The sequence below is a fragment of the Scardinius erythrophthalmus genome (assembly GCF_964197995.2).
Source record: "Scardinius erythrophthalmus genome assembly, chromosome: 15".
Lineage (NCBI taxonomy): Eukaryota > Metazoa > Chordata > Actinopteri > Cypriniformes > Leuciscidae > Scardinius > Scardinius erythrophthalmus.
This window is the reverse complement of record NC_138235.1, coordinates 10,409,257-10,697,614: the sequence shown is the minus strand read 5'-3', so window position 1 is coordinate 10,697,614 and position 288,358 is coordinate 10,409,257. Positions and strand designations below refer to the sequence as shown.

The 288,358-nt window shown below is 40.5% G+C and overlaps 9 protein-coding genes across 31 annotated transcripts in view; 7 read left to right on the top strand and 2 right to left on the bottom strand.

The window, feature by feature from the left end:
• Window positions 1-15,845: 15,845 nt before the first annotated feature.
• On the bottom strand, window positions 15,846-55,469 carry LOC308703345 (uncharacterized protein). 4 transcript variants are annotated; one of them, XM_081386761.1, is made up of 5 exons: window positions 18,135-18,271; window positions 18,003-18,041; window positions 17,768-17,887; window positions 16,606-17,640; window positions 15,846-16,539 (listed from the first exon to the last, which is right to left on the bottom strand). In XM_081386761.1, the coding sequence occupies exons 1-5, from the start codon at window positions 18,190-18,192 to the stop codon at window positions 16,130-16,132; spliced, it is 1,662 nt and encodes a 553-aa protein (XP_081242887.1). In that variant the 5' UTR covers window positions 18,193-18,271; the 3' UTR covers window positions 15,846-16,129. The 4 variants fall into 4 exon arrangements, with proteins under 4 accessions (XP_081242887.1, XP_081242885.1, XP_081242886.1 ...); XM_081386762.1 differs by having other exon boundaries at window positions 15,950-16,473; window positions 16,540-17,640; window positions 18,135-18,241; XM_081386759.1 differs by having other exon boundaries at window positions 15,846-17,640.
• LOC308703347 (actin, cytoplasmic 1-like) lies at window positions 34,490-74,515 on the top strand. 2 transcript variants are annotated; one of them, XM_081386764.1, is made up of 6 exons: window positions 34,490-34,814; window positions 72,672-72,796; window positions 72,982-73,221; window positions 73,512-73,950; window positions 74,045-74,226; window positions 74,329-74,515. In XM_081386764.1, the coding sequence occupies exons 2-6, from the start codon at window positions 72,674-72,676 to the stop codon at window positions 74,470-74,472; spliced, it is 1,128 nt and encodes a 375-aa protein (XP_081242890.1). In that variant the 5' UTR covers window positions 34,490-34,814; window positions 72,672-72,673; the 3' UTR covers window positions 74,473-74,515. The 2 variants fall into 2 exon arrangements, with proteins under 2 accessions (XP_081242890.1, XP_081242891.1); XM_081386765.1 differs by lacking the exon at window positions 34,490-34,814 and adding an exon at window positions 71,321-71,371.
• Window positions 74,516-97,408: 22,893 nt separating this feature from the next.
• Window positions 97,409-107,815, top strand: tp53inp2b (tumor protein p53 inducible nuclear protein 2b). Of its 6 annotated transcripts, none has more exons than XM_081387383.1 (4): window positions 97,409-97,710; window positions 100,097-100,438; window positions 103,112-103,241; window positions 104,206-107,815. In XM_081387383.1, exons 2-4 carry the CDS (start codon window positions 100,315-100,317, stop codon window positions 104,471-104,473), a joined length of 522 nt encoding a protein of 173 aa, XP_081243509.1. In that variant the 5' UTR covers window positions 97,409-97,710; window positions 100,097-100,314; the 3' UTR covers window positions 104,474-107,815. The 6 variants fall into 6 exon arrangements, with proteins under 6 accessions (XP_081243509.1, XP_081243510.1, XP_081243508.1 ...); XM_081387384.1 differs by having other exon boundaries at window positions 97,437-97,710; window positions 104,209-107,815; XM_081387382.1 differs by having other exon boundaries at window positions 97,437-97,710; window positions 103,013-103,241.
• Window positions 107,816-108,343: 528 nt separating this feature from the next.
• On the top strand, window positions 108,344-131,797 carry ggt7 (gamma-glutamyltransferase 7). Of its 3 annotated transcripts, none has more exons than XM_081387723.1 (16): window positions 108,344-108,455; window positions 111,467-111,663; window positions 112,373-112,599; window positions 113,156-113,307; window positions 114,319-114,433; window positions 114,594-114,661; window positions 116,182-116,255; window positions 117,191-117,384; window positions 118,453-118,540; window positions 121,305-121,432; window positions 125,644-125,732; window positions 125,885-126,037; window positions 126,246-126,363; window positions 127,283-127,420; window positions 127,496-127,595; window positions 128,737-131,797. In XM_081387723.1, the coding sequence occupies exons 2-16, from the start codon at window positions 111,474-111,476 to the stop codon at window positions 128,904-128,906; spliced, it is 2,004 nt and encodes a 667-aa protein (XP_081243849.1). In that variant the 5' UTR covers window positions 108,344-108,455; window positions 111,467-111,473; the 3' UTR covers window positions 128,907-131,797. The 3 variants fall into 3 exon arrangements, with proteins under 3 accessions (XP_081243849.1, XP_081243851.1, XP_081243850.1); XM_081387725.1 differs by lacking the exon at window positions 108,344-108,455 and adding an exon at window positions 108,600-108,800; XM_081387724.1 differs by lacking the exon at window positions 108,344-108,455 and adding an exon at window positions 108,751-108,999.
• Window positions 131,798-132,553: 756 nt separating this feature from the next.
• Window positions 132,554-164,027, top strand: ncoa6 (nuclear receptor coactivator 6). Of its 5 annotated transcripts, none has more exons than XM_081385775.1 (15): window positions 132,554-132,693; window positions 143,795-144,049; window positions 144,750-144,905; window positions 147,824-147,946; window positions 148,071-148,199; window positions 149,263-150,129; window positions 152,617-152,748; window positions 152,882-154,253; window positions 154,343-154,458; window positions 156,063-159,515; window positions 159,623-159,670; window positions 161,624-161,657; window positions 161,998-162,039; window positions 162,345-162,490; window positions 163,517-164,027. In XM_081385775.1, the coding sequence occupies exons 2-15, from the start codon at window positions 143,842-143,844 to the stop codon at window positions 163,567-163,569; spliced, it is 6,879 nt and encodes a 2,292-aa protein (XP_081241901.1). In that variant the 5' UTR covers window positions 132,554-132,693; window positions 143,795-143,841; the 3' UTR covers window positions 163,570-164,027. The 5 variants fall into 5 exon arrangements, with proteins under 5 accessions (XP_081241901.1, XP_081241898.1, XP_081241902.1 ...); XM_081385772.1 differs by having other exon boundaries at window positions 162,345-162,496; window positions 163,517-163,701; XM_081385773.1 differs by having other exon boundaries at window positions 132,589-132,693; window positions 143,798-144,049; window positions 162,345-162,496; window positions 163,517-163,701.
• Window positions 164,028-164,833: 806 nt separating this feature from the next.
• LOC308703658 (protein spire homolog 2) lies at window positions 164,834-192,140 on the top strand. 5 transcript variants are annotated; one of them, XM_081387386.1, is made up of 16 exons: window positions 164,839-165,273; window positions 165,861-165,892; window positions 165,989-166,168; window positions 166,319-166,444; window positions 166,600-166,659; window positions 167,770-167,931; window positions 169,278-169,358; window positions 182,883-183,009; window positions 183,086-183,162; window positions 183,505-183,550; window positions 183,871-183,938; window positions 184,654-184,773; window positions 186,852-186,919; window positions 186,994-187,021; window positions 187,104-187,228; window positions 191,706-192,140. In XM_081387386.1, exons 1-16 carry the CDS (start codon window positions 165,006-165,008, stop codon window positions 191,872-191,874), a joined length of 1,737 nt encoding a protein of 578 aa, XP_081243512.1. In that variant the 5' UTR covers window positions 164,839-165,005; the 3' UTR covers window positions 191,875-192,140. The 5 variants fall into 5 exon arrangements, 4 of the variants coding, with proteins under 4 accessions (XP_081243514.1, XP_081243512.1, XP_081243513.1 ...); XM_081387388.1 differs by lacking the exon at window positions 184,654-184,773 and having other exon boundaries at window positions 164,834-165,273; window positions 191,706-192,139; XR_014031732.1 differs by lacking the exon at window positions 186,994-187,021 and having other exon boundaries at window positions 164,852-165,273; window positions 191,706-192,139.
• LOC308703657 (uncharacterized protein) lies at window positions 183,794-208,521 on the bottom strand. Of its 2 annotated transcripts, XR_014031731.1 has the most exons (5): window positions 208,405-208,521; window positions 207,803-208,114; window positions 200,426-200,619; window positions 200,155-200,332; window positions 183,794-183,947 (listed from the first exon to the last, which is right to left on the bottom strand). XR_014031731.1 is itself a non-coding variant. In XM_081387385.1 (2 exons), the coding sequence occupies exon 2, from the start codon at window positions 207,314-207,316 to the stop codon at window positions 201,356-201,358; it is 5,961 nt and encodes a 1,986-aa protein (XP_081243511.1). In that variant the 5' UTR covers window positions 207,317-208,114; window positions 208,405-208,521; the 3' UTR covers window positions 200,569-201,355. The 2 variants fall into 2 exon arrangements, 1 of the variants encoding a protein (XP_081243511.1); XM_081387385.1 differs by lacking the exons at window positions 183,794-183,947; window positions 200,155-200,332 and having other exon boundaries at window positions 200,569-208,114.
• A 1,747-nt stretch (window positions 208,522-210,268) lies between these two features.
• On the top strand, window positions 210,269-252,676 carry top1b (DNA topoisomerase Ib). Of its 3 annotated transcripts, none has more exons than XM_081385771.1 (21): window positions 210,269-210,446; window positions 210,677-210,701; window positions 218,044-218,119; window positions 218,309-218,393; window positions 218,526-218,575; window positions 218,720-218,809; window positions 218,888-218,981; window positions 219,064-219,158; window positions 219,264-219,379; window positions 226,354-226,475; window positions 226,661-226,783; window positions 226,863-227,050; window positions 233,641-233,785; window positions 236,280-236,423; window positions 246,892-247,077; window positions 247,185-247,253; window positions 247,833-247,947; window positions 250,052-250,179; window positions 250,284-250,378; window positions 250,526-250,675; window positions 251,103-252,676. In XM_081385771.1, exons 1-21 carry the CDS (start codon window positions 210,414-210,416, stop codon window positions 251,203-251,205), a joined length of 2,232 nt encoding a protein of 743 aa, XP_081241897.1. In that variant the 5' UTR covers window positions 210,269-210,413; the 3' UTR covers window positions 251,206-252,676. The 3 variants fall into 3 exon arrangements, with proteins under 3 accessions (XP_081241897.1, XP_081241896.1, XP_081241895.1); XM_081385770.1 differs by having other exon boundaries at window positions 218,885-218,981; XM_081385769.1 differs by having other exon boundaries at window positions 210,677-210,719.
• Window positions 252,677-256,365: 3,689 nt separating this feature from the next.
• Window positions 256,366-288,358, top strand: part of plcg1 (phospholipase C, gamma 1) — a 73,821-nt gene continuing 41,828 nt past the window's right edge. Inside the window, exons 1-11 of the mRNA XM_081386493.1 lie at window positions 256,366-256,678; window positions 257,287-257,572; window positions 277,656-277,808; window positions 277,924-278,017; window positions 279,636-279,683; window positions 280,611-280,695; window positions 280,904-280,987; window positions 281,386-281,408; window positions 282,749-282,818; window positions 283,009-283,110; window positions 283,781-283,899. Coding sequence (XP_081242619.1) covers window positions 257,353-257,572; window positions 277,656-277,808; window positions 277,924-278,017; window positions 279,636-279,683; window positions 280,611-280,695; window positions 280,904-280,987; window positions 281,386-281,408; window positions 282,749-282,818; window positions 283,009-283,110; window positions 283,781-283,899 — 998 coding nt within the window. The 5' untranslated portion in view covers window positions 256,366-256,678; window positions 257,287-257,352. The remainder of the gene's footprint in view (window positions 256,679-257,286; window positions 257,573-277,655; window positions 277,809-277,923; window positions 278,018-279,635; window positions 279,684-280,610; window positions 280,696-280,903; window positions 280,988-281,385; window positions 281,409-282,748; window positions 282,819-283,008; window positions 283,111-283,780; window positions 283,900-288,358) is intronic.

Here is a 288,358-nt window from a genome sequence, read left to right as displayed (position 1 = left end):
TAAAATTAATCATATATCAAAATTATCAAATCTAATTTATATTTAGTACAAATAAAAATAATTACAGTAGTGTACTGATTAGCTTCGTTTTTACAGTAATGCACTGTACTGATTAGCTTCGTTTTTACAGTAATGCACTGTATTTACACAAAACTGAAATACGGTTTGGTACTGTAACTCTTAATTACAGTAACTTACTGGCAACAGTGTTGCCATTAAGTTACTGTAAAAAACCCTTGAAAAGTCTAACAGTGTACATAGAGTGTACATAAATAAAACACATACCACAAGGATGTGTTTTATCTCCTTTATTATTTATTTTATATACAATTCCATGCACTAGCACTTTTCAAAATGCTACAGGATGGGGAGGTAGATCATGGGCCAGTTTTAGATTCTTTTTTAGAATGGTGCAATAAGTCACACTTAATTCTAAATACCGATAAGACCAAAGAAATGTCCATAGATTTTAGAAAGTCACAGCAAACAATCGATACTTTCATCAATGGGGAGATCATTCAGGTCGTTACAAGCTATAAATATCTTGGCATTGTACTGGACAACAAACTTAAATGGGACTCTTGGAATGATGTTTTATTAACAAAGTTCGGGAGGAGCACGTTCAAATAATCAAGTAATCAATCAACTCATCAAACAATTACCATGTCTACCCTATCAGCATGAGAGGAAGCATATATATTCACTCTGTCAACTCATCTATCTTCCTTGACAGTTTTCAGCATTTGGCCTCGCCCTACCTTCCTATCATTCCCGAAATGAGCTCTCCCGTCCAATGAAGAATCTTTCGTCCTTCAGGAATCTTTGCCGCAAATCTCTGGTGTTATCACGCGGGCGTCAGGCCAAACAAACGCCGGGTCCTCACTACCACGGGCGAAACATCCGCGATCTCCTTCCGCGCATTGCTCTAAACCGGACCATTCAATAATTCCTGCAATAGAGAAATGGACTATAAGGCCCGCCGAGCACCACGCTCGCGTCTCGGGCAATGCCGCCCTCTTCACACGAACAAATGGGTCTTTCTCCAAGACCAGGCCGCCGCAGCAGGCCCTCAGTAAGCCGCGATTCAGATTCAGTCCCGGCCGGCCAGCTCACACTCTAGACCCGCTGGCTCTACTCCGTGAGTGCTCAGCTCAAAACCTTCTCATTTTTTGTCCCTGGTTAAATTTCGCATCGCTTCAGTCGAGTCTCAAGCACAGTTATGCCATCTGGATATTAATTTTGATCGGGGGAATACACGTTTTAAACGGTTTCTGTTCAAATTATTTGACGTCATTAACGCGCTGCTTCCTTGTGGCTTAAACTCTCACGTACAAACAGTAGCTCGCACATTGGATTGCACGCACACAGAATCATTAAGAACCTATCGTTAACGTTGTTTTGCAATTCATCTACAAAATCGCTTCGAAACTTCGTTCAGACAAAAGTTTCAGAACGAACAAAATCGGCAGGTAATGTGACCCATAGAATTGAAGAGAAAATTTTAGATTAAATACACACAAGCAGTGTGTTTCCACGGCAAAGTTTGAAGTCCTTAGTGATTTTAAAACACAATTGGATAAATTCAAGGCGCAAAATTCTATGAAGCTTTGTCTTTTACCATAAGTGAGTCTATTTTGAACTTGGCTAAATAAATGAACCAGCAACCGATAAAGGAACAAACGATCATCTAAATCAGATTGTACTTTGCTGTTTGATGATCAAACAACTACAGTATCAAATCGATGCGTTATCAAATCAGGTTATAAACCATTTAGGCTTCTAATGTATTCATTCAAAATAAATAAAATTAAAATAATTTAGCAATCGATCTCTCAGCCCCACACGGTTCTGGTGAGCTTTGGATTCCAGTCACCCAGGATAAACCATGGGTCTAGCCACATCCATTGAATTCTGGGCATTAACTTGGATACAGTTAATTTCCAGGCTGCACTGCACTGCACTGCAAAGGATATTTCTGGTTTCATCCACCTTCTCAGACATTTTAAGCTGTCCTAAACGCGAACTAATATCTTCGCTCGGCCACTTAAACTTCAGATGTGCATAATCGTGCAAGGCTGCTCTCTAAACTCTAAACCTACAAGCTCAACATATCCACCTTTCCCCACCGTTACCGTAGGATCCCATTTGCTTCTCACATTGCCACAGCAGTGTCATCTCCTCCGCTCCCACAGCAGCTCCGTCTCTGCCGTTCCTCTGGTTAAACTTCTTCACTGTCACAGCAGTCCATTCTGCTCCCACTGGAGTCCAGTTTCTCTGGCTAACATTGACTTCACTGCCGCAGCAGTGATGTCTCCCCACGCTCCTGCAGGAGCTCAGTTTCTCTAGCTAATGTTCTCCACTGCCGCAGCAGTGATGTGACCATTGGCTCCCGCAGGAGCTTAGTTTCTGTCTAACCTTCCTTAAATAATTGAATGGCCTGTCCTTTTCTATAAAAAAATCAGATTTCTCTCCCTGTGGATATCCAACTGTACACCGACGCAGCTCCCTCTATCGGTTTCGGGGGATTCTACCAAGGCCGTTGGTTCAAGTTTACATGGCCCGCCCAGCTGTTAGACTCACCGCAGTCATTAACATCCTCAGCGCTGTTCGAGTTGTATCCTTTAGTGGAAGCAGCTTTCCTGTGGGGTAAAGAATGGTCCTCTAACAGCATCATAGTACACTGCAACAACGAAGCATCCGTGCATTGCATCAACAAGGCCGCTCAAATTTCCCCTGCAGTAATGCCTCTCCTAAGATGCCTCATTTGGATTGCAGCCTGCGATCAGTTCTTCATAACTGCAAAACATGTTCCCGGATCACGTTTTGCTTTCCAGAAATTCAGGTTGCTGGCACCAGACACGGACCCATTCCCAACCTCAGTACCTCACTTCAGAGCTGATATCCACATTAACCACCCATTGAAACCACTTCTTGACGCCTCTCTTAATTCAATTCTTCAAGCCGTTTCACCCAGCACCCTACAATCCTACTTAACCGCATGGAAGCTTTATAAGTCTTTCCACTTCCCATACAACCTACCTTTTCCCAATTTCTCTGCTCGCCATCACTTCATTCATATCCTATCTCAACAGCATCAAGAACTGCAATGCTCTTCTAGCTGGACCTCCATCATGTGCAACTAAACATCTACAAAGGATTCAGAACGCTGCAGCTCGTCTTGTCTTCAACGAGCCCAAAGGGCCCACGTCACTCCTCTGTTCATCTCTCTGCACTGGCTACCTCTCGCATCAAGTTCAAGGCATTGACGCTTGCTCACAGATCTATCACAGGCTCAGCTCCCTCCTACTTTTACCCACTCCTACAAGCCTACATCCCTACCAGAAGCCTACGGTCGATCAACGAGGGACGTCTCGTGGTTCCATCACAGAGAGACACAAAATCACTTTCCAGTACATTATCATTCACAGTTCCATGCTGGTGGAATGCTCTCCCCACCCTCATCCGGAATGCAGAATCCCTGGCAACATTCAAAGACAAATGAAAACCCATCTCTTCCATGAGCAATTAACCTCATAACCCAACCTACTCGCCCAGATGCCAGACAACCAATAACGTTAGACATACTTACTATATGCATCTCCACCCTCCGCCAAGGCTACCACTCCACCAACACTGCCCGCACACTGGACGCAATGTTCATAGTGGCTTTTTTCAGTTTCCTCAGATGCTCAGAACTCACCATCACTTCCAGCTTTAACCCAAAAGTCCACCCCACAATCACAGACCTATCAGTGCTAGACAATGAAACCATCTCCTACTTCATAAAGCAAAGTAAGACAGATCAAATTTTGCTCCATTCAGGCATCCCAGCAGACCACTTTTCCAGCCATTCATTTTGCATAGGCGCAGCAACAGCTGCCCAAAAAAGGCCTCTCTCAGCAGCAGATCCAAGCACTTGGCCGCTGGTCAGCGGAGGCTTTCGAGTTACATCTGCTCAAATCGCTTCCATATCAAAGAAGCCCAACGAACCCTCATCAATTCTTTTGACAACTTCTCATACACCCAACCCTACAGACCACCACTCCTGCAGGAGCCACGTTCCCCATCCTAAATCGCTTTACTGCCACATCAGTGCTATTTTCCGCTCCAGCAGGAGATCAGATCTCTGTCCCACTCACCTTTCGGATCACAGTTTGAAAGCAAGTTGTTTCCAACACCACAACAGCAGCATCATCTCTTCTTCCAACAGGAGCCCATTCTCCACCCAACTGGCTCATCAGACAGTTAAAAGCAAGTCAACCAAGTCTACTACAGCTAACCTACTCCACTCCCGCAGAAGTTCCGTCACTCCGTCCAAACTTATTCCACTTCCGCAGCAGTGTCTTCTACTCCGCTCCCACAGGCATCTCCGTTACTCCGTCCAAAATAGTTTGGATATTTAAGAAAGCAAGTTTGGTCCACTGCCGCAGAAGTGTCAGCTACTCCGCTCCCGCAGGAGCTCCGTTACTCCATCCAAACTTGCTCCACTGCCGCAGCAGTGTCATCTACTCCGCTCCCGCAGGGGCTCAGTTCTATATCCAAAATTGTTTTGGATATTTAAAAGCAAGCTTCGGTCCACTACCACAGCAGTGTCATCTACTCCGCTCCGCTACTCCGCTCCCGCAGGAGCTCCGTTACTCCATCCAAACTTGCTCTACGGCCCCAGCAGTGTCATCTACACCACTCCCGCAGGAGCTCAATTCTATGTCCCAAATTGTTTTGGATATTTAAAAGCAAGTTGAAAGCAAGTTTGGTCCACTGCCGAAGCAGTGTCTTCTACTCTGCTCCCGCAGGAGCTCTGTTGCTCCGTCCAAACTTGTCCACTGCCGCAGCAGTGTCATCGCCTCCGTTCCCGCAGGAGCTCCGTTACTCTGTCCAAACTTGTCCACTGCCGCAGCAGTGTCATCCACTCCGCTCCCGCAGGAGCTCCGTTACTCCATCCAAACTTGTCCACTGCCGCAGCAGTATCATCTACCCCGCTCCCGCAGGACCTCCGTTACTCCGTCCAAAATAGTTTGGATATTTAAAAGCAAATTGAAAGCAAGTTTGGTCAACTGCTGCAGCAGTGTCAGCTACTCCACTCCCTCAGGAGCTCCGTTACTCCATCCATACTTGTCCACTGCCGCAGAAGTCTTCATCTACTCCGCTCCCGCAGGACCTCCTTTACTCCGTCCAAAATAGTTTGGATATTTAAAAGCAAATTGAAAGCAAGTTTGGTCCACTGCCGCAGCAGTGTCATCCACTCCGCACCTGCAGGAGTTCCGTTACTCCGTCCAAACTTGCTCCACTGCCACAGCAGTGTCATCTACTCCACTCCCGCAGGAGCTCAGTTCTATGTCCAAATTGTTTTCGATATTTAAAAGCAAGTTGAAAAGCAAGTTGGTACATTGCCGCAGCAGTGTCATCTCCTCCGCTCCCACAGGAGCTCCGTTTCTCCATCCAACTCGCTTTCACTGCCGCAGCAGTGTTTCCTCTTCCGTTCCCACAAGTACTCAATTCTCCATCCTTCTGCATCAGATAATTGGAAAGCAAGTCGAAATCAAGTTTGATCCACTGCCGCAGCAGTGTCACCTCCTCCGCTCCTGCAGGAACTAATTCTCATCACACTTGCTTCATCACACTGCAGCGGTTATACCATTCTCTTCCGCAAAGTACATTACGTACCATCCCTAGCCTACTACTGGAGAGGCACAACCATCCAACGTCATGACAACCAACTCCCATCCAATGTTACAAGAAGCCTTCCCCACTTCTGATACCTTAAGCTTTGCACTCTGCAAGTTTTTGGGGGGTCATCAACATCATTCTGGTGGCTGTCCGGCATTTATTTGCAGCTTTTGGGGGGAGTACTCTGGGTTCGGGCCAAATACCGAGCCCGGAGCCCTCTCCTCGGACAGCACGCCAAATACGCATTTATTCTATCTGACTTATTTGTAAGTGTGAACTCGTGAAATGATGTTTTATTAACAAAGTTCGGGAGGAGCACGTTCAAATAATCAAGTAATCAATCAACTCATCAAACAATTACCATGTCTACCCTATCAGCATGAGAGGAAGCATATATATTCACTCTGTCAACTCATCTATCTTCCTTGACAGTTTTCAGCATCCCTCCACCACCCCGACTCCTCACTCTTGGCTTGTTCTTTCACAGCCAGGAATACGGGGGGAGTACTCTGGGTTCGGGCCAAATACCGAGCCCGGAGCCCTCTCCTCGGACAGCACGCCAAATACGCATTTATTCTATCTGACTTATTTGTAAGTGTGAACTCGTGAACTGATCTTTTGCACACTAAGACACAGCAAAGAATGTATTTCCTAAAGAAACTGTTTTTAATGTCAATAACAAAATGCTTCAGATGTTTTATACTGCTTTTATTGAAAGTGTTTTAACGTGCTGTATCATTTGTTGGTTCGGAAATGCCACACAAGCACAGAAAAACATAATCAGAAAAACAGTCACTACTGCTAACAAGCTACTTGGGATAACATTACCAAGCATCAAACATATTTACAAGGACAGAATGTTGAAAAAAGCCAGTAACATTGTATGCGATCACACACACCCATTAGCATCTCTTGTTTGCTGCCATCTGGGCATCGTTTCTTCCCACCTCTTATGACCAAGAACAGATCTAAATTTTCTTTTGTACCACAAGCCATTAAGGCCTTAAATCAACTAAAATAAGCTATCTGTCCAGCTGGCATGGTTAGACCCAAGGGTGTATAGCAGGGACACACTAAGACACAACAAAGAATGTATTTCCTAAAGAAACTGTTTGTTTTTAATGTCAATAACAAAATGCTTCAGATGTTTTATACTGCTTTTATTGAAAGTGTTTTAACGTGCTGTATCATTTGTTGGTTCGGAAATGCCACACAAGCACAGAAAAACATAATCAGAAAAACAGTCACTACTGCTAACAAGCTACTTGGGATAACATTACCAAGCATCAAACATATTTACAAGGACAGAATGTTGAAAAAAGCCAGTAACATTGTATGCGATCACACACACCCATTAGCATCTCTTGTTTGCTGCCATCTGGGCATCGTTTCTTCCCACCTCTTATGACCAAGAACAGATCTAAATTTTCTTTTGTACCACAAGCCATTAAGGCCTTAAATCAACTAAAATAAGCTATCTGTCCAGCTGGCATGGTTAGACCCAAGGGTGTATAGCAGGGCTATTCAATTAGTTTAATTCGAGGGCCGCATTATCAAATCGAAAAGTTGAGGTGGGCCGGTGGGTTGGTTTGGGGGTTTGTCTTATTTATTGAAACAACAGTTTCAATAAATAAGCTAAAGTAACCCTAAAGAAGTGTGGTATTTACTTGGAAATGTGGTACCCAACAGTATGCAAATATATAAAACCATAATAAATAAAAACTTGATAATTTACAGCTGTGTACAACTATTTTCCTTGGAACAAATAAATTATTTATACAAACTTATAGCTGTTGGTGAGAAATAATAATTATTTTATTAATAATAGTTATGCTTAAATGAAAATATCCTGACAGTGAGACTTGTTAACCACAGGCTCCCACTGTATAAAAAATGCCTAAACACAAGTTAAAAACTATACACACCTTTACAAAGAAACTGACATAATTTCATAACAAGCATTAAATATATATTCCTCTACCCACCTAATAAAACTAATGCAATATAAATCACTATATTTACTATTAAACTATATAATATTATAGTATATATTTACTATATTTATTTATTACTACATAGTATTCAATATAAATATTGCACATTTCTGCCCAACCATGGTAAATTACTACAGTAAATGTGGTAAATGTTTGTAAGGGTGATTAGGGGATTAAAAGTCTTCTAATTTCGTTCATGCCACAAGGTTTCTCCTGCTTTCCTCATCAGTCTTGTTGGGAATGTTGAGGCTGTTTCATCCGATTTAATACTAATTAAATCATCGAGTGATTTGTGGTTTGTAACAGAAAGGTTTCTGTCGAACTGAAACACTTCCACTGGTTGTCGCAACGCTGTTTAATATTAGTGTGTCCGGGACCGGGAGTAAACGCAACTCCGCGCTGGGCCGTGTTTAAACAACTAGTGAAACAACTGAAAACATCGCTATTTGTTGTAACTGTACTGAACGAGAAACCGCTTCAGATGATTCAGTGACGGAGCAGTCCGAATGAATCCGAATAGTTTTGGACCGTTATGCAAGCGCGTTTAGAAAGAATAGAACCAAAAGAATGATTCATTCACGAATGATTGGTAGCCTATCGCTGGTTCAGTCGACATAAATTCGGGACACATATAATAACTGCTGAAATATTCACACATAAAACGTTTCTCAGGTCAATCGGAGCGAAAAGAGGAGGAGGGAGGTTGGTGCCGTCGGGCCGCATGGAGATGATTGGCGGGCCGCATGTGGCCCGCGGGCCGCCAATTGAATAGCCCTGGTGTATAGTGTATTATAGTGGGGTTTTTTTGTTTTGTTTTTTTAATGTATTTTGTGTTTTGTAATGCATTGTTTATGTTTGTCATGTAGTGCCTTGCGACTGCGCCGCAAACCCAATTGCCCCACAGGGACAATAAAGTTCTTCTACTACTACTATAAATGTATAATAGATAACAGAGTAACAGAGATTGTTTTGGCTTTATAGCGGTTCTTTAATAAAGTTATATTCCAGCTAAAGTTAGTTTTGATTGATTCGCTTCCGTTGCAACGATCGTTTGTTATTAAATTAGGGGCGCGAAGACGACACCATTCTCTCTACACAGACTTTAAACGCAAACCTGTGAGAAACGCTGATGGCGTTCACATGCGCATTAAGAATTGGTTCTCTTACGAGAGGTTCTCTCGTACTGCGTAAGCTTACGCTTGGGGGAAAGTCTCTTTCCGCGAGATACTGAAGCCAAAAATTATCCTTAATTTTTATATAATGCAAAACACGTTGCAGCAGCATGCAGGCATAGGCGAGGCAGCTTGCGTGCCTATTGGCTGCCCTGCAGCAACTGCAGCAGCCTATCGAGAAGGCCCTCTCGTGACGCCTTGACCAATGGGGGTGCTTCGCGCCCATTGCATCACGTCCCGCCGAAATAGGCATGGCCTAGGGCTATAAATATAGCGTCGAGAGGCTGGTTCACTGATTTTTCATCTCTTTAGCGGAGCTCATGCATCGCTGGACCCTGAGAGAAGCCGCGCCGTCTGAAGAAGCTTTTCAGCGGGATGAGTCTATATCGAAGCCGCTGGCCGCGCCGCCTTCTGCTGACATTCCTGCTGCGCTATCCGGTGCACCATATCCCTTCAATTGCTAGTGTGTGTTCGCCCCGCGACTCACACTTTTCTCTCTAAAAGAGCCGAGCGTCTTTTTAAAGATGCCTCGTACTTTCTGTGGCTCGTGCAGAGCCCTCTCAGCGACGGGGACCGCCATGTCATTTGCGTTTCCTGCCTGGGAGAAGATCACGCAGCTCTCGCGCTCGCTGACGGCAGATGCCCTCACTAATAGATGATGCCTATGGCGACTCTGAGGACTCACATGGCACAGTGTCACGAGTCCGCACCCCAGCCCGCTGTGCTGCCGCGCCGTAAAAAGCGCCGCGCTCAGCGAGGCCCTGAACCTCCTCCCACTGAGACGAGCTCGCCGGTTCGCCCACCAGCTTCGCCGCCTGCTACACTCGAGTCTATCACCCCCGGACAACGGCCGCTGTCTGCCGCCAGTTCTGTTGCGGATGAGTCTGATGATGTGGCATTTGCAGAGGAGGACAGCTGCTCTAGGCAGTGAGGATTGGTCGAGCTTAGTGGATCTCGCACCCCCTGCTCGTGGGTCGTCTGGGAAACGGGCTAATATTCAGTCAGAGCTGACGCGTCTGCTCTCTCAGGCCGTTGAGAGCCTCGGCCTCGAGTGGTCGGCGCCCGTGGAGCCAGCACACAACTGACTGGATGGCTGTTTCCTTAAAAGGGGACCGTGTTGCAACACCGTCTAGACCCGCGCCTTTTCTTCCTGAGCTTCATGAAGAACTCGCGAAATCCTGGTCTGCACCCTTTTCAGCCAGAGTGAAATCTTCTGTATCTGCAGCATTCTCCGTTGTCGACGATGCTAAAAACAGAGGATACCACTCTCTTCCTGCAGTAGAGGAAGCTGTAGCTGCTCATCTTTCCTCGATGCTCCCATCTCCTCTGCTGGGCTCTTTGGATCGTATGTCAAAGATTTCGCGGACAGATTCGCTGAGGTGCAGAAAACATCACAGGCCATGAAGCACTTTCTGCCGAAGCGCGCTAGCTCTGCAACAGGTCGCTGTAAACAGCCGTCTGCTCGAAGCTCACAGCCGCAACCACCGCCCGCCGCCGCCTCGCAGCGGCAACAGGCCCGAAGCTCGAGACCGCGCCCTCGCTCTGCTGGCCGCCGTCCTCTGCGTGGACCCCGGCCAAAGATTGAAATCAAGCCCGAGGCCTCAAAGTCGTCCTAGCCCTTCTAGGAAAACGACGGTGTTCAAGTCCCGCCGCGGCCAGACTTCCACCAAAACTACCAGCTTGCTCAGTTCCAGAAAATGTGACTGTTCCAGCTTATTTAACAGTAAAAAAGTCGGTAACACAGCCCACTTGCCTGCTTACAAACGACATTTTCACGGTGACCCAGATGTATCTTTCAAAGAGTGTATTTCCTGGTGTTCCGGCCACGGCCGATGGTGTTATGAGTGTAGAAAAAATGCCCACTATCACGTGCTCATTCCTACACACAAACACAGCTCGTCTCACAGAGCTTGCGCTCATAAAATCGATCGATTGCGCATTAAATGTAGTGAATGTGCCCACAACTCAGTGCCCACAAACACTGCACACTGCATGTCTTACGGTTTCTGTAAAAACGAAACCAAAACACATACAGTCACAGACCAAAGGTGTATTCAGTGCTTCACATGTGTCCGCTGTGTCGCGCCCACATGCACTCACAGACATGTCAAATCCCGAGGGGTTTTGCCCGCTCGCTTTCTCTCAGCTACCCGCTATAACAGAGTTAAGCGCGGGCAGGCTGCCCGCCTGTCAGATAGCAGGACACCACGTTCTAGTCCATTCGGACAACATGGCGGTGGTAGCCTTTATAAATCACCAGGGAGGTGTCAGATCCCGAACCCTTCACAGGCTGACGGAACACCTCCTGGTCTGGGCCCAGCACAATTTACGCTCGCTGAAAGCAGCCCATGTGCCCGGCCACTTGAATTTGGGACCAGACAGACTGTCCAGGAACAATGTTCCAGCAGGAGAATAGTCCCTACATCCACAGACAGTTCAACTGCTGTGGAAGAAGTTCGGCAGAGCCGAAGTAGACCTGTTTGCGTCTCAAGAAAATGCTCACTGCCCGATATACTTCTCCAAGAGCAGGAACGCGCTGGCTCACATATAGCCCCGCTGCCCGCTCTATGCTTTTCCCCCCATCACGCTCATACCTCAGATAGTAGAGCGGATCAGGGAAACTGGATGCTCCGTGCTACTAGTAGCTCCGTTCTGGAAAAACCAGGTTTGGTTCCCAGTTCTGATGCAGCTAGCGAGCTCTGCCCCATTGCCAATACCTTTGAGGAGAGACCTCCTCCCCCAAGCCAAGGGCTTGATTTGGCATCCTCGCCCGGAGCTTTGGGCCCTACACGTGTGGGCCATCAATGGGTACCCGCTCACCTCCCTACGGGAGTGCTAAACACGATCACGCAGGCTAGAGCTCCCTCTACGAGACGGCTCTATTCCTCGAAATGGTCTGTGTTTTCTAGCTGGTGCACAGCCTGTGGCGCGTCGCCCCAGGACTGTGGGGTGACGGACGTTCTTTCCTTCCTACAAGAGCTTCTGGAAAAAGGTAGAACCCCTTCCACGCTCAAGGTTTATGTGGCAGCTATAGCGGCGTTTGGTAAACCAACGCTAGGCCAGCCACTTGGGAAGAACGATCTGGTCATTCGCTTCCTAAGGGGAGCGAAGAGGTTAAATCCTCCCAGACCCCCTTCAGTTCCCATATTGGACCTTTCCACGGTCTTGGAGGCCATGAAAGGTGTCCCATTTGAGCCAATCCAATCTGTGGATATCAAACACTTGTCCTTCAAGACAGCGTTTCTTTTGGCTCTCACTTCAGTAAAGCGTGTGGGGGACTTGCAAGCGCTTTCAGTGAGTGCGACATGTATGGAGTTTGGGCCGAATGACTCTATAGTCAGGCTCAAACCGAGACACGGGTATGTTCCTAAATCCCTTAACACACCGTTCAGGTCCCAGGTCATTTCCCTGTCGGCCTTACCGGTCACTGACGAGGAGAAAGACGCCAGTTTGCTCTGCCCGGTCAGGGCATTAAGAGCCTATGTGTCTCGCTCGTCTGTTTTCAGACAGACAGAGCAGCTATTTGTTTCGTTCTACGGGCGCTCTAAAGGGCTAGCTGTAACGAAACAGAGCCTATCCAGGTGGATAGTTGATGCCATAGCGCTGGCTTACACCTCTAAGGGCCTGCAATGTCCATTAGGTGTCAGAGCGCACTCCACAAGAGGCATGGCCTCATCGTGGGCTTGGTCTAGTGGGATTTCTTTACATGATATCTGTATGGCGGCAGGCTGGGCCTCCCCGTCTACATTTATCAGGTTTTATAACCTGGAAGTTCCCGCCTTGCAAGCTAAGCTGCTTTCGGTCTAATAAGCCAGTACTATCTGCCCCGATATCGGCTCAGAATACTGGGAACTGCTCGAGCAATGCTCGCCGATCGATCATGCAGCCCTGTGGGCAATTATAAGACCCATAATCTTCATCAGATCAGGCCGAAATTCACCCTGACTGTGTGGAAAACTATTATCTTAAAGCACCCTGGTGGGTTGCTACTTATTCAGGAATGATGCTTTTAGCCCCTCTTCCTGGACTCTCTGTGAGTCCCTGATGATCTTGTACCATATGGACTCCGGGCACATGCCCTTGGGACTTTGGTATTGGATCTCAGCACGCACAGCGTTTTACATTGTGTTCCCCAAGCGTAAGCTTACGCAGTACAAGAGAACCTCTCATAAGAGAACTTACTCGGTTACTAACGTAACCTCTGTGCTCTCTAGAGAGAGAACAAGTACTGCGTACCCTTGCCATGCCTGCAGTTCGCTCTGGTTTGCTCCGGCGATGAAAAACCAGTGAACCAGCCTCTCGACGCTATATTTATAGCCCTAGGCCACGCCTATTTCGGCGGGACGTGATGCAATGGGCGCGAAGCACCCCCATTGGTCAAGGCGTCATGAGAGGGCCTTCTCGATAGGCTGCTGCAGTTGCCGCAGAGCAGCCAATAGGCGCGCAAGCTGCCTCGCCTATGCCTGCATGCTGCTGCAACGCGTTTTGCATTATATAAAAATTAAGGATAATTTTTGGCTTCAGTATCTCGTGGAAAGAGACTTTACCCCAACCGTAAGCTTACGCAGTACTCGTTCCCTCTCTAGAGAGAACCGAGGTTATGTAAGTAACCGAGTACGTTCTGTAGTTATGTGCGTTTGAATATATGTGCACAGGTTTGGAATTCCCTACAAGCCAAGCCTAAACAAAGTACTGGTGTTTCCTTGTAATTTTTGATACAGAATTTTATTTTATTTTATCAATTCGGGGTAGGTACGCGAAGTGAGTTTCCCGACAACGCTTTATCTGTAGAGTGGTAAAGGGACACTCCATAGGGAGAGACTAGTCTGTCGAGTTCACGCGCGTGATCATAGGTAACTAAACCTATGCGTGTGAACTCGACAATCGATTACTATGGACTTCGACCAAAAACAGGAAATAAATACAGGTATGTGCGCTGGCTGAAATAACAGAATTTTTATTAATATCTTTCACATCTACTGCAGTCAGATTCACCCGTGATCACTCTGAAGGAATCACTCACATGGCTGGGCACTTGTAATGACACATCAAGGATGTTAAGAGGCTAAAAGCAGGTTTAAAACTTGCCCCAGTGAAGTCAACAGGGTGCAAATTTCAAAAAGAGGATAACACGGTGTAGGCAACACCGATTTTTGTCGTTGTTCTCTGTATTGACAGCACTCCAAATTTACAAAAAAATTAGCTCAATGTTAAAATTGACCGGAGTTCTCCTTTAATACAGAGCTGCGCTTGCTGAACGTCTGAAACTAAAGTCTGGATCAGTACCAACTATCTTTGGCTCAGCTACACACCTCGGACAAGTAAGTCAACTAATGATATATAAGTGTGTTGCTTTACTGTTTATGGTTAACTAGCTTGTTACACATAGAATGTGGCTTTCACATTAGCTATGCAGCTATGCAGTTACTTGCGCTAATGTAAAGGTAGACAGCATCAAGTATGTGTGTGAATACACACTCTGTAACGCAGGTGTTGTACACTTCTTTGTTATTTGGATAACCGTTTTCCTGTTGGTTATATGGCCTGCGTGATATCTGCATTTCAAGATTGCAGAGCTTGATGTAATTGTAATAAGTTAAATTACAGACGTTACAGATCTCTCATGAAAAGGCAACAGTAGGTTAGCGTTAGCTACATGATAAAAACTGTAAACCATCCGAATAAAGTACCGTATCCAGACATAATATTTCAAACTAACCATTCGGAAACGTCCTGCTGGAGCTGCTGAGTTGCTACTTCTTCATCCGTTGCTTCTCCATGCGGATCAGATTCTGGGTCAAACTGAAATGCTTGAACGACTGCGTGTCTTCGTGCCATTGCAATATATCAAACATAAACATGGTACCGTTGCCGTAAGATGGTCAAGGCCACACCCACCCTCCACCTTGAACCGCCTTTCTCCTCCTCATTAGCATTTAAAGCTACAGACACAGAAACGGCCCGTCTGAAGGAAGCTCATTCTGGGACTGGCTTGTAGTGGCTATAATTCTGCACCGAGGCTGCATTTTTGGAAAGAGATTTCAGATACAGTACTAGGGACCACTAAGGCCTATATTAAAGCCTACAAAAAGTAGCATGTCATGGGACCTTTAAAAGAAAATATCTCCCTTTGCTTTGAACTTTGAGCGTTGTAACTTTACAAATGTTGTTTATGCTCAAACAGCAACATTACACACTAACTAAAGTTTGAAAAGTGAAATCAAAATCAACTACCTCTTTAAAATCCGACAGGAAAAAGAATTACTGTTGCTTTTGTATCTGTAGGAAATTAAAATGACCAAATAAATTGTGATTAGTAATTAGTGTTTATTTAACCGCTGTGATGGTGGTTACGGCATCTATCTCTGCCCTTCCATCTGGCATCCTCCCATTCCATACAGTAATCTGCTTCATTTTCGGCAGGAGCGATGATGGAAATCCTAAAGGAAATTCTAATTATTCGGTTACTTTCAGAGGTCACAGCAAGATGTTATCAAGTGAACGTTATTTACCAGATTACCTTGTTTAAACCGATTTCTCCACCACTGACCTGCAATCCTGAATCTCTTCTTTGATGGATCTCACAGGTTTGTGTCCGGGAAACACAAAAACTCTCAGAAAAACTTTCCTTCCCACTCTGAAACAGTGGCCTTACTAATGTGCTTTGCATCTCCGATGATAGAAAATTGAAAGAATGAACAAACTACAAAAATTCTTTTCTTACTTGCCTTTTTTTGTTGTTTCCTGTCAAAATATCTAAAAATTCTTAAATCAAGATGCATTTATTACATAAGAAAAACTCTGGGTTTACCAAAGAAAACCTGCTCCCGACTAGGTTTGGTTCACAAAGTAAGTTACCATGGTAAATGAGTACAGAGTACAAGTTACCTATCTTTCAGAAACGGGCTTGATTTACTCTGCTTTCTAGGGTTTGACATACCTCCCATTCTGAAATGGAAAACCCAGAGTTTCCCTCATTTCAGGGTTAACATACTCAAGAGTTTTCACTTAACCTCCTTTCTAAAACAAGCCCCTGGATATTTATTAACTAACATTCACAAAGATTAATAAATACTGTAACAAATGAATTTATTAGTTAATGCACTAACTAATGTTAATTAATGAACCTTATTGTAAAGTGTTGCCATTTTTTTATTATTATTTTTTAAGCAGCACTTTGAGAAAGATAACTGGTTTTATTGACTAAAAATGAGCTCTGAAAGTGGCAGATGTAGAGGCGGACAAATCTACTATGAGACTTTAGAGCACAAGCATTCAGTCAACTTCCCATCAACCTCAGTGGGGACATGGTGGGACATGGCTAGATTCGGTCAACTTCCAATCCAACTCAGCAGGGACTTGGCTGGACTGTTCACCTGGGACATGGCTGGATTCTGTCAACTTCCAATCCAACTCAGCAGGGACTTGGCTGGACTGTTCACCTGGGACATGGCTGGATTCTGTCAACTTCCAATCCAACTCAGCAGGGACTTGGCTGGACTGTTCACCTGGGACATGTCTAGATTCTGTCAACTTCCAATCCATCTCAGCAGGGACTTGGCTGGACTGTTCACCTGGGACATGGCTGGATTCTGTCAACTTCCAATCCATCTCAGCAGGGACTTGGCTGGACTGTTCACCTGGGACATGGCTGGATTCTGTCAACTTCCAATCCATCTCAGCAGGGACTTGGCTGGACTGTTCACCTGGGACATGACTGGATTCTGTCAACTTCCAATCCATCTCAGCAGGGACTTGGCTGGACTGTTCACCTGGGACATGGCTGGATTCTGTCAACTTCCAATCCATCTCAGCAGGGACTTGGCTGGACTGTTCACCTGGGACATGGTTGTATTCTGTCAACTTCCAATCCAACTCAGCAGGGACTTGGCTGGACTGTTCACCTGGGACTTGGCTGGATTCTGTCAACTTCCCATCAGTCTCAGCAGGGTTAGCTCTAGACTCTTCAGCTGGGACATGGCGGGTCTCAGTCAACTTCCCATCAGCCTCATTGGGGAAAGGTCTGGACTCTTCAGCTGGGACATGGCTGGATTCTTTCAGCTTCCCATCAACTTCAGTGGGGACAGGGATGGATTCTTTAAACTTCCCAATAACCTCAGCATGGACATGGCTGGACTCTTCAGCTGGGACATTGTGGGTCTCAGTCAACTTCCCATCAACCTCAGCAGGATTAGATCTAGACTCTTCAGCTGGGACATGGCTGGATTCTTTCAGCTTCCCATCAACCTCAGTGGGGACAGGGCTGGATTCTTTAAACTTCCCAATAACCTCAGCATGGACATGGCTGGACTCTTCAGCTGGGACATTGTGGGTCTCAGTCAACTTCCCATCAACCTCAGCAGGATTAGATCTAGACTCTTCAGCTGGGACATGGCTGGATTCTTTCAGCTTCCCATCAACCTCAGTGGGGACAGGGCTGGATTCTTTAAACTTCCCAATAACCTCAGCATGGACATGGCTGGACTCTTCAGCTGGGACATGGTGGGTCTCAGTCAACTTCCCATCAACCTCAGCGGGATCTTGTCTGGATGCTGTCAGATTCCAATCAACCTCATTGCGGAAAGGTCTAGACTCTTCAGCTGGGCCATGGCTGGATTCTTTCAGTTTCCCATCAACCTCAGCAGGGACTTGGCTGGTCTCTTCAGCTGGGACAGGGAGGGTCTCAGTCAACTTTCTATCAACCTCAGAGGGGATAGGTCTAGACTCTTCAACTGGGACATGGCTGGATTCATTCAACTTCCCATCAACCTCAGCAGGGACTTGGCTGGATTCTGTCCAATTCCCATCTACCCCAGTAGGGAGTAGAAAAAGAAAATTTGTATTAAAAAAAGGCTGAGATTATCTTTCCTCATGGTCAATATCAACCTCATAGCATCAGTAGTTATAATAATTTTAAAAAAGATAAAGTGTCACCTGTTTGGACAGTTACCCCAGATGCATTCTGCAAAGACATCAGAACAGCTATATTACACTTCACTACCACTGGCCATGTTTGATTTTGTTTGTTCAAACGAAGAAAACACAAGGGGCCATCTGGAAAACAAAAGGTATTATTAACTTTAATACAAGAAGTCATCAGGCCTTGTAAAAGTTAACTATGCATAGTGTAAAGAAAAGCATTGTTAACCACTATACAAGGGTTACAAACCTTTGCTCAATGAATAATTCCCAACTGGAAAAGCAAATCCTGAAAAAAAATATGTAAGGTTAAAAAAAAAGAGAAAGTTACATACATATATAGCATATTTAAAACATTGCATTGAGGTGAAAACAACATTACCATTGAGCACCAGTTGGTGACACATAAATACTAAAAACATAAAGTTTGAAACTGCCATCTTGATTACAGATGAAACAATCACCAATCTATCTATACTTTCTAAAACAGGCTCCAAGCCAAGGCTTTTAAAATAACAGATTTTCATCACCTGGGTTTCTTGTTACAGTGAAATTAGTGACAGAGGACCTGCTCGTTAACATTCCTGTGCACTCATTGGTTGGTTGTGATTTTCAAAATGTTCAAAGAGGTTTTGACTTTATTTAGTTTCTACAAGAAAAAGGGGCTGTATCTTTAAAACCATATCAGATTATATGATTTTTCCATTAAACCAGACAAGTATTTATCAGACACAAAAACAAAGATGAATAAGGGTGTTTTCACACAGGGCACATTTAGTGTGGTCTGATTCCGGTTGAGAAATCACTATTGTTATTTTCAAAATGTTCAAATAGGTTTTGAATTGATTTAGTTTCTACAAGAAAAAGGGGTAGTATCTTTATGAACACATCAGCTTATATGATTTTTCCATTAAATTAGACCAGTATTTATCAGGCACTAAAACAAAGAAGTTTGCACGCTGGGCACATTTGCTCCAATTCCAAGCGTGATTGTTCCTGGTGCCCCCTGCAGCATTGGGCTGGTTAACATTCAACTTAATTATATCAAAACCTTGTGCATTTGCATTCATTTTATGTGTAGGAGCATTCATTCTTTGTTATTTCTTATTGTTTATTTACTGTCACATGGCTACAGGTGATCACTTCCGTTTTTTTATTATTTCCTTTGGCGGATTGTTTGAGCTAGTGTTGGAAGGGGCGAGTGGCGAGAGCTAACTTTCTGTTGACTGTATTGCATCAAAAGCAAGCTAAGATCGTCAGTCTTCCTTTTGTTGAAAATGACAACTGAGTGTAAAAAAGTCAGCCATCCCACTACCTATCCCCTATGTAGCTATCAGAATGCCGCTAATATAAGTCAAGAGAAAACGATGCTTTGTTTTCAAGGATATTCCTTTCATGCCCTGCACTGGAACACAGTTGTGGATCACGAGAGGAAATGGACAAGAGATGCATAGCACTTGGACCGGTATGTGAATCAGATTATTATTTATCTGTTTGCTGCTTGTCTGTTGGAGACACTATGGTTGGTTGTGCTTGATGTGGAGTGTGAATCTATTTGTTTGGATAAATAATGTGGACCTGAAGTGCGTAGTTTCTGTCGTGTGTTACATGCAGTGCTGGGATTTGTACAATCTGTGTTAGTGATTAAAACATACATTTAAAAGTTGTATGTGCCACTTAGGTTGATTAATAAGAGAAAACTGATGAAGATGGATGGATTTGCCTGCTGCTGTTCCCTCTTATGTTAATGCAAATGTACAAAAGACTCTTCATCAAGGTGAGGAATGTAATGCATTGACTTGTGAGCATTTCATTGATGAGATCAAACCAACCGATAGTATCTCAAATGCATCAGAACAAAGTATACATTTGGAAGTAAGAAAATAAAAAAAAGGACAAGGATGAAATGATCTCCTCCACTTCAATAACAGTGGCATCAGCTCAAGTTGACAGACAGTGGCAACGTTTTTTTAACTCCCGTTTTTTTTACTTCCGGGTCGCTGCTCATGTGGTCGACCGTGTGGCTTGTAGAGTGACGTAATTTAATAGATTTTTTAATCGTATAGTTGTTATGGTGTTTGTTTGTTTATATACTAAGTGCATCTATTTTGATTATATTAAGACAGTCCATGTTATATTGAGAGGATATTGCGTTCTTATGGTTACACGTGGATTACAAAAGACTTTTCTGGTCATTGGTCTTTTTGCGTTTTCTGGAGAACGTTTTTGGTCTGCCAACTGGATATGATCTCCCAGATAATTTGCGACTTGTACTGTATATCCAAGGGATCTTCTGCTGCAGCTGTAATTCCACCCTCACCAGGTTATTGTTACAGAAAGGATTCCAGAGGAAATAACACGTAAGAGGTCTACCCAGAGGGATTCTTCTGAAAAAAAGAAGGTAACGAGAAGGGGGAAGAAAAAGGGAGGAATACGAGCTAGACTCAAGCGGGAGAAATATAAACATCGATTGCTCCCATCAGTCATTATAGCCAACGTCCGTTCTCTTCGCAACAAAATTGATGAACTGCAAGCTAAAGTGAACTATATGCATCAGTATAGGACTGCTTCCATTTTAGCATTTACTGAAACATGGCTAAATAAGAATGATAATGATGACTCTTTATGTATAGATGGCTTTGGAACTCCCTTGAGACTTGACCGGGACAGTGAGTCTACGGGTAAACAGCTTGGAGGCGGTGTTTGTTTTTATGTGAATGCACGCTGGTGCCCAACGATTGTTGTAAGGGAGAAGTTGTGCACCTCCGACATTGAACTTTTGGCTGTATCTTTACGCCCTTTTTATTTGCCCAGGGAATTTCCGCAGCTTTTTTTTATATTGGTTTATATACACCCGAGAGCAAATGCTGCCATAGAGCATATTAAGAATACCTTAGATAGACTGGAATTAATATCTCCAGATTCTCCCAAATTCATTCTGGGTGATTTTAATCACTGTGAGGTAGAAAAACCTCTGAAAGGTTTCCAACAGTATGTTACATGTACTACTCGTCTGGGGAAAATACTAGATAAATGCTATGGCTCAATTTGAGGTGCATATAAATCTATTGCTCTCCCACCATTGGGCTCTTCTGATCACTACTCTGTATTACTCGCACCAGCCTATTTGCCAGTCATTAGGAGGACAGAGAAGGTTGTAAAGGCTATTAAACAATGGACTTATGATAGCATCGATAGATTAAAGGGATGCTTTGAAATAACTGATTGGAATATGCTCATAGCTTCGTCAAGTGATATTAATGAGCAAGGGGACATAGTGACATCATATATCTCCTTTTGTGTGGATAACATCATTCCCACCAAGACGGTTACCATCTTTCCCAATAATAAGCCCTGGGTAACCAAAGAACTCAAGGAAATTTTAAATAAGAAAAAAAGAGAGTTTTTTACACTGGCTCTGAGTTTGAGAAAAAGGAAGTTAATAGAGAGGTTAAACGTGCCATTAAATCTGCTAAATTGAGATATAAAAACCAGATTGAGCAAACATTTACTCAGGGGAACCTCCATACAGCCTGGCAGGGTCTTAAGAGTATGGCGGCAGTTAATATTGCTCCCACTGCCCGTAAGCACATTCAGGTTGCAGCAGTGCCGGCCTGAGCCTTTTGGGGGCCCTTAGCAGAATTTGATTTGGGGGCCCCCTCCCACCACACGGAGTCACCTGTTTGGCGATTATTGACACAAATGTCACGCTATAATGTTACATTATAAATTAATACAATAAGGTTATGTATTAATACAAAATAAATACTTAGATACCATTTTAAAAAATAGATACTTAAATAAAAATGTTTTAACTTTTTCTTTACTCTTTTACTAACTCTTTGAAACTTCTGAAAACAAATTGTCACAAAACATATTAAAAAACATTTATTGCAAAATATCCTCCAACGTTTTGCAACACTTTGCAGTTTGAATGATGTCTTGTATGAACATGACGGAGTATGTTTTTTATGTTTCCACTGTTCGATCACGCCCGCGCCTCACACACACACACACACACAAAACATATTCCAGCATTGCAATCTTGACATCGCAGCCTGTTCGTTATAGCCGTAATAAAATATAATAATAAAATAGTCAACCTAACATGTAAAAATTACCCTGCTCTGTTTAAATAGTCAGTAGTAGCCTACAATTCGTACCATTCAGCGCTGCGTAGCCTAAGCACCGCTCCACTGTGATGTTTCCACATTTTTGCGCATGTGAAGAGAATGATTTTTTCCCTTGATATTGGAACGTGGGTGAAGTACAAAGAAGCCTATAATAAAGAATAGTTTACCATCCAAATCCATCTATTAATGCAAATCCATCTATTAATTACCATCCTAATCCAAAATTAATGTTGGAACATTTTGATTCTAATGAGAGATACGTGAGCCCTGTTCTGTTCTGAATATCATTAAATTTAGAGGATAAATCATTGATCAAATCAAATTTTTGAGACATGGCTTAACATTACTGTGACTTTGCGCACAAATTGTCTATGCACGCGAGGTTATGCGCATGACTCAAACACTGGCAGACACAGCAGCAGTTGTAGCAGGTATATTGATCATGAAATCAGAATTTTCTTGTCTTGAATTATTAATCCATTCATTCATTTATGTCACTTGTTTAATTTAATTAATATAAAAAAATAAAATAAAAACTTGCTTGGGGACCCCCTGGTGGGGGTTTCAGACCTTGTTTCAGAACTCCATGGCTAGTGGTGTAGTCCCTCACTTATGGAAACATTCCACAGTTATTCCAATACCTAAAAAGAGTTCCATAAAAGCCCTAAACGAGGCCTGTTGCACTCACCTCTCTTGTGATTAAGGCATTGGAGAGGATTATTAAAAACTATATTACTAAAGTAACCGACTCACAGTTGGATCCACTTCAGTTCGCCTATCGCACGGGTAGAAGGGTTGATGATGCAAAGGTGTTTATTACAGACCTTGTTCATAAGCATCTTGAGTCTCCTAATTCCACAGCCAGAATTTTGTTTGCTGATTTTTCTTCGGCATTCAATACCTTACAGCCACATATTCTCGCTGAGAAACGTATTAGTCGTTTTCATCTGGAGGACCAGATGATTTTATGGATAATTGATTTTTTGACCAATAGGTCTCAACGAGTGCTGGTCAATAACATCTTTTCTGACCTCCTATTTACTTCAACTGGCTCTCCCCAGGGTTGTATCCTTTCACCACTGCTCTTCATTTTGTATACTGATGATTGCAGATCTAACCTACCTGATTGTCATCTAATTAAGTTTGCTGATGACACCGTTTTACTGTCTCTGCTCTCAGGCCCTTCACAGCATCATGGCCCAACACTTCAGAAATTTGTTGAGTGGTGTGACATCTCTCGTTTGGAACTTAATGTGAATATGACCAAAGAGATGGTGGTAACCTTTTCTAATAAGCAGAGGCAGATGGCTATGGCAGCCCCTACTGTTATTCATGGAAAACCAATTGAGATTGTCAAGGAGTACAAGTACCTGGAGACAATTTTTGATAGCCTGTTTAAATTTGCTTCTAATACAGAGGAGATATTGAGGAAATTTCAGCAGCGGCAGTACCTTTTAAGGAAGCTTAATTCCTTTGGAGTTAGTAAGAACATTCTTATCATGTTCTACTACATTGAAAGTGTCACTACATTTTCTATTGTCTGCTGGTTTCATTCTATTAGCCTTCATAATAGAAATAGTCTGGAGCGTACAGTTAAAGTCTGTTCAAAAATAATTGGACTCCCTATTAGGGCTCTTTCTACTGTAAGTGATCAGCAAACATTGAGATTGGCTGGAAGGATTTTACAAGACACTTCACATGTCATGTTCTCTGTTTTTGAGTGGCTTCCTTCAGGGCGACGGCTTCGTTGCCCATGTTGTAGGACTCAAAGGAGGAAGGCAACTTTTGTTCCAAAAAGGCAACTTTTGTTCCAAAATCAGTGCAGCTTTTAAACTCTCAACCATTACTTGAGAGTCGAAATCTTAGTGAATTTTTTTTTTTTTTTTGTACTCCGTATACATATAATTACGTATTTATTTATTCTTATTTATGGTATGGACTAGTTGTGTTTTTAAGGTATCCACTTGTAGTGGAGTTTTATTAATATATACTTTGTGTACACTGTAATTATTTATTTAATGTTGATGTTTTTATGTATATTGTTTACGTGACTCTACATGGCCTCAATAATTGCCCCTTAGGGACAAATAAAGCGTTATGAAGTGAAATGAAATGAAATGAAATGAAAGTAGAGTCACAGTTTCTGTCTGTTAATAATTCAACAAGAGGTGCAAGAAATAAGGAAAGTACTTCTCAGCTTCACTCTTTGCTTCAACCAAGGTCCATAACACCATTACAGTCTACTTGGTACTATACTTGGTACAGTCTGTTAGCTACTCGGTAACCATGGTAGCGATGTACCTGTTTCAAATTAAATTAAATCACTGCCATGTTGGTACAACAACAGAATACTTTGTTTGCTTCTTTTCAGAGATATTCAATCCTTTGGTGGAGATCCTTTGCAATATCAACGCTTCATACGTTCATATGAGAAGGTTGTGGAAAAAAGGGCAAACAACTATGGTTACTGTTTCTATTTTCTTGAGCAGTACACTCAACCTAGATAACTTGTCAGAAGATGTCAACACATGACTTACACACAGGGTTACCTGAAAGCCAAGGCCTTACTCAAGGAACATTTTGGAAACAAACTCAAAATATCAAGTCAATATCAAATTTTATTTCTATAGCACATTTAAAAACAGAGTTGAGAGTTGCACCAAAGTGATGTACAGAGCTACAGTGTTCAAATAAAAAGCATTAGAATAGACAAGGCAAAATACAATTATAGACACGTTACACCCGATCTAATCCATTTAATAGATCATATAAAATCAATCAAAAGCGACTTAATTAAAAGCCAGAGAGAATAAATAAGTTTTAAGAGCCGATTTAAAACTGGATAATATATCTTCAGTATACATGGACAAAGTGCTCTCTTGGAAGTCCATAAAGCCTGAGGATATAAAGGCTTTACAAGATTATCATCTTTTTGTAAGGTGATGATAAACGGGGCAACTTATTTGAGCAATGTTGCTTGGGCACTTTCCCATTGAGAATGGGCAACAAATTTCTATCTGGATACTTTAGATGGGCCCTGTTTCTCAACTGGTTGCCTGTTGATGAGAACATTGCCTAGCAACATTGCTCAAACAGTTTCCCTGTGTATCATCACCTTTAGAGCTTGCTGTAATGCCATGGAGGATGTTTGTTATGAAAGAGTTAAACATGGCTACTAACATGCAAATTATTCTTTTTAAAAGTTGCCATTTAGGCCCAGAGACAAATTGAGAGCAGTAGCGTGTGATTTGCAGGAAAACCTGTGACACTGTCACACATGACACATGTTTTAACCACTCGATATATTATAATGATTTTATGTATATTAGAGCAATCACATGACAGGAAACAGGAAATAGCCAGCATAAATGAAGCAGCATGGCAAACAAACGGGATCTCTATCAAGAGGACCAAAACTGGATCGAGGAGTTTCTTTTAAGGACTTTCCATTCCAGCAAACCTCATCACTTTTCATTGGATTATCTCTACAGTTGGATTGTATATACACCGGTGGACACTTTCACATTGGGACAAACAGCACGCAAGGACTCTTAAGGACTGTTTTATGGTATGGAACCAATGGACTCTTTTTAACAGCCTAAGGCTTCTATGTTGTATTGTGTTGTTTTAAGTTCCTTGTGGAAATTGTAAATACACTTAATTTATTCACTTTATTTCTGTTGTCGTCTCATCTTTTAAAACACTTGAAAACCTCTCACAGTTTAATCTGGCCCCAATTTATTCTTGTAACGCTACCGATTAGGCCGATTGTTACAAACTATAATGAACCAGTAGAATTTAAAGACATTGTTGATTTTGTATGCTTGTGCTTGATGCTTGATGCTTGTGCCTTGTCCATTTTTCTAGTATGTGTTAAATCTAAGAATAGAAACAAGATTTTTCAGTGACCTTCTGTACAGAACATCTTATAAGGGACCGTTCGGTATTTATGGAATGGACCACAGGAGGAAAATAGGGGTGGGTCATGTCTTTTTATTCTTTGTTGAGGGAAAGGTCTTTTTTTAGTCTAGGGGGAGGGTCACCCAACTTTTGTATTCATGAAAACAGCAAAATTTCAAAGCGGCTTGTTTGGTGCATATATTTCCATGTAGCTCTCTCAGTCACGGCTCCCCATTGCTAGCAGATGGGTCTGACCCAACAAAAATCCCCCACCCCCATGATGCACCACACCTGACCCTACCCCCACAATCACAGGTAGGCTTATTGTGAACAACGAGCTATTTAAGCTCTTGTGAATACGCACAGATTCACAAAATGGATCACAACCAGCTGAGGACGAAAATACAGACCACTAGCTGGAAGCACAAAAAACGACGAGTTTCACTCCAGACGCTGTCGGGTGAGGAAACAGATTTTTTTTATAGACCATAAAATTTACGATACAAAATTACGAGGAGTCTAGAGAGTGTTGGAGGAGTTGTTGGTACCCTATGAAGACAAGCCATGTGGTGTATTGGATATGGATTTTGCCTTCAAACTGTTTGCGTAATTTTTCGAGAGGCAAACAGTCGAAAAAGACTGGTTCCGGGACTGCATACTGAGTCCCGAATATGGGATACCAGTTTTAATATATAGACGAACAGGCAAGCAGTGGATTATATTGGACGACGGGTCGGCGTCAATGGAGAACATTTTCCTATAGCTTGTGAAAGACGAGGACGAAAAACATGACCAAGACATCGAGGACGTCAATACTGAAACGGTACAGTCTGGTTTTGAGCTACTTTGCATGTGTTTTGTTGAGGTTTCTGGTGTAACGTTGTGACTGGAGCACAGTATCACAGAACAGAAGAGTAGGCCTAGTCCACAGAGCCTAGCCTACTGTACATAGAAAAAAAACATTTTAGAGCTGCGGCTGATTCTGAATTTACATCGTACTCATTCAGGTTAGAGTGAGAGAGATTGAAAGGGGACTTTCAGGCTGAGCCCCCAACGGAATTGTAATATTTTATGTTTTCACTTTCATTTGTCGATTTCATAACACCAACTTCCAGAAACGTCTGTAGGGATGCCAGGTACAGCCTCAGTTTTCTGATATGATATGATCATGAGCAATGGGGTGAAGAATCAGTTATTTCATTGAACATATCCTAAAATGTATCTACGTATATAAAACTCTTGTGGGATCACATTCATTTTCATTTTAAGATTATTAAAAAGTGTGTATGTGTGTGTGTGTGTGTGTGTGTGTGTCAGAGAGAGATAATTGTGTGCATTTTATTTCACATCAAAACTGACAAGTTCCTCCAATATTACCATAAAACAGATACAGATTGTTTTCCCTCTCCTTTCATGCCCTGTCTGTTCCCTGCGATGTGTTGACACCTCTGCACAGTTTTTCCTCAGCATTTGCATTTAGTATAAAAGCAGCTCAGCAAATACAAAATTAAACACTTTGCTATGCAACATCATGAAACAACATCAAAAACAACATCATGGAATTGTTTCTAGAAATTCAAACATGCCAGAAATGAGTGAAACTGTGCGCTATTAAGTCAGTGTATCAGTTTTATCTGTGTGCCAAGTATCACAGCCTATTACAACGTAAGTGTTACACTGCTTTTATACAATACTCAATATTGATATTGTTATTCTCTCCGCTAGATACACCGGCTTATTGAATCAATGACCAATGAATATGATCAAAGGGTTGCCACTGCACTGTAAGTCTGTGCTGAAAAAAAGGCATGGCATGACTACCATGAGAGCGAGACAACTCTTGCAAGATCTTGAGGAACGACTGGACAAGTGGGTGCCCAGCAAGTCAGCTGCAGAGGTCTTTGTCTCCCAGAGGCTTGATCACCGCATAGAGAACCTGGAGGCCAGGGTTGACGCTTTGACGGAGCAGATACAAGTAGCTTCCAGATGATGGACTCCAGAAAGAGTTGGTGATCTAGAGAATGAGAGAAGCTTTCAGCAGGAGTCATGAGAGAATGTGAAAAAAATTTAGGTCATCATTATGAAAAAACATTTCATAATGATGCCCATTGAGTGTAATGTGTTGACATTCACTATAGCTTAAATTTATTATGGGAGTGTTATTTACACTTTTGTTGATGCAAGATAATGACCTGTTGTGGTATTAAGCATTTGTACTATTTTCCATGTACAGGCAGCTGAGACACTGTACACCAGACAGCGTTTGAAACAAGCTGTAAAAAGGAAGGCAGACCAGATTGCTGAAGACGAACGCATTAAGAAGAGGGCACGAACTGCGGGTCACAAAACCATGATGGATGAGGAGGATGAGAGGTGGTTGGCTAAGTGTATAGGTAAGTAAATTACATGTATATTTGTTTTTTTTCCTAATAAATGTAAACCTTTATCATTATACTGTTTTATAGTAAATTATGGCTATTGAAGACTATTAATGGAAGACTTGGCGACCAGGATTTTTGTATTCTCTGCTATTTTACAAGGACAAAACTACCGTTCATGCTCGTCGGCATGAAAACGTTCTCTACACCCATCATACAGTGAAGTCCCGGGATCTGCTGAAACCAAGCGGCAACCTCCCTGTCTCTCTCTTGAAACCAACATGGAAGTGAATGAAACGGCAATTCAACAACTGGCCACTTGTGAGTCAAATCTGCATCTCCCCTATGTTGAAATGCCCAACTTTACAGCAGGAAAAAAAACACGTTTACAGCCTGGTGCAAGAAGTGGCTTTGGTCTATACAGCTAATGTTGCCCTTCATGACAATTGTGAGAGGGGTGAATGTTTTTATAACTCATTCATTTAAATTATATTAAGCCTTAAAGTTCTGCATAATTAAGGGTGTCCACTTTTGAGTGACAGGTGGATTCCCGCTGCTGTGGTCATTAGTCATCATTAGCCGTTTGTCTGCTGTCTGTTAGCCATCACGTTACCTCAGCTCATTGTCTGACTGTAAAAATAAATAAATTCGGGAGTGATGCGCTGCCAAGATGGCGACAGTCGGCTACGCCCACTTTAGGCTTCAAAAACGGTCTTCAGAAACCTACGGGTGACGTCACGGACACTACGTCCATATTTTTTTACAGTCTATGGCTGAAACTGGCAAACTACAGAAGGCTGCCGTTGATTCGTGCTGTGTCCACAGTGCATAGCAGAGCAAGAGCAAGACGTCTGAAATCCCTACAGAGCAGGAGACATGTAGGTCTCAATATACATTTCTAGGGCTTTATTGTGTGAGCATGTGACTGCAGTTTCATGTGTGACTGACTGTATGTTTATGTGGGTTAGTTTCAGTGTGCATGAGCGACATGTGCATGTGTGGTTTGAGTACTGAAAGAATTTGTATTCATTTAAATTGTTGGTGTATGCCACTCTTTTTTATTAAACTATGCAGTGTTTAATTCTTTACAGATAGATATGATAGAATATTTTTGTTTTAATGTTTTCTTCAGAATGGTTTAGGACTCTGGTGCTCAAAGAAACCTCCAAAAACAGAGGAAAGAGATAGTGAATGCACTCACCATCAGAGGAAACACGTTTCTCTTGCCAAAGAGCATCTGTTTTGAGTTGAGGCTGGGGAAAGGAGAACGTTTGCTGTGGCCATCAGCATGGACGACAAGGCTTACCTTCGCCCTGGAACCTCAGGTTTGTTGCTGTGTTGAAACGGTAATATTAATGTGCACCATTGTAAATGTAACCCCCTGTGTGGGTGAATAACACAACTATTAATATTTTGAGAGGGATTTCATGGGTCAAGGAGACAGTCGGTTCTCCAACCCCACAGATGATCAGGTTGCAAAAAGGCTACCGGTTCACGACTTTCCAGAGCCTTCCATGTACATCACACCCTCTGCTTTCCATGTGCTCAAGAAAGAACCTTCTCAGTTGGAGGGCCACTGCCTTGGTATCTTCAGATGATTCCAGTATGGCAATAGTCCACCCATAGGCCTACATCAGAACCCATGGGACAACTTGGGCCTCCAATTATATGCGTCTCAGGAGGGAGTGTCCTGATGATTTTGAGGTTCCTGGGACAGCTGTCGAAAAATGAGAGCTCTTCTGTCAGACCAGAGATGCCACAAAGTATTTCCTTGACACCGAAATGGAAGCTGATGTAAAGTGTGTCAATATCACCCCAATGCCCAGGGTTTGTCCCCATTGAGCTGACAGATGCTGGACCTGGAGTTGGTGTTTCAAATTTTGAGGTACTTTTTTCACAGTCAACAAACTACAGAAAGATTTATTTATTGTTTTCTCTGTCTGTGAAAATGTTCTCAATACAAATATTGACAGTTCGACAATGGAAATGTCTTTCAGGCACGTTTCAGAGCAGCAGAAAAAATCTGGATTCATTCAACGGACCTATTGTGTCGGATTCACAGAGCTCGGGAGGATTTCTATGCAAAATGAAGCTGAAAGGCTGAATGCTTGCCTGGGTAAATGTGCTATCCTACAATTATCTTTTAATTGTTCATTTCAGGTGAAGCGATATGTAATGGAGGTACAATCCAGTGGCAGATCTTTTCTGAGACCCATGGTTTGACAGAAACTGACATATCCACAATGACCAGATCAGCCCTTGAGGATCATGCACAGAAGATGCTGGAAAACAATGCTTGGGCTGTGGCAGAAGAAGTCAAACTCACAATTGACCAGTCACCTGCATCAGCAGGATTTACCAGTGTTTACTGTGGGAAAATTCAGGTATGGGGTTCATTAATTCCCATTTCTGCATTTTTTTCCAAAAGGAAAATAAACCCTGGAGGTAGAGTCCACTGCGCTTCAGCCTTGATTCACAGATGAGTTTGGTGCTCACCATGGAGCAATAAAGTAATAAAACCTGGGCTTTCAGCTGACTACCAAAGTAAAAGTCTGGGTCACTCTGCAACGATCTGCTATTCATTCTTGAACAGGGGACTACTGTCCCCTGCCCCAGATGTATTGACTGTGAGAAGTAAAGGACCAATATGTGTGTACATCTTTTTCAGAACTACAGTTCTTCTACAACCGTGAATATCTACAGCGGTACATGACGAGTAGCAAGACCCAGAGATCAGCTGTTCCAGGCCATAATTACTTTCAGAGGATAGAAAGCTTCATTGACAGACATTTTGAGATTGAGACTGTACATGGAGTTCCTCAAGGGAAGTTGCAAAGGTGAGTTTGCTGCATAATTTCATTTGGCTGAATGTTGCTGAGTCCGTTATTGGCTTTTTCTAGAATTCCATTGTTAAGGGACCAGCAGTGGAATTGTTTATTTACTGCCTATAAAAATAAATGTATAATATTTCATCAAAATAAACCATGTGAGCAATGGTGTTGACTTATGAATTTACACATGGTTTGTCTGAAAGCATAATAAAAACACCACATAGATATATAAACAACGTTAAAAAAAGGATTTTCAACCCAGGGGGACTTTAATAATCTTCTGTCATTCATGAAGAAGTAGACTTATTTTCATGTGTTGACTATTAAAGTACTTAATTATAATTTTAACTGTAGTTATTTGATATAATATTAGTTGCATTCCTTGATGAACCAAAACATCACCAATTTGGCACGTGCCTCCAACCTAAACACTGTTGCAGACCAGGTACACCCTTCATGACAATAGTGTTCTCTGGTGGAAGTGTCTCTTTCAGCAGGATAATCACCCTGACTGACTGTTCAGTAATGGTCTGAGGAACATGATGAAGAGTTCAAGGTGTTGCTCTTGCCTCCAAATTCCCCAGATCTCAATCGGATTGAGCATCTTGTGCTGGACCAACAGTTTCAATCCACATCACAACCTACAGGACTTGAAGGATCTGCTGCTCATGTCTCAGTGCCAGATATTGTGTTGTAATCTGTAATGTGAGGTTGACATCGATATCGCCCCCTCAGATATCTGCTTCATCTTCTTTATGTGAGGTGGAGCACAGGTCCTCACTTTATGGAGCACAACAAGAGTATTTTACACAAGCAGGTCTATTAGCATTTCCATTCATCTCAACGACAGTCGTGAATCACAGGTGACATCAATCTGAAGCTGCAGTGGCAATGAGTGACCCCTAATTTCCACCAACTGCGGAACGGCTGCGGATCCGCTCCGGAACGGCGGCAGAGTCAATAGGTTTCCATTAAAGTCAATGGCCCTCATTTATCAAAAGTGCGTACACCAAATTTCCAGCGTACACCTGGCGTACACCCAAAACCACGGTGACTTTGAGATTTATCAATATGGACGTTGGCGTACGGCACGCTCAAATCCTACGCCAGCTCAGGAGGTGGTGTACGCACGCTTTGAGTGCGGGAATGCGCAGAAAAACAATTCCTAACACCACAAAACGCATTGACATACTAAAATATATAATATATTATGACCCACTGTAAAAAAAACAACAACATAGTAATTATAAACTTCAGTGTTTATTTTTGTGCAACATGGACTAAAATGTTTAATTTGTGTGAATTTACCAAAGCATTTGAATTGTAGGCATATGTATTCCTTCAGTTGCGAGCCTGTGCGCTTTACCTGACGATTCAAGCCTTGTTTATACTTTCGCCTGGCTCCGCAGCGCGAGTCTCCGCAGACTGCGCGCGCACCTCTCCAAACGGACGAGGCGAAATACTCGACGCGCTCGCCATTGTACTATTCTTTGAAACGATGGTTAGGCCAGGGTTAGGCCCGGCAGATGTGCACGGACTGGGTTTAGTAATGAAAGGCCCAAAAAAATAATTCAGACTGACAAAATAATAAAAATGCCATTCTTCTTATTTTAAACAAGAATAATAATAATAATAATACAAATAATAATAATAACGACATTCTTCTTCTAAATAACAATAAGCGTCATTAATAATAAATATTATAATAAAAAATAATAATAAAAATCTAGAAATCAATTTTGTTTCTTTCCACTTCCCTGTTTTCGCTTTCTCTTTCTCAAAGAAGTTTCTCTTCTTTGCCGTCTTCCGTGTGTCCATGGAGTAAAATGAGGGCGTGGGGGGAGCGGAGACTTGAATATTTAGGGGCGTGTTATTCTAATTACGATCGATTTCAGCCGCGGCATTTATCAAGGGCAGGTATTGCGTACACCAGAATTTCAAAGGTACGCACAGCTTCATAAATCAGGCGATGAGAAGAGTGTAAGCATAATCTTACGCCAATATATACGCCCGTTTCTACGCAAGATTGATAAATGAGGGCCATTGTGAGTATTTTCACTGACTGCAGAACGGCTGCGTTCCGACTCCGGCGATCCGCAGCCCTCCGGAGCAGATACGCAGAGCTTCTATTTTTGCCGGATGCCGGAGAGCTCCGCAGCAATTCAGCACTTATATCGCGCGATCATACGTGAATTCGCGAGATCTCGTGGGTCCTCCTGAGTCCTCCTGACTTCAGCTGTTAGTCATGGCCGCAGCCGTCCCGCAACAAATCCGGACCTGGTGGGTATTGAAGGACAGCGGAGCACGGAGCCGACACGCAGCGGAGCCGATCCGCAGCCGTTCCGCAGTTGGTGGAAATCCGGGTTGACGTCATGATATCTCTGATTGGCTGATGGAACAACAGGAACACACACAGTCCCAAAAAAACCTTCACTAGTAGCCGCGTTTCCATTACCCTTCAAATTGCGCAAACTGAGATTGCGAATTGAAAATACGCCAAATGGAAACGCATACATTTCGCAAAAAGTCCCATTTATCGCAAAAGGTGTTTTTTCAGGCAATTTGAAAAATAAATATTTCGCAAACCTGCAATGGAAACAGTTTTTGCGCATTTACAGGTCACCTGACGTAGATGACGCGGTGTGTTTGGACAGAATACGAGACAGATTTCTTTATTAAATTCATATAAGACAAAAGAATTACAGGAAACTGGATTCTAAACCTCAAATAAATGCCACAATCAAGACCTCGAAGCAGATATGAGGGAGAAACACCCAGAAACACCTCATATCATAAGTATAAAAAGGGTTGTTCCTTACCATTAATGCTTGGAAAACGCACATAAATCTCCTTCGATTAATAATAATGGCTAGTGCGGCGGCTGGGATGTAGTACATAAACCTACCAACGTCCATTGCCATGGTTTTTGGAATGATTTTATTTATCGCGAGAGGAAAAGCTTAAGTTTTAGTCACATAACATCATTTAATGGAAACGCCGTCAATTCGCAATAATTTTTTGTCAACATTTAGAAAATCGCAAAAGTTTTGCGCAAATCTGTAATGGAAACACGCCTACTGACTTTCATGAGCTGTGACATCAAAGGCAGCAGACAGAGAAAAATATGTGCATTCCATGCACAGAAAATGTTAATTTGCTAACCAGCCAACCCTTGACTCCTTGGTTAGATGTCCTAAATGCCCATAAGTCACCCTGACTCTGGCTTATGCTGCCATCTACAGGAGAACACCCAAACCGAGCTGACCCTGAAAGCTCTACAGCAGGGGTCCAACCCTAATCAAACACTACTGAACAAGGTCTTCAGGATTCAGAGAAAGACATCAGGGTTGAGAAGAAAAGTTAAGAAGCCATGGTTTTCCTGACTGCAGTCATGTGATCAATATCTGGGAACATCTGGGAATTTATTCCCTTGCCATTAAATTGCTTTTAATTGTTATGCAAATCAGATACAAAAGCCAATCAAATGTATTCATTGTGACTTAAAATAGGGTAATTTACTAACAGGCTATTTGACCTTTTACCAGTTAATTGATTGCTGGTTAATTCAAATGTAATTTTAAAACACTTCATACGTTTTCTACAGTGAAAACAGCCATCTTATTTAAATACTGAGACAAAGAAATGGGCGATTTACCCAAAGTGAACCAGAAAAGCATCCTGTCCACCGGTCATCGGTCAGCTCTAGCACTCAGTTACTGTTGACAACAGTTCGCGCTTCATGGATTCAGGTCACAGCTCAGATCGCCACGAACAGAAATACCATATATCAGGATGTGATACCAAAGCTATAACAAGGTTGGTAAGTACCCTATTTGTTTCAGTGCTGTGTAGTGTTGACTTAATCTAGGGCTTAAATTTCAAATAAAGTAAAGAAGTAATAAAACACGCTATCATCTGGGGATGTAGTACATCAAGCTCCTCGCCACTAGAGGTCAGGCATGCCAAAATAACCAACGGTTTCTGTCGTCTGTCGTGTTTGTTGACAAGTGTTTATAATTTTAACAAAAAACTGTCTAATTTCTTTTGTAAATGAACAAACTATCATCTAAATATTTAAGGAATATTTTCTGTGGGTAGTCCTTAAGTGTATGAGAAGAACTGAGTTAAAATCTCTGGTTAAAAATGTTGGTTTCATGATAAATTGTGATTACTGGCCCTTCCCTGTTTACTAAGATCGATTCTGTATTTTCTTGTTGTCTTGATTTTGTCATTTCTATATCTAAATATATTTGTGAGATTTAGTAAGCTGAAACAGTTTTATGGTTAATTGATCTAATTTTGTGTCTCTGGATCTATAAAATTGTATTGTGTTTAGTAAACTTGTTTTTGTGTGTCTATTTGTTAATGAGGGATTTGTGGACGCATGTCTTTAGATTTGTGGAGTAAAAGTTTGTAGTTTTTATGTAGAAATTACTTTTTTTTTTTTTAGACCCGTGGGGTAAGATGGGCCAAGTGGCATGGTGTTACTAGAGTTATTATTTTTAAATGTAATATTTCTTTTTTAATTAATTGGGTTATTGTTCAGTATTTCCAAGAATTAGATGTAGGCCTACTTTTCAGGCATTTTCGCTTTCATTAAAACGTATAGGTAAGTTGAGTGAGATCGTTCAATTTGCATAGTGTTGCTATTATTACATATCTTCAATTAAAATATGGGCAATAAATAAGTAAATATTCACATGCCTGTTCATAAGTGATAGAACAATTTCATCTTTCAGATTAATCTCTTTTACTGTCATTCTGCTTTGTCTGTCATTGCTATTCAATTATTAACTAAATTGTCAAAATAAAATATTAAATACAATAATTTAGTATTTTGCATTTACATACATAAAACACTTATATATATATATATATATATATATATATATATATATATATATATATATATATATATATATATATATATATATATATATATATACTACATATCCCACAATTCCAAGCAAACTACACTACTAAATCTAGTACACTGCCCATACACCCCTAGGTCTATAAGTAGACCTTTACTTCCTTCCTTTGTTTCTTTTGCTTTGGTGAGGTGTGGGTGTTTGAATTTGTTTATTTGAATCGTTTGAATTGAGTATATATATATATATATATATATATATGTTATGTTTATTGATGAATTATATGAGTTTGATTTCCTTTATTGTATTGTTTGTAACTTAAGATCATCTTGTACATCCTGCCCATCCGTTAACTCCTGTTCATTTACATCGTGTGAATCTGCTCTATGTGAATCCATGAACTTCAAGTCATGTGTATTACCCAAGACTTAATCATCCTGAACTTAAAATAAAAGAGAGTAAAGGACTGATGTTTGTCATGTTTTAACCATCAAGTTTCTGCAACTCCAACGAACTTGGGATATATTTAACATTAGATATCCAACAATTGTTACTGTTCATGAATCTGGTAGTTTGGTTTTTCACTAGGTTTTTTTTTTTTTTTTTTTTTTTTTTTTTTTTTGCTTTGTTGTTGTTTTTATATATATATAACAAATTGAAAGAAAGAATGAAAAAATCTCTCTCTCTCTATCTCTCTCTCTCTCTCTCTATCTCTCTCTCTCTCTCTCTCTCTCTCTATCTCTCTATCTCTCTATCGTGTGCACGTGACTGGACGAAAGCAGTCAGGAACGCGGACAAGTGTCTTTAAACGGAACGACGTGTCAGATTTGATGCTCATTCTGACCATGTTAAAGCGGCAGTTTTGTAGGCCTACGTGTAAGATTTTTAAAGGCATGACCTTCTAGATTTTGGGTAAATGGGGGAAGATCAGGAACAATATTCACTTTTTTTTTTTTTTCATCTATTTATAAACTTTTTAAAGAATTAACAGAAAGTTTCATACAATTTAAGTTATAGCTTTTCCCCCCTTTATAACCCTTTCCGCCAAAATAATTAACCATACATTACTTAAAGGTTAAGACAATAATAATACACATAACATCAATAATAATAATAAAAAAAAAAATTATAATAAAAAAATAAATAAAAATAATAATAATAATAATAATTTTTAAAAAATACAAATACATAGCCAATAATACAATTTCCTAACATATTCGTGGTCCGTACACAATTATAAAGCAAAACTCCAATTGGTTATTAATATTTAACATTGATCAATAAGTGTGAGAGTCTTCATCTTCTCAAAATGTGTAATCATGGGTTGCCAAGTCTTATAAAAAGTTTGGACAGATCCTTTCATTAAATATTTAATTTTTTCTAATTTTAAGTATGACACTAGATCACATAACCACATTGAGGCTTTAGGCGGGCTTGTAGACTTCCACTCCAATAGTATTCTTCTCCTCGCCAGTAAGGTGGCAAAAGCAATAACATTTTTTAATTTATTTGTCAGTGATACTCCATGTTCTGGTACTCCAAAAATAGCAATTTCCAAACTGGGTTTTACATCCAAATTAAAGGCCTCATTTAAAGTTTTAAATATGAATGTCCAATAGTCACTCAGCTTTTCACAAGCCCAAAACATATGAAAAAAGTCTACTTTGTCACCTTTACATCGGTCACACAAATCATCAACATTTGGGTACATTTTTGAAAGTCTATATTTTGTGTAGTAGGCGCGATGAAGGACTTTAAGTTGTATAAGGCTAAGGCGTGCACACGAGGTTGATCCATTTACTCTACTAAGAGCCTCATCCCAAATTTCGTCAGGTATTTCACTCCCTATGTCCTTTACCCACTCACCTCTTGTTCTGTCAATTAAAACATCATTTGAGGACATAACCATCTTATATATTGCTGCAATTTGACCTTTAAGAAAAGTAGGAGATTGTAAAATTTTATCCAATAGTGAAGTAGGTGGCAAGTCAGGAAAAGTTGAGCTCTGAGCTTGAACAAAGTGTCGGACTTGAAAGTAACGGAATAGGTTGGACTGTGACAGCTGGAATTTCTCTGAGAGGTCATTAAAACTGGCAAATGTGCTGTTTATATAAAAATCACTACACCTGGCCAAGCCTACCCTCTGCCATTGTGCATACGTTAAATCTATTTTACCAGCAGGAAACAAATGATTATTACAGAGAGGGCTTAGCATAGAAGAGTTACTGAGTTTATGCCTTTGTCTAAACTGTGACCATATTTTAAGTGTAGAACGTACAACTGGGCTCGATGAGTATTTAGAGGGAGAGAATGGTAGCTTCATTGTTATTAGAGCAGAAAGCGATGTAGAAATACAAGTATTTGCCTCCGCCTTACACCAATCAACCTCAGGGGACGTATACCAACAAATAATTTTTTGAAGATTTGCAGCCCAGTAATAGCCCATAAAATTAGGTAGAGCTAAGCCTCCCTGGGGCCTTTGCCTTTCAAGGAGCTCCTTACGAATTCTAGGGTTCCTTCCCCCCCCACAAGAATGATAGTATGGGTTTATTTACAGAACGGAAGAATGTTTTTGGCAGAAAAACTGGAAGTGACTGAAATAAGTATAAAAATCTAGGTAAGATATTCATTTTTATACAATTTACTCTGCCTGCTAGGGACAAGTGCAATGCATCCCATCTCTGAAGATCAGACTTAATATTACTAATGAGTGGTAAAAAATTTTTTGCATATAAACCTGAGAAAGTACGAGTAATATGGACTCCTAAATATTTAAAACCAGATTGAGAGATGCGAAATGGGAGGGATGCCGCATTGATTTGTAAAGCAAGAGGGTTAATCAGGAAACATTCACTTTTAGAAAGGTTAAGTTTGTATCCTGAAAAACTGCCAAAAATGGATAGTTTCCGCACTATTTTTGGGACGTTTTCAACTGGATTTGAAATGTATAACAGAAGGTCATCCGCATATAAAGAAACCCTGTGCTCCATCCCCATTCGATCAATGCCCTGTATAGACTGCAAGGATTTAAGCATAATGGAAAGTGGCTCTATTGCTAATGCAAAAAGAAGAGGGCTTAAAGGGCAACCCTGTCTCGTACCCCTTAGTATTGGAAAAAATTGTGAACGTATTTTGTTTGTTATAACAGATACTTTAGGATTAGAATACAACAATTGGACCCAGGATATGAATTTTGGACCAAAACCAAATTTCTCCAATACTGCGAATAGATAGCTCCACTCCACTCTATCAAATGCCTTCTCCGCATCCAGGGATACCACCACCTCTGGGACCTCCCTGGATGCAGGAGAATACAAAATACCAAGAAGCCTCCTTAAGTTGGTAAATGAGTGGCGACCCTTAATAAAGCCTGTCTGATCTGGGGATATTATTTCTGGTATAACAGTATCTATTCTAGAGGCCAACAATTTGGCAAGAATTTTAACATCAACATTCAGCAAAGAGATTGGCCTGTAGGAATTGCACTCTAGTGGATCTTTTCCATGCTTCAAAATGAGTGTAAGAAATGCCTCTGTGAGAGACGGTGGCAATTCTGTATTGTTTAGAGAATTCTCAAACATTCTCAGAAGAAGCGGAGCTAATTTGGGAGCAAAAGCTTTATAAAATTCGACAGGATAACCGTCGGGGCCGGGGGTTTTGCCATTTTGCATTGCTTTAATAGAATCTAAAATCTCTTGCAGCTCAATTGGTTGTTCTAATCTATCTTTATGATCTGGATTAATAGTCTGGATATTCAGGTCCTTCAAAAAGGTTGACATGCCTGATAAATCCCCACGAAATTCTGAAGTATATAAATTTGAATAAAATGTTTTAAAAGTTTCATTAATTTCTTTAGGATCCACTGTCAGTTGTTGTGATGCGTTGCGAATCTGTGGAATTAACCTGGAAGCTGATTGACACTTTATCTGATGTGATAATAAACGGCCCGCTTTTTCCCCATGTTCATAAAAATTCCCTTTAGACCAAGGCAGATTTTGTTGAGTCTTTTCAATTGATATCTGATCATATTGTGCTTTAATTTCCACTCTCTTTTTAAGCAGTTCATCAGAAGGGAATAGAGAGAGTTGTTGATCTAATTTTTCTATCGAATCAATTAGTTGTTGTAGTTTTGCATTTATTACTGGATACAGAATAAGATATAATTTTACCTCTGATGACAACTTTAAATGTCTCCCATAAAGTCAGTGGTGATACCATTTCTGAATCATTTGTGAGCAAGAAGTTATCTATCGCCACTGATATATGTTTGTGGAAATTTTTATCTGCCAACAGAGTAGAGTTTAGTCGCCAAGTAGGGCGCTGTGTAAAATGTTGAATAAAACGAAGGTCAAGAAGTAATGGTGCGTGATCTGATATTATAATTGCTGAATATTGAGTATTTTCCACTAAAGGAAGTATTGTTTTATCTATAAAAAAATAATCTATTCTTGAGTATGAAGAATGGACAGGGGAAAAATAAGAGAATTCTTTCTTTTGCGGGAATAAAAATCTCCACGGATCCAGACAGCCCGTTTGTGCCATGAAAGTAGAGAGAGCTTGGGACATTTTAGACTGGAGCATGGTTTTCGGATTCAAACGATCTAGAATTGGGTTAATAACACAATTCAGATCCCCGCCAAAAATTAATCGATGTGAGCAGTGTTGTAATGTAACGGAGTACAAATACTTCGTTACTGTACTTAAGTAGAAATTTCACGTATCTGTACTTTACTTCGTTATTTACATTTATGTCAACTTTCACTTTTACTCCACTACATTTCCTAGATAAAATGTATACTTTTACTCCGCTATATTTCCACTAAGCATCTTCGTTACTCGTTACTACAAAATAAAATCAGAAGAAATGTGTGCGACTACAATAAGGGAGGTTTGGCGAATCACTGCTCCTAGACTGCAGTACGCACGGCGCGCGCTCTATTTCAGCGTAATGCTTGTTTGTTGCCATGCCAAAGGAGGAGGAAGCACAACTGAAACCGCCATGGAAGCACGAGAACCTGCCGGAGGACCTGGAGCACGTTTAACTTACAGAGCTGCCAACTCTCACGCATTCACCGTGAGACTCACGCAATTGACTTTTTCCACGCGCTCTCACGCCTCACATCAATTTTCTCACGCACAGAAAAATCGCGAAGCAAAGAGGACGACCGACAGACTAGACAGAGCAGGTTACATTATGATATAAAACTTTTTTTTTTTAACTCAGATTATGTCAATTTTATTACGAAATTCAAAAAATAAATACTGTTTTGGCGCTTGTAAATGTTACGTGACAGATGACAGATCCCTAGCTCAAGTGAACCGATCATCTGTACTAGCTAATAGTAAAAAAAAACATGAATACTGTTGAAAGATACAGTAGGCCTATAACTTACCGAAATGTTCCTTATACATAATATCGATCAATAAGTGTTTTTCATCAGCGTGAAGAGGTCAATAACATAGCTGGAGGACAATTATGTCACATTTACCTCAGGAAAGCCATTTAATAATAGGCTATAGCACAGTTGGCAAGACAAATAAATAGCTATAGAGAGTATTTTGCTAAATATGTGTTCTATATTACATATTTATTATATTTTACTTATATCATTAAAGTTTTTATTATAATAAAAAAAACGCATTCTATTTAATTATTTTTAACCTTAAATAATAGCCTACTACAAGCTAGGGCTCTCTGTATGTTTACAGCATTAGGGGATTTTTTTTAATTTTTTATTTTTAGAAAAATTAACGCAGATCTTGAGTAGCCTACCTAATATTTATACAAATGAGTCAATATTAAATCAAATCACAATTGAATTGAATTGAAATAATAAAAAAGCGTAGCTTACCAGAAATTATAAACATTGTAACATGTCACTAAACCTAATAAAATTCAGTTTAATTACAAAAATGTTAGTGACAATCACAATACACTTATTGTGATGCAATTTTTTTTTTACAGCTAAAGGTACATGCAGTGGGAGATAAACGATAACACAAGTAGCCTACAGTGCAGGCTACACAGTCCCTCCAGTTTTTCGCGTTCCGTGATCGCTGAATTCAACGCATAATCAAAAAAAAAAAAACTTTTACTTTTACTTCAATTACTTAAGTACATTAAATATCAGAAAATTACTTTTGATACTTAAGTACAGTATATATCAGATACTTTAAGACTTTTACTTAAGTAATATTCTAAAAGGTAACTTTCACTTCTACCAAAGTCTTTTTCTAGTACAATACTTGTACTTTTACTCAAGTATTGCTTTCTAGTACTTTATACAACACTGGATGTGAGTTTAAGTTGGGTAAAAGTGAGATAATTTTATGAATGAAATTAACATCGTCCCAATTGGGGGCATAGACACATACCAGGGCAACAGGGGTGTGAAACAAATCACCTGTCACAATAACAAATCGACCCTGAGGATCTGAAACACATTTGGAAGGGTAAAACTGTACTTTCTTATGTATTAAAATCGCTGTTCCTCTTGCTTTACTGTTGAAGTGGGAATGAAAGACTTGCCCAATCCATGTTTTTTTGAGTCTCATATGATCTGATATCTGTAAATGTGTTTCTTGCAGGAATGCTATTTCAGTTTTTAATTTTTTAAGATGAGCAAAGATACGAGCTCTTTTATTTGGCCCATTCATACCTTTAACATTCCAGCTAGTGAACCGAATGGTAGACCCTCCTGTACTATTTGAATCACACATTAATCAATCATTAGGTTATAAAAGAATAATGAATAAGACCATGTCTCCATTGCATGCCAGGCAAGTAAAGGAAAAAAAAAACAAAAAAAACAACAAAAAAAAAAAAAAAACCCTTGGCGGTTACCATCCCAACCCAGACGAAACTGAACTTTTCCTATATTTGTCTCAAGAACAAAGACAAATTGCAGGCCCCTATTATCAAACCCCCAGTAGTCCCTCAACTAACTTAAAACCATTCCAACCTCTAGGGAGCAACCCGACCGTTACCCTTATGAAGCATTATCAGTGTTTAAAACGCTTTTAACTTAACTCGGTGGAGTATGTCTATGTCACAAAACCATCAGCTTGTTTGAGTTAGGTTTAGAACAACAAACTATTTTCAAAGTCACAAAAAAATTAAAGTATTTATACCTTTTTCAACCGTCTCAAGAAAAATCAAATAATTATCCGTCATCCTTCGCTCAAAAGGGAGACCTTGAGCGTAAGAAAATAATTAAATAAAAAATCCAGGAAATCCTAAACATTGATGCGTTGATCGTAGAACTGTTTCGCCTCCTCCGGTGTGTTGAATATGAAAGTTTCTTCATTAAAAGTCACTCTCAGACGAGCCGGGTAGAGCAATTGAAATCGAATGCTCTTCTGATAGAGTGACTGCTTAATGCCGTTGAAAGACGCGCGTTTCCTTGACAGCATAGCGCTGAGATCTGGGTAGATTCTGACTGGATTCCCCTTGTATTTCGCCTCATGCCGCCTTGACCATCGCAGTAATTGCTCCTTTTCTTGAAACCTGTGAAAGCACACCACAAATGGACGTGGTTTACGGCCATCAGCTGGCTTTTGACCGGGTGATCGATGCGCTCTCTCAAGTGCTGGTGGCTTGTCGAAGACCTCCGTGCCCGTCACCTCTAGCAGCATCTCAGAAATGAACGTGACAGGATCTTGACCGTTTTCGCTCCCTTCTGGAATGTTCACAATCCTCAGGTTAGCCCTTCGCGATCTATTCTCCAAATCTTCAATGCGGTCAATGAGAGATGTGTTCTGCGCTTGCAAAGTTTTTATTGTGTTTTCGGCCACTGTCAGTTTTTCAAAATTCTCCCCAACCAGGGATTCTGTCGCGACCAAACGGCTTTGAAAGCCATCCACAGTCTCTCTCACTGCATTTACAGAGCTTTGTAAAGGACCAATAGATTCCCGAATCAAGTCAGAAATGTCTTCCCTGATACTGATGCGCTGTTTAGTTAATTCAGAGATCAACTGGTCCATGGAGACAGATTCAGAAGTTTCCGTCATGGCCTGTTTTTCGAGATTAGAGGTAGCGGCCATGGTTGCTAACTTACCGGCAATGCTAGCATTAGCTCTCGTGGTCGGTGGGGCTGAGGGGTGCGGTTGCTTCTGCTTAGTGTGACTCATAATTCACCAAGCAATGTTCTAACGCGTATATCAAAAATGACTGACGCTAAATGGCGTGTAACAAGTTTAGTTTGAAAATGTAGGTCGGGAGCCCTTCTTCCTTCGACCTCACGCCTTCATGGCTATACCGGAAGTCCTCAATATTCACTTTTAAACGGTAATATTTAGGTATAAGATCAACATGTGCAAGAATGATGATGATGATGCACCAGCCAATGTGTTATCAAAGGAAATAAATGGAAACATTTGCTAATTTAGTTGTTATAACACAAAATGTCAAATACTACAAGAGGGGTAAGAAGAAGCCCCTCTGGCTAAACTTACATAATATATAAATTGTCTTTTATATAATTATTTTATATATATATATATATATATATATATATATATATATATATATATATATATATATATATATATATATATATATATATATATGGGGAAAAAAGAGGTAAAATTAAAGAAAAGGGCCAAATTCACAACAACAATTGCTTCTTTAACACCCCATATCATTTCAAATAAAATAAAATAATTTGTTTGCTGATAATATGTGTATTCAGTAACTAAGATTTTACCAACAATTTAATCAACATCACCAAGTCAACATTTTGGGTCTCATTCTTGCACTGATAGGATTTCAAAATAGCAAGTTTAGCTTGTCCCAACAAAAAATTGGCAAGCTTACAAGAACATCTAAACCTATTTCCAAAAATAAACAATGTCTTGTTGAATAAAAACCCAAGTTTAGACATCATTCCTTCAAGCAACACGAGCAAAGGCACTAAACGAAAACAATCACAAAATAAATGAAAAACATTATCGGTATCATTACAAAAAGGGCATGTTGATGAAACTGACGTATTACACCTGGAAACAAAATTATTAGTGGCCACAATGCCATGAATGATCCCCACTTCTCTTTATATAAAAGTCTCCAAGAAGGACTAACTTCCTCAGGGGCAGAAAGATAAATCCTCCATTACTATCAACTCTTTCCCTAAATTGCTTACAATGAGCAGCTTTTGCACACATCTGATACAAAAACTTTTTTCCAAGGGATTGAAAAAACCCTTCAACAAAATATTCTAATTTTTTGGATTTAACTTTTAAAACAGGAAACGTCTGAGGCACTGCATCACTGTAAATAGATTTAAAATGACAAGAATCCAGAAGGAAAAGAGACTTTAAGACTATTTATAAAACCATCCTTACTTCTAAGACCAACTTGGTCAGCAAGAGTCTGTACACTTTTCCAATGACCATTGTGCAAATCAAGCAAATCATTGTGGAATACACCTGTTGGGTGCTTTCATTGATTACCCTTAAGGTAACCGTAGCTTTCAGCCAGAAGCAGATATCATCAGGTGGTACTTATGTAAAAAATATGGACAAAGCGTCTGTGACGTCACCCATAGACTTTCTGAAGAACGGTTTTGAGGCACTTTATGGGGGGTATGGGCGGTGCCATCTTTCAATACAAATGTTCAGAAAGGATACAGAGGTGGTATGATGTGTTGTGTCAGATCATGGCTGAGACGTCAAATTTCAGGAATTCCACTCGGCGCAGCCTATGCTCGTTATCAGCTGTCGATCAAGCTGTCAATCAAAGTTAACCACGCCCTTATTTGTCATACATTTTATATCTAAATACGATCTAAACTAACGAGTTAGAAAAAAATTCACCCCCCTCACAGTTGTCAGGCACTCGGAAGCTATCGAAAAATACGATAAAAGTCCATGGGACCAACCTGTAAAAACATGAATTTATGCTGTGAAAACTGACATTTTAACATGGGGGTCTATAGACATTTGCTCCCTTTTGGGACCTGCCCCTAGCGGATTTTCGATGTATTGCAGTTTTTCGCATTTCCGGGTAGGCTTCATTTTTCAGATTAGAATGTTGCCGCTTGGGTGGTACCCAACCTTCTTTGAGTGTTTCGACCCTTAACCACAACACTCTCCAGTTGGTGGGTCGGCAGTGGTAGCCGAATCACTGCCCATCTTCTTTTCTCTTACTCCATATCCAGCAAGAAGCTCATTCAGCCTATTCTCCCATCCTGCGAGTAGCGTTCTTTTTGCTCTTCTCGTCCATGCCTAACACCGTGTCCTAACCAGATGCGATGCCATAAGATTCCAGCGACAAATAATCTGACTGTCCACACTAGACGCGACTGCGAGATGCGTAAAAATCAATCAAAACCCACAGCCAATCAGAACAGCGTGTGGGTGGAGTCTCGCGGCGAGTGCACGGCACCAGAGAGTAATCTTGACGGCATTCGCATGAAAATGGATAAGTAGCTACATAATCAAATTCACAAATATTACACCATTTAAACATTATTAAAAATACATAGGCTGAGTTACTAAAACAATCTTTGTCAAAGAATGCACTTGTTTGTTCACAGTTTGAACGTTCTTGTTTCCATTTGTTTAATTTCAAGATCTGAGGTGAATTATCCATTGTTGCTTTTACAGCCACAAAGCTGGAGCACTAAATGATATTCAAAGTCACATTACATGCTTTTAACATTAAATAAAGCACATAAACAGTACCTGAGATTATCATCGCCACACTTTGTGTTTGTTGTTCCAGCGCCACGTCGCAGAAAAATATAAACCGTTTCTAAAATAGAGCCGTCGCGTGTCGCCGTCGCGGCTGGTTCGGACAAAAACTTATTAACATGGAAAATATACCCTTTTATCGCGTCGTGGCGCGTGTAGTTAGGACACGGTGTAAAGCTGACAACAGCCGCCATGCTGATTTGGCAGGAAAGCCTCCGCACCCTACTTCCACAGGGAACAGCCATGCCTGCCATCCCTTGTCTTTGCACTCTTGGATTAAAGGCTGATATTTAAAGGCCTTCCTCTCATGAGCCTCCTCACAGCCCTCCTCCCATGGCACGGTCAGCTCGATTAGAATGATTTTACGGTCTTTGGCTGACCACAGGACAATGTCTGGGTGAACCACTTCTGGAAACTGCAGCCTCCTTCCGACGTCGACTCTCATTTCCCAAGAGCTTGTGGCGTGCAGCAGACTCCCATTTTGTCCACACTCCCTGGGATGCTTGTTCCACTGCTCTGGACAAACGCCTCCGTTCCTCTTAAGCTCGGATTTCTGACTGGACCATGCCTCGCTTCATCTTTGTGGTTGCATTCCCTTCTGCTAAAGAACTCCAGGTGGGAGTCAGTGATGACCGTTCCAGAAAAAGTCAACAAATGCCTTCTGTATTTTTATGAAGAAATCTTTCGGAGGGTTCAAAACTGTGAGTTTATAAAGCTTATAAAGCTCTGCTGTCAGGCCATCTATCCCAGGAGACTTCCCAGGATTCAGCTCTAAAACAGCTTTTGAAATCTCAGAAAAATTAAGAGAACTCTCTAAATCTTTTTTATCTTGCTCTAAAACCTGAGGAACTCGTTTACAACTGATTCTTCACATGATTCTGCCTAATACAATATTTCATAAAATGACAAAGCAACAGCATTGATTTCCTGTTGATCAGTTATTTATTGTCCATTGAGAAGTTTTAACTGATGAAAATACTTATTCTAGTCCAAAAAAGAAGAAGAAGAAGAAGAAGAAGAAGAAGAAGAAGAAGAAGAAGAAGAAGAAGAAGAAGAAGAAGAAGAAGAAGAAGAAGAAGAAGAAGAAGAAGAAAAGAAGCTCATTTCCTCTTTCTTCCAAAAGATTCTTTAAGAGAAATATATGTGAAATCATGTGATCATTATTGCCTTAAGTTTGGCCAAAGTATATTTTGTTCCAGTATCTTCATTTTCTCTTTAAGGGCTCTGGTGGTGTGAGCTCTTTTACTGTTGACAAACAAGTTGTATCTGTACTTTGCCTATATATCCCACCAACGACTTAAGGATGAAAAACTGTCTCTTTCCTCTTTCCAAAAAGAGTGAAAAGCATAAATATAAGAATTATCCTGGAGTAAATTCTTATTAAAATGGCAATATGTAGTGTAAAATTTAATACAAGGAACAGAAACTGTCATAGATTATTAGCCTTCAAACAGGGCCGGAGTGGGGCCACTTTTCAGCCCTGGAGTTCATGCCCAAGACCGGCCCACTTTTTCCACGGTGGAATTCCAAATTAGCACTTTTTCCAATTTGGATAAATGAAGCAACAGTTCAGTTGTTACTATTGTGTGTTGGTATTAATACCATAGTTCAACAAATAATGTAAAGGTTAAATAATAATTCACTTAGACTTTATAAGAAGCAATTGCGATTTTATATCACACAATTCAGACTATATCTCGCAATTCTGTATTTCTGACTTTAAAAAGAAGCAATTGCAACTTTATTTCACGCAGTTCTGACTTTATATCTTGCAATTTCTGACTGTAAGAAGCAATCGACTTTAATTCACACAATGATGACTTTATAACACGCAATTGCGACTTTATATCTCACAATTTTGACCATCTCGCAATGCTGACTTTATAACACGCAATTGCAACTTTATTTCAGGCAATTCTGACAGTTATATCTCGCAATTCTGACTTTATAAAACGCAATTGAGACTTAATATCACGCAATTCTGACCATCTCGCAATTCTGACTTTATAACACGCAATTGAGACTTTATTTCACGCAATTCTGATGTATTCCGAAATGTAAACTCGCAAGTGTGAGATAAAAAGTCGCAATTACCTTTTAAAACGTTTTATTCTGTGACGCAAACAAGCTTCCATACCTCCTGGCCTCTTCCTCCCAGCCATCCTCCCTGACGCGTACCGTTACGGTAGGGCCGACCAGGCGCGGTAGGCGCCGGCGATGCCGCGGGCCCGCGGCCGCAGTAGCCTACCTAAAACGTTTTGGAAAAGACTGGCTGTGGACCCAACCAACTCTATAGTAGGGGAGGGGAGAACTCCCTCACATGGTACAACCCATGCAGAGGCTGCGCGCTGCAGTGTCAGAAGGCGGAACGTGTAATGTTACTAACGTGACATTGAAATGTGAAACAAAAAAACAAAAAACAAACAAAAAAAAATTCCTCGACCGGCCCAAAAGTGAAGTGGCCCACCGGGAATTCTCCCGATTCTCCCGATTACCCAATCCGGGCCTGCCTTCAAATCAAACTGATAAAGTCTTGCTGCTGATATTTCATTAGGATTCAGTTTGAGCCAGGTATACTGCCTAACCAGGGTGTCCACGGGGTCTTAAAAAGTATTAAAAGTTGATCAATCAATTTAGAGAAAATTAAGGCCCTTAAAAAGTATTAAATGCCATTTCCAAGTTATTAAATATGCATTGTGTAAAATTTAGGAGGATCTGTTGACAGAAATGCAATATCATATATAGCACTGTGCAAAAGTCTTAGGCATGTTAATACCCCCCCACCCCGAAAAAATGTTTTTAAGTCAGTTATTTATATCTTTTGCTGTAGTGTGTCAGTAGGAAATATCAGTTTACATTTCCAAACATTATTTTTGCCGTTAATTGTAATAATCCAGTGAGATTTGTGTATGCACAAGGAGTCTGACAACAGCCGGTATGATCTGATCTCACCATCATCGAGTCCGTCTGTGATAACATGAAGAAACAGAAGAAACTGAGACAGACTAAATCCAGAAGAACTGCGGGAACGTCTCCGAGACGCTTGAAGAAACACATGCCTAAGACTTTTGCACAGTACTGTACATAACTATGTTTTCAGTGGTGTATAAAGACCTTACATAATGAACCGTTATGTTTTTATTACCTTAGAATGAGCCATTTCTCTCTACACACACCGCGGGTCCCCTTACATCGACATGTTTCTACAGTGACCCTGAATGGACAAATGCATTTTGTCACTATGTTGTTCTTCGTGCAAAGAAGCTAGCTAAAGTCAGCGAATAAAACACTGACACAATGATGAACAAGTAACAATGATATTTTACTGAATAATCAAGTAGACCTAATTTCTTAATTTATCTTTGTAAAGAAACCTCATATTTTCCTGTCGGCCACCGTAACTTCTGTTGGTTGCAATTCGCAACCTCACCTCTAGATGCTGCTAAAAATTACACACTGCACCTTTAAATTTTGTGTCATCTTTTCATTATGTATATTTGTCCAAAAAATTGTATTATTTCGCTTCGTTCCCACCCTTCTGAATTATGTTGCATTGATTAGGAGGAATTATCACAAACTAAGACTGTTTAGTTGTGCTATCTTACAATCAATATATATAGTAAATGTAAGTTAAAGTGTCGCCGATGTAACCGGTTAAAACTTGAAGTGGCGATGAGGTCTTAAAATGAATGGAAACTTGAAAGAGTTTTAAAAAGGTCTTGAAAGGTATTAAGTTTAACTCCATGATATACCCTGCTAACCCCTGCAAAACTGTCTCTCCATAAATCAGGAAAACTATGATAATTAATTAAAGATCTAAGTGCTTCAGCCCTGTAAGGCTCCTCATGATTCCTATCCACAGCTCGATCTAAAAGTACAGTTAAAATAAATGACCCCCCAACACAATAATCATATCCACGGAGCATTCTGATATGAATTAGAATCTCCTAAAGTAATATCACCTCATAAAATCAGACCTGAATTGATTTCAGACACAAAAGCTTGACTATTTACCCATGATGAAAGAAGTATTGCAACACCTGCGCTTAAGTTTGAACCGTGACTAAGCAGTGCTCTTCCCTTACAAGTGGTCATCCATTGCGTCTGATTTTGAACATTCGTGTGCGTCTCTTGTAATAAGACTATATCTGTCTTTTTTAACTGTAAATAAATCAAATAATGCAGCTCTCTTCTCAGTGCCTCAACAACCATTAATATTAAAATAACCAATATTAAATTCAAAGAGCAATAGCACAAACACCACAAAACTCATCATAATCTTAATAGTGTTTCACAGATCGAGTCTTCATTCTTTTTCTTACATTTACACATGAATTTCCTAAGTTGATTACGTTTTGGTTGATCAAGTTCCTCTAAAGTAACTTTTCTCATGGCAATGGCACATGATTCATCGAAAAGCCTTAGATTTGGAAAATATTTTTAAATTTTTGGTCTCAGTTGATTTTTTGTAGAATCGAGAAAATGATTCAACTGTTCAGCCGTGTAGTTAGTAGGATACATTTGTTTTATACAGAGGTTGCATCAATGCTGTCTCTGCAACTATCTTGAGTATTCACTGTCAGAATCATAAAGAGAGCATCCATCATTTTCCAAACCATCTCTAGAATCATTATGTGTTATCTAGTTATAGATATTTGTGTTATCTAGTATTTGTGAATCCATCAGAGAGAGAGAGAGAGAGAGAGAGAGAGAGAGAGAGAGAGAGAGTGTGTGTTTCTAAAGATAGTCACACTCTTCACACTTAAATTACTTCCATAAAAAGCTTTAACCCATAAAAATTATTATTATTAGGCCTATTATTATTTTGTATTAAATTAATGTAGGTTGATTCAGCAATATTAAGTAATATTTTTGACTTGAATAAAACCCAGTTAATTTAGTCGTTATAATTTTTAGGTTGCCATTTTGGTGCATGACAAATACAACAAAGTACTAAAACGTTCCATGATATCACCATCATGTGTCGGGCCTGAGCCAGAGCTGGCTGCATGTAAAGATCATCGTTCATGAAATCCAGACTGCACCATATCACCATCTATCACTGTAATAGTACTTTTGTGTGAGTGGTATTAAACAAACTCTCCCTTCATCGTTGCCAATGATAAGAATAAAAGGGAAAAACCTGGTAAAGTTTAGTTTGTCCATCAAAAGCTGTAAGCTTTTGTCATGTAAGCTGTATACAATACGAAGCTGTACTTGTAATATGAAGATGCATTTCTGTAGCTCTATAACTTAAAATTTTATTTTCTCACCCCTGAAATGGATCGTACTACTGACATTACCTATTAAAAATCCAAATATATCTTGATAGTGGACGTATAGAGAAAGCAAGCAGCAGAAATAGTACTGTAATCGTAATATTAAGCAATATCAAATGGCTTTTATACAACAGTAAATAATAAGTTATTGCTAAGTAACTTACATTTTAAACACAATGTTTTCCAATTATTTGTCACACTGCACACAGCAACACACTGTTTTTGAACAAACTTTTTTTTTTGCATGACTCTTTTTGCATGACACTTTAAGACTTGTCGCCCCCTACTGGTGTGACAATATAACTTTACACTGAAAAATCCCCACCAAATACTATGTGCTCGAGACATTTAATGATCTAATCTGCTTTTACTCAATATTATTATGTGTCCTACACATACAATAAACCAGGAAGACATATTGCATTTGAGATTTTATGACAAAATATGCAAAGCAGCCGTCATGCAAACAAGCTTGTGGTTCTTGCTGTAAAAAAAGCAACCCTATAGGATGAAGCTGCCTCCAGCGTGCTTTACAGCAGAGATGGTGTTACCTGTCCTGCATATGAGCCAAACATAGTGCTTTTCTCTCAGGTCAAAGAGTTCAACTTTAGGTTTAGTTTCAGGGGTTTTTTTTTCCACATGGTTTCAAGTGTAACATCCCAATCTGCAGTTTCCCCTTCACAGCACTAGAGGTCACTCTCTGTGAATACTGATACATGTTAATCAGGTTTAACTGTTTATTGCATTTAGCAAAGCCACTTGAAGGCAAGCCTGCAAGGTTAGCAAAAATGGATGTCAATGGAGGACAGGCTTCACAACGCTGAATAAACCGCTATCATTTGATGAATCGACAGCCCATCGGCTAATCTTCAACATGTTTGCTCTTAAACATTAGTTTTGGATTGATCTATTTTTAGAGCTTAAAAACTGCTGTTTTATCCACCTTATTTTCAACGTAAAAGCGGGCGCCGCCAATTCTGAACTACTGTGTTATTTTCGGCCACTTTTGCTAATCGTAGTTGTATATTAATAGTTTTTAACCCTAAAGTCTGACATATAGGCTATAATAATAATCAGGAAACCAAGATCAATAATCAAAAAAAAAATGTAACTGTTTATTGAACCTTTGGACAAAATCTAAAATAATCGTAAAAAATCTTTGAAAAAAGTTTAGCTTTGTATAATATTTGACACATAAGGCTTTTATGGCTCATATAGTTTGATACAGAGAAAATATGGGGCTCAAACTCGAGGAGGAAAAAAACACCTCAGTTTTATTCAGAGGCACAAACTGAGCAAATATATGCAATTTTGTACAGTTGCTGATATTGATATGGCTATAAAGAAAGATTAATTTTTCATCGCTTGTAATGTAAATCAATGAGTTTTTTTATAACAGCATAGCAGAGTACTTACATAAAATACAATTAAATATCAGTTATCACTCTATATCTGTCAATAAAATGTCTTAGTAAGATGATATTTCAATGCATAGTTTTACAGTTTTTATTATAGTTTCAAAACATATAATGCAGTGCAATGATGAGTATATTTGAGACATTCTCACATTTTAATATTATTTTTCTTAAAATTATGGATAAGTTGCTTCAGTCCAGTAAGTGTTCATCTTGAAATATTACTATCAATCAGGGCTTGACATTAACTTTTTTGCTCACTAGCCAATGTGGCTAGTGGTTTTCCAAAGTTACTAGCCACACAGCATTTTTACTAGTCACATTTTTGTTGTTGTGAAATTACCTGATAAAAGTTGACTATGGCGTGCTAAAATTTACTTGAACTAGATTTACAACCCTTTTAAATGTAAAACCACTGTACACACCCAAATCAAGACTACATAAATATATAACAATACAGGTCATTATCATTAGCTCTGATAAGGTTGTGTGTAAAGCTCCTTTTTTTAAATAAAACCATGTATTATATGTCGCCACATAACTCCACCGGCATACGACATAACTCCAGCAGGGCAGCTAGCTGTCTCTTCGAGTCTTTGTTGTCGGTCACTAGCGACAATATTCATTAGGGCTGTCAAAATTGCTCAAAAATGACCTTCGAATATTCCCTCTAAAAATAAACACATAGCTTATATTCGAACTATTCGAACATCTGGTTGCGCATTTGTCAATGACGCGCATTACGTCAATAACAGGACAAATTAATACAAAGAAACATAACTACTTGTATAGGTAGTTTATTTAAGTTTAAACATATTTGACAACGTATTACCTACACGAAAACAAGTAAATCAACTAATGGCCAAGACCGCAGACCTCACTCACTCTCGCTCGCTCACTCGCAGGCACTCTTTCTCTCTCTCGCCCTCACCCTCATGCTGCGTTCACACCAAACGCGAATAGAGCGTCTGGCGCGAGTGTAAAGACGTGTTTACGCGCGTCTGGAGGTCTTGTGGCGCGAATGAGGCGTCACGCGTATAACAGTTTATATATACGCGTAATAGTTTAAATTACAGTTTGCATAACAGTTTAAATGAACAACAACAATAAGCAAATGTTGAGTGCTGATCAAGAGTTTGGTGCAAGCAATTTAAGGTCGCGACTCTTATATAGCAGGCTTCATTCAGTGATTGAAACAAATATTATTAACATTAATTAAAGTTTTACAGTACTATAGAACCGACATTGAACGCTCCGAGCGAGCTGTGCTGTGGTAAACATGGAACTTTTCCTTGACATGAAACGGTAAATAATCAAACCAGTGGAAGCCTGCAGTGCATGAAACTGCTGTATCAAACCTACCTTATTCATGCAATATCTATTCAGTCAGTACAGTAGCCTACACTTCAGTAATGTTTCTGTTTAACGTTAAATAAAATGACCTGTCCCTGACCCCTCAGGCAGCGCGCCCACTCGCAAAGCAGACAGCCGCGCCTCTGCTACCGCGGGCGTTTTTCCACATTCGAATATTAATTTTCACCTTCGAAATTCTGTTTTTTAAAACTATTCGAATATATACTCGAATTTAGAATATTCGTTGACAGCCCTATGGGAGTTGTAGTGTCGTAGTGTCACACTTATTTCAGATGCCTTTTGAAAATACTACAATTATTCAACCCGCCAAAGTGGCTAGTTGGAGTGACTGTGTTACCCGCCACGAGCAAAATCCACCCGCATTTGGCGGGTTGGCGGGTGTTAATGTCAAGCCCTGCTATCAATATAAAAGTTTAATCGTATGTTTATAGAAATCATCAAAGATTCCACAGCAAAAAAGACACGTGAAGCGCGAGCTGAAGGGGGACGTGTTTACAATTGCACTTTTACTTGCCAAAAACGCTAAATTATCAATCAGATGTCAGTAGATTGTGTGCGACAGGTTTTGGTCGTGTTAGAAATCTAGAGGCTTCAGAAATTAATGTTTTAAATATGATACTATCTATGCACTTTATATGTCATATTGCTGCATTCTTGACAACTTTACCTGCAAGTTTTACACACACACTCACACACTCTGTTGAACGAACCTGTATTGTATTCCGCCACCTGCTGGCCAGTCATGTCTCCTCATGCGACCCCTGTGACACACACGGGCTTGTGTTATGAGAGTAAGGGGAGACACGGGCCCCGGGGAGGATATTTTAGGACGGGCCAGAGAAAGGTTATGCAATCGGAGGTCTAGATTCGCCCCTGGGCTGTTGTACATACTGTCCATCAACCCGGCCTGTGTGCTGAGTGTGTGTATACATGATCTGAAGGAGAACACTGATGAATACGCCTGTTCCAACGGACTGATCCAACAGGAACAGATTGTGTTGGGAAGAGTGGTATATGTGACAGGAGCGAGGGGTGAAAATCTGTTAATGATGTCAGTCTCAGCAATGTCTGCCTGTCTGAGGTGGAGAAAGTTATAACATTTTGCTTATGAAGATCTTTAGAATAATCCACACTGATGAATCATGCATAATTGTAACAAATTTTAAGAAAGCTTTGATTTCCCGATGACATGCTGTGATCTAGCGAGAGGTTAAGGCTGTTCTTTTGGACTATTCCCCGGTGGAGGTGTCTGATCCTCTGGTGTACTTCATATTCCTGCCAAGGGCTTTCCTCTGGGACTGTGTGTTCCCGTCGTGCAGGGACACGTCAGACGAGCGCAGAAGAAGGCAGTGAGTCAGATGTGGTACAGTCACTGAACACAGGGAACAGAGCAGGAAGAAGCTCCACAAACGAGCCCTTTCATCTGTGTTTACTTGAGTCACGGCACTCATTTGCAAACGGAAGAAGAATCCTACGCAAATGTTTCATAGATAATAAAATGATGCCTCGCTCTTCCTCTAACCTACTTCATTTTCTTTCAACTGCATAAGAGCGCTAAAGTCCCCCTATAGTCAATAATTGTATCCCTTAAAACACATCTTTGATCACCAAAATTAAACATTTAAACATTTTTTTCCTTGAATAAAATGTCTTCATGCCTTAAAATAGCTTGAATGTAACTCTACACCCTTGCCTCATTTTGTATGCGCGGTTCTATGAATATGCAAATCACTCACTCACAGGGTCCGAAATTAACTTTTTGGCTCACCTGCCACGGGGACTGGTAGATGAAAAAATCCACCAGCCAAGCATATTTTTTACCGGCCAAAATAATAAACAGCCTTTTTTTTGTCACAGACATATACATTCATTCAAGTACTTATAATTGAGATTATAAGGTAGGCAAATTATGTTGAATACAAACGTAAAAAATTGTCCAGAGCAAAATTTGAAATGTATAATAAAAAAAAAATCTTGCTGGAGTTTTAAAAAAAAAATATATATATATTGATCAAATTATATGAAATATTACTATCATTGGGGTGAAATAATTTTTTTTTTTTTTTGTCAGTTTTGTTTCCTGACTCATGTGGAAGGGAAGGCAGAACGTCCTCGGTTAAGTTACTTACGTAACCTCGGTTCCCTGAGAGATAAGGGAACGAGTATTGCGTTGCAAACGCTATGAGAAAACTAATTTTATCGAGAAAAGAACGGCCAATATGTAATATTCTGTTCTGACCAATTGCGTAGCTTAAGCAAAGGCTTAACAGATAGCGTACAACTTGAAAAAAGAACTCCAGAAAGCAGTCTTCATAACTTTAGTGACTTTACTGGTGATTCACTTCTCAATATTTTTTCTGTAAAACTACAAACAAGAAGAAAAATATGTATGAACATTGTTCACATTTACATACACATTTCCATCTTAACATTACGGTTTGTACATAGTTCCTTTCACATAATTTTAAGTAATAAACACAGATAAATTATATTCAAATGAGATAATGTACAAACAGAAGATAAACTAGCATGTGCCGACGCTACAACATTGCACGTTATCAATAACACAAATCAAGTGTGCTTATAACAAAAATATAGCAATAATCTCTGTTCTAGAAATTCTTAAACACTTTAAATCACTAATTAGTGAAAAATATTGCACTTACAGACATATATTTCCAAGGTTTAAACGATGGAATCAATAGCCGATAGAAATTGCGTTGCCGTTGTTCTTGACTGCGTTCACTGAGGGAAATCGAAAGTAAACTATATAAACATAGTGCAGTACCTTAAATGTCCAGTGGGAGGCGGAAAAGAAACACAGCTAAACATAAGCAACAGCACACTCCCCGCCTGGCATAATAAATTATTATACCACTATTTATCCTTTTGTGACTTCCCCGGCAGGAGTAGTACTACCTCTGAGACAGGCCTTAAGTAAACCTTTGCAGATCCTTCTTTAATTATCTTTACCTCCACCTTCCTCACTTTATCATCACTGCTGGGTATGGTTTCCATGATAAGTCCAATCGGCCACTCGTTACGTTTCACATTTGAGTCCTTAAGCAAGACAACATCACCTTCCTCAAGATCTCGCCTTTTCTCAGTCCATTTCCTCCGTACTTGCAATGTTGCAAGATAGTCTCTCCTCCATGCCTTCCAGAAAGCATCCGCCAGACACTGAACCTGTCTCCATTCTTTCTTGTAGAGGTCCTTCATGTCAAAGTCCCCAAGAGGTGCTGGTAGAGTGCTAGCCTTTTGGGTGAGAAGCATTGCTGGGGATAGAACTTCCAATGTGTCAGCATCAGAAGAAATAGGAAGTAAAGGTCTAGCATTCATTATTGCCATGACCTCTGACATTAGAGTAGTCAAAACCTCATGGGTAAGACGGGAAAGACCAGTTTTTAGCAGCAATGCATCCAGAATGCGACGTGCTATGTTGATCATTCTTTACCAAGCTCCTCCCATGTGGGAAGAGTGGGGAGCATTAAACGTCCATACGCAACCATGCTCCTGTAAGTAACCTTTCAGTTCTGGATCATTGGTATTTATGTTTAGTTCTCGACAGGCTCCGATGAAATTAGTCCCTCTGTCAGATCTGAAGTGTTTGACTGGTCCGCGAACTGCCAAGAACCGCCTGAGGGCGTTAATGAAACTTGAGGTTGACATGGACTCGATGACTTCCAGGTGGACAGCTCTAGTACTTAAGCAAGAGAAAATGACGACCCATCTTTTACTTTCAGCACTGCCCCCCAGGCACGTGCACAGGTAGGGCTCAACCTGTGCAGAGCACATGCCCCTTTTGCCCTCACACTCCGAAGTGCCCTTTTTTGGTGGTGTTTTTTTTTTTTTTTTTTAAATCAATGCTATTGGTCATCCTTTACGTCTGTCTGTCTGTTTTACAAATATTTAGCCAATGAAAGTTCTTAAACCGAGCTTGTGTAAATCTTATTCGATCCTCAAGCTGTCAGTAAGCTGATAACTCCGCCTCCTCTATATTCACTGAATCAACTGAAGTTCCACAAGCAGCCGCACAGTAGACAGCAGCTGAACGAAGTTTTGCGAAGGGTAAATAAATATCTTGCTGTTTGAATAAGTACTACTAAACACTATGTCTATAAAGGCTCATATTTTATTTATTTGATGACTCACTGACTGAGACATGTGGGACGTCGCCTGAGAGAGAGGTCTAGGCTAGCATTTGCCATCTAGTCATACCCAATACATAGCCTAACGCAAATAACTTAAATATCCTGTGCATACAGTAGTATTTCATCTTTTATAAAATGCGATTTTGGCCAAATGTATTTTACAACAGGAAAAACAAACTAGTTTGTAACCTGTTGATGAAAATGTAATGTGATAGCCTACCGCCTGCGCCGTATTAATGACGGACAAAAAAAATGCACATTTGCACACATTCGCTGGTCAAAAACTATATATTGATAAGTAATACAACAACATATAATTTGTTTTTAACATAGGAAAATCATAACAGGTGCGCCCCCGCGCTGTTTCGTACTGGAACTTACACAAAGCGATCCTCATCACCTAGGTAACATATTTCTAAGAAATTTCTTCTTTGATTTATGATTGCTGATACACTTAATTTATTAACATTTAGGCTAATCATGTTATGGTAATAATATTCAATTATGGTTAATTCAAGGCTGTTAATATGCATGTATTCGCTATCTAGCTAATTTTTAATCTATATTATTCTATACTCTCCGCTCATCCTCACATGTATAAAATGTAGTAAAACATGGTTTTACTACAGTAATGTTGTAGTAGTAACTAAAAAAAAAAAAAAAATTACAGAAGATCACTGTGAAATCTTTATATTGTATCATGCAGAATGTAATTCATGATGTAATTCATTCCAAGGCTTCATTTATTTGATCCAAAATACAGCAAAAACAGTAATATTGTGAAATATTTTTAGTGAATAAGAGACCTTCAAGAGACCAACATCCCTTGTCCTCCACAGCACAGTATCAAATTTTTGCCAGGTAGGCGGATACATGTTGGATATAGTAAAGGTATGGCTATAGTTTCTTATAAGCTGGAATTGATTTGGACATAATTACTCAAATTATATTTCAAAATAGTTTGTCAAAAATACTTGACTCATTGCTCTACCTTCCCCTCTTCTCAATGTCATACATAATCATGGTAACCAAATAATACAAATTAGCTTATAAAATCAAACAGAATAGCTAAAAAAGAGAATATGAAGAGTTCAGATGCAAAAGCCTCTAAGTGCCATCTGAAAATTTCTTCTAGAATGATCATTTTTATCAAGCTCATATATTTAAGTTCAGTAATTTCACTTAAATGGCAATGAAAATTAGCTATTAATTGTCATTTAAGTGAAATTACTGAACTTAAATATACGAGCTTGATAAAAATTATCATTCTAGAAGAAATTTTCAGATGGCACTTAGAGGCTTTTGCATCTGAACTCTCTCTCTCTCTCTCTCTCTCTCTCTCTCTCTCTCTCTCTCTCTCTCTCTCTCTATATATATATATATATATATATATATCTGCAAAGTTCATAAAAAAGTGCATAAAGTTCAATAAAAAAAAATAGAATTTTTTAGCTATTCTGTTTGGTTTTGTAAGCTAATTTGTATTATTTGGTTAACATGTTTATGTATGAGTCAAGTATTTTTGACATATATTTCTATGCAATTTAAAAAAGACGGAGTACACAAGAGCAACAGAAGGTTGCTGTTGTATTTAGGTTAAGAGGCCCTTAAAACCCTGTTTATCTATATTATTATTATGGTTGTTATTAATCGTGAATAAATCTAAAGCTTTTGAGACTATTATTTTGTGTTATTGAATTTGTCATGAAGACGTGACCATTTCTTCCTTTTATGTAGGCTTACTAAATAATTTTGATAAAAAAAAAGGGAGGGGGGTGCCCTTTTTCAGTTTCAGCACATGCCCCTCAAAAGGTCTGTGCACGGCCCTGCTGCCCCCTCTAGTGCGGCGTTATATTCCATGGCCCAAAAACATCCAGGCCCACATGAGTGAATGGAGGATCCACTTTCACTCTGTCCGAAGTTAAATCTGACATTTTCTGTTCTTCAAATTTTCCTCTTAACTTCCTACAGATAACGCACTGATGAATCACATGGTTGATCAGTTTTGTTCCTTTTACAATCCAGAGCCCTGCTGATCGTAGTGCACCGGCAGTTAGATGACGTCCTTGATGTGCCACTTGATCATGGTAGTGTCTGACCAACAACGTGGCTACGTGTTGACTCGCTGGAATAATTAGTGGGTGCTTTTCCTGTTCAGACATTTCTGCTGATTGTAAGCGACCTCCCACTCGAATCAGTCCTTCACTGTCTACAAAGGGAGATAGATTCTTCAGAGCACTTCGCTGTGAGATTTCCTCACCTTTCTCCAAACTTTTGAGTTCATCTTTATAGTGCTCTTGCTGCACACATTTAATGATGAAGGTTTTTTCTTGTGTGCGCTCAGTCTGGAGACCTTTTTTGCACAAATGCCAGCCTTTGCAATCCCCTATATTTCCCTCTTGAGAAAATGAATTCGAAACATGGACAAGCATGGCTATGCTTCTTACAAGGGATCTCCACTCTGAGAAGCGCTCAAATCTGTGTGATCCTAGAGACAGTTCTGTCATCTTAGTGACCAACGTTAGTACCTGAGGGCGAATCTCCTGATCCTTCTCTGGCTCTACAAGCTCAAACGATTCATTTTCAAGTGTGCCCCCTTGAATGGAGAAATTCTGGACCAGAGAACCAGTTGGTGTGAGGTAGGACAGCTGCTGGAATGAATCTGGTACCAAGGTCTGCTGGGTTCAGGCCTGAATCAACGTGATGCCACTGTTCTGGCCTTGTAAAACATCTGATTTGCGCCACTCTGTTAGCAACATACACATAGAATCGTCTGGATGTGTTATAAATGTATCCTAAAACAATTCTGCTGTCAGTGTAGAATTCCACTGCAGTTAAATCCAGATCCAGCTCTTCTTTAATCAGTCCTGCCAACTCAACAGCAAGAACTGCCGCACAGAGCTCTAGACGTGGCACTGTGTGAGCGGGGTATGGTGCCAACTTTGATTTGGCCATTACAAACCCAATGTGACATTGACCGTCTACAGTTACAACCCTGAGGTAAGCAACAGCTGCTATAGCCAATGTGGAAGCATCAGCAAAAATGATGACCTCTCTCTTGGAAGTGTAGGACATAGAGACTGGTACATAGGGTCTGTTAATCTGAACTTCTTTGAGATCGATTAAAGAATCTGTCCATGCTTTCCACTTAACCTCTTTATCAGCTGGCAGCGGCGTGTCCCAGTCAAGCTGCTCTGATGATAGCTCTCTTACCAAGGCCTTACCTTGCATGGTAACAGGGGCAACAAGTCCCAAAGGATCATAGAGACTGTTAACTGTTGAAAGTATCCCCCGTCGTGTGAATGGTTTTACCTCTGTAGATACCTGAAAAGTGAAACAGTCAGTCTCTAAGTTCCAACTCAACCCTAAGCTTCTTTGAAGAGGTAGAGGATCGACACTCAAATCCAGATCCTTCAGATCATTTGCTCTTTCAGATGGAGGGAATGCTTCCATGACTTGATGATTGTTTGATGAAATCTTGTGGAGCTTGATGTTTGACTCAGCCAACATATTTTTGGTGTTTCTCAGGAGACTGATGGCTTCAGCTGCACTGGAGACCGAAATCAGGCCATCGTCCACATAAAAGTTTTGATGGACAAACTGTTTGGCTTCTCTACCATGCTCCTCTTCTCCGAAATCAGCTGCTCATCTTATTCCAAAGATTGCCACAGCTGGAGATGGGCTGTTCCCAAAAACATGAACCGTCATTCGGTACTCTGTAATTTCTTTGGACAGATCATTATCCCTGAACCACAAGAACCTCAAAAAGTTTTGGTGATCTTCTCTGACCTTGAAGCAGTAGAACATTTGTTCTACATCAGCTGTTACTGCAATCTGCTCCTTACGAAAGCGCATCAGGACCCCGAGTAGCTTGTTGTTTAGATCTGGTCCACTAAGAAGTGTGCTATTCAAAGAGATGCCTTCACATGGTGCACTAGAATCGAAGACGACCCTAATCTTCCCAGGTTTCATAGGGTGGTATACACCGAATATTGGTAAATACCAGCATTCTTCCTCAGGCTGCAGTGGGGGAGCTAGTTCAGCATGTTTGTTGATGAACATGTTTTGCATAAACTCCACAAAGTGTTTAGCCATCTCAGGTTTCCTTTGTAAAGTGCGTTGCAGGGCATTAAGACGCTTCATAGCTTGGTCCCGGTTGTTCGGCAGTGGGCTATGAGGTAAACGGAATGGCAAGGGAGCTACCCAGTGGTTCGACTCATCTATGTACATTTCTCTGTTCATAACATCAAGGAAGATCTCATCTTCAACAGACAGAGAATGTTTATTATCATCGGGAGTCCTCTGAAAGACTTTGTCACCCAGATGATCTGTAAGACAGCCTGTGACTGGACAGCAAGGTAGAGTAGACTGGTAAAGATTATTAGTAGTGCCAAACTGTTCTTTGACCTGAATTCCTTTAGAGCAGTGTGAGAAAAAAGAGGTACGTCCATTTTGCAGTATGTTTGTCCTGAAAACATTTGCAGTCTCGGACTTGTGTACTCCTCCCAAACACACTTCTCCCACAATGACCCAGCCTAAATCAAGACGCTGAGCATATGGCGTGTTACCAGGACCATTATACTGTTCTCGAACCTTATGCACACTTAGGATGTCCCTTCCTAAAAGGAGAAGAATGGGAGCTCTTGCATCATAAGGTGGTATTTTGTCAGCCATTGACTTGAGATGAGGGAAGTATTGTGCTATTCCTGGTGTTGGAATTTCGTCACGATCTTCAGGCAACATATTGCATTCTAAGAGAGTGGGAAGTGGCACCTGCATTTTCCCATCAAGTGAACAAACAATAAAATCGTCTGCCTTCCTTCCCATTGTCTTTGATGAACCAGCACATGTACGAAGAGTATAGGGGAAAGAGTCTCCGTTGATCCCAAACAACTCGAAGAAGTCAGACCTTGCTAGAGACCGGTTACTCTGATCGTCCAGAACTACATACATCCTCTTAGCCTTTTTAGGACAGTTGGATGGATAAACGTCAACCAAACAGATTTTCGAGCATGATCTAGGTCTGGGAGATTTGCCGCAGATTTCCGTGCACTTAGAAGTTACATCAGATGATATGTCTCCTTCAGACTCCCCACCTTGCTCTCGCTCTTTTACTGGAGCTTCCTCGGCCCATGGAGCAGGCCCTGGGTGCAATGCAGAGACATGGCGATCACTGTTACACTCTCTACATTTAACCGCTGCCCCACATTCTTTGGCTATGTGATTGGCGGAGCCGCAACATCTGAAGCAGATAGACTGTTCTTTGAGGTAAGTTTTCCTTTCATCCAGGGTCTTTCCTCTAAAGCCACGGCACTTTGACAACGGATGCGGCTTATTATGAATTGGACATTGCTTACTAGGGTCCAAAATCTTTTGTTCTGGAGGTTGGTTGGTTCTTGAAACTGTGTCTAACACTTCAGTTTTCCTTACTGACACAGGTATTTTGTTGCTGACCCGTGAAAATTTCTCCTGTTTAAGACGACTCTGCATAGATAACAAAAAACTGGGATCATTTCTTATTCTTGCTTGGTCGCAAATGAACCGCACAAAGAAGCCAAATGGTGGAAAAGAGACATGATAATCCTCTTTATACTTAGCTCCATGAGTGATCCATCTTTCCTGCAGATTAAAGGGAAGCTTCTCAATGATGGAATTGACTCCCCTCGCAGTATCAAGAATTGCTAAACCTGGTAAATGTCCCCCTGTCTTTGCAGATTCCAATTCCATGAGCATGTCTCCTAACTCCCTGAGTCTTTGCCCATCTCTATTAGTAATGTTTGGAAACTCTTCCAGTTTTCTCAACAGCGCATTCTCAATTACTTCTGGACTCCCGTAACACTCTTCCAATCGCTGCCAAAGCATACGGACACCTGCTATGGGATAGTGTGCATGAACCGATCTGATCCGTTTTGCTTGCATGGATGACTCTGGGCCGAGACATTTTGTGAGAAGGTCTAGCTCTTCTCTAGCTGTTAATCCAAGGTCTTTTGTGACATCTTGAAAAGACGATTTCCAGGCCCAGTAGTTCTCAGGGTGATCATCGAACTTCACAAGACCAGAACTCACCATCTCTTTTCTTACCATGTAGTTAGCTAAATCAGATGTGTATGGCAGGTTAACCATGGGAGCTCTAAATCTGGGAATAGGAGAAGCCTCAAAAGCAGAGTGATGTCCATGATCTTCGCCTCTCTGACTATCCCTTGTCTCATGTTTTATTTTTAACTCCTCCATTCCATACGATGGATGTACATGTGGAGATGTTACTGTAGCTTCACACTGAAGAGGTTCAGCGCTCCTGAAGGATGACTGTAAAATCGGAGTATCAGGGAACCGCTGCTGATGTTGTTCCATTATATGCTTCTGAACATACTCTTTAGTACGCTGAGTGCAAGCTAAGCTTGTCTCATGGTCCAATTCAACTATATTTCCCTCCTCTATGTCAGCTGCTGCCTCATAAATCGCTGCTTCAGCAGACGCTGCAGTTGCTTCTTTTTGAGATTGTAGCAAGAATAGATCTGCTTCTACTTCTGCTTTTTTCCTCATCATAGCTGCTTCTTTTTCTGCATAAGATGCTTTAGCTCGAGCTGCTTAGGCTTTAGCTCGCGCTCGAGTCGCTGCCACACTTGCTGATGACCGACTTGAGCGTTGAGATGACTTGCAGCTAGAAGATTGTGATCTAATCTCAAAGGCTTGAGATTTATCTTTCTCATCACTGTGTGACTCCATACTTTACTTGCTTCTGAAGAGTTGTGCATCGCAATGTAACAATGGCTGTGTGGTTCCGCTGTTTTCACCCACTGTGTCAATGTCTTTTTACTATTCTGTTCTGACCAATTGCGTAGCTTAAGCAAAGGCTTAACAGATAGCGTACAACTTGAAAAAAGAACTCCAGAAAGCAGTCTTCATAACTTTAGTGACTTTACTGGTGATTCACTTCTCAATATTTTTTCTGTAAAACTACAAACAAGAAGAAAAATATGTTTGAACATTGTTCACATTTACATACACATATCCATCTTAACATTACGGTTTGTACATAGTTCCTTTCACATAATTTTAAGTAATAAACACAGATAAATTATATTCAAATGAGATAATGTACAAACAGAAGATAAACTAGCATGTGCCGACGCTACAACATTGCACGTTATCAATAACACAAATCAAGTGTGCTTATAACAAAAATATAGCAATAATCTCTGTTCTAGAAATTAGTGAAAAATATTGCACTTACAGACATATATTTCCAAGGTTTAAACGATGGAATCAATAGCCGATAGAAATTGCGTTGCCGTTGTTCTTGACTGCGTTCACTGAGGGAAATCGAAAGTAAACTATATAAACATAGTGCAGTACCTTAAATGTCCAGTGGGAGGCGGAAAAGAAACACAGCTAAACATAAGCAACAGCACATGTAACTTAAAGCAGAAGCAGCCTGGCCAGCGGCGGAGTATGCACGATCCGCGAGTGCTGAAGACGCTCTGACTGCACGGCTTTTTTGGGGCGACCGCTTCCTCCAGTGGCGGGAGCTTCACATATCCTTTTTCCTCAGCGCCGTCAACAGATAGAGCGTTAACTGTACGTACACACCGCCGCCGACTTGAGCTGCATAGAAGCTCTGTCAAAAAGTACAGGAAAGCTTGACGCTTGTCCGCTCTGAATAGTGAGTGCGCGCGCGCGGCCGGGGCTCTCTCTCTCTCTCTCTCTCTCTCTCTCTCTCTCTCTCTCTCTCTCTCTCTCTCTCTCTCTCTCTCTCTCTCTCTCTCTCTCTCTCTCTCTCTCTCTGCTCGGAGGCAGAAGAGCGCGTGCGCGCTGACAATTTTATTATTTTGGTATGAACATTCACCCGCCACTGTGGCGGATAGCCTTTTGAGATATACCAAACGGAAAATCTACCCGCATTTGGCGCTTGGCGGGTGTTAATTTCGGACCCTGCTCACTCAGCTCAGAGATCCACTGGTTGACGATCACACGTTGATCTGATTGGTTACAATGTAGTTTGTGACGTCAGAAAAACCAGCGGTTTCAAAGCGTGTTTTTGAGACTGTCTTTGGTTCACTGCAGTTTGAAGGAGGAAATACTCAGCAATGGTGTCGACTTATGAATTTACACATGGTTTGCCTTAAAGCATATTAAAAACACCACATAGACATATAAACTACAGTAAAAGCTGGATTTTCACCACTGAGGGACTTTATGTGACTTTATGGGATCAGCCCGTGGCAACAGTTTAAAAGAAGCCTAATCCTGTGGGAAAACCGTGGACTTGGCAACCTCTGTGACTATGTTAAGACTGAGACTTAAGAACTAATCTGACCAACTAGCCAAGGGTAAAGTGTACAGTAAAACAATAAAGCGGAAGGGTTTGTTTTTGAGCAGGTGCATCATCATCATCATCATCATCATCATCATCATTTCCCTGGTTCATTCAGCAACAGGCTCATATTCGGGATCTTAACCCCTCAAAAACATTCAAAATCAAGATTATGTTTACTGACAGTTTTGTCATCAGATCCACCATTAAGTGAAGCTAATTTGATTACTTAGTACCAGTAAGAAGCAGTAAGAACCATTTCAAGATTTGCTGATGATACTTGTGTATTATTTAGTTTTATGACTGTAGTAATTATTATGAGTGATGCGTGTGTTTTTTTTATGAGATATTGCCACCATCAGTATTGTTGCAGTAAAAAAAATATTATTACAATTAATTAATTAGACAATTACAATTAAAGGCTTACTATTGTAATAGTTTAATTAATTAATTGTAATAATATTTTCTTACTGCAACAATGATGGTGGCAATATCTCATACAATTTTTTTTTTCAATAAATAAATAAATAAATAAACTCTTTACAAAAAAATATTAGAAAACAGACATTCTTTTACCATTTTTTCTTGTTATATTGTTGATATTGAATAGATTGAGGAATACTAAGAAGGTGGAGGTCTAGTGTGTGTGTGTGTGTGTGTGTGTGTGTGTGTGTGTGTGTGTGTGTGTGTGTGTGTGTGTGTGTGTGTTTTGTAAACATCACAACCTAATGAACTGAAAGTACTAAACAAAAAATATATCTGATAAATATCTTGATATATGGTTTATAATTTTTTGGACATAAACACTTTTTCAAAATATCTTCTTTTACTTTCCACAGAAGATCCATACGAGTTTGTAATGACATGAGGGATGAGTAACTAAAATGTGGGGGTGAACTATCCCTTTAAGTATAATACTTAAAAACTCATTTTTTACATTTTGATAAATCTAGAAGACAAAAGACCAGCAGTAACCAAGTCTTTTTTTTTATTTTTTTATAATGTTATAAATAACAGCAGAAAGCGGGTGAAGACTTGCCTCTAGATTACTGCAGCATATCATCATATCCCTGCTCTCTGACCCAGAAACACTCCATGTGAACTATAAAGATAAAGAGTGAGAGTCGAGTCAGACAGCGGGCCTCACCAATGACCTCAGTCTTATCAAGAACGAGAGAGAGAGAGAGAGAGAGAGAGAGAGAGAGAGAGAGAGAGAGAGAGAGAGAGAGAGAGAGAATGCCCCTTTCACGCAGAGATTCCGGAAAATACACATCTTTTCACCACCAAATGGAAATTTTATCAGAAAACTAAAAGCAATCACTGGAAACAGCGTGATCGCAAAACAAACATGATAAATTTAAATATAAAATTTAAACATGATACATTTTTGGGGTTTACTTGAATATTTAAAACCCAAGCATTGATGTTTTACCACAGGTTTACAATAAAAAGTGATACATTGATAATTATGAATTAAATTATGTCAAAATTGCACATTAGTCACACAGAAATAAATTACCATTAGGTCTATTTCACAAAAGAAAGAGGACACACTCTTATTCAGTCGAGGCTGTTTCTGTTTATTTCTGGTAGTTACGGGACATTTTTACACCACATTTAGAAAGAATGATAATTTCTACAAATATGCCACCAAAAATACGACCTGAGGAGCTTTAGCACTCTCTCCCTTTAGGCTAGGTATATTTTCAGTCAGAGAAACAGAGGAAGCTCCCGAAAAAGAAAGTTGCTTTATTTTATGACTGTGCGGTGTAAAGAGTATGCTACTGACTGATCAAATAAAAACATGATTAGATAGCCATTATGATTTGTCTGATTTCTTCAAGTGTTACATGTAATTGTTAGGGTGCACAGACTTTTGCATCGCGTATAAATATTTCTACCTTATACAGTGATCAGAATCCACATCGGATCACTAACAGAAGGTTTTGATTTTAGTCTAAGGATTTTAGTTACCTGTTTGTATCAACTGAACGCCTGTGACAGTGAAATTTGTAGTTGTAGAGAATAGCCACACATGTGCATCAGTTAATTTGAAGTCAATGTTTTAAGAGTTGAAAAACACTTTGTTTCTCTTTCACAAACACAACACAACAGTTACCTTCTCAAATTCTTCATTGCAGGTGGTCAAATCCTATTCTACAAATCACAAATTAACCCCCCCCCCCCCACCCCCCCCACACACACACACACACACGCGCACACACACACACACATTTATATTACACACTGGACCCGGGCTAATAAAAGTGTGGAAATTGTAGGTGCTGTGTCCTTTCAGGGCTTGCTGTTATTGTGTGTGTGTATATGTGTGTGTGTATGTGTGTGTGTGTTCTTGTATATGGTTTATGAGGACACAAATGTGTATAATGACATGGGTATTACAACGTAAAAATGGTTTATGAGGACATCTGTGTCCTCATAAACCAAATGGCTTAAAAAAAACATACTAAATTGTGTTTTTTGAAATTCAAAAAAGGCCAAAAGTTTTCTGTGATTGGTAGGTTTAGTGGTAGGGTTAGTGTAGGGGGATATATTATACAGTTTGTACATTACAAAAAACATTACGCCGATGGAGAGTGACCGTACACCACATATCCAAGTGAGTGTGTGTGTGTGTGTGTGTGTGTGTGTGTGTGTGTGTGTGTGTGTGTGTGTGTGTGTGTGTGTGTGTGTGTGTGTGTGTGTGAGAGAGAGAGAGATTGTGTGTAAGTGTGAGAGAGTGTGAGTGCAAGAGTGAGTTTTGTGTTTCTACCCCTGCTGTTCCCGCACAAGGTTGCAGTTCGTAAATGTGATCTAACAAAGCTAAAGAGGAAATATTAACCATATATGCTGTTTATATTGCTTGTAATTGGGATGAAGTAAACATTTGTAGAGTATTTTAACATAAATTGTTTGATTATGTTGAATTAAAAACCCCAAAATGCAGCGGGTCCACCAGACCCACGAACACTGGCTGAATAACAAAAATATGAACACCACACAAGGGTTAAGAAACTCTTACGCTCACATTTTTGGTACAGTTGCTGAAGTGAATATGGTGCAAGAAATGAATGGTAATGGTTCATGTATTTAGGAATATTCTATCTGCTCTTCTGTTGGAAATGAGAGTTGCTGTAATTATTCAGGTAAAAATATGTGGGGAATATGTGGGGAATATGTGTGCGTCCTGATAATGTCAAATGTCTGTTACCAGTAAAAAGTGTCCTACATTATTTTAAATAAATCTAGTCAGTGAAAGAGTGCAAGCATATTCATCTAAAATAATTCTGCATTTTCAGCTTCAGAATCATGAATAGCCTATGTCAAATCTATATGAAATATATCAAATCATGACATGAGGGGTATCGTTACACCCCTATTAGTTACTCATTAAAAATGGCAGTGTGTAATTATAATGTCCCCCAAATCAGAAGGGACAAAAGTGAATAAAATTTTGCATAAAGAAACTGAATCATGTTTTAGCACCGTTAGGATTTTTTTTATTGTGACATTTTTGTGTAAGAAAAAAAAATCCCATTATTTGAATCCTGTCCAGACAGACACAGACAGTATTATTATTATTTTAGAAGTTAAAATCAGCATAAACAACAAATACTACTGTGTATTATACTGTTTTTACAATTGAAAAAAATATATAAACTTTTTTTTTTTTTTTTTTTGAATCAAAAAGCTATAGACAGAAAGGTCAAAATTGTTACAACCATCCCCGGTCTCCCTACAGATCGTTTCTGATGAAATAGAACGGTTAAGATTAAAATTTGGACACATGCTGCTGTCCCGAGAATTTTAGGTTTCTTTCGCTTTCTCCCCCCCCCCCCCCCCACCCCCCACCCCCACCTCCACAATGGCAGCCTATGGGCACTGGAACAATCCTTCAGAAAAACGCATTAAACTTTCGTTTACAAAGACGTGAAACTCACGGTGGTCAGGGGTGTTCACTGATATGCTCACACAAAAATCGCCGCAAATGATGCTTTCCAACAGGTTTTATCGTAGTTTTTGTCAAACACACACACAAAAAAACCTTGGACAGTGCTTTAAGTGTAAAATACTGAACTTGTCCTTTAATGTCTAATGTCTAATTTTAATTTCGTTTCTCTCAGTAGCTCTTCCAGTTCTTCCAGTTGTTCCAGCCTTACAGACCTGTGCCCGGCTAAATCTTATCATTGTGTGTGTGCTTGTGGTAGAGTATTGTTAGTTTTCAGTGGACGCTGAGAAGAGCTTCATACCCCTTGTTCACAATAACCTACTAATACACAGGTGAGAATGCATTTATAACAGTATTTGGTATCATGATAGTGTTAGTAATGTCACTGGTTGGAGGTTTATTTTTTTAATTAAGTTACGCATATTCAGTTCATATTGGAATGTGATTTGAGTTTTAATTGTGAATGCAGTTTGAGTAAACCATGTAATTTTAAAAGCACACTATGCAAGATTTGTACCTTAATATAACTGTTACGAAACTGCTCGGAGACACGAAGGTAGAGATCCAAATGCAGCTTTATTAGAATAATCAACAACGGAGATAATCTCAGAGCAGAAACAGATAAAAGGCAAGGGGGGGGTGCAGGTTTGAGAGGTGGCAATGCAGGTTTGAGAGGTGGCGCCCCGCCAAATCACGTGAGAATCACGACTTGCTTTTACGGCACGGCTTTCACATACATCAACAACATATGAAGCAGCCTCTGGAAGACACTAGCATGCGTTTCAGACGTGAATCATGGCAGAGTCGACGAAGAAAACACGATCGGAAGAGTCAAGGAAAAGAAAACGAGAAAGTGAGACACAAGAGGCCCACTCGGTCAGGCTTTCACTCGTTGGCGAGAGCTAAAATGCAGCAATGGATGCAACAGTGATGTAGGCCTGGCGTTCTTGATGGACTAGTAAGTAAATCTCTTATTTGTAAACTTGCTTGCGTTCTATGTTGTATGTTGTTGCGCTTGCTTGTATGTCATTTTTTACGAAGTTGTTCATTCATCCATTGTTGATAATAAGACCAGTCCACTAATTTCCACATGTTTAGCTAGCTATCGATTAGCAGAGCTGTCAGCAGACTTGATAACAAACACTCGTTTCTCTTAAGTTACATGTTTTCGCGTTATGTTTTATTGCCCAGCCTACCTCACGAGCAAGTTTACCAGCTGACTCAGGTGTTGTGAAAGCTTTCTTAGCTGGAAGGACTTAACCGTAAATCTTCTTTTTGTAACTAGAGGGGCTTTAAATCCAAGCTTTAGGTGTGAAATGCCTTATAATTGATCCATATAATGCAGTTAAATGTGGATTTGGTGGCGTAGTTTCCTCCATGGTACAGGTAAAGCGCTTATCTTGGCCCTTGAAACTGGGAGTGGTTGTGTCCATTGGTCTGAATCAGCGGTTTTGAGCTGCTCAAACTTCCTGCCTGACCACTTCCTTTGTCTCAAATCGCTTGGTTTCAACCCTGTGCCTTTGCGCCACCTACTGGACAGTCGTCACCCGTTACTCAAGCATCATCGCCACCTATAAGAGAAACTAAAGGATTGCAGTATTTTAACGATTTCAATTTTCTTTTTTTGTACAGCTATGGATGAGGAAATCGCTGCCCTTGTCATTGATAACGGCTCCGGTATGTGCAAAGCCGGTTTTGCTGGAGATGATGATCCTCGTGCTGTTTTCCCTTCCATTGTTGGCCGACCCCGGCATCAGGTATATATAGTCATTTTATTTTCATTGGGGCATTAGTTTCTTATTAAAATGTTAAATTATATGTGAACTGTCAAATGCATAAATGTAGAATTAATGGTAAACATTTCAAGTGAAATTTACTAAAATAAACTACTTGATTTTCTTTGCACTTGTTGTTGCCTAATCTTTCATTTTCCTTTCTCTAGGGAGTGATGGTTGGCATGGAACAGAAGGACTCCTATGTGGGAGATGAGGCTCAGAGCAAAAGAAGTATCCTGAAGCTTAACTATCCTATTGAGCGCGGACTCGTGACCCACTGGGATGATATGGAGAAGATCTGGCACCACACTTTCTACAATGAGCTGCGTGTTACCCCTGAGGAGCACCCTGTCCTGCTTACAGAGGCTCCCCTGAATCCCAAAGCCAAGAGGGAGAAGATGACACAGGTGTGTTTTTGTGACTTATTGATATGACCCCTTCTATTTGGCTTCTCCCATGAACTCTGTTACGAGGTTCAAAAGGTTCTACCATCTTTGCTTCCCCCTCCTTTTCTTTCTTGCGTGGTAGCTTTTCTAACACTTCTTACTAGCATTGTCCTGAGTGTAAACCTTATCAGCATGGTGTGCCAGGGAGGTTTCCTGCCCAGGATTGCTTCCTTAACCTTGTATTGGTTTGGATTTGGAAGTGTCTAAAGGGGATTATTTTTATTAAACTCTAACTTTGCTCTTTCCTACAGATCATGTTTGAGACCTTCAACACCCCTGCCATGTATGTGGCCATCCAGGCTGTGCTCTCCCTGCTTGCTTCTGGTCGTACTACTGGTATTGTGATGGACTCTGGTGATGGTGTTACCCACATCGTGCCCATCTATGAGGGTAATGCTCTTCACCATGCCATCCTGCGTCTGTATCTGGCTGGTCATGACCTGACAGACTACCTGAAGGACATCCTGATTGAGCGTGGCTACAGCTTCACCACAACGGCCGAGAGAGAAACTGTCCGTGACATCAAGGAGAAGCTGTGCTATGTGGCCCTGGACTTCGAGCAGGAGATGGGAACCGCTGCCTCATCTTCCTCCCTGGAGAAAAGATACCAGCTGCCTGACGGGCAGGACATCACCATTGGCAATGAGCGTTTCCGTTGCCCTGAGGCTCTCTTCCAGCCATCCTTCCTGGGTTAGTCTCACACTGTGCATTAAAATGGGTTGTGCGTTAAAAATCCCTGTATCAACTGGTTTACTATGATGAATAACTTGTTTTCTTTATGCAGGTATGGAATCTTGCGGTATCCACAAGACTACCTTCAACTCCATCATGAAGTGTGACGTGGACATCCGTAAGGACCTGTATGCCAACATAGTGCTGTCTGGAGGAACCACCATGTACCCTGGCATTGCTGACCGTATGCGGGAGGAGATCACCTCCCTTGCTCCTTCCACCATTAAGATCAAGGTGATGCACCTTAAATGCATGCAAAGATGAGACTTAAAAGTTAAGTTTGCTTGCAATGGTTAAGGTTTGCTTGCAATGGTTAACATCTCTTTTCTCTTGCAGATCATTGCTCCCCCTGAGCGCAAATACTCCGTCTGGATTGGTGGCTCCCTCTTGGCCTCCCTGTCCACCTTCCAGAATATGTGGATCAGCAAGCAGGAGTACGATGAGATCGGCCCATCCATCATCCACAGAAATTCTCTTTAAACTGAAAAGTAAACCCAAATAAAACGTGCACATGTAAAACCACACAGTGTCTATTGTCTTCAGTATATTGCTCTGATTTAAAACTGACTGAAATGACTTGGGGTTTTTTTTGGGTCTGACTTCAACCTGTGTTAAAAAAAAAAAAAATACAATAGCCATTGGATTTGCAGTTAAATTTCACATTAATTTCTTTTAAAGGAGTCATAACCTGCAATTTTCACTTTTCCACGAGAATCAATGTATGTTATGATTGCCTAACGATTATACACTGGCCGGGAAGCCGATATTTAAAAGTGAAGCGTTTGTTTACCTCAGGGTAAATAAACCAGCGCGCGTGCACGCACACTCAAATACGAGATTTTGATTTCAGCCCCGTCTTGACGTCATGACAGGGCAGTATATACCATATATGGACACTGCAAACCTATGCCGCGGGAAGCCCGCCCCTCTCCCCCTCATATTCAGTTCAGTCGAGAAAGATGGAGAAACGAGTACACACCTGAGTTGCTCTGTGGTTGACTGCCACAAACAACATGTAAATGTGTTTTCTCTACCAAAAACGGACCAAACTATCAGGGACCAGTGGATGAAATTCATTTTTAATGACGCTGTCCCAACAACCCTTTCAAATGGCTTATCGTTAGGAGTCTGCGCTAAACATTTCACACAGGAATCATACACAAATTTGGGGCAATATCAGGCGAAGTTGGCCTCGAAGCTCTGTTTGGAAAAAGGTGCAATTCCAACCATCAGAGACTTGCCTGAAATTGAAACGGTAAGACTGAGTTTTTATTGCTCTACTGTGTGTAACAAACAGCAGCTAACTGCTAATGCGGCTATTGTATGCTAGCGGGAGTATTAGCTTCGAGGTAAACATGGGGAATGGCTGCTAACGTTACTTTGCAAACAACAAATGACTGAGATCATCATGAATTCGGCTATTGTATATTGCCGGTCGCGGCCAGGGGTGCGTTTCCCAAAAGCATCGTTGGCCAACTATGGTCGCAAGTTCATCGCAATGTCCATTGAACTCTATTGGTAACGACGGAACTTGCGACCATAGTTGGCCAACGATGCTTTCGGGAAACGCACCCCTGGTTGGGTTCATTCATAACTTGCGCCATGATGTCATTTTGGAATAATATTCTAAAGCGTTACCTGCGTTGTCAACCCCCCTCCTTCCTGCCACCAATCAACACTCCCCTCATTTGCATTATTAAAATGACCGTCCACGACAGCCAAAATATCGCATCAGATCTCGCAAGACAATAATGCCTTCAGAAATAAGGGTCTGAGGAGCTCTGTGTTTATTTTTTTTCCACTTTTCTTTTTTAGAAGGGCCTGAAAGACTATAATACAGCAGTAGGTATCCAAGGTAATACTAGGTTATGACTCCTTTAAGGTCATGATTTAGGTCATGACAAGTAACCATATCAGATTATTCTTTAAAGGGGTCATATAATGGTACATGCACTTTTACAAGTTCATAGTACTGAAATGATTGTTGGCTGTGCCTGTACACAACCATCATAAAATGATAAAAATCCATCCAGTGTTTTTTTTAATCTCCTTATATGTTTTCCCCCGTCTCAAATCAAGCCATTCGACCGTGTGACGTCACACGGTCGGACGCCCCTCCCATGATTGTTAATTGACAGCAGCGTTTAACACAGACCCGCCCTGAGCGAGCTGTCATCATAGTCCGCATTGTTGATACGCTAGAGCAGAATGGCGTCTAAGCGATTGTGGTGTTCTGTTCTTGGGTGTAATAATGAACACAGCAGACATTTTGATGTTCCTAAATCCGAACCGCTGAAGGCGCAGTGGATGAGTTTTGTTTTCGAAGGAAATATTCCCCACGATCAACAGCAATGCTTTCATGTTTGCGCAAATCATTTCACACACCAGACTGCTTTACAAACGAGGGTCAGTATAAAGCTGGTTTTGCTAAGCTACTCCTGAAAAAAGGATCGGTACCAACTATTCGTGTTCCTGCTGCACCTCCAGAAGAAGTGAGTGTAACGTTTTATTAACCTTTATATTAATCTTTAAATTAATCTTTGCAAATTGCTTGCACGCTTCACGATGAATGTGGCTAAGGTTTACACTAAGGGTACATTACGGCATGTTTTCTGTGTACAACGTTCTCAATATAATTCATAATCCCACGTTTATAATGAACAATGCGTTATGGTTATTGTGTTATTACAAACGCAGGTGTTAAAGTTAACGTGGTAATACTACACTAAGCTTACTTTTGTAGATGGTTTATAACGGTGTCTGTTACTGATTAAGAAGTAATGTAAGAAAAACAGTTATAACTGCATGAAGATGAATTGTAATACAAAATTCGTAGGTGTCCTTCAACTACTGTTAGAAACATTCCTGCCGTGACCTCATGCCAGTGCTTCAGCCCTGACAGTTGTACCTAAAACTGCATAGATAACGTTACGCATCACTGACAAGCCTACATTTACCGAAAAAAAAAATTTCATGACCATTATCTGTAACATAAATCTGTCAATGAACTAACGTATACATCAGTAAACACATAGCGTTCGTACCTCACTACTCTACCCTGCCAGTACACACAAAGATAGATCAAAGTGACATTACGTTAACCAACCATTTAGAAACGTCCTGTTCGAGCCTTAATTGTCAAACTTCTTCGGGGCCGTCATCTTGTTCCGGGTCCGACTCCGGTTCAAATTGATACGGTTGCACAGATGTGTCCTCAGAGACTCGCGTGCCATTCTTCAAAATATACCCTCAACTGTTGTCAAGGCAACACTCCACATGTATTGTGTCAAAACGCCCCACAGAACAGAGGGGCGGGGTGAGCAAAGCTCATTATCATTTAAAGACACATGCACTTAAACGGCGTGCTGAAAACAGCTGTTTTTGACCAGGTGAAATGAGTGTTCTCTTAGGTCTCTCGTACTGCGTAAGCAGGGCTTAATTTGAGCCGGAACACGCCGGAACATGTTCCGTCACCTCCGACATTGGATCCGGAACCTTTTTTATTGGATCCGGCACCTCCTGTGTCACTAAAATTAATTGCCTAAATGAAAAAAAAATAAAATTACTGTTTGTGTAGTGTTCAATGTTTGTGACACATGATTTGCGCGCTTGTTGTACGAGTTGAGATTGCTGTTAGCCTCGATCGTTTCACTCAGGGGAAAAATGTCAAAAAGACAGAAAAGTTTGCTTAACTTTTTCAAATACGTTGACCAGTCAGATTCCAAACAAGCAAAAATCGTTTCCGCAGATGGACACAGTAGCCTAGTATCGACATAATATCTCGTTATTTCGACATAATAAGGGGACATTCTAATCTGCATTAACCCCTTGCTCATCAACCCCAATTTTGGCAAGTGCTGCATACATGAAATGCCCAAAATAAAAAGGTTACTGCTCATAAGTAATTCTGAATAGAAACATAACACGCATACATTTAGAAAGCCAACCCTTGAGAGTTTATAGTTCAAGACTCAAAATTAACCAGACTGTTATTAATATTGAGATATATAAGCTCAAACATATTTTGAACTAAAATAATCTGGGATCACCAGTGATCCCTGCCAGGTAAGGGGCCACATTAAGCGTTCTTATAGGCTAATGGTTTTCTATGGGAGGAAAATGCTTAACGTGTAAATGCGTTCATATTATGGGCTCATCTGATTTTTTGTACATAGCATAGCCTATTTGTTAGGATTTTAGTATCATAATGATTAATAAATGCAAGCACAATTATCCGTGAACTTGATTCGAACAAATGCCTTTCAACTTGTGCAAAATTCAGACTTTAATTAATGTGCAGAAATTTGTAAAAATAGAGAGTATGTAGGCCTACTATACTATTGTAGCCATTAAAAAAGCGCATTTAGTTTCATATTTGTTAAAATATTATAATGTTGTTGTTTTTTTTTTTCATTTATGTTGATTTATGAAAAGTGAACAGCACGACCGAGTAAGATAGGATGCGCAATATGAGACATGGAGCGGGTCAGACATGATTTTGACCGTTGAAGTTGAAGTTGAAGTTGTTTTGTAGAAAGCCTTTCTTTAAAGTGAATTTCGTTTTGTATAAATTGTATCTTAATTTTAATAAATTTTTCATCAACCAATTGCCTGTATTTAATGAATAGGCCTACGAAACAAATATAACGGAGGCGCCCGCGCGCTCACTTGCATTGCACGTGAACTAAAGCACATCATAACTTAACGAAACTCAGTGTATGCCTCACACAGACATGACAAATACATCAAATACACAAAGCTTGAAATGTCTTTAAACAAAATAATTCAAAACGAAAAAAGAAAAAGGCTACTCTCTGATTATGTAATCCATTAGGCTTATTTATGTGCATTTCTCTCTATAAGCGCGTTCACACGGAGATGGCATACTTCATATTTGCAGCCGAGTCGACACTTTTAGAGAAAACACTTGTTTATTTATAAAAATCAATACACACGTCACCGGATTTACAGATGCACGCACACATATTATTTCGAAATAACGAAATATTGTGTTGAAATAACATTATTATTATGACCGCCGCTAGCGTAGCTAGCGAAAGCGGTCATATAGGGATTGTCAAAGTTTTTTTTTTTTTTTTTTTTTTTTGTTTGTCACCTTACTGAATTTTTCGTCAACGATACCAGGGACACCGAAGCACCGGGGAACATGAAATTTGGTGGGCATGTAGCCCCACTAGACTTCTAAGGAAAAATTTCGTTTGGTCCCCGGGGGCCACTCCCCCCCCCCGCGCTGGGCCCCCCCAAACCCCAAAAAATGCAGTTTTTCCTAAATAACTACCTGAACCGTGGCACCGAGGATGAAGAAATTTTTATGGTATGTTGGTCTACTAGACTTTTACGGAAAAATTTCGTTTGGTCCCCGGGGGCCACTTCCCCACCCCCGCGCTGGGGCCCCGGTAAATTTTTCGTCAACGATACCGGGGACACCGAAGCACCGGGGAACATGAAATTTGGTGGGCATGTAGCCCCACTAGACTTCTAAGGAAAAATTTCGTTTGGTCCCCGGGGGCCACTCCCCCCCCCCGCGCTGGGCCCCCCCGAACCCCAAAAAATGCAGTTTTTCCTAAATAACAACCTGAACCGTGGCACCGAGGATGAAGAAATTTTTATGGTATGTTGGTCTACTAGACTTTTACGGAAAAATTTCGTTTGGTCCCCGGGGGCCACTCCCACCCCCCCCTGCGCTGGGGCCCCCGTAAATTTTTCGTCAACGATACCAGGGACACCGAAGCACCGGGGAACATGAAATTTGGTGGGTATGTAGCCCCACTAGACTTCTAAGGAAAAATTTCGTTTGGTCCCCGGGGGCCACTCCCCCCCCGCGCTGGGCCCCCCCAAACCCCCAAAAAATGCAGTTTTTCCTAAATAACTACCTGAAGCGTGGCACCGAGGATAAAGAAATTTTTATGGTATGTTGGTCTACTAGACTTTTACGGAAAAATTTCGTTTGGTCCCCGGGGGCCACTTCCCCCCCCCCCCGCGCTGGGGCCCACCGTAAATTTTTCGTCAACGATACCAGGGACACCGAAGCACCAGGGAACATGAAATTTGGTGGGCATGTAGCCCCACTAGACTTCTACGGAAAAATTTCGTTTGGTCCCCAGGGGCCACCCCCCCCGCGCTGGGCCCCCCCAAAACCAAAAAAAAATGCAGTTTTTCCTAAATAACTACCTGAACCGTGGCACCGAGGATGAAGACATTTTTATGGTATGTTGGTCTACTAGACTTTTACGGAAAAATTTCGTTTGGTCCCCGGGAGCCACTCCCCCCCCCGCCCCCCCGCGCTGGGGCCCCTGTAAATTTTTCGTCAACGATACCAGGGACACCGAAGCACCGGGGAACATGAAATTTGGTGGGCATGTAGCCCCACTAGACTTCTACGGAAAAATTTCGTTTGGTCCCCGGGGGCCACTCCCCCCCGCGCTGGGCCCCCCCAAACCCAAAAAAAATGCAGTTTTTCCTAAATAACTACCTAAACCGTGGCACCGAGGATGAAGAAATTTTTATGGTATGTTGCTCTTAAGGGCCCACATCAACCTAGCCCATAATCACTCATTTGTGATTTGCGCCCCTCCCATAAAAAATTAAAATGCAATATTATTCTGCTTTAATCGCCCCTATCTTCAGTGGAGATGTTCAGAACTGCACCATATTTCATGTGTATGATTAACTTGACATCCTCTGGGGGTATCCTCTGCTAAGTTTTGTAGAATTTCATCCATGGGGGGGGTATAAAATAAATTCATTTATGTGCACATTTAGTGACTGTACACTCATCAGCCTGTAGATGGTGCTGTTGAGCGAAGGGTTGCTGGTTTAGGATGATACTGTCACACACACACATGCAGGAATACAAACAAACGCAAGCATGCACACACACTGACATCCACATGCACAGACACACACACACAAACACACACGCGCACACATGTACGCACACACACACACACACACACACACACAGACACACACATACACAAACACACACACATACACACACACACACACACACACACAGACAGACATGCACATACTATTACTTTTTTAGGTATATACATAAACACGCAATACAGCCAAATTACTCCACGTCCTTTATTTTTGTGGAAAGCCAGTGCAGGCCTGAGCGGCGGTCATATTTTGTACCGCGATGCGGTACATCTAGTTAATAATAGCCTACATCTTTTAGAATAGGCCTATTTGATTGAATGCTGAATGTTGCGCTTGTTCAATTTAATACAATTAAAACTTTAATTGTGATCATTAACATAACTGAATATTAAATATTTAGTGGCCAAGTTTTGCGCAGCTCCCCGTCAATGATCTAGCACCCCCTCAGCACATGCGTTAAAAATTATCTGGCGCTGTCCCTGCAGAGAAGCTACGTAGGCAGTGTATTGTTGTTGTTGTTGTTGTTGTTGTTGTTGTTGTTGTTGTTGTTGTTGTTGTTGTTGTTGTTCCGTTACCTCCAACCCCCGCTTTGAGTCGCCGGATCCACCCCCCCCTCTGCGCTCCGGGACCTCACACTTTATAAATTAAGCACTGTGCGTAAGAGTATCTTACGCTAGGGGAAAATCTTTTTCCACGAGATATTGAAGCCAAAAATTATCCTTAATTTTGCAATAATGTAAAGCGCGTTGCGGCAGCGTAGAGACATAGGCAAGATGGCTCGCGCGCCTATTGGCTGGTCTGCTGGCAACTGCGTGAGCCTATCGAGCGAGGCCTAGCAGAGACCCAATGGGCACGCTTCGCGCCCTCTGCGTCACGTCCCGCCGAAACAGGCGTGGCTTAGGCCTATAAATACAGCTCGCAGGCGACACATATCTGATTTTTTCATCCTTCAGCGAAGCATCCACATCGCTGGTTCCAGAGAGAAGCCGTGCCGTCTGATCTAGCCTTTCAGCGGGACGAGTCGTGAAGTCGCTGGCCGCGCCGCCTTCATCGCCTTCCTGCTGTGCTTCACTTCACCTTCACTACTTGAGACGGCCCGAATCCAGCTGACTAAATCATGCATTGTGGTCGTGTCTAGACGTAGGCCCACCATCCGATCTGGATACGGCCCGAATCCGGCTGACTACATAATGCGTTGTGAAAGTGTCTAGACGTAGGCCCACCATCTGATCTGGATACGGTCTGGATCCAGCTGATTACAGTAAACCTTGTGTAACCCAGTGAGGGTTATTAGTTAGCACATTAACAGCTATTTACTGATTAAATGGGTCTCTATAAGGTTTTATGATTCAGATAGTAGCCTATATTAACAGTGACTGTGTGTTCATTTGATATACATGTACTGCCCCTTTAAGAGTTACGCTAAACTATAAAGTTTGTTTGTGATGTACTTGCTCAAAACGTGTCTTTGCCCAGCATGTTTGTTCATTTATTGGTGATTGGTTATTTTTGACTTATTCTATATTTCGCCTCTGTAAATATAAGAGAACTTCTGATTGGAGAGATTCTGAAGCTTCCTGCTACGATGGGAAGCAGACTCAGAGGAAAACTGACAATAAAAACTGGCGTTTGACTGCAAATAGTCATCTGAGTTCATTTTGAGGACAAGACTGATTTCTGTGACTGAGTTAAAGCTCCAGGGTCCAGATCAGGCTGCACTCTTATCCCCGCTGACATAGTCCCACTGTCAGGGAGACTACAGGACGATCAGCCGCTTCCATGGAGGAAAATCGTGGAGTTATCTGCCTGAAAATGGGTTCAGGTGATCTGTTGATTTATTTTGGCTCATTCGAGTGAAGCGAGGGCATGAAGTTCAGTTTGTTATGGATGTTCTCTGCAAACATATCTGCTCTTTAGATTTGAAGGTATTATTATTATATTATATTTTATTATATTATATTTCAGTGGAGAAGCAGCACAAGGAGATACAGATTGGCTTTTTTTCCAAAACTTTAGTCAGCTGCCTACCTAGGCAGCATTATTATGCATCATATCATATGGACAAGACTGCCGAAAATTGACGACTTGTTTTGGCCAAATTCACAAAGGCAATCCCAGAAGCAGTGCAACAAGCTCTGTGAACAGGCTCACAGTTTGAAAACCCCTGCCTTACACTCTCAGAATTCTTACAAAGCTTCCAAATGTGGGTTTGGAAGTCCCCGGATGGTCTACTATTTCCGGTGGATTTTCGAAGTGTGGATCCGTGCTCACTCTAAAGGCTAATATTGCCCACAACCCAGTGCGCTTTGGAGGAGGAACTACAAACACGATTAAAAGCGTAAAAAAACAACAACTACAAAACATAGCGGATATGCGCAACCGACTTTTTTAGATAAAGATTTAAAGCTACAATATGGTCGCCAACCTCTTACATTCACGAGTTCACATGTTAATGAAATCTGACGTAATATTATAATGCGTATTTGGCTTGCTGTCCGGGGGGAGGGCTCCGAGCTCGGAATTCAGCCCGACCCCAGAGTAATCCCCCCTATAAATGTATAGATCATAGGTATCTATGAGCAGACCCAACCGAATGTGAGGTGATGGGGTGGTGGCGGGATGCTGAGAAATTAGTCATGGAGGTAAGGGAAGGCTTTATTTATACTGGCTTCTTCTTGTGCTGATTGGATGATTACCTGAACATGCTCCTCCCGAACTTTGTTACATAAAACTTCATTTCACGAGTTCACATGTTAATGAAATCTGACATAATATTATAATGCGTATTTGGCTTGCTGTCCGGGGGGGGGCTCCGAGCTTGGAATTCAGCCCGACCCCAGAGTACTCCCCCCAAAAAGGCCAGATGAACGCAGGACAGCGAGCGTAGAATTTATCCCCCCCAAAATGTGAAGGGTATGTATTTACCAAGAAACGAGCTTGCCTGTTCAACTGGGAAGGCTCTCGCAACGTCCGACGGGAACTTGGATGCTCACAGCATCGGACGGATGAGCCCGTTCTGCAGCTGAACTGACAGCTCGATGACGCAAGAATTATGCGAGCGTGAATTTGTGAACGAGTTTAACCGTTTAACCGACGGAGGGCGCCCGCTGAACTTGGTCGAAGGGGGCTGGGACACGGGAATAGACCCCTCGCGGCCCAACGTACGGGGAGCCCGCACGGCGACACGAGCGCGGTCGTCCGACGACGACTAAGACAAGCAGGCTCTCACTGCAATTCGAACGGGAGGGCTCGACCGGCGCTTCGGAAGGAGGGCTGAGTCCGACCTATGAACGGGGAGCCATTGCTGCGTGCGAACGGGGGAGCCTGCAATGTTTTAAAAAAAAAAGCTATATTATAGATATATTTATTTGAAGTGAGTGTAAATGCGGCGAGCAAAAATAGACTCGGCAAATTGGGTTTGTACCGGTATTGGTGCGGAAAGTGACGAAGGATGTGGCGTCGCAGGTGATGGAAATGAATTATCTAATTAGTTAGGGCTTGGTGAGCGTTTCTGATGTGGAAGCGGCTGGATCTAATATAGGTTTTGAAAGCTTCAGATGACCAGCGACCGAGGGTTTGAATTTGTTGTTGGGAGAGACCTTTTTGTGCGGCTGTGGTAGCTGCTCCGATACGGAATGAGTGGCTAGAGAAATTGTCTGCTGTGATGCCGGATTTGATGAGGACTGCTTTAAGGTGCTTTTGGAACCAGAATCTCGTAGCTGGATGATTTTAGTCGTTAGTGAAGAGTGGGTCGAGTGGGGATTTGTACGTGGAACGTTTGTACTGCAGGAGGTTAAAAAGAGCATGGTACGGTTGGATGGGAGTTTGTAGATTGAAAATATATACGAAGTGACCTTTTTTAGCTCTGTCAGTTTTACTTTGTTTAATGAAGAATGACATGGTTTCATTATCTACGATCTGTAAGTCTGAAATTGTAGGATGAATATTTGGGTCGAATAAGGAAGTGATGGTCAGTTCGGAGCAGCGGAGGAAACCAAAGAATGCTAGGATGAACATAGCTTCTAATGTATAGGCGGTGTTGGTGGAGTGGTATCCAAGACGGAGTGATGAAATGCATCTGGTGAGTATATCGATTGAGATTGGTTGTCTGGTATCTGGGCGAGTGGGGCGGGTTCTTTGGATTCCCTTAATTAGAAGGGACGTTTGGAAGTTATTTATTGCAGGTGCAGCTTTACCGTGGATTAATTTATGGAAGAATTGAATGCCGCTTAGGTAGCTTGTTATGGATCCGGCTTGGAGACCTTTGACTCTATGAAGATGAGATATGAATGAAGTAACTGTTAAAAGAGAAAATTAGGGAAACGACAGGTTGTGAGAGAGGTGGAATGATTTGAACGATTTCCACGCGGTGTAATATGTTTGCAGGGTTCTGGAAGAAACTGCTTGGAGGATAGAATCGATGGACGTGTCCAGGAGGGATTTTAGCGGATGGTTTATGGGAAGATCAGCTGAGAATAAGGAGGTACTGGGGTTGGAGTGGGGTCTGCTTCTGGTGCCAGCATCCTGAATTTCTGAAAAGAGAAACGGGAGAGAGAGTCAGCTATTTGATTTTGAGCCCCTGGGACGTGTTTTGCAGTTATTATGAACTGGTCACATGCGGAGATCCAGATGAGGTGTCTGAGGAGTGGCATTAGCGCAGGGGAGCGAGAACGACCTTTGTTAATACAGTGTACGGTTGCTTTGTTGTCGCAATGGTCTGTAAACAGTTTGATATCGAGGGGGAGAGAGATAAAGTCGTCGTAAAAAAAAGTAAAGCCGTTCCACTGGTTAAGGAAATTAATCCATAATTTTAGATCATTTTTGGACTCGCCAGAAAGGATAATCCGATCTTCCAGCGCATGAACGGATGAAGTGAGGGCGAGAAGATGCGCGATAAAGGGGTGGCCCTGTGGAATAAGGCGCATAGCATAGTTTAGGTGGCCCAGCAGCGAGAGAAGTTCGCGTTTTGTACAATCTGTGCCGTCTGTAAAATTGGACGTGATTAAGATGATACGATCGATTTTTCCCTTTGGCAGTGATGCCTGGAATTTTACTGAGTCCAGATTGATGCCTAGGAACTCGATGGATGTAGTTGGACCCGATGTTTTCTCCTGGGCTAACGGAATCCCTAGCTCGGCGAAAACTTTTTGTACTGTGAGGAGGTGAGCCTCGGGGATGGCGTCGTATGGTGAAATTATTAGGAAATCGTCGAGCAGATGGAGAAGATGAGGAATTGCATAATTATTGGAAAGGATCCAACATATGGCTCCAGAGAGAGTGTCAAAGATTTTCGGGCTGCTTTTGCAGCCCAAAGTTAAGCGCACGGCGAAATAATACTTTTTCCGCCAGTTTACACCGAATAAGTGCCACGAATCAGGGTGGATTGGCATTACTTTAAAAGCAGAGGAGATATATACTTTTGCAAGCCATGCGCCTCGTCCAGCTATTTTAATCATGGTTATGGCTTGTTGTTCGATATCATGATAGTTGAAAGAATATTCTTCGAGAGGGATGAGACTATTGATGCTCGGATATGGAGAATTATGGGGGGCTGAAAGGTCGATTATCAACTGCTTTTTCCCCCGAGAATTTCCTGGTAGCCACGCCTATGGGGCTGATGCGAAATTTGTCGAACGGGGGAGCCTCGAATGGGCCTATCATGAAACCAGATTCAATTTCTTTTTTAATTAGTTTATCTACTACTTCAGGCTCCGCTAAGGAGGACGGAAGATTAGCGCATATAATGTTTTGCGTGGGATGACTTTCTACGCCGGGTTTAAAGCCTTGATTGATACCTGTCAGCAAATAATTTTTGAAGTTGACATCTGGGTGGTGTGATAATTCCTCGGCCAGGCGGAAAACATTCACAGGAGTCAAGAGATTGTTTTTTGCATTTTTATTAACAGATTTTTTGACTGGGCATACCACGCGGGCGTGTGCACCGCCACAGTAATCGCAGACGTGAAGAAAACAACAGCGTTGTCTTGGGCATCTCCCTTCACTGAAGTTTCTACAAACTTGTCTGTCGGGTGCCATGTATGGTGCTCTGATCGAAAAATCTTCTCTCGCGGGTCGCGGAACGTAACTTGTGGATTTTATGGCATTAGGGATCGATGGATTGATTTGGGGGCATGTTGTGGTGACATGGCTTGTGGATCTGCAGATTGCGCAGGAGATGTTTCTGCACCTGAGGAAGACTCGGTTATGGAGATCAGTGTCCAACGCTCCCCAATAGGGACACTGATTCCATTGGGAAACGCGGACGGCACATTTTGCGGAAAACAACTTGTTGTAAGTATAAAAATGACTTCCCCCATAAGACAACGCGAGCTCCGCTATGATGGAAAGATAATCGTTCAGCTCGCGCCGTCTATGGGGGAAAGTCGAGCATATGATTTCTGTATAGTGGCTGAAGGCAATACAGAATTCGGCCAGTGACAATGTACGTGATGTAACCTGTGAGTTATTTTTTAGAGTGACTGAAATATCGCCACAGTCTACTTGGAAATTGGACTCAGCTGGGGGAAAAAAGCACAGGAGAGAACCCAAATCTACATCTTCACCTGCGAGGATTTGAGCTCTGATGTTGTTCATCACTGGAGGAGGTTCTACGGCAACTGCATTCGGAAGAGCTGGTTGAGGAGTGGCTGAGAAGAGAGAGAAAGGAGATCGCGCTTGGAGAGGGTTAAAGGGAGGGAAAGTCAGGGCTGTGGCCATTTGCGGAGGCATCCTCGTGCAGAGATCGGCCCCCGGAACAGGGGGAGGAGGAATAGGAAGAGCATAGTGTGGAAGGGGAAGGGGAAGGGGAAGGAAATGCGCCGGCGATTGACCGGCTAACGGAGGCATCCTCACGTTAGGGTAAGCACCTGGCGCTTGGGAAGGAGGAAAACTGAAAGAAGTAGAAGGGAAGAAAAACATTTGGGGATCGTGTGTGAAAGTGGAATTGCAGAGATCTATAGCGTGAGGTACCACGGTGGGAGGGGCTGAGGAGAGGAGTTGACCCGGAAATGTTAGCACCCTTCCGCGACTGGTTCCGGGGCACGGCCCAGGCTAGCGGAAGGTCTGCGACGGCGTGGCGCGGGGGTGGGGCACGGCGCTGCAAGTGAGGAAGGTGTAGACGCTGCGTGACGAGCGATCGGGGCCCGGCGGGCCTTGCTCGTTTGAGCTGATGGAATTTGAGCTGAAACAGAAGGGTGAGAAGATTGTAAGGTGACATATAAATTAAACAATTCTGCTTTTTTCATCCTGCGGGAAAAATTTGCATCGGAATTAATTAAGGCTTGTCTCAGCCCCTTAACTGTCCACTTCCCTATGGGAGGGATGTTTGGGTGCACTGAAAGGTGGGAAGACGATGAGGAAGATGATGAGTTTCTCGCTGGCAGTGGTGAGGGGAGTCTTCGGCGTCTCAGAGTATGCGGAGAGGATCCGGAGGGCCGACGTCCCCCGTTTGTGGATGGAGGCTCGATGTTGTTATTGGCTGCTGGAGAGAAAAAGGTCGCTGGATCGGCGGTTTGCGATGGAGACACCTCCGTGATGAAAGACTCATCGTCAGAGGGGAAGAGCTCTAACTCGGACATGACGGCACGAAGGTGGAGTCCGATGCTGAGAAATTAGTCATGAGACAGGAGGTAAGGGAAGGCTTTATTTATACTGGCTTCTTCTTGTGCTGATTGGATGATTACCTGAACATGCTCCTCCTGAACTTTGTTACATAAAACTTCATATAACAAAGGCGTAGGTTGATAAGCATTAAGCTTCTTTATGGATGTGAACTATGGATCTTGTCATCAAGCTGATGGATCTAATAATGTTTATGGATGCGTTAATAAGGACAATTATTTAATAAATTCTACCGAACTATCCGGAAGTGCTTTATTACTACTCACACAGGTCAGTTTATTAGACGAATCACACTTATGAGATAATGCAGCGCTGTTTCACTTGTTAAACAGTTACACTATCACACTAAACTGCATCTGAGTGTGTTGAATGTTATTCTATGTGTTAGTTTGTTGGCTGTATGAGACTAGCAGTGAACTAGATCAACATTAGAATAACATACAGATCATATTCTAACATTTCATCATGTTGAACTATATAACATTGATTAGTTTTATGTACATTTGCTGACCTGTCTAATAAAGTACATGCAACACTTTTGACAGAGACGCAACTCGCGAAGTCGAAGTTAGTTGCGGACGTGGTGCTCTCAGCATCTCGTAAACGCTACACTGATATTGATCCTCGTTTTAGTTCTCCTTTTGTCCCAAAGTCTGCTTGCAATGGTCCATAATGTTTTAACAAATCAACAACAGCGTGAGTGTGCCGCTAGATGTTAGCCAGTTGTCCATGTCTGTCGCCATGGTTATGACGGATATGACGCCATTGACTGGCGACTCCCTCACACGTCCCGGTTCCTTGGTTAAATTGCAATTTTCTAAGGATTTACAAATAGTTGGAAACTTTTGGGATATTGTAAGTAATCAACTAAACAAAATATATAACACTGGCCTAGTGGTTTTTGGATATTTTACTGTAAAAATCTTACATAGTTCACCTTTAAGTGACTAATCAAAGTTTAACCTGATAAAAAAAATAATGCATCATCATGCATTAACATGAGGAGAGTCTCTGCATGAAATACTGTTCTTCATGTGAGTCACCAGTAAACTATTTTTGTCGTATCCTGTTTCCTTATCTTCCTTCATTGGCTTGAAAGAATGATGTTTTTCTAAAAGTATGAAGAACATTTTTAGAATCTAAAGAACCTTTCATGGTATGGAAAGGTTCCATGGATGTGAAAAGTTCTTCATGGAACCATCGATTCCAACAAAGAACCTTTATTTTAAGAGGGAGGAAGACGGCTAAGTTGGGTTTGGAATTGAGCTATTTTAGAATCCCTTGATAGGAATCATTAACCGTAAACAAAACATTCAATGCACCAATAAGATTGTGCAGTTCACAAAACATATGTGTCATTATCTGGATTCCTAACATAGTTAAATTAATAAGATCCTCCACTCAATGTGCCTCAGGTGTGTTACTGGCCTCTCCCTTACATACACTCACTGGCATTTGAGTTTGTGTGTGTTTCCATAGAGTCTGTCCTCTGCCTTGTTTACTTGAGAGTTTGTACACTTTCATCAGGCTCATCCTCATCCTTCACTGCCACAGCGTCTGTTTATAGCGAGGACACTGGAAAGGTTAAGGGACAGCTCCAATAAAATCAGCTTGCTCTCAAAACAGTCGTCTATCTCTCTGTTATCAGACATCTGGTGTACATGCAGATTTCCAGCAGGGAAAGTCTTTCACAGCCACTTTAGGACCCCATTTGCAAATCCCCACACTCACTAAGCTAGTTACAGTGTATTTACTTCACAGATTTAAACTAAACACTGCAATTTCCACTGTTTTTTATGCCGTTTGGGCTTTTGTGATGCTCATGAAAAGAGAATAGTGTTACTCAGTCAAGGGTCATGTACAGTACAGGCTGCTAAAGTACAACACAGCCGCACGGTGAACTTTCACATACTTTTTCACCTTTAAGTTGAGGTGAATGCCTGCAGAAAGACGCCTGCCAAACAAGCTGACAAAACCGTGCTTTAAGAGAGGAAGTGGCTGCAAAACAAGTAGGCTACATGAAGTATGCAAGGGTGGAAACACAAAGACAGAGATATTTCAAGAATCTGATGTTTCAAGGAATGTGCTTTAGCTGTGGTGTGTAACGTCTGCAGCAATAGACCTCAGTGTTTACACCTGGTGTTAAGAGTGTTTTGGTCGATCGGATCACACGTAGATGTGGGAGACACATTCCTGTTTACAACTGGTGTTTTAAAATTTCTCTTTTGTCCACTTTCAACCACTTCTGTCCAGGGGTCTCATTTTTAAAACTGTGTGTAGGATCCTTACTAAAAGTGTACGTGCGCCCGAAAGCCAAATATGGCATACACCAAAAAAAATTCAGACTTATAAAACCGTGCATACGCCAGAACCTGCGCAAAATTCACTTTATAAATCCCAGTCAGCAAAATATTGTGCCCACATGCATCTCCTCCCAGAAATAACCATATATGGAGCTTACAACGCCTAGTTTTACTATGCATATCCTCATCTGCATATCATTTGGATATGAAGTATGCAAGGGTGGAAACACAGAGACAGATATTTCAAGAATCTGATGTTTCAAGGAATGTGGATATGCAGATTAATCCACGTGATACCTCATTTAACAGTACAAGACATTAGGAAAATATGAGATACGGACGTGCCGTCACATTACATTAAAAAAATAATAACATTTAAGAGACAGTTTTTCTCAATCTTTTCCACTGGCCAAAATATATTTTTAATTGATTTATAGTTTTAATAGAAATAGATAGGCCTTGATGTGCATTATTTGCACAAAAATATTTTCTCAGACAATCTGCTGTTATCATGATAAGCAATTCTCTCTGTAGTTAAAACATTAAAACACAACATGCCACAGGAAAAGTGTTCAAAAGCATTGCATCCACTACAAATATTTATATTTATTGAATGTAATTTTTTTTGTAACTTCTCAGTAATGATTTCATGTAATTTAAGTGTTTAACTCACTTAAATAACTCATATTTAATCTATAATGTTTATATCAGAAGTAGCCTAAAACGTAGTTTAAATCATAAACTGTTATTGTGAACATGCATTGTATTTTATGATTAGGACTCATAATGAAGATTTACAGTTTTCCTTCATCTTCCATTAGATAAATATGCGTCAGTTTCACTAAACGGGCCAACGCGCTCGGTGGCGCGGAGAATGGATGGATGTTTGCTTAATGTGATAGGCTTGGTGAGTGCAATCATATTTGTGTTATCTTTCTGTATATGAATAATTTTCTTAAAATGTTCTGTCTAAAAGTGACCAAAAATTCATTTAAATCCAGCTCACCATCGGTGTCGCCAAACTGCTCCGTCTCTAAAACGTTCATATGCATGGGTCAGAGTTTGCGTGCAGTTGCGCAAATTTTCCCGTCAAGTTTTTTTTTGTAAATCACAACTTATGTGTCAGAAGTGGTCTCTTTCAGGGCCTGTTTTGTGCATACGCAACAGTTATAAATGAGGCCCCTGATTTCTTAGAGCGCAGGGTCTATGGGCGGGTAAATGTTTGGGCTTTTCCAGATCTTTCAATCTAATGGATAAAATTTCACGAACTGCCGTGAGACTGGGTTGGTAGTTTACACATGAACTCGACCGGAGACGACGGGAAACACACGGAGAGCATCAGCTTTAGTTTCTGCTCTGACAGACACAAGACCAGCCGAACGCTGTGAGTGTGTGTTAGAGATCAGGAATGCTGAGAGAACATTGTGCTTGATGTGTTTTTCATCTTCAAACCAAACTTGAGTCTCCAGCCGACAGTTTAAACCCCGTCTGTCTAGAGCTCTTCTCATAATGTTACGCATTAGTTCAGGAGACGGTCTTGTGTGGCTGTTTGAACACATTCGACCACATGAGCGTTCACGGTCAATGTGTTTCATCATCTGGAAGTGGACAAGCTCAAAACATTTTACACCCCGTTTACACCTGTGTTTAGAGTCGCCCACTTATGATCCGATCGACCAAAACACATCTTAAACAGAGCCTAATTCAGGCTGTGAGAGACAGAATACAGTGCGTTTAATGGATTCTACTGTTGTTTAACAACATACCGGCTCTTGAACTGATGAAAGACTGATGAAGCATCTTTCAGTGGACAAAAACTCCATGAATCAGTTTTAAAACATGTGAGTTGTGAAAATAACATGATCTAGGATCTTCATAGCAGTGCAGGAACCTCTATCCCTCACAGCCTCGTTTTCATCCGAGTAATTCAATATGGCGTCTAACCTGAACAAGGTCTATGGCACCAGAATTGCAAAAATTGTTTCCAAACAGGTTTTCCAACCATTCCCTCCACCCCACCCCACCCCACAGTCATGCTATTGGTTGAGTCAGAAGCTGATGTTTCTTAAAGAAACACTGTGGGCAAAATTCTAGATTTAATAATCGGCTACTTTTTAGTTCATGAGTGCAATTTGCACTCCACTAGACACTGAATGTTTGATTTTGGGCAACATTAAAGCATTCTTGGAAAAGAGTGCTCTTCTAAGTTAAAGGAAATAAAAAATAAAGATCCGGTTAAGTCTGCCATCACGCATCACTGTTTCCTGGTCCATCGCTCAGATCGATCCCAAAAGCAAACGGTGCTAATATACACATATAATTTGGTATATAACAGGTGGCAAATGATTGATACTTAGATTTATTAATCATTATGTGTCATGGTTTAAGATGGGGAGACCCAGACACTGAATGAGCGAGGTAGTGATATTTATTAACAGAAGATACAAGACAGGGTGAGGCAGGAACGGTCCAAACCGAAGGGTCAACGGGAAACTGTGACCGGACAGCTGTGGGGGACTGATGGATCCAACGCCAGAGGACAACAGGTCGAAGAACAGGTGAAGACAGGGCAAGAGCCATTAAGCAGAGATCTGATACTGGCTGCACACAGACCCTGAACCAGTCCGAGGTAGAGGGACCAGCAGCACACGAGACAACACGAGATAACGCAAAACTAGAGCAACATAAAAAGTGGCAAAACTAGAATACCAGAAAACAAAATAAGAAACTAAAGAAAACTGGAGCTATAAAAAAGGAAAAAAATATTCTATTGAATAACTTGAATTAGAAAAACAAAGAAATAAAACAAGGCTGCAACCTTGAAGGGAAGCTAAAAAGAAACTAAATAATCTAATCTTTAGTTAACAAAAGCAAAAACAAGAGATAAACCAAAAATAAAGCGTGTCTGTGTCTGTGTGTATGTGTGGGTGTGTATGTGTGTATGTGGCCCCGTCCACACTACTGCGTTTTCGTTTAGAAACGGAGAATTAAAACGAATACGATCTCCGTCCACACCAGCGTTTTAGCTGCGTTCACCAACACTGGGCATGCGCGTGCCGGTGTAAACACAACTTCATTGATAAAATTATCCCACCATGCGCTGGTTCTTCCCGGGTTAACCCAAAACCGACGCTCCATGTACGGTCGATACCGCCGCTGCACACGGGAATTGTCACAGATCGCTCGAATAATAGCTTGCCTCCGGCGCATGTGGGCAGTTATAGCATTGTAAAATGCAGAATTTACTTGGACAACAGCTGCTAACAGAGATATACGCCATGACTGATGACACCCAATCATAGAGACGAGCGTGAGCCTCTAATACGCCATCGTTTCTAAAGTCCTCCGTTTTGACCCGTCCACACTAAAACGCCCTCCAGAGATTCAAAACGAAAAACGGGTCGGCAGCGTTTCTAAACTTCTCCGTTTTGGGTCTCCGTTTTTGCCGTTTTAGTGTGGACGGGAGGTGCAAACGTAGCAAAAAGTCTCAGTTTTTAAACGAAAACGCAGTAGTGTGGACGGGGCCTCAGGAGGAGTCTCTCTGTGTGGTTTATTGTGTGTGTGTGTGTGTGTGTGTACGTGTGTGTATCTGTGAGAGAGAGAGAGAGAGTGTGTGTATGTGTGGGTGTGTATGTGTGAGAGTGTGAGTCTCTCTGTGTGTTTTATTGTGTGTGTGTGTGTGTGTGTGTGTGTGTGTGTCTGTGTCTGTGTGAGAGAGAGAGAGAGAGTGTGTGTGTGTGTCTGTGTATGTGCGAGAGTGTGAGTCTCTCTTTGTGTTTTATTGTGTGTGTGTGTGTGTGTGTGTGTGTGTGTGTGTGTGTGTCTGTCTGTGTGTGAGAGAGAGAGAGAGAGAGAGTGTGTCTGTGTGGGTGTGTATGTGTGAGTCTCTCTGTGTTTTATTGTGTGCGCGTGTGTGTGTGTGTGTGTGTGTGAGAGAGAGAGTGGGTGTGTATGTGTGTGAGTATGAGTGGGTGTGTATGTGTGAGAGTGTGAGTCTCTGTGTTCTATTGTGTGTGTGTGTGTGTGTGTGTGTGTGTGTGTGTGTGTGTGTGAGAGAGAGAGAGAGAGAGAGAGAGAGAGAGTGGGTGGGTGTGTGTGAGTATGAGTGGGTGTGTATGTGTGAGAGTGTGAGTCTCTGTGTGTTTTGTTGTGTGTGTGTGTGTGTGTGTGTGTGTGTGTGAGAGAGAGGGGGGGGGGGGGATTTGTGATTGTGAAACATCAGTGATTGACAGGACACGTTGTTTAATATGTAATATCATGTCCCGAACCGAACACTGGGGCATGTTGTGCCCTGCCCGTGTGCTTTCACAGATTAAAGAACCGGCTGGAGGCTTTAAGTCTGTGTTTATTATTATTACAAAACTGTTTCAGCAGTTTTATCAAGGATCACGTCCATGTTTATTGTTATTATTTTATTAGTAATGACAACCTCGCCCAGGGTGTGTAAGTCCAGTCAGCAGGTGAACGGGGGAGTTCACACACACACACACACACACACTGAAGGATCATCTCTGACTGTGGAAATGACTACATATGGTTAATATGTGGCTGTGTGCACTCGCTTTTACTAAATGAAGAATCACTGAAATGACTGGCAAAAACAACCGATGTCTGGTCGCATTAATATGAGCACATCTACAAATAGTAATTGATGTTGCAACATCTATTTCTATAACATCATTTGTAACCTTTATAGGCTATAAACTGCTACTAAACCAAAAACAGCAATCCAAAAATACACATAGCTCTCTTATTTCTTATTTGTACAGTCCTAAAATGCAGTCAATCAAAAATGTTGTTATTGCTAAAATCGCCTGTTTAGCAGGCTGTGTAAACTCCATGCAAAATTATCATATATCTGCTATAAGAGCAAATATGCAGATGAAAACAGTCCGAATTACAGGGAACATTTGAGTTATTATCTGAAGATCCTGAAGCTTAAAAACGCCAGTCAACCATCAAGGTCTTTATATCTGTAGTCCTCCACAGGCTGCCGACATCACATCAGGGTTCAGACCGAGTGTTGTGATTGGTTACTGGTGACACGTGGCAGTCTAAGCCCCGCCCCCACTGTGAGTGGGAATGGAGGAATGTGGAGAGGGAGGGGCAGGCAATATTTACAAACACAGTTTAAAGAGACAGAGCTCACAAAACACACCTCTGAGCTGCTGATCATATTACCTGCAGTGCCAGAGTATATGCAGCTCGTCCGAGCAAAGCCCAGACTGGTGCCAGTGGAAACCAGAAGGAACTACTGAGAAATCATCACGTTATATAACCACAGATTGCTTGGCCTTTATTTCCAAATCTTCCACAGTCATGAAATTCTAACTCTACATTTTGATCAACTTTTCTAAATAATCGACATGTATTAGCAGTGTAAACACACCTGTGAATTTTATTTAAAACAACACAAACCATTCAATGCTGTCATCTTAACGCTGATTGTATACGATTTCAAAAGGGTCAAGGAATGAGAGTCTGTTCACTGCAGAGCCAAAGACATCCAGCTCCTCCTCTCTGGAGGTCATGGGTGGAGCATCCAACCACCCCACAGCTCGATCCCGCCCCCGTTAGATCCACTGAGGGGGAGCTGGAGAGCATTTGGATCTGCAGTGAGCGCCACTTGCAAAGAATAGATGATAAGACCATAGAAATATATACATAGATTCCACATTCAAACGTTCCTCCTGACACGCCAGCACGTCAGCCATCTTGGAACAGTCAGCGTGTCGTCACGTCAATGACGCCACAACAACACTGCACAGCTTCTGGTTGTAAAACCGCAGAGATTTAAATTCCCAAAGAAATGGTATAAAGTTTCACATTTTATAATGTGTTGGCTTGTGTTTTTATAAATATTAACTCCATATTACAGGATTTTACAATAGTACTTTTTAATGTTTTTACTTTTAGAATGGTAACTTTTTAAAGCCTTCGTGTTGCTGTGTTGTGTTAGTTTAGCTAAATCAATTGCTGAAGTCTGTTGCAGGTATAGATGATATTCCTGCGTCTAACTACAGTTGCAGACGCTCAGTCAACTTGCTCTCGAACGTTCACGGACCGGATTTGACCGTTCCAATATGACGGACGGCTTACATACAGCGGCCCATATAAACAGACACGCTAATGACCCGCTTATTCTCCGCTTATTCTATTTTTAACTGGAATAAAAGTGATGCTGTGAGACATACATCTCTTCAGTGGGTTGTACTGTTATATAATGTGTTTTTGGATTGATCTGCTGACAAAACACTGCAAAAATATCTTTCCAAGAAATTCCAGTAGACAAAAAAAAAGACAGTAATATGAGCTATGGAAATTTATAAGTGATTTTTTTTACAGCAGATGCCATTGAAAACACAGTAAGTCTGTCCCTCACAGCCTCGCTGTCATGGCACTGACTGAATGAGGTCTATGAGGCATCTATATATATATATTTCTATGGATAAGACTATCAGCCCAACCCCCACCGTTCGCTTACAGCTCTAGATCTGGTGTAAATCTGTGATTGGTCCAGCGCCCGGGGTGGGCGGGGTCAGGGCCGTTGCTACGAGCGCCGTGACGTCACCATCAGCTGTTTTGTACGCTGTGTATTCTGATCTGCGGATCAGCTGGGCGAAGCAATAACATCCCAAACCATATCTGCCGAAAAACACACACAGCTCGCAGATACTGCGGCTCAAACGTCGTGTAAAGCAGAACTTACACGTCGATTTCTTCTAAGAAGAAAGACTTATTTTCATATTTTTTTCTTTTATTTTTGTGTGAATTTACTACCTCATATAAAAAGAATACCTAAAGCTATGCTTTAAGATTTTTTTGTTGTTTTTTTTATTGTGTGGTCGTCGCGTTTACAACTTGAATAATTGTGCAGGTAATACAGGTAAGACGCTAAATACATACATATCTCCTTCTGTCCTTTTAAAGCGAGATCTGTTTTGCAGCAGAATTGAGTCGGTCTGTTGAAACTGCTCTAGATCTGACCTACTCGGAACGCCAGCGATAACAGCAGCTGTGCATAACCCATATATTGCCCATAAACGGGTCTGTCTGAACAGTATTTTATTCTGTTTTCCATTATTACGCGCGCGCTCTCGTTCCTATAATACATCATCACTGTTTTGCTCTCGTCATAGATCGCAGCCGTTGACCAAAGCCAGTTTTCTCGACGGTTTTCTGATTTCTCTTCTTACAGAATCCGTCTTAAAAAAATAACATTCATGCCAAAATTGTGTTTTCAAGTCGACGTCGAATGCCAGTGGATGTAACTTTTGCCATTTTTCGTAAGGGACAAACCTGTATATTCAGCAACATTGCCCGTTTATCGACCCTCGGTTTTTGATTAAACCAGCTGTATTATTTAATAGGATGTGATTTTTCGGTTTGATATATACAGTTTGTGGTTATATGAGCGATTTGAGAGTGCTGGTAATACCCTTGATCCGAGCTGTCATTGCTTTGACCCTTTGCGCTCAGTCTCTCTCTCTCTCTCTCTCTCTCTCTCTCTCTCTACGTACGCTAAAACCTTTTTTATTATTAATCAACGCATTATGTTTGATGTACGCATTTAATTTGGTCTAAAAGGAGAAAAAAACTATTTTTATACCTTGTTGTATTCATAAACAGTTTTTTCGTGTTTCTATCAAAACGAACCTGTCCTGCTTCTCTTCTGTTGTTGCGGCCTCTGTCCGCTAGTCTGAAGAGGGCGGGGTCTGTTGCGTCTATTGCGTCAGCGTCATCAGTCATCGTAAGCCCCGCCCACTGACGGCCAGATTCACACTGCCTGCCTGTAGGGGAGCCAATGGGACTGAAATTAAAGGGGCTTCAGTTCAGTGAATTAAAAATAAGATTATATGGTTATGACATTAGAATAAACTGTTTATCTATTTAATTATTTAAAAATTATAAAGATTATAAAATGATATAATAAAATTAATTATAAAATTATAAGAATGGATATAAACTCATCATCACCTCAAAGATAATTTATAATGCCCATAAATTAACTGTATGAATAGTATATGTTATTTTAAATTTCTAATCGTTTTAAATTCTATTAATTTTAATTTAACTGATTAATGAGTCATATGGTATGCAAATAGATGTTGATGAACAGACAGGCAGAGAATTGTGCAAATAATATTATGATAATATTCTGGCCTGGGTGAATCTTACGTAAGCAAACGGTCAAGAACAGGTACTGGTCATATTTCAGATTCATATTCCGGTCATAGTTAACAAGATCTGGTCATAAATTTTAATCCGAAATTGGAGAAAAAAGATGACTTTTAATTTTGCATAAAGAATGCACCGTATATTTAGCACGATTATGATTTTTTTCCACACTGATATTTTTTTTATATAAAGCATATCCACCAAAAATACAAACACTGTAATCCTATGTAAATTATTTATAGATTATTTATAAGTTCTTTATAGATCACATTATCGCATTAAAAATTAGCATAATATAAATACTCGTAGTGCCACCAAGTATGTCGTTCAACAGATTGTTAAATGTTATTTCTATGAAATGTTACTCCAAAAACAGGGTTTCTGTGGGTCTACACAAATCTTAGATAATCGCTCTTACACAAATTAAGGCCTTAAAGGTCATAAATCAGAGACCATCTTAAATTCATGTCATGGCATTAAAGGTTGCATAAATTGCAACAATGTCTTCCTTAGTAATGTTGTCCTGTTTTATCTTTAAATCTCAAAATACATTTACTTGAGCTGCAAATGAACTCTTGAAAATTTTAATTTGAATTATGTAAACTTCCCTTTGAATTAAGTTTTTTTTCTGATCCCATTGGCAGATACTGTATTTGTTACTTGTTTAATCATAAACTCACTTCATTTTGATCAATTTCACAGAAAACAAGACTTCATATTTTATGAATCTTGATTTAAGAATCTTTAGACATTTGCACTGGAGGACAAGACAAATATACAGAGGAAGAACATCACTTTTGTGCAGTGTGTTTAGAAGATACAGTAAAATATATTTCCATATTCTAGTGGTTGGGAGCAGAGCGATTCAAGCTACTTCTTTGTAAAATTGATTAAAAAGTAATGGATATCTGAAAGTTGTATTTTCAAACTCTTGACTCTATTGATGCATTGTATTCCCTTCAATTATTCCTTAAGTTACTTAAAAAGGTCTTTAAAAAGTCTTAAATTTACCTTCATAAACCCTGAAAAATATTTCATGATATGGTTTTCTTGACCATCCCTCCTGTTCTTTTTTCTGTCTTTGTCAAATGTAGATCTTTGCACCACAACAACCAAGTGAGACCTTATATTGTACTGCGCCTTCTCTGAGACTACAAAAAAAAGGCCAATACGTCTGTGATCAACCAGCCATCCATCACATCACTGAAAAAAAAAACATTAGTCACTATAGTCAATAAAACAAAACAAAAATTTATAAGGCAGCTATCCCTCAGGAAACAAAAAACTGTGACCTTTGACCTCCGAGGCAGCCATGTTCCAGCGGCTCAGCAGTCTGTTCTTTGGGAGCGAGGAAGAAGGTACTCCAGAACTAAAGGGACCAAAGCCCTGTGTGACTGAGGCTGATGAAGAGGGATGGCTTCTGGTCAATCTGCCCGGTGAGTGTCCTACACAAACAACGAAAAACACTGTCTTTAATGGGACCTAAATTTATTAAGGTAGCTTCAGATTATGTTGGAGTAACAAGGCAAAATTGTATTGTATATAGGGGGATCAATCTATATGAATTCAGAAAACGTTGGCTTGGTTCCAAAACCCAGTGAACTGCCTCACTATTTACTGTCTATATAGGCAATTATCTTCTAAGACATCATTATCATAACCACCATGGAACACCTTTTTCACAAAAAACGCTTAAGAATTGTCAAATGCTAACATTGTTGATTCCAATAGTGTTTGACATTAGCATGTTGCTAAGCTAAAGACGTGAATATACTTTACTTGAGTGTGTTAACATAAATATACGTCTAGCTACATGAGCTCAATTTTGTGTGTCGAGTTCCGGATTGTGCTAGACACCCCCCTCCTCACCCCAAGGAACTCACTTTTTACCCCCCGGAATGTGATTTTTACTGGGGAGCCCCTCACCCCAAGGAACTCACTTTTTACCCCCCCCCCCCCCAACGTGATTTTTACTGGGGATCCCCTCCCCCCCTCACCCCAAGGAACTCACTTTTTACCTCCCGGAACGTAATTTTTACTGGGGATCCCCTCCCCCCCTCACCCCAAGGAACTCACTTTTTACCCCCCGGAACGTAATTTTTCCTGGGGATCCCCTCACTCAAAGGAACTCACTTTTTACCCCCCGGAACGTGATTTTTACTGGGGATCCCCTCACTCAAAGGAACTCACTTTTTACCCCCCGGAACGTGATTTTTACTGGGGAGCCCCTCCCCCCTCACCCCAAGGAACTCACTTTTTACCCCTGGAACGTAATTTTTACTGGGGATCCCCTCCCCCCTCACCCCAAGGAACTCACTTTTTACCCCCCGGAACGTAATTCTCACTGGGGAGCCCCTCACCCCAAGGAACTCACTTTTTACCCCCCGGAACGTAATTTTTACTGGGGATCCCCACACCCCCTCACCCGAAGGAACTCACTTTTTACCCCCGTAATGTAATTTTTACTGGGGATCCCCTCCCCCCCTCACCCCAAGGAACTCACTTTTTACCCCCCCGGAACGTAATTCTTACTGGGGATCCCCTCCCCCCCTCACCCCAAGGAACTCACTTTTTATCCCCGTAATGTAATTTTTACTGGGGATCCCCTCACCCCCTCACCCCAAGGAACTCACTTTTTACCCCCCGGAACGTAATTCTTACTGGGGATCCCCTCCCCCCCTCACCCCAAGGAACTCACTTTTTACCGCCCGGAATGTAATTTTTACTGGGGATCCCTTCCCTCCTCACCCCAAGGAACTCACTTTTTACCCCCCGGAACATAATTTTTACTGGGGAGCCCCTCTCCCCCTTACCCCAAGGAACTCACTTTTTACCCCCGGAACGTAATTTTTACTGGGGATCCCCTCACCCCAAGGAACTCACTGTTTACCCCCGGAACGTAATTTTTACTGGGGAGCCCCTCTCCCCCTCACCCCAAGGAACCTCGCTTTTTAGCCCCCATAACTCAATGGAGCTATTTTTGGCCGTGATGGGCGGGTTTTGAATAGCACTGGGCTTGTTTAGTTACGCAAACCTGGCAACCCTGTTTGTGTTGTTTAATTGCCATTCACAAATCCTGTCCTGCTTCACAGGATAGTAAAGTGCTTGTAGGCGAGAAATGTGGTGACGATTCTCCCCCCCCCCCCATTGAATGCAATTTCCACCGAGGGGAACACCACCCCCGAACCTGCCCACGCCCCAGAACGTGATTTTAACCGAGGGGAACAATATACATAAATGCGAATAATATCACATATCGCAATGTTGAGCTACTCAAAATCACCATAAGGGAAATTCCTTCACTGCGACAGCCCTACATGTTTATAACTACCTGAATAATAATCTGGTTTAATAAACAGTCATTCAAAGATAACTTTATCACCCCCTTGAGCTCTGAGGTTTGTCACGCCCACAAAACAGAAGTAAGTTGAAGTGTGAAATTTCTTTGCCAATCTCCCCCTTTAGCCATTATTCCCAATAGTCCAACAAAAGCCAAAAGTTGAGGCAGTGTTGCTACATATCACAAGGTTTTAGAACAAAGTCAGTGAGACTTTACAAAGTAGTACATGGTGATTAGAGAATAGCAATATTTTAAAAGGGTTATAAGAAACTAATGACAGTATTCCTATTCTCTATGTTTTTCTGTTGTTTCTGTATCCCTTCTCATTTCTCCATATTTGAATGAATTCCTTTTACTGGTATGTGTGCTCATGGTACTGGCATCCCCCATTCGCATGGCTTCAACCAAACCTTTCACATTCTGGAAATACACTCTGTTCTGTCTTCTATCTCTTCCTACTTCACTTAAGGCAAAGATGGGCCAGAGGCAGCATCAGTAGCACGCCCCTGTCCCCGCAGTGAATGTCATGCATCTCTGATATGTGGCCCCTCTCCTCATTCCTGCAAAAAACGCAGGACTAGAGCAGGCAGGAGAGAGGCAGCACATCCTTCCTCCCCTTCCATCTGCTCTCCTCCTGATCCCACCTCCTTCTCTCACCTTGAGTCAGTAGAAGTGAATGTGTTGTTAAGCGAGCGGGGCTCGTGCTCCTGTAGTGACTGCAGCATGGATGAGAGCTGGTTTGTCACCCCTCCCCCCTGTTTTACTGCAGAGGGAGCCACGGCGGAGGCTAGTCCCATGGAGGACCTCCTCATCGAGCACCCCAGCATGTCCGTGTACGTCTCGGCTGGCCCTCTCCCTCCGATGGAAGACAGCACCACCAGCCTGGCCGGCAGTGTTAGGTAAAAAAAGTTTTACACATGTAACTCTGAATTACATGAAAAAACATGGAAGGACTAACACATCGTTATTTATCGCTTGATGACATTGACATTGTGTTGCACCTAATTCAGGGGTTCTCTGGTCGAGGTTCACTGTTCTGCAGAGTTGAGCTCCAACCCTGATAAAAACTTGCCTGCCTGTAGCCTTCTAATAATCCTAAAAACATTGATCATCTGGTTCAGATGTGCTTGATTAGGGTTGGTGCTGAACTCTGCAGGGCTCCAGGATTGAAGTTGCCCGTCCCTGTTTTAGCTCCACCCCTAATCAGACCTGAACCAGATAATCAAGGTTTTCAGGATTACTAAAAAAGCTACTGACAGGTTAATTTGATCGGAGCTGAACTCTGCAGGACAGTGGATCTCAAGGACCAGAATTGCACAGCCCTGGCCTACTTATTCTATAAGAAATTTGCGTATTATAATTCCACCTGGTGGATGATTTTTTTTACAAATTTGGTACACCGCCTCTTAAAAATGCCCTACACTAATATTCTCACTATCATAAAGATCAGATATTTGTAATTGGAAATATTGGCTCCTGAAATGTGATTGGCTGTTGATAGCCATTTTTGCTCATCTGTAAGCTAATGCATTTAACATCTGCATACGATTAATATTGTAGGATATGTTAGCACCAATCCTGCTCTTGGAGGGTCTCTGTCCTGCAGACTTTAGCTCCAATCCTAATTAAACACACCTGAACCAGCTAATCAAGATCTTCAGGATCACTAGAAACTTACAGGCAGGTGTGTTGGGGCGAGTTGGAGCTACAGGAGCAGGACTGGACACCCCTGACTTACATCAAATAAAAATCATACTGAATATCAAAAACTGTCTTTAATTCTGACTTCCATCTTACTACTTTCCACATTCTAGTTTCACACCATTATTTCCATTCTCACTCAAATGTTTCCCATTCTTCCAGTAGGATGTCTGAATCAGCAGTGCCCGCTGTGACCAGGAGCAGCATGACCACACGGGTGACCCGAGGAGCGGCCGCACAGGCAGGTGCCCTAGCTAAAGTCACCCAGGTCTCCAGGGTCCAGAGGGCCAAAGCCCGCACTGAGCGTCGGCACCTGGCACGCAATCGCATACAGCGCCAAAACCGTGTGCGTGAACAGGTCCAACGGCGCACAACCCACACCCGCAACTCCTTCCTGCACCAACCGTGCCAGCGCAACATCTGCCACTGAGGCATCAGAGTTTACATTGAGGGCATTATTACACATAGACACCCCAAGAAACCCATACCTACCAATGAATCCCCCTCCTTCTCAAATGTCCTCTAAAGTTCTCCTATTGCTTTCACTCGTTTTACATCCATAATGTTATTCAGTTTCATATTAATCAGGTTTGTCCTTGAGCACAAGCTAGTTTATTTTTATCCTCTTCTCACTCTTATCTGGCAGGCAGGCCACCACAAAGCACAATTACTCTGTCTAAGATGATCCGTATATTTGCTTAAATGCCATGTACCTCCTGTTTGTCCTTGAAAAAGTTTTCCAATATGGGAATATAGCAGAAAAGGAGACACATGTAAACTCTGTATCTTTACATACAACATCCCTCTAAATGTATAACACTGACACTTCAGGAACATCTGCGCTGTTTGTTGAAATATAATGAGGTTAATTTTTTTTAAAAAAAATTAGTTAGCAGACAAAAAGAGTCAAACATTGAACGCATTTACCCTAAAGCCCAGGGTATACTTCACTTTCGGTGTTACGCTCTGAGCCTTTCAAAGTATACTCTTTGGTTGAGCATGGAAAGGTGCGTTCGGTGGATCTAGTGGACTTTTGTATTCAAGCGCTTAAATCACTCACACACGTGCCGTTGTCCGTGCACCGTCCACCATCAGGGAACGCGTACAGCCAAAGTATACTTTGGGCTTAAGATTTCCAGAAGAGAATTGTACCTAGTAATGTAATGTAGTAAAGTCCTACAGTAACGAAAGAGTCACTTGAAAACAACAAAAATGAAAAGTATGTAGATAAAAGTGTGAACAAGAATTAAACAGATAAAAGCAGTTGAGAGTTTACAGATCCAGACAACTATAGTGGAATATGTTTGCTAAGAGGTCATTTCAAAGTAGATGTTGCTGCCTGATTTTCAACATTATGGTGCTAACTTTCAAAAGTAATTCAACTCCCAAACAATTTAATTGATTGTTATTATTTGACAATAGGGAACAAATTTCATAGGTGTGCTCCTGCAAAGGCAGAACCCTTCCTAGAGAAGTTAGTTCCAGGGGAAATAAATGGTGAAATGGTGGAGAAAGCGGGCAGCGTCAATTCTATACATACTCTGCATGGTAATGAATACCCCAGTCTATTTAAAAATAGATATTTTCACCCAATATGTATGTGTACCATGAATTTGTGTTTATTAGAGTATTGCCTTGCATTAGCTTAGCAACATGCTAACATCTAACTTTACTGAAATGGAGTCTCTTGAGGCAGCTTCTTAAGTAATCGAGCTCCCTAGATTTTGCAGCAGAGCCTGTAGTTAAACTGAGGGAGGGCCCATCATGGACGGGACTGATACTATGCCAACAACACTAGATTAATTATTATTTGTCACTGATCTTTTAGGGATATAGCTGTTTAGCATTTCCCTAAAATGTGACGTGAAGCTGAAGTATAGCGCCCTGTCAACATCTGATCTAATAGGAAAATATCGCGTCGTGTCGGGGCAGTGTGCAATGTCTTTACAGGTCACATGTTAAAGAACGAGCAGGAGAGTATAGATTATGACTGTTTATTTGCTTTGTGGAGGATTATTGATGGGTGACTCTTACAAAAAAAGTCAAGAATCTTAAAATGACCTCAAAATGAAAAGGAAAACATTATACTTTGCTTTGCTTACAAAAATGCCCCCCCCCCCCCCCCCCAAAAAAAAGGCTTGAAAGTTCCCCTGTCCCGCATGTGTAATACTTGTGTGAGAAATCACTGTGACCACAGAGACTTCTTATGACCATTTCTCAATTCATCCGTTTTCAGACTGTCATTGTTTCATCATGCCTCTTAAATTGATTATATGATTGTGATTTACATCTTCAGTGCACTCTGATGTTTGCCTGTCAGAGGTTGTTGGGTCAGCGTCTCTCTTGTGACGGACTCGGTGCACATGCACTCACACTAGCTATCCTAAAATGTGCTCTTCCTCGATAGTCAGCAAACACCCTCAGCACATTTACAGGAAATGCGTCCACCACATTGTGATCTATCTTATATGTGTATTCAGTAATGAATAGACTAACAATGGTGCTGAAAGTATATAATTATATGACTGTTTGTACATTTTTTGAGAAGTTTGCACTGTCATATATGTTTTATGGAGAATCATGGTATTTAGCAGTATGTTTTCGTTTGCATTGGTGAATGAGATGCCATTCCAACATGCATGAGTTGGGGAAAAAAGCTACCTTAAGAGGTAAACAATTAGTTGCATTCAAATGTATATAATTGCAATCTATTTACAGTTCAGTGTTTGCGTTTTGAAACATCACCTCTGTTTTCATGGTATCGTTTAACCGTTTGTTGCTCCAAAAACTTGAGTACGCTTCCGTCTGCTGGGTATTTTATGAAACAAACCAACATTTGCCATGTTTGTCGATACCACTGTTGTTACATTATTTGATTTTACATGCGATTTCTTCTGTCATCTAATGTTTAATCATTTTAAGAATTCTTCTTGTAGTCTTTCCTATCACCTGCCAAAATCTGTAAATCTATTATTGTAGTTAGCTATCTCTTAACAAAATAATGTAAGTATAATGTAAATCTAAATATGCTTTTATTTCTTTGTTTTCATTTGAAATGGACTGATTTTTCATCATATTGACTCTACAGAGAGAGCAGTACGAATCTCAGTGGTGCATCTAGAAAAATCCAATGCCCTGTAGCCTTACAAGGGTCCTTAACATCGTCCACTCGAAGGTCGTCTTCTCTTTGCATTGTTTCTATGTATTAGATGAAGTGGACAAGGCAATATCGCGTAATGAACATAAAATCAGTGATCTCTGCCCTCTGAAGAGATCCACCTCTGTGTTCACCGTCACAGCTGGGCACTGTATACTCTGTTATTTTTCTGTGTGTGTGTGTGTGTGCGCGTGTGTGTTCAATATGATTTATTTAATCTGTGGGACTATAGAATGATGTCCATTAGGCCTCATGAGAGGCTGGTGGAAGCGAGTATAGTTATTGTGATTTAAGGGAGGGATGACTGAAAACATGAAATGAGACAAAAAATGACAAAAAATAAATATGCTTGTATTTTTCCTCATATTGTTATTTAGAAGATGTTCATCTTAGTAACAAAGTAAAACAAATAGAGTATTATAAAGAGTGGTGTCTATGATATCTATGGTGATTGTGCCTTTCACTATTCTGCATGGTTTTCATGATGTGCCGACTGTTTCATCCATACGACACCGGCATCAGAGACCTATGCAAAATACTATGATGGGTTTCCAGCATCCATTCAGAAATGCAGGTACCAGACAATAACAATAAATACTCAGGATGTAACTGCAATCTGGACTCATTATTTACCTGTGTGCTTATTTCTTCATCCACTTGACTTGAAAATATAGCTATAGACAACGAATATGTTAAAAATAACTAACTGTGAAACAATAAAACAAAAAATAAAGGGTTTTCTCTTTGTGAAATAAAGGGTTTCTCTCTATATAACTATTTAAAAAAATCAACAAATAAGATAAAACCCCACAAAAAGTTTCTTATAGAGACATTTCAAAGAATGCTACAATACTACCATGGTGTAGTAGCCTACATAGCTATAGTATTTTTTTGTGTGTGTGTTACCATACCCTACATAAAAATAAGGGTTAGCTACAGTGTAAACTTAATTATTACACTCACATTGTCCATTATTCTGAGAAACCTCAGTGTGTTTGACATACCATACGTATTTAGTTACAAACACACACACACACACACACACACACACACACACACACACACACACACACACAAACACACACACACACACACACACCTTCTCCTGAGGGTTGATTGATGAACCTGTTTTGCAGGATCAGCGTCTCCTCATGAGATGTGACGCATGCGCAGTGTTTGATTCATTTAAAGAAATGAATGCACTTGTTCACCAGGACTAATATGTGGCAAAGCAGCTGAACCGTACGTCTCACCCGTAAGTATGATGGAAAGGCTGCTTTTAAAACATTATTGCTATTGTTTAATTGCTAATGTACATCAGACAGGCGTCTTTGGCCGTTTTAAACATGCCAAGACCTTTGTGTTTTGTTTTATTCCGTTGGTATTGTGAGCGCGAGAAACGCGCACACCTGCGTCTTTAACATTGCGGTGAAGATGTCAGCTGATCCTTCAGGTTTTCTGCTCCGCATCCGTGTGAAAACAGCGAGTGTGTGAATGAATCAGCTGTGTGTTTACAAGACACAGCTCTGACCTCCGAGTCACGGATGGAAACACAGATGGATGGAATTTAGTCGATGTCGCGTTGAACGCGCGCGCTCCGGTTTGTTTTAGTGTTTAGTGTGTGTGTGTGTGTGTGTGTGTGTGTGTGACGGATGACCCCGCACGCAGATGTATTTCACTCGGCACTGGTTATTCTGTGATCTATTCGGATGTGATCTGTAACACAATAGCGACATTGTGACGGCGAACTGATTCATCCAGAAAGCGCCAGCTCTTCACACGCGCCTCTCCTGTATCTGGTATGATGGGTGTTTTATTAAAGCCTAGCGAGTCATTTCCATGACAAATTGTTGTTTTTTCTGGATATCGCAGATAGGCAGGCGATGCTGTAGATATTAGCTAAACGAGCATCATCATCATCATCCAGGCCTTCATTACTCCCAGTGAATACAAGATATGGAGGCCTGTGATATGTCATTCTAGAAGTGTTGCATTGTAATTTTAGATCAGTTTTTCAAGATAATGATTGGTTTTGAACACTTTGTTTAATACATTTGCATGGTAAAGTGGGAAAAAATGTAGCTTAAATTTTACAATAACGGTGCATTCAAGACACTTATTAATTGAGATGAGAACAGGCCCTGTGTGAAGAATTTGGTCAAAATTATTAAAGAATAATATCCTGAGCTGGACAGATATATTTTTACTGTAGCGTAAACAAGATAAAATGATTAAATTGTTACTTTTTTATAGTAAGTTACCAAGCTGAAATGGCACCAAATAGTAAGAATGACCTAATTAGAGGTTTGTGTTAAATCACTGTGAATGCAATGGGTCATTATAGTTATAATAAAAGGGACGGATTACAAAATGCATTTAAAAACTTGTTCGTTTTAATCAACATCGATATGGCAATGGCGAAAATGTATAACTGGTCTTTTTTTTCCTCTTATTTTTTTTATTAGCTCTTAGTTTATTTGAAATGTTCCTGTGGTGTGACATTAAAAAAAAAAAAAAGTCTATCTGTAAATATTGTCATATAAAATGCATACCTGATATTTATAAAAGAAGTAATGTGTAAAATAGTTTTGAAGAGTTGCGTGTCAGATACCCATAATTATGGATAAACATGCAGTCAAAGGCAAATAAAAGTAGCTAATAACTCGACACGAAGAAGAACAAATGCTGTATATCCTGGATGATTCTCTAGAGCTTATATTTAAAAAAATTTTTACATTTATTTGTGTAGTTCTAATAAACAGGAAAGTAATGCTAAAGTTTTACTTCACCCAAAAATGAAAATTATCCCATAATTTATTCACCCTCAAGCCATCCTGAATGTGACTTTCTTCTTTCAGCCAAACACAACCTGAGTTATATTACAAAAACGCATGGCTTGGCTTCAGAAGGCCTTTATTAACCCCCTGGAGTCGTATGGGTTACTTTTATGATGGATGGATGGATGCGCTTTTTTGGGCTTCAAAACTCAGGCTCTTTTCACTCCCATTATAAAGCTCGGAAGAGCCCGGGTATTTTTTTTTTAGTATAAGGGGTGGTTGATTATGATTTCACTTTTCTAACTTTAGTTAGTGTGTAATGTTGCTGTTTGAGCATAAACAACATCTGCAAAGTTACAACGCTCAAAGTTCAAAGCAAAGGGAGATATTTGCTTTTACAGAAATAGCTTTTTAAGGACTTCAACAAACGGCTGGAAGAGACTACACCACATTCCTCCCGGGTTAGTGATATCACTAACCCCAATATTTACATAAACCCCGCCCCCGGAACACGATTTATAGATTATCAAGACAGAATATGCTAATCAATGACTAGACGATAACTACACATCAGCTACATAAATTCATCAACTAACCATTCAGAAATGTCCTGTTGCTTCTACATGTCACTTCTTATTGAGTCTCTCCATCTTTCTGACTCTGGTTTGAACATAAAAGGCTAAAAGTTTTAGAAATTTCCAGTGCATGTGTGTGTGAGGTAAAAGGACACAAGCTGTTGAAGCTCCGCCCCCTGTGCCGGGAGCAGCAGCTCATTTGCATTTAAAGGGACAGACAAAAACGGTGCGTTTTTGCTCACCCTCAAAAAGTGACAATTTTAACATGCTATATAAAAATATCTGTGGGGTATTTTGAGCTAAAACTGCACACACACACTCTGGGGACATCCGAGACATTTTTTACATCTTGTGAAAAGTGCATTATACCACCCCTTTAATATAACTCTGATTGAGTTTGGCTGAAAGAACAAACGCATACACCTAACATGGCTTTTTTGAAGGTGAGTAAATAATGGTATAATTTTCATTTTTGGGTGAACTAACACTTTATTGTTTCCAAATCGATTCTAAAATTATTTAAACTTCTTCTATTTCAACTGTAAAGCTGCTCTAGAAAAGAGGAAACAATAATGTATTTATTTACTTCAGTTTAATAACAGGGTTAATGTTTATCAATTATGAAACAAATTCAATTCAGCTATAAAGCTGCTCTACAGAAAGCAAAAGCATTAATAAATTACAAATTGGTATTATTGATGTATTTGATGTTGTAGAATGAAATGTGAACATATCTTGAGCTTGTGTTCACCACAGACCTAATTTCAGACATTTAACCAAAAAAAAAACAAATTCATTGACTTCAGGACGATTGTAAGTGCTGCAATGCTAAATCGTGTCAGGGTTTTGGCCTACAAAAGTGAATTTCCATTAATGTCCAGCATGACGAAGACAGCTCCGGTCTGTGATTTCAGGTGAATCATGTACACTCCGGCAGCCGACACGGGAGTGACCGTGGTTGAGAAGGATGCGGCTCTGACCAGTGCGTATTCCCCTGTGGACTACATGAGCATCACCAGCTTCCCCAGACTCCCGGAAGATGATGCTTCCGCAGACAACTCCTTCAAATCACGCAAAGACGACGATAACTTCCTCAGTGAGCAGGACACAGGTGAATGAATGCTTCCGATCATAGTCTGATGCGGTCCGTGTCAACCAGTCTCTCCCCTGTGAAGGCCTCCTTCCCTTTACCTCTGTACAGATAAAACGTTGTCAAAATAACTGTGGTTCGCATGGACACGCGGAAGCGGAATTTAAAAAAATTTTTTTTTACAATTATAAACTGTATTATACATGTTTTAAGGCCAGACAGGTAGTTTGTTGAGATCAATTTGTAGAAAAGACTACATGGCGGCGCACACATATATTCGTGCATATGTACGCGCATACTTATAGACTAAACACGTAATACGCATGTGCACGCTGTCAGCGTTTTCACAGATTTGCATTTTTGGTACGCAAAGATGATTAAGTTTTTAAAAAATGTCCGCTTGCACCGCGAACATGTTTCATGGTTTGCGTTCTCGAGCCGTCAGGCACTGTTGGATGAGCGGGCCGGATCGCATTAAGGGTTTTCTGTTAGAACGGTGTCATATAAGCGGCCCCTAAGTTAATAATAATAACTAATGATCGTTGCAACGGAAGTGAATCAATCAGAACTAACTTTAGCTGGACAATAACTTTATCCTAGAGCTGCTGTAAAGCCAAAACAATCTCAGTTACTTTAATATCCTATTATCTCTGTAAAGCTGCTTTGAAACAATCTATATTGTTAAAAGCGCTATATAAATGAAGGTGACTCCTGTCCTGTCTCTCCGTAGAGCCGGATCTGTTCCTGAACTCGGCCCGACTGCAGCGGCTGCCCTCCTCCGCCTCGGACCTGGCCAGGCATGACATCTCTCCCCTGAGAGAGACCACCAGAGACCCGCTGGCGCAGGAGTGCGCGTGCACACGGGACGGCCTGACCGTCATCATCACCGCCTGCCTGACCTTCGCCACCGGGGTCACCGTGGCCCTCATCATGCAGATCTACTTCGGGGACCCACAGGTGCGCTCACACACACAGCAACAGAGAGCCTTTCTGTAAAGCGATCCCAACTCTGGAACAGGTTGCCAATCGAGATAAAAGCACTACATGATATAAAGCCTTTTACAATGAGGGTTAAGCACTGGTTTAAAACAAACCATATTTAAATTGTAATAAATGATTGTTTGAATCATTTTTATCTGTATGCTGCAAGGGTTGGATGTATCCTTAAACTAGGTATTTAGTAAGGGTTTAGTAGGGTTGGTAGTTTTTTTTTAGCGCTTTAATCAAAGGTAAACGTTGGAATTGGTGGGGTTAGGTTTTTTAGTTAGTTTTAACCAAAGGAAAACAGGGTTGTTAGTTTTTTCTTAGTGTTAGCCAAAGGTAAACAGGGTTAGCAGTTGGTGGGCTTGGTAGTGTTCAGGGAATGATGCCTCTAATTGATTTGCTTGTTGGGAAAAGGTGTGCTATTACTGTTTTGTCCAATCAAACGTATAATTGTTTGGCTGGTGGAGAATAAATTTCAGCTTCTATTCCAATAAAACCTTCGCTTCTGTTTAATAACCTCTTCCCTCAGGTGTACAGTCAAGCCGCGGTGGTGACGGATGTGGCCCGCTGCACGTCTCTGGGCTTCGACGTTCTGGGCAAACACGGGTCCAGCGTTGATGCCGCCATCGCCGCTTCCCTCTGCCTGGGCATCATCCATCCCCACGCCTCGGGCATCGGCGGGTACGAGCTCCAGCTCTCTGCTTAATACAGGCTTTCTTTATCTTGTAAGGGAGACTTTAAAGGGTTGGTTTACCCAGAAATTATCATTGGTAAACAGAAGCTCAAAACATGTAAAGCAATCGTGTCTCTTCAGAAGTCTTGGATTAAAATGCTCCATTCATATGGATTAGTTTTACAATGCCTTTATGAACTTTTTCAAGTGTAAAATTTTGGTGTAATGGACTTTGAATGGAGGCACAGAAATCTCTCAGGTTTGTGTTTGAAGATGAACAAACGGCTAATGGGTTTGGAACGACATGAGAGTGAGTAAATAATGACAGAATTTACATTTTTGGGTGAACTATCCCTTTAAAGATTACGAGCTTAAGAAAAGTAGAAACCGGTTCCCACTGTCATGGAAAAAAACCTCCATATCAGGGTATTGTGTTTTGCACTGGAAAAGTAATAGAAATGAGCAAAATCTTTTCTTTTTTTGTTAACAACTGTTTATTGAGTTTTCTTTTTTAAAGTCAAGAAACACAAAAATATTACAAAATAATAATCTAATAATACAAAGCAAAAAGCAACTATACAAATCTGGAACCCACCCCTGGTAGACTTCAAGAAAATAAAAATAAATACAAACATAGAACGTAGACACAAAATAATAATAGAAATGAGCAAAATCTGAAGAAGTTTCTTCTGATGAATTTTCTTTTTTGCTCTGTTGTAAAATATTTTAAATATCTCTTTGTGAGTGTTTGTCTGAAGTAGAATTTGCTGAGAAATCAAATCAGTACAATGCCTCCTTAATTATAATTGTTTAAATATTATTTCAAAAAGTCTAGCCAGAAATCTCTGTTTTTAAAAGAAATCCTTCTGCAGTAAATCAGAAATAACTGTAAAGTTCATGGAAATTCCAGGAAGCCTAAAGAAAGCGTTACGAGAAGGCATGTGTGCAGGGATGGAGAAATTGATTTTGTGGGGGATTCATCAAAAACAGTGAGTGACTCTATCTGGCTTTCTTCTCAGTGGTGGCGTGATGCTCATCCATGACATCCGGAAGAATGAGAGCCGGGTCATTGACTTCCGTGAGATGGCACCCTCTGGTATTCACGAGGACATGATGATAAATGTTAATCAAAGGGTAAAGCTTTATTTTGATCTGCTTTCATCTTGGCACTATGTGCGTCATATGATGATGTTAAAAATCCGAAGCAAATCAACAAGTGCAAGTGTTTCCACAAACACAGTGTCTGCTCTGTGCTCGTTCTGCAGTCGCTGACGTGTCTGTCTCTGTCTGTTAGTCAGGTCTGTCCGTGGCTGTCCCAGGCATGATCAGTGGACTGCATCAAGCTCATCAGCTGTATGGAAGGTATAGCAATACCTCTCTTCACCTTCTGCCTGAAGTGCGCTGTAGTTCCTGTCTCTTTAAAGCCCATTCTTCCAAAAAGCCAAGTCTACTCTGCTCTGATTGGTCAGGTGGTCAGTCTGTTGTGATTGGTCTACTCTGCTCTGATTGGTCAGGTGGCCCAGTCTGTTGTGATTGGTCTACTCTGCTCTGATTGGTCAGATGACCCAGTCTGTTGTGATTGGTCTACTCTGCTCTGATTGGTCAGATGACCCAGTCTGTTGTGATTGGCCTACTCTGCTCTGATTGGTCAGATTACCCAGTCTGTTGTGATTGGTCTACTTTGATCTGATTGGTCAGGTGGCCCAGTCTGTTGTGATTGGTCTACTTTGATCTGATTGGTCAGGTGGCCCAGTCTGTTGTGATTGGTCTACTCTGCTCTGATTGGTCAGATGGCCCAGTCTGTTGTGATTGGTCTACTCTGCTCTGATTGGTCAGGTGGCCCAGTCTGTTGTGATTGGTCTACTCTGCTCTGATTGGTCAGATGGCCCAGTCTGTCGCGCACATTCTGTCATGTCTTCTTAAAATGAGATATGTATGTGTATTTCACAGCAATATGTCTGATCATGGATGTGATAACAGGATGGATTATTTATGCAAACAGAACTTTGTTGTCATGGGTTTACAGTTTAAAAAAAAAAAATACATCAAAGTCCCCCCAACTCTTATTTTTTTCACCCTCTTTCATTTTTTAATCTCCATTTGTCTGAATGAGTGTGTTGTAGGTCTGTGTTTTATTGGTTGTTTTCATTTCTTTTCATTTGTTTTGCTATGTCTGTGTAAATCATTTGAGGCAGCAGAATGAAACTACACCGTTATCCTTCTCATTATTACAACATAGTCATTAGGCTGCTATTTTAATGGTCATAATTTTTGATAATGAACCGTAAGTCCACAGGGGCCTGAAGGGCGGGCATTATGGAGATGTGTTACATGGTGATGAACATCACAGAAATAATGGCCGGGCATTTCAGGCTGGTGTTTTCTGTTCAAAATCCAGTCCAGTGTGGATTTAGGAAATCACATGATTGGGAATGTCACGTGAGGCTGAAAGATTTCTACACACATATCTAGCAACAAGTTCATGTTGCTCCCACAGATTCGCTGTGTTGACCAACAGAAAGCTGCTTTGTGTGCAAGTGACTTCTGTGTGAGCTGTGCCTCCTACATCGCTACACTATTCACAGTAGACAATGGACCTTTTTTGCCCATGACTGCACATTTTAAAGTAACATAATTAAAAAAGTTATAACTATTCTTAAAGAAATAAATTAGATTGCTAACTTGTATGACTTGTCTAGGCATTTTATGCAACTGGTCACTGGAAATGAGACTTCTACTTGTAGTTTTGTGATATAATGGTCAGTTTTAAGGTCCTATAGATCCTACTGAGTAATAGAGATTAATTTTTCATATTTTTATCAATTCTCACTTTAAATGATGGAAAAACAGCTTGACAGTGGTGCATGTTCGCCCTCCTCTAGAATGTCGTGGAAAGACGTCATCACTACGGCTGCAGACGTGGCGAGGGATGGGTTCAACGTTACGCATGAGCTGGGTGAGCACGCAACACACACACACATCCCTGAGGTCTACAGGACGGGTCTGTAGGTAGTGTAGAGTTGTCACTGCACAAAAATTACAGTAGTCGGTACAATACTAGTAAAAATCTGTGTGCAGATTTTGGTACCAGAGTGAAAACTGCTGAATAAAGTATTTTTTATTTTTTATTTTTTTATTTGTATTCCCATTTTGTCCAATCCATTGATTATCACTGTCATTCATCGCAGTTTCTGACTCAGTCACACATTTAAATACGGCTGTCGATGCAGAAACTTTGCAGTGTACTAAGCAGCATGAAAAACTAAAGTTGTATTCAGATTGTGAATAGGTTATAACCAGCAGGCAAGAGAAGACTAAGGCTGTCAACCTCTAAAACACAAGCTCACTGAATTCTGCACTCCTGCAAAAACTCACGTTATAATGTAATAAAGCTGTCTTGATTGTAAAATGAATCTCTTATTTACATCGTGTTTAAACTGTTGGTTGGCTCATAATGAAAGGATTTGAACAGGTTGAACACGTTGAACAGAACAACAGCTTGTGCGTTTGCAGCGTCATGTGGATTCTGACTAGCTTGCTGACTGTTGCCTCTGATTGGCAATTGCGTTCATGCGCTCAACAGATGTGATTGTGTTTTTACAAGCGTTGAGCATTGTAGCCACTGTAAATAGAAACTTTTGTGGCTTAGAAAGCACTCAAACACGCGTTTAAGGTATTTTCACTGTTTTTATTTATTTTATTTTTATTTATTTTTGCTTGGCACTGATAGTAGCAGTACATTTGACAACCCTAGTATGCAGGCTTGAAAAGTAAGTGGCTTAGAGATGTCAGCCGAACATCGGAAGAATGTGCAGCAAGAAAAGCAAATGTGTCAGTTTAGTTATGCTGAATTTGAGGCAGTTTGGTGTAACTTCCTTCATCTTTCCACAGCTGATGCGTTGTCTAAAGTGAAGGAGCAGAATGTGTCGGAGACGTTCAGAGATCTGTTCCTGCCTAACGGTCAGGCTCCACTCGCGGGACTTCTCGTTAAACGTCTAGATCTAGCTGCCATTTTGGACAAGATTGCAGCCAATGGAATCTCAGAGTTCTACAGTGGGAATCTGACGCAGGAAATGACATCAGTGGTATGTCTCCGGTGTTATTTTTATTATGGCCCTGTCCCAAATGGCAAACTCCGGACTTGTGGACTTCCTCAGAGTCCTTCCTTCCTGACGTCATGCAGTGCAGACCTATAGGGCCCTTGGCGCGAGTCCACGAGGGCGCTTTGAGAGGTATTTTTGAGACAGACTCGATTGTCACGCCAGAAATAGCGGTCTGGTTGTTGTTGGACAGGAGAAATCACATTTTTGCGCTCCATCTTATCTCCATTTAGACAGCCTAATTTTACAGTTCTATAGTTTGATATTGTGCATGCCACCTGGGCATTAGACAACAGATACATCATGCTTATTTAAATGATGTATACAGTTGTACATAATACATAATGTTCCATTTGAACTAAGATGACAATTTTAACACATAATGAAAATGTGCATGAGTTTCAGATTAATTTACAGGTTTCAATATTCATACTATATTTACATATGACTCGGTAAAGCCCCGACATTCGGTTCTATTTATTTAATGAATCATAATGTGATCGTATTATTCAACGCGCTATTATTATGTTTGAGACATCAACCACTGGTCGATGACCATAATGTTTGTATAAACTGTAGGTAACAACTGGTAAAATATACATCTAGGTAATAAAAACCGTAATATTTTCTTCTCAGCCATGTCAACAATTGTCCGTGAGCGAAATCTCCTCCCATCCGTTGTCTGATTGACCTTTCGCAAGGATTCCTGGGTAGTTAAAGTGCGTGGAGCCTGCATCTATGCGGGCTTCGCGGAAGACCGCTTCAAGGGTACAAAGGGGGCGCTGCTGAGCACACTTCAGAGCGGTAAAGGGGCGGCCTACGGACTCGTAGACTCGGCGAGCACGCGCAATTCAAGTCCACGAGACCGAAAGTCCACATGAAGTGCGCCATTTGGGACAGGGCCTATCATTAGATACTATTACAGTATTTATTAATATTTTTTCAAACACTGCCATTTTGCAGATATTTTCTTTGTGCTTCCAATCACTTGTATAGCTTAAAAACAAAACATATTGTTATAATAGTAGGATTATTATGTGTGTTTGTGACCAGGTTCAAGCTAAAGGAGGTGTGCTGACAGAGGAGGATTTCAAAAACTACTCCACTATCATACAGCAGCCACTGCAAACTCTTTACCAGGGTAAATACCCATCGCTTTACACCAAGCGGCTCTAAAAGACCCTGTGAGTCTTTGAAATGTCTGTCTGTTGCAGTGTATTACTTGATTTACTGCAGTAGTTTAGGTCTCTGTTGACCTTCACAGCTGCGAAGCAGAAACTGCAAACAGTAGAGCAATAAAACACCCTTCTGCTTTAGCCTGTATCAATTTCATAAGTAGCGCACAGTTATTGTTGTAACTTGACTTCTCAGAACTGGGTGGATGAGAAATGCAAGTGGAAGTTCAGCGGTATTTTATAAAGTACACAATAGTCGTTCTAAGGTAAATACATCTGTATGGAAATTAGCTAAAAATTAAGGTAGTCCATGGGAAAAATACTAATGTATTAAAGTCACTGATATTAGTTAATGTTCAATGGAATCCATGAATAATGGCTCAGCTCTTTATGGCAGTGTAATGGTGTAGTTAAAGGGTAACTGGCCAGCTTGACCTGTTAGGTTTCATTGATTCATTGAAAACACTCAAGCTTTTGTTCACACATCATCATGATTGCTGAGCCATCCGCGTGTTGTCTTCTGTGGTCTGCAATCAGGAAAAGAAACAATTGAAAAAGAAAAAAGTAGAAAGATTGTTTTTCAAAATGTAGCAAAGTCAACACAAACATTTACTTCTGTACAGTCAGTGTTTCTGCTTTAGTCCAGTCATTGTAAGCCAAAATGGGGGTCAACCTTGAACAAATTGCAACAGAAGCAAACTCAACTGATTTTGTATTCTCAATATGTCCTGATTAAGGAAAAAAAAGCCCCGAAGAATCCCATTAGGGGAAAGTTTTGAAAAAGACCCAAATATATTCCATTCATACGCCTATTCATTCTTTTACTCACGTAAAGATTTTAACCTTTAGATATCACCATGAAAATTACTGAGTTGATTACTTACATCAAGACAAACAAAAAATGTATTACAAGTTTTTTTAAATGGTTTGTTAACATGGACAAACGGTGCATAATCTAATCACGTATGTGCTCATTTGCATAAATACCACAACAGATCTAAACATTGGGTCTAGCCAGGAGAAAATGTCTTGTTGAATCTTGTTGACATATAACAGTAAAATACTTAATGTTAATGTCTGAATGGAGCCCATTTAGGCTACCCATGAGCATTAATACATAGAGGCAGGAAGAAGTACTTTAGAAACCAGCCTTTATTAATTTTTAAGAGATTGGGTTTGGGGCTGGGTCCGTGGGACTGTTTCTGGGGATTCACTTTTTATTTTGCCTAGCTTTTGTCTTCTGCATTTTCCTCACCATCGTCTCCTGTTCTTCCCTCAGACTCGTCCCAAACCCCATCTCTTAATAATTATTATACCATGGTCTGGGTGAATACTCGATTCTGATTGGCTGCAGGGTGTCCATTAAAAAGTGATAGAGGACACCTAGTAAATAAACCATCAGGCGTAACCAGGGAAACCAAGTTATTGTTTGTAAAAACTTTAGATTTCGATTGTAAAACTAATTCAAATATAAACTAATGTTTTAAAAATGTGTTATTTGGCAAGTGACCATGGTATAAGCGGGTGTCCTTCGAGGTGTCCATTGTCAGGTATTAATGGACTTCGGCGGAGGCATCCGCTGCCTAATACCTGACAATGGACACCTCGTCAGGCATTAACCCTTATTTTCTAAAGTACTTCTTCCTGCCTCTATGTATTAATGCTCATGGGTAGCCTAAATGGGTTCATTCAGACCTTAACATTAAGTATTTTACTGTTATATGTCAACAAGATTCAACAAGACATTTTCACCTGCCTATACCCAATGTTTAGATCTGTTGTGGTATTTATGCAAATGAGCACATACGTAATTAGATTATGCACAGTTTGTCCATGTTAACAAACCATTTCAAAAAACTTGTAATACATTTTTTGTTTGTCTTGATGTAAGTAATCAACTCAGAAATTTTCATGGTGATATCTAAAGGTTAACATTTTTACCCTATTCACGTGAGTAACAGTATGAATAGGCGTATGAATAGGCTATATTTGTTTGTTTTTCTAAACTTCCCCTAATGGGATTCTTTGGGGCTTTTTTTTTCCTTACTCAGGACATACAAAATCAGTAATGTTTGCTTCTGTTGAAATTTGTTCAACCTTTTTTCATAAAATGACTGGACTACTTTGTTCCTCTACGTCTCTGATATTCATACGCATGAATTATGGTGGAGGTCTGTTGTTTCCCTTTTGAAATCTACATGTGAGAACAACGTAGATGTTAACACCGTATAAAATGCGAATAGTAAAATGAGCAACATAAAGTGGGTAGTTCAGTTTCTGACTTCTGATTGGATGATCTATATTTTAAGGCGTTGTTAAATGCACACATGTATGTGTTAATGTGCCAAGTTCATGTCTTACTTGGCAACCCTAAACAAACTACAGTTGCCTAATCAAGTTTTATTTATTTTATTTTCTAAGAACTGTGGTACAATCACTATAATGGACGGTTTCTCGTGGCTCATTGCTTTATGAAGAACAATATAACTGCACACTCAATTAAAAGTTTATTTTTAGCAACGGTGTGGTAACAATTTAGTTTAGATTCCAATTCTCACTATTAACTAGTTGCTTATTAGCATGCATATTACTCATCATCATTAGTTAAGAATCTGCATGTGTTAACGATGTTAGACTTTTCCTGTAGCCTGTGTTTTCCTCGAGCCTTTGATGGCTCAGTTCTCCAGTGTTTTAATGAAAGGTTGACGGTGTTGTGCGTTGCTCTGACAGGCCAGCGGGTGTTTGTTCCTCCTCCGCCCCACGCCGGCGCCGCCCTCATCTCCGCCCTCAACATCCTGGAGGGATTCAACATCACACGCCAGGAGTCCAGGGGACAGATCTACCACTGGATCGCTGAGGTACTCTCGTTTCACGGGATTCATTGCTTTTAATAGTGATGTGTTTGTACTTGGTAATCAGATCATTGTCTGCTTGCTCTTTCCATCATGTGTTTCACACTGACTAAAGAGTTTCCTGTTGCATTTCATGCAGGCTTTGCACAAAATGCTTTTCTTACTCAGTATTTTTGTCTTTTTTCCAGTCCAAATATCTAAAAACACTTAAATCAAGATGCTTTTAAAGTAGTCAAATGCAATAAGATATTATGTCTCGTTTTCTGGTGGAAAAAATCAATCAGTTTTTGCTTAAAACAAGCAAAATGATCTGCCAATGGGGTAAGAAAAATAATCTTGTTTCCGTTTTTTTTTTTACCCCATTGGCAGATCATTTTGCTTGTTTTTAAGCAAAAACTCCATTTTGATTATTTTTCCTCCCAGGAAACAAGAGATAATATCCTATGGCATTTTACTCATCTAGTGAATGCATCTTGATTTAAGCGTTTTTAGATATTTGGACTGGAAATAACAGTAAGAAAAGCATTTTTTGCAGTGTATACAACTTTTACAGTACGCTTTACTCTGGGTTGACATCTTTTTTTTAAACTAATTTGAGCTGATTTATGATGTTTTGGGAGAGTTTTATTAAAATGTAACATTAAGACATTCCAACGCTTAAATCAAGTCACTTTTAATTTCTATAGCGCTTTATAGACCTTATGTAGCTCCGCCCCTTTTCAGCGCTGCGCTCATTGTCTTTTGACTTCCGGTCTGTATTTTCACAGCGTTTTGCGTGTTTATTAATGAACGGCTCGTTTTAAAATCTTCCCGGTCGATTTACATTTGTTAAGTCATCTGCTTTAAACATTACAGTCCTCATGATAACTTTCGTTAACTTTACATTAAGTAAATCCACTTAAAAAGCTAATTACTCCTGGACAGAAATGCCATATAAATATCCACAACTTTCCTGCGAGTCTTAATGGGCGTCGCCATGACACTCGATACTTCCTGTTGCCGGTATCTCAGTTCCAGTTTAGCGTGAAGCTTGCACACAAGGGATACTCGCGTCGCGGTACAAACGGGTGAAACTGATTACTGACAAGTAGTAATGCTGACAGATTAAGCAATGGCTCCTTGTGGCTCAACGTGTACCATTGTCAGGTGCACAAAACACGCGAAAACTGAAGGATTTTATGAATGGGAGTTGTTTCCAACATAAACGGACCCTCTACGCAGATAGAGTGTTTCTTGTAACGCTACTTAGAAAAAACTGCAGTACAACTGTATATATTTTTAAGTGGTATGTTTATTGTTTTCAATAATTTGAAAATTAATTCGAGAATTAACTTGAATGTGCAGCAATTTGTACAAATAGAGAGTAGGTTGGCCTATATTTGTTATAGCCATTAAATAAGAGCATTTAGTTTCATATTTGTTCAAATATTATAATGCAATTTTTTTACATCTATGTTGATTATGAAAAGTGAACACCATGATCATCTTCATCTTTGCAGCAGACACTGACACAAAACACTAGTTTATTAATAAAAATCAATGCACGCGTTTCACTGGTTTTACAAATGCACATCTTGCTTATTGCACGCACACTCGGCACACATATGATGTCAAAATAACGAGATATTGTGTTGAAATAACATTATTAATAATAATAAATCTTTAATAATATTTGATTGAATGCCGAATGTTGTGCTTGTTCAATTTAATAACATTAATACTTTAATTGTGATCATTAAAATAATTGAATATTAAATATTAAGTGGCCAATTTTTGCTCATTTCTTAAAAGTATTTATATATATATAATATATATAGCACCCCCTCAGCACACGTTAAAAAATTATCTGGCGCCGCCCCTGGTTATAACGGCCCACGTATTAAAAATGATTGGGTCTAAATTGGGCTCGGGCTCATAATTACAGTTAATGTGTCGGGCCGGGCTCGGACACAACGGGCTCAGGTAGGGTCGGGCTTGATTTTTTGGGCCCTATCTAAGCTCTACTCCTCATTATCCAAGCAAATTGTTTGGGTTTGTTGAGGCTCTCTGATAGCGGTATCTTCAGGCTAACGTAAACCGGAAGTTCGATACCGGCTTGTTCTACGTTGCCATAGCGATCACGGGAAAGGTCAGAGTTCGGGAAAGTCGTGGATACAGAGCGACCGCAAAACGGAAGTTAAAAGACAATTTTCCAAAGATGGCGGCGCCCTTGTTTCTCTGGTGCATAAGGTCTATACAATACAGATTGTTTCAAAGCAGCTTTACAGTGATGCAAACAGAATTGAAGCAGCTCTAAAAGACAATGGTAAGCAGTCATTGTTCAGCTGAAGTCAGTGTTTATTCAGTTTGGTTCAATAACTGTGTAAAGATCATCAATTATGGAATGAGTTTAGTTAATCTATAACGCAGATCTGGATCCATTCATCATCCATCTTAGTTCAGTTCTCTTCCAGTAGTGTCAGTGCAGGCAAATCAATAATAGTGCTGAGTATTAATGGGAAAGTTCACCCAAAAATTCGAATTCTGTTATTAATTACTCTCGCCTTCATATCTTTCCAAACCCATAAGATTTCATTCATCTTAGGATTAATATATATATTTCTGTAATGGACAGCAGATGATTTTGCTAAACTAACACAAGAGCTGACACAACATTAAAAGTTACCATCGTAAAAACCTGTAATATTGAGTTAATACTTCTAAAAACACAAAGCAACCCCTGAAAGGTTATCCCATTTCTTTGGGTTTTTAAATCTCGGCAGTTTCACAACCAGAAGCTGCACAGTGTTGATGTGGCGTCATTGATTATCACTGTGAGTGACGAGGACGTGTCTGGAGCGGTCGAAAGTGGCATCTACGTATACATATCTATGGTGCCGCACAGTCCTGAAAAGTGAAGGCAGAGCATTGATCGCCCCCTGGTGGCTGGCTGCAGAATAGGCCATAAACCACGCCCTCTCCATGTAATCGAATGGGACGCGAGCCAAACTAAAAAAATCCAAATTATTTTTAAAACTTGAACTTTGGAAATGAACAAAATTCGCATGATCTTGCGTTCCCTGAATGATTCTCATGATTCTACAAGTCAATGTAATGAAAAGTGTCATGTGATCACCTCGTTCACCCTTGTGCATCAATTAAAAGAAGTTACATATAGGTACATAGTGGACACAGATGTTTGTGCCAAAAAACTGTCATCAAAAAGTTAAGTTTAGGAGCACAGACTAAAGTTTGGTCTCATTTTAAAGAAGACCCTTGGCAGATTATTGCTGAAGTCAAAAATTGTAAAAAGAAAAAAAAAAGTTATATAGGTTTAAGTTTATGAAAATGATTTATAAACATTATTTTATATAAAATTTATATTTTATAAAACATGTTGAACTTTGAAACAGCTAGAAACAGAAACAGAATGCACACATTCAAACCACACTCTGACATCCATACCAACACACCCACACAATTATCATTGCATAATTTACCCATTTGGCTCTATAATATGCCGAACAGACTGAAAGCCTCATAACAATGATTGCATCATTTTATAGTTAAATGGCCCTGGGATTAAAAATGGCAGTTTTAATGGGTTTCAGTGCAGATATTTTTGTCCAAAGGGCGCTGAGAGGAACTATTTTGTGTACCTTGTGTAAAACATATTTCTTAAAAGAAATGGGGGTGAAATGGTAACATTCCAATAAAAATACACACCTGAGCCAAATTTTATGCAGTTAGCATAAACACAGGCAAAGTTATCAAAAAAAACCTGAAAAAGACAAAAATGTCCATTAGGACACACAAGGGTTAAGCTTTAGGCATCGCTCACCCAAAAATCAAATGGTGTTAATTTTGTATCAATTAGTGTTATTTAGTATAAACTATTATAATTTTTATTATTATTTTAAATTGGTTATTTTTTGTACTTTCTGGTTTAAATTGTAAAGTTTTAGAAAATTTGTGTTTTTGTCACTTTTATTATTATTTTTTTTTTGAAATGTCCATATAGTTTTTATTCATTTCTGTTTTAGGACATCAAGTTTAAATGCAAAATATTGCCTTGGCAACTAGCTAAAATAAAAAGTTTTTTAGTATTTTATTTTAGTTGACGTTAAATTTGTTTCAATTGACTGAATGTTTATGTTAAATGGTTTTCTGAATAACGCTGGCGCTCAGGCTCATGTAATGTTGAATATTCCTGTCCGTTTGGTTTGCTCCACATGTAGTCGCTGAAGATCGCTCTGTCTCAGGCCAGTGGACTGGGAGACTCCATGTTTGACGACTCGGTTTCTGAGTTGGTGGCGCAGATGCTCAGGTGACACACACAATCCTTCAAACAATTATTACAATCAACATTTTCTTTTCTAATAGTGTGTTTTTCAAGGCAGTGATCAGTTTATTCATAGCATTTCTCTATATGTTTTTGTTTTTCTATGTCGTTGGCTTAACATTCCCTGGCTTTGACAGTAAAACCCAGGCTGCTGTTTTCCGGCAAATGATCAACGATTCGCTCGCGGCGGCCGCCGAACACTACGTCCCGTCGTACGAGCTGCAGGAGGGCGCCGTGGCCAGCCAGCTCATGATCATGGGCACCGATGACCTGATCGTGTCTGTTATGAGGTGAGTGTGTGTGTAGATGTCCAGTCCGATAAAACACACCTGAGCCAGCTCATCGAGCTCCTCGGGATCACTTCAAGCTTCAAGGCGAGTGTTTTGAAGATGCAGAGGTTGGCCCTCCAGGAGCAGGACTGGACACCCCTGACCGACGCTAAACTAATGGCTGATTCACAGTCACGAATGATGTAATTTGTGCTTACTCTGCTCTTAGCTCACTAAACCGGCCGTTTGGGAGTCGCATTGTGACGCCCTCTGGGATCCTCCTCAACAGTCAGATTCTGGACTTCTCCTGGCCCAATAAAACCCACGGCTCTGCAGAGTTCAATCAGGTACGCTCGGATGGCAAAAACTGGCACGTGCTTCACCAATACTTGCAATTCAACTTTTAAAGGGTTTTTATTTTCTGCATCCATTGATTTTTCCTAATTAAAAAGTCATCCTGTTGTGCCAAAGGTACTTTAAATAATTTAGTTTGCTTCCGCCAAAAGACGTGCCCTTTCTGCAAAACTGCTCCTTAGAAAGTCATGTCAGCAAACCCCAATATGCCATCTGAGAGTGATTCTGATTGGCTGATTTTCTGATCGGCTGAAAAAGCCAATTATTAGAGCGTATTATTGTCAGAGACGTGTGATTTATCAAGACACACGTGTTTCAACACTGTAAACTGTTTCCGTAAAAAAATGGTCTGTAAAAATCGATGGTTGCCACAGTTTTACTACAAAAAAGTATGGTATCAACATTTGACGTATTACCTAATTAAAATAAATTAACATTTTAAGTAATGTTAATACACCAAATTACTGAAATATGTTTATTACTTTTTATAATCACCTTAAAAACAGAGATTCACAGTAGCTTTTCCATAAACTGAGGTAAATACTATTATATATGAAGGTGCCGCTGTGTCTCACACACAAATACATACGTTATCATATTATTCACTTACACAAACATACATTCGCTTAACAACATAATATTTAACATAAAACCCTAATGTATATAAATGATAAGAAAAAACAAAGATGAATTGGTTATTTAAATTGAAAACCATCAAATGTGAAGCGTTACACACAGAATTCTGGGAATGTCTGTCCAAAACTTGCACATTTATTAGTGTTTCCCCATATAGAGTAAGCGATCTTTGTCAACCGATTAACAGTTTTTTACCGTAGTATTTTGAGGGTTAAGACTCCAGTGCTGTGTTCAGTAAGTGTCAGGCTTGTGACGTGCTGCTCGTGTGGTCCTCAGCGGAACAGCGTTGCGCCGGGCAAGCGTCCGGCCTCGTTCCTCATGCCGGTGGTGGTGAGGCCGTCGCTGGGCGTGTGCGGGACCTACATCGCCCTGGGCTCCTCCAACGCGGACCGCGCCGCCAGTGGCATCGCTCAGGTCAGGCCCAGCCCGTCACATTCAAGCGCTCGCCGCACTCAACACACACACTCACTCTGCTGTGTGTTTCTGCAGGTTCTGATTAATGTCTTGTCATCCCGCAAAAACATGAGTGACAGCGTGTCCTACGGGAGACTCCATCCTCTCATCCAGAACAACACCCTCCTGGTGGACTGTGAGTTAAGAAAATACTATTATACATTATAGTACTGCCGTTCAGACACTAAGATTTTTGAGAAAAGTCTCTTCGGCTCATTATTTAATCAAAAATGCAGTAAAAGCAGTGAAATATTATTACAATTTAAATCAGCTGTTTTCTATGTGAATATATTTATTCCTGTGATCAAAGCTGTATTTCCAGCATCATTACTCCAGTCTTCAGAGTCACATGGTCCTTCAGAAATCATTCTAATATGCTGATTTGATGCTCAAGAAACATTAATGATTATTATCAATGTTGAAAACAGTCGCGCTGCTTCATGCGTTCGTGGAAAGTTCAAAAGAACAGCATTTATTTATTTGTAACATTATCAATATCTTTACCATCTGTTTAATACATTTAATGTGTCCTTGCTGAGTAAAAGTACCAATTTCTTTAGAAAATTTTACTAACACGAAACTTTCTTAAAAAGTTTTTAAAAAATTGTTAGTGTTAACAATTGAAACACTGAGACACAGGAAGTACATCATTTATACAGGAAAGGCATAAAGTAAACAATGAGATGATTTATTATTTAAGGACACAAGTTGTAATGTCATCAATCATCATAATTTATACTATAAATATTTTATATATAAATAACTAATTTTTCTTAAATATATACATGCATGTGTGTGTGTATTTATATATACAAATTAGTTATACACAGTACACACACTTAAATGATGTAAACACAAGCTTTTATTTTGGATGCGATTAATCGCAGTTAATAGTTGCCCAGCACTAATTTTTATATTATGTAATTAAATCAATAACTGCAAACCAACATTTGGCTTTTTAATATGATGAATTTTGTAGATTCAGTTTTGATGCTTGAAACTGTTTTTATACATGCTGTATTTTGGTCACATTATGAAGACTGTAAACCTCACATGAACAGAGAATATAAAATGCTAATATAAATCTGACGACTGAGTGAGGTCAACCATCAGTTCTTCAAAGGTTGAGCACAATCGGAAATGTAAGAGCCCTGTTTTGGACCCGTTGTGTGGAAAGTGTCCGTTGTGTGGAAAGCACCATTTTGTGAGGCGATGATGATATGAGTGTGTGATGTCCGGGGTCGGGTTGCGCTGTAACGCGTCTCTGGTGTGTGCAGCGAACTTTCTGCCGGCGGATGTGGCGTCTCTGACCCAGAAGGGCCACGCGGTGCAGAAGGTGGACATCATCTCGCTGGTGGAGGGAACCCGCAGGACCAACGACCTGATCATCGGCGTCAAGGACCCGCGCAGCAGCGACGCCTCCGCGCTGTCCATGTCCATGCCCTAGACTCACACACACTCTCTCTCACACACACACACACACACGGGAGCTTGTAGATAGACACGGGATTGTACTGTCATACTGTTTGTGCATTAAATGAGGACAGCGAGTTAACACTCCTGTTGATGATGGAAATGAGCCACAAACACAGAGAAAAACAGCTTGCATGCGCACACGAGCATGATAATGATGACAGCTTGTGAGAGGCAGAAAGAGATTTGCAGTGTTTTTCCTCATTTACCTGAAGATTTCAAGAACTACTCTTCGTGACACTGGCGTGTCATTCTCACTCATGACTAGATGAGTGCGCTTGAGCTCCGACACATACAGTGCCTGTCAAAACTTCTGGACATAACTACTCTTTATTTATTGATCTTTTCTTCATTGTGGAGTTAAAGTAAAGTCATCAAAACTGTAAAATAACACAAAAGGAGGCATGAGAATTATGACAGAGAAAATAGAGCTGCACGATTCTGGCTAAATAATGATTATTTTTTGTTTAAAACCCGAGATCACGATTCTGAACAGACAGCTAAACAAAATAACGGCATTTACTAGAGGTTCTGACAAAATGTTAATTGTTATTTATTTAATACATTTGAATTATTTTTTTAATGGGTTTGAATGAGTGATTTATTAGGTGTGCTGGACTTAAAGTGGCGCTGAGCAGATTGATCGGGAGACGGCTCTGTGTGCTTTCCACTCGCTCTCGCGGGACTTTAATCTCAATCACCGATCGATCTGCACAGCACCACTTCATGTCCAACACACCTAATGACTCAATCATAAAGACTTCACTTGTTTCGTTACTGGATGAATCAACGTTTTTGAAGAATCTCTTGAATGAATGATTCAATGACTCAATCATAAAGACTTCACTTGTTTCGTTACTGGATGAATCAACGTTTTTGAAGAATCTCTTGAATTAATGATTCAATGACTCACTCATAGACTTCACTTGTTTTGTTACTGGATGAATCAGCGTTTTTGAACAAATTTCTTGAATGAATGATTCAATGACTCACTCATAAAGACTTAGGCTGTTTCTCAATTCCAAGAACGCAGAGAACGGACTTGTGTTCTCGTGGAGACCGGTCTTGCCAAGCTTCCTTGGAAGAACGAACTCGGAACCGGCCGCAATGACTTCTGGGACACCAGGTGAGTACTAGCTCAAGTCTGCATTCGATGCATCCTCGGTATCAAGAACACATCCGGGTTCTTTCATGCGTCCTCTGTACTTGCGTTCTTGAGAATTGGGTCTGAACTTCGACGGTTATGATGATGTAAAACGAGAACACAAGGACGCAAGATCGCTGAAGAACGCATATTGAGAAACACCCTTAATTTGTTTCATTACTGAATGAATCAATGTTTTTTGAACAAATTTCTTGAATGAATGATTCAATGACTCATAAAGACTTAATTTGTTTCATTACTGGATGAATCAGCGTTTTTGAAAGAATCTCTCGAATTAATGATTCAGTGACTCATAAAGACTTCACTTGTTTCATTACTGGAAGAATCAGTGTTTTTGAACAAATCTCTTGAATGAATGATTCAAAGATAAATACATTTTTAACAGTCTCTTGTCGCCATCTACTGGTGTAATGATGTAATCAATCACTACCGTAGACATCAGTGTTTATATGCAAACTATTAACTTTAATCCCAGTACTTCTGTGATAATATGAATTATTTTAACACAGAAATAATGAAACACTGTGGTTGAAAAGACTGTTTGAGAAGCTGTTTCACATAACATGATAACTGCTCTCTGGATCAGCGGCAGCGCCAACTCAGATCTCAATCGTACTTGTCAAAGGTTTAATAGTCACTGATGAATCGTTGTCATGTAGGAAAGTAATCGTGTGGGTGTTTGAATCGAGATCGCAAACTTTTAACAACTAATCGTGCAGCTCTACCTAAAAAATAAAGAAATTTAAATATTTAAGCGTATTTCTTTATCTACAGTTCAGCTTAGCTCACTTCTATGAAAAAAGAAAAGCTTCATGAAGTACATCTTGGGATGCTTACAAACCAGTAAATAACCCGTGCTGAAGATGTTCCAGGCATGGCTGCTTTTCCTTCACTCTCAGCTGAAATCCATCCATCCTGGAAAACTCATTTCGAGCAGTTAAGCATAAGACTTTACATCAAAATGATTTTAATGTCACAAAACATTTTCGTTGAAGTGTGTCCAAACTTTTAACTTGTACTGTATATTTCACTGTCTTTTTATTAGCATAACTACTAGCTCTTTGAGGATTGTGTGGGATTATGCCTTATTATATGCGAATGACTCCAGGGTTAGGGAAAGGAAAATGGAGGGATTTTCCCCCCCAAAGGTCTATGAAGTCTTCGTGAAGAAGTAGCTTCACAAATGTGTGTAAATGTTACATGAAAGTGAATCTGACATTCTTGCAATGACAGAGAGGGTAAATGCTGCTGTTTACAAATGAATGATGTTGTATATTATATATTGATTATATTAGAGGGTTTGGTGGTAAATGTATAGTCTTATTTTATTAGCCAAGGAAATGACTTAAACTGAATGAAGCTAAATTGTAATACGAGGCAAACAAGATGGATTTTCCTACAGTTATGTGTGTCATAATCTTTCACGTGCAATCTAATATATACCATAATTGCTTCAACAGTTTTTATTTTTAAATTGTGGTTGTCAGTTTGCTAATGTAATTTTATTGAGTTGTCTCTTTTATGTGTAAACAGTGAAGTTAATGCTTTGAATGTTTGCTGCACATATTTTCTGAGAGACAATCTGTTAACCAGCATTTATGAGTGTTTTTCTCCCAAATGAACATAATTGCACTGTAACAGCATCACTGTTGTGTTTAGTAGCTTTACAATGAGAGCGGCCAAGATGAAGAATAAATATTTATGTGTAGTTTCGTTGCATTATTTCCAAACTCATTGTATTGTGCCTCCTATACTATAATCAATGATTTGAATATGCTAGAATTGCTTATTTAGGCTATCAACCACTGGAAGGACTAGTCTAGTATAGATAAATTTGACTAAAATTAAATTGTTCTTTAGTAAAAAAAAGGCTCCGCGACGTCTCAGACACTCAAGCTGACAGTCTCACTGAACATCTTTTAAATAAACTAATGAAAGTGAATGAATTGAGAAAACTAAAATCAAAACAATAAAAAGATATGAAATTATATCATAAAATAACGTAAAAAATGATTAACATTAGATTAAAACTATCGATAACCGTCGAGAAGATATTTATTTCGTGTGTAATGAATTTACATGAAGCTGAAATGCTAAATTTTATTTTAACAGCAAAATGAAGATGTTATATTCAGCAAAGTGGTCACTACTACAAAAAAATAAAAATGTTGTAATTAAAAATGTGAAACTACTAGGGTAATGCATCAAGATTTTTGTTTAGTTCGTGTATAATGTATATACATGAAGCTGAAATGCAAAATGAAGATGTTATCATATTCAGGAAAGCGGACACTACTCAAAAAAAAAAAGAAAAAAAAAAGATCGTATCTTTTAACGAGTTTCGTGGAGCGGAAGCTGCGTCTTTCAGGCGAGCGTTCACTTCCGGTCACCCGCTCACCCGCCCCTCCGGTCACCCGTGTTGTGGGCCGGTGGTTTCTCTGTGTGGATGTTTCTGTGATCGGAGCCGCTCCTGCGTTACTGAGAGCTCAGCACAGCGCTCAACTTACGTGCACAGCCGCCTCGAGAGCGCGCCGCTAGCGTCCGTTAGCATTGACCTGTTTACTGCAGTAAAACCACTCCTGATGGACTGACAACGGTGAGATTTCACCTCCTCATTGCCTCATAGAAACACTAGCATGAAATTAGCACGTAAGTGTGTGCAGTGCACGGAGAAAACAGCCTTATATTAGTGTGATAGCGACTCTGTGTTTGTGTAGCTAATGCATTAGCCGGAGTGAGGTAAACTCATTATAATAATGCAGGTGTTCGCTACGGTGTTATTGTTAGGATTGCACGCGCCAGATATGAGCTTTAAAGTCGTTATAATGTTGTGTTGTTTGTCTTGTGCTAAAGTGAAGATGTGGTTTGTCTTTGTTTTTGAAATTGCTAATGCTAATGCTAGAGAAATAAACCCAAATGAAGGTCTTCGAGTGAAGCCATCACTAATTGCAAGGTTAATAATGTTCTTGGTGTTGTGTAATGGATATTTAAGAGTTACAGTGTGGTCAGTTTGCAGTGAAACTCCTCTCTGTGTTTCTATAGGCACCTCACACCAATATCTGACATCTCATCAGAAGTGTCAGGAGTTATCATAAAGTATCAGTGTTGTGTCACTGTGCGCTCTTTGACTGGCTGATATGTTATTATGTTATATATGTTATTATTCGGTAAAGAGACGTTGTGTGTATATCGAAGTATCATAGTATTACAATTTGATAATACCATCCGATACCATGGTATCTCCTCAGTAGTTTTATAAGGCTGGTTATTGTTGCAGTACACATTAAACAGGGTCTCTTCATAATATAACTGATGTTCAGTCACTGTTTCCTGGTGTCTTGCTTTATCGCGTATTATGAAATACGGTATGAAGATCTTTTAGCGTTTACTGTTTAGGAGCAAATGCAGTCAACGTATCGGTATCGGACGATACATGTTAATTTTTTATGTTATCGATAAGAAAATATGGCCGGTATATTAAAGCCGATAAATAATGTATCAGATGCGCACTGTTCCACATGATGGGTTTGAATTGCTTGGAATCACTTCAAAAAGGAAAATACAGCAAGTCTGTCATATCGGCTGCATAAAAATAATAATGAGAACTAGGGCTGCACGATATTGCAGAAAAATGCGATATGCGATAACTCATTACATAATGCGATATTCGATATGCGATACGATAATGATTAAAGTGTGTAAAATAAACTTAAATTATCTTTAAACTATATTTAAAATTATATAACCTACATGCATGTTTCACACTATTTTTTTGACAAGAAAACATCCCTACAACTTCTGAAAGTGAACATCAGTATTTTACTGTAGCATAAGAAGTGTTATTTTAACATAGGTGTAAGGGTTTCATCAAGGCTTACATTAGGGTTATTTAACAACAGAAACTTAATAATCAAATGTAAAAAAACACTTCTTAGTTATCACTGTATGAATTAAATATATACTGATTCTTATTAAAGCTACAAAAGTTATTCAGCCACGAGCAGAGAGTGATTTTCTCTTTGTCTTTTCTTCATGTACCAAATTATTGCAAGCTGTTGCGATATGCATATCGCAATATATACATTTGCGATATTTCGATAATTTCGATATATTGTGCAGCCCTAATGAGAACATTATAATTGTGTGTTTGGGACGTGGATTTTAATGGTCAGACTTTTGGAGGCTCTCAAAAATTATATAAAAACTTGGATTTACATTTATCGGCCCATATTAGGGCTGTCAAAAGATTAATCGCGATTAATCGCATACAAAATAAAAGTTTGTGTTTACATAATATATGTGTGTGTACTGTGTATAATTATTTTGTATATATAAATACACACACATGCATGTATATATTTAAGAAATATTTGCATACATATACAGTATTATATTTATATATAATTTATATTATATATAAATTAGAGGTGGGCATAGATTAATTTTTTTAATCTAGATTAATCTAGATTAATTTTGAAATTAATCTAGATTAATCTAGATTAAAATGGCTCATTTGAATTCTGCCGAAGTGTGCTACCCAAATAATGACTATAAAAGTAAGTCTTTGAGAACGGGTTTCTCAAGCCAGCTGGTGCATTAGACCAGGGACTCATCTCCTGTTTCCAAAATGCATCACAAACTGCTTGAGAAAGCTGTTCTACTCATAGACTGTAAAGGTTACTACTGTACTGTTACCGTCCGTAGGCAACATTAGGTAGGCCTATGTTATTATCAACTACTATAGGCTATCAATTAGGGATGGGCGATATGGCCTAAAATCCATATTGTGATATACATTGCAGCCTCTTGCGATAACGATATTATAATAAAACCATTTCAGAACAGGTTACACAGACCCTGCTAAACAACTGCTAAATGGTTTTTTTTTTTTTTTTTTTTTTTTTAAGGTTGCATGTAGTTTTGAGAACATATATTGTGCAAAACTGTAAGTATACAACATCATTTTGCAGATAAATAAAATTTAAGTACACTAGCTGCAGAGACTTAAGTAGGTCTAATGTTTACTATGGCTTGGAGCTTATGAAACCCCAAATTTAAAATTAGAATATTCTAACTGATGTCTTTTCAGTTAAAAAGAAACACAACAACGATTCTTTAAATCGGGCGCAGACAGAGATTATGTGCTACACCACTCAAGATATATTGGGAATAATACGCGCGCGCTGGTATTCAGTGATATGTTTCGTTTTGAATTTGAGGTGGTAGAACGGATTAGTCGTGTGTTAACTTACCGAACTGTTACACCACACAGTCTACGTCGGACGGCTTAAATCCGAACCAAGTCCAAATAATAGATGTTGCACCAGCACCGATCTTTTACACCAGCTTTAACTTTCAGCCGTGTTTACTTAAGATGACGACGAATATGATGCTTTGCAGCCGTGTCTTCCTCGCGGCCGCGGGTAGATTGCGTCATCATAGCTTGTGTAGCTTGAGCCAGCTCCCAACCCAACTTGGAGAATAGATTAACGGCGATATTTTTTTTATCGCGCTGCGTTAACGCCGATAACGGCCCACCACTAATATAAATATAATTTTTTTAATATATAAATTACACATTTTTCTTAAATATATACAAGCATGTGTGTGTATTTATATATACAAATTTAATTATACACAGTACACACAAATATTATTTAAACACAAACTTTTATTTTGGATGCGATTAATCACGATTAATCTTTTGACAGCCCTAGCCCATATGTCAGTTATCGGCTTAAATATAAAGAATTATCGGTATCGGCCAAATCGGTGCATCCCTAATTGCCATTCATGCATACAAAATATTACATTTTTCCACAATTAGCATGATTTCTTTATTTCACAAAAATGTTTGTGTGATACAACTGTCCTGATATCATAATCAAGAAAAAGTCTCAAATGTAGAATCAAACGTAGTCATGCATAATCGTTTATTATTATTTCTTAGAAACTTAACAAAACTACTTTATTGCTTATTAATTTTTGAAAAATATTTTTTCCACCAAATAAAGGTTTGCTAGGTGCAACAAATATGCAGGGGGGGGGGAACAAGAAATGATATCTTAGGTTTTGTTCAGACTGCAGGTAAATGTAGATCAAATGCGTGACGTCTTTTTATCACACTTTTGCGCATGCGGGTCAGTCGGGGACCACGATCTGTTCACACTGGAATCTGATAATGACCACATTGTCCCCCTGTGGTGAAAATCCAGCTTTTAATGTTGTTTATATGTCTATGTGGTGTTTTTAATATGCTTTAAGACAAACCATGTGTAAATTCATAAGTCGACAGCATTGCTGAGTATTTTCTCCTTAAAACTGCAGTGAACCAAAGACAGTCTCAAAAACACGCTTTGAAACCGCTGGTGTTTCTGACGTCACAAACTACCTTGTAACCAATCAGATCAACGTGTGATCGTCAACCAGTGGATCTCTGAGCTGAGTGAGTGGAGGCGGGGCTCATTTGCATATTCATAGAAGCGCGCATACTAAATGAGGCAAGAGTGTAGAGTTACATTCAAGCTATTTTAAACCATGAAGATTTTATTTTCAAGGAAAAGAAACGTTTAAATGTGTCATTTTGGTGATCAAAGATGAGTTTTAAGGGATACAATTATTGACTACAGGGGGACTTTAAAACAACACCGTGTCCTCTGACTTCACTACTGCTGGTTGTAATTTTCACTTTATTTGCATAAAGTTAAACACATCTCAACTTTGTCGTGTCACTGGACACGCCTACATCCAGTGGCCAACAGTCACTGTTGCTCGTGCCGCTGGGAGTTTCCCGCTCGTTGTTGAAATGAATGGGATCATGTAGGGGTGTGCGATCCCAGTCGACTCCCGAACTCCCACCATAGAGTTGATGGAATCAGCCGAATTTAGTCAGTGTTGACATTACCTTGTAATGATGAACTGTCAACATTGTTACCTGTTGCGCTACCTACATTTACAGAGGTAAAAGACATGAGAAACAGCCGTGGTTAAATATGTCAGAATTAAATAAATGAGAAAGACGGTATTCTTTAATTAATCTCGTTATAATGGTCGTATGATGGCGCTAAACGCACATGACAGAAAAGCTGCTTGGACAGGAGAGTTAAAGATACTAAAAATAAAAAATACATACAATATGGTATTACTTCATGTTTGTGTTCTTGGAGTTTTTATTGATTTATTGTTAGTGTAATAATTTTGATCAAACATAAGCCTGTGTTTGCATGGAAATCCTTATTTTTATTGCATTAATATAAAATATAAAATACAAAGCTGACGTGAAGTTTTGTATAATTACAAACTATAGTCAGAATGACATTTATTTGTTAAGCTACATGCAGGATAGAAGTATGTGGCCGTTGATTCTGCGACACTTCCTTCTCTCTGATGAACAGTGTAATACGTCTGTGTCCGAAATTAGAGGATCAGTGAGCAAATGAGCGAATCCGGCCACATCAATCCGGTCATCAACGAGGGTCGATTCCTCGCTGGAAGTGTGAACGGGACTTTATGCTCACCAAGACTGCATTTATTTGATCCAAAATACTGTAAAAACTGTAATATTGTGAAGTATTATTACGTAAGGGAATGGGATAATGCACATCCGGCCGGTTGTTATCTCAGAATAAACCCTGACAGGGTGATCAGGAGCCCGACGCCGCGAAGAGTCTTGCATCAGCCTGAGGGGTTTATTCTGAGAGGATAACCGGCCAGATATACGTTATCCTGCTTATCACACAGATACTTGTCACATAAGTAAATAATTAGACATGAAATATTGATGGTGGAGAGAGCAGTTGCTTGCGGCAAGTTCAAACTAGACGGACATTATACAGTGTACAGTCACACCACTTATTACACGGCATGTAACGCATTACTTTTCATAAAAAGTGACTAAGTAATGCAATTAGTTACTTTTTTGGGGGAGTAACGCAATATTGTAATGCATTACTTTTAAAAGTAACTTTCCCTTACACTGGATGTGATTGGTCTACTCTGCTCTGATTGGTCAGGCGGCCCAGTCTGTTGTGATTGGTCTACTCTGCTCTGATTGGTCAGGCGGCCCAGTCTGTTGTGATTGGTCTGCTCTGCTCTGATTGGTCAGGCGGCCCAGTCTGTTGTGATTGGTCTGCTCTGCTCTGATTGGTCAGGCGGCCCAGTCTGTTGTGATTGGTCTACTCTGCTCTGATTGGTCAGGCGGCCCAGTCTGTTGTGATTGGTCTGCTCTGCTCTGATTGGTCAGGCGGCCCAGTCTGTTTTGATTGGTCTACTCTGCTCTGATTGGTCAGGCGGCCCAGTCTGTTGTGATTGGTCTGCTCTGCTCTGATTGGTCAGGCGGCCCAGTCTGTTGTGATTGGTCTGCTCTGCTCTGATTGGTCAGGCGGCCCAGTCTGTTGTGATTGGTCTGCTCTGCTCTGATTGGTCAGGCGGCCCAGTCTGTTGTGATTGGTCTACTTTGCTCTGATTGGTCAGGCGGCCCAGTCTGTTGTGATTGGTCTACTCTGCTCTGATTGGTCAGGCGGCCCAGTCTGTTGTGATTGGTCTGCTCTGCTCTGATTGGTCAGGCGGCCCAGTCTGTTGTGATGTGATTGGTCTACTCTGCTCTGATTGGTCAGGTGGCCCAGTCTGTTGTGATTGGTCTGCTCTGCTCTGATTGGTCAGGCGGCCCAGTCTGTTGTGATTGGTCTGCTCTGCTCTGATTGGTCAGGCGGCCCAGTCTGTTGTGATGTGATTGGTCTACTCTGCTCTGATTGGTCAGATGACCCAGTCTGTTGTGATTGGTCTGCTCTGCTCTGATTGGTCAGGTGGCCCAGTCTGTTGTGATTGGTCTGCTCTGCTCTGATTGGTCAGGTGGCCCAGTCTGTTGTGATTGGTCTGCTCTGCTCTGATTGGTCAGGCGGCCCAGTCTGTTGTGATTGGTCTGCTCTGCTCTGATTGGTCAGGCGGCCCAGTCTGTTGTGATTGGTCTACTCTGCTCTGATTGGTCAGGCGGCCCAGTCTGTTTTGATTGGTCTACTCTGCTCTGATTGGTCAGGCGGCCCAGTCTGTTGTGATTGGTCTGCTCTGCTCTGATTGGTCAGGCGGCCCAGTCTGTTGTGATTGGTCTGCTCTGCTCTGATTGGTCAGGCGGCCCAGTCTGTTGTGATTGGTCTGCTCTGCTCTGATTGGTCAGGCGGCCCAGTCTGTTGTGATTGGTCTGCTCTGCTCTGATTGGTCAGGCGGCCCAGTCTGTTGTGATTGGTCTGCTCTGCTCTGATTGGTCAGGCGGCCCAGTCTGTTGTGATTGGTCTGCTCTGCTCTGATTGGTCAGGCGGCCCAGTCTGTTGTGATTGGTCTGCTCTGCTCTGATTGGTCAGGCGGCCCAGTCTGTTTTGATTGGTCTACTCTGCTCTGATTGGTCAGGCGGCCCAGTCTGTTGTGATTGGTCTGCTCTGCTCTGATTGGTCAGGCGGCCCAGTCTGTTGTGATTGGTCTGCTCTGCTCTGATTGGTCAGGCGGCCCAGTCTGTTGTGATTGGTCTGCTCTGCTCTGATTGGTCAGGCGGCCCAGTCTGTTGTGATTGGTCTACTTTGCTCTGATTGGTCAGGCGGCCCAGTCTGTTGTGATTGGTCTACTCTGCTCTGATTGGTCAGGCGGCCCAGTCTGTTGTGATTGGTCTGCTCTGCTCTGATTGGTCAGGCGGCCCAGTCTGTTGTGATGTGATTGGTCTACTCTGCTCTGATTGGTCAGGCGGCCCAGTCTGTTGTGATTGGTCTGCTCTGCTCTGATTGGTCAGGCGGCCCAGTCTGTTGTGATTGGTCTGCTCTGCTCTGATTGGTCAGGCGGCCCAGTCTGTTGTGATGTGATTGGTCTACTCTGCTCTGATTGGTCAGATGACCCAGTCTGTTGTGATTGGTCTGCTCTGCTCTGATTGGTCAGGTGGCCCAGTCTGTTGTGATTGGTCTGCTCTGCTCTGATTGGTCAGGTGGCCCAGTCTGTTGTGATTGGTCTGCTCTGCTCTGATTGGTCAGGTGGCCCAGTCTGTTGTGATTGGTCCACCGCTTACAGCGCTCGTCGGAAGCTACACACTAGGCTTTGCTACGATAGTCGGTGTTGACGGTGTTCTGTTCAGAAGCTACACCCAAGGCCGGACTTACCATTGGGCTTGACTGGGCTCAAGCCCATGGGCCCCGCCCAATAGGGGCCCCCGCCCGTTTGCGTTTGATTTTTTCAATAATATGTCAGTCATTTAATTTTTCATTTAAAGTTTGTTGATTGGTCTAGCATTGTTACCTGGCCCTTCCCTGCAATGAAAAATATAATTTAGGTTTGCTGATTGGTTATTGGTAGTTAGCCTACGTAGTGCCTCGTTTACTGCCAAACCGTTGAAAAAACTGTCTGCATAAGACAGTAGCCGCGTTTCCATTACCCTTCAAATTGCGCAAATTGAAATTGCGAATTGAAAATAAGCACAATGGAAACACGTCAATGTCGCAAAAACTCCCGTTTATCTAAAAAAAAATAAAAATTTACGCTCGCATGAGGTGGTTTTTCAGGCAATTCGAAATTTTTTTCGCAAAACTGCAATGGAAACAGTTTTTGCGCAATTACAGTCACCTGAGTTAGAAGACGCGGTGTGTTTGAGGTCCATGTATAGCTACGCAAATAATAATAATTTTATATTATTTAATTATAACATAATTAATAGGTTAATTATGCAGTGCGCGCTCCACACTCAGCTTTGTTCCTTTTTTGCATAAAAGCGTCTTCTAAATAGGCAATAGGCCTATTTAGAAGACGCTTTTATGCAAAAATGGAACAAAGCTGAGTGTGGAGCGCGCACTGCATGGCACGGAGGCGCGGCCGCGACTTGCATTTTCCTATCAACAGTGGACACAACTTAAAATACTCTATCATTTCTAGTCAAACAGAAAATCATTTTATTTGTGTAAACTCACAATAACAAGACAACGTTGTGCTTTTGTAAAATAAAAGAAAACAATCAGACGCACTTTCATGATCTCCGTAAACTGGAGCGCGAGAACTGAAACAAAATATAGCCTATGTTGGCTAAAGATTGAAATGTCCACTTTAAAACGAACAAATTCGAATCGAAAGCTAATACCTTCTGATTAATCCGTATGAAATGTGCAGCGGAGATGGAGATGTGATTTTAGCCAAAGCAAGTTTATTAATAATATTAATGGCTCTTCTCCGCACTGCGGGAAAAACATCAATTTCAGGTTCTAATTTGGCCTTTGAAAACCAGTAAAATCGCCATGTTTTCCATATTAATTTGTGAATATTTTAAATGTTTAATAAAGGGGCAAAAAGAAATCTGAAAATTCGTCGACGTACTTTTTTGCGCAGCAGTTGGTGTAGCCAGTTCAAATTAAAATGTTGGTGTTCAACTTTGCGTTTTAAAAAGACAACAACCGTTCATTTTTCGTTTTTCAATTACGGGTTAAAAAAGGAAAAACGAATGGACACTAAAGTAGCCTACATGGATCGTTTGGACAGAATACGAGACAGAGTTCTTTATTAAATTCATAAAAGAAACAATAATTAGCCTATAGGAATACTGGATTCTAAATCTCAAAGAAATGCCACAATCAAAACATATGTTTTCCAGGTAAATAAGTGTTTTATTCTCATTCTGACCAAGACATTTGTGCATTGCAATAAACTTATGATCACTTTGAACTTTTTTTAAACATGTAACACTGTCTATGGTACCAGTCACCTTTTGAAATAGCTTTGCACTTCAAATAACGATTGGATCGATTATATTGTTACGCCACCAGATGACGACAAATGACTTTTAAAAAACATTTGTCATTGAATCGTTCATTCAGGAGATTCGTTCAAAAATGCTGATTCATCTATGAAACAAGTGCATTTGATTGAGGAATTGAATCATTCATTCAAACCCAAGTTTTTTTTATTTTTTTATAATTCAGATTAATTAAACATTTTAATAGACTTCAGCAATTAACATAAATTATGTTATTTTGCTTAGTTGTTTGTTCAGAATCGTGATCTCTATTTTTATTCTCAGTTTATCCAGAATTGTGTAGCTCTAATAGGCCTACATAGCTTGTGTATGTATCATTGTGTTCTATTTGAAGTAATGTATAGAAGGTAGGGCCCGAAAGTGACTCAAGCCCAGGGGCCCCCACCACCCTAAGTCCTGCCCTGGCTACACCGGTTACATCACTTGCCCCATCGTCGATGCAAATTTTTTAATTTTTTAATTTTTAAATAAAATAATTTAGTTCAGTTAGAGAACAGACACTACAATTATAAAACTGAACGTGTCTGCTTAATAAATCGTGAGCTGAGCGAGAGTTGCAGCAGGAGTCAGATTTCATGACAAAATGATGGCAGAATATTTGGTGTCAAAGAGAAATGTAAAAGCACCTATTTAAGCGAGTTTGTCATTGTAATGTTTTGTTGTTGTGCTTTTCATTAAGAATAATAGGCTCATGAACTCACCATTCAAGCAATCCGCCCCCGAATTGGCGCTAATTTGAAAGCGAAAATAAAATGTGCAAAAAATATACATCATTAATTAATCATACTTACAGGATGTGATTCTGAGGAGCAGGTTGGTCCAAATAAACTGGGTACTGACCCATTGAGCAAGCGTTGGGCGAATCCCTTGTTGAACTCAGAGATTTGAGAAGCAGTCGTTGAGGGCTGGTCAGTGTTGTGTTGAGGGCTGGTCAAGTTGTTTGCGGGCGGACAACGCACAATGCAAATGTCTTATCTAGTAGTGACGTGGAACTGTAACGCAGTGGGATTCGAATTCGGGATGATTTCAGATCGGTTCTTTCTTTTGGGAGACAATAACTTTATTTATCGTGCACTTTTGACTTTACAACTTTGCAGAACGTTTACATTCACAGACAGCTTTATTACACACTGCAGGAAAGGGAATATTCGAAAAACCATAATAGGGGCACTTTAAATATTTTCATATATTTTTTGTGGCCTGGAAAACCAGACCCAAATCTAAAAGATTAATGGTCTGGCATCAACTAATGAAAATCGGCCAGCTCGAGGGGCGGCACCAAGCACGCATTTGAAAATCTCACTGCACGCAATTGGATAACACTACGACCAATCACAAGTTATCGCTTAGCTACCAGCGGAGCTAACTGGTAGATTAGACTCTTGCCGTATCCGGTCGGCAAAACAGCAAAAACATCCTTCTTGCAAAGGAACGATTCGTGCGGCGTCTTCTGTTCCTCTTTTAGAGAAAAAGTCTAACTCATTCATTGTAGCGGCCAAAGCCGTTTCAAACAACTGGTGTTCATCCATAGCCATCTTGCAATGTTTACTAATGACTTCGACGTCGCAGCGCTGTCGTCATCTCGCCTCTGGCCCGCCTATATCAGATAACCGATGTGATTGGTGCAGCTCAGATACAAGGGCATATTTAATGAGCATCATTACTCGACGCAAGAGTAACTCGCTGAGCAAATTCAACTTGTGCTCTCGCGAGAACTCTGGATTACCAGGGTATATTTTTTGTGGGAACAGTGATAATTCTTTTTTGGATTTTTTGATGAATAGGAAGATCAAAGCAACAGCATTTACACATGATAGATAATGTTAGAACCGTAGTGTATTCAAGGTCTAAGGAATGTATATTATTTCTCTTTATTTGATGGTTTCCTCATTGATGGTGACAAACCTTGTTGTTTCTCTCTCAGCAGTGTCTCAGTCTCCAGAGGCCACACAGCTCTTTTGGTGAAGGGCTATGGCGCATCAGCACGGCTCGTCCGAGCTCTCCCGAGGCGTCTCGCTCGCGGATCACGACTCCGGAGTGGAAGATGGAGACGACGGCTCCCGCAGCCCCACCACAAACTCCACTATCTATGTTGCTTTCACAGGGAACATGAATGATGAGGACTTTCAGCAGAAGCTGGACACCATCTTAAACGGGATGCCTGATATGCTCTTACTAGGTCAAGATTTGGCTTGAAACTTTTATTTATATTCATTTTCATGAGAACGATGCATTTCTACTGGAAAATTGGTAACACTTTACAATAAGGTTCATTAGTTAACATTTAGTTAACTACATTAGTTAACATGAACTAAGAATGAACTTCACTTCTACAGCATTTATTAATCTTAGTTGATATTAATTTAAAACATTTACTAACACATTATTTAAGTCAAAGGTTGTATTTGTTAACATTAGTTACACTGTTGCACTGTGAACTAACATGAACAATGAACAGCTGGATGTTTATTAACTAACATTAACAAAGATTAATAAATACGGTAACAAATGTATTGTTCATTGTTAGGTCATGTTAGTTAATACACTAATGTTAACTAATGAACCTTATTGTAAAGTGTTAACGGAAAATGATATTTTTTAGATTTTATACATTTGATTTAAATGCTGTTTGTTTAAAAGATATAAAGTTTCATGCCGTCTTTGCTCAGTGTTTAGTATGTGCAGTTTAGGACTCTTTAGGTTCCTTTTCATGAAATGGCTTGACAAGTGCAGTTTTATTTCTTGTATTGTTGTATTATAAAGCTAACAGACATAGACTAAAAGACCCAAACTCCAGTTTTGTTTTCATGGGGTCTTTAAGCTTTTTTTCCATCTCCGTTGGCTTATATTTCTCCTGTCCTCCACTCTGTCTCATGAAGGTACGAAGAAGCTGGAGCCGGAGCGCGTGGAGCCGTGGAACAGTGTGCGTGTCACGTTCAACATCCCCAGAGAGGCGGCCGAGCGACTGCGACTCCTGGCTCAAAACAACCAGCAGCAGCTGCGCGACCTGGGCATCCTCTCTGTGCAGATTGAAGGTACATTTGGCTCATCCAAACCACTTGCAATGCATCTTTGACTATATTAGTGCTTTGTATTTTTGTAATAGAGGGTATGCACTGACGTCACTTTCCCGGCGGATCACGCCCCCCTCAGGCGGACTGAGTGGCAAAAGAGCTGCTGCGTGACTGGATTTAATAGGGAAAACGCGAGTAAAACAAACGATTATCGGTTTAAACTAAAGGTTGGACTCGATATAGTGCTCCTTACAACTTACCAAAGATCCAGTGATCCATGGATATTGACATGCAACCAGGAATCGTGTTTCCTGACATTTATATGTGCCCGATTTGGACGCCGGGGAAATGCATAAAGCAAATTTTCTAGGGCTGGACCCGAATATTCGAATATTCGTTCGGTGGGGTGGTATTTGATTTGAAAATTTGACATTTGAATATTAGTTTTTTTTGTTTGTTTTTGTGCACACTTGGGATCCCCCGCGAAACGGTTCACATTCGCGCTTGAATAAGGCCGGCGACACACTGGCTGCGTGGTGTGAGCGTCTCAGCTGCGTGGTATGTCCGTTTTTATTTCGGCTCCCATGTTAACAGGTTGGAGTTTGTACACTGCCTGCGTGAGACACGCGGAAAATGCGTGCATGCTAGAAATAGAACCGACGCCTAAAAGTGTTCCAGCAACGGGAGTGTTCTCTGGCTAGAGCGCAGAACAGCGGAGTGTGCATGCCTGAGCTTGTGTTTTGGGTTAAGCTGCGTTTCTTTGACATTGTAGAAAATAGAATAATAGAAACAAAATGTATTAGCCTTTTTACCCGTTATTATCAATCTAAATTAATCTCGTTTTTAATTTAACTTAATTTCGTTTTTCCTTATTTAAATTTCGTTTTTTTTCTTTATTTAAATTTCGTTTTTTTCTTTATTTAAATTTCGTTTTTCTTTATTTAAATCTACCCTTTACTGTGTCAGTAATTTGTTAGTCAGAAAAATATACAAAATATTAGACTACCTTAAAAGTATTGCTTAAGTTAACAGACCTGTGTGTGTGCGTTTTATATCACTAGTGCAGTGTCCGTTAGGAGCATATAAGCCCTGCCCGCGTGAGGCGCACCGCTTCCCGCTCGCGCTGTTCTGTAGTTTACTAAAAGTTTATTAATTCTGAATGTGTTGCGTCCCGCGTGTCCATCTATATTGCACCAAATGCGACACTGCACTCCCTGTGAAGTCGATTGGATGAACGGTTCTCGAAATAATCAAAATGCAAACGGACATACAGACACATAGAGATTCCTGCCTTTATTAGAGAGAAGGATATGTTCAGTCCCCTCTCTCCGAAGCTTCGAATATTCGATGTTCATTACGACCGAAGCTTCGAAGCTAAAAAAACGGTATTCGGACCAGCCCTAAAATTTTCCTGTGAATGCTTTATAGGGGTGGGCGATATCTCGATATTTAAAATATATCGAGATATTTTTTAAACACGATATGGATTTTGACATATCGTATATATCGATATATTGTTTATATTTATAAAAATTGTGTTATTTCAAATGTAGGCAGACTGACCGAGCAAGGAGTCAGACTCGAGTAAATATCGTTCTTGTTGATTGACTAGTAGACATCTTCAGAGGTTATCTGTGCCTGTTCGATGTCCGACGCTTTGTAACGCGTTCTGCCAGGAGGAGAAATAGGGATAGCTCACAGATGAAGTTATTACCGAGAGCCAGACAGTCTCACGGAGGCGATTGGCATCTCACAACTTGCACTTTATTCCCCAGTCGAACTCGTGTAACTGTCTGTCACCCGTTCTACCATCCACATCTTTACTTGATAAACAAAAGTAGGATAAGAATGAGCATCAAACTGAAATAACCCGCATACGGGTGTTCGAGGTGCACATGATACAACACAGACTGCCGACGACAGTTCAACAGGGCGCGCGCAGCTCTTAAAGGGGCCACACCTTATTTCCACTCGTTACAGCTTCCATCCTATTGAACAGGTACCGGTATAGAGGGCGGAAGGGATCGGGCCGTGAGTGCAGAGACGGCTCTGCGCGAGTGCTATTTACGACAGTAACGTTAAATGCAAGTACTCCACAGCGACTCTAGGGGTCGCTGTTTGACAGAAACAGAAAGCTGCATAGTGCCCCTTTAATTATAAAAAAAGAATAAAAAAATATATTATTTAAAAATGTCGCAGAAGCATTTGTTCCTACATGAACTGCCTACCTCTTTGCACTTCAATAAAAAAGACTTGGTATGGTATTTGGCATATTTGTTTTTGCAGTAGTTTTTGGGGAGTTATTTTTCCTGTAAAGATATCGAGATATATATCGTATATCGAGATATAGCAAAATATATCAAGATATATTTTTTGCTCCATATCGCCCAGCCCTAATGCTTTATATAAATACACTATTGGTAGGTCTAAATCCATGTGATCACTCATATCAATGTTATATATATATAGTCATATCGTCCAGCCCTAAAACTTGTATAGTTTTTTTTGTCAGTGTTTATTTAAAAACATCCAATTATGCAGAATATACAATGGTAAATATTTAATTGATGAGTTGTCAATAAAATATATAACAATACAATATCTAGGGTGAGATTTTACCCCTAAATTCAGCATATGGACACAAAAACACCATTCGCTGCCTGGAGTCCAGCTGTTTCTATGAATTGCTGCAATTTATTTGCTTCTCTATTCTGTAGCTTTTGGCAGTCTGTAAAAATATACCTCAGATTTCTTGTCAAATCTAGTCGTATAGTCAATCACAAAGCTCTTTTCCGTTCGCGGCATTCACGCTTAAAACAAATGCTGCTGCTCAGTCTTTTTGCCACTTACCGCAGTCACTCGCATTATTACGTTATTAAGACGTCTAGATATAAGTGTGATTTCACTTATGTGTTGATTCGTCTGACGGGCTCATACAGGTGAAGGTGCTATCAACGTTGCGGTTGGGCAGATCCGAAATCAAGAAGTAAGGGTTAACGGACCCCTCGTTGCTCCTGGTCAGATGAGAATGGATGTTGGCTTCCCCATGCAGCAGGGCCAGGGTAATTATGCACAAGAGTTTAGCTCAAGCCCTAATCAAACACGCATGAACAAACTAATCTAGGTCTTCAGGATGACTTAAATTTCATTAGGCACATGTATGCTGAAGAAATGCTTGTTTTTCAGCTGGAATGCGAATGAATAACCCTTCGGTGTCCATGATGCCCCCTGGGGCTAATATGGCACCACAGGGAATGGTACCCAATAGTGGTGGACAGATGCAACCAAGAGCACCAAGACCACCTTCACAGACAGGTAATGCTTTAAACGTCCACAAGACATTTGTTAATTCAGTGATATGACTCCTGTTTTTATGCTCCACACGGCCCTACTGCGACTGACCTGATCAGGCCTGGTTCTGCTATTAAGTGTGCACCCTTAACTAAAACTAGTAATAGCATATTTTTAGTGGGTCACAAACAACCCAGTGCGTATATGGGTTTGTTTTTTGGAGAGCGTCAACGGTTTCTATTTACAACGAGTTTTGCAGTGTTGAGCAATGTAGCCAATCACAGACATATCTGTTGTTTCTTGAGACACAATGGCCAATCCAAGGTGTTTTAGTTAGTCAGAATACAGCTAAATTAGCATAAATGGCACAAAAATGCGAGATATGGGCGCAAAAAAAATGCGCCTTTACTAGTTCTTGTTTTTAATATATATAATACATAATATAGTTAAGCAATAAGCAATGTTGATTTTACAAACAATTGTTTCAAACTAAGTCGGAGCTGAGCCGCTCTGCATCTCCGAGCAAAAGCGGTGTTTCATTGATTAATGAATCTGCCTTTTGAATGAATCAAGTGAGTCAATGTTTTAATGACCCATTCAAATATCGCACTGTAATTGGAAGGGTAGTTCCTGAATTTGCTCCTAACAAGAAATGCAAGCATATTTGTAATTTAATTTATAATGTAATTTTTCAAGCTGAATTTAAGTTTTAGTACATGCACCAAATTAACTTTGGAGGTTTGTGCTTCACATGATCTTTGTCACTCACTTTATATTGAAATCAGGCATACTGAAGAAATTGAAGCAACTGTGAAGTTTTATTTTTATGTATCCTAATTTAATGATGATAATAATTTAAACCACACTTAACTGAAGTTTCAAGCCGTAGTGCAACTGTTGGTTTACAGGAGAGTAGGCACTCCTCCTCTGTTGCCAGATCACCTAAGACAGATATTAATCAAATTTAAAAGTAAAAGTTGAGGTGATTTGTGAGTTAAAGGTTGCTATGCAAAGCAACAAAAAAGGGTTATTAACAGGGATGTAGTTCTCATTTTACCTTTCAAAATCTGTCAACTTTCTTTTTCAGACACAATGGATCCCATGCTGTCAGGGCTGGCCTTACAGCAACAGCAACAACAACTCCAGCATCCTCAAGTGGGACATGTTCCACTCGGCAACTTAGGCCCACAGGGACATCACATACAAGCCATGCAAGCAAATCGACAGTTAAATCCAGCAGCCCTACAGCAACTTCAACAACAACAGCAACAACAGCAGCAGCACCAACAGCAGCAGGTTCAGCTGGCTCAACTAGGTGGTGCACGTGGTCCTTTCAACCCCTCTAACCAGATGCCTGTACCCCCTGGCTGGAACCAGTTGCCCTCTGGTGTTCTCCAACCACCACCTGTCCAGGGTCCCATGGGGCCAGGTTGGAGGAAAGCCCCCCCACAGCCACAAATGGGGCAGCGTCCACCCTCTTTGGCATCGGTTCAGACGCCCAATCATCCACCACCACCATATCCATTTGGAAGCCAGCAGGCTGGACAGGTTTTCAATACAATGGCACCACTTCAGTTGCAGCAGCAACAACAGCAGCAGCAGCAGACAGGGGTAAACCAGTTTGCCACCCCTCAGCCCAAAGGTCCTCAGGGAGCACCAGGTGTAGTCGTCTCAAGAGCCCCTCCTCCTCTGCCTCCTTCCTCTGCCGCGCAAGGCAATCTTGCAGCTAAGTCCCCTGGGTCGTCGTCATCTCCTTTCCAACAGGGCTCACCTGGAACTCCTCCAATGATGGGACAGGGACAGGGGCAACTTGGTCCACGTCCCACAACCCCCCAGGGGTTCCCACAAGGTGTTGGGTCTCCAGGGAGAGCTGTGATGGGACAGCCAGGAAACATTCAGCCAGGCTTTATGGGCATTCCTCAACATGGACAGGTTTCTCAAGGTGGTATGGGAGGTATGTCTTTAGCTCTTTAATGTGAAAGTGATATTATATTCAGAGTTTGTATGAGGTAATTTGAATTTGACTTTTTGAAATTTGAAGTCCTGGAAAACCCTTGAAAACATCCATATTTACAAAGAGGTACTTAAAGTGCTTGACTTATTTAAATACTAATATATATATATATATATATATATATATTTATATATATACACTCACCTAAAGGATTATTAGGAACACCATACTAATACTGTGTTTGACCCCCTTTCGCTGCCTTAATTCTACGTGGCATTGATTCAACAAGGTGCTGAAAGCATTCTTTAAAAATGTTGGCCCATATTGATAGGATAGCATCTTGCAGTTGATGGAGATTTGTGGGATGCACATCCAGGGCACGAAGCTCCCGTTCCACCACATCCCAAAGATGCTCTATTGGGTTGAGATCTGGTGACTGTGGGGGCCATTTTAGTACAGTGAACTCATTGTCATGTTCAAGAAACCAATTTGAAATGATTCGAGCTTTGTGACATGGTGCATTATCCTGCTGGAAGTAGCCATCAGAGGATGGGTACATGGTGGTCATAAAGGGATGGAGATGGTCAGAAACAATGCTCAGGTAGGCCGTGGCATTTAAACGATGCCCAATTGGCACTAAGGGGCCTAAAGTGTGCCAAGAAAACATCCCCCACACCATTACACCACCACCACCAGCCTGCACAGTGGTAACAAGGCATGATGGATCCATGTTCTCATTCTGTTTACGCCAAATTCTGACTCTACCATCTGAATGTCTCAACAGAAATCGAGACTCATCAGACCAGGCAACATTTTTCCAGTCTTCAACTGTCCAATTTTGGTGAGCTTGTGCAAATTGTAGCCTCTTTTTCCTATTTGTAGTGGAGATGAGTGGTACCCGGTGGGGTCTTCTGCTGTTGTAGCCCATCCGCCTCAAGGTTGTGCGTGTTGTGGCTTCACAAATGCTTTGCTGCATACCTCGGTTGTAACGAGTGGTTATTTCAGTCAAAGTTGCTCTTCTATCAGCTTGAATCAGTCGGCCCATTCTCCTCTGACCTCTAGCATCAACAAGGCATTTTCGCCCACAGGACTGCCGCATACTGGATGTTTTTCCCTTTTCACACCATTCTTTGTAAACCCTAGAAATGGTTGTGCGTGAAAATCCCAGTAACTGAGCAGATTGTGAAATACTCAGACCGGCCCATCTGGCACCAACAACCATGCCACGCTCAAAATTGCTTAAATCACCTTTCTTTCCCATTCTGACATTCAGTTTGGAGTTCAGGAGATTGTCTTGACCAGGACCACACCCCTAAATGCATTGAAGCAACTGCCATGTGATTGGTTGATTAGATAATTGCATTAATGAGAAATTGAACAGGTGTTCCTAGTGCTGGGCGGTTTACCGGTTCAAACCGAATACCGGTGTTTATTTTTGTTACGATATGAATTTTTAATAAACCGCAATACTGGTGTATGTCGCTTTAATCGGAACGAGGCGTTGCGCGACACTGTCTCGCACCTCATTTACAACACAGAACACACGTCTGCGGCGCATTACGTCTGCGGCGCATTACGGCTGCGAGTGCGACAAGGTTTTATTCCGTCCTCCACACGCGTGCGTCAAAATAGACTAGGCGCCTATATTTAGCGAAGCGGCGCGGAGAGCTGCTTTTGGGAAGCTTCAATCTGAAACACAAGCATTGACTAGAATGGGCGCGATCAGCTCCGGTAGCCGTGTCGCAGCCTTGTGGGGGTGAGAGTGTTTTTTTTCTTTCTCGCGGCGCGCGTGTTTTTATACTGTACGTATCTGAAGTGAACTGACGGTCTTTAGAAAAGTTTCTTTGTTATTACGATTGAATCTTTCTTTATCTTTCCTGATGAAGCAGCGTTGCTGCTTTGAGTACAGCCGTTACTGGGGAAACCATTATTTCTGCCGCTCCTAAAGCGCGTCCTGCTGGCACCTCTTTGTAAACAGCCTTGCAAACCTGTATTATTAATATTAGTGTGGATTTTTTCATTCACTCATGACAATAAAATAGGGCATTATAAGATATATATCATTATATGTCTACTGCAGTAGCCTATTTCCTCTCTCACTCAGTAGAAAATGTGATTAAAACCCATCATGCTTGGAAAAAAAAAAAAAAAAAAAACACCGTCATTTACCGTGAAACCGGTTTAATTTAGAAAAAAACCGTGATGTGGATTTTTGGTCAAACCGCCCAGTCTAGGTGTTCCTAATAATCCTTTAGGTGAGTGTGTATATATTTGGTATTTGGATACCTTTATATCTGTAATTTCACTTTAAAAAAATCCTTAAAACATACTAAAAGTGCAATCTCTGTAGTCCTTGAAAATAAAAAAGTAGTGCTTGAAAAGTCCTTGAAAGTCCCGCAATTTCATTTTACAGTATCTGTATGAACCCTGTAAATTGTTATTTAGCCTATTTGGCTGCTTGTATTTGAATTTATATAACTTTTGCAGGTATGCCCAAACGAATGCCAATGGGGTTCCCAAATGCTCCTGTTAATCATAACTTTGCACAAGGACAGGTTACTACCACTGGAGCAGGTAGTACACCCCAATTACAAAATAATCAGAGCGTTGCAAACACTGGTAAGATGTGCACATGTAAAGTGTATTGTTTTAATTTAGCTTTTGTTCTATTGAAATTTGAAGTTATACCCACTTTCTATCTATACAACTTTAATTAGCCTAGTTTTCAACACCTCTGAAAATCTTTCCATAGGTGTCCAGTCTTCAGCCTCAGGGCCAAACCACATGCAGTCAAATCCCCTTCAAGGTGCTGTAATGACCCACCACACTGGCATGCCAGCACAACCGCCAGGCACCCCCTCAGGAGGAAGTATGGGGCAACCTCAGCAAGGGCTTCAGACTCAAATGATGGGTGTACCGCAGACCCAACATCAAACACAGGCAGTGGTTTCCTCACAAAGTCAACTTGTACAAAGCCAAACAGGGGGCCAGACTGTCCTGTCCAGGCCAGTGAATACCGGGCAACGAGGAATGACTCCTCCCAAGCAAATGATGCCTCCACAGGGTCAAGGGATCATGCAAAACCAAAACCAACACAGTGGAGGACCGGGACACCAGGCATTATTGCTTCAGCAGCAACAACAACAACAACAACAACAACAGCAGCAACAACAGCAGCAAAATGCTATGATGGAGCACATTGTAGCTAGTCAGATACAGAGGCCAAAAGGTCAACCTGGGGTAATGCCAGGCCAGATGATGAGAGGTCCTTCACCCAATATTCAAGGTAATCTGCCACAGTTTCAATCTCAGATGGGTCAGCAACAGATGACTCCGCAACAGCATCAGCAACAGCAACAACAACAATTGGCTCATTTGCAACAACAGCAGCAACAATTACAGCAACAGCAGCTACAGCAACAACAGTTACAACAGCAGCAACTACAACTGCAACATCAACAGCCACAACAGTCACAAATGCAACAACAGCAGCTACAGCAACAACAACAGCTACAGCAGCAACCCCATCAGCAAATGGTACAACAACAGTCTCAACAAATTCCAATTAATGGCAATCCCAACCAAGCATTGGGAATTCACGGGCCTCAAATGCGACTTCCAGGAAATCACCATTTAGTACAGCAACAGCTTCAGCAAAAGCAACAGCAACAGCAGGTGATGCTGCAGCAGCAACAGGCTGGTCAGCAACATCAACATCAGCTTGGAGATACTAGTGGAAATCCTGATATCGGCCAACAGATGGTTCCAGACCTGCAGAATCAGCAACAACAGCAGGGCATGTTGGGCTCTCAACATTTACAGGTTGGCAATGGCCATTTTCCTGGTCATGGCATGCCCTTCAATCCTCAGTTTGCTGGTCAGCTGCAAATTGGAGGCCCATGTGGGCAAGCAGGTGGATTTCCAGTAAACAAGGATGTGACATTAACCAGTCCCTTGTTAGTAAATCTTCTCCAAAGTGATATTTCTGCCAGCCAGTTTGGTCCTGGTGGGAAGCAAGGAGCAGGTGGAGTTGCTGCTAACCAGGCTAAGCCTAAGAAGAAAAAACCTCCTCGTAAGAAAAAACCAAAAGTAGGAGAAGGACAACAGTCTGCTGATGGTCTGTGGTAAGGGCTTTTTAATCTTTGATTTTTACGCGAGCAGAGTAAATGACTCTGTTGCAAATAACTACAAAGTGTATCTATCTCTGTCTTAGTGGTCTGGATTCAGTGCCTCATGGAATGGAGGAAGTAGAGATGCAAGGGCTGGGTAGTGATCAAGGGGCCGGCCTTGACTCTAACTCCAAACTCTCTGAATTCGCAAATCGGCCAGGTAAATAATCAAATCTCTCTTGTTTGATGATTAATTGTTTTTACATAACTAGGGATGCACCGATATCAGTATTGGTATCGGTCCGATACTGTGCTCTCGTACTCGTACTCAAAAAATGTTCTGATACCAGGCAGCGTGTGCACAGTGTTTGTGTCCAGACAAAGAAACCCTGACAACAGAGAGTATAATGGGGATAAAAAAAGAATGTCTGTGGAGTAAATGTATCTAATTAGAGGAATATTAAACAAAATATAGTAACGCCTATATAGATGTGGTGCTTTAAAAAACGTGCAGTGGATTGAGCACACAATGACACAGACACATGAGCTTGCCAAGCGCATCCCTTTTTCACAGACATCAGTGGAAAGTTTGCAGTTCAGTCGGATATCAATGGCAAAGAAAGTAAAACGAGGCATGTAGCTTATTATTGACGTTAACTGAAGAGAGAGAGAGAGAGCATGCACTTCACTTGAATGCTCTTGATTGTCGATCGTTCACCCAGCACACGTGTCATTTGGATTAAAAATAAATCGTATATGTAAGTAAAACATGAACTGCTTCGAGATTTATATATAACCAGTGGTTCCCTATATCATTACAGGATGTTTGCAAGCCAAGAAGTTTCATCCGAACTCAAACATCCGAAGCACGCGCCCAGAAAACCCGCGTCTTAGTGTTTGCTGCTGTCTCAGTCGACGCGCGAATATTGAATTGAATTCTCTTTCACGTCTTGCACTTGTACGGACAAATTCACACAAAATTATGTAAAAACACCGGTCTTGGCGAGTATCCCAGTAAACATAGTCGGTTATATCTCAAGTGAACGTAGTAGACAGTATATTCACATGGGGTCTGTGCATTCGGTCGTAAAGGGACAGCAGCCTAATAAACCTGCTGCTGTGTTTTAATGTTAATCCAACAAAGGACAAAGAAATCACTCACTGCTCTTAATTGAATAACTTTATAAATATCCATCTATATTTTATTTATACAGTAATGAATATGCAGTGTTTTTCAGAATTTCTGTACCTGAAAAATCTTTGTTCTGTTGTATTTATTTGTGGTATTTGTAATTTGATAATTTTTTCTTATATTTAATCACTGACTGAACTTGTCTTTAATAATGCTTTAAATTTGCGTTAATTAGGCTAGTAGTTTGCTGTAGTACCAAAATTGGAATAGAGTTGTGATATTTCACTGGTGTCTAAACTTTTGATCCACGGACCCAATCCTCAGCGCTGAGCCTTCTGGAGCAGCTCTAAATATGTGCTGTGCTATTAAATGAAAGATGAAATATGATAGAGCAATAGAATGAACAGTGAAAGTAACAGAAGCTCATACAATACATTTTAGCAGGCTTAATTAAGCATGAAAATAACTGAAATATATATTAGCTGAACAAATTAAGCCAACTAATGTGATTTATATTCTTTTGGTTTCTCTACCCCAATACATTGAAAAATTACAAAGGCAGTGAAAATACAGGTATCGGTACTCTGTATTGGCTAGTACCAAAAATGAAAGTATCGGACTCATTCTGGAAAAGGTGTTTTTGGTGCATCCCTATACATAACACTTTTTATTTACTTGCATTTTATTTTTAGGTCAGCCTGGTCAGTCTGGAGATCAAAGGGTATTACAGCAAATGCCAATGCAGTTCATGCCCCCACAACAGCAGCAACAGATGCAGCAAATGCAACAGCAGCAGCAAATGCAACAGCAACAGCAGTTACAACAGCAGCAGCAACAACAAATGCAGCAGCAACAGATGCAACAGCAACAGATGCAACAACAGCATCAACAAATTCAGCAGCAGCAAATGCAACAGCAGCAAATGCAAATGCAGAGTATGCAGGGTCCTCAAGGCCAAGCTGGAACATCACAAGGACCCCATCATGTTCAGACCCAGATTCATTCTTCACAACAGTCAATGCAGATGCAACAACAACAACAACAACAACAGCCGCCTCAACACCTCCAACAACAAATGCAGTCACAGCCACAACAACAACAGACACAGCAGCAACAGCAACAACATCAGCAGCAGCAGCAACAACAAATGATTATGCTGCTTAAAATGCAACAGGAAGCTAAGAATCGAATGCCACTACAGCAAGGTGGACACATGCCAAAGGGTTTAGTCAATCCCAATGATCCATCTCAGAGAATGCCTGTATCGCAGCCGGGCAACATGCCTTTAATGATTGATCTTCAAGGGCATGGAGGTGTTCCACCTTCTCCTGATAAAGCCAGAGGCATGCCACTCATGGTGAATCCATCTCTCACTGGAGCAGCGAGAAGGACACCCCTTTCAGAGGTTGGACAACCAACACCACCAGAGGAAACTCCTGGAAACCATAGCTTGCAGGACCGGGGACCTCTTGAAATTGGTCAACAGTCAGGAAATGGAAATCAACCAATGATTCCCAGCCAAGGTCCTAATACTCATTTAATGAAATCTGTGCCTTTATCAGTGCCCCACCAGCCAGGAGCAAGTCCCCAGCAGCAGTCTCAGCAAGTGGCAGCAATGGCTAGCTCACATAATATTCACTTTCCCAGTGCTCCTCCAACTTCCCAAAGTTCCCGCCCTAAAACCCCTAACCGAGCCAGTCCCCGACCATATCACCACCCTTTAACTCCAACCAACCGTCCACCTAGTACTGAACCCTCTGAAATAAATCTGTCCCCCGAGAGACTGAATGCCTCTATTGCTGGTCTTTTCCCTCCAAAAATTAACATTCCTCTGCCACCGAGGCAGCCAAACCTTAATCGAGGCTTTGATCAGCAAGGTCTTAACCCAACCACCCTTAAAGCAATTGGTCAGGCTCCACCAAGCTTGGCAACTATTCCAGTCAACAATAATACCAGTGGCAACAACAATGGCCCACAGTCTTATCCGTCAGGTGGTGGCATAGTAAGCTCTGGAGGAAAACAAGACAAACAGACTGGTGTTGGGCAAGCTAAAAGGGCTAGTCCCAGTAATAGTCGACGATCCAGCCCTGCTTCAAATAAAAAAGCTGCCACTCCAAGCCCAGGAAGACAGAAGGGTGCCAAAACTTCCCTGACAGCACCTCCACATCAGCAGCAAATCATGGTTAGTCCACAGAACATGATGGTTAGTCCCAACACAGTGCTCCCTACTACCTCTGCATCTTTACCATCAGCAGGACCTGGAGAATCAACACAGAGTTTAAATTCTGTGCATACCCAACCTGGCAGTGCTGATTCAGTCAGAGATGGCCAGCCAGAGCAGCATCAGCCAGTTCAGTTAAGAGAGCAGTCTGCACCTAAAATGGCAAGCCCTCGGGTGCCGTCTCAGGAACCCAGACGGCAAGAGCCTAACAATTTGGTTGAACAGCGTGCTGAAGATAAACAACCACCTCGGGCTACACCACAACATGACCTTGGCTCTGCTGTATCACCAGCATTTAGAGATGCTCCAACGTCTCTGAATCAACTATTGGACAATACAGGTTCCCAATCTTTGTCAGTGAAATCTCAAAATATTCCTCAAGTGGGTGGAGAGCCCGTGCAGAAATTGAGCCCTCATGCTCCCCTAGCTCAGGAGAACCAAACCAATCCTGTTGTTACACAGAGCACAAATATTGGCACAAGTGAAACGGATCAAAAACCTAAATCTGCTGCAGTATCAAGTCCAAATTTTGTTCCCAGTAGCAGTGCGAATATGCAGTCTGTCAGTGCTGTATCAAGCGTTAGTTCAAACCAAGCTGTGCTGTTAAGCCTCACTTCAATTCCCAACCCTTCAGTAAGTTCGAGTCACAATCTTATACCCATCTCAAATCCATCTCAAACAGTCTTGCAAAGGCCCATCTCATCAGCACCAACTCAACAAAACCAGATCACAGTCTATGTAACCTCCAATCCCATTAGCTCTGCTACCAACACTGCTTCTGTAGTTCCTTCAGCTATTGTTTCCAAGGTACTGGCAGTTCCCAATAAAAACATAAGACCTCCAGATATTCGTCATCAAAATCCTGCACAAACGCGTCAACAGTACATCACAGGACCTGTGTATTCCATATTTCAAGCTACGTCTGTACCGTCAAGCACTAACGTCATGTCTCAGCCTGTCACAATGGTTGGTCCCATAGTTTCTGCCAATATCCATCTTACTCCTACCTCTGGGTCAACTACATCCCCCTCTGCACCAGCATCAACACCTATGCAGACAAGCTCACCCACCGTCAGCATAGCTGCTACTCAGCAGAGCCGCACTGTCATTGGGCAGCTTCAAGTTCAAGTACCTTTAAGCCAGGCTTCCTCTGTTAGTGTCATACCACCAACTCAACAGCCAAGTCCTGGTGTCTCTGATGCCAGTGGGTCGAAACCTAGTCCTGTTGGGCAGTCATCCTTACATTCTGGTATGTCCTCACCCTTTCAACAGCGTTTAGCCTCTCCACCTGCTTGCTCTAGCCCAGGGGCTACAGCTGTTTCCCGCAGAAGTCCCCTCTCACCAACAACAGTCTTAGCCAAAAGCAGTTCAGTCCAGACTGTTGTAAGCAAAAATACTGCTCTCACCGTCTCTTCAAGCAGTGACAATGATAAAAAAGTGCGAACCCCTGCCACTCAGTTAGGAAAAACTGTGGATGTTGCCACAACACATGCGTCTTGTGCGGTTACATCTGAAACGGTTTCTGCACTCCAGACTTCTGCTCCAGTGGCTGTTCCAGCTGCTGTTCCAGCTGCTCAAATATCTCAGCAATCTGCACTTCCTCCAAAAGTGTCTTCTCCTGAACCGGTGCCCTCTCCTTCTCCAGTCCTTACTTCGACACCAACGTCTAATATGCCACCGCCAGCCTCTACCTCTGGAGTGCTTCACATGTCCAGTCCTGTTGCTAATTCTTCGCCACCCTCTAGTTTGCCTACAGTTTCAGTTGCTGCATCTGCTCCAGGGCCTTCCACTACATCTTCTGGCTCCTCCACAGCAACATCCCCTCAACTCTCTGTGGAACAGCAGCCTTCTTCACTGGTGGAGACTAGTGTACCCGACTCCGCTGAAACCAAAGAAGCAATTGTTGATGCTTCTAGCGTCTCAGGTAACTGCTTGACGATAATACAGGTAATTTCATTAGTTGTCTAGTCAAACATGAATGATTTTTTAATTCTTAGTTATTCTTTATTTTATTTAACGTAAACTATACAGCTCACCCTGAAGCTGCACAAGAAGACCAAGCTTCATGTGACCAAGCTGGTAAAGACTTTATTTTTTATATAAAATCTGTTTTTACCCATGCAAATGAAAGTCAGGCAAATGGCAGTAATACTGTATGTGAACTACCTTGAGCCCAAAGTATACTTCGGGTTTTAAGCATACGATTAGCGTATGCATACGGCTGAACGCATAGCCTTTCAAAGTACACTCCATCTGATAGTGTGCGCGAACACCATACACTGTAAAAAAAGATGGACGACGCACCTTCACTGTCTTCCATTGTAGAAAAGTGAAGCCACCAATGTCCCAATATGGCGCTGACATCTTGTGCTGATTTGGGACCTGATTCTGAGCGGTAGTGAGCGGGAAGTAAAGCCGTGATATCAAGGTCCCGCCCACACTCCCGCAGAAACGGTTTGGACAGTTAAACTGCAGAGCAACTCATTAAGTAGGTGTGAAATAAACAGTTTTGGAAAAGTAGAAATTAAAGTTGAAGCTACAATCTCCTCTCGAAAATTCCCAAAAAAGTCATTTGGTGCTTCAGTGACTACTTCGCTCAGATAAGCTGTCAGTCACACAGCTGTCAATCATGACGTCACATTCCCATTTTTATAGCATCAAATAACTAACTACAACCAAACTTATTTAAAAAAAACGAACACCTAAACTTACATCAGCGTGATAAAAACGACAGAAAATGACACAAAACATTTTTGGGAAAAAATTATTTGAAGTGTAATTTGATTGTTTAGTTTGCCTCACGTCCCATTAGACTATGTAGAGAGGGCGGGGTTTATGACCTATACACTTTGTGTGGTACGCTTGCTGATCACATGCACACTAGGCGTTGACTTTAATGTTCTTTCATACACGCTTTAAGCTTGATGACTAATTGCTGATCATGGCCTATAGAGGGTAAAACAGGATAAGAAATCTTTTGAAGTTAAATCGGTTAAAATGATAAATAAATGCATACTCTGAGAGCGCTTCATAAGATATGTTTGATTATACCATCTGGATGCTCAAAATTGATTGTGTGAATGCACGTATTACACAGCCTATTGTACAGGTAAGTTAATCACCGTTCTAAACTGCTGTCGCATAACGCACACACACAGACAGACAGTAGAGCGCATATCGCAGTCAGATCGCGCGCACACAGAATCATTCAGTAGCGCAGAAATGTATTGTAAACTCTGTTCTGTGATTTATCAATAAAATAGCTTAGAAACTGAAAGGTTCTAGCATATATTTCTTAGTAACCAAAACCCACAGCTTTACTATTAGTAGAGAGACACTGCCGGGTAGAATTAATTCACACGTAATCGCGCTCTCACTAATGCATACATATAAATGTAATGTTTACTGAGCTGCTTTATCTATATCTGATTTAGAACGAGCAGAAATCTGTGAGAAATATATCGACCCAAAGACAAAAGAACTGATAAAATAAGCTGTTATGTAGGAGCGCTGTGTCAAATGCCATAGCTGTGCACAAGGCAACCTGCGTTCAAGTCTCAGCCCGAGGTTCAGGCTTATTTGGTCATCAATGATGCATCAGCGACTAGTCGACGTCGACTCAACTTTCATCACATAAATGTTGACTTTAAAAAATCTAAAGTTGTTGAAACCCCTAATGCCCACTAGACAGTTTCTTCTTTGTCCAGTGTCTGCGCTATGTGCATGTGTGAGTACTGATGATGAAATTTCCATCATGTGCACTGTATACATGCTCTAGTTAGCTCACACAAAAACTGAAGTATACTTTAGGCTTTAGCATATGCTAATCTAATTAAAGATTATGTAATCAAGACTGGATCCAGTCCTTGACCAAAATCATTTCTTGTATTCCGAACTAACGCTTTTTGCTCCGCTTTCTAACAGCTTGACTCAGACAAACTCCCAGGGATGTAGCCTGAAGTTGACATATAGAAAATACAATTCACAATCAGTGTTTAACACAAAACTAATTTCAGTTCTCTCTATTTACAGGTCAAGGGGTTACTACCACTGCAGCAGAACAAGGGTAAGGCAATGTGTAATTCTCGTTCGTCATCAATACGCTATAAACTTGTTAAGCATCATGTGTGAAGCCTGTCTTGCAATGTCTTTTTTCACCTTTATTTTCATTATTCTTTACCTGAATTTTAACATGAATATGTTTTATACTTTTGTTGATTCAGTGTTTCAATCAAAGAGTAATTTTATTGGTTAATCTGAATAAGCTCACCTCATGACACTAATAATCATGGAATGATTCATGAAATCATTCTTTTATTTGATCTGTACTCAAAATATGGGCAAGGAGAAAAAAATGTTGTTCAGCATCAAAGCAGTTTACCGCTGTTTTTCCACTTCTATAACAGATGGGCAAAGAAAAGAAAGACGCCCGTCAACTTAGCCCCAAGGTATGTATATACCAGACCTGTAGATTCAGATTCCCTGCACGGGGCAGCGTGGCCATTTCAGTAAATATGGTCATGAACAGGACGGACGTTATCTGTGGTAGATGAGGAAAAACAGCAAGTATGAATTCCTCAGTTGTACAGGGGACAGATGTGGTAACTTTCTTCATTGAGAACAGTTGATTTCCAAACACAAAGAAAATTAGAGTGCATATAGCATACAAGTTGACTGTACGACTGCAAACTGACCGTGCTCTGTGAACGTTCCGGTTGATTTCTTAACCCCACTGCCCTTCTTCCTTCTCCAGGGATACAAGAGCCACCACTGAGAAAGCAAAAGGTCCTAGTCGACGAAGCTCACGAACAGACAAGGAACCTGAGGAGGAAGCATCCGACAACGGACAGAGGAAAAGAGCTGCTAGGCCAGGGTCAGCCTCATCTAACATAGGAAAAGGTACAGGTTAGCACTCTAGTCAACTAAATGGAAATTAGGATTTCTCCTAGTCGGTTACTCGAGTGCTCATGGTTTGTATATAGCATACAAGTTGCATACAATATATAAAAAGAATATTAAAATATCTTGAAAGTAACTCTACACCCTTGCCTCATTTAGTATATGCGGTTCTATGAATATGCAAATGAGCCCCGCCTCCACTCACTCACTCGGCTCAGAGATCCACTGGTTGACGATCACACGTTGATCTGATTGGTTACAAGGTAGTTTGTGACGTCAGAAACACCAGCGGTTTCGAAGCGTGTTTTTGAGACTGTCTTTGGTTCACTGCAGTTTTAAGGAGAAAATACTCAGCAATGCTGTCCACTTATGAATTTGCACATGGTTTGTCTTAAAGCATATTAAAAACACCACATAGACATATAAACAACATTAAAAGCTGGATTCTCACCACAGGGGGACTTTAAACGGTTTTATTGCACACTTTCCAGCCAATCAGAATCGAGTATTCAGACGGACTATGGTATAAGCAACATTAGCCTCTTTGTACAAAATTTCAACCGTGTAAACAATAACAGATCTGTACTTACACCACTTAGATCTTTAATCAACTGCTTCAGAATAGTTTATTATAGTATGAGACACAATTCATGTAGTGTGTTTACGGTCACATACTCTCTTTGGTCTGGGTCATGGCTCATGTTAAGATAAACAGGCGTGTTGTGAAGAATGCATGCGCTCCAGTACTCGATGGCTTCCTACAGCGCCGACTAGTGGTGAAGTAGTGCATGATTCTTTTTTATGAGAGTTGCAAAATATAAATGTGTATAGAAAAAATAATAATTTGACAATACTAGAATAAATTGCTCCAGTAATGGATGTTCCTCTCTGTAATGTTTTGACGGTATGTCCAGCATAAGATGTTTTGGCTAGGAGAAAGCATCCGCTGTGCATCACATGACCTGTTAGCACCAATGCCTGATTGAGATGTGTCTAATCTACCTTTTCTTTCCACCCTCTTTCAAGAATCAAACACTGGAGCCAGTCCCACCCAGGCAAAACGAAGGAAGTCAAAGTAATCATGAATAAACCTGTGAATTGTACATTATTTTTTTTGTTCTCTGAACTTGTTTTATCTGCTGTTTTTCCCTTTTGGTCTTGAGCAAGATAACCATGTACAGAAGTTCTCTCTTTCTTTCTTTTTTTAATCATGATACTGTATTTTGTTCCTGGCTACTAGATGAGATGATGTTTAGAATTGTGTATGATGTGTTTGTATGTCTTTGTTTTGGTGTGACTTTTTTATTATTATTATTATTATTATTATTAATATTGATAAATTCTAGATTAATCGTGTGATGCAGACTAAGAATAGAATCATGTCTGTAGTATCACAATATAATAATGTGACAGAATCAGAATTTGTACTTCCCCACCATGACTTATATGATGAATTAACTGTATTTCAATACTGTCAGCACCAATGTTCACCCATTTAGCCCCCGGATCACATGCATTAAACTATTTTTACAAGTGTACATCTGACTTGTTTTTGTCTCTAGATGAGCATGCTGCTAATAGAAGCTCCCTCTCAAATTGTGATGATTTTAATACAAAAGTACCATACGTTTCATTTAATTTACTAGAAATGCCAGCAAACTTAAATTAGAACAGGTTTAAAGACAAGACAGGGAAAGTTCAAAATTGAATGCTAGCATGCATACTGATTAATTGCCACACACCCTCATTATGTGCTTCAGTCTGTGACTTCCAAAAAGCAGCTAATATATGTGATTTATATGCTGAAGTCTAATCAAATAATAGTCAGAAATAGATTGTGGATAATGGTTCTGATTCATTCATCACACAGGAAATGGAAGTTAATATGCAATGAATTTCTTGAATGTATTTCACCACAAAAATGAAACCTCGAGGCTTGGCTGGGTAGCAGCCCCATTTAGCCCCTGCTGGTGGATGTCAAAACCACAAAACACTTCTGCAAAAAAAGAAAAGAAAAAAGGTTTCTGTATTAAGTAACAATTTACATACATGGTGTCAGAGTAATTCACTCAGTTATACGGTAATGTCCACTTCAGAGGACAAAAGTCTATTCCTGGGTCCGAGGAGTATATGAAACATTGTCAAATTACAGACCCCTACTATATAGTAATAATAACACCAGAGAGATTTCAAGTAGACACAGACTATCACAGTATTTTGATGTTGCGATTCATCTCTGTGGAAACAATTCTGCAACTGCATCTGAACAGTCTGAATGAACCGATTCACTCCAGATGAATCTCAGTTCTCAACACTAGACAGATTAGATCAAAGTGACTCGGTTCTCAGGTGCAGTTAATTACGGTCATTACCATTATATAGGACAATTGTGAAGCACGCGTACACGAAGGAAAGAATAATAGCCTTTATCATTGTGGAAGTATAATCTTTTTATTCAAGCAGCTTTTCAAACACTTGTTGAAGTTGACATTAACAGGTTTTGTAAGAGGAGGAGATGATGGAGTTGCCTTTATATGACACGAGCACGGGCCAGATGTGTTCATATGATCAGATGTCTCTGGGTGAGATGCTCCAGATCCAGGATCATGCAGTGAGTGAGGAGCAGGCCTGGGCCCTGTGCTTCCAGCTGAGCTCCGTCCTCTCTCAGGAGCCCCGGCAGCAGGGCTCGATGAGGCGGACTCTGGCGCTAGCCGACGCCGCAGGAGGAGTGCTGTTCTCCCGCGACGGCAGCGTCTCTCTGCGGCCCAGCGCTGGTGGTGCTGGTGAGAATACCCTTACATAACTGTCAGTTAGATTTAACATTTCAATAACTTGTGTTTAATAACAATAACATTTATAGGCATATTTAAAGAAATGCAATTTCTACTAAAATTAGTCAGAATACAATATCTAAGATGAGTAAAATAGACTAAGTAATGCAATTTGTAATCCATAACAGACTAGAGTCTGCCTAATCCTCCCAGCATTGATATCTTTGTAAAATCAATTAGATTAATTGTTTCATGGATGGGTCTTTCTTTATATCCTTTACAATGATATAATTCAAAAGTTACAAGATTTACATGTAAATACAAGAAATTGAAATGAAAGTAATTTGGGGATTTATGAGCGTTTTCATTTCCTAAATAAATAAATAATCCAATCTTGACACACTTTGTCTTGTCTTTAAAACACTGTTTAAATAATGTTCAGCCCCATAGAATTTCTTGCCCCATAGAATTTCAGTTTATGAGTTAAAAAGATTTTAATAGCATATTTGTAAATGCTTAATTTTTTTAGACATAAACTGCACTGTTGTAAGTGAACTGTCAATGCAATAAAACACCCTTTTTAACATCTCTGTCTGTAGGTAATTCATTTCTGATCGAGACAGAGGAACAGGTAGGCGAAGAGTTTATCTTCAGTTTTGTGCATAATAATAAATATAAAGTCATTAATTCAAGCATGTGCCATTAAGATTTGTCACTGTCTCTATAGGCCCTTGAGTTTGTGGGCCGTCTTGTGTACTTGAGTCTGGACTGGGGTCTGGAGACGCAGGTGGAGCGGGAATTGAGTGAGACCTTGGAGATCCTGTTGTGTCAGATGACCAAAGTGAACCTCAGCATCAGCGCCGATCGCTCCTGCCGACCCGTCTGCACCATCTCGGACGTCATCCAGGTGCTGACGTCATCAGAATCATCCGTCCACTGCGCTCACTGGATCGGGACCAGTCACAGAAGCCGAATGTGCTGTTGGTCTGAATGTGTGAAAGCGTGAGGATGTGGCCTGATCTTCCTGGCTTCTGTGTGCCGGTTGTGTTTCTGACAGGTTTGTAAGGAGCGCCTGTACGATCCCAGCCAGGCTGTCAAGCATTACAAGAGCGTGTGTTCCAGTCTGTTCTCGCACACCGTTGAGCTGTGCCAGTATCTGCAGATCGTTCAACAGTCCCGCGAGGTGAGCGAGTCTGAGAGGGCGCAGAGAGCTGTAGGTTAACTATATTGATCACAGTATTATTATGGTAGTAAAATGGATGATGGGTTTTTGCCTGCTGATGGTGTTTTTAGATGTGACTCATTTCTAAACCCAATTTTATATTGAAAAACACTCAGAGTCTGCAGAAACTGTTTGAATCGGAGACCCAGCTGGTTGCACGAGTGACCACTAACTGGGTAAGTAATGGGCTTTCAGAAAAAAATATCAACTTCACATTTACTATATTTGACTTGTATTCCTGGGTGAGCCCAGAACATGAACAATTTGTTCCCAATAATTAAGTATTTGTTCCCTTGTTTTAGTAAATCGTCGCCACGTAGAACTAATTTGTGAAAATGAGCTTTTATTGTTGTTTATATGTCTATGTGGTGCTTGTAAATTCATAAGTCAACAGCATTGCTGAGTATTTTCTCTTTAAAGGTACACGCTGACTTTTTGGGGCTTTTAGCGTATTCACTGGGCGAGTTATTACACGCACGGAGATGAAAAGGGTATGTATGGACTTGTCTAACTGGGGGATACGGTGAATAAGCTAAAGTCCCAAAAGTCGGCGTGATCCTTTAAAACTGCAGTGAACCAAAGACAGTCTCAAAAACACGCTTTGAAATCTCTGGTGTTTCTGACGTCACAAACTACCTTGTAACCAATCAGATCAACGTGTGATCGTCAACCAGTGGATCTCTGAGCTGAGTGAGTGGAGGCGGGGCTCATTTACATATTCATAGAACCACGTATACTAAATGAGGCAAGGGTGTAGTAGAGTTACATTCAAACTATTTTAAGGCATGAAGAAACCTTTTAAATGTGTCATTTTGGTGATCAAAGCTGAGTTTTAAGGGATAAAATTTACTACGGGGGACTTTAAAACAAAGGAATGAAAAGAGACTTATGACAACAGGGCCATGATTTAATGAAACAAGGGACAGAATTTTAGTGAAACGAGGGAACAAAGTAGTAAAATGTGTGGATGTATCAGTAATTCATGGCCACGATATACACACCCCACCCCCCACCCCCATGTCATCTAATACATGTATTGTTCATGTATTAATGTATTGCTCTAACTTTATCCTGTCCAAATACAAGTCGTTTTTATTCAAATCAGCATGAATTACTCACAACTGTGCTGTCTTAAGATTTTTTTGCATTGCAATAAATAAAAATAAATTGCCTTTTTCTACACAGACATATACATGTGTGTGTGTGTGTGTACTAAGTTTCTTGTCAGCTTTCATGGTCTAAGTCTCAATTTCAGTGTTTCAGTGTTTCTTGTTTCCACACTGCAGATGTGCACATGGAAGGATCTAGTGGATGAGTTGAGCAGAGGTGTAGTGTTGCGGCCGTTAGCGGAGACTTTAACTAAATGCCCACTGCCTGCTGAGACCCCTCCATTCAACCAGCTTCTGCGGGACATCCAGTGCAGACGATACACACTACGGAAAGTTCAGGTTTGTGTTCAGTCTGTCTTTGTTCATTTTCGAATGTTTCTTTTTTGCACTTCTGTCAATATTCTGCTTTAATGACTTGAAATAATTACCTAGTTCTGGCATGAAACTCTAGATGGCGCAGGCTGTCTTTGACTCATTTGGTAGCGATCACATCATCATCTACATGGCACAGCTGATTGGTTGCTGTTGCATCGGCGTCCAATGAGCTGCGGCTCAACATTCAAATAAATACCGGGGTGTTGCTGGTAGCAGCATGTCGGTGTTGGTTTTATCGTATCAATTCCAGCCCGACTCCTCATCCTTCGGCCGCACAGAGAACAGTGTATTCTTGACATGTCGACGACACGAACTCAACTCTTCTGCAACTACAGTGATTGAGGGTCCAAGTAGACGTTGTTCGCAGACAGCCAATGAAGACCATAGGCTGGCATTATGCTAATTTGTTACAAACCTACGTAGGTTCGTGCAGGAAGTAAAGCCCTATTTGGACGGGACTAGTTTAACATGGAGAGGTTGGGTAAAGTAATGATTACCAGAGCTTCTCTGTGGTTTTAGTCCCGTCCGAATGTGCATCTCAGTGATCATGACGGACAATGTCAGTAAAGATTACGGCGACTTTTACCTTCAGTAAAAAGGTTTGGAAAAATTACCTCAGGTAATACTAATCCCGTGCGAATACACCCGCTGTAAATATGTACGTAAATATTGTTTAAAAGTAGTTAGTCTGGAGGCGCTTGAAAAAGCATCAGTGTCGTTCTAGACGCTGGGACAAACTCAAGTGTTTTCCACACACCATTCCACACACCATTCAGATCAGAGAGAAGATCAAAAGTACTTGTTAGAGGCACGAAACATCTTTTAGTGTTAAGTGCCTATTACCAACACAATCCAATCTGAAGTTAATACATCGTTCGACCGGACATAACTGTTTTATATATATAAATATAGGTTATATGTGTTTGCGCACGTGATATCAGGAAGCAGCGTAATACACACATGAGGACAGGAGTGACGGCGATGCGCAAATCGAGTTACTCTCCCACTTCTGCTAGTTTTACTGAGATATCTTATCCCGTGCGATTCGGCCATTAATATTACAGACGTCCTGTGGTAAAATTACATTACTACTTTACATGCTCACAGCAATGTCTGTGAATGTATTGGCAGTAGCAAGTCTCTGGTCTTGCTCTGCAGCCGTAGCAGATCTATTCCGCCAAGACCAAATACATTAAGATTGCCACATCCATTACCATGCCAATCTCTATTACCATACCAATCTCCCGAGAGTTGTCATGACAGAATTTTTGTTGGATGTCTTGCCTAAATGTGCATCCTTGCATTCATAGGATGTGGGAGAAGGCCAGAGAAAGCCAGACACTCACCAGACTCTTCTAGAATTCATCCGCTTGCGGCCAAAATTACGACCGGTGAGAAGAATTTGTTTATTTCATAACCGATGATATGCTATTCATCGCATATGCAGATTTATATCTAAAAGTTTGTTTTTCTTCTCCGTAACATTTAGATATTAAAATCGAATAAAGCAGCCACAATAAAAGGAACTAGCTAGGTTAGCTGATTACCTTAAGTCTATGGCCCCATTTACACTGCATGGTTCAAGTGACCCAATTCCGAATTTTTTTTTTTTTTTTTTTTTTTCCTCATGTGGCAAAGATCGGATATGATCGGTGAAAAAAACGCATGGATTCCGATTTTCTCAGATCGGATTCAGGCCTCATTCTTATGTGGTAATAAATCGGATATGAATCGGATACGTGCATTTGCGTCTGCCATGTAAGCAGACAAATCGGATATTCCCCAGTAAATGCGAGTAAGTATCCGTACCCGATGGTCAAATTATGTATTCGTATGTGTTACGCGTGAGGATAAATGGATGATCATCACCTTCAACAGCGGACTCGAGGCGACGGTTGTGCGCGTTAATGAGCACTGCTTTTAAATGAACATTTCTTTAAAACGAAATTTATTTGACAATTTCATTTTCTTAATGGCATAAACAGGCTTTACTCCCTTGAAACTTAAACTGGAATGGAACATACTCATATTTGAGAGGATGTAGTTAATATATTCGTAAATAATGATTTATCATATCCACGCGCGACCCACCCGAAATTAATCAGAATGTTATTTTTATTAGCCTACTTAACCCGCCCGATCTGCGGATTATCCACAGAGCCCCCGCGGATATGACTGCAATCCGCGCATCACTATAATCATTTTGTCTGCTTCTGCATCCATTGCATATTGAGTTGTTTTACTTCATTTTCCAGGTCAGAATGTCTACATTTGGTTGTTTTGGCAGTGTATAGTGTAAATGCAAATATCAGATACAGGTCACTTTTAAAAGATGATGTAAGCGGGTCGTCAAAAAAATCGGATATAGTCAGCAAATCGGAATTGGGCATCAAGACTTGGAGTGTAAATGCAGCCTAAGTCACTCTCAGATCGTACAGCCGTTAACACTTTCTGCGATGAGACATGTTTTCCTGTTTGTTCATGCAACATTTGGCATGAAGCCTATTAGCAACAAGCCAAGTTCTAACAAAACTTACAGGGGACCGATTATGCCCCTTTTTCACAAGATGTAATATCTGTCTCTGGTGTCCTCAGAATGTGTTTGTGAAGTTTCAGCTCAAAATACCCGTTTGTGTCCCTTTAAATGCAAATGAGCTAATGCTAAGATAACGCTGGACCCTGTGCCTCCGAAGCAATCTTGATCCGCCTGGAAGGAAGAGGGGAGGTTTAAATCTCGCTGCGGCTGGACCACCCTCCATAAAGTGTTGAGTGTTCCTCAGGGTGTTTCCCTGTTCAGTTCCGGCTGTTGGCCTAAATGTTTCAATTGCAAACTATGGGCCCATTCAAGTTCATCCGTGCCCTCACGAGATGGCCGTTCAAGATGCTAACTTTGAAACAAATCCTCTCAAGTATGCCCAGGGGATTGGATTTTCTCAGTGGGTTAGAAAGATGCGCATTTTAATATCCAGATAGCCCCCCCCACATCACAGACCATTCTTGAGGTTCGCTTTTGAAGGGGTAGCCTACCAGTATACGGTCCTTCCGTTCGGACTATCCCTGTTTCCACGCACTTTTACAAAATGCATGGATGCAGCACTTTCCCCTCTGAGACAAAAGGGATGCACATCCTGAATTACCTTGACAACTCTGCCAAGATGAGCCAGTCGGAGGAAGAATTAATTTCTCACAGATCTGTGATCCTCAGCCATTTGAACTGCCTTGGACTCAGACTCAATTAAGCCAAGAGCTCGCGGTCTCCCAGCCAGAAAATCTCTTTTCCTGGGAGCGGTTCGAGATGTCTAAACCCACGAGCGCACTCATACAGCTCATTGGCTCGCCATTTCATTCAGAGCAGGGGCCCTTTCCCCTCTCAGAACTTTAGAGAGGAAGGACCCCAATCCTTATCAGATTGGAGTAAGCATTGGGTTGGTCTCGAGAAGGAAGGTGGTCACCGGTGGTCACCATGGATGCTTCCAACATAGGTTGGGGAGCTCTGTGCGAGGGTAGACCGACTTTTGGCCCCTGGTTGAGCACAGAAAAGGGGCTGCAAAAATTATGTCCGTTCTTCTGGCCCTCAAAACCTTCCAACCAGACCTAATAGGACACCACGTCTTAGTCCGGTCGGACAACATAGCGGTAGTGTCCTATATAAACCACCAAGATGGACTCAGGTCGCAGCCTCTGTACAGACTAGCCTGACGCCTTCTATTATGGGCACAACACAGCCTCTGAGAGCGCTGCATGTGCCAGGCAGACTGAACCAGGGAGCAGACTTGCTGTTCTGGGACAATGTGTTCCCAGGGGAATGGTCCGTCCATCCCCAGACGGTTCAAACAATCTGGAGCATCTTTGGCAAGGCAGAGGTTGACCTCTTCGCCTCCAAAGGCAACTCTCACTGCCTAATATTCTTTACAAAGAACATGGATGTGCTGGCCCACGAATGGCCCAGCCTTCCCCTTTATGCCTTTCCCCCAGTCACGCTGCTCCCTCAGGTCATCAAACAAATCGGGGAAGACAGGCATGCCACCCTTCTGGTGGTCCCTCTCTGGCAGATCCAGCCTTGGTTCTTGATTTCAGCTGCTTGCAGCAGCCCCATGGCCAATTCCCCTGAGGAAAGACCTCCTTTCCCAGGCAAACAGGACAATCTGGCATCCCCGACCCGAGATGTGGGCACTCCACGTGTGGGCCCTCAACGGGAACTTAAGGACCTCCCAGCGAGAGTCCTGAATATCTCAGAGGCTAGAGCTCTGTCCACAAGATGTCTCTATGCGCTTCTTCGGTCAAAAATTAAATCTTGTACGTTTTGAATTGTTTAATTTTTTAAGTGTGATGACACTTGGTGACTTTATATATAGTCAAGGCTGCAAAGCCGACTATGTTAGACCTATCACTTCTGCCACTAAAGATTGCTTTATCAATAATCTTCCTGATCAGTTTCACCATCTCAGCATCCCAGATAGCTTAGAAGAACTTGATATTGCAAAAGAAACTTTTAACTCTCTCTTTTCCAGCACTTTAGACACAGTTGCTCCGTTGCGCTTAAAGAAGATTAAAGAAAATAGTCCAACGCCGTGGTACAACGAGCACACTCGGGCCCTTAAGAGAGCAGCCAGAAAAATGGAGCGCAACTGGAAGAAAACAAAACTAGAGGTATTTCGCATTTCATGGAAAGAGAGCTTGATTGCTTACAGAGAGGCCTTAAAAGCTGCTAGATCTGCTTATTTTTCAACCCTATAAGAAGAAAATAAACATAATCCTAGGTATTTATTTGAAACAGTGGCTAAACTAACGAAAAAGAGCCCAGAAGTTTCCAAGCAACACAGCAGTAATGACTTTATGAACTTCTTCACTTATAAGATTGATAATATCAGGGAGAAAATTATAACTATGCAAGTTGCAACCGTCTAGTACAGTATCGCATCAGGCAGTGCATTGTAGTCTCCCTGAGGGAAAATTTGATTCATTCGTTGCTATAGGAGAGGAAGAATTTACTAAACTCGTTAAATCATCTAAATCTACATATATGTTAGACCCTATGCCGACTAAGCTACTGAAAGAAATACTTCCAGAGGTCATGGATCCTCTTCTTAATATCATTAATTCGTCTTTGTCTCTAGGATACGTACCAAAAACCTTTAAGCTGGCTAGGATTAAACCGCTTGTTAAAAAAATCGCAACTTGATCCTACAGAATTAGTCGATTACAGGCCGATCTCGAATCTACCTTTTCTGTCAAAGATATTAGAAAAGGCAGTGTCTTCACAACTGTGTTCCTTTCTTGAAAGAAATGATATCTGCGAGGATTTCCAGTCAGGATTTAGACCGTACCATAGTACTGAGACTGCTCTCGTTAGAGTCACAAATGATTTGCTCTTATCATCCGATCGTGGTTGTGCCTCTCTATTAGTGTTACTCGATCTTAGTGCTGCATTTGACACTATTGACCACAACGTTCTTTTAAATAGACTCGAACATTATGTTGGCATTAGTGGAATTGCATTAGCATGGTTTAAATCATCCTTATCTGACCGTTATCAGTTTGTAGCAGTAAATGAAGAGACGTCTCATCGATCACAAGTTCAGTATGGCGTACCACAAGGCTCAGTACTAGGACCGCTGCTGTTCACTCTGTACATGCTACCCTTAGGAGATATCATTAGGAAACATGGCATTAGCTTTCACTGTTATGCTGACGATACTCAGCTCTATATTTCTTCAAAACCTAACGAAACTTACCAATTCACAAAATTAACGGAATGCATAGCGGATATAAAAAATTGGATGACTCGTAATTTCCTACTAATAAATTCTGAAAAAAGAGATTCTAATTATTGGACAAAAAACGTCCTCACGTAATAATCTAGAATACTGTCTAACACTTGATGGCTGCTCTAAGTCTTCGTCGTCGGTTATGAACCTGGGTGTGCTCTTTGATGCCAATCTTTCATTTGAAAGTCACGTGTCTAGTATCTGTAAAACTGCATTTTTCCATCTTAAAAATATATCTAAATTACGTCATATGCTCTCATTGACAAATGCGGAACAATTAGTTCATGCGTTCATGACCTCAAGGCTAGATTATTGTAATGCTCTACTGGGTGGTTGTCCTGCACGCTTAATAAACAAACTACAGCTGGTTCAAAACGCAGCAGCTCGAGTTCTTACCAGAACCAGGAAGTATGACCATATTAGCCCGGTTCTGTCAAAACTGCACTGGCTCCCTATTAAACATCGCATCAATTAAATTTTTTTTTTTTTTTTTTTTTTTTTTAAGCAAACAATACAATACATATAAATACATAAAGAAAGCAACAGCAAAAAATAAGTATAGACAAATATAAATGCGGAGAAAAACAAGTGTCGGACCAATAAGCTTGTTAATGAAAAAAACAGAAAGAAGTGCATAATGCAAAGGAAAACAAATGATCAGACAAATAAACAAATATACAAACAACATAAAACAGAAGGCAAAGGGCGAACCGGTATCTGCTACATATACCTATATATATATATATATAATATATATATATATATATATATATATATATACAGTGAGGAAAATAAGTATTTGAACAACCTGCTATTTTGCAAGTTCTCCCACTTGGAAATCATGGAGGGGTCTGAAATTTTCATCGTAGGTGCATGTCCACTGTGAGAGACATAATCTAAAAAAAAAAATCCAGAAATCACAATATATGATTTTTTAACTATTTATTTGTATGATACAGCTGCAAATAAGTATTTGAACACCTGTCTATCAGCTAGAATTCTGACCCTCAAAGACCTGTTAGTCTGCCTTTAAAATGTCCACCTCCACTCCATTTATTATCCTAAATTAGATGCACCTGTTTGAGGTCGTTAGCTGCATAAAGACACCTGTCCACCCCATACAATCAGTAAGAATCCAACTACTAACATGGCCAAGACCAAAGAGCTGTCCAAAGACACTAGAGACAAAATTGTACACCTCCACAAGGCAGGAAAGGGCTACGGGGAAATTGCCAAGCAGCTTGGTGAAAAAAGGTCCACTGTTGGAGCAATCATTAGAAAATGGAAGAAGCTAAACATGACTGTCAATCTCCCTCGGACTGGGGCTCCATGCAAGATCTCACCTCGTGGGGTCTCAATGATCCTAAGAAAGGTGAGAAATCAGCCCAGAACTACACGGGAGGAGCTGGTCAATGACCTGAAAAGAGCTGGGACCACCGTTTCTAAGGTTACTGTTGGTAATACACTAAGACGTCATGGTTTGAAATCATGCATGGCACGGAAGGTTCCCCTGCTTAAACCAGCACATGTCAAGGCCCGTCTTAAGTTTGCCAATGACCATTTGGATGATCATGGGAGAAAGTCATGTGGTCAGATGAGACCAAAATAGAACTTTTTGGTCATAATTCCACTAAACGTGTTTGGAGGAAGAATGATGAGTACCATCCCAAGAACACCATCCCTACTGTGAAGCATGGGGGTGGTAGCATCATGCTTTGGGGGTGTTTTTCTGCACATGGGACAGGGCGACTGCACTGTATTAAGGAGAGGATGACCGGGGCCATGTATTGCGAGATTTTGGGGAACAACCTCCTTCCCTCAGTTAGAGCATTGAAGATGGGTCGAGGCTGGGTCTTAATGACCCGAAGCACACAGCCAGGATAACCAAGGAGTGGCTCTGTAAGAAGCATATCAAGGTTCTGGCGTGGCCTAGCCAGTCTCCAGACCTAAACCCAATAGAGAATCTTTGGAGGGAGCTCAAACTCCGTGTTTCTCAGCGACAGCCCAGAAACCTGAATGATCTAGAGATGATCTGTGTGGAGTAGTGGGCCAAAATCCCTCCTGCAGTGTGTGCAAACCTGGTGAAAAACTACAGGAAACGTTTGACCTCTGTAATTGCAAACAAAGGCTACTGTACCAAATATTTACATTGATTTTCTCAGGTGTTCAAATACTTATTTGCAGCTGTATCACACAAATAAATAGTTAAAAAATCATACATTGTGATTTCTGGATTTTTTTTTTTAGATTATGTCTCTCACAGTGGACATGCACCTACGATGACAATTTCAGACCCCTCCATGATTTCTAAGTGGGAGAACTTGCAAAATAGCAGGGTGTTCAAATACTTATTTTCCTCACTGTATATATATATATATATACATATACATATACATATACATATACATATACATATACATATACATATACATATACATATACATGCACATACACATATCCATAAACATATATATACACATACATACAGACAAAAAAGAAAGAATTAAATTAAATAAAAATAATAAGAGGCATATGCAGAGAAAAGGGAATGTAGATTGAGATAGATTGAATAGATGAAAAAAAAAACAGAAAAAAAATAATAGAAATTAAAATGGGGATGTTAGAGAGTTAAAATGGCTATTGCATGATTTAATTGATTTCCTGCTATTTATGCACCATTCCAGTGGAATATGGACATGCACCTTCCACTCCAAGAGGTCTTGTAAGGGCTCACCAAAGCACATTGGCCGGACCTTCCGGATCATTTGTACATGACCCGGTCGCGTTTCTGCCTGTACTCGGGTAAAACCGTTTCAAGAGCTGTCTTCTAAGGGCTCACCAAAACACATTGGCCGGACCTTCCGGATCATTGGAGCATGACCCGGTCGCGTCTCTGCCTGCGCTTGGATTTAAAAATAAATAAATAATGATAATAATATTTGACCATCAATTGTAGTCATAGCAGGGTATGCATTTCAAGCCAGGCATCATATATTGTCTTGGTCTACAGACCCGTTGGGTCCTGTCATGACCTTGTCGAGGGTGAGAAAGAAGGGGTAGGGAATGTGGACAGGAGACCAAGGTATAGAGTGAGAAGAGTAAAAAGGGGAGGGAAAGGGAGAAGAGAAGAGAGAAGAAAAAATAAAATAAAAAAATAAATAATAATAATAATAATAATAATAATAAAAATAATAATATACATATACATACATACATATTATATATATATATATATGTGTATATATATATGTATGTACATATACATACATACATACATACACATAATAATAGATAATAATAATTGATGATATTTATAAGGTAGATGTATGTGTGGTTCATGCCTTTAAAGCCCTTCATACAAATTATATAGCGACAGTTAAAGGTAATCTAAAGTAATTGCGACATACATACATAAATAGACTTACAAACATATATAACAATACATGCATATATACACACTCACATACACACACTTACATATATAGTTATATATACCCGTATACGTAATAAAAAAATATTAATAACAATAATAATGTCTTAGGCATACTCACATGCCTTACACATACATAATGTACTAACTAGTAAAATGCAGAATTAAAATGCAAAACAGTACCATGGATATATCAGATATCTTTATCCTTTACATTTCCTGATATATTAATACAGGTTATAAGTATATTCAGAGGGTATTAAATATCATTGATTTGCACTGTGTAAGTTTTTTTTACGTCATATAAATAAATGGTGAGGCACCAATTCATCTCTCAGGGCACATTAATGTTTAGTGATTCAGTAATGGTACCAAAAATGTGTATAAATTTAGTTAATTTGTGTTTGAGAATAGCCGTCTGTTTTTCTTTGATAATATGATCTATTAATAGCTGTTGCCATTGTATAATACTGATTTTATTTTTATTTTTCCAATTGATCAAAATTGTTTTCTTGGCGAAACCTAGAGACAGAAGTAAGGGTGATGTATGTTCTAGTGGGGGGTTTATGTTTAATGTGTCTCCTAGAAGACATAATGACGGATTTGCCGGGATATTACGTTTAAGGTAGACAGATAATTTTCCTTTGATTTCTTTCCAAAATTTGGTAACTGGGGGGCAAGACCAGATGGCATGAAAGTAGTGATCTTGTGTATTGAGATTACAGTTCATCAATTTTAAAATATTGCTGATCACGTACGAAGCACTAAATGGTTTAGCTCCGCAGTACTTGAGCGAGCTCTTAACGCATTATAGTCCGTCACGTCTATTGCGATCTCAAAATTCCGGCCAGTTGATAATACCTATAATATCAAAATCGACTGCTGGCGGTAGATCCTTCTCCTATTTAGCACCAAAACTTTGGAACAGTCTTCCTACCATTGTCCGGGAAGCAGACACACTCTGTCAGTTCAAAGCCAGATTAAAGACACATCTCTTTGACCTAGCTTTCACTTAATACATCATAGACTTCTATAATTCAATGTTAGGCTGCATAGATTAGGTCAGCCGGAACCGGGAACACTTCCCATAAATCCTGATGTTACATCATAAGAAGAATAGCATCTACGCTAATTTTAGTGTCTGTGTTTATCCCGAGGTTTTCCCGCAGCCTGCCGTATCCAGGCCGTATCCAGATCTGACGAAGGACCTTCGCCTGGACCCGATGACAACGCAGTGCTGAAGTGCCAACTAGTCTCTCCCTATGGAGGATCCCTTTACCACTCTACAGATAAGGCGTTGTCGGGAAACTCAATTCGTGTATCTACCCCGAATTGATAAAATAAAATAAAATTCTGTATCAAAATTTATAAGGAAAGACCAGTACTTTGTTTAGGCTGGGTTTTTAGGGAATTCCAAACCTGTGCACATATATTCTAACGCACATAACTATAGAACCCATTCTAAATGCGCATGTGAACGCCATCAGCGTTTCTCACAGGTTCGTGTTTAAAGTCTGTGTAGAGAGAATGGTGTCGTCTTAGCGGCCCCTAATTTAATAACAAATGATTGTTGCGACGGAACTTTAGCTGGAAAATAACTTTATTCAAGAACCGCTATAAAGCCAAAACAATCTCTGTTACCTTAAATTATACGTTTATCTCTGTAAAGCTGCTTTGAAACAATCTACGTTGTTAAAAGCGCTATATAAATGAAGATGACTTGACTTTTGTTGTATTCGCTATGTGAACACAAAAAAAACCATGGACATGATTCGGATATGTTAAAGGGTCGTAAAAAAGTCACACTTGGCTTCCTCGCGGCCAAAAATGACCGTCATAGGAAATGAATGGGAAATACGAAAAAATACGAAAACTCTGAGAAACTTTTGGTGGTACAAACTACAAATCAGCCACTGTGCACAGCAATTAAGGGGTGACACTCTAAAACATCAAGAGTGCAATAAGACATTCCACACACACACACACACACACACACACACACACACACACACACACACACACACACACACACACACACACACACACAGAGAAATGAACTGGTAAGACTGAAACAGCAAATTGTGCTCCAAACTATATAAAAACTATATAATCATAACTCCAAAACTGTAACAAGGAGAGTCAAAAGGTAGGTATCGTTTGAAAGAACTTTTTTAATTTTTTGAAAATATAAATTAGATTACATTTGGACATTGCCCTGCCGAGAAACTGCTAATAAAAGACAAAGTATATATATAATTTTTATTATGATTTTGCTTATCTTTCTTATTTTTCATGGAATAACTCAGGAAGGAAATAAGGTAAGAGGAGGAAAATTCTTATTTTAGTGAAGTCCCCATACATGTTTGCTGCATCTGGATAATTATTATTTTATTTTTTATTTTTTGGATAAAGGAATCAAAAGTTGTAGCATTTGGAACAGAGATAGCCTTTTTGTACGGTCGTTGATGCCCCCTCATGGGCAATTGATTCTCCATGAAGAATATCTTGTCATAAAAGCAATAGATTGTTAATTTTGGGCAATTACATTTTAATTGTAATAATATGCTGTAAAAAAATGAAGTGTCATTTTCAATGATCTGTGAATGTTTCATAAGCTGTATGATGTTTTTGACACATTGAAGTACATTATTTTATAGATTATGAAAAAAAGAAATTCTATTTATCAGCAAATAACTCAGCAATACGTAAGATTTTTTCAAAGTGGCTACATTCACTGTAAAGTTCAGACTCTAAGCTTTCAAATGACATCAACTTTGTGTCAATCAACGCACAATTTTTGAAAAATATGGTAATGAATATTTTCGCAGCTAGGTGGTACACTTGGTTTTAGAGGGATTACTCTGATTAGATGCCGAGAGCTGAGATCCTACGCTTTTAAAATGATACATATTTTGTGTTCCATTCAGTGGTTGCTTAGTAATTAGATTTTTTTTCTTTTCCGAATGGGAATCAAAAAAATAAAATAAATAAGAAATATTAATTCTAATGGAAAAAATAGCTCATAAAAATTTTATAAATATTGCATGGTAGCATAGAAACCTTTCAAAATTTTAAATAATAATCACAAAATATTATTGAACAAAAATATATTACATTGGTTTTCCTGAAAAAAAAAAAGTTAAATTAAGGCTTCGTGCTTTTTTGACCGCGAAGAAGCCAAGTTTGACCCGTAAACGAAGAAGCCCTGAGGGTTAAAATAATGTTTATAATTATTATTATTATTACATTTTTATTCCTATTTTTTTTAACCTACAGTTTGATAATGGTTGTTTGCTGTTGTTATTTTATATTTTTGCTGTTCGATCATAATTGCTGTTCCCTTCGGTTTTCTAAAGTTCCCTAAAGTTTTTATTACCATTTATAGAATTAAAATGAATAAAATACCAATTAATTGCAAAATGTCTGTATAAAGTATTTTGAATTATCACTATCCATCCCTTATTTTGTTCTTTTTTTTTTTTTTATAAATACTGAGTAACAAATGTTTGCGTTGTGTTCCCTTTCTAAACAAATGTTATTGTTTGATTGTAATCCTAATGCAAAACCTGATAACTGAAGAAAAAAAAGTCTTTTAGAATATCTAAATATATATCTAAATTAAAAAAAAAACGAATAAGATAGAGAAATCATGTCTAAAACAACAATAGGAATCAAAAAGCCTTTCTATGTATTTATATAGGAAGCTATAGGCAGCCTACAGGCGGTTACAGGACATTACACACATTTATATATTTTAAAGCCACTAGATGGCGCTCTTCTCACTTGACTTTTTTTTTTTAGGCCTGCACTCTATTTTGATGTGAAATGTTGCATTTATTGATAAAAAAAAAAAAAAAAAAAAAAATTAATTCTAATGGAAAAAATAGCTCATAAAAATTATATAATTAATGCAAAGTATCATAAAAATCTTAAAAAATTCTAAATAAAAATAATATATATATATTATTGAACAAAAATATATTTCATTGGTTTTAAAAAAAAAGTTCAATTTTAAGGCTTCGGTCTTTTTTGACCGGGAGGAAGCTAAGTGACCCATTTACGAAGAAGCCAAGAGGGTTAAGTGTCTGGTGTTCAGTCCGGAACCAGGACCCTTTTTCATGCGAAATACCTCTGGTACATTTCTTCTAACAAGAGCTAATGGTCGTGGGTCGGACCCCCTCCACTCTCAAAGTCTATGTGGCGGCCATAGCAGCACAGCACTTTCCCGTGGCCGGCTAATCTCTGGGTAGAAGTGAACTGGTCGTCCGCTTCCTAAAAGGGGCAAGGAGGCTCAACCCGCCTCGTCCTCTTACATACCCTCTTGGGATCTATCTACGGTCCTTAGGGCCCTCAAAGGTCCCTCATTCGAGCCGCTACAGTCGGCCGAGCTCTGGCCACTTTCACTTAAGACCTCTCAACGGCTAGCATTAGCATCGGTCAAGCGAGTGGGTGACCTGCAAGCGCCCCCCTTCAGTGCTTCCTGCCTCGAGTTTCGGGCCTAACTACCCCAAGTCGTCCTCAAGCCAAGTTATCACTATGTGCCCAAAGTGCTATCTAGTCCGTTCAGAGTAAGAGTAAGTTATTATGCTGTCGGCTCTTCCTGATTCGGAAGACGGGCGTCAACTTCACTTACTCTGCCCTGTCCAGGCCTTGAAAGTATATATACAGCACTTCGTCCATTTCAGACAGTCAGAGTAGCTCTTTGTATGCTTGTTGGCTACACCAAAGGGCTTCCGGTCACGAAGCAGAAACGATCCCGCTGGATAGTGGACGTTATCGCGTTGGCTTATGCTTCGGTGGGCCTTCAATGCCGCATCAGAGCACACTCCACGAGAGGTGTGGCCTCTTCCTGGGCGTGGTCCAGTGGTGTCTATTGGCGACATCCTCGCCGCCAACCTTCGCCAGCTATTACAACTTGGAGGTCCCTGCGCTGCAGGCACATGTATTCTGTATAGTTGGAGTTGACCTCAGAGGGAGCTCAACCCACTATTACTTCTCCGGAGGCTCCGACCACAGTCCAAGACCCTCTTTTGTTGGGCATAACTTGCCCTTCCCTAGCCCTACCGCCTAGGGACCCTTACTCAAGCGTCCCAGGCTAGGACCACATAACGTGGTGTTCTGCTTGCATAGCACGGCGTGATTGGATTGGTTCCCCGTAGCTTCTAGCAAAGACACAATGAGTAAATGTTTCGAAAGGGAACGTCTCGGTTACTTGCGTATCCTCTGTTCCCTGAGATAACGGGAATGAGTATTGCTTAGACGGCCGTCTTATGTCGCTACACGACTGGTTCATCCAGTTCCCCCTGACCAGCCGATGGGCGAGCTCAGATCGCTGTACTGTTATGGCTGTGCAGTGGCACTGCTTTTTTTAAATTAAAGGCTTCAAAATTCTGAGAAAAGGAGTTTCCCCATAGCGTCTAGCAAAGATGCAATACTTGTTCCCGTTATCTCAGTTAACCGAGGATACGCAAGTTACCAAAGCGTTTTTTTGTCCTAAAGTTTCATCAACATATAAAAACTTGCATCTCCAAAACAGTTTTGGCGGTTTTAATCATCCCTTCCCATCCAACCATCTGTCATACAAATAGACTTTTCACCTTTCTAATCCATTCCCTGTGGACTGCAGTTTGAATTTATGATTGGAAGTTTACTTTTGCAACATCAGATTTCTCAGCTAACAGGTTTTGCTTTTCCTATATTGATTTCTTCTTCCTCAGGCCTCAGAGCGTAAGATGGGGCTGAAGCCCAAAGAGCAGAGCAGTCTACATGAGCTACTTATGGAGGAGATTCGCTCTATGAACCACTGGAAACGCCTGGCAAACAACAGGGAGACAACCTACCAATGTACACAACTCTGGGCTTTCAGTTTTTTGTAACTCCTGAATTTGTGAACCACTGACAGTTTTGATTCCTTAAGCAGCAGATGGCTCAACCATTAATAAAGAGCCTGAAGACGCCTCTTTTCTGAAGTCAGCTTCACACGGGATACCTTCAGATGTAAGTTTTTGCATGTCCTCGCATGGCATTTTGTAACTATTACGTTTTGATGACTTGGTTAATTTGTATGATTTTGTACAATCTCATTTGTACTTTCGTACGATCTGCTCATGCACCAATGATGGGTATGGTTAGGGGTGGGGTTAGAGGAGGATCTTTGTTTTTTTGGGGGGGTTTACGATTCAAATTGTATGAATTCATAGGAAATTGCCACCTCGTAATGTATTTGTTTTCCTGTGAGATCAGGTTGGTCCTCTTCATATTTCAAGCAGCACTTACACAAATGCAAACTTGCAACAGATATCTTTGCAGTTTTGTAAAATGTATTCCCTAACTGTGCAGGAAACTCTTGGTTCAGGAAATCTTGTGCAAGACAGCAGCGTTACAGGTGAGATCTTGATTTTTGCAGCAATAGGTGAAACCAGAGTAGTTTGTGTCTGTCACAATTGACCTCCAAATAAAATAAATGTAAATTACAACAAAAAATTATAAAAAATTACTTTATGAGAACTAAGTACATTTAACCCATTAATACATAATACCCATTAGTACATAAAGGATATTACAGTTATTGGGGATTAACTGGCTTGGAAAAAGTCTCAATACATTTTTCTTTTTCTTTTTTTTTTTTAGATGAAATATGATCTGGACATAAATGTTTTCATAAGATTTACCAAATGTGGTTAACATGTCATCCAATCCCCCTAGACTTCGGAATCTGCACAGGAAAACGCCGGACCAGATCTTTTGCTTGCAACAGGGATCTCTTCAAAGGGGTGCGTCACCTTGGGGGAATCAAGGAAACACTTGAAATATTTACTCTGTGGACATTAAGTTACATGAAATGAAGACTGCAGGTCTTGTCTGTCTTTTTGCACTTTTTATATCAACAAAATCTCTCTCATAAGTATAACTTTTTCCCAAACTTTTTTGTAAAGTACTGAGAAATTGTACTTTAGTTTAAGTACAGATAATATGGCAAAACTTTTATTAAATTAAAAGCACCTACCCAAAAAGTACTTGAGTGAAAGTAAAAAAGTATCCACGTTTAATTTTACTAAGGTATTTGCAAGTTCAAAAATGAACTTTTCTAAGGTTTCTTAAATAGCAATTTTCATTTTAGTATTTTTGATGCAAAAGGCCTTTTCTCATTGTTCTGACAGTGTAAAACTTTAAGACACAGTTCTACTTTTATTGTTCTGTGTCTGAAAGGGATTGTTAAACCAAAAATGAAAATTGTCACCCATGTCACAATAAGATAAAAAAAAAAAGTATTTCTCTTTTAAAATGTCGAGGGATTTAATTCAAATGACATATGTACTTTGTACTTCTAAGTTTACATGAAATTGTAATGAGTAAAAAAAACATTTACACCTTTTTTGAAATGTTGATGAGTACAAGTATTTGTTTTTAACAGAACTCAGTATTTTGGGGGCGGGGGGGGGGAAGGAAATCTGTACCTGAGTACCTTTCTATACATTTCACCCCAAGGTTAAGAGCAGGAACAAGGGGTCTGTTCTCACAACGATCGTTGATGTCATGAAAATGCATAGTTCTGAAGAAAAAGGAGATCTGGATAATATGTTGTGTGAGAGATACCAGGACTGGCGGGTGAGAATTCCTGATTCAGGATCTAAAAATGTTGTTCAGACAGCAGGCAAATCAGAATTTCTTTCTCAAATCAGATCTTTTCAGGCAGACTGGTTGCACCATTCAATTAAGATTTGTGTGTCCACTGTCCAGACATAACCACAGGTTGGGTTGGTTTGGTAACGGCGTAGGCGTGACCATGTTTGTGATGACGAGGCTTTCAAAACGGATGCAGGAAAAATGGAGGTGCATCATCTTGCTCTCCAAATTAGCGCCCTGTCGAGTCGTGGTGCAGAACTCTTCCGTCACACAGGAAAACTCAGTGAAGGAGGAGACTGGTGTACAGTTGCAATCGAAATTATTCAACCCCCATTGCAAATCAGGTTTATTGGCAAAATTTAGACGTTCAGCTGTTTGCAATGAACAAATCAAAAAGTTATTGAAATAGCTCAACACAACAAATATTTCAAGTGGTTTCCCCAAATTCAACAAAATGCAACTTTTAATGACTTATGCAGTCTCAAAATTATTCAACCCCTTCATGGCAAGCATCTTTAGTACTTATGACACCCTTTTGCTGTTCAGACCTGCTGAAAACGAGATGTATAACCAGACACCAGCTTCTGGCAGCGTTTCTGAGGAATCTTAGCCCATTCCTCATGAGCAATGGCCTCCAGTTCAGTAATATTCTTGGGTTTGTGTTCTGCAACCGCTGCCTTGAACCCCATAGAAAATCTCTGGTGGCATTTGAAGTCGGGACTGTGATGGCCACTGTAGACTCTTCCAGGACGACTTCTGCAACTTGGAATTTGAGGTATGCTTGGGATCATTGTCCTGTTGGAAGGTCCAATGACGTCCAAGCTTCAAATTCCTTACTGACGGCATGACGTTTTCTCCTAGGATTCCCTGATACTTCAATAAAACCACCTTGCCTTCCACACATTGCAGGTTTCCAGTGCCAGAGGATGTAAAGCAGCCACAGAGCATCACCGAGCCCCACCATGCTGAACTGTTGACAGTGTTCTTACCAGCACATGCTTCAAATCTTCTTCCTCTGGACATACCGCTGATCCACAGGGGGGAAAAGTTAAAGTTTTGCTTCAGTGCTCCACAGAACAGAAATTCTGTGGCTTATTTATGATTTTGAGCAAATTGGAGCTGACTTTTCTTGTGGTTTTTGGTCAGTAGTGGTGTTTGTCTTGGTGAACGTGCCTTACTGTGCAGCTGAAACCTCAGTGCCTGTTGCCACCAAGTCTTGCTGCAGGTCTTCTGCAGTCACTCAAGGGTTTTTCTGACCCTGCCTTCTCAGAAATCTGGTTGCAGCCAATGATAGCTTCCTTTTTCTGCCCTGTCGAGGTAGTGTAACCACTGTTCCTTTACCTTGAACTTGCAAACTATGCTTCCAACGGTGCCTCTAGGAACATTTAGTGCCTTCGCTATCTTTTTGTGTCCTGTTACTTGTTTGTGAAGGGCGATGATATATTCTCTGAACTTTCTGGACCATTCTTTTGACTCAGACATATTTCTATCTTGCAGTCAAACATGACACTCAACAAAACTAGCCAGTTCAGATATTTCATGTGTTCTAGCTCAAGCACACCTGGTGCAACTAATGAAGCCCTTGATTAGTTGCATCAGGTGTGCTTGAGACGTGAGGGATTCTATTCAGGGGGTTGAATACTTTTGAAACTGCAGAAGTCATTTGGACCCAAGCACCGGTGGTGTGAGGATTCATGAGTGAAGAGGATTCGTGAGGATTCATGAGTGATGAAATCTTCTGACATACTGTTAAAAACAAAATGAATACTTCCGGCATTTCCGTCACCGGTTTTGGCGTTATTGTTATGTGTCGCATTAAGAGTGACGATTTAAGCAGCCAGACTGAGATGCATCTGTAAAAATTTTATTGGAATCAGACCTCCAAATGTGGTTTGAATCAATTTAGAAAAAAATAAATAAATAAAAATTATTTTTTTGCTGCCCAGAGTTTCAAAAACCCACCTGGATAAAATCTGGATATGTGAAAAATATATATATTTTTTGTCAATCAAGATTTTTGCTGGCAGTCTGAATATAGCCTAAAAGTCTGTTTTTCTTAGGTTTGCTCATGCTGTGCAATGAGAAGTCTTTATTTCACGTGGCATAATATTTGTTCTCTGTGTCGGAGGTAAGATAACTCATTTCTCTGAATCTGCTCACGATGAAACTGGCTGTCTTGTGACTTCTTCTGTGTGTTCACAGGGTTGTGTGTCCTGGGTGTTGTATAGAGGTAAGCTGGGCTCTGATGTATTGAATATTTGGATGCCATTAATGACGTCTGGCTGTTCATTTGCATGTGTTCTCTGTATCAGATGCGTCTGCCCTCCAAGCACTGTGTGAACCTTCCGCTGAGCTTCTTCAAGCAAATCGTAATGAAAGATGGTGAGCAAAGCCAGAGAAATTTCTGGAATGAGCGCTGGTCCTGGAATTCAGCCTGGTAAGTAGACAATATCTGTTGCACTAAGTACACAAAGTTTTTGCAAGATATCGTGAAAAAATTTGGTGTAGAAACAATTTTCACTCAGAAATTGCTAGTAAATTTCACAAATGATTACAAAGAAACTGCAAGTGACGCATTAAATTAAACATTAGATTTTGAAGTAGAAAGTTTTTTTTTTTTCTCAAACTTACTCCAATAATCTTGTTGTTTAACTTTGTAGGGCTGTACAGTCCGACATATGTAATGCACATGCTACAAAAAAAAAAGTCAATCTGCGATAATAAATTACCACATTAGCACACGTCTGACAGTTTTGTGCACGTGTGTGTGAGACAGCCATTTTGTGTTGTATTGCAGTGCTCTGCTTCCACTTCCTCCAGGCAAATGTTTTCCCACTCCTATTCAGTCTATAAAACCTCACAAAGGTATGTGGCGGAGCCCAACTTGCCAGTGCATGGATACCCTCTACAGAACCTCCCTAATGGCGCTTTTCCACTGCATGGTACGGCTCGGTTCAGCTCGGTACGGTTCGACTCGGCGCAGAACGGTTCGGCTCGCTTCGCTTTTCCACTGCGTGGTACGACTCGACTTGTTACGGCACGGTTCGGTTGACTTTAGCTCGGTTGCTTTTCCACTGCAGTTAGTACCGCTTCAAAGTGGGTGGGACTAATCGTTATAGTTGCGGTCTCTACTGCCATGACATCATCATATTAAATGCGAATTTTTCATTCCGTGTTGCCCCGTCCGCTCCTCTACAACCAACGAGAGGAACGTCTGCACCTCGTCCACTGACCACGATTCAGCCATTTCTTTTTTTTAAGTTTATACTTTTTTTTTTTTTTGAAGCAAATACTTTTGTGTTACAGCAACAGGTGCTACAGCATTGGCTGTTGTCTACTGGCTATTTAAATCAGCGGGTTTAGTGTCTCCTGTCGTAAATACAATGACGCTGGTAGTGATGATTCTGTCTGACCAATCAGTGATCTGCAGTGTTTTCACGTCACATTTTAGTATCGGTACGGTACGCTTAGAACCTCAACAGAGGTGGTACCATTTAAAGCGAGCCGAAGCGAGCCATACCGTACCGTACCATGCAGTGGAAATGCGTCATAAGTGAGCCGTACTGAACCGAGCCGTACCATAACATGCAGTGGAAAAGCGCCAAAGCGTGCCATACCGAACCGAGCCGTACCGTACCATGCAGTGGAAAAGCGCCATAAGTAGGCTGTAGCCATGCCCCTAGTGGAGTGAGCCCTTAAGCCCTCAGGTGGTCGAGAACCTCTGCATTTATATGCTAGAGAAATGGCATCTACAATCCAGTGGGACAGCCGCTGTCGTGAACAACAGCTTCCCTTTGTGAGGAGTAGCCCAAGACACAAACATCTGGTCATTCTTTCTGAAATCTGCTGTCTTCTCCACATGTACACACACCAAGCGCCCATACTGGACATAACAAATTTAATCCCTGATCCCCCAGAGAAGAGAACCGAGGAGGGCATAAAGCTGCTAAAGTTCTATAGTTGGACATCTATAAGCCGAGTCAACCACTTTAGGTACGAAAGCATGGTTGGGGTGAAAAGAAACCTGCAAACAAGACTGGCTGACAAACAGGGCTTTTAATTCACTCACACGCTTGGCTGTCACCAGAGCTACAAGCAGTGCCGTCTTAAGAGAAACTTCAACCCTATGCCTTCCAACGGCTCATAAGGGTGTTGAGAAAGGGCCTCTAAAACCATTGACGTATCCCAAAAAGAGATATTTGCATATTTGTGGCTCCGAAAGAGACCTTTGAGCGTATTTCGGGCCCATACACACGATGTACATCGGCCGAGGGTTCCTGTCCGAAATGGTTGCTCCACATGACGATGGATACGGGCTGGATGCAACCTCCCTACACTTTGACTCATTCCCTTTGGTGGGGGTAATGACTCGACATAATGTGTGAATTGTAGCCTCAGTTTCCTGTTCTTATCAGACAGGAGTGGCACCGGTGTGTCTTCTGCTGCTGTAGCCCGTCTGCCTCAAGGTTGGGCGTGTTGTGGGTTCAGAGATGCTCTTTTGCCTCAAGGTTGGTCGTGTTGAGTGTTCAGAGATGCTCTTCTGCCTCAAGGTTGGTCGTGTTGAGTGTTCAGAGATGCTCTTCTGCTTCAAGGTTGGTCGTGTTGAGCGTTCAGAGATGGTCTTCTGCTTCAAGGTTGGACGTGTTGAGTGTTCAGAGATGGTCTTCTGTTTCAAGGTTGGTCGTGTTGAGTGTTCAGAGATGGTCTTCTGCTTCAAGGTTGGTCGTGTTGAGTGTTCAGAGATGCTCTTCTGCTTCAAGGTTGGTCGTGTTGAGCGTTCAGAGGTGCTCTTCTGCTTCAAGGTTGGATGTGTTGAGCGTTCAAAGATGCTCTTCTGCTTCAAGGTTGGACGTGTTGAGTGTTCAGAGATGCTCTTCTGCCTCAAGGTTGGTCGTGTTGAGCGTTCAGAGATGCTCTTCTGCCTCAAGGTTGGTCGTGTTGAGCGTTCAGAGATGCTCTTCTGCCTCAAGGTTGTACGTGTTGAGTGTTTAGAGATGCTCTTCTGCTTCAAGGTTGGAAGTGTTGTGGGTTTAGAGATGCTCTTCTGCTTCAAGGTTGGTCGTGTTGAGTGTTTAGAGATGCTCTTCTGCCTCAAGGTTGGACGTGTTGAGTGTTCAGAGATGCTCTTCTGCTTCAAGGTTGGAAGTGTTGTGGGTTTAGAGATGCTCTTCTGCTTCAAGGTTGGTCGTGTTGAGTGTTCAGAGATGCTCTTCTGCTTCAAGGTTGAACGTTCAGCAGAAATTCTGAAATGCTCAGACCAGCCCATCTGGCACCAACCATGCCCCGTTCAAAGTATTTTTAAATCACCTTTCTTCATTCTGATGCACAGTTTAAACTTCAGCAGATTGTCTTGACTATGTCTGTAGCATGCCTAAATGCATTGAGTTGCTAGATATTTGCGTTAATGAGAAATTGAACAGGTGTAGCTAAAGTGGCCAGGTGAGTGTGTACAATTTTTTTTTTTTGTTCACACCGCCCACACCTAAACATATTTAGCATAGGCTACAAACATATGCATGTTGAACTCATAGATTGTAAAAAAAAATATGGACTGTGTCCGTGACGTCACCCGTAGTTTTCTGAAGAGCATTTAAGCCAAAAGTAGGCGGAGCCAGCCGTCGCCATCTTGGCAGTATATATTATATATTATAATAGTTAAGACATAGCTAAAAGTGAGACTGTATCGTGATGCTGCTCTGAGCGTGTGACTGATTCATGTGCATACATGTCAGTCAGCGCGGCATCGCATTAAATTGTATGAAATAATCCTGAAAAAAAAAAAAAACGTACAAACACGGCAGGGATGCCAAGTTCAGCAGCTGGGATTAGCTGAGGTGACGTGACGCTAACAGACAGCAGATAAACGGCTACTAGTGACAGCAGCGGCAATCCACCTGTCAATCAAGTGACCACGCCCTTAATTATGCAGAACTTTAAGGCTTAATATAATTTAAACCGATGAGTTATAAAAAATATTCACCCCCCTCAGTTTTCATGAAGGGAAAAATTAGCTATATAGACAAACCAATTTTTGTACCAGGCTGTAAACATATTTTGTTCTGCTGTAAAGTTGGGCATTTTAACATGAGGGATATATGGAATTGACTCTTTTGCAGCCTGTCTATAGCGGCCAGTGGCTAAATTGCAGTTTAAGTCACTTCCATATGAGCTTCAAGAGAGAGACTGGAAGGTTTCCACTCGGTTGAACTGCACTATTTATGGTTATTTTCAGAAATAATAACTTGTTATTTTTTTTATAGTAAACTGGCCTGTGGAAAAGACTGAATAAGATATGCATGTTGCAAGATGTAAAACATATGAAAACAGTCTGATTCAAACGTTTATGAGCAGGTTTACACCCACCCCTTCCATTCCCATTGAAATTTCATTCGGATCGATTGAGGTGTTTACATGAAGGCTTTTCAGTCTGATTGTTACATGTAAACATGGCTATTTTGGTCTTGTTCACAGCCAAAGGAAAAAATCCTTTTCATCATTTGAGACTTGACATCTTATATAAATTATTTAATTATAAAGAAACTTACTAAAAACACACATCAAGATACATTTCTTTTTTCCGCCTCTAACTTTTTTTTTTATTGAAGAACATATATTTTAAGTCTTGAATAGAAAAATGAATGGTTAATTTGATAATGTTCTCAGTTTTTTGTTAATAACGTTTAAAAACAAGAAGCTTTGTTATGATTCCAGTTTCGCTCTTTATTAATATGGCCATCGATATAGAAAGACTGGACATTTGACTACAATCTCTCAAATACATCCGATTTCATCTCTTGCTGAATGATTATGCACAGATTGGTCCGACCTGGGTGTTTTCATTAATGTGTTTATCAGTTGTATGTGATCGATACTCTACTGTACTCTGTGTAATGTTTGTCTGCTCTTTGCCACAGGATTCCTCTGGTTCTCGTGTCGTGCGGGAAGGACTCGACATCTGTTCACGCTCGGGCCATGCGCGACTGGTACAGTCAGGACATCTGTGTGAGCTGCCAGAAGGATTTATCGAAGGCCTGTGACTCTGTTCTGTCCAGCTGTCCCATCAAAGACTCTCAGGAGATATGACCACCCTCCCTTTTCATCACTTTAATCTGTTCCTTTATTTGTATATCAGCGGTGTTTGTTTTTTGTTGTTGTTGGGTTGTTCATAGTGCGGCACCATGTTGGTTCGAAACGTTTCTTTTTCACCATTTTGCTAATTTTTTTTGGTTTTACATTGTGAACAAAATTAAATAAATGTGCTGAATATTTTTACTAAAACGTTTGTATGCATGTGGAGCGCAGTAGTGGTATAAAAGAAATTCAAATTAAATTAAATGTCATACTTTTTATTCCGGTGACCTTTTCTTTGTGTATAGCGTCTATAGGTTTGTCAAATTTTCCTCTAAGAAACACACTGATCAGCCACAACATTTAAACCACTGACAGGTCAAATGAATGACATTGACTATATCATTACGATGGCACCTGACAAGTGAACAGTCAGTTGTTGAATTTCAAGTGTTGGAAGCAGGTGAAAAGATGCCTTAACAAGAGCGACTAATGCCGAGTTCAGACTGCACGATTTTCAAAGTAGTCGGGTAACTGTTCTTTTCACACTGCATGACTATCCAGGGTAACATTCAGTTGCTGGTGTGTTCACACTGCACGATGCATCGCCGACAGGAGGTTCTCTTTCATCATCTCGTTTCGAGATCCACCTATGGGAAGGGCATCCGTACCTGACCTCTGCAGAAGCATCCAATTGCACCAAGTCTGGCTAGACAGACAGAAGCGCGCAGCCAATGCCCGGTAAGGCCACACCCCTTACCTAGGCATATAACTTCTCCGCGCGCTGCTATTCCTCAGTTGACATTCGCTTCTCGCGATCTCTGCACTGACACAGTTCGGTTGGATTAACGTTACGCTGCTCACTTTCGAGTCTTCAGGAGGACATATCGCCTGATCAGCCTCCGCCAGACGTGAGTGACAGTCGTTTCTTCAGCCTATCCGCTGTGTTTTTTTGCATCCGGAGCCGCCCGCGCTCTCGCTGTCCTTCACCTGCTCCTCCTTACATGGCTGCCTGCCACAGATTTTTCAGAGTTCTTCACCGCTGGCCCGCCCATGGCTATGTGACCGTCTAACCGCCGCTTCTCCGGGGAACAGCCTATCACGACGAGCCTGCCTGGCCGCGTGTGGTTCTCTCATCGCCGCTAAGGACCCTCTCCTTCTGCGCGGTCTGCTTGGGCTTTACACGCTCAAGAAGCTTTGAAGAACCCGGAGAATTGCGGTCATTGTAATTGCTGTCCATGTAACGTTAGCTTTTACTAAGCCGGCTTTTAGTTGCACGACCCAGCGTGCCGTGCTCGGCCTTTCTGACTCGGATGGAGGACACGGTGATGATGACGCGCTACCGGGGGACTCCCGGAGCGCCACCTCTCTAATAAAATATTTGAGCTGACATCAGCCCAATCCGCATTCCCTGAAGAGGACATATTCGCGGGAAAACCTCACTCTCGTTGACGAACCGGCCGGTTCCGATGACGGGGATGACGCGGTCCTTTTAACGTTCACTAGGCTAGCGCTCACGCGGCTTTGCCTCAGTAACGTTACATCCTCCTGTAGTTGTGAGCGAGTGGCCGTTCGTCTCAACATTGTGTGGCCAGCCCCAGAGGTGGAAACAACTCTTAAAAACGTTTTTTCCAGCGTTCGCGAAGCTCATAGCACGGCTGTTAACACGGTCTTACGGGCCTTTATGTGTTACGACTACGTGTTGAGGCTTTCAATTTATGCCTTCCTAGGAAGGCGGCCCCGAACGCAAGCAGCCTGCCTGTTGTTCGACCGTTGGGAGTATCGAGCCCGCTTTCACGGGCCACGAGCCCTCCGGATTCTCTCCCGGTCCCGGAACCCCTGTCCAAAAGACACAGGGTCTCCCGCGGACGGTCGGTTAATCCCGTCTCGTGGCTGCCCAGCCCGTGTGTTTAGTGATGCTGTCGTGAGGAAAGTACAGTGTAACCACACCGCACGCACTTGGTTCCCCTCACCCAGTTATTAAAGGCTTCGGCCCCAGTGTTTTCCCAACACAAAACACACACATTACTAAACAACATATTTAACAAACGAATCAAATGAATTCGTGCAGATTTATATATCTGCCAACATAGAGAGCAAATCTCTCTGATCCCATGCATGTCGCCCTGAGTCTGTCCACAAGAGGGCGCCATTGCCTCACAAATCAACCAGCTCGGCTCACACAGCTCAGTTGTGGCTGCCCAGCTCATGTGTTTTAGTGGACGTTACGTGTGGAAGGCTTCTGCCCCTGTGTTACCCAACACAAAACACACACATTACTAAACAACACATTTAACAAACGAATCAAATGAATTCGTGCAGATTTATATATCTGCCAACATAGAGAACAAATCTCTCTGATCCCATGCATGTCGCCCTGAGTCTGTCCACAAGAGGGCGCCATTGCCTCACAAATCAACCAGCTCGGCTCACACAGCTCAGTTGTGGCTGCCCAGCTCATGTGTTTTTAGTGGGCGTTGTGTGTGGAAGGCTTCGGCCCCTGTGTTCCCCAACACAAAACACACACATAACTAAATAACACTTTAAAACAAACAAATTAAATAAATCCGTTACAGAGAGAGTATCTCTCTCCGCGGATATTATTTTTCTGCCTGCACTTGAGACTGCCCAGTTCATGTGTTCAGGTGATGTGTGTTTTCCCCCCACTTAAAAATCAGGGGGCACTTTGTGAGGGAAAGTTTAGCACAGTGGACACCACACTATGTCCCCTTCACTCTGTCAATAAAGGCTTTCAGCCCCAGTGTTTGCCCAACACAAAACACACAAAGTTACAAATCAAATGAATACGTTTTGGAAAGAAGACCTCTCTCTGCAGAGAAAACGTCTCACTGCAGAGAGAGGAAATCCCTCCAAACCCCTGCATGTCGCCTCTAGTGTGCCCACTAGATGGCGCCTTTGCATCACAAATGAACCAGCGGGGCCCATGCAGCCCCGCTCCGGTCCGAGCGGGGGCGCTCTCGAGTCACGAAGCGGCTTGGCAAGCCGCTTCAGCGCACAAGTGGGTTTTGCGTACCGTAACCCAGGGATACAGGCTGCAGTTTGCAATATAACCTCCGCTTTTCACCGGTGTTCTCTCTTCTCACACAGAAGAAAACGCCTCACACATTCTGAAAGAGGAAATTTCCTCCCTCCTAAACAAGGGAGCGATTCAGATGGTGCCACCCAATCTGATAAACCATGGTTTTTATTCCTGGTATTTTCATTATCTAAAAGGCGTGGCGCCCCCCGCCCTATATTGGACCTTCAAGTGTTGAACAAACATTTGTCTAAATACAATTTCAGAATGTGACACAAGGCTCTCTCGCCCGTGCCATAAAGCAGAACGACTGGTTCACATCAGTCGATCAGAAAGATGCTTTCTTTCACATAAGCATCTACCCTCCACACAGGAAATATCTTCGTTTCGCCTACCAAGGCATTTGTTACGAATTCACAGTTCTTCCGTTCGGGCGCAATTTGAGTCCCCGAACTTTCTGTCTGTGTGCGGAGGCGGGCGTGGCGCCCCTGAGACTATCAGGGCTGAGAATTCTGATTTACATATACGATTGGCTCATCATAGCCAAATCGAAGGAGAAGGTGTCGCTGGACACCGGCCGGGTGCTCGCGCACATCACATCCCTCGGGTTCAAGGTGAATGCGAGCAAAAGCAATCTGACTCCCAGTCAGAATGTCATTTTCCTGGGCTTGGAATTGAACTCAGTCTCCATGCGAGCGCGTCTCTCTCAAGAGTGCGTTCGCTCACTGATGGACTGTCTGTCTCAGTTCAGAGAAGGGGCGAGAGTACAATATCGCACATGCCTCAGGCTGCAGGGTCTCATGGCTTCATCTATCCAAGTTGTGCCAATGGGTCTCCTGAGAATGAGAGCGTTCACGAAATGGGTTTTGTCACTACATTTCAGCCCGATTCACAATCTCTGCCGCTCTGTAACGGTGAGCCGTGCCTGCTCGGCGGCCCTGCGCCATTGGGAGAGCGAGAACTTTTATGCACGGGGAACCCCCCTTGGGACAGTTACGATGCGTAAAGTTGTGACGACAGATGCGTCCTTAACAGGCTGGGGAACCACCCAGGATGGCAGAATGCTGAACGGTCTGTGGCTGAGCAGACTACGTTCAGCGCACATTTACTATTTAGAGCTTTTACCATTTGGAAAGCTCTGAATCATTTTCTGCCTCGCCTGCAGGGACATCCCGTTCTAGTACGGTGCGATAATACCACGGCAGTGGCTTATACCAACCGTCAGGGTGGCATGCGCTCGTCGAAACTCCACGCTCTAGCTTACAGGCTTTTGATGTGGAGCAGACGGGTTTTTCTGTCATTACGCGTGACTCATGTTCTGGGCATTCTGAACAGAGGCACCGGATCTGCTATAGAGGGGAAACCCAATCTACGGGATTGGCGTCTTCACCCGCAGATAGTGAAGATGCTATGGATGAGATTTGGACAGGCAGCCATAGATCTTTTCGCCTTGCGCGAAAACCACCATTGTCCTATGTGCTTCTCGCTAAAGGACATGGACGCGCCCCTCGGGGCAGACACACTGGCCCACCCATGGCCCAAAGTGCAGCTGTATACTTTTTCTCCCCTGTGCCTGATAATTTCACACTGGCCAGGGTGAGAGAGCACAGCCTGTCTCTCATTCTGATAGCACCCAGGTGGCCCAAAGCCCCGTGGCTGGCAGAGATAATCCCTCTGTTATACGCCGAGCCATGGCGCCTCCCCCCTCGCATGGACATACTGTCCCAAGCTAAAGGTGAGATTTACCACCCCCACCCGGATAGGGTGGCCCTCTGGGCCTGGCCCGTGAGAGGACGAACCTAAATGCACTGGGGCTCCCGCTAGAGGTCTGCATTCCCGCGGCTGTCCCGCGGGATCCGCGGGACCCGACCAGATATTTTGCGCCGCGGGATTAAATTTCCGACTAAAAAACGGTAGCGGTCGGTAACTCTGGTGTAATTTGAACGGGAGCGGTCGGTCATTCAATATCACGTTCCCGACGCCGACGTTCTTTCAGAACAGCATATCTTCGCTTTACCTAATCTTAATCTTATCGACCAACAGGGTCTGCCATGTAGGCTAATCAGGACCGTTATGCACGCGCTGCACGCACGGACCAGTAACGGTTCTTTCTGTCATGCATTGATTGTATTTGCCTAACAGCAAAATGTTACGAATTTTGATAATACGAATAAAAATAATAGCCTACACTTCTTCTTTTTTTTCGCTGCGATATTTTTTCCCCTACTACTGTCTGCAGCAAAATGTTAAATTTTGTATATTGACAAGGCGAATAAAATAATAATAAAAAAATGTTTGTGCAGACTACATTTTTATTTTCTCTGTGAAAATGTAGGCTACATGTGAAATTCTGGGAGATCTATATTAAAGCGGGATGGTCGGGTCGGGAAGAAAATTATTCTAAGCAGACAGCGGGTGAACAAATAGTGTATATATAGCGGGAACGGGTGGGTGCGGGATATAACCCCAGCGGGAGCGGGCGGGAGCGGGACCTAAAAAACAGTCCCGCGCAGACCTCTAGCTCCCGCCTTGTGTAATCGCCACTACTCAGAATGCCAGGGCCGTTTCCACACGATCCCTAAATGGCTGTAAGTGGCAAGTGTTCAAAGGGTGGTGTGATGGGCGTGGTCTCACATTTTATCAGTGCTCGGTGCCTGATATTTTGTGTTTCATGCAAGACCTTATGGAAAGAGGCAGGTTCTTTTCCACCATTAAGGTCTACCTGGCTGCGATTTCAGCCTATCATGTGGGTTTTGTGGGCTCCACCGTCACACCCTCTAACCCGCAGTTTTATGAAGGGTGCACGCCGCTCTTTGCTGGTCATCAGGAGATCTGTTCCAGAGTGGGACCTCTCCATGGTGCTGGAAGCACGGCCTCTGTATTTTTTGAGCCTCTGGGGAGTATTTCCCTTAAGCTGCTGTCCCTCAAGACAGCTTTGCTCTTGGCCTTGGCATCTGCTAAACGGGTCAGTGAGCTATATGCACTCTTGGTTCACCCCTCGTGCCAAATTCTCCCTAAGTGGAGATAGGGTTTCCCTTAAGCCTAACCCGGCCGTCATGCCGAAATGCTTCCCTGCGTTCACTTCAGAGGTTTTGGAGCTATCCGCTTTTCACCCTCCACCTTTTTGCCTCCCCGGAGGATCAGGGGCTGAATGCTCTGTGTCTCGTCCGTGCTCTGCAAGCATATGACCAGGACCAGTGCTTTCCGCAAGAGCTCTTTGTTTCAAGGGCTCCCCCCGCACAAAGGGGAGTCCCATTTCAAAGCAGTGCCTCTAACATTGGCTTGTGGACGCTATACTATGGCTTATGAAGCAAAGGGAGTGCAGCCCCTAGGGGGCATCAGAGCTCATTCCACAAGGGGCTTAGCCCCCTCTTGGGCTTTGTTCAGGGGAGTGCCACTGCAGGACATCTGCTCCGCGGCCAGTTGGGCCTCTCCTCATACCTTTGAGCGTTACTACCGGTTGGATGTCACCAGAACCTCGGTGGCACACTCGGTCCTAGGGGTAGGGTCCTCTTAGCCCTTTCCCACAGCCCCGTTGGGTTAACCAACAAGGAGTGAATAGGCCGGCTGGCCATGTTCATTCCTGTTACCAAGCATTCGCATTCCTTCTTGGGTTTAGCCATGTGCATTGGTGGTGTGGGGGCCATTATCATGTATGTGTCTCATGCATGTTTCATGCCCTGCTTGTCCACAGCAGTTTAGCGTGGCATCACCCTTGCAGGGTCATGTTTGTGGGACGTGTCAGGCACCGCCTCTCTGAGGTGACCGTCCTTCTCTGGCCTTCAGAACCTCACTGTGAGTGTATTGGGCAATCGGGGAGCTGTCCATGTCTCTCCCATAGGTGGATCTCGAAACGAGATGATGAAAGAGAACAATAGGTTACTGTCGTAACCCCGGTTCTCTGAAACATCGAGTGGAGAGATCCACCAGCGTTGCCCCGCTTGCCGCACGAGAAGCGAATATACTTACTGAGGAATAGCAGCGCGCGGAGAAGTTATATGCCTAGGTAAGGGGTGTGGCCTTACCGGGCATTGGCTGCGCGCTTCTGTCTGTCTAGCCAGACTTAGTGCAATTGGATGCTTCTGCAGAGGTCAGGTACGGATGCCCTTCCCATAGGTGGATCTCTCCACTCGATGTTTCAGAGAACCGGGGTTACGACAGTAACCTATTGTTTCACACTGCATGACTTTCATGAGGAAGAATCGCCGACAACTTCTGTCTGGTCCGCAAACTACGTTTCGCAACCAAACACACGCGAGAAGTGATAAGGAAGTAACGCAAAATCCTGCGTGCGTAAGACCGCAGTTCTCGCGCGAGTTTTAAATTGTTATTAAAAATGATAGCCTGCAAGAAGCTTGCGATCCAAATTACCTGTGCACTGATTTGCAGCGAAAAGGGGAAAAAGAAAAACATTATGCATGAGGAAATGGCTGGGAAGACAAGGGGAGCAAGGACTGTGTTCTGCAAAGAGAGTTTGGGGTAAATAAATAATGTTGCAATGTGTTGCTGTTGCTGCTGGTCAAGCAAATGTTTGTGCTTTGTTTCTGTTTGATATAATTGTAAATATATCTATTAAAATACTGATATTGTGGTCTATAACTCCTCCCCGAACTCCCCGCTGCTCTGTATCTTGCTCTCATTGGCTGTTGGTCATCGCCGATGTAGTTTTCAGTCAGAACACTTTCACACAGCAGGATTTTGAATCGCCGACAGGTCCAGATATTTAGCATGCCAAATATCTCACGGGCGTCGGCGACTCGTCGGTGATTCTCTCAGATCGCGTCTTTGCTCATTCACACTGCGTGATTGTCACTCGCGTGAACGAGCACCGATTTGCCTGTGATTTCGGGCATTTGTCAGCGATTTCTCAAAACCTGTCGGCGAGCCAAAATCGGGGCTAAAATCATGCAGTCTGAACTCGGCATTAAGGGCCGGATAGTGATGGGCAGACGACAGGGTCATGGGAGCCCAAGGCCTCGGGGCGCGAAGGCTAGCCGGTCTGGTCTGATCACACAGAAGAGCTGCTGTAGCTCAGATTTCTGAAAACCGTAACGCTGCCCATGATAGGTGTCAGAACACAGTGCATCCCAGATTGCGGTGTAGATGCAGACCAGTCAGGGTGCCCATAATCACCCCTGCCCACCACCAAAAGAGTCTCCAATGGTCATATGAGCATCAGAACTGGACCACGGTGCAATGGACGAAAGGCCGCCTGGTCTGATGGATCACGTTTTCTTTTAGATCATATGGATGCTTACCTGGGGAAGTGATGGCAGCAGGTGCACTATGGGAAGAAGGCAGGCTGGTGGAGGGCGTGTGAAGCTCTGGTCAATGTTCTGCTGGGAATCCCTGGGTCTGGCCATTCATGTGGATGCAAATTGTACATGTGCCACTTGCCTAGTGGCCTCTTTCAGCGGGATAATGCACCCTGCCACACTGCAATAATGGATTTGGGGAACATGACAAAGAGTTTAAGGTGTTGCCTTGGCCTAAAAAATTCCCAAATTGGGGTGTGCTGGACCAACAAACCTGATCCATGGAAGCCCCGCCGAGCGAGTTGCAGGACTTGAAGGATCTGCTGCTAATGTCTTGGTGCCAGAAACCACAGGACACGTTCAGAGGTCTTGTTGTAGCTAAACCCCAGCCAGACAATGGTGAAGCTTACTGATATTTCAAAAAGCCTTTATTTCTTACACCTTTTTCTCCTTGAAACACCGTAAGAGCTACAGGACAGATAAATAACATAAAATTAGCTCTTACGAACTCAAACATAGCCGAAGGCCACATTCAACAATATATTGTATATTATATATAACAATATATAACAACATTACAAATAGCCATTCATAAAAACCCTTTTATGACATTACCTCAGTCAGTATTAACAATGCTGAAAGGTTTATGTTAGCATAACTTCACATAACATAAGCGGATACACATTTAAACACTTCAAGTCACTTCAAGAATAAATTATCCTACATATTAATGCAAATAAACATTAAACAAACCAAACACAATACCTTGTTCCCGTTCCAGCTAGGTGCTTAATTATACCCTCCTTTTCTTTAGTGTTTTCCGACTTCAGAGTGTTTTTAGAGCGACATGAGGTTTTTTCCCTTTCCTTCCGTGTGTGCGTCTCTCTAACAAGTCCCACCTTTCTAAATGCGAAATTAACGTTCCACTATGGAGGCGGAAATAAAGGACTCGCTACATTAACAGAGGAGACTAATAAAATAAAGTTCGAAAGTAATTATTAATTTACTCTTTCTTTAGAGTTAGTTACACTCCCACCAATCATGAGTGAATAATGGAACGGTACACAGACTACATTAGGCACGAATGATTTTAACTAAAAATTGCCTTCCCTGAGCCCGTATAAGAACAAAGACAACTTATGCCAAAGTTGGAAACTTAACTACAACTATGTAATATTATGCGCTATGGAGGGAAGGAGCAGATTTAGTTAGTCTCCAGCAGCAGAACAAGCTTCTGGACTGGGCGCTCAACTTCGGACACCTTGTGAAGACGCTCACCTTTCTTGCCAAGCTTACTGTCACCAAGCTGAATTTTAACTCTCCGTACAAGTCCATCTTTGTCAGTAGTGGTTTCTGAAACTCTACCCAATCTCCACTCATTCCTGTGCACATCCTCTCCTTTCATGATTACAATATCTCCTACTTGTAAATTTCTTCTTGGAGCATGCCAGCGTTGTCTGAGAGCAATGTTGGCAAGGTATTCCTTTCGCCATCGACTCCAGAACTGTTCTGCGAGATACTGAACATGTCTCCACCTTTTCTTGCCATACACATCTTCTCTGACGAATTCACCAGGAGGAGGCAAGGCTTGGACAGATTTCATCGTCAGAAGATGATTAGGGGTGAGTGGTTCGAGGCTATGGGGGTCACTGAGATTGTCAACAGTCAGAGGACGACTGTTGACTATAGCCATAGCCTCATAGAAAAAGGCCCGTAGTGAAGCATCATTTAGTCTACCAGAGGAAAGGGCAAGAGTGGACCTTAGAACGCTTCTCACTGTCCTTATTTGTCTTTCCCAAACTCCTCCGGCATGGCTAGAATGGGGTGCGTTCATGCTGAAGTCGCACTGCTTCTCTGCAAGAAATACAGCCAGACGGTCTGCATCGACTTCCCTTAGAGCTTCTCTAAACTCATTTTTGGCTCCTACGAAGTTGCTTCCTTGATCAGACTTGATCTGACGAACAGCACCACGTATGGCGATGAAACATCGAAGGCCATTTATGAAGGCATCTGTCGACATGTCTTCAAGAACCTCAATATGAACAGCACGGGAACTAAGGCAAGTGAAAAGAAGACCGTACCTTTTGTTCTCTTTTCTTCCTTGTTTTGTAAGGAATGGCCCGAAGCAGTCCATGCCGCAGAAAGTGAAGGGAGGTGATGGCTCCAACCGTTCAGGGGGTAGATCGGCCATCCTTTGCTCTTCCATAGGTTTGCGTTGCCGTCTACAGGTGACACATTGACGAATGTAGGATGCAACTGCCCGGTTGATTCCTGTAATCCAGTAGCCGCTGCGCCTTATTTCATTAATGGTAAGACCTTTACCTTGATGTTTCATCTTCTCGTGGTGATAGGCAATAATCATCCTCGTGATGTGATGATCTTTGGGAATGATTGCAGGGTGCTTGATGAAGTTGGGAAGAGAGGAATTGCACAGCCTCCCTCCCACCCTGAGGACACCGTCGTCGTGGAGAAAAGCGTCAAGAGCATGTAACGGATTGTGATGTGGTAGAGGGATCCCTTTGCTCAGCAGTTTCAACTCTTCTTGATACACATTTTTCTGCAGATCTTTGATTAAGCAATGTTCTGCCTCTTCTCGTTCTGTTACAGTGGTGAGACTGTTTGATCTGTTCTTGCTTATGCGCCTGAGAATGCGTGCAACTGCTCGCGTAGCTAGCGACCATGATGAGAACTTAGACAAGCGATCAACTAGGCTCACGCATTCAGTGGTTTTGGTACTGAGCGCTAGAACACTCCTGACCTCTGGATCTCCGACGGTTAACTCTGGTATTTCATCTGTAACCAGCTTTATTTCCTTGTTCCATAGGAACTTGGGCCCAGTGAGCCACGTGGATGACAAAAACTCACTGGCAGTTAAGCCCCGAGAAGCATGGTCAGCAGGATTCTCATTTGTTGGGACATATCGCCACTGTTGTGGGGCTGAGCTGAGCTGAATCTTCTGAACCCGGTTAGCCACAAACGTGTGAAATCGTCGTGCTTCGTTTCTTATATAACCTAAGACCACTTTAGAGTCGGTCCAGAAGAACTCCTCGGCATTAATACATCCCAATTCCTCCTTAAGCATGTTGCTTATCTTCACTGAAACAACTGCTGCTGTTAATTCTAATCTTGGGATGGTTGTGACCTTGGTTGGAGAGACACGTGATTTTCCTACAACTAAGGCACAATGAATATCACCCTCTTCGTTTTGGAGTCGCAGGTATGAACACTGGCCATAACCCTTCATACTGGCATCAGAAAAGTGATGCAGCTCTGTCTTTGAGACCCTTCCAAATCCAGCAGGTGAGTAGGTACGGGATATGGTGAAATTATCTAAGTGGGCTAGATCACTTCTCCATTGTTCCCATTTTGGGCGAAGCTCGTCAGTGAGAGGATCGTCCCAGCCAGTACCCCGTCTGCACATCTCCTGAAGAATGATCTTCGCTTTGAGGACGACTGGCGCCACAAACCCAAGAGGATCGTACAGAGAAGCCACTGTAGATAAAATGCCGCGTCGAGTTGCAGGCTGTTCTTTGAGGCTGACGTTAAGCCTGAAGCAGTCAGACTCCACATCCCATTGAATCCCGAGAGCTCTCTCAAGTGGCAAATCATCAAATGCGAGATCCATATCCTTCACATTGGTTGCTCGTTCGGATTGTGGTATACTCTCTAATACCTTTCTGTCATTAGACACAAACTTATGTAGACGGAGACCACCCATGGCACAGAGTTCACGAGCTTCCCTGGCAAGCTGAATAGCATCTTCAGTGTTTTCAACACTTGCGAGCCCATCATCTACATAAAAGTCCCTCATAACAAATCTCGAGCCTTGAGTGTATATGTCACGATTCTCCTTAGCTAGATGTTTCATCCCATAATTTGCACATCCTGGAGAGGAAGCTGCACCGAACAGATGCACTTTCATGCGAAACTCGCTGGGCTGTGAGTTCAAATCTCCTTGCTTCCACCAAAGAAAGCGCAGGAAGTTGCGATCAGCTTCGACCACGTGAAACTGATGGAACATCTTCTGAATGTCGCACATCAATGCAACGGGGTGCTGTCGGAAACGGATGAGAACTCCACTTAAGTTGTTCAACATGTCAGGCCCAGAGAGGAGGTGATCATTCAAGCTTGTTCCTTTGTATCTGGCAGAGCAATCGAACACTACACGAAGTTTATCTGGCTTCTTCGCATGGTGCACACCATGATGGGGAATGTACCATCTCTCGCCTTCACTCCCACCATCCTTGACCTGCTCAGCATCTCCGTTTCCGATGACCTCCTCCATGAACTCAACATAATGCTTCTTATACCTTTCATCCCGTTGCAATTTCCTTTTAAGGTGAAGGAGGCGTGTCATAGCTGAGCCTTTGTTGTCAGGCAAACTGGGTCTGGTTTTGAAGGGCAGAGGCATCTCATAATGGCCATGTATATTTTTCCTTATTCCCTCATCCAGTATGTTGAGGAATGTGATGTCGTCTTGTGACACAATTTTGCTGTCGTCACTGCCATCTTTGAAGTCAGACTCTAAAATGCGAATGACGTCAGTAGGAGTTATCGGAGGTAGCTCCTTAACTGTAATTCTGTGACACAAATGATGTGTGCTCAACGCATCATGGGTTTGTAGTGAGCGCCCTACAATACTCCATCCTAAATCCGTCCTTACAGCGTAGGGTTCCTCGTCTTCTCCTAAAAGGACTTGTCTTGGTGCCATAGCTCTTGAGCAGTTGTAGCCGATCAAAAGACCTACTACACAGTCCTTCAGTGGTTGGATTTCATCCACTATTTCTGCAAGATGACTCCATTGTTTAGCCGTCTCACAAGTGGGAATGTGAGAGCGGTTAACGGGTATGCAGTCTTTTGTATAGGCGACCGGAAGATCAACTTGAACTGCGGAACTATATCCTCTAACACGAAGTCCAGAAACACCTTCGCTTGTGAGCACTGTATCCTTACCACTCATAGTCGTCAACTTCAGTTTCACTGGATACTTGTCAGCATTAAGACCATCACTCACTTCTTGGTCAATAAACGTAGTGTCGCTTTGAGTGTCGAGTAGTGCATAGACAAGTTTCTCAGTCGTTGGATCATTTTTAGATGAAACCCAGACCGGTATCACCATTGATGTGTTGGATGAGCCTTCACCTGCTACACTGAGTGACGTTGCAGCAGCGCCTCGATTTGTCTCTGGTTCTGTTGTAGACCTTTCTCTTTTATAGTTGTCATCATGCAGGGCTGTAGGATGCTTTCCCTTACAGTGGTCACAAAGATGACGATGACGGCATTCTCTCACGCTGTGGCCGGGTTTCAGGCATCCATAGCAGAGTTTCTTCTCCTTTATGTAGTTGCGTCGCTCAACCAACACCATCTCAGTGAACTTGGAGCATGCATGAAGCTGGTGTCTATTATCTTGACAAAGGATACATAAAGTCTTAACCTTCCTCTGTTCTGACTTATGGTTCTCATTGTCAGTGACTGTTTGAGTGGCAAGAACACTAGCCTTGTTTTTCTTCACGTCTTTGAGATTTCTCTTCTCAGTGATAGAATCTGATAAACGAAGGGCATGAAAGGACGTAATGGGATTGCAGGCAATCTCAGCTTCGTTTGACGTGAATCTAGCAAACTCCTTGAAACTTGGAAATTCTTGATTTTCATTTAGGCTTTGCGTGACTTGTCGGTTCCAGCTTAAAGCTGCCCAGTCTGGTAATTTGTGAACCAGCTTCCGATTCTCCTCCCAGTCATTTAATATGTCGAGACCCTTGACATAAGGCATGGCATCTTGACAAGCATTCAGAAAATCTGAGAAGCGTCTCAGTCCTTCAGCATCCTTTGATGGAATTCTCGGCCAGTTGGTAAGCTTCTCTCTGAATGCTCTCTGAATGGTGAATGGCTGACCAAAGCGACGGTTCAGTTTGTCCCATGCGTCTTGGTATGCTTCATTGTCATTTCGGTAGAAGTTGCCATCTAAAACCTGCCGTGCTGGGCCACCAACGTATTTTTTCAGGTAATATAGTTTTTCAGCTGGTGTGATTGCCCTTTGATCAATGAGTGAGGTGAATGCTGCCTTCCATTCAATGAATTGTATGGGATCGCCATTAAAGACAAATGGCTCAGGAACAGGAAGCCTATTTAAGGCTATGTTGTCTTGAAGGATCTGAGCGAGAGAGGGAATGTCTGTACAACGGGGCGATGCAACTTGAGAGAGGGGCACTGTAGTTACAGGAACATTCTTTGCTTCCATGTTCCTTTCCCTTTTAACATAGTTAGCATCCTTGTGTTCTGTCTCCTTTTCATAGATCCTCAACTTGGCTTGAGCTGCCCGTATCTCTTTCTCTGCCTGCAATCGCTCCAACTCACGCCTTTGTACCTCTAGAGCCTTGCGTTGTTGTTCCTCTAACTCTCTTATGGATTCCTTTTGCCTTTCTTCCTCTAGCAGCATCTGATAATTTGCTTCTTTCACTGCTAGTTCAGCAGCAGCATCTGCACGTTTTGCTGTCATGACTGAAGTTATGGAGTAGTGGTCAGACTGGCTGTGACTTATAAAAGAAGCTGCGGATCCATAGACAGACTTTGCATAGTCATGGCGGAGCAGTTCATGAAGGCGGTGTCTTTCCTGCTGCTCATCAAACCCGCTTTCATCATCTATAGCTCTGCTGTAGGCAATGTTGATGATTTCTGTGGTCACCGATTCACACGTATCAACTCTTCTTCTTATGTCGGTGGAAGGTGTAGTGAGATTTCGAATTTCATAATAAATGTTCATTACATCTTCTTTATCTTTCTTAAGCTCTTCAATGAGAGGCCAGAGCTGACTCTCTGACATATAAGTCTTTAGCTGATCTCTTGCCTTCCGTGTGTGGAGCTTCCATCGCTCGTACATGACATACAGCCTTTTCTCTTTTTTCTTGGCCTCTTCATATTGATGTGCGCGCATCTTCTCTGTAGGATGGCGTGTGCGTTCAGAGCGTCTTGGACCTTCATGAGCATTGTCATCCTTGTTAAGCTTGCCTTGGAGATCAGTTAGACTTTGTTGTTTAGCTTCATTTGTTTCCTTCAGACACGGTCTCTCTGAAGAGTCTACCATTATGTCGGCTTCACCTTGTAAATCTTCATGCTGATAACCAGCCATCTGCTCCTCCACCTCTATCTCATTACCTGACTCTGACATTATCACCTAAAATTTTAAACTCTAACGGCAGAAGACCCCTTAGCAGATATAATAAAGCCCTCGTTATGAACTGTATAAACATAAAATATCAGAACATCAGTTTAAAGTGGTTAGCACATATGCATTTACATATAGACACTCAAATAACTGTAATAACTGTCAGTGTAAATACCACAATAAACAAAGTTATCAAAGTTCTTAAATCCAAAATGCAAGAAATGAAAATGTGAAGTCCTCAAAAAACACAGTTAACTAAGTGGATAAACGCAAAGTCCAAAAAATAAAAAATAAAAAAAATGTCTATGTGTCCTTAATTAGAAAGAGTCCATGTGGATGCACGCAGGCATGAGTGCAAATGTAACCACAGCTTTTTGTTGCTCTCGTTGCTGAGTCGGTAAGTATTAAATGTTCAGTCCAAGAAGCCGTTAATCCGTTGTTCGCCTTATTGCTGTACTATAGACTGTATAATAGTGGGTTAATACTCACAGTCCTGCATCAATGTCCGTGAATGAGGCTGTACTTGACCATTGCACCGAATCTGTGAGACCGCTGTCCAACGTAGGTCAGGCGCGAGGCGTGAAGATGCAGCTTGATGCGTCCATGCTGACACGATGTAGCAGAAACTGTAGCCGGCGCTGTGAAGACCCTCCGTGGCCCGTCGTAGACAACACGTCGTCAGTATCGATGCGGGTGAAGCTCTTACTGTAGCTAAACCCCAGCCAGACAATGGTGAAGCTTACTGATATTTCAAAAAGCCTTTATTTCTTACACCTTTTTCTCCTTGAAACACCGTAAGAGCTACAGGACAGATAAATAACATAAAATTAGCTCTTACGAACTCAAACATAGCCGAAGGCCACATTCAACAATATATTGTATATTATATATAACAATATATAACAACATTACAAATAGCCATTCATAAAAACCCTTTTATGACATTACCTCAGTCAGTATTAACAATGCTGAAAGGTTTATGTTAGCATAACTTCACATAACATAAGCGGATACACATTTAAACACTTCAAGTCGAATAAATTATCCTACATATTAATGCAAATAAACATTAAACAAACCAAACACAATACCTTGTTCCCGTTCCAGCTAGGTGCTTAATTATACCCTCCTTTTCTTTAGTGTTTTCCGACTTCAGAGTGTTTTTAGAGCGACATGAGGTTTTTTCCCTTTCCTTCCGTGTGTGCGTCTCTCTAACAAGTCCCACCTTTCTAAATGCGAAATTAACGTTCCACTATGGAGGCGGAAATAAAGGACTCGCTACATTAACAGAGGAGACTAATAAAATAAAGTTCGAAAGTAATTATTAATTTACTCTTTCTTTAGAGTTAGTTACACTTGTGGAGCCCAAGCCTTGACACATCAGAGCTGTTTTGGCAGCACAAGGAGGACCCACGTGATTTTAGGCATGTGGTTTTATTGTCATGGCAGATCAGTGTACACTGTGGTCTCCCACTCATTTGCTTGTTCCAGTCATGTATTTGAGGACAAAAAAAATATTCAACACCATACAGTCTAGAGAATCTCCCCAAAGACGACTCGTACTGATTTTCAAATTAATTGAACATGCATTTCAGGAGTTATGAGGGTTTTTCAGTTGTAGCGCCTCCTATGGGCAAAATGTTATGTGAATTGTTTGTCCTCAGAATTTCCCATTTGACTCAGTTTTCAAGTCTGGGATGTTTTGTCATGAGGGTCTCGAGATGATGATGCGTCCCAAATTTGGTGCAAATCTGCCCAAGTTGTCTGAGGAGTCTATTCAGGAGATAATTGAAAATTAAAAAAAATATTTGTAGAAACATGACTATAAAAAAAAAAAAAAACTGAACACCATATATAAGTTTTGTCTAAGTTTTTTTAAACCAAGTCGGGGTTGGCTGACAAGTGACCGAACCAGTACAACATACTGGTTTTGGTTTAGTACTTCAGTTCAGGCTGTGTATAGCCTGTGCCTTTTCCTCACCAATTTGTATTTTATTTTAAATAAATCAGAGTTGGGATAAAAAAAAAAAGACAATTGTTCTTGTCACTTGACATTAAAATCTTTAATATTTTCTTGTTAAAAATAATGCATAATATTTATAGTTTATTAAACAGCTTTTATTGATAGTAAGCATTTCCTTTCCACATCAATAAGATGAAATAATAATTTATAAAGAACTATTTTCAAAGAACAATTAAAAACTTTATTATTTTTTATTAGGTAGCCTAGAGATGCCTATATTACTAAAGGATAAACTAAATGACCATTTCCTGATGAATAATGTCTGACAATAATGCCTGTAGTGTGTTATTGTACTCATACAGTCGTAAACTCCTAATTCAGAGATATATTATTCATAAATCTTAAAATGTCATTGACTACCTGTCTTAACGAAACGTGTGTTGTTTACATGAGGAAGTAGGCTAAGTATCATTAGTAATTATAACCAGCAATTTTTTTTTATATACAAAAACAGTTATATGAGTTGTTTTAGTGGTCATTTACTTTATGATAATGATTTTTGGAATCACACAAGAGCACAAAAACAAAGAAATAATGTAAATGAGCTCCAGCAACTTAAAGCGTTGTTTTGTTTGCCTGCATAGAAAATACTGAGGCAGCATGATATTAAAATTAATCTTTTCCTCCACCTTCAATGCTTGGACCCGTATAATAGCTGTTTGAAAGAAAGAAAGAAAAAAATCACTTCTGGAGAAAACAAGATTTTGTGTAATTGGACTTTTGACTCAGTCTTCAGAAAAACTAGCACCATTCTACCCTGCACATATTTCGGTTTCATAAGACTTAAATTCGACGTAATACACGATAAACGACCTTGTTAAACCTGGCTTTAGATCTTAACTTGAGATGTAAGTTTGCATAATGTTGTGGTCTCGTCTAGTAGTTGAAGAGAATTTAGGATCCTGTGAACTCGACGCGTGTTAAACGCCAGCATGCAGCGCATGCGCAGTAGCGGCACAGGCAGACTTAACTCGACGACAGTCGTCATTTTTTTGTCAAAGCTTTTAAAATACCGGTATCTTTGTCATTTCTAGATAATACCTACATCATCTTATTATTCATCTTCAGAGTATCAACATGAGTGGAGATCATGCATATAAACGCCATCAGGTACCAAATTTCGAATATGTTATCTATATTAAACTATTCGCGGAGGACATATTTATTTGCAGTGAAATTATACGTAAACTTTACAAACGAAAAGTTAAGATTGTGCATACATGGAAAATATTTTAATAGCACAACGCCAACTTTATGCGCAAATATCTTCTAATTGCATGCGTTTTTGTTATTGACATGCGACATGGTATGTTTAAATGCTGTTTACATGTGTGTTTCAGATGGAGTCCGGGTCTGTGGACTACAGTAAGTGTGTGTTTACAGGTGATGAAGCAGCGCTCGTGACAGTCACAGTGAGATGGAGCAGAAATGGCGTCAGAGACTAAGTCCCGTCAGCCGCTCTCTCTGCTGTCTATTGTTCAGATACAGCGCTGCAAAACAACACTTCACACCTGAAATGCCTCACACTGAGATCCCATTCACATAGAGTAGTAGATCGACTATCGGGAAATGACTGTCATCGTGTGGATTTTGAAGGGTAACGGGCTGAATTTGGCCGCTGAAAGTGGGGAAAGGATGCGTGAGGACTTAGTCTCTGCGCCATTTTCTCTTCTCTGGCTGAATATGAGCAGCAATAACTCATGTGACAGGCAACTCGCTCACCATTACAGCCACAAAAATGCCATAGTTACCACAGTCTTCACTGTAAAATCATAATAGGAAAGGTTTTGCTATCTTTTTTTGCCTTGAATTTTTTTTTTTTACGTGACGGTCCTGATAACATTATTTTATTGTTGCATTAACTATGGTATTTGGCTTAAACTGTTTAGTAGTAACATTAACAAAAAGTACTGACATTTTAGCACCTTGGGAGTACCATATTGTCTTGGAATGTAGCATGGTAATACTGGCAGGGGTTCTCAAACTTTTTGTGGCCAGGGACCCCCAGCCTATAGGGTAACAATTGTTTTCCAAGGACTCCTCATAATTATAACAGTGATTAAACCCAAAGTTAATGTGGATGGGAGTAATGAACACACTTGTTTTATTGGCTCAAATGGCCCCCATCTGTAGGCCTATATATGGACTTCTTAATTTAAATAAATTTGGTGTGTCAGTCACATTGTATTATTATATTTAAAATTAATGTAAAATACTAGATAAAACGAAATATTTACAAAAACATGAAAATTAATTTAAAGCTAAACAGAAAATATCTTTGGGCTCCTCTCTCATTTGCCACATATCTAAATGGTTCCATAGTCACATGTATTTGGATGCTAAACTATTATTTATTTTGTACACAAGACTTTACTTGTGTCCCAAATATCCACATAAAACATCATAAATTCATATCTGTTTTGAATAGAAAGTGAACTGCTTTCTGGAGCGCGTCACAAAAATATACAGAAACTCAGCGTATAGCCTACTTGCCTCACAGACATGAGAACTACGTGTATAAAACCTTTAAGTACGCTTTTAAGTTTCTACGTTTTGCTTATTTGACATTAAATGCATTATATATGTCACTTTGGAATCTAAGTCACAGCACCTTTCAGATGATAAAATAACGCATTATAGTCCATAAAATATGGTTTAACTAATGCCTTCATGACCCCCTGGCTATTAGTCAAGGACCCCCAAGGAATCCCACTTTGAGAACCCCATATATACTGTATATGGAAAGAGAGAGAGAGAGAGAGAGAGAGAGAATGACAGTAGATTAAAAAATGCAATAGTAAATAATTGCTTGTAGTTCTGAAGCAGTAGAGAATGTTGAATTCCAGCATTAGTGAAGGTTTGCTCTGACTGCAGTCGTTGTGGCTTCTTCTTATCTCGCTTTACAGTTGTTGTTGAACCTCATGTACACTGATATTACTCCCTAAACACCCCTTCAAACTGCCTTACAAACACATAATTGTGAAGGTACAGTGATGCCATCATATCAGTTTGAGGGCACTCATAAGCTTACATACTCTGCCTTTTTTCAACTTTGAAGCAATAAAAAGCACAAATTTTCTTCGATCTGTTTGTCTCTTTGAGTTCCAGTTTGATTTCAAGCCTGCAAAATTAGATAAAATGAAGTGAGGACTCCTTTAAACACGGAGTCCCCAGTGATATCATATCTTGTGTGTAGGGTAGAGCTGTTAAAAAACAGAGTTACGACACTCCCATAAACTTTCATGGGAATTAAGGAATGTTTGTTGTGGAGCAACCAATAGTTCCAAGCAACCAATAGTTCCAAACAACCAATTGTTCTAAACAACCAATAGTTACAAGCAACCAATTGTTCCAAGCAACCAATAGTTCCAAAAAACCAATAGTTCAAAACAACCAATAGTTCAATACAACCAACAGTTCCAAACAACCAATAGTTCAAAACAACCAATAGTTCCAAACAACCAATAGTTCCAAACAACCAATAGTTCCAAACAACCAATAGTTCCAAACAACCAATAGTTCAAAACAACCAATAGTTCCAAACAACCAATAGTTCCAAACAACCAATAGTTCCAAGCAACCAGTAGTTCCAAACAACCAATAGTTCAAAACAATCAATAGTTCCAAGCAACCAATAGTTCCAAACAACCAATAGTTCCATACAACCAATAGTTCCAAGCAACCAATAGTTCCAAGCAACCAATAGTTCCAAACAACCAATAGTTCAATACAACCAATAGTTCCAAACAACCAATAGTTCCTAACAACCAATAGTTCAAAACAACCAATAGTTCAAAACAACCAATAGTTCCTAACAACCAATAGTTCAAAACAACCAATAGTTCAATACAACCAATAGTTCCAAACAACCAATAGTTCAATACCACCAATAGTTCCAAACAACCAATAGTTCCTAACAACCAATAGTTCAAAACAACCAATAGTTCAATACAACCAATAGTTCCAAACAACCAATAGTTCAATACAACCAATAGTTCCATACAACCAATAGTTCCAAACAACCAATAGTTCCAAACAACCAATAGTTCCAAGCAACCAATAGTTCCTAACCACCAATAGTTCAATACAACCAATAGTTCCAAACAACCAATAGTTCAATACAACCAATAGTTCCAAACAACCAATAGTTCAATACCACCAATAGTTCCAAACAACCAATAGTTCCTAACAACCAATAGTTCAAAACAACCAATAGTTCAATACAACCAATAGTTCCAAACAAGCAATAGTTCAATACAACCAATAGTTCCATACAACCAATAGTTCCTAACAACCAATAGTTCCAAGCAACCAATAGTTCCAAACAACCAATAGTTCCAAACAACCAATAGTTCAATACAACCAATAGTTCCAAACAACCAATAGTTCCTAACAACCAATAGTTCCAAACAACCAATAGTTCCTAACAACCAATAGTTCCAAACAACCAATAGTTCCAAGCAACCAATAGTTCCAAGCAACCAATAGTTCAATACAACCAATAGTTCCAAACAACCAATAGTTCAATACCACCAATAGTTCCAAACAACCAATAGTTCCAAGCAACCAATAGTTCCAAACAACCAATAGTTCCAAGCAACCAATAGTTCAATACAACCAATAGTTCCAAACAACCAATAGTTCAATACCACCAATAGTTCCAAACAACCAATAGTTCCAAACAACCAATAGTTCCTAACAACCAATAGTTCCAAACAACCAATAGTTCCATACAACCAATAGTTCCAAGCAACCAATAGTTCCAAGCAACCAATAGTTCCAAACAACCAATAGTTCCAAGCAACCAATAGTTCAATACAACCAATAGTTCCAAACAACCAATAGTTCAATACCACCAATAGTTCCAAACAACCAATAGTTCCAAACAACCAATAGTTCCAAACAACCAATAGTTCCTAACAACCAATAGTTCCATACAACCAATAGTTCCAAGCAACCAATAGTTCCAAGCAACCAATAGTTCAATACAACCAATAGTTCCAAACAACCAATAGTTCAATACCACCAATAGTTCCAAACAACCAATAGTTCCAAACAACCAATAGTTCCTAACAACCAATAGTTCCAAACAACCAATAGTTCCATACAACCAATAGTTCCAAGCAACCAATAGTTCCAAACAACCAATAGTTCCAAACAACCAATAGTTCCTAACAACCAATAGTTCCAAACAACCAATAGTTCCATACAACCAATAGTTCCATACAACCAATAGTTCCAAGCAACCAATAGTTCCAAACAACCAATAGTTCAATACAACCAATAGTTCCAAACAACCAATAGTTCCTAACAACCAATAGTTCAAAACAACCAATAGTTCAAAACAACCAATAGTTCAAAACAACCAATAGTTCCTAACAACCAATAGTTCCAAACAACCAATAGTTCAATACAACCAATAGTTCCAAACAACCAATAGTTCAATACCACCAATAGTTCCAAACAACCAATAGTTCCTAACAACCAATAGTTCAAAACAACCAATAGTTCAATACAACCAATAGTTCCAAACAAGCAATAGTTCAATACAACCAATAGTTCCATACAACCAATAGTTCCTAACAACCAATAGTTCCAAACAACCAATAGTTCCAAGCAACCAATAGTTCAATACAACCAATAGTTCCAAACAACCAATAGTTCAATACCACCAATAGTTCCAAACAACCAATAGTTCCAAACAACCAATAGTTCAATACCACCAATAGTTCCAAACAACCAATAGTTCAATACAACCAATAGTTCCAAACAACCAATAGTTCCAAGCAACCAATAGTTCAATACCACCAATAGTTCCAAACAACCAATAGTTCCAAGCAACCAATAGTTCAATACAACCAATAGTTCCAAACAACCAATAGTTCAATACCACCAATAGTTCCAAACAACCAATAGTTCCAAGCAACCAATAGTTCCAAACAACCAATAGTTCCAAGCAACCAATAGTTCCAAACAACCAATAGTTCCAAACAACCAATAGTTCCAAACAACCAATAGTTCAATACCACCAATAGTTCCAAACAACCAATAGTTCAATACAACCAATAGTTCCAAACAACCAATAGTTCCAAACAACCAATAGTTCAATACAACCAATAGTTCCAAACAACCAATAGTTCCAAGCAACCAATAGTTCAATACCACCAATAGTTCCAAACAACCAATAGTTCCAAACAACCAATAGTTCAATACTACCAATAGTTCAATACAACCAATAGTTCCAAACAACCAATAGTTCCAAACAACCAATAGTTCCAAACAACCAATAGTTCAATACTACCAATAGTTCAATACAACCAATAGTTCCAAACAACCAATAGTTCCAAACAACCAATAGTTCAATACTACCAATAGTTCAATACTACCAATAGTTTCAAACAACCAATAATTCCTAACAACCAATAGTTCAAAACAACCAATAGTTCAAAACAACCAATTGTTCCAAGTAACCCATAAGTCAAGCATTAAACCCCAGTCATTTCAGTGTTTCTCAAGCACACTCACTAAGTTGATGAAATTACTGCATATTTTTGACATTTTAACGCATTAGTTGACCTCTCAGGAATCTAGCCAGTAGTGGTATTTTATGAAGCGCATTGTAGTTAATATCTATCGTTAGATAATAAATAGTTTGCAGGTAATTGCAGTTAGATAATGTGAGCAACATTTCAATAGCTACCATAACCAAATGCTAGTTGTCATATTTGTAACCGTTTTTAGTCTTTCTGCAATCTTTCTCTCCCTGTAGGAGGTCGAATGAGTTTCTATGAAGACTGCCCATTCAAGGAATAACTTATCTAGCACCCTCACTGGATATATTATATAATAAAGAGTTTCATTGAATGCAATTGGTTGCCTTGTTTTGTTTTTTGGGTAACACTATTTTTAACTTCTTTCTTGGGTTAAATTCAGTATTTGCTTGCATTCATTAATATTCACTTTTTGAGTATCATACAATAACATTAGGTTGTGAGAAATTAACCTTTTTTAAATGTAACATTAAAAAAATCTAAACCTATAAAAATCTAGTGTTTGATAATATATAAAATTTATATTTAAATGCAAAACCTAAAAAAAAAAATAAGTAAGCATTTTTGACCCGACAATACTCTTTTGAGAAACTAGACTCAGGGGCCGTTTACACGACACAGTTTTCAACTAAGAACTTTTTATGTGTTTTGGCCGGTCATTAACATAACAACTAAAATGTTCCTAAAAAAAAAAAAACATTTGAAAACAGGATTTAAAGTGCAAGTTTTTGAACACAATACTGTTATCGTCGAAGTGTAAACTACAAAAATGCAAATTTGAGAAAACGTAGATATTATGCGTTACATATGAATATTATTTTTCCGGCCACCAGAAACCTCTAATTTCCCTCTTTGCACTGAAAAAAAATAAAATAAAATAAATTATAAAACAAATTCTCTATTTTAACCCCGTATTTTTACCTACACTAATTGTAATATATATATAGATAATAAACATATTTGCAAAAAACATATTTAGACTAATAAATTAGACTCAAGGAGTATGAGTGTGACCCAAGTAAAGAACACCTAAACTCAAGAAATCATATTAAAGTTGTCTCTTTATCTCTCCCCAGAATAAAATGCTACTGTAAAGCGTAGTCAGCGTAGTAATCAATGCACGTTATGCCTTAATATTTACCATAAATTGCTGCAAATATTTTGAAACAGCTGTCTATCCAGAGTTGTTTGGCGCTATTGAGAGCTCCATAAACCACATGACCTGGAGATCAAAGCATGTCGCAACTGTTTTTCAATGGCTCTGGTGTAGGAGAGCTTCGAAAAAAACATACTTGAGCTGTTTCATTTTGCTAATATTTGTCAATTATTTATTATTTATTTGGGAAGTATGCTAATTTTATAGTAAATTTAAGAGATTAATATGTTGATATATGCTTATGAGCTGGTAAACAAACCCTCTTCACAGTCATTGGATTGGCTTCATAATTTAGTGTACTGACAAAGCATCATGTTTTTGCTGGTTAGATGGTCTTTAATGGTTCAGTAGCACAAAAGCAGGTTGCACAGGAGTCGTCAAATGAGAGCATCACAATGCTTTTATACACGACAAGTACATTTATGACATTTTGCTCCTATAAGTGTATTTGAACTCTGTGATAATGTGTTTTATGCCAATCACTGTTGTACATTTTTAAAGGTTCAAAACAGGCACATACAATTAAAAAATTAAATTCTAATGGTTTTAAACTAAAACTTAAGTGTATAATAGCTTAATAAGCATAATGCAGACATATGTATTATTTATATATGTAATATTTATAATTATTATTTTATTTTATTTCCTAAATTATACAGTATACCGACATATTCATATACTATGGTTTTTACATGGTACAACAAGGTACTGTGTGGTTTTCTTCTGTTACTTTATTGTTAGTAAAATACCATAATAACACAATATACTGGTTATTGTTATGATATAGTATCATGCAGTGTGATATTTTATCCATGCCATTTACATTATACTACATCAAGTAATTGTATATCACATACATTTGAGGAGTCTTAGAATGTATCACAGTCCTAATTTAATTTTAATTTTAAATGAATTCAAATGGATTTTTGTGAATTTCATTCAGATGTATGACACCTCTAAACCTGGGAAGTCTTATAAAAAAATATTATTTTTGACTCAGATTCACACAAACACAAGGACAAACATAAAGACAGAGACCATAAGAGAGAGCGGGACAACTCAAAGAACGGCAACAGGTGATTTTTTTTATTACTCCCTTTATTTTCACATTGGTTTCAAGGCAGAAATAAATCTAACATTGTGCACAACTCATTCCCTTTACTTTCAGGTCTAGCAGATGTTTACATATTATTTTTTTATTATTCATTGGAGATTCTTTTATCTGTCCTAAAGGAGAATCTCATCTTTTTCCATTTGTTTTACAGCGAACACAGAAGCTCTTCAGAGAAGAAGCATCGAGAGAAAGAAAAAGAGCAACTTAAGGAGAAAGAAAAGCGAAAAGAAGAAAAGGTCGATTCAATTGTGCCATACCGAAGAGTTACAAATAATATAATTGATTAAATATGCGCCTTGTGAAGTATTTGAACATGCTTTATGTGTTTATACATCTTATTTTGGGTGCGTTTTTGTTTTCTTGTGAAGTTCTATAGTTCTGACGGGAAATATCGAGATAAAGAGAATGGCTTTGTAAGGTGAGACAGTGATGTGCCGCAGTGTTTACATTTCCTCATTGTAAAATATAAAAGATGTATAATTTTATATATAAACCAAGATAAACGGCTGAACTTGTAATCGAACCTAGAAATGTTGTAAAAATAGTACGTCTCTTGTTTCAGCCCACCGTCAATTAAAGTGGAAGAGGATAATGGCTATCATCACTCCATCAAACATGAGAAGTCACTCAAGAGAGAGCGGGATGAAGACGAGTAGGTGCAATAAGATCTGTTCCCATGATCCTTAGCATATGGCATGTAAAAACAAAGTGATTTCTATTTGTAAAGCAGGTATAAACACAAGCACAAAAAGGTTAAAGTGGAGAATGAGAAGAAAGTGAAAAAACGTAAACAGGAAGATGACAGTGATTATGAGGAGAGGGAGGTAAGCATTCCTCTTTGTCTTGAACTATGTACACCTTCTCTTTGGCTTTGGACTGTTATTGAATCATATCTCACTGACCCAGGAAAGGAAACCAAAGAAGAGGACCAAAGTGGAAAAGAAAGACACCACTGGAGGGAAAAAGAAAGCCAAAAATGAGCCGGAGGAGAAGTGGAAATGGTGAGACAAGAAAATTGGAATTTGAGACAAATCTGTACTCATCTTGAAATGTCGCTCCTTTCGTCTTTTATGCAATATCTGTCTTTTTCTTCCTCTGTTACTCAGGTGGGAAGAGGAGAGACACACAGATGGCTCCAAATGGAAGTTTCTGGAACATAAAGGTCCTGTGTTCCCCCCGCCATATGAACCCCTGCCAGGCCATATCAGGTTTTATTATGATGGTGAGTAGCATTGGCCTTTGACCCCACCAGCTGTCTGCTATCATGTTCTAGTCAAATACTATGCAATACTATCCTAAAATAATTAGTGATTTAATTACAATTTGATCTTTTTTTTTAAAAAGTGCCCCAATTATATTATTTTAAAGGTTTTTATTTTTTTTAGGTCTACAGTAAGTTTACATGCATCTAAGGTAAAAAATAAACACTTACTAAACATAATATATAATATATATTACTAACACATAATATACAAGGCAGATACACCTCTTTTCTTACAGTGTCAAAGCGGTTTGATAAAGGATTCAGTGTCACATGCCTGTCCTGTCTTGTGTTGCACATGGGTGTTTTGTTATTTTGGGCCATGTGCTCATGTCATTGTCTGATCCCTCCCCCTTGTTATCTGATTATTGTTTGAGTTCATCCACCTGTTCCCTCCTGATTAGTTTCCCTTTATTAGTTCTCTCTTGTTTGCAGTCTGTGTCAGTACGTTGTCTTTTGTTTCCTGTTCCCCGAGATCTTCCAGAGTGTTCATAGTCTGTTATTGTTTTTGTATTTACTTAGTTCTATTTTCCCCCTCGTGGGTTTTGTTTTGTGTTTTTGTTAATAAATACTTATTTTCTCCAGCGTTTGAGTCCTCACACCTTTTGTTCTTAGTCTGCCGTGACATTCAGTCTAAACCCCTCCTTTCTGAGAGCCTACTTTGCTCTGATTGATCAGATGGATCAGTCTGTTGTGATTGGTCTACTGGATCAGAATGTTGTGATTGGTCTATTTGCTCTGATTGGTCAGATGACCCAGTCTGTTGTGATTGGTCTACTCTAGGGGTGGGCGATATCTCGATATTTACGATATATCGAGATATTTTTTAAACTCGATATGGATTTTGACATATCGTATATATCGATATATTGTTTATATTTAATTCTGATTTCGCCAATTTGCTTGTTTGCCTTCTCTGTGCTGTGCTCGCCCCCGCCCTCGCGTGTTGTCTCATTCAAGTCCCCCGAGTCCGGTCAGGCACATCAATCTTTCCCCGCCCAGCGAGTGCTTGAAGTGCGTCAGAAACAGTGCGCGCGCGATCAGTTGTTGTTGGTATTTTTTTGTGTAGCGTCGCCTCTCGCCGCATTGCTTTTGTTTGAGGGCGCTTAACACTCACACTTAACATGCTCCCCTAGAAACGGGCCTGGCAGCTCGCGCCAGCTCTAGACACGTTGAAAGTTTCCTGATTGTGACGGATGGCCGAATTTACATGACACATTATAAATTAGCATTAGCCTAAGTTACCTATTCTGCTATATACAGTGCCGAAAAGAAGAGAAGAAGATAAAGGTGGATAAAGACAGAGGTAAAGTGATGTAATGAATGAACAGTTTATCTAATTGCATAGTAGTCAGATACTATAATTTAATGGCAGTTATTTTTACCTTAAACTTTATGCTAGCAGTTGTTCTGAGTTCCCCAGAGGCCCCAGACAGTGTTATTTTGTAACAATCATGTCAATTTTTAGATGCATTTTTATCACTTTTTTTTTTAATTAATGTTTTACTCTACAGTTGTGCAGTTTTTGGGGGATATATGGCATTTTTTTTATTTATTTGCCAAAATTAGTAATGATATTTCTATACAGGTTTATTAAAAATAGTACAATATGTATTATTTCTTCCTTTATTTTACAGTTAAATTATTATTTTTGTATACAGGGATTTTTTTTTTTTTTATGCTGCAGAAGCACTTTGTTCCTACATGAACAGCCTACCTATTTGCACTTCAATAAAAAAAGACTGTGGTATTTGGCATATTTGTTTTTGCAGTAGTTTTTGGGGGGTTATTTTTCCTGTAAAGATATTGAGATATATATCGTATATCGAGATATAGCAAAATATATCGAGATATATTTTTTGCTCCATATCGCCCAGCCCTAGTCTACTCTGCTCTGATTGGTCAGATGGATCAGTCTGTTATGATTGGTCTACTCTGCTCTGATTGGTCAGATGGATCAGTATGTTGTGATTGGTCTACTGGATCAGAATGTTGTGATTGGTCTATGTTTGCTCTGATTGGTCAGATGACCCAGTCTGTTGTGATTGGTCTACTCTGCTCTGATTGGCCAGATGGCCCAGTCTGTTGTGATTGGTCTACTCTGCTGTGATTGGTCAGATGGATCAGTCTGTTATGATTGGTCTACTCTGCTCTGATTGGTCAGATGGCCCAGTCTGTTGTGATTGGTCTGCTCTGCTCTGATTAGTCGGATGGATCAGTCTGTTGTGACTGGTCTACTCTGCTGTGATTGGTCAGATGGATCAGTCTGTTATGATTGGTCTACTCTGCTCTGATTGGTCAGATGGCCCAGTCTGTTGTGATTGGTCTGCTCTGCTCTGATTAGTCGGATGGATCAGTCTGTTGTGACTGGTCTACTCTGCTCTGATTGGTCAGATGGATCAGTCTGTTATGATTGGTCTACTCTGCTCTGATTGGTCAGATTACCCAGTCTGTTGTGATTGGTCTACTATGCTCTGATTGGCCAGATGACCCAGTCTGTTGTGATTGGTCTACTCTGCTGTGATTGGTCAGATAGATCAGTCTGTTGTGATTGGTCAACTCTGCTCTGATTAGTCAGATGGATCAGTATGTTGTGATTGGTCTATTTGCTCTGATTGGTCAGATGACCCAGTCTGTTGTGATTGGTCTACTCTGCTCTGATTGGCCAGATGACCCAGTCTGTTGTGATTGGTCTACTCTGCTGTGATTGGTCAGATGGATCAGTCTGTTATGATTGGTCTACTCTGCTCTGATTGGTCAGATTACCCAGTCTGTTGTGATTGGTCTACTCTGCTCTGATTGGTCAGATGGCCCAGTCTGTTGTGATTGGTCTGCTCTGCTCTGATTAGTCAGATGGATCAGTCTGTTGTGATTGGTCTACTCTGCTCTGATTGGTCAGATGGCCCAGTCTGTTGTGATTGGTCTGCTCTGCTCTGATTAGTCGGATGGATCAGTCTGTTGTGACTGGTCTACTCTGCTCTGATTGGTCAGATGGATCAGTCTGTTATGATTGGTCTACTCTGCTCTGATTGGACAGATTTCCCAGTCTGTTGTGATTGGTCTACTATGCTCTGATTGGCCAGATGACCCAGTCTGTTGTGATTGGTTTACTCTGCTGTGATTGGTCAGATAGATCAGTCTGTTGTGATTGGTCTACTCTGCTCTGATTAGTCAGATGGATCAGTATGTTGTGATTGGTCTACTCTGCTCTGATTGGTCAGATGACCCAGTCTGTTGTGATTGGTCTACTCTGCTCTGATTGGCCAGATGACCCAGTCTGTTGTGATTGGTCTACTCTGCTGTGATTGGTCAGATAGATCAGTCTGTTGTGATTGGTCTACTCTGCTCTGATTGGTCAGATGGATCAGTCTGTTATGATTGGTCTACTCTGCTCTGATTGGTCAGATTACCCAGTCTGTTGTGATTGGTCTACTCTGCTCTGATTGGTCAGATGGCCCAGTCTGTTGTGATTGGTCTGCTCTGATTAGTCAGATGGATCAGTATGTTGTGATTGTTCTACTCTGCTCTGATTGGTCAGATTACCCAGTCTGTTATGATTGGTCTACTCTGCTCTGATTGGTCAGATTACCCAGTCTGTTGTGATTGGTCTACTCTGCTCTGATTGGCCAGATGACCCAGTCTGTTGTGATTGGTCTACTCTGCTGTGATTGGTCAGATAGATCAGTCTGTTGTGATTGGTCTACTCTGCTCTGATTGGTCAGATGGATCAGTCTGTTATGATTGGTCTACTCTGCTCTGATTGGTCAGATTACCCAGTCTGTTGTGATTGGTCTACTCTGCTCTGATTGGTCAGATGGCCCAGTCTGTTGTGATTGGTCTACTCTGCTGTGATTGGTCAGATAGATCAGTCTGTTGTGATTGGTCTACTCTGCTGTGATTGGTCAGATAGATCAGTCTGTTGTGATTGGTCTACTCTGCTCTGATTGGTCAGATGACCCAGTCTGTTGTGATTTGTCTACTCTGCTCTGATTGGTCAGATTACCCAGTCTGTTATGGTTGGTCTACTCTGCTCTGATTGGCCAGATGACCCAGTCTGTTGTGATTAGTCTACTCTGCTCTGATTGGCCAGATGACCCAGTCTGTTGTGATTGGTCAACTCTGCTCTGATTGGCCAGATTACCCAGTCTGTTGTCATTGGTCTACTCTGCTCTGATTGGTCAGATGGATCAGTATGTTGTGATTGGTCTACTGCTTACAGCATGTTTCAGAAACAAAATGGTTATTAGTATATCTGATTTTCAGCTCCAGATCTTCCTCAGCACTTGATACATGGTGATATGAACAGTAACGATGGCTTTGGTTTTACCGTATCACAGTAAATTATCTCCATCCAGTCCTCTCAAACTTCATCTCCCTGAATTCAACTACCATCGAAAGCCCGAATGTTTCCTCCATGCTGTGTTTCCCAGAGGAGTGTGGGGAGTTCCAGGATGTTTTCAGCAAGCAGCTGACCACTAAACTTCCACCTCATCGGCCATGGGACTGCGCGATTGAGCTGGTTCATGGAGCCACCATGCCCAAAGGGAAAGTCTATCCTCTGTTGATCCCGGAGCAGAGGGCCATGGATGAATACATCAAAGAAGCCCTGAAACAAGGGTTTATTCAACCATCTACCTCCCCTTCCGCTTTGAGGTTCTTAATGGCCAGGAAGGATGGAGGTTTCTGGCTGTGTATTGACTACAGGGCTCTCAACGATCAAACAATCAAGTATCGCTTTCCTCTTCCCCTTGTCCCATTAGCCATGGAAAAAACTGGAAAAGAATAGAAGACCGCCTTCGTAACACCTTCAGGTCACTATGAGTACCGGGTTATGCCATACGGACTGACTAACTCACCTTCTGTGTTCCAGGCTTTCATGGATGAGGTGATCCGAGACATGCTCCAGCAATTCATTATCATCCAGCAATTCGTTATCAATGACATTCTCATCTATTCTCATAATCTGGTTGAACACCGCAGGCTCGTTGTGCAGGTCCTTCAACGACTCAGGGAGTACCTCCTTTACCTGAAATTGGAAAAGTACGAATTCCATCGTCCATCCATCCAATTCCTTGGTTACATCATTGATGGATCTGGGATTCAGATGTACCAGGGAAAGGTCACCGCCATTAAAGTCAGGTCACAACCCAATTCCGTCAAAGCATTTCAACGCTTCTCAGGATTTGCCCATTTCTATCGAAAGTTCATCACCAACTTCAGTCAAATCGCTGCACCATTGACCACACTCCTCCTGAACCGACCTCTGTCCTGGAATTCAGTGGCCACCAATGCTTTCCAACAGCTGAAGAATGCATTTTGTACCGCTCCCATCCTAAAACATCTTGATCTTGACTTCCCCTTTGCCATAGAAGTGGCCGCATCCACCAGCGGAGTCGGAGCAGTACTCTCTCAGCGGCAGGGTGAGTCAGCAGTGCTTCATCCATGTGCCTTCTTTTCAAAGAAACTGAACCTGGCTGAGCAAAATTACGACATTGGGAACCGTGAGCTCCTCGAAAGCAAACCCGCCCTTGGAGAATGGAGACATTGGCTGAATGGAGCAAACCACTCGTTTTTTAGAATACCCCTGCAATTTAGAATATCTCAAGAATGCTCGCCGTTTTCACCCATGTCAACCCAGATGGGCCTTATTCCTCACCCAATTCAATTTCAAAGTCACTTATCGTCCTGGACACAAGAACACCAAAGCTGACGCTCTCTCCCATCTTCATTCTCTAAATCTTTCTCATTCTCCCTCCAGCCCTCTTCACTTGTCCTATTCAGTGGGCGATGGATGAACAGATTGCTATAGCCACCAGAGAGGAGCCAGCTCCGCCGGGAGGTCCTGATGGGTGCACGTATGTAACATCAACTCTACGCATAACCCTCATGAACTCAGTGCACTCGTCTCCAGGATCAGGGCATCCAGGTTACCAGCAAACCCTCTCGCTCCTCTGTGAACATATATTGGTGGCCCAGTATGACCCAGGACGTACAACATTTGGTCCGAGGCTGTTCCACATGCGCTATTTCAAGACACCTTCCAGAAGGCAAACTTTTACCATTACCCATTCCCAATAGACCCTGGTCTCACCTTGGCATCGACTTCGTCACAGACTTACCACCCTCTGACACAAACACCTGCATTCTGGTTGTAGTTGACTGTTTCTCTAAGGCTCTAAGTTTACTTCATGTGTGTGGAAAGCCTTCTTCCATCTGCTCGGTGTGTCGGTAAGCTTGTCTTAAGAATACCACCCTCAGAACGCAAGATCCAGGAAATCAGATGTTACCTGTGGTCATACTGCCACAACCATTAACACAGCTGGAACCGTTTCCTACCATGGGCCAAGTATGCACAGAACTCCCTTCGTCAGACCACCACCAGGCTTACAACCTTCCAGTGCATACTCGGCTACCAACCGCCCATGTTTCCCTGGTCAGGTGAGCCGTCAGACGTTCCAGCTGTGAACTACTGGTTCTAGGAGAGTAAGAGGGTGTGGGACTCAGCTCATATCCACCTTCAGAGGGCAGTACGGAGACACAAGATCCAGGCCGACGCAAGAAGAGCAGCGACACTCATTTACCATCCAGGGCAGAAGATCTGGCTCTCTACCAGGGACATCCGTCTCCGGCTGCCTTCCCGTAAGCTAAGTATATATACAATATAACTACATTTTGTGCGTATGCAACGTTTATACGTCAGGCCCCTGGCCAGACTCCGCGATGGGCTCGGGGATGAAATTGGCCTCGCATTTGCTCTGTCTCTCACTTCATGGCAGGCTCGACCTCTGAAAATCAGTCAACAGAACAAGGAACAAGTGTGAGAATAATTAGAAACTACAGTGACAACTATACATGACATGATTGTGAAACTTGTATAGTGTGGTGTATAATGAGGATATATTTAAATGTTGAGGTAATTATCTTGTGTTTCACAGGAAAGGCCATGAAATTGAGCCCTGGTGCAGAGGAAGTGGCTACGTTTTATGCAAAAATGCTTGACCACGAGTACACAACTAAAGACATATTTAAAAAGAACTTCTTCAAAGATTGGAGGAAGGTAACACTTTTCAAAACATTACTTCTCTAATATTATTGCTCTCATACTATTCACAATTCCCAGTTTTAAGGGAATAGTTTTATCAGCCGATGGAAAAGTGCAAAAGTTTGAAAATGTCATTATTCTTATAGAAAAATTGTCACAGTGTCTTGTAGAAACATTGTCCCACAAATGTTTCTTGTAAGGAAATGACATCAGAGGAGAAGTCAAAGATCGCTGAGCTGAAGAAATGTGACTTCACTGAGATGCACAAATACTTTAAAGCACAATCTGAGGCCAGAAAACAGATGTCAAAAGAGGAGAAACAGGTCAGAATGCCACCAACACATACATGCTGCTGAAATACAAACTGACTATTAAACTGAAAAATTCATCTTATTTTCAAAGAAAAACAAAGAAGAGAATGAACGCATTATGCAGGAGTATGGATTCTGCGTTATGGATAACCACAGGGAGCGGATCGGCAACTTCCGGATCGAGCCTCCAGGTCTGTTCAGAGGACGTGGGGACCATCCTAAGATGGGCAAACTGAAACGCCGCATCCGACCCGAGGACATCATCATCAACTGCAGCAAGTGAGTCCCTAATCATGCTGTATTTTTACTATTTTCATGGTGTAGAATAATAGTAGAATTATAAAAAAAAACTAATTGAATAATACAAATAGATGAGTCTCTCTTTGCGGAGAGCGGAGACATTACAACGACAGCAACCCTACAGCAATGACTGAAGAAATAGAGCTGTGCGATTTTAGTGCATTTCTTTCCTTCACAGCTGTTATGATTCCTGTCTTGTGTGGACTTTTGTCATTTCCTGTCCTGTGCCATGTTTTATAGTCCTTTGTAGTTTTTCTTGTTTATTAGTCTCTCCAGGTGTTTCTAATGAACCACACCCCCTTGTTATCTTATTTAGCTTGTTTGTCTGTGTATTTAAGCCCTGTGTCTAGTTTCAGTCTTTGTGAGTTCTTGATGTTGTATGTTGGCTGTTCTGTTCCCGAGTCCTGTTCCCTAGCCTGAGTTTGTCTTTGTCAAGTTTTGAGTTTGTTTTAATAAAGTGTGCTGCACTGCCTGCTCCGCCCTGGCCTCCTGTCCTGCCGCAGTCTTCAGGCCCTCTTCCGCTCCACGGGCCTGGCCCTCCATCCCACTCCCGGGTCCGCCTCCGCTCCACCACCCTCCTGGACTGTTTCCTGAGGAGCTTCTGGAATCTTCTCCTTAAGTGGGGGGCTCTGTTATGATTCCTGTCTTGTGTTCCCCTTTTCTTGTGTGGACTTAATTCATTTCTTGTCCTGTGCCATGTTTTTTAGTCCTTTGTAGTTTTTCTTGTTTATTAGTCTCCCCAGGTGTTTCTAATGAGCCACGCCCCCTTGTTATCTTATTTAGCTTGTTTGCCTGTGTATTTAAGCCCTATGTCTAGTTTCAGTCTTTGTGAGTTCTTGATGTTGAATGTTGGTTGCTCTGTTCCCGAGTCCTGTTCCCTAGTCTGAGTTTGTCTTTGTCAAGTTTTGAGTTTGTTTAAATAAAGTGTGCTGCACGTGGATCCTGCTTCCTCATATATTTCAACCGCAACGTTACAACAGCGGTGCGCTTTCTTTCCTCCCTAAAAGACCAACCTGAAAGGGGTCATGAACTGGATTTTTTACAATTATTTTATAATGTTTCCTGCACATTATAATGTTAATATGATAATATTATTATTTGATATTATTTTATGTTAATATGATAATATTAATATTAATATTATAATGTTACATTTTTTTTTATTTGAATGCTATGTTTGAAGGGGTGTGTCTGATGTGAGACTTCAGTGTAAATGCCCACTGCTGTGATTGGCTGACATCTTTGCATATGAAATAAGTACTACATGTGGAACCCTCTCGAATACTTTTACGACTTTTTTACTATTACAGCTGTCGAGAATAACGAGTCGTGAAAAGTATCTATTCCCATCACATGAAAGGTTGCAGTGATGAGCATTGAGCAGATGACAGCTCTGAGAATGCAGAAATCACGTTGCAATGATGAGATCACTGCATTCACGTGATCACAGACTGATCTCATCATTGCAACGCGATTTCTGCATTCTCACAAATGCTTTCACCATAAATAACAAAGCAAACACTGTGTTTTGAAACATACTGGATTTTTATATTTTAACAACCTCTTAACTGTCAAAAGATCAAGGAACATTTTAATTCGCAGTTCATGACCCCTTTAACGTCCAAATCAGCAATATTGTCTACTGTTGCTAAACTGCAGGATGTGTTTGATAATAATAAGAGTTAAACTGCATTAAGCTGTGAAAGAGATACAAGCTATGTTTCCATCAACTTGTCAATCGAATTATCTGAAGTGCGGTAAAAAAAAATCATGCGAATAAAGCTGCTGAAAGTGTGTTTCCATCAAACGGCTTTAAAGCGAATAAAAACCTGTGCGTAATGACGTCACATGCTGTTTTGCGATCAAATTGGTATATCGAATTGATTTGAGACATTTTAAGGTGTTTCCATTCATTTTCGCACTGAATCGCACAACATTCAAGCAAACATTTGCGAACAAAGTTTAGCTAGACAAAATGGATCGCGCCATCTACCAACAAATGATCAATATTGCACAAGTTGTAATGGTGCAGAGTCCTGCACGGGTCCATTTTTTTGAGACCGCCCCCGCCCGTACCCGCAAAGTTCAGCAGATCTGACCCGTGCTGCGATAAATCGCACACAAGCTAAAATCATTCAATTTAAAGTGCTTTATTTTTTATCTCGCACCTCTCTCAACATCACCATAGCCTCATGAATGGGCTAATGAGCGCTAAAGTGCGCTTTGTTTTGGGCCATTCAAGTAGCCCTAGGCTACCTCCAGTTCACGCGCGGGCGCCTCTCCGTGTCCTGATTATATTGCCTGAGATTTAGCTCTTATATATTAAATCCAGGAAAAAGGTAGATTAAACATTGATTAAAATTAAGATACAATTAATACGAAACGAAATTCACTTTAAAGAAAGTCTTTCTACAAAAACAAACTTAATAAAGTGGTCAAAATCATGTCTGCCCACTCCATTTGTCTCCCGATATTCGGGATCATCTTATCTTATTCATGCTTTTTTCACTTTTCATATAATCAACATAAAAAAAATACATAAAAACTAAAATTTTTTAATGACAGGGCTACAACACAGGCTTATTAGCCTGCCCTACAATCATTGAATATTATTTTGCTTGATTGACGGGTTTTTATTTAAAAGAAAGAGCGTAGCCTACGTTTGTTGGCCTATAATAGGCTATGGGCAATTTACTTAGGTCTACTAAAATATAATTAATATTATTTTATTGCATTTGTATTAGTTGTTTGAAGAGTAAAAAAAAAAAAAAAAAAAATCGGTCGATCTTAACGCAAGTTTACAACCGGCCATTCGGTCGGACTAAAAGGGGGGAAAAAAATGATTGGGTCGGTCCTAAATTGACAGGATCGGTCGGGTAACGGCAAATAATATTTTTAAGGATGCCCAAAACACAATATTTGCGAGTGTGTAATGGCAATTTAGACAAACAAATATTACACATATTTTTCATCCGCTACCCGCCCGCAAGGAGTTCATTATCCGCCCGCATCCCCGCCTGTGAATTTTTGGAATCACGTCACAATCCATCCGTTTTAGCCACTTTTATGCGGGAACCCAACCCATTGCAGGACTCTAGGTGCTTATGTGACAGCTGATAGTGACATTATTTAACTGTTATGGCATTTCTTAGATTTTTGCTATAATAGCCATTTTATTTTTCTGTTAAATTCAATTCAAAAAGTATCTCGTCTCCTCGTTTGTCCACGTTGTTGACACCGGCCATGTGTGCAAACCAGACAGTATAATGGGTGCAAACAGGGCGGAAATTAACTAAAACTTTTTCTTTTGTGGTGGGTTGTACCCAAAATGACCTAAAACTTAATCGCAATCCATTATTTATTCGGCAAATAACGTTTCCATCAGCGTTTATCGCATAAACCGTATATCGATCAAGATAAAATCCGATCAGACCGACCGTATTTCATTTTAGTCGATATTCAAGAAATTCAATCGAATTTTACTGTTTCCATAAGGCATTTTTCATTCGATATCACATAATTCGGATAAAAACGTGGTGATGGAAACATGGCTACTGTTCTCCAAGCGGCTTTCTGTGCGTGTGCAACTGTAGTAGACGCTTCGGGTTCGTGCCTAAACAGTTAAAAACACTAACAGAAATATTTAAAAATGCCCAGCTTGGTGAGTATTCACTTAAACATCATCGGTTATGTCTTAAAGCTACACTGTATAGGATTTTCTCCCATCTAGCGGTGAAATTGTTTATGACTACCAACTGAATATTACTTTCTAGCCCCTCCCATTCCGAGGGCTTTTTAACTTATTATTTCAAATCTGCCGGCAGTCGCGAGTAATCTCCCCCTCGCATTTGTCACGGTGCCACTGAGTGTAAAAACGCGAAAGGCGAAGCTTGAATTTCCAGGTATGTCCCTCTTTGGCTAATGTATTTTCAAGATGGAGGCGCAACATGGCTGCCGCCATTCGAGCGACTCGCTCGTATGTATTCAAAATGGCAGATTCTACGCTTACGATAATACTTGATTAGTTGGTAGAAGTAATTACACATTAATGACCACATATCATTTTGAAAGAACAAAGTGTTTTTTGCTAAGAATCAACTTACAAATCAACAAATTACACAGTGTAGCTTTAAGTGAACATAAACAGTTGGGAAATAGTCGCATGTGTATGTGTAGTATATTGGATCTGTGCATTCAGTCTTAAAGTGACAGCAGCCTAATAAATCTTCTGCTGTATGTGTCAAACAACAAAAGACAAAGAGAAAATCACTCACTGCTCTTTAGTAGATTTACTAGGATTAATATATATTTATACAGTAAAGACTATGCAGTGTTGGTTTAAATTTGATTACTTTCTGTTGATAAAGACTTCTGTTGTTTATCATTATTATTTATTTCACAGGAATACTATATTTGTTAAGCTCCATGCTGTTCCTAATCACCTCTAAGAGAGGGAATGGAAGATCTTGCAATAAATAAAGAGTTGTCAATTCATGATACTTTCTCATCGCTTAAATTTTTAATACTTAAAATACATTGTTGTTATGAATAGTATTATTTATTTCGGTGATCGGTATCCGTGATCATATCGGCCAATACTGCTGATCTGAAGAGCATGATCTGGGTGACGTCATTCGTTTTTCTGCCTTGTGAAAAGAAGTACAGTTTACTTTAAAAAGTGAAATAGTATACTTTTCTTTGCATGTTAATTGCAATTGCATGAAAATGTACTAGAGTTTAAACTTATATTAAATACAATTAGCTAAACTTTTGAGTGTTTTTTGACCTGCTTAATTAGGACTTTAATTAGATGTCATTTATATGTAATTTCATAATTACGTCTATTGAAATATGGTTAAAGTGTATAGTGTACTGCTGAGTGTGCACTGCAGACAAGCGTTTATGGTAAACTAAACTATACTTTAATGTCATTTCTATTGAAGCTAATGTCATGTTTTATTAAATATATTTGTAGTTACACATTTGTAATGATGAGGTTGCAATTTAGTAAATTTAAAATATATTAACATCAAATGTAATATAAAAAATCCCTAAAGTTCAAATTAAAAAGTACTCAACACATCAAAATAAGTGTACTTCTTTAAAACATGACAAAATATTATTAAAACATAGTGATTTAAAATGTACTTTACAGTAAAACTTTTAATTTGACATTAATACAAAGTGCATATTTTAAAAGCGTACTTAAGTGTGTTAAGAAAACAGTCATAAGTGTACTCTCTTTAAGTGCACTTAAAGGTATAGCGGAGGATCTTTCCGAATTTTAGATAAGAACCGCCCTCTCCACTTTTTGAAAAAATGCACATGCGCAACACTCTACTTGCTCCCGATAGGGAACGCCTATTAAACGTGTGCGAGGTTCTCCTCGTGCACGCTCTGTTTACAAGTTGCTGTCGGCATCGCTCATACAAGATTACTTTCCAAAAGAAGATTTGCACTTTTTCTCCAAATAGCATGCCAAACTTTACCTGTCAAGTAGAAACTTCGCGACTGAGGCATCAGTGGGAAGCCCAACCTGTGTTTTCAGCGCACGCCATCGTGTGAAACAATCTCCCAAAAACACTCTGATCTTGTTTCTCTCTTCTGAGGCCTTTCTCTTCTTCTCATACAGTTCGTACAAACTTTTTCTCTTGCGACCCTCAGACATTTTCAAAGGACCCGGTGAAACGGCTCTAGCTCACCACCACACATAAACACCTGAAAGTGCGCATGCGCAGAAAGCGAAAACTAAGGGACGAGCACGTACGACGGCCTTACGTAAACATATCACCAGAATGATTGACAAATAGGTGGACCAATAGTTTACACTACCCACCCGGAAAAAGAAAATCCTCCGCTATACCTTTAAGTGGGCTTTTATTTCATTAATATATTTTCTGTGAAAACAGTTTTATTTAAAAAAACATACTTTAAGATTTGAAGTACACTATTTCAGTACAATTAGGCACACTTCACAAGGGTTAGCTAAGTGGTTAATGTAAACTAAAGGCTTCTGGTTGAAACACCAGGTAGAGGAATTGATGGAGAGTTTCTGAGATGATAATCACTGATCAGAGCACTTGAGCTCCGGTTCCTCCAGGATTATTCTTTCTCTAGTAAATGTAATTCTTGGTAAAGAAGTGTTTGGCAGAGTTTTAAGTACTGGCCCACAGCCCGTATATTTAGCTGGCTATTGTTGTAGTTTCAGAGCGGTCAGTGTGATGTTGTTGTGGCCCTCGTGAAGGAGTTGTTTATCCTGTGAGTGTGTCAGAGGGCCGCTTCCTGTGTGTGTGCGTGTGTGTGTGTGTGTGTGTGTGTGTGTGTGTGTGTGTTGTGACCGGCCTGATCCTGTTTTTCTTGAGCAGATGTGTCATGTTCAAACTCTGATAACATCTTTCATACAGATCTCCAACAGAAGGAATGTCATTTCCCAATATAACTTAGTTTTTCATTTCAGAGTTTCCACATTAGATTCCAGATCTTCAAGTAAAACCTGTTTTCAACAAGCTGTAAAACTTGAAAGCGTTTTAAGGCGAGTGTGATCGTCTCCCATTGTCTGTTGTCCTCAGAGATTCGGTTCACCCCAGACCCCCCCCAGGCACCAGGTGGAAGGAAGTTCGTCATGACAACAAAGTCACATGGCTGGTGTCGTGGACGGAGAACATTCAGGGCTCCATCAAATACATCATGCTCAACCCCAGCTCCAGAATCAAGGTCAGAAACGGCTCTTAACTTCAGACAGGGGTTTGGTTTTTCAAACAGCACTTGAATGTGTCCTTTCACAACATGTCAAGTCCCACACCAAGACTGAAGTGTCCTCTATCTCTCTGCAACACCTCACGTTTAAAACTGTGGATTGTGGAGTATAACAAGAACAGCAGGTGTTTTACAGCATGACAGACTTGTAACTGATGTCAGTAATCTCAAATTCAGTGTTTATCTGAATATTTAGCCTATTGGCCTGGCCAGTATATTGGTCAGTCACCTATATGTAATGGAGGGTGTGTGAGCGAGACGTCACCGTCGGCCGGAGTGACTGCAGTTACACACACTGAGTGGCAGCATTTGTTTTCAGCATGAATGCCGAGAAAAACCCAAAACACATCTAAAACGGGAAAGAGGTTTGCGATTGACTGTACAAACAGATTTGACAAGAAATCTGAGGTATACTAATAATATAAAATTAATGATTGCAATAATTAAAATGCAAATTAATAATTTTGCTTTATGTATTTCCCCGGTGTCGAGATCAGGCACAGGGAGCACGACTCCTGGCTGCATTTCAATATCCATGGATCATCTTTGATAAGTTGTAAGGAACACTATATCCAGTCCAACCTTTAGTTTAAACTGATAATCGTTTGTTTTGCTTGCGTTTTGCCACTCATTCTGGCTGAGAGGTCCGTGTTCCTGCGGGAAAGTGACGTCAGTGCATTCCCTCTAGTCAAGTCAAGTCATCTTCATTTATATAGCGCTTTTAACAATGTAGATTGTCTCAAAGCAGCTTTACAGAGATAAGCGTATAATTTAAGGTAACAGAGATTTCGAATACTAGCGATATCCAATTTGCGAAGGAATCGCATTTAAAGCTCTTTTGTTTAGTGATTTGGTCCTATGATGCTTTATTTACATTCATCTTTCTTTAGTGTGTAATGTTGCTGTTTGAGAATGAAAAAGTCCCTCTAGCGGGAGATCTTCTCTATATCAGTGTCACTAGCTGTGTTTCCATTACAATTCAAACTGCGCAAATTGAAATTGCAAATTGAAAATACGCCCAATGGAAACACGTCAATTTAGCAAAAACTCCCATTTATCGCAAAAAAGTTTTTACGCTCGCATGAGGTGGTTTTTCAGGCAATTCGAAAAAGAAATATTTCGCGAAACTGCAATGGAAACAGTTTTTGCGCATTTGCAGGTCACCTGACGTAGATGACGCGGTGTGTTTGGACAGAATACGAGACAGAGCTCTTTATTAAATTCATACAAGACAAAAGAATTACAGGAATAATGGATTCTAAACCTCAAATAAATGCCACAATCAAGAGCTCGAAGCAGAAATGAGGGAGAAACACCCAGAAACACCTCATATGTGCCGCTCACAGGTATAATAAGGGTCTTTCCTTACCATTAATGCTTGGAAAACACACATACATCTCCTTGGATTAATAATAATGGCTAGTGTGGCGGCTGGGATGTAGTACATACACCTATGAACATCCGTTGCCATGGTTTTTGGAATGATTTTACTTATCGCGAGAGGAAAAACTGAAGTTTTAGTCGCAATGGAAACGGCGTCATTTCGCAATCGTTTTTTGTCGACATTTAGAAAAAAATCCAAAAGTTTTGCGCAAATCTATAATGGAAACACGCCTAGTGTTTCTGAACTCCTTGAAACGCCTCCATTTGTAGGATTGAGTCTTCCGGGAACGAACACGTCACAATATTCCTCATTTAAATAATTCATACACAGAATAAAGGGGCGGGGCCTGTTGAGTGAGTTAGTAGTGTGTTAAACTGGCAGTTATGGTAAGGGGCGGGACATTTCCCAAACACACTCGAAGCGCTTGACCAATCAGAACACACTGATCCAGCCGACCAATCAGAGCACAGTGTGCTTTTCAGAAGGAGGGGCTTCATAGAGACAGGAAGTAAGCAAGAGCGTTACTGACAGACTGGGAAGATTGTTTTTTTATTTGCCGGTTGTCGTAGGAGAAGCCACCTTACAGGACTGTGCCTCAAAACTTCAGAATGAGGACTTTCGGCCTAGGCTCAAAGGAATTTTTAGGATTCTCAACATCATGTGAACCCGGCTTTAGAATGATTTCTGAAGGATCATGTGACACTGGAGTAATGATGCTGAAAATTCAGCTTTGATCACAGGAATAAATTACATTTTACTATATTTTCAAATTGTTCAAAACAGATACTTTAAATTGAAATAATAATGTAATAATATTTCTGTTTTTACTAATTGTTTTAATAAATGAGCATAAGAGACTTCTTTCAAAAATCTTAACAACCCCTAGTTTTTTAATGGTACTGCGAAAAATATATATTTATTAAAACCGTATGAAATTCCAATGAGGAACTTCTGACACTTTTGAGTGACTCAAATGATTTGTGGAATCAGTTCAATGAAATGAACCAGTTCACTCCAGTAAAAATGAAACTCTTCAATTCTAGTAAAGGTTTTGTGTGTGTGTCTCAGGGAGAGAAGGACTGGCAGAAGTACGAGACGGCGCGCCGGCTGAAGAAGTGTGTGGAGCGGATCCGAGCGCAGTACCGGGAGGACTGGAGGAGTAAAGAGATGAGGATCAGACAGAGAGCCGTCGCACTTTACTTCATTGACAAGGTCTCACTTCATTACACACATTCTGCTGTTTATATCACTACTTTTAAAAAGTACCTCTTCATCTATTAAGGAAAGTTTCTGCAAACAAAACTGCAATGGTGAATCCTCATTAAAGTAAGATATAGTGGACATATCATACAGTATCATTTTTTTCTTACAATATATATCAGTGGTCCTCAGGTGTTTTTTCGTCAGGACCCCCTTGGTAGCCCAACATAAAACCAGTTATTAGTAAACAAGAATGTCCTTAATCAAATGTTAATTTCACATTGACATATTCATTAATATTGTTAAAGTAGGCTAATGTTTACTAAAATATATATATATTTTTTAATATAAAAATATTTCTAATTATAATAATAATAAATTAAACATTGATATCTGCTGTTTTTGTTGACATCTGTCTAATCACTTCTAGTGCATTTATTTGTTGCACGTTTAGCAATAGATCAACAGTGATAGATCCTGTATCCTTGGTAAAAGTGGGATAACCCTAATTATGACCAGTTTATTAATCCAAAATCAAAAGTGAACCAAAACAAAACGATAACTTTAAACATGACTTGAAGCAGAAAATAACATGAACATGAACATAACCGTGAACTTGACTTGTAAACATAAACCTCACCAAACAGCAGTTACAGGGAACAACATTAACACACAATAAAGAACAAGGTAAACATGAGGGATATTTATATATATATATATATATATATATATATATATATATATATATACACACAATGAATAATGACTAACAAGTAACTCCTGTGAACAAAAAGACAATGAACCAATGAGAAAACAACTGATTAAACTAGAACCATTGAGAATATAACACATGAACCAAGCAGTGTTGCCAGATTGGGACGGTGATTTCCAGGCCAAAAGCTCACCAAAAACCGCCCAAAATTTTACTGCCAAAATAATGTGATATAATTTCATTACCATGTCATTCAAGGTTGATAGCACAATTTGTATCTCCTTAAAACAAAATAACGATGATGAAATAAAATAAAAAATAAATTAATTTTCCAGGAAAACAGATCAAAACAGGGCGATAATTAAGGATAATTAGCCAATATGACTAAAATGTCCAGATGGACACTGTCAAAATGGCAATCAAGAAATGAACCGATGACTTTAGCCCTCGGAAGTACACACTGCAGAACATAACGCAGAATTTGTCAGTCAAAACGGATTCATCGTTGACTCAAACCATTTTCAGCAGCTGTCAGGGTCGAGTAGAGTGCAGTCTGGATGGTGTAAAAGTTGCAGATGTCAGGTTAGGCTAGTGTGAACATGACCACATTGACTGGAGTCGTCACATATTTGATTTCAATTCTAGTCATTCAACTGTGCTGTCCTCTCAGAGTTGTATTCACCATTGAGTCATCTCCCACCACATGTGTACGTTTTTAGTGTTGCTCACTATCTCACTCTTTACTGTAGATACAACTTACTGTATAGTATGTCACTTTGGCATTAGCGATCACTTGAATATACAGCTACAAGTTATCACGCTCAATCGCGTCTGCCTGCTGATCGCTGATTGGCTAAAAGTGCGTGCTCGTCGTCGTCGGTGATGTCAACACCAACGCCAGCTGACTCTGCATGGGCGTGTGTGTAGCCTACAGTAATGTCATGATGACTGATTTTATGGACTACATGCACACTTTAGTTTAGTTTTTTAACCAATTAGACTTTAAAATGTAGATGTTTGAAAACCATCGAACTGACCCCAAACCAGCCCAAATTTTGTCCACCCGCCCAAACCCTTTTTTACCCGCACAATCAAATTCAAAACCACCCAATTGGGCGGGAACCCGCATGTTTGGGATAAGGGAATCGCATGACAAACAGGAACCATGAAGATGAAAACTACAGAATAAAAGACATGTGTCATGCTGGATTAACGAGGAAGCAAAAGCAGGTGCAGTCAACTCTTTATTAGAGGCAAGGTTAAACAGAGGCAGCAAACAACACTGGTGGGTGGGCAGCGCAGGGACCTCGATGGCCAAACACAGAGAGATGAGCTGGTGCAGGGTGATGTGATGATGATGATGATGATGAATCCGACGTGAACACGAACTGGAACAGGTAACAGGAAACTCGAACAACACCACACGATCACAGACGAGGAACACCAGACATCTAGACATCGACAACGATCTGACAGTGGAGAGAAGAAACCGGTGAGTATAAATAGGCTATGGAGATGAGTTGCAGCTGGCGCCGAGCTGATTAGAGATTGAATGAATGAATGATTGTATGGGCCACGCCCAACCCACGCGACACAGACACACACACACATAACAAAGGCACGAGACAAGAAGGAAACAATGCATCTGAAAACCGTGACAGTACCCTCCCTCCTAGGAACGCCTCCTGGCGTCCCCAGACTCCCTTACCTGTCGATTGTAATCATCGATAAGGGAGTGATCCAGAATGTCTCTTGTAGGAACCCAACTTCTCTCCTCCGCACCGTAACCTTCCCAGTCCACCAAGTACTGGACTCCGCGTCCCCTCCGCCTAGAGTCCAGAATACGATTTACCGAATAAGTAGGTTCCCCATCTACGAGACGCGGCGGGGGAGGAACCGGAACTGGCGGGTTAATCGCTGATCGAAACACAGGCTTAATCTTGGACACATGGAAGGCGGGGTGAATTCTCCTGTACGCGGGAGGAAGGTTGAGGCGGACTGCCACCGGACTAATGATCTTGGTGACAGAAAACGGGCCAATAAATTTGGGTGCGAGCTTATTCGATACGGAGCGGAGAGGAATATTCTTAGTAGAAAGCCACACTTTTTGACCAACGACGTATACGGGAGGCTTCGACCGGTGGCGATCGGCTTTAGCCTTGGTGCGCGACCTCACCTGGAGTAGAGTCTCACGGGCTCTAGTCCAGGTGCGGTGACACCTCTGGACAAAGGCGTGTGCGGAGGGAACCGCGACTTCGGACTCCAGACTGGGAAAAATAGGTGGCTGGTAACCTACACTACACTCAAACGGAGAAAGACCCGTGGATGACACTGGTAATGTATTGTGGGCGTACTCCACCATAGACAGTTGTTGACTCCAGGAAGAAGGATTCTTGGATACCAAACACCGCAACATTCTCTCCAGATCCTGGTTGGCTCTCTCGGTTTGACCATTGCTCTGGGGATGAAACCCTGAGGACAGACTAACAGTCGCGCCCAGTAGTTTACAAAACTCTCTCCAAAATTTGGACACAAATTGGGGTCCCCTGTCGGAAACCACGTCAATCGGAAGGCCATGTAAACGAAAGACGTGATCCACGACAGCCACCGCTGTCTCCTTGGCTGAGGGTAATTTGGGCAAGGGAATAAAGTGAGTCGCCTTCGAGAACCGGTCCACCACGGTCAAAACTACCGTGTTGCCCTGGGAGGGTGGGAGGGCGGTAACAAAATCTAGCGCGATGTGGGACCAGGGTCTCGAAGGGACAGGCAGCGGTTGAAGTAACCCATCTGGGGGTCGATTGGAAGACTTACCAATGGCACAAACCGAGCAAGCCAAAACAAAACTGTGAATGTCCCGGGCCATGAGAGGCCACCAGAATCGTTGTTTAACCAGAAAACTAGTACGAGTCACTCCTGGATGACAGGCTACGTTGGAACAATGTCCCCACTGAATAACGTCTGACCGTAATCCCTCCGGCACAAATAAACGGTTCGGTGGGCAACCGACCGGGGGCGTTACCCCTTCTAAGGCCTTCTTGACCTTCGACTCGACCTCCCATGTGAGTGTGGAGACAAATAGGGTCTCGGGTAAAATGCACTCGGGAGTAACCAGGCGTTCGGAGCGATCAAAAATGCGAGATAAGGAATCGGGTTTGATGTTCTTAGAACCCGGGCGGTACGATAGAGTAAAATCAAAACGACCGAAAAAAAGTGCCCACCGAGCCTGCCTGGAGTTCAGTCTTTTAGCAGATCGAATGTATTCCAAATTCTTGTGATCGGTCCAGACGATAAAAGGTACCCCCGACCCTTCTAACCAGTGACGCCATTCCTCCAACGCCAACTTGACTGCCAACAACTCCCTATTACCAATGTCATAGTTACGTTCGGCAGAGGACAAACGATGAGATAAAAACGCGCAGGGATGCATCTTTTCGTCTGTGAGAGAACGTTGGGACAACACCGCACCTACCCCCACCTCTGACGCATCGACCTCCACCACGAACTGACGTGAAGAATCAGGGGCTATCAGAATGGGAGCCGAAACGAAGCGGCTCTTCAGTTTGGCAAACGCGGCTTCAGCCGCGTCTGACCACCTGAACGTAGTTCTGGGGGAGGTCAAGGCAGTCAGAGGTGCGGCTAGTTGGCTGAAATTACGAATGAAACGTCGGTAAAAGTTGGCGAATCCCAGAAACCTCTGCAGGGCCTTGCGGGAATCTGGGATTGGCCACTCCACCACAGCCTTAACCTTATCAGGGTCCATACGTACTCCCTCAGACGAAATGATGTACCCAAGAAATGGAACCGACTGTGCGTGGAACTCGCATTTCTCCGCCTTGACAAAAAGCCCATTCTCTAGCAACCTCTGAAGCACTCGTCGGACGTGCTGCACATGTTCCTGGAGAGAAGAAGAAAAAATCAATATGTCATCCAGGTAAACATATATGAACTGATCGACCATATCTCGCAGCACGTCATTGACGAGAGCCTGGAAGACTGCTGGGGAGTTGGACAACCCGAAGGGCATGACCAAGTATTCAAAGTGACCCCTGGGGGTGTTAAAAGCAGTCTTCCATTCATCCCCCTCCCTGATGCGGACCAAATGATAAGCATTACGTAAATCCAATTTCGTGAAAAGTGACGCTCCCTGCAACCTCTCGAAAGCTGAAGACATCAACGGCAAAGGATAAGTATTCTTTACCGTGATGTTGTTCAGCCCCCGGTAGTCAATACAAGGTCGCAGAGATCCATCCTTCTTCCCCACGAAAAAGAACCCCGCCCCCGCCGGAGAAGAGGAAGGGCGAATGAACTTCGTTGCTAGAGAATCAGAAATATATTTCTCCATGGCCTCCCTTTCTGGAGCAGAAAGTGAATATAACTTGCCCTTAGGCGGAGATTTACCTGGTAATAAATCTATGGCACAGTCGTAGGGACGATGCGGAGGTAGAGAAGCAGCTCGAGACTTACTGAACACTTCCCTCAGGTCGTGGTACTCCGCGGGCACGTTAGACAAATCCACTGCTTCCTCCTGTAACACAGACATAGGAACAGACGAACAGGCAGACAAAAGACAGGACTCATGACACTCAGTGCTCCACTCCGTGATAGATTTACGGAGCCAGTCCACTTTGGGATTATGTCTTGTTAACCAGGGATGTCCGAGTACTATGGGTGCAAGAGGTGAATCCATGATGTAAAATGACAGAGTCTCTGAGTGGTTACCAGACGTGATGAGGGTGATGGGACCAGTGGAGAGTGAAATCATAGGAAGTTCTTGACCATTTAGAGCGTGAACAGAAATGTCTTGAGGGAGTGACTGAAGGGGGATCTGGAGGTTATGTGCAAGAGTGTAGTCCATAAAATTACCTTCCGCCCCGGAGTCCAATAGTGCATGACAGTCGTGTTGAAGTGTTGACCATCTTAGTCTTACCGGGAGGAGAGTAGATGTCGATGAGGTCTTCTCGGCGGAGATCCCACCCGATAGTAGCCTCACTGTTACTATCGGGCGTGGCCTTTTACCGGACACGTGATGGAAAAATGTCCCGCTCCGCCGCAGTAAAGGCAAAGGCCACGGGACCTCCGCCTTTCCTTCTCCTCCCGGGAAAGCCGAGCTCGCCCTACCTGCATGGGCTCGGGATCGTGGGTAGGGCTGACCGCGTCCATGCCGCTGGACCGCAGACTCTCTGTAGCTCCAAATGAACGACTGGAAAGGGCATGTCGCTCGACTCTCGACAGTCTAGCATCCACTCGTAGTGCTAAGTCAATAAGTCCGTTCAACGTAGTGGGCAGGTCCAGGGCGTAGATTTCCTTCTGGACGCGGTCAGCCAGCCCATGCAGGAACATGTCCCACTGCGCCTCGTCGTTCCATCGGCACTCTGCCGCGAGGGTCCGGAATTCGATCGAATAATCCGATACCGAGCGATCACCCTGACGAAGCTCGGCGAGTACTCTTGCCGCCTCTCTTCCCGTGACCGCCCGGTCGAACACTTGCTTCATGGCGGCGGAGAGTGCCTGGAACGACGCGCAGCAAGGGTCTTGGTTCTCCCACACCGCCGTCCCCCAAAGTGCCGCTCTCCCAGTCAGTAGTGACAGCACAAAGGCGACTTTGGCTCGCTCATTGTTGAAGGTTCTAGGCTGTAAAGCAAAGTGCAAAGAACATGCATTCAGGAACGCTCGACAGAAACTGGGTTCTCCGGCATACCTCTCGGGTGCAGGCAGACGAGGTTCCGACTGGGAGAGAGGATCAGATGGTATAGGGGGAGCGGCCGGTGTGGGTGGCGCAGTGGGAACACGCAGCTGTTGGATCTGCTGGGTGAGCTCGGACACCTGCGCCACCAGAGCTTGAACCGCGCGACCAGTGTTGTTCAGCCCGTCCTCCTGGGCATCCATGCGTTGAATACTGCGATTGATGAAAGCCTCCATGGCGATCTGAGCTCCGCCCGCTGCTTCCATGCTGTGGTCAGATCGTTCTGTCATGCTGGATTAACGAGGAAGCAAAAGCAGGTGCAGTCAACTCTTTATTAGAGGCAAGGTTAAACAGAGGCAGCAAACAACACTGGTGGGTGGGCAGCGCAGGGACCTCGATGGCCAAACACAGAGAGATGAGCTGGTGCAGGGTGATGTGATGATGATGATGATGATGAATCCGACGTGAACACGAACTGGAACAGGTAACAGGAAACTCGAACAACACCACACGATCACAGACGAGGAACACCAGACATCTAGACATCGACAACGATCTGACAGTGGAGAGAAGAAACCGGTGAGTATAAATAGGCTATGGAGATGAGTTGCAGCTGGCGCCGAGCTGATTAGAGATTGAATGAATGAATGATTGTATGGGCCACGCCCAACCCACGCGACACAGACACACACACACATAACAAAGGCACGAGACAAGAAGGAAACAATGCATCTGAAAACCGTGACAACATGAAAACGCAAACCAACGTGACAATTATTTACATTTAGCATAGTTATTTTTTTGTAACTCATCAGAACAGACCTCCAACCTTCCAGTTGAGAACTAATGATATAACCAGGGGTGCACATCACTTTTTTTGGTGGATTTGGAGGTTGTTACACACATTTTACGCGGCACACGAACATGGTAGATGATGATGATGACGAATAAGTTTATTTTATTTTATTTTATTAACAGTAATGACACAAACAACAGTAGGAATATTAGGCTGCTGTCACTTTAAGACCAAATATACTGACACACATCCGGTTTCTTTCTCAACTTTTCACTTGAAAAGTCTATGTCTATGACATAACCAAGAGAATACTTGTCGAGACAGTGTTTTGACATCATTTTGTGTGTATGTGTCCGTTCAAGCGCAAGTAAATGTGAAAGAGGAATCAATTCAGTGTTGCTGTCTGAAACTCGTCTCTCTCTCTCTCTCTGCGTGCGCACAGATAAAAGCGCGAGTCCTGATATTCGCCTCTTCTTAAGTGTTTAAAATCATTTGAATGTGTGAATTGGCAAGACAAAACACGTCCAAATGATAAACGTTCACTCTGTTATGGTTAAACTTAGCAGCTAATCCGCGAATCACATGCGTGCCGAACCGTGGGGCAGCTGGTCCGTACGGATCACAGATCGACTGCGATCCGATGCACTCCCAATAATTAATGAACACATGATTGCTCATGATTGCTATCTTACCAGAGAGGGAGAAAATCCTAATCCAGTAAGTAAACGTGTCCCTGTCCCCAAAAATGTTGGTCATCAAAAGTGCTTCCCTCCACGTTTTCTACCACTCATGTGCACCAGTTATATGCACCCCTTGATATAACATATAAGGGCCCGAGTACCGATGGTGAGAGGACCCTATTGTTTTTGCTCCGTTTCTTCTTCTTCTTCTTCTTCTTCTTCTTCTCCAAAGTGAATCGCTTTTTTGAGGGCCTAAACATGCTCGAAAACTCATGAAACTTTGCACACGCTTCAGAAGTGGTGAAAATTTACGTGTGATATGGGTTTCAGAATTGGGCGGGCCCCCCTACATTATTGCCCCGGCTCTACGTTTCACGTACAGGTATGAAATCCGGTACATACATGTAATGACCCAGTACCTACAAAAAAGTCTCTTGGAGCTGTTGGAAACTCAGAATCGAAGACGTTGGGATCGCGTTCAAACAGAAGTTATTCTTTATTGAGAACTTCGCTGTGCGTTGCTGCAGTTCATCCAACAGGCTAATCTAAAGTAACTTTACATGGTATCTTATAGGAATTTTAGGAGGAGGGACTTCTGGAGATGGAGACAAACTCAAACAAAGCATACAAAAGGTAGGGAGGAGTTGATTCTATCAAGCGAAAACCCGTTAGGCAGGTTATCTGGCTGCTCAACTATTCTGCCCAATCAAGAGAAACAGGCCCAATCAGCATAACACTATCATACCAATTGCATAGACGCTAATCCCATCAGTCTGAGTGGAACTGGGACTCCAAGAGCCATTAGAAAACAGGAATGGCAACTTTGCTGAGCAGAATCATTCGTGCAATATTCTTCACCGTGATGTTATGTAAGGAAGCATATCTGAAATAGATTCTTAAATTTGTTATTCCACAGAGCGTAGCCCCGAAACACAACAGGAAGTCAGCTCTTTTGAACTTCCTCTCAGATTTTGTGCAGTTTTTGCCATTTCCTGATGTTGTATTTTAATTAACTCCTCCTACAGTTTTGATCTGATCCTCTTCAAATTTGGTGAGTGTAATATTAATGCCTTAGCGGCGTTAAATTGCGAAGATCTTGAGTTTTCGTCGAATGGCGTGTCCTCGGCGGCCTGACAAATGTAGATGTGCACACCCAATTTCAGCCTTTGGGTTATATATGCATCATCAGATAAGTTCTATTGATACTTGCAGTCACGTGATATCTGGCGGGCAACAAAGTGCATCCAATCGCACAACAACTATCTGGCATGTCGTGTACACCTCAAAACACCAACTTTTGTATATTAAAACTGGCAACGTCCTGGCAAGATCCTTGATTAGTTTACTGGTTTTCGTTGCTAGAGAATGACGTTCTTGCCCGCCAGCCAGTACAACTGACGTCACGTGCAAAGTAGTCTCAGCCTCAGACGTCACGCCCACGGAACGTTGGCTAAACGTCTGATGCTTATGGTACACTTAACTGGAAACACTTCAGGAATGTCGAAGTCGTCATCTGATTGGTTGAATTTTATCGGATTTCCGGGGGGCGCGAGTGTCGCGTTTATTTTCGGTCTGTCGGGAAACAAAGCGCAGACGTGTGATTGCGGAAGAAAAACTGGTGTGTTTACATGAGTGACAATGAGCATTTATCAAGATCAGCTAAACGTAGGATTCTCAAAAGTATACGTGCACGAACAGATCAATGACTTACTGCTTGTTTTCTTCTCCTTCTTTGATTTTATATGCTGACTGACTTGTTGCACGCCGGTCTGTTGTTGTGGGGACATTTCCACGCCCCGAAACGTGACGCTGAACGAAACGAACTGTAATTGGTTGTTTGACATGTCGGTCAAACGGCCTTATGGGCGGGCCTTGGCCAAAGAAAGCTGCTATGAATTCCAGACCTTCTGCCGTCAGTCTGAAGGTCTGGCTACGCGAGACTACGTGCAAAGTATCAATATTAAAGTTGCTTGCAGTTGTTGCTAGGCAACCACAGATAGCCTGCAGTAACTCAGGCATACAATGTCCAATCTGCCCCAAACTTCACTTGTTTGATAAGAGTCCTGTCCTGAACACATGACCGTGCTCATATTTGGTTATAGCAATAGTGCCACCTGCTGGTAGCAGGAAGTGTGGCAAATACAAATTACCTTAACACAGTCCTCCTATATTTACATACTGCCCACCGTGCTCTGTGTTCCTAAAGGCGCCGGGCGGCGGTGGCACGGGTGTGAGGGCCCTTTTCATCGCTGCTTGCAGCTTTAATGTTTGAAGCTGTTCCTATTGTGACATATAACTCAGTGAAACAGCTTCTCAAACAAGAATAAATGTAGGGCGGGACTTGATCTTTGTAGATTAGGAAATGATTGGATGGTTGTGATTTGCTATTGGTGGATCAGATGTGAGTGACAGGTTGCCCCGCCCTCGTCATCAGAGAAGAGGTGCCAAGAGGAAGTTATTCTGATTCAAGATTATGAGGCACATGGGTGAAAAACAATGATGTTCACAGATAAATCAGTTTGGATAAACATTGCAATATTTCATTATAAAAAATAAGAATTGTCCATTGTGTGTGTGTGTGTGTGTGTGTGTGTGTGTGTGTTGTGCAGCTGGCTCTGAGGGCTGGTAATGAGAAGGACGAGGGGGAGACGGCTGATACGGTGGGCTGCTGCTCTCTGCGCGTCGAGCACATCAAGCTCTACCCTCAGCTCGACCGACAGGACTTCGTGGTGGAGTTCGACTTCCTGGGGAAAGACTCCATCCGTTACTACAACAAAATCCCAGTGGAGAAAAGAGTAAGAGAGAGAGAGACATTGTTGATATGTAAATCTGGATTATGGGGAGGGAGGGAATGTTTTTCAATGTTTATAACTAACAAATAAATATATTTTTGTTGTGTTAGGTCTTTAAAAACCTACAGTTATTTCTTGAAAACAAGCAGCCGGAAGACGATCTGTTTGACCGGCTCAACGTAAGACATTTCACCCTGAACATCATCATTCCTGGTGTGCATCTTTAGAGCCTGACGTATTAAATCATATATATATATTTTTTAAATGTACATTTATTGAACCTTTATGCAAAATATTCAAAAATAAGGTTTACACATGTGTTTTTTGTTGAGTATCATATTTGAGACATCAGGCTTTTATGGCTCATATATACAGTGAGAAGTATTTATTTTATTTAGTAAAATAATTTGTGGCAGCTGCTGATATTTATATTGTGAAAATGTAAGATGAAATTCTGAATGGTTGTAATGTAAATCAGTGAGATCTTCATAATAGTATAGCAGATACATATATATACACATAAATATCAGTCGTCACTCTATATCTCTAAATTGTCTTGGTTGATATTTAAAAGCTTAGTTTTATGATTAAAGTTCTGTAGTTTTATAACATATAATGCAATACAATGATGATTGAGAGATTAACAAATGAAAGTTTTGGTCATGGTGATCATTTAGAGGCCATAGAAATTCCTGTATTAAATATGATACAGTAGGTTTATAGGGTCAATGTGACATGCGCCGTCTGCTGTTCCTCAGACATCAATCCTGAATAAACACCTCCAGGAGTTGATGGATGGGTTGACGGCGAAAGTGTTTCGCACTTACAACGCGTCCATTACCCTTCAACAGCAACTCAAAGAACTGACCAGCCGTGAGTCTCTCTCTCCTCTCCTCTTTTCCATATCTATGTACATGGTGAATTATTTGAGAATATCTCAACAATTTAGCAGTTTCGCTGTCGACGAAAAGTCGACGCACACACTTTTAATAATTGAAACTTTGGTTTTCATGCTAAAAGTTCATAATAAAACATTTAATCTAGTATTTGTCAGTAAAAAAAATATAAAATAATATCCTCTAAAAAGTATAATATATATATTATCCTCTAAAATTTAATATTTTATTGCCTTTTTTTATTACATCACATATTTTAGTAGTTATCGTAAATTAGGTATCATTTGAAAGCTTACAAACTCAGAATTCATCCTGTGAAAACCGATTGCGTTTCCATAGAAACGGTACTCTAAATGATTTTATCAGGCTCCTCCCCTTTTTGGTGTCATCTTGTTTCATAATTTATGATCAAAACCGTCAGAATCAAAATATTGTCAGAAGGTTTCATACCTTGAGTCTCAAGGTTTCATATTTTGTGACAGAAGTGATATTTGGACAGAACTTTATTAATTTGTTATGGCAGAATGCATACAATTAAATACAATGGAATGTATGTCACCCGGTGGCTATTTTTGGTAATACGCCTAAATAAAATCTCATGGGAACTTCATTTTTTGTGATATCAACTTCAAATTTGGAACACAACTTGGTTAGATATATGGCTTTAATTTTAAAAGTATATATTTTATATAAAAGAAAAAAACATTGAGTACAGTATATTAGATTTACTGTAAATTTAAACTTCCATAACTTTTACATACTTCATTTTATTGAAGTGCTTTCACTTCAGTAATAACCTGCTGAGTGTTTTCTTTAAAGGAGACATATCATGCTTTTAAATTGTTCCTTTTTACATATAAATCATACATTTGTAGTCTATATAAAGCGGAACTGCAATGCTTGGGTCTGAATTCCTCATTATTATAGCTCCACAGGCCCCCTTTTCTACCCCTTTTCTGAGGTGCGTCTGAGAGCAACTCGTTTTGGTGCGGTCTCTTTAAATACAACTGAGACACTTCATACCCCGCCCCTCTACAGGTTGCAGAGGTTCAACTCCACCCCGTTCAGCCATTTTTGTAGTTTGATAGCAGAGATACGATTATCTAGCGGCACAGAAACTTTTTATTCACACGTTATTAACAAAATGTCAACAACGGAAGACTTGTCCATCCAGCCTTACATGTTCGAGCCAGAGTCAGAGCCGGAGCGAGATGAAAATGAAGACGACGAATCTGCAGAACAACGTCTTCATATGGATGTATCGCAATGGTGTGTACTGTATTTACACATGAAACTTTGGTCTTCCGACCTTTTACCACCGTGTCGATTTATTTTGATTAATATGTGCGAGGGAGAGAGAGCAAGACAGCGTCTAGTTTGGAGACGGTGATGTCTTGTTTACACGTTCGTCTGGCTCTGAAGAGAGAGAGAGTGAGCGCGCGCGCGACCGGGTCTCTCTCTCTCTCTCTGCTCGTTCTTTCAGTTAAACATGCGCCCTGTCACAAGCGCGGCAGTTCATCTACATTAGACGGTGTAATGAAGTGTGTGGGTTACTACATCCAACAACCAAACATTTTAACTTACCCTCTCGTAACTTCTGCATCCTTTAGCTTGGACTACAAAATTGCAGTGAGAAATAGAAATGGCGGATTGCTCGAAGTGTTGGGCCGGGAGTCAATGTCCTTATTTGGCAGTTCCGCTGCAAATACTGTGACGTATTAGTTCACAAAACGTCATAGATAACAGAAAAATCGGAACAGGTTGAAAAATATGACCAAAACAGAATATAAAGATATCAACGAAGCACCTGAAGAGAATAATTTCATATTTTCTGTACTTCTAAACACTCCAAATATACAACAAAATGCATTTAAGGGCTAAAAAAGTGGATTTAGCATGATATGTCCCCTTTAAAACAAACTTAGGTCTATATTCCAAAGCATTCTTGAATTACAACCTTTTAAGTTTGAATAGTGCATTTTAATATCCATTCTCAAAAAGGGGGGTGACAGTTAAGGGGTTAAATATTGTATTTAAATGAATTAAATTACTTCAAGCGCCCTTCATGCTGATTGTTACAGCTGATGAGAACATCACTGAGAAGATCCTCTCGTATAACAGAGCGAACCGAGCCGTGGCTCTCCTCTGTAACCACCAGAGGGCGCCACCCAAAACCTTTGAGAAATCCATGCAGAATTTGCAGATCAAGGTGAGAGTGATTTAAAATCACGAGTAATGTGAATTCGGGACTATTTTGTCTGTCATCAGTAAAGGGGGAAACCTTTTGTGTAATGGTATCATATTGTTCTGTAGATAGACGAGAAAAAGAAACAGCTCTCTGCTGCCAGGAAGGAGCATAAAGCAGCCAAAGCCGACGCCAAGACGCTTCGCGATGAGAAAAGTAAAAAGTAAGCAAGCTTCGACTGGCTGACAGTTTATTCCTCATTTAATTGAACTGAACTGGAAACTGATCTAATAAGTGTTAACGGCACGGGTAATAAAAAGTGTGTAATGTTACATCAGAGCCATGATAAACGTGTGTGTTTTTCTTGGAGGGCGGTGGACATGAGGAAGAGAGCAGTGGAGAGGATCTCTGAACAGCTCATGAAGCTGGAGGTTCAGGCCACAGACCGCGAGGAGAATAAACAGATCGCATTAGGCACGTCTAAACTCAACTACCTGGACCCACGGATCTCAGTCGCCTGGTAAGAGGAAGACATGCCGTCTCTGTGAGCATTCATAGTGAACTTCGCCACGATTGATTCTAGTACTTTTCCTTTAGTGTTCGTAGTGTAGATATACTGTAGGTTGCTTAAGTCCTTTCGAGGGGAAAAACATGCAGGCAGGAACAATGGGCTCTGGCAGTTTTCCTCTTGTTTGTAATGTCCGTGGATGGGAAACAGTGGCGGTTTAGGCCCAACAAGGGTCTGTGCCTCTGTGTGTACTGTCATCAGCCCACCTCTTGGCTTGTTTTTGGGAAAAACTCCCTTACTGTGACACAATGCTCACCAGTTTTGTTTTTGGAAAAGCGTGGGAAACAATCCTTTGACCTTTACTCATGCTAAATGTGCGTTTGTGAAAGAGATTTTCTTCAGCCGTGATCTCTTGTTTACCACTTTTGTCCGTCCACAGGTGCAAAAAATGGGGAGTCTCCATTGAGAAGATCTACAACAAAACACAGCGAGAGAAGTTTGCCTGGGCTATCGACATGGCAGATGAGGACTTTGAGTTTTAGAGTTTATTTTATATTGTTGCTGTGTTTATCACGATTTAATCATATTTTTGCTTGTGATTTGATCAGTTAAGGATAGATGAATTTAAAGTAAAACATAAGGCCGCACATTAGTTCAGTGGTTATGTGTTTAACTTGCGCTATTTGAAAAGAAAACGGGCCTGTTACCGAGCCTTGCTGAACACCACGTCTTTTTACAAGAAAAGCTGCCAATGTTTCATACCATGCCTTCAGTTTTAGCATCCTTTGGCTTTAGCCTTCAGATGTATTGATGAATTGTATATTTTAATATCATTTTTAATAGTCCGTAAGTGAAATAAGAAATGCGTAATTAAAAATCATGTAAATAAATGTTTTAGCTGGCAAATATAAAGAAAAACAATCAGAGGCACGAATGTCATGATGAGGCGACGTGAACAAATGTGAATGTTTGTTATTTTAATATTTCTATCAGGGATGTACATTTTGTTTTTAATGTGTGTAAAGAGCTGTATTTTAACAAGAGAATGTGTCGCTTTTCATTATAGTGATTATCCCTCTGTTTAGCACTGTCCGTCCTTTTAATTGTGCGTTTCGTTTCTGTGCAGTTTCTGTGGTATAACAGTTTCTCGTGAAAGCAAAATTATTTATATGTTGCACAGCCCTATTTAGATTAAGCATATACAATATATATAAAAAAAAATATTCCACTTAAATTATGAATCCATAAATGATTCAGAAAAAGTCCATGATATGCACTGTCAACTGTCTGGCCGCTTTGATGTGTTTATAGAAATCTGTAATTAAAAGTCTTGTAAAGTCCTGCTTACAGTTTTTAAGAAGATCATACTGTAAATATGTGACGTAGTTGGACTTTTTAAGCTTAAGTTCTTACGTTTTTAAGTTAATAAATAAATACAAATCCTAGCTTATTATTTATACCAACTGAGAATAGGACTGTTTTTCTTTCTTTTTTAATGTCTATAAATGACACTGAAGTCATACGCCACATGATTAGAGGTCAGGCTTTTTTGTAAACGTTATATGCAAGATAAATCACGCCATGAAACATCCTCATTTTTCATAATTTATTGGGCAATATTATAATGTAAGCTTGAATGTTGGTTTTGCTTCGCAATAGTGTTGTAAGACGTCAACAGTTTGCACAGTCCTTTTGTGAACGTCATGTAATCCATAAGATAAACCAAGTTTAGTTTAAGATTGCTTTTTAAGTCCGTTGATGCATATAGAAATTTTTTACAGTATCGTCCACATTTAAAGCAGAATGGAACTGAAATGATATTGGGTCTTGAATGCAAAACATATGACACTCAGATAGGTGGAATTGGTTTGTTTTTTTGCTGACAATATTAGAGAAAACTGAAGCATAAAGGACAGATTTATACAGAATAGCTTTAGCTAAAGAGAGTTTTTCTTGTTGCAACTTTCGTTCATTTAGCCTTGTAAACCTAGAATAAAGGTTTTCAGGTCACATCCTCCGTGCCTTGTGCTCTGAATGTGTCGTGAAGGCAGCGATCTGCATCTGTGGCTTTGGTTTATAACCTCTTCCTATGTGGGCATTGTGCAATTGCATGCATCTATACTGTGACATTATGCTGCGCACCAGTTTTGATTTGCAGAACATGTGAGAAAACTACACAAAATAAGGTTATGATTATAAGAGTTTCAGAATCAGAAATCTATTGACCAAGTGAAACTAATAACAAATTTCACTTGGTTTTAAAATTTACATTTTCACTTGCCAGCCAATTTGCGACTAAATGTTCGAGTTCCTGGCTATTCTCAAACTCTATACTAGCCAAAACAGAAATAAACCAGATTAGCAAAATTGCTGCTTAGATTTAAATATATTTAGTTTAGTGGGTTTTATGCCCCCATGAAACAATACTGCATATTTGACATGAAATGTAAATATAAAATAAATAAATAAAACTTGACAGACAAATGTTCCCTATAATATTTTCCAAACTTCACTTTGAAATGAAAGTTAGTTATATATTTCTAGATTAGCAATTCAATTAGTGAATTTACTTATTCTCTTTGACAAAAAAACTATTTATTTTGTGTAAAACCATTAAATTAGTTTGTCCGACAAACTCCAGTCCACCCTGTTACTTATGCATATGCCCTAAACCACATGACTTGCTAGATGTGACATCATTTCCTTTGAGGGAAAGCAACTAGTCATTATTAGTGACTAGAATTAGTCATACATTTTCTCTCTTTTTCTACAAGACTAACTAATGGTGTAATTTATAACATGTCCACTCTGTTGTGTCAATTTACATTGCACATAAAAATCTTTTTTTTTTTATCTTTTTTTTGCATAGATTTTATAACTTAAAATTTCTGGTAAATGTTAATCTTTTGCTACAATGTTGTTCTTTCCCACCTAGTAATGGGCTTCATTAGCTTAAAGGGTCCATCCTGTTATACTTTGCATTGTAAAAATGTCATGTTACAGGGTGAGTAAATGTTTTATGTTATATGTTCCCATGGAACATTTGATCAGAATTATTAGGTTATACTTGAGCTTAAGGCCTGGTATAACCTAATTTTTCTTATCGACAGACCTAAAATAAAAAAAATGTTCAGTCCAAAATCCACCAAACAGTAGGAATGACCCATTTATTATTACATTTTAAATAAAATATCAATAAAACTTAATTCCCAATGAGGTTTCGTAACTTAACTTGCAAACGCAGCTCCCTCAGAATGAATGTGTAATGGTAAATACATTGAAGTTTAGAGGATAAGATGTCAGTTTGTAAAGTCATCAGCTGTTTCCTCACTAAAGTCAGCGCATTAAAGCCTCTCCTCCATTGACATCCATCAAAAAGCCAACAGTTTCAGTTCAAACCCTGGTTTAATATGGAAATAAGTAGAGATTGCTGCGACTCTTGTTTTTTGGCTCATTAGTCTTGATCAGACAATAAAAATGCTAAAAAATATATCTTAATTAGTCAATATGTAATGAGCTTGTGTGACAACAATGTAGTATATTACTATTTAAAACATTTCTTGTTCTATAATGCTATAATGTTTCATTTAATATTTCTTGTACATAGTTTCATGTTGGCTGTTAGTTTTATAGTTTCTACATAGTTTCCTGTCATTAAAAAGAAGGCAGTACACAGTACATACTGAACAGGGCAACTAGTATTCCATTCTGAACATGTACTGCATACTATTTCACATGCTTTATACACAAAATAGTTGGCATTACACAGTGCATACTGGGCAGTATATAGTAATCAGTATGATAATATTGTATTCCAAACACTTTCCTGTCCATTCAATTCAAACAGACAATTCAAATACTGAGCATAGTACACACACACTATATATTGCAGCAATGGTAAGTGTGGTATGCTATTGCAAACAGTCATAATGCATACTATTTCACACATTTACTGTTTCACATATTTTTTACACAAAATAGTTGGCATATAGTGCATACTCTGCAGTGTATAGTAAACAGTATGCGTGTATTGCATGCCGAAAACATCCGAAATCGCATACTTCCCTACTAGTAGGTGAAAAACAGTATGTGACAAAAGTGCCTGAATTCACAGTACTCATAAAAGAGTAGGTAAAACGTACCTGGATGACCTACTTCTTCTGGTGAGATGCTGAAGTGTGCATACGATGGACACTTTACTGTCCCATCAGGCCACTGGAGAGGATTGTGTGAATGGTAGTGAAGTAACGCTGGTAGGTCACATGATAATGACAACATGGCGGATGTAGTACGTCCAGATTATATTCGTACTACACACATTCATAATATATATATAACATACCCTTTTAGCGGTTGTGAAGTAATTACTTACTTAAATAAACACCTACTCAAGAGAGTATGCGATTTCGGACGCAGCCTTTGTCACCTGAGTATCCAGTTCATATCAAAAATTCAAATCTTGTGCATATACACATACATTGCAGGAAGCGTAAATGTGGGGTTTCCATAGTATGCTATTCCAAACAGCCAGGATGCATACTATTTCACAAACTAATTATCAATATTATGCAGCACATAGTAAAGAGTAAGCAACTCGAATTTGATTCTGGACACAGCTATACTGAATACTCTGTCACATATATATTTTGCACAAATAGACAGTATACTGTGCAGTTTATAGTAAGCAGCATGCTAGTATTGTATTTCCAAACATTGTCTGGGTCAACGGGGTATCCGGTTCATACTGAAAATTCAGATACTGTGCTTAGTAGCTATACACACAGAAAGCGTATGTGTGGTACAGTAGCCTAGTATGCTATTCTAAACAGCCACAATGCATACTGTCTGTTTATTTGATTCAGGACATAGCCATTCTGAATGCTCTGTCACATATATATATTTTTCACAAAATAGTAGGCAGTACACACTGCAGTTTATGCTAGTATTGTATTTCCGAACATTGTCTAAGTCAACGGAGTATCCGGTTCATACTGAAAATACTTTGCTTAGCTTAGTATACACACAGAAAGCGTAAGTGCGGTATTGTAGTGCAGTATACTATAGTGTACTGTAGCCTACTACAATTGATGTTGAAAAGACATCAAATTGATGTCAAAATCAACGTAAAAAAAATGGTCAAATATGCAAATCAAATTGACGTCAAAACCAATCCATGACATTGATTTGATGTAAACTGAATGTCAAACATACTGACCTGCACAGTACATAAACCAATTTCAGTGTGGGTATTAACTTTTTCTTTTCACCTAATTACCACCGGAAGACACTGCCTTTCAAACTGACCTTAAAATGATATGGAGTATCTCGATCAAGTCTTGATTAACTTTTGACGTCAAATTGATATCAAGGTGCCCGCTGGGTGCGTAGTATGCTATTCTCAACATCCACAATGCATACACATATCTGTTTTACACACTTTAAGATAAGGACATAGCCATACTGAATGCTCTCTCTGCTGTCACATACATATTTTACACTTAATAGTATTGTTAGAAGCGCTATATAAATGAAGGTGACTTGATTTGTACTCTGTGCAGTTTCTGCTAGTATGGTATTTCTAAACATTGACTAGGTCTTCTGGTTCATACTGAAAATACTGTGCTTAGTAGCTATACACACAGAAAGCGTAAGTGCGGTATTGTAGTATGCTGTTAAACAGCCACACTCTGAGAGAAGTATGCAGTGCGCAGTGCGCAGTGCGCTATCGGTGGGGAAAGTGCGCGCTGTGTCTTTAAGAGGCCGTGCTCTCTCGGTGTGCTGCTGCTGTAGGGATCGGCTGATGGGGGAAGGGCTCTCAGTCTCTCACACACACTGATCTCTCATGGCGGAGAACACACACTCGCGAGGCTCGATCACACACACCGCGAGGATCCGCCAAACCCGCGTCTGATCGCGAGCCCGGACGACATGCGCGCCGCTGAGATTGCACACACACTCGCTGTTGTGATTCTGCTTTTCTTGAGCGCCAGAGAGAGCCAGCTGCATTCACACACGGTGAGACAAAACAAACCTGTGTTATTATTATTATTACCACTATCATCATCATCATCCTCCGATCTTTCCATCGCACGTATAGTCTGATTTCTATATTTAAGCATTTTAGGAATGTGCATTTTTGATAGTATTAATAATAATAGAGTATCAGTGTTTTTGTTTGTTTGCATTGGAAGCATCAGTGTTAAAGAGATTTTATTTAGGCTAACTAAATAGTATTAGATTAGATCAACTCAATCTAATCTATTTAAACATACTAGACTTGCGTTTTACATAGAGGGAGAATGATTTGCTGTTCATGTGTATGTATAATAATAATAAATTAATAATAATTCTAACAGTAACGTTACATGCACTAATTTATCAATTTAGCTGTTCACCATTTCTATGGTCTGTTATGTTTGACTACATAACCAGCAAAAAGGCCAATAAGTCCAACTTAATGTAAATGCATCATACAGCAGGCCTCTGTCTCTCTGTGTGTGTGTGTGTGTGTGTGTGTGTGTGCGTGTGTGTTTTCATAACCAATGTATATAGTGCGTGTATTTCTGCTGCTGCTGTGCCATAATGTTGTTTCGTGATGCACATTTTTCATCCCTCTTTTCCAGGGTGTCCTCCTCAGGCCCGGGAGGCTGTGAATTATTCTGAGAGGAACTGAAGAACAAACAGGGGAAATGGCTGCGCCCGCGGGCTTCTCCTCCTCCAATGGACCTGTACCCTGGACCGTGAGCGACACCGAGGTGAACAGTCTCTACCGGGATCTGGAGCTGGGCACCGTACTCACGCTCTATTACTCCAAAAAGTCTCAAAGACCCGAGAGGAGGACGTTTCAAGTCAAGCTTGAGACCAGACAGATTATCTGGACCAGAGGAACGGATAAAATCGAGGGCGAAAGTAAGTTACGCCTTGTTTCTGGGTGTTTAACTCCAGATTGGCTAGGTTGGTAAATCAGTGCTCGGCATTATGGGTTCAGAAAAGGCTACTTGGTGTGGTATTTGCATGTTTCATAACCACATTTTAGGTCCCCAAAGCCATTAGCTATTTATACCAAACACTATTTCCCTTTAAAGTGGTTGATGCCGTATTTATAAAAGCGCACTCAACCGAACAAAATGACTGCCTGAATTACTCAAACCTGCACTGCCAACGTTTTCTTCACGTCGAGGCATTTTCCTTCTTCGACCGTCTATTTTTAGTTTTCCTGGTGGAAAATGACAGGGGTTTTGACTGGTCCACATTATGTATGTCTGGTTTCTGTGGAGGTATTTATTTAGCGCTTTATAAGATGCGTCTGTTATGCGTTTGTTCTGGTTCTTGATGGATTTGGTTCGGTGGACTGGACTGAGTGGCTCTGGCGATGTGAATGTGAATGCTCTTGTTTTGGGCAAGTGTGTGTGAACGCATCTAGCAGTTTGGGGTCTGATCGGAGGGCAGGCCCATCTGTGCTGCTGTTTTCCTGCGGCGGGATGTCTTACACACAGCTGCGCTCTGCTCCGGATGCACCAGACACACTAAACACAAGAGAAAAAACACCCAGTGAGCCTCACCGTGGTGTAATCGCCCGTCTGAAGTTAAATGTGACTTTCTTAAATCAGATGTCGGGCCACTGTATGTAAGGATATCATAAACCCATTACTTGTTTGGTGTGCGAGGTTTGTTGAAGTAATCGATGTTTAGGTGTGGAATGGACGGATTTTAATTGTGTGTTATGAAGCGTACGTTCACCTATTATTTTGGTGAGAACTTTCTTCGTCACAGGAAATTTGTTGCTTTAGGTGTGCAGAAACGTTCTGAGATCAGGCTAAAGACAGAGCAGGGTTCCTACGCTCATGGAAAACATTGAAATGTTTTTTAAAAAAAGTGTGACTATCCAGTCATGAATATTCAGAACATCCTAAAACTGTTTTTTTGGGAAGAATGGAAATTCATGGCTTTAGAGAATCTAAGTTTTGTTCGTTAATATAATATTATAGGGATGCACCGCTATGAATTTTGGCCGATACCGAAAGCCGATATCCATTATATTGGCCTATATTTCAAAATCCAAATTTTTATGTAATTTCTGAGAGCCTGATGATTACAACAACCAAAGTCTCACCATGTCCCAAACACACAATTATAATGTTCATGTATGGCTTTAGAGAATATCAGTTTTGTTGGTTATGCTTCGGTCTAAAATATTAAGTTGTTTTGAAGTTACTAGCATTGAGTGCGGTCTCCACAAACATAGAAAAAAGAAAAAGAAAAAAAAGCCACATCCTTTAACCATAAATGAATTGGTCAAATCATGTAGTGATGCACTGAGATAATAATAATTTTGGGTAACTGGGTATAACTGAACTCGTTATCATGCTGTGTGTCGTGTTCTCAGGTTATGAATTAAACCTTAATAAAGTCCTGGCTCTCAATACTTCAGCCATACAAATTTTACATATTGCTGCTCTAGCATCGGTTTTGCTCACGGTAAAGTGCGTCCCAGTTGTTAATATGTTTAACCTGTTGTAACACAACATAAAAGCTTGGTTTTTGGCCAAATCCTGAAATTCATGTTTCTGTTTTGGACGAATATTTTCGTGATGGTATTTATGCATGGTATATTTCATTGGAATATATGATTTTATTAGTTAGTCACTACTGGTAGAGTTTTGGTTACCATTGTGGCCATTTCGTTTTGGTTTGTCACAAATAAAGTGTGTTTTTCAAAGGTGACTCAGCTTAGCCTATTTTTGGGCTCGTTATCCTAATAGTAATCTCAAACCCTCTTCTCAGACGTCATGTAATGTTTTGCCCACAGCATCATGTTTTCAAAGGCACTTCTGTTTGTCATCTATTGATGACCCGATGTGAGGAACACGGCTGACAGGTCTTTAGAAAGCTCTTTATCTACCAGTTTGGCTTATGAAAGAAGAGATGTTCTGGAATGCTGTGTAACTTTATGCATCAGTTGAAACCATTTAAAGCATGTTCGATTCTTAGAAACATGAACATGTAAGTCGTAGGCGTCGCAGACTGCGTAGAGGTGACGAACTTGTTCAGATGTCAGGCATGACGTGCTTGGTTTGGTCTTCATGCTCAAGTGATTGTACTCATATGTTCTCCTATATTTTGCCTGACTATCAGTGCGTTGCTCTTTATCAGCCGGCCAGATAAGCTCAGTTACGAGTGTTTCGGTTGGTTGATAAACCAGGCTGGATCCACACCAAAACTTTCCCACAACTCACAACCCAATTCACCCTCAGACCAAGAGTTCACGCTGGATTATCAGCCATTAATAAAGCTCTCTGTGCGTTCGGTCCTGTGTCCAAAGTCAAAGTCGGTTGTTGGGACAAAGTGTGCTAATGAATCACGTTTCAAAAAGTGACCGTGAGTTTCAAACGTGATGTTTTGACGGATTGTTGTTGGATGTTCTCGTGGCAGAAGTCTCTTAAGGTGTGCGTGTGTGTGCGTGTGTGTCTGCGCTCTTTCTGTTGTGTGTTTGCGAGACAGGAAGACTCTTGGTTGTGCCGTGCAGTCTTGTGTTTCCTGCTGCCCTGTTTGGAATTGTCAAGCGGTTCTCTTGCACCCAGCCTGAGCTCCAACTGCCTTTGTCCTGTGTGTGTGTGTGTGTGTGTGTGTGTGTGTGTTTGCCGTAGAGAGCGGCTTCCTCCGCAGGACTGTTGTGTTCTTTACCATATAAAAAGAAACAGATGGAGCAAATATGGACACTAGTATCTGGCTCCGCTCAGGTCATATTTTTTGGGTGAAATTCAAGTACTTTGTTCTTGTAAATTCTGGTGAGTTCAGTTTATTGGAAAAAAGAATCTTTAAAGAGAAACTGACGAATTTGGATTTGGGTCAGAAAGTAGAGGTTTTAGCAGTGTTAGACTTGACCCAAAGCAGTTGCTTGAGTTGAAACGTTAGTCAAAGTGTAAAGGTTGTCCTGATTCAGGGAGACGGGGACAGCTGCAGTGCCGAAAGCTACACAATGCTAGCCGTAACCACACACCCTAACAGGCAGACCTTTCACCAACAATTCGCCACACCCTTTACTCCGACGTGAAGATACTAGGCCTGGGTAAAAAATATCGATTTCTCGATTTTAATCGATTCTCATTTTTACGAACCGATATCGATTCTTAAATCCCAAGAATCGATTAGTCATCCGGTTTTCAGTTGATGAATGAATGGAACAGTGTAGCGCGCATCCCATCCAATAAATCGCAGTAATCTTTGTGCTTTGTTACTATTGATATGAAACAAAGTCTCAGATTTCAAATGACGTCCATTTTCTTACGAAATTCAAAAACATAATTAACCGTTTTGGCGCTGTGGCGTGAGATCGCTCTGGAGCGCACGTGATCTTCTCTTCCGCCTTAATAACACCAGTGACAGCGCGAAATAAACATGAATGAGCGTCTGAAAGTGTGTTAAAAGGTAGAGTACAACTTAACGAAATCTGTATCATGTGACATGGAATCGCTCAATCAGTGTTTCAACTGTGGAAAGATTTCAGTAAAACAACTTGTAAACAATGTCATGTAACGTCACATTTACCTCAGAAAAAACATATCCAGTGACCATAAACTCGTCAGTCAGCGAGAACAATGAACTCTAGAGAGGAGCATTTTACTAAATATATGCACCATATTTTAATGTTCTTCAGTATTTAATGCATGTTTGAATAAATCTGGAAAGTTTTTTATGACAGCCACCATTTAAATGTTTATATTTCATATAACTTTATTATTCTAAAAATAAATAAAAGTGTAATTTAAGTGTTTGTATACAAATCAGTTAATTTGTACCTTCAATATTATAGTAGGCTATAATGAAGCTTATAGGCTACAACTGACTCCCATAGTTTACAGCATTAGTTAAGAGATTTGTTTTCCTTGAGAAAATTTGCCATGTATTGTACCTGATATCCAAAATAATCAATATTGACTCGAATCGGAATCGAAATCGAGTCGAATTGCAAGCTTGTGAATTGAAATCGAATCGAATTGTGAAATTTGTGTCAATACCCAGCCCTAGAAGATACCCACTCTTAGATTATCACAGAAGTACTGGGATAAAAGTTTATAGTTTGGAATTAAACATTGGCTATAATAGCGATCAAAATAGAGGAAATAGAGGGCCAGTTTTGAAAGTAACTTGACGCTTCAAATACAGATTGTATCGATTACTAGGGCTGGGAATTGTCAAAAATGTAACGATTCGATGGTATTGCGTTATTTGGGCTACGATTCAATATTATTGTGATTCTTAACATATTGCGATTCGATTCTGCGATTATATTACGATTCATGTTATTCAAAGGCATTAGAAAAAATGAGGAAAATAAGACTGCTCAACTCACTTAAAATGTCACATTTAACTTTAACTCATTATCTTCTGCACATTAACTGAAGTAGTGTTGTCAAAAATATCGATATTTATCGAAATATCGATATTTCCCGAAGCATTTCCCGAAGTATCGATACTGAAATATCTGAACGATACCAATACTAATTTCCCGAAGTATCGATACTAGCCGAGCTGTCACTTTCACTTCTCTCCGAAGGCGCGTTGACAAACACCACACGCGCACTCGTCTCATTCGCTCTGGTTAAATAGATGCGTTTTTTGCAGTGAGAGGCGCCTATTTTCAATTGGTTTCCAGCGAGCGTTCTGCGCGCTGTTTATGCGCCTCGCGGGCCTTCCGTTTTAGTGATGAAAGTTAGTTGCTTGAACGCCTGAACGTGGATGATGGAGGATAAACTTGTGGTGCTCTCGCGGGTTACCAGGAGCTTAACGACTTCACGAACCGTAACTACCACAATGTTAACAGAAAGTAAATAAAGTTAATAAAAGGCTGATTTGACGTTTACTTGACTGACAGGACAGCTGTTTCAGTGGTTGCCTAGCTCGTTCTGTGTGATGGTAAGTGCTGTGTGCCTTGCGTTTGAGAACCTGAAAAAACACGTTAGCTGTGATACCGACACCCGGATCTATATAAATAATTTCGAGAGGTTGGTAACTCTTCTCATTTTAACATTTCTGAAACATTAACCAAGATGGCCTAGTATTGTTGTTGATATGAGTGTGTGTTGTCTCGTTTTTTCACCGTAATTCTTAAAGTTAATATAATCTGATGAGGACTCTTAGACAAGTAAATATTTTAACTGTGGTCAAATGTAAATTAATTTGTGCTTATGTAACTTTATTAAAAAAATATTATTTAATTCTGCAATTTGCCTTCATTAGCGATTATCATCAATTTGATAACACAGATAGTTACTAATTAAACTAAACTGAGCTAGACAATGACATCTCTGAATTCAATAATGAAATGCCTTTGAAAATTTAATGTTTAATCTTATTATTATACATTACTGACACATATCCTCCAATTTGATACTGTTAAGTGATTTGACACGATCTGTATTGTTAAAAGCACTATGTAAATAAAGGTGACTTGACTTGACATGTCGATCCAGTGAGCATTGTTTTTGCTCATGTAAAATATACCTCATTGTCATGTTCTAAACTTGTTATATTTAGCTTTAAATAAAAAAAAATACCCCCTTAATATTGTGGCAGTTTTTTTCTCTGTGGTATCGAAAATGGTATCGAATATCGATATTTTTCAAGGTATCGTATCGAAGTTAGAAATTCTAGTATCGTGACAACACTAAACTGAAGTGCAAAAACGTAGTTCTTGAACAGTCAGGACACAGGACCTCATTACAGGACAGGACGCGATTATTCTCAGAATAGGAGACCTCTCACATGAACGCTGAGCTCCCAGCACACAACTTAAAATTATTTAAATACAATAGAGTAACATTAACCTGAGAATAATCATATAAATAAGAGTAACTTAGCGCTTCAATCAAATTGAGAGAAAAAAACAAACATGTGTCCTGCTAGAGTCCAGTCCTGTCGGCTGCAAGGTCATCAACTTCGGTGTCATTTGGGAATATTGGCATTTTTGTTTAGAAAAACGAGTTGGTCAACATGCCCACACTTTCGGGTTGAAAGAAGACGGAGCGTCGTGTGCAACCGGTTGTGATGGTGAAGCCTTTTCATTTGAATTTGCTGTTGAATGCACGACGACAAAGCACCGCAACAAGCGCCACCTTGTGGATGTAATACGCAAATGTGAATTATCAGACTAAACTCCGGGAAAACCCGAAAGTAAAACAGATAATTTTATAATTAAATATCGCAATACTTTACGCTACTGTATCGATATAATTGCATGCTCAAAATATCGCGGTACTGAACAGAATCGATTTTCCCGCACCACTATCGATTACATCGTGACACCAGTAGGTGGCGACAAGAGTGTTAAAAAATTGTCTTCATTCATTCAAGAGATTCTTCAACAACGCCGATTCATCCAGTAATGAAACAAGTGAAGTCTTGAGTGAGTCATTGAATCATTCATTCAAACTTAAATTAATTAAATGTTTTTAAATGGACTGTTTTGTAGTGGTGGGCAGATCGAGGCTTCGTGAAACACTGAAACAGTTGAAGCAAATAGGGATGCACCGATTGATCGGCTGGTGACCGGAATTGGCCGATTTTCACGTGATCGGCCGTGACCGGCGACCGGCCGGTCAGTCTGACAAATGCCGATTTTATGCCGGTCAAATGCGCTCGGGCGCCACATGATTAACATCGCGCAACATCAGAATCACACGTGCACACGGAACACGCATGTAGGAAACCTCGTGAAGTCCGTTCAGACCGCAAGCGCGTATTTTTTTTCAGCGTGCATTTTAATCGATGAGTGCTTTCACAACGGAAGCAGGAGCAGCGCGTGACGGTGCGTTTCCACTACAGCGGCAAAAGTCCGCTCAGTGCCGCTGGCAACACTATAACGCCTCCGCTTTGGGGTGTGTCATTGCGAGTGTGTTTAATCGAAGTTTTTTTCAACACCCGGACAGTATAATCACCAGAAATGCACGCGATTACATTTACAAATAGACAAGCTTTGTTTCCAAATGCATCAAGCAAAGATCCTTTCAATTTTATAAACTTTTATAAACCCAGCCAATATAATCACAATGAACACATCCAAAATAAAATCTTTAACATATATAAAACAACTGCAAAGCGTCTAATTGGTAAACAAAATGATTTACGCACTAAATCCAGCATAAACTCCAGCACAATTTGCATATTTTTAAACTCTCAAAACAGACGTCACATCCCGGACGTCACATCCCGAACCTCACAGCAATTGGCTGCCGACCGCGTTTTTCGCTTGATATTTGCATAAAGTCAAAAACTGCCCAACCTTTTTGACGCTCTCGGTCGCTCTCAATGTCCCCTCTCAACGCTTTCTCCGGTCCGCTGTCAATCCCAAAATGCACTGCGCGAGCGTGAAGCTCGACTTCCATAGGAATGAATTGAAAACGCTCGCTCCGCTCCGCTCGCACCGCGCCAGTGGAAACGCACCGTGAGCGTCAAGCAGGAGCGTCGCGAGCAGTGAAGCGCGTGTTCGGCAGTGAAGCGCGTGTTCGGCGTCGAGTCTATTTGCTGCACTGCTCACGCTCAATTAAAGGGAAAGCACACTTTTGATGGATAAAATAGCCTAAATAGGGTTTCACAAAAAAGCGCCCAAAATGCACAGAATTTGCGTGTTTTAACAAGAACTGGAGTAGGCTATGTCAGAAAAGAAAACGAAGACTAATATTTATAGAAAATGTACCCATTTAAACTTGTTTTATTATTCAGTTTGTACAAGTGATTGCAATAGGCCTGTGTGTGAGTGCTTTGAGAAATATATTTATACTGCAAGGCTATTTATTTTTTATTTATATATAATTTTATTGCCATTCCCTGTTTTCATACAGACGTTTAGTTTGCTAAATACATTTATAAAAAATTATTGGATATTGAATGTGAAAAGGAAATTGTTCTTCTATAACACTGCACTTTAGATGTTTGAATTACCCACACCTGGAGTAATTTATATAGTTCTATTTTATAGCGTTTATCTGTTCAAAAAAATATGTACTATGCAAATTGTTAAATGTTCTATTACAGAAAAGATATAAAATAAATATTTGTGTGTGCTGTAAAGTGGTTAGAAAAAATTAAATCGGAATCGGCTAAAATCGGTATCGGCAGGTCAAACTTAATGAAAAATCGGAAATCGGAATCGGCCCAGAAAATTGTAATTGGTGCATCTCTAGAAGCAAATGTGCCGTATTGTGTCGAGGCTTTGAAACAACCCGACACCCGTATTCATGGTGACCCCTAGTGGTCAGAACAGTGTAAATGCAACAAAAACCCGGGCCAAACATGCATAAAAACACCTTTTACAAATATATGCCAAATATTTTTTTGGAAGTAAAATCTTTTAGATTTATTTTACAATTATCTAATCATCTAATAAGATTATCAAGTGTCTATATGTTCTATTATCAATTGTCGGGGTTTGTTTTGTTTGTTCTATGAATGGCTCAGCTAAACAGGCCAATAAGACACTATTAACTACCATTATACATTTTAATTATACTAATATCTAATTAAAACGTCTACAAATGTATAAAACTGATCAGAGATCAGGTAAAACCCAGTGACTCCTCACGATTCATGGTCTGACAGAGATCATCGCCCCAAGCAGTGAACCATCGACATTTCCAAGTGTTTCGAAACGTTTCAAACCGGTTATGACGTAACGAAGCCCCGTTTCCTGAAATCATGTGACTCTGGCGGTTTGATACACACTCCGAACCATTGATTCGGAACAAAAGATTCGTAAATGTTTCGAAGCTTCATCAAGCAATGTTTTGAAATTGCCATCACTACTGTTTTATTTAGTTGTCTGTTCAGAATAGTGGGAGAAACGTGATTTCTATTTTAAACAAATCATGATTCTCAATTCATCAAGGGATTGGTGGGAGAAAAGTGATTTCTATTTTAAACAAATCATGATTCTCAATTCATCAAGGGATTGTGTACTAGTGGTTGAAGTCTTTCATTGTATAGTCTTACATTTGAATTCTGCTGCATCTCTGATCCTTGATTTAACTTAAGTTTGACTAGTTTCTTTTATTAGCCTCATTAAGAATATTTTTAATTGACCTAATATCGGAGATTTCTTAACCGCACTAATTACTTTTCAGGGGTGGTTATTACCCTATGTCGTTGAGTTGATTTAGCTGAGGATTTTGAATAAATTGCTTCCAAAGTTTATCGTCACAAGCTTTATCAGGTTATGTTGAAACACTAAACGTATCAGTAAAAGAAGAGAAAAGAGTGTGATTGCATGGGAAAATCTACTCGTTTGTCAAGAAGCAAGATACTTTCTGCATCCAAACTGAGTAAATAATGTTTTTGTGTGTTTTTCTTAAAATAAACTTTGTCTGCATGCCTTGAACGATGGCCAGTGTCATAAAGAACAAGTGCTATATCAGCGAACAGTATATTTCAGCAAATATTCACCTTTCTAAAAACATCCATCACACTGTTTTCTACTGTTCCTTTGCTTTTGGGCAGTAATTTAGTCTAGTTTAGTAGTTAATGCGGTCTACTTCAATCCAACGCTGCATTTTTTGAGATCACTGGCTGATTTCAGGAATGGAACGAACAGATCTGCATTCCTATTATCCAAATATGTACCAAAACAACACCTTCTTCCCATTATGTTGGGAATTTGCCAAAAAAGGAGGTATGCCATAGACCGGTCAGTTAGTTGGATTGGCTTTTCGGGCTGTTTTTTTCTTCATCTTTTGTAAGTTCACTAATGAGGTTTAGAAAAGATGTTTTGAAATGAACTGATCCGGATTCTTCTTGTGATATTCTCCTGAAGTCATTTATGAATCCTTGACTTGGTTCTCAGCTTCATCTGTGTGCATCCGCGTTGAACGTGACTCCCATTTGAATTTAAGATAAAATTGATATTTGTTTTATTTGAAGACGATGTGTATTCAGATGCAAAAAACTAAATGTGTCCTTTTGAATTTAAGATCTGTTGCAAGTAGTGTTGCTCCCGACTAAAGCTTTTTCAGTCGACTAGTAGTCCATCTTTTAAGACATTAGTCGACTAATCACATGTTTACATAAATTTAATTACTTAAATATATACTCGGGGGAGACGGGATGCTAAATTATAATGAGCATTTAATATATATGGGTGTAATACAGCCTATATTTTCAGTGCTTGGTAGATTATATTTTTTTATACACATTTTTAGTCAGTAACTGATTCCAAATTACATGACAGCAACTGTAGTTAGTAGCGTAATCCATTACATTACATATTGACAGTAATATAATCAGACAAATATTTGATTACTTGTGAGCTAACTTGTTTATTTCATTGATTTAAATAGGATTATCTTGTTACCATAGTGATATAAAAATACAGAGAGAAAGAACATGTTTTCTATTATTTATCAACAACATAATGCATTAAATATTAATAATAGTTTGAGTTTAATGAAAAGCTATTATGCATTTAAATCATACAAATGTAAAATTAAAATAAATAATTGAAAAATCAAAATAAAGCGCTTACTAAAAGAGATGAAATATTTTGTTTAGCTGCATTTCATGTGACCATGCGAGAACCGTGAACTTAAAGGTGCTTTGTCATTTTGTGTTAAATGTATTAAAGCATAAAAATGCCATATGTTTGCAGGAAACATGTTCGCATGCTTGTTTCTCCTAAAAACAATGCCACCGCCTGTTATTGTGTTTTGAAATGTCTGTTTTAGTTTTGGTCTGTGTGATCCCGCCCACTGTCAGTTTAACCAATATTTTTTCGACAATCAATGAATTATGAATAATTTACTGCTGTTGTGAGGGTAACATGTAATCAATAATTTACTACCTTTGTGAGAATAACATGTAATCAATAAAAAAGTAACTACAGTCTGATTAGGAGTGTTTTAAAATGTATTATAATCTAATTGGAAGACCACAGCGGATAGTCCGGAGATCACCGGTACTTTTCTTCCCACTTTCCAAGAACTGGACTGGCAAAATCCCTCTGTCCCGCTCATATCCAGGCTTCATCTCATCGAACCGTGACCGTCTGGCCGACGCTACAGAGCACCAGAACAGCCAGAGCACCAGAACAGCCAGACACAAGAACAGTGTCTAACCCCAGGCAATCTACCTCATCCACAGTTAATGCCCCTCTGGCCAATACAAAACACTATTATACTCATATTTATTTAGCAAACCAAACCATTCACATTCATTTGCATTGTATTTAACATACCTGTACTTGCATATATAGTCTATTGTGTGTGTGTGTGTGTATATATATATATATATATATATATATATATATATATATATATATATATATATATATATATATATATATATATATATAAATATATAAATAATTATATATATATATTTTTTTTTTTATTAAATTATTTTACTTTTATTATCGGTCTTATCGCTGTCATTCTGTCTGTACTCTGGAAGCTTCCGTCACCAGGACAAAATCCTTGCATGTGTAATCATACAATAAATCTCATACTGATTCTGAATTACAAGTATTTAAGTTTCAGTAATTTCTACCCAACGTTCAAGCGCACGCATGAAGCGCGCCGCAAAAGTAGCCTGATGATTATGAATGTGTCGGAAAAGATAGAAAGGAGACATTTTAATTGTTTATTAATAAACTAGTGTTTTCTGAGTCAGTGTCGGCTGCAAAGATGAAGTTGACGATGACGACTCTTCATCTCCTCAGTGTAGTAAATACGCCTTTAGAGAGAAATGCTCCTTTCATACGGATTACATAATCAGAGTATTTGAATTGGTTGGTTTAAAAGTAGACATTTCAAGCTTTCTATAGATATATTTGTCTGTGAGGAAAGTAGCCCATATACGCTGAGTTTCGGTTCATTTCTGTGACGCACTCCAGTTCACAGAGACCGAGACGGCAGAAAGAGCATCCTGCTTGTTTTCTTTATTTTACTGAAGCACGTTTTCTTGTTATTGTGAGTGTACACATATAAAAGTAGTTTTTACAGTTTGGAATGATGTATTACTCTTATCTGTATGGCCATAAATGACGGAGTATTTGAAGTTGTTTCCGCTGTTGTCAGGAAGAAATGCCAGTGCCGTACTTCAGCTTCAACACTCCACGCAAACACATAGATATGCGCTAATAATAGTATCGCACATTTATCTAGGTTAACGTTAGACGAGCGGTTCGATGTAAAGTTGCTACTTATGTTTCAAATGATAAGGCATTTTTGAGGTCGATGGATGATTTTGACTTCCTGGCCGACACACTGTAATTACCCGCCGTTAACGATCTGTCCCTCACGGACTGCGTGACTTCACTTCCTGTGGAGTTTTTCTTTTCTTTTTTTCTCTGCGACTAACCGACTAATCAAATCTTGATCGTTTAGTCGACTATTAGGAGGCAGCCCTAGTGGCAAGAACTGATTAACACACATTTAGATGAAAATAAGATGAGGGGGAAAAACTTTACTTCAAAGCACCAAGTCAGGCTTTGTTAAAGGGATAGGTCACCCAAAAATGAAAATTCTGTCAGTAATCACTCACCCTCATGTTGTTCCAACCCCGTAAGACCTTCGTTCATCTTCAGAACACAAATTAAGATATTTTTGATTAAATCTGAGAGCTGTCTCACTGTGCGCAAAAACAAACAAAAATAGCGACTTTATTCCACTATTCATTTCCTTCTCTCTGGGCCTCGAGTGAGTTAACGTAGTGTTTTTGCGCAGCGCGTCTGTGTTACACGTCACCATGTAGGCTCACTATTGGCCGACGCTGGTCATGTGTGTGAAGCGTGTGACGTACAACACAGACGCGCTGCGCAAAAACACTACGTTAACTCACTCGAGGCCCAGAGAGAAGGAAATGAATAGTGGAATAAATTATTATTCTATTTTTGTTTGTTTTTAGCGCGCAAAAAGTATTCTCGTCGCTTGCTAAACTTAAGATTAAGCCACTGGAGTCACTTGGACTATATTAACGATCTCTTTAATAACTTTTCTGGGCCAGCAAGTTTCGGTCCCTTAGAAGTCTATGGAGGAGTGAGACAGCTCTCAGATTTCATCAAAAATATCTTAATTTGTGTTCCGAAGATGAACGAAGGTCTTACGCGGTTGGAACAACATGAGGGAGAGTAATTACTGACAGAATTTTCATTTTTGGGTGAACTAACCCTTTAAAATCTTGAAGAATGTTGTTGTTGTTATTATTATTAGTATGATTTTTAAACAGTTAATGTCATGAAGCAATAAATAATAAAATGCTATGCATGCTGTTTGGATTTTATTCATTTGTTGAGCGCTCTTGTGGTATGGTTTTGAAAACCTACTTATTTCCCTTTAATTGAAATAATGTCTTTCAGAAATTCCAGTTTATTTTGAAATATAATTAAAATAAATACATTTTAGTTTTTCAGCCATAGCGACAACCCAAATCAATACAATATCATAATAAAATCACTATTAGATTGTATTGGCACAACTGTACACATAAAAAATAATGCAAATGTGGGGTTTTCAGAGCGATGCCATAGAATAACTATTTTTGGTTCTTCAAAGAATCTTTCATTGATCAGTTCTTAAAAGAACCTTTTTGTTTCTCAGTATGAAGAACGTTTTAAGAATCTAAAGAATCATTTTTCACTAAAGAACCTTTCGTCCAATGGAAAGGCTTCATGAATGTTAAAGGTTCTTCATTTAACCATCATGTATGAGTGTCACTCATGATTAAATCCTACAAAATTGTTTCTGTAGTCACAGTACCACAATAAATATCATAATGGGTCAAGTCAGCTTTATTTTTACAGCTCTTTACACAATACCGATTGTTGCAAAGCAGCTTCTCGTTGATAAACATGAAAATAATGATCAGTTATGCCAACTTGATCAAATGAGACAAGTTCAGTTCTGCTGTGTGACGCTCTACAGAAGACAGTGTCGTTGTTCAGTGTTAATTCAGGTCAATAACTGTAAAGATCATCAATTATGAGATAAGTTCAATTCATCTATAAGCAGCTCTACAGAGGAAGAAGACTACAGAAGTCTCAGATACAAATCTTTCAAAATTTTCTGTTTGAATAAATAAATAAAACAGAACAGTGGCATTGTAGTAACCATATGATTGTAGGCTATAAGAAGTTAAAATGTTGAGCTAGTGTAGAACTACACACACACACACACTCCAGATCTCTCCTGTTATATCCAGCAGACGAGTACAGCGCAGTGTGTGTTCCTGTGTATTGCGATCAGTCCTCGCAAGTGTAGATGGGATGTTGCTTTGTGTTCCTGATCCAAAAAGTCCAGAACAAGAAAGTTTAAACTTAGAAAAAGACGTATTTAGAGATCCAGAACTATACCAATATAAAATGATATTTATGCTGTGGTCTGCCAGTGTTTGCTGAGGAAATTGACATTACTAAAGATATTCATTCAGTTTCTTAGTTAATGACACCTGCGTTTCTCTTACAAGATTCTGTCAGAGCGGCACAGGATGAGTGCGGTTAGAGAGAGGAGAAACAGGGGAGTGTGTTCAGCACACACACACACACACACACCTCACAGACTCTCTTTCTGCTGAGACTTACAGGCAGTGCAAAATTAACCTCCCGCCCTCCAATAGGTAAATAAGGAATTTACCAGCCGTAAATATTTCTTACCGATAAAAGCTGTTTTTATTCTATTCAGTGACGTCTCTTACACGATTCAGAATCAGATTATCCCTAATTTGGCTTAAACTGCCCCTATTATGCTTTTTTATATATACACGACCGTTCAAAAGTTTGGGGTCAGTAAGATTTTTTTAATGTTTTTAAAAGAAGTCTCTTCTGCTCACTAAGGCTGCATTTATTTGATTAAAACCAATAAAAAAAAAAACCCAGTAATATTGTGAGAAATTATGACAATTTAAAATGACTGATTTTAATATATTTTAAACTTTAATTTATTCCTGTGATCAAAGCTGAATGTTCAGCATCATTACTCCAGTCTTCAGTGTCACATGATCCTTCAGAAATCACTCTAATATGAGGATTTGATGCTCAAGAAACATTCATTATTATTATCAATGTTGAAAACAGTTGTGTACGCTTTTTTTTTTTTCACAATTCTTTGACGAATAGAAATTTAAGACAAAATTTTTAATTTAACACAATTTATAAGCATTTATTTAAAATAGAATATTTTCTAACATTATAAATGTCTTTACTGTAACTTTTGATCAGTTTAACTCATCCTTGATGAATAAAAGTATTGATTTATTTTATTTATTTCCCCAAAAATAAAATTAAAATTCTTACTGACCCCAAACCTTTGAACGGTAGAGTTTAATGTTACAAAAGCTTTCTATTTTAAATAAATGCTGTTCTTTTGAACTTTCTATTCATCAAAGAATTAAAAAAAAATAATAATAATTGTACACAACTGTTTTCAACATTGATAATAATAATGAATGTTTCTTGAGCATCAAATCATCATATTAGAGTGATTTCTGGAGGATCATGTGACTCTGAAGACTGGAGGAATGATGCTGAACATTCAGCTTTGATCACAGGAATAAATTACAGTTTAAAATATATTAAAATAGAAAACAGCTGTTTTAAATTGGAATAATATTTCACAATATCACTGTTTTTGTTTGTATTTTTAATCAAATAAATGCAGCCTTGGTGAGCAGAAGAAACTTCTTTTAAAAACATTAAAAATCTTACTGACCCCAAACTTTTGAACGGTAGTGTATATATATTCCCTTTTTATGCAGTGTGTAATATAGCGGTTTGTGAATGTAAAAAGTCTGCAAAGTTTTATAGATCAAACTGCACGACAAATAAAGAATCGATTCTGAACTAGAGAGTTTGACGAATCACAACTTGATGTCGCAATGTATTTATTATGAGAAAACGTGTGTTTTTTTGTGACCTTGGATGCATGTAAACCTGTTGTAGGAGACTCCAAAACAACATCAGGAGCCTTTAAAATAGTGCCACTTTAAGTAATGTTGTAATTTGGCTTAAACATGTCATAGTTTGTAATGAATATCTGTTCCAGCGAGTGAAATAACTTGTTTTATTTACTCAAAGCCAACTTTTCTTATTACTTGGCACATTTTGAAGTTAATTTTAGGCTTTGCTAACATACAGGCTTACTTGTTGGCGCACTAGAACCTGTTATTTAAAAGTCTGAGTTGTTCACCTTTTTTTTAATGATAAATGGTAAATATGATTACAATCTGTTTTTTCACATTTATTCTGGATAATTGTTAGTAGTGGGCTCGCAGTGTACATGGGTGCGCTACTTTGTACTGTGTGTGTGTGTGTGTGTGTGTATGTGGATGACCATTTTGAAAAACCCTGAAAGTATAATCTTGTGTTTGTCATTTATCATTGTTTATGTTAGGTATAGGCAGACGTGTCATAAACATGAATAGATTATATAATATAATATTTCATGAATAGAAATATTGAGATGAAATCCCTTCTTCATGGCATCTCATGCCGTCTTCTCTTGTTGAGCTGTGGTGCTCATGTGGGAGATGCAGGTTCTCTTCTCTGGTCACACATGTAATCCTCACACTCTTAGTATTGCACTGTTTGTTGTGTTTCAATAGCGTGTGTGTTTATGTAGGTAATGTGGTTGCTTTTTTTGTTGTTGCAGTAAGTGGCCGGAAATAGCTTTTCTTTTTTTGCATTATATGCATTAGGGAAAATATTTAAAGGGGTGGTATAATGCCCTTTTCACAAGATGTAAAATAAGTCTCTGATGTCCCCAGAGTGTGTGTGTGAAGTTTTAGCTCAAAATACCCCACAGATATTTGTATATAGCATGTTAAAATTGTCACTTTTTGAGGGTGAGCAAAAACGCACTGTTTTGTGTCTGTCCCTTTAAATGCAAATGAGCTGCTGCTCCCGGCACAGGGGGCGGAGGTTCAACAGCTTGTGTCCTTTTATCTCACACACACATGCACTGAACTTTTCAAACACTTTTAGCCTTTTATGTTCAAACCGGAGTCAGACAATGATGGAGAGACTCAATAAGTGACAACATGTAGACAACATTTCTGAATGGTTAGTTGATGAGTTTATGTAGCTGATGTGTAGTTATCTTCTAGTCATTGATTAGCATATTCTGTCTTGATAATCTATAAATCGTGTTCAGGGGGCGGGGTTTATGTAAATTTTAGGGTTGGTGATGTCACTAACCCGGGAGGAATGTTGTGTAGTCTCTACCAGCCGTTTGTTGTAGTCCTTAAAAAGCGAAAAAACAAATATTGCATCACAATAAGTGTAATTGTGATTGTCAAAACATTTGGTAACTAAATAGAATTTTATGAAGTTTAGTGACAACATGTTACAATGTTTACATTGTACAATGACTGGTAGGATACAGTTTTTATTATTGCTTGACAAAAATTTAAAGATTTCAATTCCATTCTTGTGATTTGATTCCGATTTTGATTCAATATTGATTAATTTGGATACATGTTTATTTAACATTTTATTTAAAAAAATAATCTCACCTAATGCTGTAAACATAGAGGGCCCAATCTGCTGGTATTATTAAAGCTCCAGTATGCGACTTTGGTATTTGACCACAAGAGGGCGCAGTTTCAACAATAACAAAGGCGAAGCTTGATGACACTATGAAGGAGGTGACGATGGGAGATGTCGTTTTTTTTTTATGCGTTTTCACCATCTAGCGATGTATCTAAATGGAATTAATGAATCATGATCACGGATGAGGTAATTTATTCGTTTTTGTATTACCTGTATGTCTGATCGTATTATTTTATTTCATCATAATTAATGAACTGCAAGGAACGTGAAATGTTATGCTATATTATCCCGTTACAAATTACAGCTATTTGTCAAATGATTTGTTTGGTTAATGTTGTGCAGTTTTACGTTTTTATGGTTAATGCCGTGTTGTGTAACGTGTTCAAACCAATATCTAAAAGTAAATTTGAACGAACATTTGCAAGTAATGACTAAATATATTTTTTTAACATCATATCCGATTGTATTTAATTGTACTGCCATAAGCTCGGTCACCACACGTGATAAAAAGCCTTACCGAAGTACAAAGAGCAATATAACTTTGTTTATAAGTGCTTTTATTGACAGTTGCATGTCTTACCTGTCTATCAATACACTCGCGAGAGCAGAGTCTCGGTCAAGTCCAAGATTGACGCGCAGCTCTCTCCATCTCGAAAACGCCTGGCCGATATTTATCTGGGTTTTATTCCTCCGTTTGTCACACAGTCTGAGTGTATCCGAATATGGACGCTTTCGTTTTGTTGGCACTTCCATACTCGCCAAAGAGTTCGTGATCCATAACAGCTATAACCATACAGTCTATGGCTATAACGCTTTAACCACCACTTCCGCATTTGACCATGCGATATTCCGGTGTGGTGGGTCATATTTTTTATTTTATTCTTTTTTTATTCTTTGTCAGACGTCTTTATTGTTTATTGTGATAAGAAAAAAAAAACTCAAAGTTGTTGTAAAAAAAAAAAAAAAAAAAAAAAAAAAAAAAAATCCGGTGTGGTGGAATATCCTATCACATGGTCCACACCGGAAAAAAGGGATATTGCGTCACTGAGGCGCGACATTTCTTTTCCGGGACGGCCAGTTATTTAAAATCGGAATTTCTCTGAAATAAAAAATCTTTGGAGACTTTTGAGATATTGTGAGTACACAACTGGAGGAAATATATCACACTGTGCAAGTTATTTTTGGAAATTTTATTACAAAATTCCTACATATTGGAGCTTTAAAGGTTGAAAATAACAAATTAAATTAAATATAATGCAGTTTTTGTTATGATAACAATTATTTAATGGCATAAGTAAAAATATAATAAATGTGTAATATAGTGCTCAGCAAAATCTCCTCTCTAGCTATTTTTTCTATTCCGTTAACATGCTATGGTCATTAAATGGCTTTCCTGAGGTAAATGTAACGTTATGTGACATAATTGTTCTCCTGCTGTTACTTTCGGTAAGTTGTACTGCATCTTTAAATAAAAAAGTAACAGATGATCGGTTCACGTGCACTTGAACTGAGGCGCTCAGCGATCTGTCACGTCACATTTACAAGCGCCAAACGTATTTTTGTCTGAATTTCGTAATAAAATTGACGGAATAAGAGCTGAGAATTAGTTTAATATTAAAAGTACCTCTTTGCTCCGCAATTTTTCTGTGCGTGAGAAAATGGATGTGTGGCGTGAGAGCGTGTGAAAAGTCTCACACTCAATGCGTGAGAGTTGGCAGCCCTGCTTTATTTTACAGTGTCCCTGTGACCCGCTACATGTAGTTACTATAGTAATAACTATAAATCATGTAATTACATGGAACTAACCCTGCAACAAACATAACGAAATAATATTTCTCATTACTTGAATGTATAATTACACTGTAACAAGGACACCTTAAAATAAAGTGTAACCGTATGTTTTTTTGTGTGTGTGTGTGAAAGAATTGAATGGTTTTATTCAGCAAATTGATTCATATCTTTTCATCAAAGAATCCTGAAAAAAAGTATCACGGTCTCTGCACAAATATGAAGCAGCACAACTGTTTTCAACATTGAAATGTTAATAATAATCAGAAATGTTTCTTGATCATCAAATCCTCGTATCAGAATGATTTCATGAGGATCATGTGACACTGAAGACTGGAGTAATGATGCTGAATATTCTGCTTTGATCACATTTGAACATATTCACATAGAAAACATGTTTCACAACATTATTCTAATTTTGATCAAATAAATGCAGCTTTGGTGAGCAGTAGAGACTTCTTTCAGAAGCAAACAACAAACTTTTAAAGGTAGTGCATGTACTAAACCTCAACCCAAAGATCCACAACTCTAGTTAAAGATAAATTGATAAAATGTTCAGTTTCGTTCCTGTGAAAACATCTTTCATGTTTCCGAGCACCTTAACCAGGGTGAGTGTGTAAAAGACATCAGGCCAGACATGTGTGATTGACAGAAGTCTGTTTCTTGTGTCCGTGTCAGTTGATATCCGGGAAATTAAGGAGATCCGTACGGGGCAGAAGTCCCGGGACTTCGATCGGTATGTGGAGGACTTGTCTGTGCGGCCCGAACATTCCCACTGCTTCGTCATCCTCTACGGGACGGAGTTTCGGCTCAAAGCGCTCAGTCTGGCAGGTGAGCGTCCAGAGAAATCCAAATCAAAGCGTATTAGAGTTGTAGTGTACACACACACACACACACACACACACACACACACTGACACTTGTGTTCCTCTGTCTGTGTCCCGCAGCGACCTCAGACGAGGAGATGGTCATGTGGGTGAAGGGTTTGACCTGGCTGCAGTCGGATACGTTACGCTCCCCCACACCCCTGCAGATAGAAAGGTGACCTTTGACCTCTACGTGCCCCTCTCCCAGTAGATATTGACTGATGGTAACCGTTAAGTTCACGTCAAGTGTAGCGAGTGCCTAAAGAGTGACGTCACAGCCTTATAGGAACACTAACCTGAAGACGAAACAAGGCTTTCCAGTTGCACTTTATTTGACCGTATGTGTACGTACTTGCTGTAGAAAACACGTACAAGTGTACATACTTGCTGAAGAAAATATAAGGTAACTGCATGGGTTAAGGTTAGGTTTAGGGGTAATACCTAGTTATTACCCAGTTATTGTATGTACATGGGGAACAGGACTGTAAAATAAAGTCCTGCTGATCACAGAAGTACTGAGATAAAAGGTCATCCGGGGCCTGTTATGAGTACTGTGAATTCAGACATACTGCTTTTGTCACGTACTGTTTTTCACCTACTATAGAGTAGGGAAGTATGTGATTTCAGATGCAGCCTAATTCATCCAGTAAGGAAAGTCTTTGAGTCATTCATTTAAGAGATTCATTCAAAAACACTGATTCATCCAGTAAGGAAACAAGAAAAGTCATTGAGTGAGTCATTGAATCATTCATTCAAGAGATTCATTCAAAAACATTGATTCATCCAGTAAGGAAACAAGTAAAGTCGTTGAGTGAATCATTGAGTCATTCATTCAAGAGATTCTTTCAAAAACACTGATTCACCCAGTAAGGAAACAAGTAAAGTCATTGAGTGAGTCATTGAATCATTCATTCAAGAGATTCATTCAAAAACACTGATTCATCCAGTAAGGAAACAAGTAAAGTCGTTGAGTGAATCATTGAGTCATTCATTCAAGAGATTCATTCAAAAACACTGATTCATCCAGTAAGGAAACAAGTCATTGAGTGAGTCATTGAATCATTCATTCAAGAGATTCATTCAAAAACACTGATTCATCCAGTAAGGAAACAAGTAAAGTCGTTGAGTGAATCATTGAGTCATTCATTCAAGAGATTCATTCAAAAACACTGATTCATCCAGTAATGAAACAATTGAAGTCATTTGAGTGAGTCATTGAATCATTCATTTAAGAGATTCATTCAAAAACTCTGATTCATCCAGTAATGAAACAATTGAAGTCTTTGAGTGAGTCATTGAATCATTCATTCAAGAGATTCATTCAAAAACACTGATTCATCCAGTAAGGAAACAAGTGAATTATTTAGTCATTGAATCATTCATTCATAATTAAAAAATATTATTATTATTTTGTTTAGCTGTCTGTTCAAAATCGTGGGAAAATTACAATCTCTATTTAGAACGAAAAAATCCTGCTTTTCAATAAATCCAGAATCTTGCAGCTCTAATGTATTTCTGATCTTTTAATATCAGTGTTTCGGTACATTAAGGCAGTTTAAGTGTTTCTTATGTAAAGCGTTCTATAAAGTCCTGCTGTTTTTAGGGATTTTTCCCATGAAATTGAAAATCGACCGGCCTGTTCTGCACTTCTTTGCATGTTTTTTCCCCCCAGGTCTCTGCGACAGTCACGTGACTTAAAACTATAGATAATTGTGAATTTAAAAAAAGTGAAAAGCAAAAAAACCACAACAACATTAAAGTGTTGTATTAATGCTTTTTCCTCTTTTATATAGGTGGCTGAGAAAGCAGTTTCACGCGGTGGATCGCAACAGGGAAGACAGGTGTGTTACGTGTGAATGTCATCGGCCCGCTCTTCTCTCTGTAGAGAAACTGGTGTAGCGCACCATCATGTTGAGGGACGCACACACAGATGTGTGTTTGAGATGTTTCTCTGACGTTGCGATTCTTATAATCTCATCTTCCTTTCGATTTATCTACGTTGTGATGTATGCTTTAGGGGAGAAATGGCTGACTCAGAGATACCTGGCCTTATTAACACACACACACACACACACACACACACACACACACACACACACACACACACACTCCTGTTGGGTAAATAGAGCTCAGAGAAGGCACATCCTGCAACAGGAAACAAAGCTCAGAGCGTGTGTGTGTGTGTGTGTGTGAAGGTAAATACACAGAGAGCGAGTGAAAGACACAGAGGTGTGTGAGGTGTCGTATTCAGTTGAAATGGTGGACGTGTGTGTGGATGAGAAATGACATTTTCCGCTAAATCAAAAGTGACGTACACATTAGAAATTAATCAACTTTTGATGATCAAGAAACTGATTATCATCAGTGCTGAAAACAGTCGTGCCGCTTCATATTTTTGTGGAAACTGTGATAAATAATTTTTCAGGATTCTTTGATGAACAGAAAGAATAGCATTTTAAATAGAAATATGTTGTAACATTGTCTTTACGCTCACTTTTGATCAGTTTAGTGGGTCCTTGCTGAAAAAAAGTATTAGTTTTCTTTGAAAAGACTCCAAACTTTTGAACAGTAGTGTATTGCACACACAACAGGCATAGATGTGTACATGTATACATAAAACGTTTGTACATTAGACATGTAATAGCTTTAGATTAGTTTTTTGAGTAATGAATGTTGTAATGAATAAACCAGATTGATGTAAACTCTCCTGGTCATCCTCATGTGAAGCCCTTTCGTAACCACATTCCCAAACTTTCTGTGTTTGGCAGGATTTCCTGTAAGGATCTGAAGAGTATGCTGTGTCAAGTCAACTACAGGGTTCCCAATATGAGGTTCTTACGAGAGAAACTTCCGGTAACTTCTCTCCACTCACTTCTCATATTAGTGTAGAATTAATCGTTATTGTATAATGTTTATATACCATGTGGTTCGATTATTTTGGTTACGCCGTGAACTGCAGTAACATCACTGGATATTATTGTGTATTTACTTACTCCATGTTAAAACATTTATGTTTTATTCATATTAATATTGGTTGTATTTTGTGTGGTTTGTTGGTTAGGATGGAGAGCTGAGGAATGGAGATGTGTCGTATAGTCATTTCGCCCAGCTGTACCGCAGCCTGATGTTTGATGCACAGAAATCAGTGAGTTCAGGTTTATTTGTGTGTTGGTGGAGGCGAACCCCTCCTCAGAGCCACTCAAACCCCATCAGTTTGCCCCGCTTCTCAAATGGCCTTCGCGTCAATACTGGCCCTTTTAAAAAGCCACAAGATCTATCGGCTGAAAGCCATTAGTCCACTCACACACACAGCACTGATGACCCTTGCACTCAAAGGGATGTGTGTGTGTGTAGGTTGAATCACTTGAGTAGATGTTTGCTATCTCCTCGGATGATTAGTGTCTGATGGGTCTGTATGTGTAGAGCTGCAGATGTTTTTACCGCGGTGTTTTACCGTACTGGAGCTGAAATAGCTACACTCACAAGATCGGTTATTAATTGTATTATTCACATAATAAGCATTTTTTTTCTGTTTCTTTACAGATGGAGATTCCACTGCTGCAAAGGTGTTCACTCACTTCTCTCCGTCTTTCTCTTTTTCAAGCTAAAGAATTTAAGAATGGCATAAATGATCATTTACAACACATTTAACTTTCATATTAAGATATATTTACAAGTAAAACAGAATATTCAGTAATAATATAGGGCAGAATTTATTTATTGGGATTTGAACTAACTATTTTAAGTGTTAGGCTGTTATATTATTATTACTAACTTATTAATTGTGCACAATAAGACCTTTTAATAAATGGTCATTTATTATAGTTTGGTTGGTTGATTAGTGAGTTGGGTACTATTTAAATTGATTCTCCCTCAAAGAGCAAAAATTTTAGATGATAGGGAAAGAGTTAGTTAGTTAGTTAGTTAGTTAGTTAGTTAGTTAGTTAGTTAGTTAGTTAGTTAGTTAGTTAGTTAGTTAGTTAGTTAGTTAGTTAGTAACAAAATGTTAGATGATGGGAAAAGGGTCGGTTGGTTAGTTATTTTGGTTCTTCAATGGAGAATCACATTACCCAACTATCTAACTAACCAACCAACCCTTTTCTCATCATCTAACATTTTGTTTCTAACAACTAACAAACTAACCAAACCTTTTCCCGTCATCTAATTGTTTTGTTCTTTGATGGAGAATCACACCACCCAACTAACTATTAGATGATCGGGGAAGGTTTGGTTAGCTGGTTAGTTAGTTGTTAGAAACAAAATGTTAGATGATGGAGAAAGGGTTGGTTGGGTGGTGTGATTCTCCATCAAAGAACCAACATATTAGATGATGGGGGAAGGTTTGGTTGGTTGATTGGTTAGTTGGTTAGTAAGTGTATAAAATCAGTCTCCCTCAAAGAAAAGAAGGTTTGATCAGGGGTGTCCAGACCTGTTCCTGGATGGCCAGTGTCCCGTGACTCTATTAGCAGGATTACACACCCTGTGCTAGGATGATGGAGGATTGTTGGGTGTCTAGTTAGTTCAATATTATGATTAGTTATATTAGTTAGTTAGTGTATAAAATGATTCTTCCTCAAAGAGCCAAAATGTAAGATGGGGAAAGAGTTTGTTGGTTAGAGGATAAATTTAATCACCGTCTAAACAGCCAAAATGTAAGATGGAGAAAGAAAGAGTTAGTTGGTTAGTTGGTTGGTTAGAGTATAAATGTAATCACAAATCAATCTAAATAGCCAGAATGTAAGATGAGGAAAGAGTTAGTTAGTTGAATTGTGCACAAAAAGACCTACTAGTAAATGGTAATTTATTATAGTTTATATAATGTATCTGAATTGTTATCAGACATCCTAGAACATCTGTTGGGTTTCCAGACACGAGGCTGTAACACTGATCTGTGTGTTTCTGACAGGTTTATTGAGAGACCAGAACAGAAGATCTCACTGGAGGACTTCCAGAACTTCCTAATTGAACATCAGAAGGTTAGATATGCATTTTTTCACTTTATTGCTCAAAGCAAACGAGCCGTCACTGTATTACACATTAATTGGATGCATATGTTTGTACAGTAGAGTGGGTTGTTGAGGGAAGAGAATCTGTACTTCAGATGTTTGGTAATAACCGTTCCATATAAATATATATATGTGTGTGTGTGTGTGTGTGTGTCCTCAGGAGCTTTGGGCCACAGACAGTAACAAGGTGCAGGAGTTTATGTTCCACTACCTGAAGGATCCTCTACGAGAGATCGAGCAGCCGTACTTTCATCAAGACGAGGTGACATTTACATTGACATTTATGTTTCTGGCAAACGCATTTATGCAAAGTGACTAGTGCATTTACTCAGCATGTGCGTTCCCAGGGAATCAAACCCATAACAAGCGTTGCAAGCGCCCCGCTTTACCCGCATCACCACTTCCTGCTTCACTGCAGTATCGTGCCACCACAGATTTGTTTCTTTGATATGTTTATCCGCCTCTTCTTAACTTATTAGTTGCTTATGAATTTCCTAATCTATTATTTGCAAGAACTATTTAAATTAGGTATTTGTATTAAACTTAGAGTTATTTTCTTACATGTTCATATTCATTGCATATAGTTAATATTGAGAGGAAATGTTTATAAAACATTGATGTTTGACACGCATTCCTCATTTATTTTTAGTAAATAATTGGAGTAGCTATTTTACACACAAATCATAAAGATGTCAACAAAGTAAAAAATTAATTCTGCTTCTTTAGAAAATAGGAAAGAGCATTTCCTGGTTCATGTTCCCTTTACTGATAAAACCCCCTTGTTGTATTTTGTACTCTTTCATGAAGATTGGAGCACTAAAGCGGTTGAGTGGTTTTAGTGTTGTTTGTGTACATCAGCAGTGCTGAGGACTAACTCACGCTGCTGTCTTCAGTTTCAGCATGCTGACGGTAACGTGTTTTGTGGTTCTCAGTTCCTCACGTACCTGTTCTCTAAAGAGAACACTATCTGGGACTCGCAGCTCGATCAGGTGCGGCCAGAGGACATGAACAACCCCCTGTCCCACTACTGGATCTCCTCGTCCCACAACACGTGAGTAGAGGCGTGACCGCTGTTCCCTGTGAGCTGCTCACTGAAGCACATTTTCAGTATTCAACTGAACAGTTCAGATTGAACTGACACTTTTAAGAGGCTGTATGTTTATTAAAGTTCTCTCTGTGGGGTATCTAGTAATTAGTGGTCTCTAGATAACATCCATCCTTTTTTTTTGTAGTTCATCCATTGGTTAGATAGATAGTTAGTTTGTTAGTGTATAATCCCCCAAAATGTTAGATGATGGGGAAAGGGTTAGTTGGTTGTTTACTTAGATCAAACACCCGCTTAGATCAGGGGTGTCCAGACCTGCTCCTGGAGGGCCAGTGGCCCATTGGCGGGGGAGGAGGCTTAGTTAGTTAGTTAGTTAGTTAGTTAGTTAGTTAGTTAGTTAGTTAGTTAGTTAGTTAGTTAGTTAGTTAGTTAGTTAGTTAGTTAGTTAGTTAGTTAGTTAGTTAGTTAGTTAGTTAGTTAGTTAGTTAGTTAGTTAGTTAGTTAGTTAGTTAGGAAAAAAATGTTAGATGATGGGAAAAGGGTTGGTTAGTTATTTTGGTTCTTTGATGGAGAATCACATTACCCAACTATCTAACTAACAAACCAACCAACCCTTTTCTCACCATCTTAACATTTTGTTTCTAACAACTAACAAACTAATCTAACCTTCTCCCATCATATTTTTTTTTTTGTTCTTTGATGGAGAATCACACTACCCAACTAACAATTAGATGATCGGGGAAGGTTTGGTTAGCTGGTTAGTTAGTTGTTAGAAACAAAATGTTAGATGATGGAGAAAGGGTTGGTTGGGTGGTGTGATTCTCCATCAAAGAACCAACATATTAGATGATGGGGGAAGGTTTGGTTGGTTGGTTGATTGGTTAGTTGGTTAGTAAGTGTATAAAATCAGTCCCCCTCAAAGAAAAGAAGGTTTGATCAGGGGTGTCCAGACCTGTTCCTGGATGGCCAGTGTCCCGTGACTCTATTAGCAGGATTACACACCCTGTGCTAGAGGATGATGGAGGATTGTTGGGTTGGGTGTCTAGTTAGTTAGTTAGTGTATAAAATGATTCTCCCTTAAAGAGCAAAAATGTAAGATGATGAGTAAGGGTTTAGTCAGTTGGTTAGAATATAGATTCAATCACCCTCTAAATAGCCAGAATGTTGGATGGGGAAAGTATTACTATTACGCATAATCTGATCATAAATGTCTGTGTTTTGTGTAAAATGACAATTTTTCTGGAGTTTTTGGGTGGTTCTGGATGGTGTGGTCCTCGTTGATGGGTGTCTGTTAGATGAGATCACTGGAGTAGAGGACTGAATCAAACTCATTCACACACACAGCAACTAGAATTTAAAACCCTGATGAACAAGGCTCAGTAAAATGTTGAATACATGCGCCACATTAGGTGTACTGTACACACAATATCTCTTCTCTTAGCGCTCTGAACTCTTTCATTATGGTGCGAGGTTTGCACATGACTCAAAGTGATTTTAGCCAATATATTTGTTCTAGCTAATCTGTCATTACATTGACCTATTAAAAGTAGATAATCATTGGATATGATTTTCACTGGTGTAGCAAGGGGTAGATTATTTATATTGTGATTGACCTATCTATTGGTAGTCATTATAATGTCTTCATGGGATGTTGTTTTTACATGTATAGGTCTTTAACTCTGTAACGAACTCTTGCGAGATTCAGAGGGTGACCTCGCATAGCGCAACGACACGTCATCCTATAGAGGAAGATTGTGGTGGAGCGAACAGAGCATCATGGGACAACGGCGATTGTTTGCACGTACATATCAAACCCTGGGATTTTTGAGTGGACTAGATTTTGGGACTGAAATATGTTGGTGGATTTTTTTTTTTATCGGTCTCATTGTGGAGCTTGGTGTTTTTTGGATTGGATGGCTCACCTTTGAGGATTTAAAACAGACACGGTCTTCACGAAGCTGCTCACAGACTTTATCTGCCTTATCTGTGAGACTGATTCAAACTTGGCATCAACATTCTGGACTGAAAAACTATTTGCCCTCACGTCCGCACTCATATGAGAACACACACGCTGGGTTTATTTTGTCTTTGTAAGCTTTATAAATGTTATATACACTTTGGTGCTTGAACGAATTGTGTGTGTGCTTGTTTAACTATTTTGCCTCCTTTATTTACTTCCTTAAAAAGATCTATTATTTTTCTTGATGTAAAATTCCCAGTATACTAGGGGAAGTGTTACATAGTGGTGGCACATATGGGGAAGTTCTATGGTTTTACTTTAATGGATATACAGTGTATTTGCCATAATGGAGGGAATAGAGAGTAACACACAAGTCAATTGTTCAAGATGCTACTTGTATTAACAACCAAGTTGCATCGACTCCCAGTGATAATGCTGACAAAGTGGTGGATTAGGGCTGGGCGATAAAACGATAACGATATGTATCGCGATAGACACGTAATCAATATCAATAAAAAATGCGTTCGATAAAACGTTCGATAATTTTTTTTTTCGTCGGAAGAAACCAGCAAGCAGGTTTGATTGCATGAACAAAGGCACTCACTCTCTAGTAACTAGATAAAACAGGAAAAGTCAGCTCGTCTGACTTGAAGTCTGACCGTAGTCAGACCAATGTCATCTGCAGATTATGCAAGACCGTCGTCAGTTTCTCTGTTATTCGCGTGCTGATGCGCTGTTAGCATGTGTTTCTCAGCGCGTACATGTGAAGCTCACATGCACTAAAAGCCTGTCTACCAGCGCCTGAATACTAAGTAATCTTTCGAGTCTTATTTTGCTCATACTGTTATATACACACAAGGTTTACATAAACTAGTCGGATATGTCTAAAGTGAAAGCAAACTTGAGAAAATTGAGAGAAAATCTGCTTGACAAATGCGTGTATAATAGACGCGTCGCGCGCAGCTCTTAAAGAGACAGTAGTAATAGTAAACACGCTGCCGCTTGTCCCTAAAGGGATAGTTAACCCAAAAAAATAAAAATTATCTCATTATTTACGCACTCTAATGTTGTTCCAAACCTGTATTAATTGCCTTCTAATATTTTCTAATATTAATATTTTGAAGAATGTGGGTATCCAAACAGTAGCTGGTCCCCATTGACTTCCATAGGAGAAAAATATACTATGGAAGTCACTGGGGTACATCAACTGTTGGTCATTCTTCCAAATAACTTTTATTTTCAACAGAAGAAAGAAACTTATTCGAGTTTAAAACAACGTGAGAGAGTAAATTATGAAAATTAGGATTTTTAGGAGAACTATCCCTTTAATGTTAATAAAACAACAAAATGTAAAGAGAAAATCACTCACTGCTCTTGACTAATAACTTTATTAATAGCTTTAAGTATCAATGTATAATTTATAGAAAATAGAAAGAAATAGATTTATAGAATTTATAGAAAGAAGTCGTAATATTATATTTTTGCCATATCGCCCACCCCTTTATAAAGCATTTATTACGTATTCTTTAATTTTGCACCTTAATGTTAAGAGATAATTGTTAAGTGTTCATTGTGATTTTAGACTTTTGAGTTTTCCATGGTCGTGTTGACATTTCTGCCTTTATAACTGATGGGATTATAATCAGAGGTAGGTTAAGTTTAAAATAAAAAAATCTTTAAATGTAATATATTTGTCTCCTGAACTGGTCCTTATTTTAAATATGTTATAAAAAAAATTCAATAATTATCGATATCGGCCGATATAAAACACTTATATCGTGATACAGTTTTCAGCCATATCGCCCAGCCCTATGGTGGATACTGCTGGGGTAACACCTAATATAGATTTCTCGGTTGGTCCATTTGTTACAAGACACAATCTCTACCGCTGAAGTAACTTCCATGTTGAGTTCTCTTTACATTTCTGATTTTGATGATGAAGTTGATGATGTAGAGAAAGATGAATGTGATGTTAATGACATGCAAATGATGAAAGCAGATTTAGACAAAATGAAGGTGGATTTATTGGCTCTTGGTAATAGAGTACAGGCGGAGGGAACATGATTTCAAACAATCTGTGGAGAGTGCACTAAATAGAGTGCATGTTTTCGTGTTGCCTTGGCTATCTTGAGTTGGATGAACATTTCCAGAAATCTCTGGAGAAGTTGGAAAGAGTGGTGGCTGACTGTTTTCTGAGGAGAGACGAGAGGTGGGAAGATCAATTAAAAAAGCTGCGATTTACAAGTACACCTTCTTTCTCCAGACACCAACCTTATACTCCAGTTACTTCCCTGTCATCTGTTGATGCTCCTAAAACCCCTATTCCAGCCATTAGAGTCAAACAACCTCCCAGAAAATCTATCGATGTTACGTATGATGTTTCACCTGTTGATACGCAACTTACTGTTTCTTCATTTTGTGCTCAGCCACTGATTCGTCTGGAATTTCCCATCTTTGGTGAGTCTTGTGAGACTGCTGATGTACTCACCTTCATTGATCAGTGTG

Excerpts from the sequence above, each read along its gene's own strand:
- LOC308703345 (XM_081386759.1), bottom strand. The coding sequence starts at position 18,192 with ATGGCAGTTTCAAACTTTATGTTTTTAGTATTTATGTGTCACCAACTG. Across the intron at positions 18,042-18,134 it reads TCACCAACTGGTGCTCAATG|GATTTGCTTTTCCAGTTGGG; the intron begins GTAATGTTGTTT and ends ATTTTTTTTCAG. Across the intron at positions 17,888-18,002 it reads GAATTATTCATTGAGCAAAG|ATGGCCCCTTGTGTTTTCTT; the intron begins GTTTGTAACCCT and ends TTTGTTTTCCAG.
- LOC308703347 (XM_081386764.1), top strand. The coding sequence starts at position 72,674 with ATGGATGAGGAAATCGCTGCCCTTGTCATTGATAACGGCTCCGGTATG. Across the intron at positions 72,797-72,981 it reads TTGGCCGACCCCGGCATCAG|GGAGTGATGGTTGGCATGGA; the intron begins GTATATATAGTC and ends TCCTTTCTCTAG. Across the intron at positions 74,227-74,328 it reads CTTCCACCATTAAGATCAAG|ATCATTGCTCCCCCTGAGCG; the intron begins GTGATGCACCTT and ends TTTCTCTTGCAG.
- tp53inp2b (XM_081387379.1), top strand. The coding sequence starts at position 100,315 with ATGTTCCAGCGGCTCAGCAGTCTGTTCTTTGGGAGCGAGGAAGAAGGT. Across the intron at positions 100,439-102,811 it reads GCTTCTGGTCAATCTGCCCG|GCAAAGATGGGCCAGAGGCA; the intron begins GTGAGTGTCCTA and ends ACTTCACTTAAG. Across the intron at positions 103,242-104,205 it reads AGCCTGGCCGGCAGTGTTAG|TAGGATGTCTGAATCAGCAG; the intron begins GTAAAAAAAGTT and ends CCATTCTTCCAG.
- ggt7 (XM_081387723.1), top strand. The coding sequence starts at position 111,474 with ATGTACACTCCGGCAGCCGACACGGGAGTGACCGTGGTTGAGAAGGAT. Across the intron at positions 112,600-113,155 it reads TCTACTTCGGGGACCCACAG|GTGTACAGTCAAGCCGCGGT; the intron begins GTGCGCTCACAC and ends CTCTTCCCTCAG. Across the intron at positions 114,434-114,593 it reads TGATAAATGTTAATCAAAGG|TCAGGTCTGTCCGTGGCTGT; the intron begins GTAAAGCTTTAT and ends TCTGTCTGTTAG.
- ncoa6 (XM_081385772.1), top strand. The coding sequence starts at position 143,842 with ATGGCGCATCAGCACGGCTCGTCCGAGCTCTCCCGAGGCGTCTCGCTC. Across the intron at positions 144,906-147,823 it reads CCTCTCTGTGCAGATTGAAG|GTGAAGGTGCTATCAACGTT; the intron begins GTACATTTGGCT and ends GGGCTCATACAG. Across the intron at positions 162,040-162,344 it reads CCCGTCAACTTAGCCCCAAG|GGATACAAGAGCCACCACTG; the intron begins GTATGTATATAC and ends TTCCTTCTCCAG.
- LOC308703658 (XM_081387386.1), top strand. The coding sequence starts at position 165,006 with ATGATGGAGTTGCCTTTATATGACACGAGCACGGGCCAGATGTGTTCA. Across the intron at positions 183,551-183,870 it reads GCAAGACAGCAGCGTTACAG|ACTTCGGAATCTGCACAGGA; the intron begins GTGAGATCTTGA and ends CAATCCCCCTAG. Across the intron at positions 187,022-187,103 it reads GTCCTGGGTGTTGTATAGAG|ATGCGTCTGCCCTCCAAGCA; the intron begins GTAAGCTGGGCT and ends TCTCTGTATCAG.
- LOC308703657 (XM_081387385.1), bottom strand. The coding sequence starts at position 207,316 with ATGTCAGAGTCAGGTAATGAGATAGAGGTGGAGGAGCAGATGGCTGGT.
- top1b (XM_081385769.1), top strand. The coding sequence starts at position 210,414 with ATGAGTGGAGATCATGCATATAAACGCCATCAG. Across the intron at positions 210,447-210,676 it reads ATGCATATAAACGCCATCAG|ATGGAGTCCGGGTCTGTGGA; the intron begins GTACCAAATTTC and ends TGTGTGTTTCAG. Across the intron at positions 218,120-218,308 it reads AACTCAAAGAACGGCAACAG|CGAACACAGAAGCTCTTCAG; the intron begins GTGATTTTTTTT and ends TTTGTTTTACAG.